Source organism: Tubulanus polymorphus, chromosome 4, assembly GCF_964204645.1.
Source record: "Tubulanus polymorphus chromosome 4, tnTubPoly1.2, whole genome shotgun sequence".
NCBI lineage: Eukaryota > Metazoa > Nemertea > Palaeonemertea > Tubulaniformes > Tubulanidae > Tubulanus > Tubulanus polymorphus.
Window position 1 is genome coordinate 4,632,238 of NC_134028.1, and position 255,157 is coordinate 4,887,394.

The window sequence follows — 255,157 nt, forward strand, 5'->3', positions numbered from 1 at the left end:
CACGACAACAACCAATTACTTTGTCGATCCTGTATTTCAGTTTACCAATTGCTGTCTCTAAATTGACTGTTTTTCATTTCGGTTAGGATCGCACCACAACTGTTTTATTTTAATTGTTTCTCTCTTAGTTTACTTGTCTTCATAATTGTTGGTTTATTCTTCATTACGAGTTTCCCTCGATAAAACTGAACATAATGCTCTATATTACGATGTACTGACCGGTCGGTTTTGGTCCGTGGCACGTGCGAATGTAAGTGTCGCTTTGGACATTGTTGTCCAAATCGGGCTGCACTGCGAATAGTGCGCACAGGCCTAACTTAGACGCGTAAAACGTGCACTTGAAATCTCGAGCGTCGTAACATTTCGCTTGGCACAATTCGCGAGAAATGTTTAAATCCGACGGATAACTTTCAATCGATCTGAATCCAGGTGGAGGTATGACGTCCTCAATTCCGTAGAACTTATCTGAAATTCATATTAGCTTTAACATCTTAATTCATATGTCTCCTTGACACAGCGGGAGGGATCTTTGTTGACCCGGATCCAATCTCAAAGTAATGTAAGCATAACCCTCGATTCAACTTAAGCGTTTTGTTGAAATTTATTCCAGAGACCTTCTATTGATTGAACTGGGATGGGCAACCCAATAGTTAACCCGATAGACGCCGTTTATAGTCAATATATCAACTAACTACTGATTTACTTTTGGTTCATCATTTCATTTGATTAAGAGCCCATTCTACTCGCTACTGTGAGTTGATGCGGTACTCACCGTCTCCCTCTCTGATGTAAATTGAAGTTACATTTTCGGTTGATGGAAACATGCTTGATGTGAAGCATAGAAACGAATGCGGCTGATAATAAGCAGCGAAACAATATTTTGTACTCTCCATACAATAAGCCAAACATTCTTCAGCCGTTTGGAATCCTCTCAGATAGGTGATAACTGAAGTCATAATTTTATTCGCTTTCTTCAGGAAACAACCAGTGTATTCATCCGCCATGTTTGCTGAAACAAAATCACCGAGTTTAGAATCAAGGAAATCGTTAGCACAGTCAGATCAGAAATCACCAACACCAGACCTAACACCCAACACAATCTCACAACAGCAGAACGACAAGCCATACTCACACTCGGAAGCAACAGGTATATCACCATCAAACCAGCCGACAAAGGACTGTCATCATGAATCGAAGCGATAGCATCGACGAAGCACACCGCCAACTTAACAGCACCGATTTCTACCAAAAGTTCAACGAAAACAGCACCGGCAAGTTCAAGAACTTAAAATTACCTCTACCCACCGGATTGAATCGTTATATTTTCGCTACAACCAGGATATTCCACCGCGCTCCCGCGGCTGATTAAGCCAAGGACAACGAAATACAAATACAAAATACAAATGGATATCAAATTGCTATACATACATTGCCATAGTTGTGCTTGTAGCGGTCGTTTCTTGTGGCAAACTCTTTTATAAAGAATCTTATCCTTAACGGGAGAAGTCAACTCCTCAAGCGGGAATCTATATATTTTGCAGTCGTTATTTCCATTGAATTCGTAACCGACGCATTCATGTTCACTGTATTTGGAACAGATCTTTTGGCAACCCTCCGAACTAGCGACTTGATTATCAACCTCTCCGGCTCCAGTGTAATCAGGCATTCCCTTATAATAACCTTAAGTTATCGAAAAGATGATGTATGAATAGAAATATTCTGTTAGGGAATATGTATTGCATTAGGGTCTTTATTGTAATCATTGTACTGTCTATTTTTATATTTTTTCATGTTCTTTTCTAGTGCAACCCCTTGATTGGTTTAGCGACACAGGTTATCAAAATCGACGCTGATACATAACTGTTAGATCAATTAATCATCATTACATGCACGATATTACTCAGTTTTAATATGAAGTAAAAACTATTTGTTCATGACCAATCAGAGACGAGCGCGCGGCCACTAAACAGATCGGATTTTTACGATCGAGGGCATTACTTACCATCTCCCAATTTCAAATGGAACTTGGATTTAGTCGCTGATTTTAGATGTACAAATCCACAAGTTGGTAAATTTCCATCAGTTCCATTAGTAAACTGTACCCCGATGCAGTAATGGGGAACTTCGAGGCAGCGGAACAAACATTGGTCAAGAGTTAGATTTCTCAGCGTGTATGATATTTCTTCCGTTTTCGCTATTTGGTATGGATTTTGTCTGAAGCACCCGTGAAAGTAATTATAAGGATGATCTAAAAATATGATATAGAATTTAAAGAATTTTACCATGAACATTTAACCATCGTTCGTTCATTTTTTGCATATAATTGGAATAATAATCATTAATACATACGTGGCTTTGGATTAACATAGCATCCGGCAATATTTACGCAATCTTCAACTTCAGTAGAATTACCCACACAGTCGGAACCGCCACCACTCTGAGGGGGGTTGTCACACTCTCTCGACCGCTCGCGTGTTCCTTGGCCGCATTTTTTAGAGCACTGTGACCATCCACCCCAAGAACTCCAGAAGCCGTCAACTTTAAGTTAAGCAATAAAATAAACAGTGGCGCTTTGATGAAATTTAAAATATATCAAGATCTTATTCAGTTCCTACGTTTGGTGTTAGAACATTTTGTATTTCAAGAAAATGAATTGGAATAACTATGATTGGAATGACGCTTGATCGAAATCCGTTATTTTTTCGAATTTTGCGAATAATAACCTAATTTCTATCTGAAATGCTTCTGATGTGTAATCTTTGTTTCAATACCTGGACAATCTTTCAGCGTACATTCGACTTTATCCGACGCAGATCCTTCACATTGTTTACCGCGATGACGCGGTGTCGGGTTGTTACATATTCGACTGCGAATCTGCGATCCCTTTCCGCAGCTTGCCGAACACGGAGTGTATTTCGCCCATTCGCCCCATCCTCCGTCAACTGATAAATAAGATAAATTTGTGAGAACTGCAGAAGTATTCTGTGCTTTCTGAGGCGGTGCGAGCACCTGGTTTTCATAGCATAGGAAAATGCCTGTATGTATGCTAGAATATATTTGTGGAAAAAGAAAATCAAGACTATATGGTTCACGCGAATATCAAACATTGGTAAAATCTAAACCTACCTGCACAGCCTAGAATCTCGGTACGTAGGCAGCCCAGGTTGTTACTTATTCCCAGCACATTCAGCCGTATATATTGTGCTTTTAACACCCGCGAGAAATATGACGTAACAAGTTTTGAATTTTCGCTGTTCCCAGGAAATATCTGCAAAGTGAACAAAAAAGCGCTTTTTTCAAGTCTCAAAAAGCGAGAATTCAATAGCTCTCAAATATAGATCTGAAAGTCAGGGCCCAGTTTCGGCGTCGAAATGGCTTAGATTTATGACCAGTCTAAAATCTAATTAGTTCTAAAACCAATCTGAGAACTATTGACTGTCAAGAAGCTGTGTTAAAAGTCTCAAGATCTAAGGTGACTTCTGCAGTTAAGTCCCAGCACATGTAGGTTGGCCTGGAGGTGATTTTCACAAAGTTAATAGTATTGCAGCCCTATCATTTTGTTTATGGTGGATTGAATTCGAGCAAGACCGCAACTCACATCATTACCGTCGGCGAGATAGACTTGATACCACGTGTCACGATCTTTACTGACAGTAATATTCAATTTCGTTACAAATTTGTAGCCGTTATCGGTATCAAAACCTTGAATCTGGAGACCTGTAAGGAATGAGGAATCATGACATTACACATGCACAGAACAGTAACAGGTACGTAACATGAAAAATTATTTTCGTCTTCCTCAGCAGCGCTTTCCAACATCTACTCCCTGGAAGTTATGCTTCCATAAAGTAGTCTTGTTATTTCATGAAGTCGAGCATCATATTCAAATAAAACTGTTTTAAGAATATTCATGCAATTTACCAGTTTAACCAATTTATGAATATAGCTATGCATGAATAAAAACAAAATTCTGCGATCACCTACCGAAAACCTTCTCCTCATTAGGAAACTGTATTTCTAGAAACGATGGAAGTTGATCAGAGTTTACGCACCAAGCACCCGCGTTATTTTCAAGTCTAGCCTTATGTGGCATCGAATTGGAATCATAGTTATCTGCAGTGATTAGGATATCTTCAATTCTACCATCTTCTACACCAAGAGGTCGAGAACATTCTAAAGTCAATGAATAAAGAGAGAACTGAAATAAATCACCTTTATCATAAAACGATATACGCTATAACATCGTTTTCAGTTTTCAGTGAGTAAGTTTCCAAAGAAATAGTTGAACTGATATTTCTCATCAGATATTTCCAATCATTTGTTGTATGGAATCGACCTGAAACGGCATTCTATAAAAAAAAAACTTAAAATGACGGGAAAATCAACTGTGACAATCGGGAGAAATTATGAATTAAGCTATATTCTTCCAAGACTATGTCAACGTGAAACATACATTTTCATATCGCAACTAGTCATATCAACACGTCATCTTTCGATTAATGGGCACAGATTATTGTTTTTGCTTGTGACAGCAAAACATCGAGAGGAACTTGGTCGATTTTTTTAGGTCATACCTGTGTTAGGAACTTTACAGACAAAATAAAGATCCGCAAAACACGATGTCGCTACGTAATCTTGTGTCAAATAAAATTTGACGCAGTAGTCATCAGATGGAGTCATAGTCAATTGTGTAGCTGGGTGACCGACTAAATCATACCACTTCCTAGCATCTCTGTCATATCGAAATCCTCCAACAAAGTTTTTACCTATCATACTGAAAATAATCAATGACAAAGCCTTTTCTATGATGTCTACACCAGATGTTGATTCTAAGAGTCTAATCCGCAGACGCTAAACGTGTATTACGTAATAGAGACAAAAATTCATCTGAATTCCGAGTAATCGCAAATTGATTGGATTGAAAACTACAAAAAAGCGTCCCCCGGGGACATAAGATTACTTGGACTTGTCGCATTTCACATTTGTATCCACTTATAATGACTTCAATCCTTGAGTTTAGAAAGATGAGAAGAAATAGAGAAATAAGGAAAAAGATATTTTTTTCACAAAATCCGATTTTTTGTCGTCCAGTAAAAGAAAAAACACGTGAAGATCTTAATAATTTAACTTACACCTTTTCTGTTAACATGATGTCAATCTCGTAGTTCGAATGGGGATAGAATATGTGCGAATACGTCGAATATTCTTGACATAACCTTTCAGCGTCCGGGAAATTATTTCTCGCTATGTGCTTTCCATAACACATTCCTTTTTGAGTTAACCAATATCTATCTACTCTGCTATATCCTCCGTGGGACGACAGAGCACTAGTATAAGCTGGGCATTCTGTGTTGAAGTAGTTAGAGATTTAAGATTAGTTTCCACTCGCTTGGTTTAAAGGTAAATATGTAACTAAGAACTTGCGTTCTCTGTTAAGGTGACAGACAACAAAAACTGCTAGTAAACTGCGACCAATATATAAAAAAGAGAATTTTCATTTCCACGGGATTACCCCTAAAAAAAACTCTAACTACCCAGGGATACACGGTGTTAGTGGGGTGATGCAGCTGCACCTGTAACGGTTGAGACAGCTGTAGATTATGCAGTTATAGCTGGCCGTGACGCAGCTGCACTGTAACAGACGTCATACGGCTGTAGCGGGTAATGCAGCTGCAGCGGGTGATAGAGCTGCAAAGAGGTGATGCACCTGTAACTGGTGATACTCACTGATTGGATCGACGCATGCGTAGACTACATGCGACTTTTCGTATTTGCAACGATGTTCGCTATAAACTTCAAAAGTTATTTTGCATTCATTTCTTGATTCACAAGTTTTTCTTGCTTTTTCCCACGTCTTGCTCGGAAATTTGTGGAACACTTCCGGCCAAGCCTATTGTAAAAAAATGAGACAAATGTGTATCGTAGTGAAATGTATTGTCTAGCGATAAACAACATATAGCTACCATTGCTTTCATATAACAATTATCAGGACTCGAGCTGGTCGGTTCGGCCAGCCACTGTATCATATCAATCTGTAAGTCATCCGGGCAGGAGAGGGTTAACTCGAAATTCGGTGAGGTCAACACTTCATACTTATCTGAAAGAATTGACAATTTGACAATTGAACCTATATTTCACTACCCGAGGCCACTTTCACACACATATTCCCTGGTTATAAATTCCATATCCCAATTTGGATCACGGTGCCCCAAATAACGGACCAAATTATTGCATGTCTATAAGATCTACGAAAACCAGAAGTTTAAGGATCATATCTATCTTTTTGACAATTCAAAATGAAGTTACACATTTATTGACAAGCTGTAATTTAACCGTTTCATTAGCGAATTAAAAAAAGATATCTTACGCGTTACCAAGCGATGAGAGATTCCAACAAAAACGTTTAATTCATGACAACAAACTTACCTAAACCTCTGACTGTGGATCAATTATTAGTAATATAATTATAAAACAATGCTCACAATTTAAACGTTTTTCACAAATGTATTTGTATTTCTCATCACAGCTAACACTTTTATCTTTACTTGTCAAGCATTTTCCCTCCGATTCAGCATGCTTGTTTAAAAAACGAAGGTGTATTCCATTATCTCTGACTAAAATACAAATAGAAATGAAAATGTTAAAATTGTGTTGAGAGAGGGGGTGGGAGTTTTTGTTTCTGTACGTACTGTATCTTCTATTATAATGAAGACCAAACCAATATTCATCACCAGAATTTAATTGAGATTTCATGAATTTTAATTCTGCCGCATTTTGTTCCGAAAACAACATTGCGCCGTTTCGCCAGCATTCTTTTCGGGCCACATACCAACTGGCTTGTGCCTCGGAGATCTTGTAGCAAATATCGTCACGATACTGCAGCCACCCATCGGGACATGCAGATACTAGATTTCCTGCGATAAAACCGAGAAGGGTAAATTAATTAGGAAGGGGGTCCTAATTGTTGAATCTTGTGTCCCTATGTTTTAGCAATTTAATTTTTTCTGTTTTCGTTATATCTCTGGAACCAATACACAGATCAAACCAGCGGATAATAACCTTTTCTTTGATATCGCTCGTTTGAATATCAACCGTAACGATGCGCGCTGGTGAGTATATAAACATTGATACTATACCGTACTCTGGATAATTCAACTTTAATAAGTCTCGTCTCATTCAATAGATCATAATTCTAACGGATTTTAAGTGACATTTTTAACTTTTCAGGACCAATAGACATCAGTCATGTAATTTTTATTGTTTATACAATTGTCAATTCAATTCATCTTTATCAGTTTCTGTTTCTATCTTCATCCATTCCAGGAGATATGCACAAAATAAGAAAGCGGGTGCCCAAAACATTGGGCCAGGGAACTGTAAAGGCTAGGCTAGGAATGCTTCATTCAAAATATACGAGGTTTAGATGCTACTGAGATGAGACGACGTGAACAACGTTTTGATATTAACAATCATATGATCTTGAATTCTCAGTTTTTTTCCAAATAAACAGTCATTGAATTTAAGCCAGCTCAGAAGAAACGAACCAGCTGGTTCGTTTGTAATAAACATCAAATCAATTCAAGATCAAGATCAAGATATACAATTCGATTGTTTGGGGCGGCTTGGGCCAGCTAGCACCACCGCATCCAGCAGAACAGCTGCAAAATTATTCACTGAGTTTCTTACCTGCAACTGGTTGTATGTAGATGGTTAGAAAAACAAGCAGAAACTTCAACCAATTTTCTACCGTCTCCATATTAATATCAATTTGTAGATGAATAATGAATGAGCTGCGAAAGTAAGTAAAATGTTCTAAACGTTTAACTTTAAATCAATCTTTTTGATATCGATTCATTTTCAATTTCTAGTTATAAAAATCTTAAGAAGATTTTTCGTAAAATCGTTCAAATAAATTCGAATAACTGTTGAGTGTTAATTGATATTAATATTTCTTGATATCTGATCCTTGTTTAACATGTCAGGCGAACTTTCACTTAAACATGGATAAGATAAATGTAATGATAGTGCTTACCAGCGTGCGTTCCGCGACCTGTAAAATCATTCGTAGAAATGACGTTGAATGCGCAAATCGTTCGCCAGATATTGAGATTGAAAATTGCTGATCGTGTAAAAATAAACTCCTGCACATCGATTCCTGCACAGATGTGTGTCAATTGGGCAGGTTTACTGTATTCTTTTTTTGTGAACCGCTGGTTCCACGTGTAAGTTGCAAGAGTTTTCCCAGGTTTGCTCGGTCGACTATCGAACCGGCGGGGCAATCTAGATAGGCCAATGAAAACTCCGGTTTGCTGATCTACCCCTTTTTGCGGGGATCGCGGTATGATGTTTGATCGGACAGTTTCAACTGATGTTAATGGGTGTTTCAAGTGTTAAACGATGCTTATTACTTCATGAAGTATGGTGATTTCATACAAGATGCTAAAGGTTTAACGCGCAGGCTTCGTAGAAAGACCAGTGCGTGTGGCCTTTCCATATTGATTTCCCTTTCCGATTTGGTTTCGTCCATTGAGAGACTGCCTTTCCCAGTAAGGGCATGAATATGACTTGTGCTCCATGGGCCTTCGTCGGTTATCTATGTTTCCTATGAGCTAGACCACAATGGTGACACCATGATGGTCAGAAATTGACCGATTGAGATATCCCCAGGTCTGAATGTTTGACTTCGAATATCGGAAATTTTTCAAGTCATGTTTGTTTCAAACTACCAAGGATTCATCATTGAAAATTCATAAACTGACCATCACTGGCCAGCACTGACCAATCCATACTTCGAATATGAGAAAGATATACCGCGTTATGGTGTGAAACTAGAAGGGATTCGCCATTGAAAATTCATAAATTGACCACTGACCACTACACTGACCAATTCAAACTTCTCGAATGTGAAAACGATATACCGGTGCTGCGTTGGGGGTGGAACTGGAAAATATTCGCAATTGAAAATTTACGAATTGGCCATCACTGACCAGACCTCTGACCATTTCGAACTTCTCGAATATCGCGGTCGAATTCGAAAGGGCTTATAATAGAATTGACATGATAGAATTATGTTACCCCTAAAAACGGTGTTTGAACCACGCCAAATCACCAAATCACCGAATTCGCCGATCAAGACATAATAATAGCATAATCATTCGTTTTAGAAGGGAAGTTTCTCCCGGCTGGACTTTAGATGTTTTTTGCACCGTCGCCTATGGCCACACAAATATTCGTACACAGATAATATTAGTCCTAACGGGAAACAGAATAACATAAAAACCGCGAACGATGAATTCGCCAGTGCTTTAGAACGCGCTGCGAGCGTGAACTTCTTATTAATAGCGGTGAAAATGTCCCGTCAGTAAATTCACTAATCGGTGTATCTAACTGAGAATTTCAAGTGAATTCGGTATTTCGGCAAAGTTCAAACACGCCGCAGCAGATTTCAGATATGTGCTCAGTGACTGAGTGCAATCAGATAACTGAACGATCGCTTTTGAATACTTCACCATCAGAACTAAACATACTGTACGAGTCGTGTCGGCCGCGCAGCTGTGCTGGGATCATTTTTTTCCAATTATCGACCGGCGCATGGGAGGGAGAACCAAGAGAGGGAGACGAGGGAGAGCCGGAGAGGGAGCAGAGGGACGTTGGAAGCAATTTTTCATTGCCGCGGCCAAATGCCGATTTTGGCCCAGGTTCTAAAAATTGCGCGGCGAATTTACTTAATTCAAGTTCTTCAAAAACGTGCCCGTGGTATTCAAAATTCGGTAAATAATGGCCCGCCGCGGCTCGCTGCAGTCGCTGCACTTCCAACGCCACTGGGGAGGAGAGGGAGAGGGAGGGAGAGGGAGAGCCAGGAGAGGAGAGCAGAGGAAGAGGGAGAGCCGGGAGACTCCAGAGGGAGAGGGATTCTGGACATACTCTGGCAAGGGAGTAGTAATAGTAAACCGGTGACTTATAGCGAATGACTTATGAACGAAAGACGATTGCCGGCTCAATACAGTACTAAATTGACTTGAATTGACAACAATTCTATACCGGTCGGCAAAGCTGTAATTAAGTGTCCATTTTAAGGAATACGTGCTAATTACTGTCTTTGATTTTTGAAGTGAACCACCTTATTTTTTACACGCACGAGTCTGCTCAGTGCCTACTGCTTCGTACTTGTGCATCAATTGGTCAAATAGACAGTTCCTTTCAAACTGTCTGTGACTGTGTGTGTCAGTGACAGTGTGTACAGAGGGTAGAGACTGTTTTATTAAAAGATGTTTGCAGATCTAAATAACATTTTAAAGTGGCAGCCACAGAATGGTGATGGATTCGGTGAGGAAATTCTAGTTAAAGACGCTGATAGCTGTTGTCTTGTGGCGCATTTTCTCGCGTATTTCCTTCGTGGTTCGACGCCGGAGTGTGACGTTTGTCTCGTTTCCACGGTGCAGTCATTCGCGCATTACAACAATGTAGTCGCTAAACTTGGGCTGAACCTAAAACAATCGCACGACGATGGGAAATTCATATTCATCAACGGTTTACGAGAGATTTCCGATCTGATAATTAAAAAATCGTGCATCGCGAACATCAAGGATTTTTACTTTTTTGTTAAATCGTCTGTTGCAAACGCATTTAAAGATGGCCGCCGCACCGTGCTCATTTTCGATGATTTGACTTCGCTGATCTCAATCGGATATTCAGATATCGATGTAATCAATTTGACTTCATACGTACGGTCATTAGTAACCATGGACGATCGATGGAACAGTATTATTTGGATGACGCAGTCGACTTCAGATTCCGAACGGAATCTCGATTCCGACTGGGATCGCCTACAAACATCTCTCTCCTACCGAGCGAACACAATTCTGGATGTCGAAAAGCTAAAAAGCGGTCGATGCAAAGAAGTTCATGGACTGGTAAGTGATCTGTTGATTCAGATTTATTTGAACTGACCTTGGACGTGATATTTATTCATTTTCTTCCATTTTTGTTTTCAGATTATGATAAAGACTGGACTATGCAGTACTACTGGAATAAAGTCCTCCAGTGAAAAATTCCATTTTCGAATCCAAGATAAAACTGTAAATTTCTTCCCTGTTGGTACGAGTTCGGCAGTTCTTTGATGAAATCAATTTATAAGTTACAAATAAAAATTACAAATTTCAATTTGTGAAAAAAAAATCTTTTATTTGTTTCCAGAAATTGACTGGATACTCCTAGAGAATAAATAATTAGTTTAAACCCATACAAAATTTAAAATATTTAAAGAAATTTTATTAATCAAAATTTAAAATCAAAAGACACATCATTTCAAACTCTCATGGCTCTTGTGAGAGTTCAAACAAATAAAGCGTTTTATTTGTTTATTTGTTGATAAAATCTAAATTTTCGTATGTGGGTTTTAATCTTGATTGTTTGAAGGAACATTAATACAGTGGTTGGTAATCGAAGTTTCAGCATTTCATTCTTGATAAAGAAATATCAATGAGCAAATCAAATCTTCCGTATACTGTCACCATCAACTTATTGATAATATTACAGTCAAAATCTTATTTTGAGATACCCATTTTCTGGCTCCAGAGGCACCTGCCAAGCAAGAGCAAAGTAAACATGGATCGCAATAAGCTATTAATTACATAATTTAAATTATCGCAAATCCTTCAATGTCATTGACATAGATCAATGAGTTTTCCTCGACGGCCACTCCATAATTCTTACGAAAGATTAAGAATAAAACAGCCAAATACGGCATCAGTTTTAAAAATGGAATCAATTAATTTGTCCCTGATTGCGCTCCATACAATTCAATAGCCAGCCAATCAGGAAGCGATAGATGAAAGGAGTTGACAGTTCTATGTGTTGTGCAGTCACGAGAGGTTCCGCTACTTACCAGGACAGCTCACACCAGTCATTTATAACCCTATTCCTAGAATCCTAATAAACGAACCGGCGAAGACTCTAGGACGGTGAATTAATAAAAGAATTATGTTTTTTGTCAATTTCTAAAATAAGACCACACCTTAGAGTTCATTTGAAAAATTCTAGTGAATGTATCTGACAGCTCTCTGTATTCAACAACGTTCATTAATTCAGCCAAATAGTTACAGCCAGTTATAATTTTATATTGTCGGGTAGTAGCAGTATTTCTAGCTGTACTGTTAAGGTATCCGGACCTCCAGTAGCATGTTCAATAAACCGTACAGTAAGCTGTAATCGTTTCTCGGGTTGGTAGACATTTTTGGCTTGTTTTAAAATGGATGCTGCTGGAGGTGTGGGTTCTGTGGAGGGTGGCGCGTTCGGTGCCGGTAAAGCCGGAGCTCCGTTTGATCCGATGGCTTTTATTCGGAAGCCTCAAGTGATATTAAGAATCGTTAGTTGGGTGAGTAAATTCCCTTTTCTCTCTCGCCACACTCACTTCGTCCATGATGAATTTATTGATTTTTTTGCACTGTCAGTGTCTGTGTATAACCATAAGTAGAATGTCGACGTTTAAAGTGTGTGAAGGAAGTGTATCTTAGATGAGAATGATATTACTGGCAGCCTTTTAATGAGGATATCAAGGGCAGGGCAAATTGTTAAATTGATTTAGGCCTATGCCTTGCAGTCAGCTTAAACCTGGTTCACCAGCGGCGTAGCTACCGGTGCGGTTGGTCCGACATGTGACGGACCAATAATTACCAAGGTGGTTCTTCTAATTTGTTCTAATTTGAACAAAGCAGATGCAAATTTGATAAATTTGCATTGAAAAATTTGGAGGGGGGTTAGGTTAGGATTCGATTTTTCTCGACGGGCACAGTCCCGTGAACTGCATCGGGGCCAGAAATTATTTTCGCATTGCCTGATCGCGGCATTTCATCATATATCGCATCTGGCAATCGAATGCGCGTGAGCAAGGTGAAGGTTGTTGTTTTCTAGGGATTCGAACCTAACTGATCTCACTTATGTATCTATGATTTGGATATTGTCGGAGCCATCCTTTTCATTGACTCCAGACATAAACAAACGATCGACCGCGCGTGGCAGCAGTCTAGTCTTATTTTGTCATTAGTCAATGCTGGAAAATGGGCCTCAGATGCCCAAAGAACCCCTTGAGATTTCAAAATGTTCTTGGGGGAGGACCTTCGGTGCTCGGGACTGCTGGCTATGCCATGTCAGACCAATAATTATTTGGTTGCTACTCCCCTGTTCACTGGTGCAGTATTATTGTAAGCTTGGTTTACTGGGACTGAATCAGTTCCAGCAGCAGCAACAGTTGACGAAGGTGGTGTTTTGTATTTCAGTTATTTGCAATCGTAGTATTCGGATGTATCCGAGCTGGTTGTTGGAGTGAAGCTATTTGTTTGTATAATGGCGATTCTGATGCGTGTAACTATGGAACCGGTATCGGAGTTATCGCGTTCCTCGCCTGTTTAGGGTTCCTCGTCGTCGACGGTTTATTCGATAATATCAGCAGCGTACAGCACAGGAAGTACGCAGTGATCGCAGATCTTGCATTCTCCGGTTAGTATCCAGACAATCTTACGGCCCAAATCTCTTGATAAGTGTAAACTATTGCCATGTCAAGACAGGTTAAGTGACAGTATTACGCTCTAGTCTGTCTTAGCAACAAGGGCAACCTCAATTGGAAGGCAGGGTCCCGACCCCCTAGACCACCCAAGATTACTAAAGTTTAAACTCCATAACAGTAAAGATAGGTTACTCAATTCACTCCCGCCCCCCGCATATATCTGACCGTGTGCTGTTTTTATTTAAGGTCTGTGGACATTCCTGTGGTTTGTTGGGTTCTGTTATTTAACAAACCGATGGTCAAATACTCTAGAAGCGATGGTATTAGCAACTAATAAGGGAAATAGCAATGCTCAAGCTGCAATTGCATTTTCCTTCTTTTCAATCGGAACATGGGTAAGTCGAATAACAGTTGCACTTAGTTGTGGAGCCTGGTCAGGCTGGCCACTGACCAGGAAACATTCAGAGGATCAGAAAAATCTAGAAAGAAAATCAGGGAATTTTACACAAAAAAAAACTGGAAAAATCAGACATTGTAATTAGTGCGTTATGAAAAGTGTGCAAGTTCGACCTAGACTTTATGTGTATTGATGGACAGGACTTGCCTTTTTCATATCTAGACTAAATTATAATAATGCTGGCTTGTTTTCACCAGGGAGGGGATCCTACTTCCCTGTTCACACTAATTATTCATGGTTGGTAACTAAAACCGTAAAGACTGGCTTTTCCGTGTTGCAAACGACTGTCATTTTACATGTTGTTCTGTCTGTTCAAAAACATTTGATATGAATGGGTGAAGGAGCAGTGAGCAGTGAGCAGTCACATGAAAGGCCAGATTAGATTTAGCCACACAGATTCTATATCATTTGCTTTCTCCTTGATGACCTACGTTGCCTGTTTCTGGGGGTAACAGGTAAAATTCCCCTCGGTTGGCGATGTATAATTTAGTGGCCTGGAACATTTATAATCTAGGTATGGAAAATGATATTGGCCAACCCGTGGGAACCCTGGTCCCTGTTAACGCTGTAGTTGCTGTATTTTGTGTGTATGTTGTATTTAAGGCTGGTTTGACGGTTCTGGCTGTGATGAGATATCGTCAAGGTTCAGCGGCCGCGTTCGCACCGAGCTTCGAATCGAATCAATCGCAGGCTCCGTATTCATCTTACCCCGGCGGTCCGGAGAACGTCGACCCGTACCAAGCACCTCCATTCACCGGCGATAAGGGGCCAGCACCGGAATACCAACCACCGACTTACTGAAACGATCAATAGTTAAATGAACTAGTCACAGTAGAGAGAAACTGTGTGACTGATTATTCTCATTGACTGCACTCGTGTTTGATACCCGAACAAACATCAGTTTTATTAAAGCTCAATTTTCAACGTGAGATTCAAACCATACCAAACACATAAACCCTCGTCAATTCTTAACTTAACAAACTAGTATCGAACAAATGATTATATGAATTAAGCCGATTTTTGAAACGTGTCAGTGGTGGACCCTGTAACTAGTAAAAAGGGATGTAACAAGGGCTTCCTTTGAGCAACTCAGAGTCAGTCGGTAATTACGAGTATTAAAAGCTTTGGCGGTTGAAATCGGTTGATGATTGATTCATATGAGATAGACATATGTCAATGAGATAGATGTATGTCAATGAGATGATCTATGTTTCATTATATCATTTGGCTTCATTGTTTTAAGAGAGAGAAGATCAATTCTCGTATCACTGTTTGTCTGGTATCATTTATTGACTGAGGGAAGAAAACAAACAAATTCAGTAAGACGAGCTGATTCTTAATCTGTGCTAGAAGCATGCGAGTCAGGATCTGGTTCCTCCTTCTTGGTTATAAGTTAAACATCACCAATGAACTAACTAACTATGAAGCAAAACCGCTTACAAAAACCCTGGAACCACATCCAGATTAAAGGCTAAATCAATATCTAAAACCAGCGTCATGAGATAACCGTGGTCTACTCTTCACTCAGTAATTGATATCAGTTGAACGTGATGAATATACCATGTGCAAGTTTTTGCAGTATTTAACACATTTAGAGCAGATTGTGACTATTATTGATAATTGATGTTAGGTTGAAAATAATTGGAAATAAACCGTAAATAGCTGGTTGTCAATAGGAATATAATATAAATATCGCAACAAATAATCGTTTGTTTTTCTGGTAAATATTAAAAGTTATATGTGTATATAGTAATTATATACAGGGATTTGTAATGCTGATTTTTGCCTTTTTCCAAAGAACATTTCCAGAAATTTTGCACATTTTGTTACACCCTTAATTTATAGCCTGCGCATTCTCCAATTGTGAGTTCATTTCGATTGAAATTTTTATCGTTGCAAATTTCTTTTCCCACATCTCGAGTTTTAGATTTAAGTTATTCAGGTTAACATTAGTCGCATGGGGCATTAGTAATGAATAATAGAGTTGATGACAAGTAGTGAACATCATTGTTACGTGCGTGTTGTATTGAAATGGTTTATTGTCAGTTTGAAAGTATTTATAATTAGAGAGGGGTAAAGTTGTACAGGTTGTATTGATGTCAGTCACTGAGCTACTGTTTTAAATAGTTTTAATGTTAAGGGATACCAGTCAACTAGTTAACTGTCTGCACCCTGAACCCCCTTATACAGAAACCGATCATCAAGAGTTCACCAGCAGGTCTCCTCTCTGCTCTCTCTCGAGAGAGAGAGATTTCCATACATTTATCACTATGCATTGAAAATCAGGTTGTCTAGTCTTCACCAATGGAAGCGTGATTGTTTGAAGGGGTGGGGCTTCAGTGAGGGGTTCAAGCAGCTGATTGTACTACACCCCCTTGAACAATCAGCTGCTTGTTTGAGGGGGTGCAGGGTTCAGCCAGCTGATTAATGCCTTCACTCATTTGATTGGAGCAAATGATGATTTTCACGCAATGAATTCCTTGTTGTCAATGCTCATCGCTCCAACATTTCACAGTAACTGTTGACAGTGTCCACTTGCCTGACCGACTACACACTATATACACTACTATATTGTCAAACATAGAATACGTATCTTCATTGGTAGAAACAAACGATATATTAAGGATTATGTATAAATGTGTAAAATATAATGTACATAGGTTAAAAACTACAAAAAAAGGTTAATAGACCGTAAAAAGAAGGGCCACCCGCATCAAAGAAAGACTAGAATTCTACCGTAGTTGAATTTCAGTGATTCTTTGTTTGTATATAGGGTATAACACTGGGCTCGAATAATTCATAAATATGGTATCTATTCATGTATGCATTCCAAACATGTAAAACAGTTGTTCATGTGTGTTACAATTATTATTGATATATATATAAAACTAGATCAGTAAATCATCATCAGTGTGTCATAATCATATTTTTAATATATGTATAAATCCACATCAAATAGAAGGCGCCATATCATCCCGCCCTTAGTCTGACAAAACCCTCTCTCTCTCTCTATCCCAGTCTCTCCCTCTATCTCACTTGCTTCGTTTGTATAAAATGATTCCACTCTGATATTTGTAACATCCAAGGCTTTATAAAAATTATGCTTTCATATAAGGACAAATTTTCTATTCACTCATAAAAAATGCTTCAATTTCATTGCAATTTGAAACTCAAAGAGGAAGAGTTATTCAACTGTCACATTGTAGAATGAACAGCTGTAAAAATGAACCTATATTAAAAGTGATTTGAACTGGGAGTTTCCCCTGGAGAAGCTACCAATAGCGGGTCATTCTGAAGAAGCTACCGATAGTGGTATATTCTTCTGAAGAAGCTACCAATGGCAGTACATTCTGAAGAAGCTACCGATAGTGGTATATTCTGAGGAAGAAGCTACCAATGGCAGTACACTCTGAAGAAGCTACTGATAGTGGTATATTCTTCTGAAGAAGCTACCAATGGCAGAACATTCTGAAGAAGCTACCGATAGTGGTATATTCTGAGGAAGAAGCTACCAATGGCAGTACATTCTGAAGAAGCTGTTGATAGCAGCACACTGAAGAAGCTACCAATAGCGGTATATTCTGAAGAAGTTGCTGATAGCAGTATATCCCGGAGACTGCTCGTTTGCAGTGGATGATGAGTGATGTATCAAGTATTTGTAAAAGTTGTTGTATGTATTGATAGGCCTAATTGAGGCAATAAAATATAAACAGTTGAGACGATGCAATAGACTTCATTATTCACTAACTCTCACCAGTAGCAGTCGGATATTCGGACTGAGGAACGTGGTTTGCTTGCACTGCAGTACACTGGAAACACCCCTTAACCCACAGTTGAGGCCTAGAGGCCAGTTCCTTAGTCATGCAGGGTTTGTGGCAAGTCTATTAATTGCTACTATTTGGAAAAACCTCGTTAAGGAGTACTTTATGCAAAAATGATATTAAGTGCTGAAAAGTGTCACTTGCCCAATGCGCTCATTTTTGCAAAAAAAAATAACCGTCGCCCTCTCCATAATAAAATTACAAATACCCGGATACAAATTCGCCTTTTTCAAAATAAATATGCCTATATCATGGAAAAATTTGGCAGTTGGGTAGTTTCGGTGCTATTTTAAAAGTCGGAGAATTTTAATCGGTAAATAGTTTGCCCACTACGGCTATTCAACGTGTCTGGCAAGCGAGTATTATGTTAGTTCGCATTTTTCCCGCTATCGTTATACATAGGGGCAGCACTAGACAATCGAGATCGCTAATTTAACTGTGGCGGGCTAATATTATAGCAATCGTCAATTCCGCTTTCATGAAATCATTCTCTCAATTGATTAAAACGTTGGGGCCATTTTCTAAATCGAATTGATTCTCAATATGATTTGAGATATATTTTGATTTTGGTTAAAAGATAAGAATTAAATCACAGAGGGTCATTGAAACTAGTCGTTACAATAGAGTGCAATTCACAACTGATTCCGCACTAAATGTGCTTACTTTTGCATAAACCTTAATTAATACTATGCTATGGCTTAGATTCAAGATCACCAAGTCCAATCATTAACGATCTCAGCCCACTTTAGGACACGTCATGGCTACAACCGGACAGGGGTATATTATATATTTAACTTCACTTGACCAACAATTTGGAGACTTTAGGATGTCGAGAGAAACCCCACAATAACGAAGCCAAGATTGAAAATCAGGCGTACTGATGATTCAGTATGCCTGATGATGGCCAACAGTTGTTAGCCGAAACGTCACTCCTCAAATATAATCATTCTGATCTAGAATTTTTCAATCTTGGCTTCGTTGGGATTTCTCTCATAATCATTACACACAGATATTGTGTATCTTCTCGTCTTAACTTTAGGATGTGACCTTCTAAATAAGAGACAATCCTGTTATGTATTCCAAGAAACCAGTTCTGATCACTAAGTAGAACAATCGAACGACGAACACAGCTTTCTAGGCAGCGAATTGACAAAATTTTATTACATCATTTTTTCGACGGATCACAGCAGATTCTCATTCATTGTGTGCATGAACTCGATTCAGGGTGATCACACAATCCGGGTGATCTGATCATTCATTTCATAGGATAAAATCTTTGTAACAACAATAACATCAGACAGGAGACTGGTTTCAAATTGCCTTCACAACAAAATAAACAATTGTTTGTACAGAATTTAGACTTTAGAACAGAAATGAACAATGGCAAAAAATACATCAGCATTTTAATAACTCTCCGGCCAGAGTAGTTACAGATGTCTTAGCTAGAAAAAATATCTTCTCGTCATTATCAAAGTTAAAAGATGATGTACGTCAATGCCCTGTTCTAAAAGAGCTCAGGTCTCAGCTGAAAGAAAAAAGTAAACGGCCCATTGGTGGGCCTCAGAAATTCACGTTTCACCCTCTATGAAAATATCACATACCGCACTCACAAAGTTTGATATAATTTGTGGACTATTAATATTATGTAGGTGGGTGGGTGGGTGGTTGTCGAGTTCACCTGTAGAGCACTGTCCGCGAGAACAAAGAAATCGTCGAAACCTAAAATAAATAATTTCAATCTCTCTCAAAATGATATATAGACTAATTATATAATCCTCGATTATATATATAAACAGAACTAAACTATAAGTGACCTGTCTAGACCACAGACTCCTTCCAAGACTACTGACTCCCCTCCTCAATCAACCATAAATCCGCTTAGACACACTCCCTCCTCGCTAAACTTTCTACACAAGTCTTTAGTATATTGTGCATGCCATTCTCATTTCAATATCTGCTACGTTGTAACCCAAAAATACATACAATACCACCATGCAGTCGAGACCCAGTAAGACTCGGATAAACCCAGCGAGACTCAAATGAGACTCGTTGATGCCCAGTGCTGCATCATTTTGCCTAACTGGGTCCCGATATTATACAGTCTTCACTTGGTTAATTGTATAAACAGTTTGACTCAGATTTTACTAATTACTTCCATCATTACATTATATACGAGTTACTCTTTTAAGTACAAAAATTGACTCAATCACTCAACGTTTAATATTTTATAGCATATAGAAAATTGATTTCGAAGATCAAAATTGTTTTCGTTTTTGAGAGAGATCAGCTCGTTGTGTATAGAGTGAGGCGTGGATTGAATTAACAGTTATATATCATAACCTGATTCAAGCTTTTATCATCAATATTTATATCCATTTATATATTTACAAGTGATGAATTTAATGATGGCCGAATGCGTACACTAAGAATTGTACACGACCATGGTATTTGATAAGCCTGTATTACTGGGCTCATTTTCATCACTAATTGGTTTGACAAATGAGTCGAACAATTGAAATTCGACCCTTCAAATTTCAAACATAACTTTTATCCGCACAAATATTCCCAAATTCAGCTTCTCATCTTACAATGTAGCACAACCCCAACACAAGATGAAATATGAATCAGTTCACATTAGTTCGTGATGACAAGCTCTGAAATACGGGCAGCAAATAATATCATTATGATTTATAATAATACAAATATAATAAAGTTATATATATATACAGACATTTGTTGTAATCATTTCAGTGAGCAGTTACAATTACCCAGAATTCATCACGATGAATTTACTAATTCGACGCATGCATTTTAAAGACTCCTTGATTCAGAGCCAGTTTACAAAAAAATTAAAACATAATAATCATCATTACACGACTGTTTTTGAAGAATAAACGCTTTTCTAAATTTTTCTGACGACTTACAGGTGCTGATCACCAAATATGGCCACTTCAATATCAACATCACATGAGGCTGGCTGGCGCCCTGTGATCAGATTGACTTTAAAAACAGTTTGAGCACCAAATTTTTCAGCAACAAAATAACATCATACATTCTATTAATCAAAAATATTCCAACTTTTGTTGCGCAATATTCTGACGTGTTTCGCGAGGCAATTGCTATTGTTTTTGAGGCACAGTTAGTACTTATTTTTCTACGCTCACAGGGGTCACACCCAAACAGGACAAGTGACCTCTTCCAAGTGAAGAATAGAGGTCTATTAACCCTGATTATAACTGGAATCAGTGTGTAGAAAATGACTAATTAAAATGAATTATTGCCACTGCAAAAATCAGTCGTAAATTCAAACATGATCAGCCGAATTTTTACTAATACTCTCTTGACATTTCAACATTCATGTATTTCATTATCAACTAGTGAAAATAAGAAAATCATATAACAATTTTTTTTTCATTTGTTTGACGACTGAATTGATAACAAAACAATATACGACATATTACCCCAAATACAGGTGATATCACTGAATACCTGAATCCAGTTATAAACAGTTGTATTTCATTCAGAATAATTACACAAAATATTTTCAATGCTCGAAAAAAAAAAACGTGAAGACGATAAAATAGAGTTTTCAATGAATTCGCAAAATATTCAATATTAAATTCAATGTTACACGTAATACCTATATCAGCGAAGCTTGTTTAAAACTGCGTTAAGTTTGATCCCTATTTGTGAAAAATTTCCACAGTCTTTATCCATTAGTAATAATAATAATAATAATAATAATAATAATAATAATTAATCGTGCAGAGAATAGAAATGACACTATCGCATTGGTATTATAGAATCTGACATTTCTTTCTGTTGGGTTTTTTCTGGGGTGGAACAAGAACCGCGCGAATAGCTTCGTCAAAAACCATTTTCAAGCCTTTCTGCGTCAGAGCTGAACATTCCAGATATTTTACCGCGTGAACTTCTTTAGCCATTGAAAGTCCTTGTGGATACGTGATTGGAGCGAGGCGCTTCTCTTTTAATTTATCATTTGTTTCCTTATCCTCACGTAAATCAAGTTTCGTACCAACTAAAATGATTGGTGTGTTCGGACAATGATGACTCACCTCCGGGAACCACTGGAAAAAAATTAAAATGGTTTCATGTTTGCTATATTGAAAGGGCGGTTTTTGAAAGTCTTATGACATATATAAAAGCACTGCCAATCATAGAATATATATATATAGAGGCGCTTAAGCGAGCCGTCGCTACTCACCTTTGCTCGAACATTCTCGAATGATGCTGGACTTATTAACGAAAAACAAATAAGGAAGACATCCTGAAATTGTGGAGAAAAAACTTTGCAGCTCAAAACAAAATCACCGTCTTATATACCGAATGTCCATATGCAGCAAGGTCAGTGAACACAAATTCATTTCATAAACCCAATATAAACCCAGATAAAACAATTTTTGTTCCAAAACTCTATATAAGAGAAGTACGTATTAATGATTTTTTTTAGTGGTTGAATTAGTAACCGTACTTTTTCCAGTAAACCATTAATAATAGCCAAGGTGATAATGAGTGTTTCATAACGAGGTGATCTGGCGTTCAGTCATTGCTTCCTAGAACCGACAATTTAAATCATCTGTTATGATTCATTAAAAAGTTTACTGAGTATAATACTGCCAGTATTTTTTAGTTTTAGTCTCAGGGTACTAGAAAGTAATTTCCTCGGGGTCTACTTACTGTTTGAGGGTAAGATAGGGGGCGCAGCCTGTCGTAATCTTCTTGTCCGGCCGTATCCCATAAACCTAAATTGATAGGTTTACCATCGACCATTACATTCGCAGAATAGTTGTCAAATCTGAAAAATATTCAAAATTGTAAAATCAAGCGATGTGACAATCTCAGATGATTTGAGAATGGTGGTTCTTTTTTTCGGATGACTTACACTGTAGGTATATATTCACCAGGGAATGCATTTGTCGTGTAACTGATTAATAAACACGTTTTACCAACAGCACTGAAAAATAATACATATAAAAAAGAAAATCTAAAATTTCTCCATTTACATTTATCGTAGGAGTTGTTCAGACCAGGACAGGCAGCCCTTCCACACTTTAACTATAGTTTGGGGTTTGAGTCACCTTCCCACCTGACCAGTGCTAGTCATGTAATTAGAAGGATATGGTTAGGTTAAGTTTGTAACCATTGGGGAAACCAAAACGCAGTCGTTTCCAGCCCTACGCTCAGGCTATATGTGGCGCTAGTGTGACTATCGGTGGTGTCAGCAGCCGTTAATACTAAAAAAAAACTTGATCAGGACTCGCTCCACCATATCTGCAATACTCCCACCGACCGCGCCTGTGTGATCGGAGTTAGGTTTCTACCAGTCGGTGAGACGCTTAGGAAAAAAATAACAAAAATGTCAGCCTGAAAGTGAAAATCATGGTAAAAACCCTGAAAAATTTAGGGCTTCTTCCGCCTTTTTGATAAATAAACAAGAGCAGGAAGTTTGTATCTATCTGTGAACAACACGTACCCATCTCCGACTACGACACACTTTATCGCCTGCATTGTATGAATTCGTGTTTGAAATTATAATCAGGTTGACATTCACCGTCTTACTCTAGACGACAACGACTCGCTCAGTTTATATACGGTTTGTGCCCCTACTATAAATAGAGGGTGTGATACAAGATGGCAGAAATACCCCCAGCGAAGATCTATTTATAGCTCAATTCAAACTTATTATTTATTACGCCGGCTTCGATAGTTGGTTTATGCGACTAACTCTTTGTCAACGAAAGTGATAACAGTGAAAATCATTCCTTTCTGTAAATAAAATCTATGGTGATTGTATGTAGTTGGTTTTCATTCGAAAGAAACGTTTTGGGTGCTTTCGGTATAACCGACGTGGCAGCTAATAGTTTTAACAATTAGATGTGTTAGTTTTCCAAAAAATGCAGAGGAGATCTAGACTTACTGTCTACTAGAAATACAATACAAAATACCAAAAAGGACCGACTAAAATGTTTTGAAAATAATGTTCTAACAATTCAACTGACCAACGTCGTGGCAGCTAGTATTTTTAACGCCGCCGCGCACCTGTCACGGCGCTGTAACCTCTTGTGACTAGCCTGCCACCTAACCCCTCGTTTATACACTACAAACAACTCGAGAAAGTATACAAATACAAATCAACTAAATTAAAGAAATAGCGATTTAAACGTAATTATCTGCTAGTGTTAGTATTTGATATTTTTTTTTAAAATGTTTTCGATGTTTTTGGTGTTGTCATGTTAATGGAGTGCATCCCAGATAATTCGGTTGAAATTTTTGATTAACTGTCAGTGTCAGTGTGTATTTTAATTTTCAATTCATAATACTTATTTCCTTCCTTTCTTCTTCTATAATGAACTCAAATCAATTTGATTTGAGTTCTATAATCTTGTCATTCTTGACTTTCAATTTTTCAAGTCCTTTATCCATTTCGTATCATGGACGAATATGGCAACGTGGAACATCGCTTATATTTACGTAACTTATTCTACCTATTTGGTTTTAATTTTTCAGATTGATTCAGAGAATACATGATGGCGACAGTTGATATCGCAGATAAACCGAAACATCGTAATTGGGCGGATTTTTGTGTAAAGCCAACCGAAGCCAAACCGAAACATACGCTGTTCGGTTCGAACTTGGAAATATTGAGTGACGCCGAGCAACAGAAATTACGAGAGATCGATCCAAACTCTTATCAGGAACAACCGAGACAATACAGGGTCCGCAACTTACCACCGGTTCTTCAAGCAAAAATACCAGGTACGATAGACAGGTTCCAGCAGACTAAGTTTAATTACAGTATCCTAGGTACCACCTACACAATTGTTTCACGTGTATGAAGATCTGTCACCCTAAACTGATTAATTTGTTGTTTATTTCAGATTCAAGTATCGTGAAGTTTAATAAAGAGCAAATTACGAAACAGAAAAGGGTTTTAAACGACATTGAAAATGATCTGCAATTCCTCGAGAAAAATACAAAATACAACCCGGGGCTGATACAGTCGAATGAGACCCCGGCCTCGTCATCAGGCGGGACAAAAAAACAACCGCAGTGGTTCACAGAGTCCGACATCAAACACACGCACGATATCAATATCCTCGGAGTGCGCCCTGGTGGACAGAAGAGTAACTACAACCGAGATAAATACGCAACGAAACCTCAAACGCATAAATACGCGTTGATAGGAGACGTGTTGAGACCCGGTAACGATTTCAACGAAAGAGAGAATTCTATTTTCAGCGACGAGAAAAATAACTTCGATTCGAATATGTATTCAACGTCTTATAAGAAACATTTCCCCGAGATCGAGACGAAAAATCCCGAAAAACCCACAGAGACTCGAGAATTCGCCATCGATCTACCGGCGAATATACAGCACACCTTCGGAACGACGGAATGCCAGCGGCTGTTGACCGATACGCAGTCCGTCGATCGATCCTTGAAATTAATAGAACAACAAGAGAGAATTCGACGTCGGGTGATCGCGAATCGGCTGCAACCGAAGTCAATTAAACCAGAAATTCATCCTCTGTATGAAGTGATGGGAAACGCTCTGAGGATGGATCATTTTACCGGTCACACGTTCGATAATAAACTGAGCTCAACGAAACGAGCTCATACTCAATCAGTATTCGACCGCAGAGTTCCACAAATAGATAATTATAGAATGAAACGAGATGAATTGAGTGAGTTTGAAACTGAAAAAAACCCTGAACTGATTTCCAAATATTTTGATTTGAAATTTGATCGTTAACCCGAATTCGAGCTCCCCTTAGTCTGTATGGATATTTCTGTGAATATTTTAGGTACCTGGGCTGAAAGTAATGTATTACGCGATCGCATGAAGAAAGCTTGGGATGAATACCTCACTGACACATTGAATGCAAAGAAAACCACTGAATAGAGACTGGTAATCCGACTGGTAATCATCATCTGTCGTTATAGATTATTATGTCTTGGTGTAGATAAGGTTTTATAAGGTTAGTTCTGATTCTGATAAAGATGGTTCAGATTCACTTCGGATGTAATCGAAATCGTTTTGTTTTAATGGTGAATTTGTGTTGGAAATTGTATTTAAACTACAAAATAATAGACAATAATCAAATAATGCCTTCAAATATATTTAATCAAAATTAGAATACAGGTTGTAAGTTTGACTCGGTACAGTGAAACTTGCTTGAATCGAACAGACCCGGGTCGTAAGGGGCAGTTCAGTTTCAAGAACGAGGGCAATTTTTCAACACAAAAAGGGGCACTTTCTAATTGAAAAAGGTCAGATCTTAAATATGAAGTACCCGGCTACCTGAATAAGATCATTTGAGAATGGATTACTAATCATTTTCAAAAAAAAGATTGTTTCCAAATTTTGAAAAATCTTGAGCCAAGTTTTTTTACACTGATACGAGTAAAATCCCACAATAAAAGAATTAGATGATAAAATGTTTATTAAAACATATAAGAAATATTTCGGGTGGTTACTACCACCCTTCTACAGTCTAAAATGAAGACTGAAGAAGGGTGGTAGTAACCACCCGAAATATTTCTTATATGTTTTAATAAACATTTTATCATCTAATTCTTTTATTGTGGGATTTTACTCGTATCGTTTTATCACGGATATTGTGATCTACCATTGATTCATTTTTTACACTGACTTTGAAGGGCACTTTGAAAATTTTAGGGGGTTCGTTCGCTACCTCCGAAGCCCCCTCGGCACGGGCCTGGTCGTATTGGGACGATCGTGAAGTTGAAGACTCCAAATGATATACTTTTCAAAATGAAATTGAATTGGGAAATACAAATACAGACTCAAAAGTAATCTGATGACGACTTGACCAAGTTTGACTATAACTGTTGAACCATGGATATTCAACTAAATATTGATAGGATCTAGTGTATTATTATCAGGCTCTGCTAACACTGTTTCACCTAGCTCAACATTATGTATATATTATAAAATTCATAATTTTCTACAAATTATAATTTTTACCTCTGAAATGTTTGTATTACATTTTGTATGTGTTTTTTTGTGATAAATCTCTCTGTGATAGAAATATATTCTTAAATCAAAAGAACAATTTTTTTATGATTTCTAATCTATCATATTAATTACACATTTTATTGTAAGAGAATTTTGTGATTTTTCTAAAATATTTTGCATACAATTAAAATTATTCTTATGCCTGTCTATAAATTCAGACTTCAATTATTTACTGTAGTTTTCCGGTTTCTTGTGTCTAAGTCTTTTTCAAGTTGCTATATACCGTTTATTCTCTTCAGTACATCGTCATAATTAATCATTGCAATTCATGAATAATGAAACAAATCTGAAATGTATTTGCTTTATTCATGAAAACATAGAACAAAAAAACAGAGTCACTTAAAATTGAAAATAGCATTAATTAACTAATTAATTTATTGATCAACTGAACAGATCTGAATAACCTTCCTAACCAAACCACCTTTGGTGTTTTGGACACATATGAGGGTATTCTGGGTGGAGGGATTCTGGGTGTGGGATTTTGGACGGAGGTATTATGGGCGTATCCCCACCGAAACTGTTATGTCGACGATTTATCCACGCTTAAGAAAATTCAATTTTGCCTGTGAATTCAGTCCTCAATACTATCATACTGTGATTTTCAGGTTTCACGAGGGTTTCTTGCGTCGTGTCAAATTGCTATACAGTGTATGTATAAAAAAAATAAAAAAAATATATACCATGTATTCTCTTCAGTACTTCTCCAACTCCTCATTTCAATTCATGATTAATGAAACAAATTTGAAATATGTTCTTTATTGATGTAAACATAAAACAAGATCGGACATTGAAAAACAGCAACTAATTCAGCTGAACTTAAAGTTCCTTTACAGAGCAGCGCGAATAGCTTCACTAAAGAATAGTCTATACGTTTTCTCCCTATTGTTTTGAAAAATTCGCCAGGCTTTATTTATTCGTGATGATATCATTCGTGCAGAGAATAGAAACGACACTAAAACGCGTCGACGGTATTATAGAATCTGACATGCCTTGCTGCGTTTGGCGCGATTTCTCTTAGGTGCAACCGCCGCACGAGCAGCTTCGTCAAAAACCATTTTCAAGCCTTCTTGCGTCAGAGCTGAGCATTCAAGATATTTTACCGCGTGAATTTCTTCGGCCATTTGGAGTCCTTGTTCATTTGATATCGGAGTCACGTGCTTCTCTTTTAATCTAGCAATTGTATCGCTATCATTGAGTAAATCAAGTTTCGTAGCGACTAAAATGATCGGTGTATTCGGACAATGTAGACTGATTTCAGGAACCCACTGAAAAACATAAATAATTCTGATGTTTGATTTTAAAACCGTTATCAACTTAAGGGACCAAAAAATTCCGTTTCCAGATCTTTCGTTGCCAATAGAAAACGAACTTCAATAACGTTGTAATGAATGGAAGTTTCCTAAGGGTTAATTTCACTACTCACTTTGGCTCTGACATTTTCGAATGATGCTGGACTTATCAATGAAAAACAAATAAGGAAGACATCCTGAAATTGTGGATAAGAAAGAAATCTTGAGCTCAAAACAAAAATTGTCTTAAACTAATACATGTACACAATTAGCCTGTAGTAGACTTGGCCAGTTCGTTCTCAAATATGACTAGATCACGGCAATCTTTTCCATCTCAAATCTCTTGAAAGGAACTGTAAATTCGCAGTGGGTTTTTTCAATTAAAACGCACGGTTACTCGGTCGTTTTCCACTGAAAGGTATCAGAGCTAAACTTACTGTTTGAGGGTAAGATAGGGGGCGCAGTCTGTCGTAATCTTCTTGTCCGGCCGTATCCCATAAACATAAATTGATAGGTTTACCATCGACCATTACATTCGCACAATAGTTGTCGAATCTGAAAAGTATTCAAAATTTCAAAATCAAGCGATGCGAAAATCTCAGATGATTTGAGAATGGTGGTTCTTTTTTTCGGATGACTTACACTGTAGGTATATATTCACCAGGGAATGCATTTGTCGTGTAACTGATTAATAAACACGTTTTACCAACAGCACTGAAAAAAGAATCAATTAATTTTAGAAAAATGGCACAGTGTAAAAAAAAATCGAAATTCTGGTGGCTATGAGAGCTCATATTTGAGTAATTGGTCTGTAGATAATATAATGCCACTGAGGTTATCCTCGGTCCATGGATAGATCCAGATGTTTCACCACCCCAGGGCGGATAGGTTTCTGAGTACTGCTGAACTTTCAAGGCTCTGAGATCAATTTTAAGCACATTTGGGGCATAAATTCTATCCTCCATTTACCCACAAACTATGGAAGGAAATATATATTCACAAAAGCATAGGAGTTAACTATAATTTTCGATTATTAGAATTGACCATTTTTGTTACTTCCAGAATATTTGCCAGGAATGAAACATTCATGTTAGTACAAGTCAAAATCACGAGCTCGAAAAATAGGGGCTCTTCAACAAACGTACAAGAGTACCACTCGATACTAGTGGTAGGCTGGATCTACCCCTGATCGCTTATTGATGAAGAAAGAATATAGGCCTAAATGATCTAATTGTTAGCTTTTGTATTTCAATCGAAGGAAATATTCTCTCGATTTTCATCTCGGCACTAGAGCAGAGATTCACTGGTTGGATGTGGCCTACACAGAAAATCTCAAGTGCTTTACCAACGAATTTAAGGTGCATCCAAATAAAATATTGTTGCACCATTGACATCTTCAAAACAACTCGATACCCTGTTGTAAACACAGCATAACGTTTATTATGACGTTTTAGCATAATGGTTTTTCAATTATTGGTGCGACATATAGAATACGTACCCGTCACCAACTACCACACATTTAACGTTCTGCATTGTGTATCAAAGCGATCGTTTTATAATGAACTCATTCTTCACTCAACTCCTTCCACCTTACTAATACTAGCCCAGTACATCGTACTTTCTAACTGTTGAATTATTTCACGCTCATGCGGGATTTCGCATGCGCGTGAAATAATTCAACAGTTCTAATTAATTGGACCGAAACTATTAAGCCAAACAGGATTAGGCCTATATCTCTGACACAGAACATACCTGTCTATTAGAACGATAACCACACTCAAACGTGGTGAACGGATAATAAGATAAAATCCCACTATTAACAGATTAAAAGAATTTAAAAACCAGAATTTATTTATTCAATCAAAGATATATAAAAGACACGACGTTTCGATCTCACCCTAGAGATCATCACCTGACGATGATCTCTAGGGTGAGATCGAAACGTCGTGTCTTTTATATATTTTTGATTGAATAAATAAATTCTGGTTTTCAAATTCTGTAAATAGTGGGATTTTATCTTAATACCTGTCTAAATTCGGCTCCAGCTAAATTATATTCGGGACCAAGTTCCATGTTGTCAGTTGAATTTGACTCAGAGTTTAATTAGTTAATTTCCGATTAGTGAAATCTCGAACTGGCTCCGGGACCGGTTGCATATTCACGGCTTAGACCGAAGACCGGTCGAAGACCAAATTAGTTCTGTGGCAAATCTAACAAATTAAGACCAGACTTAAGATCTAAGTCCACTTTTGGACTTGGCCATGACTGCGCAACCAGCCCCAGGGAGAATTCTTGTGTCGTCGCCTCTTTCAAACACGTGGTTGATCATTAATACTGGTTTTATTCATTCACTATCAATTGTGACTATTGTCCCTGTGTCTTCAAGTTGTTGAACAGCCGTCGTTTTTCTCTTCAGTATTTCCTCAATTCCTCAGGAATAATGAAAATGCAAAATAAACACAATTGATTCAGTTTTAAATTATTCTCTTCATTGATGAAAACATAACAAGAGTCGCTAAAATTAAACAAAATTAATTTCAATGGCTTTTACACAAATGAACCTAGATAATAAGTGACCTTCCCAATCAGACACCGCAATATTCATCAATTTACAATCGGTTCCCCGAAAGAACTGTCCAATATATTTACTTAACCAACACCCAGTGAGTTTAAATACATCTGTAGCTCATTTGCAGCAAGAAGCAATTTACATTTTTACGTTTTAGACACCTATTCATTCTTTATACCAGTACAAGTTATCAATCAACTGAACAGTAAAATATCTATAAAGGGTCATTCATCTTTTATGAAACATATCCCATAGCTAAAAAGCATTAAATTAACAACATGCTTTACATTTATGCCAAAAATAATTCACCAAAAACCATTTGTATATAAAACAGATTTACTGACTCACTCCCTTAACACATACAAAAGAGATTATAAAAAGCAAAGCTACAGATTACTGTTTTCCCAGGATAATTAGAGGCTTAAATCTAAACAGCTACAGTAGACTGCACCCTTGCTTGGCCTTCAGATCTAAAGGAGCCAATGTTAATTTTCTCTGAGGCAGAAAACGAATTGCGTTGGCAGTTGGGAGAATTAGATTAGATTAGAATTTTTAATGTTTTTGTAATGTGGAACGCAGGATTATCTAAGGGCAGGGCAATTGACTCAGCCTCTGGGTCATGCAACCATCCGCGGCAATCAAAGTCTGTGACCTGGGATGATCCAAGGCAATCAGCTCCGTAGCAAGCAGTTTGGGCCAAGCAATTATCCAAGGGAATCAGAGTCCGTTACCTGCGATAATCTGAGACAATCGTGCAGTTTACTATATACATCATATGAAATTCTCGGGTAATTTACTACAATCCTAACGCTGGAAATTGATTGTCATGCTCCGATTGATGAATCGATAAATCTTTCTCGAGTAGAATCTGTTGACACGTCGAGCAAACTTTGATATCTAAAGACGTCGGTTCTTTGCGTTGTGTTTCCATGTAAGCGACGAGTAAATCCTGCTGCTTGACGATATCCGGTAACAATACGAGTAACTCGGTAAAAACCACCGAGAATTCCTCGTTACCGACGAGTTCGCAACAACTCGTATAATATTCACTAGCGTCGATAACGTTCTGACGGAACTGACCGGAGAGAATTTTGAAACGGTCGAATTTCGCGGGGTCGTATCGTAAACACGTTTGAATATCGGCGATCAGCTGCTGGTTCCGATACGTGGAATTCTGCGGAGGAACGAACGACTGTTTCGCGCGAACCGCCGATGATTTCGCGAAACCGGGCGGCGCGGACTTCTTCTTCAAACCTGGAGGAGCTTTCACTATTTTCTGGACTAGGCCCGGCGGCGGCAGCGGCTTGATAGATGGCGTTGCAGTAGTGCCGTTTAATGCAGGGAATTCCGAGTCGTCGAATGAAGGAGCGACGACCTTCTTTTTCTTCGCTGATTTCTCGATCGTTTTATTTTCGGGGAACGGATCGAATTCAGTATTTCTCGGTAAATCAGGTTCAGCCGAGGAGATCTCTTTCCAGTTGTCTCCAGACGCGACTGGATTCGGAGCGAGAGTTCCGTTATTTTGAGACCCGTTCTCGGTAATTCCCTCCTCGATATTCACACTTTTGGAAGACTTTGTTTTCTTGTTTTTCTTCGCCTTCGTTTTCGCCTGATTTTCATTCTCTGAATTTCCGTTATACAATTTTTCGATATTCTGCGTTGATTTTTTAGACTTGGCGACGGATATTTCGCGATCACCCGACGACGGTTTAGGCGCCGACGACTGTTGTTCTCGAGAGTCGATATTTTGAGACGGCGTTTCAGCGGTTTTCTTCGATCTCGGAATCGGCCGATCGTTTTTAACCCAACCTGGTTTCGTCGCTGGTTTTAGGACCGGATTTCCGAGGCTCGGAAAATCATCCTCATTATCGACGGGCGTAGAGAAATTCTGATTTCGGGAAGCGGTATTATTTTCATTCGTATTCGATTTAGCACTTTTCTTAGGTTTAGTCCAACTCTGCGTGTCTGCTGTAACGGGGGGAGGAGGTGGTTCTCTACTGCGTCCTCCGAGAGAAGGAAAATCCTTCTCGCTCGTCATATTAATCTTTTTATTGCTAGTATAATTATTAGCGTTGTTTTTAGATGTTTGATCAGAACTTGGTAAACTATCATTCACAAATAAATTACTGAGAGCCGATAAACTCGGTTTACTCGGTTTCTTTTTCGGTTGATCCTCGGGTAACGTCCGATAAACCTTCTTGACCGGTGGCTGACGAAAGGCCTCCCCCGGTTTCTTACTATTATCGCTTTGTAACGCCGGATATTCTTCTGTCGCGCTCCATGGATTAAAACTCCAGACCATGTTACGATTCGCGGGCGGTTTACGCGAGGTTGTTGCCGGGTTACCCTCGGGAAGCTCAGGGAAATCCTCATGTCTCATCGAGGATGCCCCCGTAGACATTTTGTTTTCCATTTTAATCTTTGTCGCCATTGATGCGGTTTTATTATTACGGTCGGTTAATAGCGAACTCTTATTGGCCCCCGTCATCTCGGGGAAATCCTCGGTGCTTTTAGTATCGGGAGCTATCTCTTGCGGTACCGGTGGAACTTCTGCTCGTTTCTCCTCAACTCTCCTAGAATAATTGAGCAAATATTCATATCAAAATAATGACAGAGTAAAACAGCTAAAAATATCACTTCAGAATCTAAGACGTCTTGCGAGGAAGAGTCGATTAAAATTGTACCTATTTTTCCCTCGATCATAACGACTTTTATTACGTCCAGAATAACGACCATCATTCACTTCCTCGTAATCATCTCTAGATATTACACCTGAAACAATAAACATCTCTAGATATTACACCTGAAACAATAAACATCTCTAGATATTACACCTGAAACAATAAAAATCTATAGATATTACACCTGAAACAATAAACATCTCTAGATATTACACCTGAAACAATAAACATCTCTAGATATTACGCCTGAAACAATAATCATCTCTAGATATTACACCTGAAACAATAAACATCTATAGATGTTACGCCTGAATCAGCAAACATCTCTAGATATTACACCTGAAACAATAATCATCTCTAGATATTACCCTTGAAATAATAATCATCTCTAGATATTCCACCTGAAAAAATTTAAATATCTAGATATTTATACCTGAAACAATAAACATCACTAGATATCTCTGAAATTTCTGAGATTGTGGATACTCTACTGACCTCCTGCACCTCCTCCTCCTCTATATCTATGATCTCTACGGTTCGGTTGTCGCGAGTTATAATTAAACTCTAAGTCTAACGTGCGTTCTTGTCGAGCCTGAGAGCGTTTAGTAGCGTGGTGAGCGGCGCGATGAGCTTTTAGATCAATCTCTGTTTGAAATGCGTTGACGAACTGAACTCGACTGCAATCTCCTTCTTCACACAGAAAATGCTGATCACGGAAATGACTCTGTAGTAAATCATAATCGCTGTAACAAATAGAGAAAACCTCAACACAAGGGACGATTTAAATAGACCAGAATAAAACCTCAGTCCAGTTGTGACTCAAGTTCAAAAGTGGTCTTAAATCTTTAGTCTGGCTATAGATCTAAGATTTTTTTTTCCAGAAGGGTACTAGATATTTTAGTTTGGATACTTGAACTTGAAACTATTCCAACAAGATAAACGGAATTTCCCATTTCATGATTGAAAAATTTTTGTTGTAATAATTTCTTGTGTTGTCACAGTTATGATTTACCTGTAATACTGATTCGATCCGTCGTGATCACAGAAATGACAATAATAATGTTCTTTACGAAGATGACGCAATAATTCATCGTTATCTAAATATCGTTCATCGCAAAACTGACATATCGGGTGACCTTTATGAGATCGATCGTCAAGGTCACCAGTCCGTCTGTGGGTCGCTAGATTTTGACGCGTGTAACATTTACGCTCAGAGCTGAAAATCTGGAAAAAAAAACAAAGTGAAAATAATTTACTACGCTAAAACTGATGCTAAGTCGGAAGGGGATTATTGAGGATTGATTGTTTTACCTTCAAATGCTGAACACAAATATCACAGTAAAACAAAGTATGATCTTTCCTCATATGAGTTTTCAGATTCAAAAATGATTTTTCTGGTGCCGCATCTTTACACAACGAACATTTGTGTTCGAGTAAAATTTCAAACGCTTTTTCAATCTTCGCATCTTCGAAGTGAACTTTCAATTTCGGGTCAAAAATGTATCGTTTTGCTCGCACTTTCTCGAACAGTTTCATCTCACGTAAATACCAAACCTGCAATAACAAAAAACAGAAATAAAGTATCAAGACCAACAAAAAATCAATTGTCCATAGTCACGTGCAAGTTTTGTTTGTCAGTAACACGGCAGTTTAGACAGTGTATTTCCCCTATACAGCATTATAAAACCTAGTGTGCCTTAAGCCTAAGTGTGTAGTCAGTAACCTGTCTGTGGTTTAGTCTCACGATCGGATGTAAGCATAAGCCCATCCGATTATAAAAGCTTACCATCAATGATTAGGTAAGGATGATGGTTAGGTTAAGGACAAATAAGTGGAGGCCATAGAATGTAAATCATAGGTTAAGGGAACTAAGGTAGTACCTTGGATATTGGATGATCTAAGCTACAGTTCACCCCCAAACTTCAAATACGAGCCCCTGTGAACTATATATGACTATATACTTTCGTTTCGGAATGCTCTGTCTGCAGACTAGAGTAGTCACTCCAAAAAATTGTTTGACATCCAAAAACGAAAAACTTACTTCAGGTAAATCAGCCCGACAGATGGGACAATACATCTGATTACAGAGAGCTCTCATTCTCGTGGAACATTTCATACAAACTACATGATCGCACTGACCAACTGCGAATATCAAAATCGATTCCCGGCACACGGCACAAATATCTTCAGCGTTTTCACTAATTTTACGCGACATTCTCAACTGATTCGTTTTTCTGTTTATTACTAAATGATCGTGGATTTGTTCAACAACTAGATAAATAGTTGGAATCTGTTGTAAATGAAGAGTTACGCAAGTTGGGGCAACTTTCATGCAGCAAAACCGAAACCAGGAAGTGATAGAGAGGGTTACGTCCAGTTCAAAGTATTGAGAGAACGACAAAATCTGATCCTGTTCGAATCCCGATAAACGTAGGAAAAATAAGGACAATTAACTTTATTCATAGCGTTTTTTGCGGGATTCCAGCGACCCGATTGTCGTGTCCGGCCGGTGGGATGTGGTAGTGCCGATGTCATGCTAAAAGCAACAAACTGTTGACCATTAATAAAAACTGTTGGCTACTGAGCCTGTGAGAGAGAAGTAATCTTTTCGCGGTAGTGACCAGCTGGGATCGCGGCCGCGCGCGCGGCGCCCGGCCCCATTCGCACCGCGACGGGCTCGGGTGAAATGGCAGAAAAATATCGTTCATCGAAAAAATCCGATTGTTACAAAACCACCAAGACAGGTTACCCGATCGGAATATTAAAGCGGTTTCTGAGGGTAGGGAGATCGCCGCGGACGAGCGCGCACCAGATGTTCAACTCTCCGGCTCACTCGCTGAGCGGAACCTGCACTGAGACCTTATCTCTAGCCGGTACCAACCGACCCGACACGTGTAGAATGACGTGTACTCAATTAATCACCACCGTTTTCATTGAGTGCCAACCCAGGGAAGTGTCCCTGGCCAAACAAAGAATAGACTATTCAATCAATTACAAATTCCCCCAACCTGCTCTTTTCTTTCCGGGCATCTTTTTCCCGCGTGAGGCCTACTGATCGTAGACGTAGACTGACTCTAAAATGATTTACAGTCCAATAGCTGAAGCATGATCGCTGCATCGAGAGATTTGAAATACGATTTTCAATGATTTTATTTAATTACCGGTCGGCGAATCATTTTAATTGCGTATTTTAATGAGCTTGTAGATTTAATGTTTTCAATTAATTTCTTTCAACACTAAATTGTCTATATCGTTTTTGCCTCTGTTCTGGTTCTCGTTATCTTGGAATCTTCCATTGACGAAACAGTTTCGGATGAAAACAAAATATAAATTCTGAACGGAAATAATAATCTAGTGATGAACTTAAGTTAATTGCGGAAATGATCAGTGATTTACTGAAACAAATAGAATTCGAACCGCTAGGGGACCACTGCATGCACACGCTCCAAAACTATACCATTCCTGTGTCTGTCAGCCGTATAGGAGACGAAACAGAAATAAGGGACTCTGGGATTGCGCCCCAAAAAATTCATGTCGTTCTTGACGCTGGCATATAGACCTCTATTGTCCACAGAACCTGTGGGGCGCGGGTAGCGAAGATCTCTGTGGAGACAACCACTGCCAAGACTGGGCGGAAATTCAATTCAATTTAAAAATAAATTCCAATGAAGTAGAGAGAATCCCAGAAAAAAACAGTCCGAAAATGTAACTGAGGCTAAAGTAGTTTTAGTTTCAATTGAACGTTTCGACTACATCTTAATATAAGTCATCTGGTCAGGAATAATGAATTACAACAGAAGTTATGAGATATCAGAGAAAAAGAGACTTAATTCAAGTAATCAGAAATGATACAAACTAAGGGAAAATTTGAAAAAAAGATCGATTTGAAAAGAGATCGACTGAGGAAATTCAGTCTGTTATCTTGCGAGCGAATTTAGCAGACGCGTCAAATTCTGACCAATTAAACTACAACACGAAACAAAATGTCGGCTTTATAACGCGCATGCGTGCTATATGCCACGTAGAATCGAAACGAACTTCCTCTTTCTACTGAACTCTTGTTGAGGATAGCTGTAAGATGAAACTGGTTGCTGTTTTATTCGCTGTAGTTTTCCTGGTATCCAGCTCTTGGGCTGATAATGATGTACCCGCTGAAGAAGATGGTGTTCTCGTGCTGGGCAAGAAAACTTTCGACAAGGTTTTGGAAGAACATAAAATGATTCTCGTCGAATTTTGTAAGTGGTAAAATTTTCCAGTGTCTGTCAGACACGAAAGTGATTACTAACAGCTGGCTGTCCGAACTGCTGTCCATAAGTGTCAATGAGTGGCTTTAATGTGGCTAAAAGTTGAATATTATTTATATAAATATTGTTCGATATGCCGGTTGTTGTTAGCATTGTTTCCTGACAATAATACCGGGTATATTACCAATACGCTTGTTATGTAAGACAGCAATGCCCCCCAGACTAGCCCCACAACGTGTAGAATATCTTAAGTCCTCTGCCCATTTAGTGTCATATTTGACTTTTTTGTGACATTCAATTTCCCTTATTGTTAGAATTATTGTTTTCATTTTCATCGAAATGTCCAATGTTCTTCGTCTAGCTAAATATTATCCTTATTTATAGATGCTCCGTGGTGCGGTCACTGTAAAGCCTTAGCGCCTGAATACGCTAAAGCCGCTAAACAATTAGCCGAAGAAAACTCTGAAATCAAACTCGGTAAAGTTGACGCTACTATCGAAAGTGAACTGGCTGAGAAATTTGAAGTTCGAGGATATCCAACGATCAAATTCTTCCGTAACGGAAAACCTATGGAATACCAAGGTACGGTTAATTAACTAGGGTTACTTCATTCTGATACGTGGTTGAATCTGTTCAATATAAGAATATAATTGAATGTGTGATGAATTGCAGGTGGACGAGAAGCTAGTGATATCGTAGCCTGGTTGAAAAAGAAGACTGGACCTCCAGCCACTACTGTCATTACTGCTGATGAACTGAAGGCTCTCGAAGATAAAAATGAAGTTTTTGTTGTGGGTTATTTCAAGGTACGGTCGCTTTCGTGAATCCTGGAATTGAAAACTAGGGTCAAACTATCATTAAGTCGTCATCTGATTAGTCGATTACTTTTTGAATGTCAATTTTTATTTCCAATTCAATCCACTAATTTAAGTCGTTGGCATGATTGTCATGACGACTCAGGCAGCAAGTTTCACAGTGCCAGTTACAGTTAAAACTTTACTCTAAACTTACTGAACTGAATTTTGTAGGAAGATTCAGATGACAAGAAAGCATTCTTAGAAGCCGCTGCTGAGACTGATGATATCATATTTGCCATCACCGACAAACCAGAGGTCGCCAAAGAGGCAAAACTCGAGAAAGAAGGAATCGTCCTCCTGAAGAAATTCGACGAAAACCGAAACGACTATGACGGAAAATACGAGGCGAGCGAAATCAAGAAATTCGTGTCAGCAAATTCAATGCCCCTCGTCGTGAAATTCACTCAGGAATCGGCGAGCAAGATCTTCGGAGGTGACATCCAAAAACACATTATTCTGTTTGTCAGCGATAAAGATGAAAAGAAAGACGCAGCTCTCGATGCTTTCAAAGAATCCGCTAAAGATTACAGAGGAAAGGTAAGAAACTTGCTATGTGTGATACCTGCGATACTAGTATCGTTCTCCAGAGCTTAGGCGACGACTCATGTCATTTGGATATCCACCCCTGATGATCTCTCAATGCTAACAGTGATAGTTGCTTTATGATGTAATTAGTTAATGAGATAGGCTTAAATTGCACTAAAATCAGGCTATGATTTTGGGGGACACCCTGACCAGCTTAAATTAAACTATCACACCAACGAATGAATGCAGCCCCTTAAAAATCTCACCATATGGAACAGTGCTTAAACCACTGGAATTGTAAACAACCTCTGCCTCTGTTATGGGGCAATTTGGGGGATAAAAAAAATTTCATTGCGTTAAAGTTAAAATTCGGATATTTTTCGTGCGCGTTGTTGATTATTTCGTTGAATTCTTTTTGTAGGTTCTCCACATCCACATCAACTCAGATGATGAAGATAATCAGAGAATTATGGAATTCTTCGGATTGAAAGAAACTGAATTACCAGCCGTTCGTTTAATCCACCTCGGAGATGATATGACGAAATTCAAACCGGAAACCAATGAACTAGATGCCGCTTCCATCAAAAAGTTTGTCGGTGACGTTGAATCTGGCAAATTGAAGGTATTTATCGAATTGTGCAAACATCAAACTCTTAATTCCATTTTCTCATGAAATCTCTTTCAATCATTGAAATATCAATTAACAGACTCTGCTCCATAGGAAAGCAAGTAGTTTCGATTTGATTTGATATTTGAAATATTTATCATCCATTTGATTATTTCAGGCTCATCTGATGAGTGAAGATGTACCCGAAGACTGGGATAGCAAACCAGTGAAAGTTCTCGTCGGAAAGAACTTCCATGAAGTAGCAATGGACAAAGAAAAGGATGTCTTCGTTGAATTCTGTAAGCAATCATTCAATGTTTTTGTTTTCGAGTTCGCTGTTTTAAGATGGATAATTATGATGTTTGTTCCTGCATTTTCAGATGCTCCGTGGTGCGGACATTGTAAACAGTTGGCTCCAATCTGGGACCAACTCGCCGAAAAATACAGCGACCGCAAAGACTTGGTGATCGCGAAGATGGATTCGACAGCCAACGAACTCGAAGAAATTAAAGTTCAAAGTTTCCCGACTTTGAAATGGTTCCCGAAAGGTAGCGATAAAGTTGTCGATTACAACGGTGGCCGAACTTTGGACGATTTGGTGAAATTCGTTGAAAGTGGAGGCAAAGATGGCGCTGGAAAACCAGACGCAGAGGTATGTTGATATTCCTGTTGGTTTTACCTGGTGGCTCGGGGTGTTTGATCCAGGAGTCACTCTTCTCCACGTTCAGGCAGATTATCTGTGATCTAGATATATGATTAATCTCATATTCACTTGATGATTAAAACGAATTTCAAAACTGATCGATGTGATAAATATATATCTGAATAATGTAGTCTGATTAGCGGCTTTGGATGAATTAAACATGAGGATCTGGCAGTTTAACATGTGTGAGTGTAACACATGTGAATTATAATACCACTTGACAACGTGTTTGATGATGACGCGGTGACATACGATTCACTTTCTGACTTATCAGTTTATACAGAAGTAGTGCAAATACTTCTCCCTATCAATTGCAATACATGATGAGACAGGTGTATTATAAAATAGTGTGCTGTGTTTGCAGCTGGCACTCAGTGATGCATGATATCGTATTACAGTGGAACTTACCAGTATTACAGTCCACTAACCTTTGAAAGTGCTCTGATCTAACTCTCCTAGTCTGTATTGATATCTAATGAGATGTTTCTTAATTGTTTTTTGCAGAAAGATGAGGAGGAAGAAGAAGATAAAGATGATAAGAAGAAGGATGAGTTATAAACAAAATTACAACTAAAAAATAGATTTAAAAATAGAACGCATTTCATCAGATTTACTCAATCACACATTAAAGCACATTCCTCCCTCTTCTGTGAGACCTACCCCTACCCCTCCCCTCCCCGTGAATACTAAATTATAACATCGATGTTGTTTGTTTATTGTAAACAGTTGTTAAATTTCGCCGAGTCGAAGTTCACCCGTCAAGTGTTTGTCTTCCATTTATAGAATATGATTACAAACCGTACTCCCCTCCGTGAAATCTCCTCTGTGCTCTCTTTTTCGTTTTAAAGTTTGTGCGAAAATTCTGTGCTGCTTCTCACGATTAACAACTCACACTTACAGCAAAATTATCTGCGCTAAAAGAAATCATATTTATTTTTAGCTTCCAAAGTTTACGAATTTAAGTTATTCAAAATGTCGTGAAAAGTGTCGACCTGCTGAGAGTAGAAAAATCCAATCTATTTATTAAAAAGAATCGAATTCTTTGTTTTATAATTGATTGATTTATGTAGGGAGCAGAACGTGAACTACACCCCTGCCTGGTTAGTGTCAATCTTTGATTTCCGCATCATCTCACGCTTATATCTATCACATGTATGAATTATAGTTTTGTATTTTGTATATAATGCGCATCGGATGATGATTAGTTTTTACCAGTTTTTGGTAAACGAAGAGATCTTAGTTCCTAATTTCAAATACTCGTGGTCTCGTCGGACTAGAAAATCAGAACATTCACAGAGTATCCAGGGATTGTCTGATATTTCATCTACTCCGACGAGACTTCGATGTATTTCAAGTATATTTTGTTGTGTTAAGAATCGAATGGTAATTATTAAAATTTTTAGCGTACGAAAAGGTGAAATTTTGAACTGATATTTTGCAGTGGTGCTAGCGTTATATTTAAGCGAATGCGAGAGTTTGATGAAAAAATAACGAATTGAAACATTGCAACCAAATAAATCATCTTTAATGTATCCTCAATCCTTCTATAAACTGCGGGTATTTCTGAAAATCAGATAACCGACAGTTTGTAAACTTTCCTCTCATCCTAACCCTGGATGTGTGGGAAGTAATTATGATTAAAATTAAAAACTAAAAAAGAGTTCAGAGAAATGTTTTCCGTTTTTTCCCCATCTGTGGAAAAACCGTGAAATGAAGTCTTGAAGAGGTCCAAAATTATGTATCAATGTGAAAACTTGAAACAATTTCATAATAAAATCTGAGAAAAGACTCTTATTTATTTTTAAGGTAAATCTCATCTTGTGGTTATTTTTGGTTCTTCGCTTTTTGGTGTTAAGGAAGGTTTAAATTAGAACCAGTTTCTTTTATGATGTCGGACGGTCGCAATGGGCCACCTGAGCTTCTTATGCGGGATTCGAGCCTGTCGCCACTTGGCTTTTAGTTGTTTACCATCCTCCAGGAGATGATCAAGCCCTGGCAAGCGAGTATGACTGGCTGATACCATCGGGTTCGAGTCCTAAATTTTGGATTTTTCCTCACTGACGACGGCAAGGCATTAAAGATACCAATATGTGAGATCTCGAAATTATACCTTTTTGATGAAAGCAAAATGTCACCATTGAAGGCATTAATTTTACTAATTTATTTACTGACGCGACGCCATGACAATTATCAGTGGTCGACTTTTCATCGGATCTGGTCATCTCTCTGTGATAATCTCTTCTACAGAATGTTGCTCTCATAATGTTTTATAGGTATCATAACTGCATCAACAGTTATGATACCTGTTGACATTTATCCATTTTTTAATAATCACCGCCGCTAAAGAATTTAGGACGGGTCCATTATTCGCGCGGCGGCACATAGAAAATGATATCGAAATGTGAAGCGACAGACATTTAATTATATATGATATGTTAGATTCTTAGAAAATACACAGCTGCTGTGTGATGACAATTGAAAACTAAGACGACTAGAGTATGTGAAAATGACAAGCAATTTGTCATCATCAGTGGGACCACAGTCCTCGGTGAGATCCGGGCGGTTAGCTCATCCACCACGGTCGAAACAGATTTGCTTGAAATTAATTAAAACACGAATTATACACGTCTACACATGTAACACGTGGTCACATTTTAATGAGCTTCAACCATATGGAATGAATGAAACACGTAAAACGGGAAGCTATCTGTTGCAGCACCTGTGACTGGTTGATTCGCTCTCAGTGCAACACCTGGTTCATTCGCTTTGATAATGCCACGGAATATTCTAATCAATCGAGCGAGGACTGGCTTTGACAATTATACAGTAGACACGCATTCTCGAAACCGAGTCAGGCAATAAGTATGTAAATCTCCGGAGATAAATGAACGGCTAGGGCAGTTTATCTTATTTCTGATAAATCAAGGATTATGTACGTAAATCCGTGGCATATGCGATGGTTCGCATAAATGTGTTATGAAAAGCTGACGTTCGATTACATCATAAATTAATCGGAATAGGCATGGTTTCTCGCACTCAGCTCTCCGCCCGCCACTCGAATTTGAGGGGCACTATCTGCGTTACCGTCAGCTTCCACCGAATAAAATACCGGCGTAACCTTTCATTTGATATCCGTGGAAAGTCGCAGCGATACTTAACTCAAAAATTACACTCGGCCATGTTGTCAGACGATCTCAATGGGTTGACCAGTCTTAGGGGGATGATAGAGCCTGTGGTGTATGAATTCACGTTTTCACGACAGAATATTGTAGAAATTAGTCACAGTTTCACGCACGAAATCATTGAGAAAATCACATATCACGCTACGAAGATCCGCAACCGATCGGCCATCGAGTCGAATTGCGATTCACGAAAAATGGCACTCATCACGGATTCACGGAGTCGTAGTTTCTCAGCCGCAGTAGTTGCTGCGATCCTATCAGCTCTGTTCTAACCTATTCAGACTCTACGCTGGAGCCGTGGGACAGATCACGCACTCTGACCCGGCGGTCCTGTCCGAGGCGAGCAGATCTCCACGAATGTGTCTGCCCTCCCAAGAAGTAGGCCTCTTCCAGATATTGTCGCTTACGCGTTAACCCCATTACCCTAGATTCAAACCCGGGCCCAAACAGTTATAGTTTGTGGTCATTCGAAGACTGGCACTGTGGTGCCATGGGCGTATCAAGTTCAGTTCACGTATTTACCACCAACGTAACATTTAGGGGCAGCACTTTGACTTGGCATTGATCGAGTTTCTCATTGTAAGCTTAATAAATACATTTTCTGAAGTGGAATTCCATACGCCTATTCGACACAATTTTGATTAACGTATAATTCTATCAATGCTGGATTGCTTTTTCAAGAGGAATTTGCTTTTGTGACTTCTCGGTAACTGAGTGAGGATTGGACGTAGAGACCGGCAATCAGTCTACCCTGCTCTGCGGCGTTTCGTCGATGGATTCTGGATTTTGAAACTGCGGGGCGGCGCGGTATTTTCAAATGCCACTTCACATTTTTATACTGAAATAAACTCTGATAAGCTGCCAGTAGTAACTATGGCGAATCAACAGTTCGTTTCGCCTATTATGAAAATAGAGGATGTGGTCATAATGATCAATGATATGAACGCGGAAAATAAAATCATGAAGATCTCAAGCAGTGATATTACTCAACCAAAGGTTTGTTTACGTCTGCGGATCACTCTCATACCTACGTAACCTGGCTATATCAGTTTTTAAAAAGTAACGTTTGGTAAGTCAGATGAGTGACTATCCATCCAGATTGAGATTGTCCATTGATCTACCATTCCATCCATCTCCATGATCCACACACAGACTTCACTGAGAACCTAGTGCCAGTGGTATGTCGCTATCGCGCCGAGTACTGAGTCGAGTGAGTGGTTCAAGTGCCAACTGCTGAGCGCCGGTCGGCAATTTCGACGTTAAATAACGACTACGTGACTGGGTGGGTGGTTCACGTGAGCTCTTTAGTACACGCAGTATACGGAGTGCCACAAAACCGGTCACTCTTTCTCTCAGGACTGGGTGAAACACAGACATGCCAGCAGTTTGAAACATGTTAGTTAATAATAATAATAATATATAATAATAATTAGTGCTTATATAGCGCCTTTCCAAAGAATGCTCAAAGCGCTGTCACTCAATTATTACCCAGCTTCTGTTACCAATCCAATACATTCTTACTCTCCCTGGGGAGATGCAACACCGATACGCTGCAGAGCGATCAAGGCGTCGTCAGCCTGTAGCAATTGTGAATTAATGCCTTGCCTAAGGACACTACAGCACAGCCGATTGGGGGCGAGCACTCTACCACTAAGCCACACTGCTCCAGTTAATAATTACGCCTATTCTTTCAGGAAAACACTGTTCAACAAATTTATGGATTGATATGGGAAGAATTGGTAGGAATAAATGTTGATGATCTATCACAGGTAAAAGTTCCAGAGTCAGAGTGTTGATGGTAACAATCGGATGGGCTTTATACCTGAAAATATGCGATCATGAAACTAAATATGAAACTTATCATGAAACTACCCATAACCCTAGATGGTACCACCGTAACCTAGATTACAGTCACCACACAAAGTGCTCAAAAGTCAATGATATAATTGTCACTTGAAAATCCAATTAAGAAGAGAATGAATGATATGTGTTTGTAATGTTTGTTTTGATTTATTCGTTCAGCCGTCAATGCAGGCGATGTATCAAATAGAACATCCTGAAATTCATGAAGTTTCTTTAAAACTGAAACATTTGAGTCTTTGTTTGTAAGTAGATTTGTTTTTTCTACAACCTGACCGTAAACTTTAAATATATTCATGATTTATGACAAAAAAAATTATTGACTCTTGAGTTCTAATCTTTGATTATTTACAGGAGTGGAATATTTAGTGATATAGGTGTGGATGGATTCTCTGTAATGGATCTCATTAACCCAAGTAAGTTTCACTGCTATATACAGGCTCCTCAACTGTGGCACTGGGTTCAGTTACTGTGGAACTGGATCCTGCTGTGGAACCGGGTTCAGTTACTTTGGAACTGGGTTCAATAACTAGCTGTGGTAATGAGTTCAGTTACTGTGGAATTGGGTTCATTTACTGTGTAACTTGTGGTTTTTGTCTCTTTGTGCTTAATACTTCATTAAATATAATTTCAGAGCCGAAGAAAACTCTGCGTTTATTAAGCGCCCTCTTAAACTTTCATATCTTCACACAAGCAAGATTTACCTTAGTCGAAACGTTGCAAGAGGAAAGAGTAAGTTGTGAAGAACATGCTCTTCTTCAAATCGTGTCAAGTATTGAAATCTTTGAGAAAATAGATTCATGAATTTTCCTCATTCATTTCCAGAAACATATTCAAGAATCTGAGAAACATTTGATAAATGAAAATGAAGAACTGTCGCGTAGAATTAATACGATTAAATGTCGAAAACTTGAACATGAACCGGAATGTAAACAGGTAAAAAAAACTCACAACTGATCAATAAACATATTTCCTATATTCCAACGTTTCTTGTTTCCAGCAAGAAGTTTTTAAGGGACAACAACCCGTCATTTCTACATCCACCCTAAGAAAATCAGCCATTCCTGTTCAAATATCTGCTACCTGTTCATGAGTTCATGCCAATGTTTCGATAATTTTTTGAGGGAAGCAGATTACACCAAGAGACCAAAAGCTAAGCATTTGACATCCATTCACAATTTCCATCGAATAATAAATGCGGCCCCCTCCTAGATTCCAAGTGGAGAACACTGATTGTCCTTGCGTATCAATGAATCATTGATTGTTTTAGCTGGAACAAGAAGTCGCTGAACTCTCATCAAAAATAACCGAACAACAGAAATTAAACGCTGCTGCTGAACAAAAACTATATGAAAAAGATAAAGAAATCAGTTCTCATCTCGCGCAAGTGGTAAATATTTCATCATCCACAAACCCTCGACCGATCAAGAAGTCGATCAGGATCCAGTTCCAATGTTCTCGGTTAGAATTTGAGCCAGTTGTCTCAGATTATAGCATGTCCCCATATGGACTAATTATTCAAAATTTTACCATGCCTACGCCTACTCCGATTCATGTGATGACTGCCCTGAAGAAAATGTTTGGTTAAATCATGATCAAGCTTAACCATATCAAACCCTAACCCTCCAGCTAAGAAATGAACTGATTACTAATTTTACTGCAGTTTACAAAATGACCCAGCCGATTAGGAGAAACACGGTATCATTTCATCTTAGCCTTATTTTCGATGAGATTTTCTGTCCGTGTTTTTATTAGGATCACGCTTCGAATAGTTTGAAGCGTATTCGTGAGATGTGTGATAAACTATCGGGTATGATCGTAGCTTCACCGGATCGGGTTAAAACTGAGGAGGAGCACATGAAAAACCAACTGAAAGAAATGAAAGAACGAAGAACGGTGCTGATTGAACAGGTCGAACAGGCTGTTAGTACGACGAAGAATAAACAACAGTGGATCAGCGATTACGAACGTATTCTCGTGCTTTTAGAAAACCTGAAAGAACGTTATGAGGAAGAAAGGTTTGTACTGTATCTCCGTTTGAATATTCTCGAGGGCTTTGAATTTGAGATTTTGCATTTAATTAAATTATTTTCTTAAATTGTCCTCAAATTCTTAGAAGGACCCCGAATACGGAGTCAAGTTAGACATATATTTTCATGGTCCGAACAAAGGGTAAATCTCTAAGTGATGTAATCCGTGATTTCTAAAATCTTCTACGGCTGGATCCGGGCGGTTCCACACGTTATGAGTTTGTTAACTCTTGAGTTCAGTTACCCAGTTTTCATGTAGTCTAGTAGATTTATGACTTGACCTTGAGAATTTTTTTTCTTCAGAATCTACTGGACTAATAGTGGTTGTTGGTTTGTTATTACAGGTCAATTAAAGGTCAACTTGAAAGTTGCATCGATCAGAAAGAAATGTTGAAATACCAACACAGAAGCGGCATCGGAACAGAAAACCAACTGAAACAAACGCTGGACACGCTTAATGATAAAATTAATAAAATTCATCTTCAATATACGCGTAAAATCGAGAGTGCGCAAGAGAAGAAATCAAGTGTAATCAAGTAAGCAAAAAATACCGCTTTTCATTTCATTAACGCGGATTAAATGTAAATTGGGCTTTAACAAAATCTCTCTGCTATGTGAAAATTATTGTTATATTATTAGGAGTTTGGAAGAACTGCAGGATGAAAAAGATCAAGATTTGTTAGTGGTCAGTGAAACTAAAAAGAATATGATCAAACTACAAGATGAAATAGACAGCAAATTGGCCAGTTATCAACACGATATACAACTAATGCAATCAAAGTATGACGGTCTTTTAGCTCAGGTTTGTAAACATTGGACACATCTAAATATCATAACAGTTTCAGCAGCAGATATTGACGTCTAATTGTCCCCTTTTTATGCCAATATTAGTCGATTATGGTACATGTATTAAAATGGTTATTGTTTGTTTTCAGACTGACAATTATCATACTAAATTGGTGACAACGTGGAGAAAATGATCATCACTACGGACAAGTGTCTCGAACAACTGTAAATAATCTATGGATTATTCATTACAACGTTATCACGAACTATGAATTTCCTCCCGAAATTTAAAACGATATGAATAATTTCCGACTTGAGCCAACAAACTATTCGTTGTAAAGAGTGGGATCCTCACAGTTAGTGTTGAATTAAATTCAGTTAACTTTCAATGTTTCAACTCTTTAGTCAAATCTTCACTCAGAACTGTGGAGCTGGGTTCAGATTATCGAAGTTTGTTATAGCTTGGTTGCACTCGCTGACAGTCAGTAGGTTGTGAGCTGAAATAAAGCTATTAAAATAGTGTAATGCACACAGCCATTTATTTAATGGTTTATTATAATGTTTGTCTTGTGCATAGTAAATTTATTTTTATTATCTGTCAGATTGAATAATGTAATGTCTGGGGGTAGGGGGGGAAGATGCACAGCTGTGACTGCTATGATACAACGCACTGCCGATCAGTCACTTGTGGTGATTTCATCGTTTATTTACATACAACGCATGTTTAAATCAATTATATCTACAGTGAAATAAACTGTATTATCGTAATATGTGAAATTGAATTGTAGTTATTTTCTACTGACAGGTCGTGTGGTGACAGCAGCGGATTCAGGGTCACAAACAAAAGAGGGCATTTAGGACTGTTTTCTAAGCTTCGCCGGAAATTCAGGAATAACTCAGTTCATTCTCAACCATTCCCTGCCCCCAATACAGCGGAACCTCGTTACAACAAATTCGGCTACAACGATTCATCGGATATAACAAATAAAGAATTTCGTCCCAAGTAACCAAAATTCACTAATTTCAGACCGGATATAACGAACTATCGGTTATAGCGAACTGATTTTCTGGTCCCGTGAAGTTCGCTGTAACGAGGTTCCACTGTACTTGTGAGAGCTTCAGCTGGAAGCAAACTAGCCTGGATGATTGAGGATGCTGCAATCAAACTTGCTGAGGTCGTCTTTACTTGTCAGAGTGGCCACTTTTGAAATATTATAAGACATAGACAGAAACTGTAAGATATTATGCACATAACTATCTCAACAAATTTCCCTGACTGTTCCTTGATTTTGAGCTTTTTAACATAAGTCCCTGACTTCGCCCTGATTTCCAGTGGCCACTGAGCTTGTGGGTCTCCATGAATTTGTATTTCTAATTAAATTTTCTTAGTGTAAGTCATATAGATAAGTCATCACCATAAGGTCACCACAACGTCAAAGGTTCTACTGTAAATGGTTTTTCTCCAGAGGATTATTTCATTATGAACCAAAGGCTTCAATTAAGCCTTTTTCGTCAAACCTGACCCTGTGGATTACACGTATTCTACTGTGTAACGATTTATGAAAAATTCCCCACGGAAAATAGGATTTTCTCGACACAAAGGAAACCACTCGAATCAGTGCGATATCAATGAATACGATAATAATTTATTGTTTGTTTCATTATTGCTGATATGCTATAAATTTCATTATCATTAAATATAGATTGATGAATCGATGATATACACGTAGACTAACACTCCACAGAGTACACACTACAATAGACAAGTAGAATACAATAGCTCTTACCACTTACAAGCAGCTGGTTTCATGTTGTATAAACAGATGTCTTTAAATATCAGTCAATTAAATAACTGCCTACGTATCTTAAAAACATGCAGATCCATGTTTGGGTAGTTTGTTCAGCACATGCAATCAAAAAATTCATGCAGTAAAACTGGAAGCTTCAATTTAACCGAATAAACTTAAATTCAGATCCGAGAGTCTGTTCATGATCTTGCGCTTAACGCCTTCCGAAAGAGTTCCCAATTGTTTTTATCGTGGGGATAAATATGAAGTAATTTTTGAGTCGCTTTAAAAGCTTCATCGTTGCCTGTCTGAATCAGAGCTTCGGCTATGATTCTACTGGCATTATATCTATGATCTAGTTCATAAGCTTTATTAGCATAGGCTATAGCGCGTTCGGGGTCGCCCTCTGGGGGACAGTTTAACGTGTAATCGGCTAGAATTGACCATAATTCTGCGTTATTCGAGAACGATTGAGCCAATCTAGTCATCTCTTCAATCGCTTTAGATTTATCACCGGCGAGAGAATAAAATCTAGAAATCAGATGACATAGAACTGACTGCGTTCGTCGGCTGCTGCTGCTCGGACCGTCGAGGAATTTCTCTAATTCTTGCAAAACAGCCATCGCTAATGTTACATCAGATTGTAACAGAGCGAGGTAACATAGAGACTCCAGACCGAATACAGACGCGCTCTCCGACTGCGTGCTCCGAAATAGAGCCGTTTTAGCCGAATCCGGATCGCCGAGAATGAAAGATATTTTCCCTATAGCGGCGAATAAATGAGATTTATCGATATCTGTATTCGCGACTTCGACGGCATTCGTAAAACTGAGCAAACTTCGTTCATAATCACCGGCGTGATAACACGCTAGAGCATAGTAACAAATATCCCCTAATTCACTCAATGGTTCGATCAGTTCCCATTGAGAAATAGATTCAGAGATTTTCCCGAGTTTATACAGAACACGAGCGTAATTAGCACGAATTAAACTACAATCGCCGGTCGTCAACGCGACGTTCAAAACTTCAGAAGCGGATTTTAACAAATTCTGTCGTTCGAGCAGCAGACCGGCTAAATTCAAAGCTACGCGATCGTTTCTGATGCGGTCGTTGTATTTAACGAGGGCGTCGGACGCGACCGAAATCGCGTACATCTGATCGACGCAATATCGATAGAGATCCGACGGAAGTTTCACGACGCCCAACAACGCTTTACAAACCCAGTGACCGTAACCGATAAACCCTTCGATATGATTATCAAGAGCCGTCGTGTGACGAAACAAATCCATCGCGTCCTCGTGACTGACGCGCTCAGCTATAATCGACTGACCGATCCAACTATCGACGTAAGACGGTTCTAAAGATTGCGCTTTTTTGAACGCTCTGTGAGCCAGGTCGATATTATCGCGCTTCAAATACAGAGCGCCGAGATTCGTCCACGCTTCGACGTTGTTCTGTTCGAATTCGATCGATTTTATGAAACAATGTTGAGCTAATGATGGATTGTTAGACATGGTGATGACTCCTAGAGTCAGCCAATGTTTGTAGTTCGTACTACTCAAACAGACAGCTTTCTGTAAGGACTGCATCGCCTTGTTTGAGAGTTGTGAAGTTTGATCCCGGGGACTGGCGAGACTCTGATAGTGATAACTAACGCCGAGATCGTGCCACAGATTCGAACAATCGGGGAGTATTTTCAGAGCTTGACCGTAGCACCTTCCACCAACGACTAGCAGCTCGTATTTAGACACAGGCGAAACTTCACCGATTTCTGACGACTGTTTTAACAGTTTACGAGGAATTGCCATTTTACAAATCTCACTAGGAACAGGATTAATGATAGTACAGGCATCTCCGAGGCATTTCCATAAACTCGATAAATCTGGTCTCATACTAGCAGCCTGTACTAGAATACCGATAGCGCTCTGACAGTGGTCTACCGCGCGTCCGTGAAAGAACTGATTCAGTGACCGCCGCGCGATCTGTAAATGAGTTTCGGCGAGACCTTTTAGAGCGGGTATATAGTCGGGAGATTTCGACAGTAATGATTCATAATCGTTCTGAGCTTCCCGATAGACTCCTAACGATTCTTTGATGGAAGCGATTTTATAGAGGCTGTAAACGGAATCCGACTGTAGTTGATTGGCGCGTTGGAACGCTTTCATAGCCGCGTTATAACTACCTCGACTGACGTACACCTCGCCCAGACATTCCCAGACATGATAATCATCGGGATCACTGCGTAGCGCGCATTGAAGCGAAGCTAAAGCCGATGAGGGATCGTCGACTTGTAACTGGTGCAAACCTAACCGAAGCCACGCCCATTTAGCGCAACCAGCGCTCGCTTTAGAAGTAACACTTTCGAGAATATCAACAGTTTTATCTTCTTCTCCGAGTTCAATCAGAATATCGACTAACGCTTCCCCGACTCGGTCGCTAGTAGGTTTCAGGGCATACGATTTCAGGAAACATTTCTTAACTTTTTCCTTATTGTTTTCGAAATGGGCGTAAAATTCGCCTAGATAATAATAACTATCGCTATAGTTCGGATCTAACTTCACTGATTTAATTAGACTCGATAGAGCTTCGTTCTTATCGACTGAACCGCTCTTCGCGAGTTCTAAAAGAACCCTTCCCACCCAATAACTAAACACGCCATTACTAGGTTCGATAGACAGGGCTTCCCGGAAGCAGTTCAAAGCCTCGTCTAAATTCTGATTGTGAAAATGACAACAGCCATTCAGAGACAAACATAGAGCTTTACTCGTGGGATCGGCCACGTTTAGATCATTCATCCTAGCTATACACTGTTCTATATCACCTCGATAATACTGGCAAAAAGCTTTCAGAATTTCAACGTCTGCAATAGTTTCCGGTAAAGTTTCTAGAATGCGCACAGCGGCATCGATACTGTGAGATGTTCCGTCATCGAGCAGACCGCGAACTAGACACAAATTCAATTCGTTAACTACACGAGTTACGTCGCAACCTAAATGAACGCAATTCGACTTTTGAGCGAGTTTTAAACCGGATTTCACGGATTTATCGACCGCGTCGAAATCGTGCATCGCGCAATACGCTCGACTTTGAAACAATCGACTCAGTAAAACAAGCGATTTCTTTTCGACGACTCGATTCAACAGATCGATAGCCGCCGTGAAATTCCTCTTGAAATAATAATCGCAACCGCCGATTAAATCAACGGCGTAAGATTCAGGGTCGTTCGCTTTTAACTTTCCTAAAACGTCGATCAAATCGCCGCTCAGAGTGCACGCGTTTAAACATCGACTTAACATAATCAACGCTAATTTCTCTAAAGGATAAGATAGTTGAGGATAAATTAATATACATCGTTTACATTGTATTTCTATTTCTTCCGGTTGAAGATTCATTTTGATGATTAACCTAATGAATTTCACCCACATCTCTTGACCAGCTGCTTCCTCCGAACCCGGGCCCCCGTCCCCCGGGGACCCATCTGAATATAGAACTTCTTTATAAGCCTTGTACAATACGATTAAATCATTATTCGATAATTCACTACTGCGCGTTTCTAACAACCTGATTATATTATTCTGTATCTCGAATTTTTCTTCAGTTTCATCTGATGATAGAAGGAGTTGATAAACAGCGACAGCGCCATCTATAGATCCCTCCAATTCGTGCAGCATCGCCAGTTTTTTCGAAAATTCACGTTTTTTCTTCGAATCATTTTCGAATAATTTGGTAAGTTTTCCGTACGTCGTAACGAGGTCAGCATAATAGTCCGTTATATAGTGTTTCTCGTAGAACGCTGATAATCCTTGCCACGCGAGCGTTTGATCAGGGTTCGAGTCTGTAGCTCGTTTGTAAGCAGTCAGAGCTTGTTCTGGTTGTTCTAGTCCTTCAGCTGCCACGCCCACAAACACCAGAGCGTTGTAATTGTTCTTATCATCTTTCAATACAGTTTTACAATGTTTCAACGCTTCTTTGAAATTTTTCATCTTTATCGCTTCCCGCGCGTTTTTCAACAGTGACTTTATCTCCTTAGTTTCCATAGCGTAAGAGCAGCGATTATTTGCATCAACTTTTAAGTACGATTCTGGGTCTGAAACGAAACATGAGAGAGTAGAGAAACTCTGAAAACACTAAACAGCAGAAAGGCGCAGTGACTGCGAGATAAACCACACACAGCGCACATAGGCATAGCCAAGTTGGAGAACTTTGTCTGATGGTGGTAATATAGGCCTATTCAGTAATTGTTCATGAACTTATATTTAATCACTGAATATATTACCACCTTGCCTTTGAATTTCGCTGACATATAACTTTTTTTTCTCTCTTAAACAGCTACGTTAACGTCATGGTTTTTTGTATATCAATCATCATGGTTGTAATGGAATAATTCACGCGTTACGTGATAGAGTCAAGTTTAAGATTAGTAACGAAGGGAGGGAGGATAATGAAACACACCTGCTGTATGAGTTCACTGACTGTAGTACGATTAGGTTTTCACAATTGAACCAAATTCTCCTAAATCGAAAAACGCCGAAATTGAAATCGAAACTACAAGTGCATATAAGAGGCTGCCATTTTTAGGTCATGTGACCCACTTGAGCGTGGAATTGTAGACTGGTTACCGGTCAAAAAGTTATTGAATTGAATTGAATTGGTCTCTACTTCATTGGACAGGTAACCAGTCTAAGTAGATTTGGACTATCTACTAGGAAAAAATATTAGCTATTTATTCTCACCTAGGAATAAAATAGAGCACCGCCGTATTAATGTCATGTGACTGGACAAAATGGCGGACGAGAATATTTCTGTGGTTTTGCAAGAAAAAATGAAGTTAATTTTGGTATTTATTGACTTTCACTTTTATAACACACTCTACTGGATACACAGTAACCTCAATTACAATATTCAGCGTTTATGTTCTTATATTTCAGGAAGATAAACCAATCCCCAAACCTGGAAATGATGGTAAGTTGGTCTTGGTTGGGGCTTTGTATGCACCACAGTATGGGGACTTGGTGGTTGGGTCATTATCACGAAGAAACACGCCAAAATGAGATAGGGGAAGACAGCTAATTTTATTATCTTGTGTTATTGGTGATGTTCAACCGGAATTACTCTACTCGGCCATAAGCTCATTTCATGAGAATGACTTTATTTGGAAGTGGATATTTTGCCAATGCAGCAATTCGTAGAAACGCTATTTTGCCAATGGCTATATAGTCAGAATAAGATAAACTAATGAAAATAACAATGAAAGCATTTTTTCAGGGTTACAATAGGGTTCACCTTCCATTTTTTCTTCTGTAGTTTTCGGCTTTCAAAATAAAAATGTCAAGTGTGTTCACAGCTTCTCTTTAAAATTTATTGGTTATGAAATCTGATTCCAGAAGTGCAAATTGCGATGCATAGCGTTGGTATTTGTGGCTCAGATGTTCATTTCTGGAGAAAAGGCGCAATCGGTGAATTTGTAGTGAAATCACCGATGAAACTAGGTCACGAGTCAAGCGGCATCATCTCAGAAGTTGGGTCAAATGTGAAGCACTTGAAAATTGGTAAAATCTGAAATACTTCAATCTTAATAACATCTATATATATTTTAAGAAGTCTGATCAAAATTGAGTTGTAATTCAATTTCTGAAAACTTAAGGTTAGTGTTGAATCAAAATTCTGGAAGATGATGACTTTCTTAAGTATCTGCCTGTTACTAATACAATTTCCTTGGCTTTACGGTAATCCCTCTCGAATCCCACCTACCGGTACTCCTACTGATATTTATATAATAATACAATCTGTTTGTGTTTGAAGGTGATAGAGTCGCGATTGAACCACAAACTACATGCGGAAGTTGCCGTTTCTGTAAAGGTGGGAGGTATAATTTGTGCGCTGATGTCAAGTTTCATGCTACTCCTCCTTTTGATGGTACCTTAGCCCGTTATATTGTACATAATGCCGACTTATGTTTCAAGTGAGTCAATTACTTGTTTCCTCGAAAATACTGAAGTGTATGATCGCAAATTAGCCACTCTGTTTAGGCTACATCAAATGCTTATTGTTGATCATATCAGTACCTGGACCTTCATTCTGTATTACATGTAATAGATCTCTACATTTTAGAGTTTCACAAATATTTGATATTGATGAATGCGTATTATTTTAGGATTCCGGATAACATGAGTTTGGAAGAGGGAGCACTGTGTGAACCGTTATCAGTTGGAATTCATGCTTGTAGACGCGGTAATGTTTCATTGGGTCATAAAGTACTCATCACTGGAGCAGGTACCACCAATCTAAACATCATATTGAAACCACAGGGTTCTGAATATCTTATAAAGTTTTCATTTTGTAGGACCAATTGGTTTAGTATCCATGCTTTCGGCGAAAGCAATGGGAGCAAGTGAAATCTGTGTAACGGGTATTTAGATAATCTAATTCTCATTCAAATCCACGATATCTCTTCCCTTCTCTTGCCTCTGCACTTAAAAACTATGCACTGTTTCTAATTGAGATATCTCTGCTGAACGTTTGGAGTTCGCGAAGAAGATGGGAGCTGATCACACACTCCTCATCGATACTCAAGATGTAGATGTTCTTTCTGAGAAAGTTCAGACTGCTTTCGGTGTAAAAGCTGATGTGACCATTGAGTGCTCAGGAGCCCAGTCTAGTTTGGAACTTGCTATATATGTAAATTTGATTTCTATTTACAGATATCCCTGTAAAAGAAATATCGAATTTAAAGAGGTTTATTTTTGTTGCAGTCGACTGCTAATGGTGGTTGTATCATCCTTGTCGGTATGGGACCCGAAAAAGTAACAGTACCTCTACTTTATGCAGCCTGTCACGAGATTGATATCAGAGGAATTTTCCGTTACGCAAACACGTAAGTCACAACGACCATTGAAAATTGAAACTGTTTGAAGTTGCCTGCATTAAAGTATAGTCAACCCGCGATATACTGCACCCCAAACCCCCGCCTACCATCAGGTTTTCTCAATGTATATCTCAATACAAATACATAATAAAACACCCCTGATATACCACCATACTCTTTATACCGCCAAAATCGTTCTGCGACGATGTGGACGGTATGTCGGGGGCTGACTGTATTTTACAATTCATATCAGACATCTAATGTAGTTTTGTTTTTGTTTGTTTTTTTATAGATGGCCGACAGCTATCAGTATGATATCTTCAGGAGCTGTGAATGTTAAACCTCTAGTTACGCATCATTTCCCTATTGAAGATGCACTGAAGGCGTTTGAGACAGCTAGTACAGGAGCCGGGGGTGCTATTAAAGTTATTATTGATTGTTTTAAGAAGTAAAACATCAACTCCATATGTGCGCATATATTCCTAAACACTTATTCTTGAAAGAATTATATTATATTTTATCCTGTTTGAAACTACTGTCAACTCCGATATAATGTTAGTTATTGTTAACAATTATGTTAGTGATAAGGCTGAAAAAATTGATACCTTGGTTCCCATTTCTGCTGAGGTTAAAAGTTGACCTGGCCGGCCGCCTATATACCTAATACATTACTATTTTTAAAATCATGATCAGGCTAACCGTAATACACCCAGCTGCTATAGCAATGAACTGATTACAGATTCCATTGTAGTTTACAAGGGTGACCCGGTCGATTAGGTGAAACAAGGTATCATTTTTGTTTAGCCTATTTTTTTGTAAAATTAACTCGGGCCTAGACATATAACGGTGCTAATTTACATGAGTATATTTTCCGATATGAATGAAATATTTTTACTAATAAATGAATGGATAAATGCTATATATGTAATTGAGTCTTGTTTTATTTAATTCTTTAGTAAAACCGAAAAATCTGAATTTTTGGTTGGCCGCTGCTCCTTATCGTACTTTAGAGATCGCTACTTTAGGAACGGTCAGATTGTAACCTACTGTACCATGTGATTGATAAAAGATATTTCTTGTCAATACTAAAACAGAAGTTTTAACAACTTTGAATATACTTCCTCTTTATGTAGGTGATTCTACTTATCGATTAGTGACGGCGAAGTATTTTATGAGTCCACGATTATGACATTTTTCTAGGTCAATTTCCGGTGGTTACAGTATCACATCAGTAATTGATAAGTAAATAGTTCATGAGAAGACTATGGCAGTCAAGCTAGCTATCAAATCAACATATATAGCAGCGACAACTGGTTTTCTGCACAGCCTTGTTCGTAATCTCGATCTTGTCTGGATAAGCTGTGTTGACCACGATTGCGTGTATGCTGACGATGCCGCACCATGCTATGAAAATGAAGGGAATTTAGAATCCTGTTCAACGGTCAACACGGTTGTATAAAAGGAAAGTCTACAAACATTCGATTAGGCTTACTTGAAACCAAGGATGACATGAAGATTTGACACACTACAGTTGGGAGCCACTGAATGGATCCTGGTTACAGCGAACTTCCGGGACCGGAAAAACTGTCCGTTAGTTCGTTGTATCCAGTATGAAATAAAACAAGTTTTCTTGAATTGTTACATTCGATGAATCGTATCCGAGTTCGTAATAACGAGGTTACTCTGTATCCAAACGGGGGCAGTTATTTAGACACCATGAGACAATATATCAACCGAGATAGAGATTATTATGTTTATTTATCTTATTAATCATTTCATGAAAATATAAAAGAATGATTCTATTCAGAACGAAAAACATGGTTTATTGCGTTGAAAGGAATATGAGTACGAAGATAAATATTTTATTAAAGACATGCATAATATATACACACATATATAAATATATTTAGAGAAAAGGACAAAGGATTTTTCGTTTCTATTTAGAATCAGGAATTTTTCAATCAACTTTAACTAAAGTACTAAGTACAATATTCTGTTGACACTACTGGCTAATATATTGTTTGAGAGGAACCTTAGTGAATAATAATAATGAATGATAAAGGTGCATTCAATCGAATACTAGTGCTTTCAAAATAAATACCGAATTCAGGATTTATTTTCAGTTTCAGTTTCAGTTTAGTTTTTTGCTCAGGAAATAGTTACATTGCACAGTGCACAAACAGTAGATAATATACAATAAAGCACACTACGTTAATAATAATAATCGTTTAATGTGTAATGTGATTAAGCAAATGATGACCTTTTATCGCCAGATTAAGCGAGTTTTACTAGAAAAGATTGTCTTGACTAATGCTGATTAGGGGCCTACCATCGGGATGTCTCCAGAGGTGTCTAGGTATTAATTTGCTTCTCAAGCTTTGGAGAACACACTAAACACACTAAAAATTGTCTCCAGTCTGTCAGAATGTCTTCTAACATGGTTTCGCTCAATCTGGCGATATCTACCAATTTCAATGGGCGACTTACGGTTCGAGCATCTGAATCGAGAAATATACCCCTGCAGTAGATATTTTGTAGCAACCTTCGTTATTTATGGAGATATATGATATTATTTTTTAATAGGTAATTATTTCTATAGTATTAGTCGCTCCTTCACGTTTCTATGCAGTGAATGTTTACTGAATAGAAATGATTTGTATTTTTTTTCACAAGAATTTTAATCACCTGGATCGACGGGTGTCTATGTGTAATTGGGTTTTCCCGATACAAAATCAAATAAACAAGTTTTTTTACCAAGATATGGTGAAGCACTACGATTTTTCAAACTGTTATAAAATGAGGTTTAGTTCACAGTTTCATTTATTGTGGTCCTAGAAATGAATAAACCACAAATCTTGTTTATATTGTACATGCAAATACACCTTTTTTAGAAAATTCTCGACGACAGCAGCTGAAAATACCACCAACGATTACTGAAATTAAGATTAACGATCCAAGCGTAGCAAAAATAATGAGCGTTATTTTCTCTGCGTTCGGTTTTGGAGGCGGTTGTTTATAACCTTTCAGATCAAGTTGCCTCAAAATCACAATTACAGGATTGGAATGGTCGCCTTTATTTGACGCTGCATCGACTCCTCTGACGCTGAAGATATAACTGCTATTACTCTGCATGGTCTCGCAGTCGATTTTGACGATCATACTTTTTCCTGGTTCTGTTTCGCTGTTGATATTACCAGATAGGACGCGAGCCTCGGGAACAAGCGACGGATTATTGCTTCTTAATTTGTAATCTTCCATTGAATTGTAATAGAGTATCTCGTGTCTCGCTACTGAACAAAAAAAAAACGTATGTTCGTTCCTTTCTTTATGTTACGCAACATGATAAAGAAAAAACAGTGTATGTTCAGTGATTTCCAGTGGCCATCCTGACAACTAAAACGTTGCCAAAGTTTTGCGTGATCTGTTCTAAAATCGTATGTGATCTAATATGACTGCTTATGCGTGAAAGCGGTCTAAGGATAAACGTTTCAAGACAATAAGACTACATAGGCAACATACCGTTTCCTTGGTCTATATCATCTCCTGTGGAAGTGAACGAAAACGTGACGATCTTCTTTTGTACGTCAACACCTTCCAGGGCAAAATCTCTTACTTTTCCCGGTTCAATAAGATCATTTACATTTCTTTTGTAATTCTGAACAACGAATGCACCAACAGAGGCATATCTGTTGAAAACACCTGTTGGTTTTGTTGTCAGTACCGGAATTTCCCCTACAAAACAATATCAGGGTATGAATATAAACAACTTACTTCCATCGTTGACAGAATTCAAGAGTGGGCCTGATGATTCGTTGTGTAGAATTTAAAATCTAAATTGACCAACTTTGAGAAAAGCAGCTAACCGAGGTGACCGATTGACCTTACAACGAGGGAGACTTTTCTTTGGATTAAAAACGCTAATATTTGTTACCATTAGTGGCCGCTCCGCCAGCATTGCTTCGGTAAAAGATGCGAGTCCGTTTGTGGCCGTTTGCAAACAATGATATCCCGTATCGGCCATTACCATTAAAATTCTTCGCGACATACGTTCCAGTGTAAATACCATCATCTTTTTGAACGTCGTATCCTGATTTATAAGCACAGATTTATAAGCACATGAACAACCCCGCAATACTGATATTTCAAAGTTAATTCATCAGAGAGTTTCGCGATTTATCTATGATCCCAAAATCCCAAGAATGACATTCTTTCTGTTTCATTGTAAATGGGATTTAGATAAATCTCGAAGCCCGTGAGATAAAAAACTTTGAAATATCATCAAATTTTGGGATTGCTTATTCCATCACTGATAATACAGCTGTTTATCTGTCAAAGATATATAAAACTTCATCAACTCTTATTTGGTGGCGAACAATATTTGAAAAGTGGATCTTACCAGTTCCATCATCTCGTAATGAAATCGGATAGTCGGCTGCGTTAGGACGTGTAATAACAACTGAAACCTTCGCCCTTTTAATCGGAGTGTATCCTTGTTTAACGAAAGCGGTGATTTTTAGATGGCTTTTTCCTGAATAGTCCACTTGATAAGAATTGACTGAAGCTTCAGCAGTGATAGCTCCGACTGATTGATTCGATGCCGATGAGGAAATGCTGAGACTAACGCTTTCATTGCTTGTCGACATGATCGAATACTTCCACGTACCGATCTGTAACGAGGCCAAAATCGAGTCTAAATCCCACAATGAAAAACCGAAAAGTTGAAATATCGACAGGTTAAAATCTATTCATGATTTTTTGTTTTATTCTAAAAACAATTATCGAGGGATGATAAGTACATGACATTTCATATGAGATACAGAACGTTACACACTCAGTCCAGCCCTCATTTAAATTGTAATGCAAATTAACTATGCGTTCTTGAAGTAGAATACACAAAATAAAGATCGACTAACTCGAAATTTCACCAGAATAAGTAAACAAAAGCTATACACAGATATAGACCAGTGGAGAATTTCAACCTGAGAAGAAAAATCTACCACTGACCCCACCTCCCCATCCGCCTTACCCTCTCCTCTGTACATACCTGCGCTTGGCCTTTGATTTTCACGATAGTTTGTCCAAAATCTGGATCACGTTCAAATATCAAAATAGAAGAGTTTTCCGTATGTGAAAAATTTCGAGGATCTGTGAGGTTGACCGACGACAGTGGCAGTTTGTGAGAAATTATCAAAGTCGTACCTAAACCGATCGATCCATCGATGACAAATGTTTGTTGGTCGCTAGTTTGGATATCCACCTAGTAACAAATAAAACAACATATTACATTATTTATTGCGCGTATACGTAATAAACGTACATACATACATATGTATACAAACCGAGTTAGTTCCTCCGGTATCCTTTAAACACTGTGACAGGATATTTACTGGTTGTCCGGTTATAAAGTAACACGATCTCCCATTGTGTTCAGAAGCTAATTTTTCCAATTTAGCATCTGCATTAATTCCAATAGCGATCGCGTCAACTCTAAGGTGGCACGATTTCAAAATCTGTTTTGTTTTGTCAGTGTAGTTATTGAAATCTTTGCCATCAGTTATAACGACGAGTTTGCCTCCTCCATCGGCGCAGTGTCCAGAATCATTTATCACCTTTATATTGAACAGATACAAATCATTTTTACTGATTGAACTGTACAATATGGATCAATATAACCGTTTTAAAACTATACAAAATTTCTTGAGTGTTTACTGAAGAAGCGGATGTTTTCATCATAAACTATTGCAAATGATTATATTTACTGATATATCGATTTCATATACTGATATATCGATCGTGTATCGTCAACAGATATATAACTGATTTATATTGTATAGAAGGATTTACCTTGACAGCTCGTTCGATGCCCTTCTGGATATTTGTACCACCACCAGTCGTATCGGGCAAAGCTTTGATGAGTTTACTACGTTCGGTTTCGACCAGTGTCGGACCTATGTTTACCCGGGGTGAAGAATCAAACTGCACAATGGATATCATCGTTTCATTTTTTGCAAATTGAGAAATGTAGTTTTTCGCCGCCGTTCGGAGAAGAGACAATGGCTTCAGTTGAAAAGAAATCAATGATTGATGAATAGACTTAACATAATCTAGCTGGATAGAAAAAGTATGCGGCTTTTCGCCTACTTTTATGACGAGCTATTTACAGATCTAAAACTGAACCTTTGTAAATGGCTCATAGAATTTATTCTATTTTTCTTTCTTAATGGGGGTCTTTCTTCAGTGTAAACTTAAAAACGTCTAGAAATGATGTTGGGAAAGGGAGTAAGATAAGATCCACTTCAATTCAATTCAATTCAATTCATACTTTATTTATCCTTGTCGAAACATTACAACATCAGATATACAACAATAAAGTGAACACATTACAATTACAGTTACAAACAAGAGAGACAAGTTGAAAAAGAGAAGAAAGAGAGAAAAAAAAGAAAAAAAAACATATGCAGCAAAATTACGATTTACAAGTCGACTAACATACCTCACCACGCATGCTTCCAGATTTATCGAGAACCAGTACTGTATTCTTTATTCGAATTTCTTTGACGATGCGAAATGTTGGACGTGTATCAGTTGTGCTTCCCAACGTGTTGTCTCCTGAAAGACGAGATGTAATGCAACTGGGCATAAATACGTATACTATACCCTTCAAACATCAGCTGGATTTACAGACATGTTGTTGTGATCATTTTTATGACTCATACGTACATTTATCTGTCTATGGAAATTAATAACTCACCATTTTTGAAATCGTCGTGATCTTTCATCACTTCCCAAGCGCTCCTCAAATTACAAATACGATTCTGCTTATTCGAGGCTTCTTGGTTATGAGTTCCTTCATCACAAAATGCATCAACCTGACAAATATTTGTAAATCATTCGAACATTTTTTACATAGTTTCGATGATTGGAGCGAAAAAATATTTTAATCATCACATTGAAAGAATTCAATTCAGGTTTTCTAAACTCCAAAATCCATCGTCAGAATAAACAATTGTTTTTATTCAAAAATTGCCTTCTTTCAATCCCTTGGAGAACGGATGTTATTTTCAAGAAAAATTGGGCGCAAAAAGATAATCAAGATAAATATTCTTTCTTTCAGGTACGTATCTTAAAATGGAAGGGAACAGGAAAAATATGAATACGAACTCTATATCATTCAAATATTTTCAAAATCTGAGAAAATTGTGACGAATTCAATTCCAATGATACGGAAAACGAAGAAAACTTACTTTTTCCATATCACGAGATTGAATATTGAGACGGAAATATCGACAACAACAACTAAATCAATGCTTTTTGAAAAACTGTGATGAAAACACGACGCAGGATTGTTTACTTAATTTGATTGTTTTTCGCAGAGGGGGAAGATCCATACTCCAAGTTATTGGAAATATATATTTTTATTTTTCTATTTATTTTATTTATTATAGTGACATGTACATTATATATGAAAATAAACAGAATATAAAGGTTTGGTACCCAGCCCTAATTTAGACTTATAAGTCACTATATATCGCATGACATAATATTACGAATATACATATATCTGCACATGTATATACATATAAACATACATATATACATACATACACGTACACACACATATATAAAGATATTTCTACAAAAAATAAATGGTTAAAAAATTATTATATACTTGATTTCTACTATATATGTATGAACACTCACCCCGTCCAGATTCTGGCCGAACATTATTGAAGCACTTCCCGTCTCCTGTTTGTCATTCGCTTTGAACGTACATTTACCCGTAATGACATTACCATCCCATTCACAATCGCCTTTAATCTCACCGATGATATCATCCGAACACCTTTTTAAAATATGTTTCTATAAACTATGTGTGTTAGGTCTAGCCAAACTACAGACAAAAATAGCATTATGGTTTTTTTTCTATTTAAAATTACACTTCCTACATTCAACAAGCATCGTCGAACTATAGCCACAAGACCACACACCCTGACGTGATGAAAAGATGATTAACATATTAAAATCCACCATATACAAAGTTAAAAGATCAAAAACAAATTTATTCATCACATCATAACTGTGAGTCCTGTGTTTTAAAATCCACCATATGCAAAGTTAAAAGATTGAAAACAAATTTATTCATCACATCAAAACTGTGGAGTCCTGTGTCAATAGCTGAAACTATTTATTGGGTCAGCTCTACCCAGAACCCCGGAAATGTCCAACTTACTTAGTCGCGACTATTTTCTTCTCCTCTGAACTGATGTAAAACTGCTCTTCGTCGGAAGTTGGATACTCGTCGAATAAACCCCATCTGAGGTGACCCCATTCATGTACCAGTACCTTACCTGGAATAACAATAGAAATAAGTTCCAGTTAGAAAGAAATTTGAATCAATTCTCAGACAAAGAGTCTCAGAAAATTCATAAAAACGATAACAATATGAATATATCATCTCATTTTCTAATGAGTAAAAACAGTTTATTAATACCAGCGTTTCCGGGACCATATCACCTCATCAGATGAGTTGGTTTCCCCTCATCAGATGAAATACACGTGAATCCAATGAATAAAACTACATATTTTACAAGTGCTGAATTTGAATTGAAATCAAATCGTAAAGAATATATCGTTCAGTGAGTACCTGGCTCTCCGAGTGCAGCATTTCCGATAACGACATAATGGGGGGTTAGATGAATATATTCGCCAGGTTTACCACATCCACCGGCTTGAAGAGTGTAGGGGATTTTGCCGTGAAGTTTGTTTTCTTTGTCAATTTTAATGATGGCTTCATCCAATGTTGCTCCTTTATCGTTCGCCGAAGTGCTCGTCTTCCAGCTCGAAGGCACAACAATTGTTATATTGCGAAAGAAAGTTTGCCGTTTCGTTGCTGTGAATAATCTTGCAGATGCATCGGTCAAATATTCCTTTATGGCAATAAAATTCGCAAGGTGTAACATATTTACAATTTCTGGGGAAATCTAATTTCTGTTAGGGGGTGTAGTCAATCAAAAATGATTTAGTTCCGCAGATGCAAGTTCAATGAGGTCCTTTTTTTCAAAATACATTGGATGAATAAAAGTAGAATAGCCACACTCAAACGTAGTGAACAGATAATTAGATAAAACCCACTATGTACAAATCATAAGCGTTTTAAAAATCGAGAATTTATTTGATCAAACAAATAGAAGAACACGACGTTTCCATCTCCCCAGAGATCATCGTCACACCAAGCAGTGAATTATTGACGGATCCGCCGGTGGAAATTGAATGATTGAATAAATGAATTTAAAATCACCCTTTCCCTCTTTCCCTAGAAATGTCGCTGTTGTAGAAAATCGCTCAATTTATTTCTAAAAATGATCCAGAGTATATCTCAGTGAATCATATAAGAACAGTTGAAAATCTTTGTTCATATTACTACTTACTTGAAGACGTTTTAGTAATCTCGGGTGTTCTACAACATCGGGCCCTATACCGACAATGATTCCTTCATATCCACCGTTTACTAGTGTAACCGCGTCCTGCTTACTCGCAGTAACCCCAGTCACTAGTATCACAACTAATAGAACTAACTGTAACTTGGTCAACATCTTCAGTGCCAGCGATGATATGAAATTGTAAACACTTGGTTTCACTTTTATAAATCGTTGGCCTAATGTTTAATTGGTACGCGTCTGGTTTTATTTGACGAGCTGTTTATCAAAAACATTATATAATAAAAGAATACTACACAATCAGACCAGTCCTAAAAAAACATGAAAAAATCTAAATTCCTTATTTTCATTTTCTTGAATAGCCCTCTTCCTGGTCGAGGGTCGTAGATTATATAAGTGGGGTTTCATTTTCTGACAAACCACTGTGTACTGTATCTACAAAACATTTCTACGTATAAATCAAAAGAAATGACATCATTGTGCAAAATCAATCAAAAGGTATGCAAACGTTTGTTCCTGTTGGTCGAGGGGCGTAGAGTGGGCCATTTCTTCCTGGTCGAGTGTCGTAGATTATGTAAGTGGGGTTTTATTTTCTGACAAGCCACTGTGTGCTGTATCTTCAAAACATTTCAATATATCAAAAAAGGACATCATTGTGCAAAATTAATCAAAAGGTATAAAATGTTTGTTCACGATGTTTAATATATTCAAAATGAACGCATAAATGCCGGAAGTTTCCACCTCGTACAGTCGAACCACCTTGACCAATGACCCGAGGTGAGTCTCGAAGTCTGACTGGACAGACAGCTGTAGTGGTGTCAAGTCATGACATGGTCGTCTCTAAAGGCTGGCTTATGTCGACAAGCAACGCGACTCCTACCGACGCAACCGAGAGCAACTGCGATCGCAGCCCAGCTTATGTCGATTGCGCTCCGATTCGCAGGAACTGAGGCCGACAATCGGGATACGAGATCCTCCCAGTTTCTTCCCTGCTTATGTCGGTTACGATTACTGGCAACTGCAACGGCTCAGATGGTCACGTGATAAGCACTTGGGGAATAAATTTGAATTATTTTGAATTATTGGGAAATATATTTCTATTAGAAAAGCTTTTTCTTTAAGATCTTTATCTTTCTGATTCTGTTTTAAATACAATGAGCTAGTGACATCATAACGATGGCCGCTAGCGCTCACACCATGATTCTACCAATTTCGCTTCTAGATCTTCGGTCCAGTCCTCTGCCGTGCTGAAGGTTTGGTTGACGTTTCGAAATACTGGAATTTGAAAGTTTATGACTAATTACAAATGACGCTAACCAGCGGTCATAATTTTTTCTATGTATATTCGGTCTCTTATTGGCTGGAACCCTTGCGCTTAAAGCCTGGCGCACACGAGGCAATTTTCAGTCGCCGGTTGCTGCGACCGATTTTTGAGCAACCGTTGAGCAATCGATCGCTAGGTGTCGCCCGATGGAGAGGCGATTATCTTTCGCGCCAAACATTTTTATCATGTGACTTGTCAAAATGGCCACGCTACTAACCCGGGTGATGCCGTATTTGGAAGTATCACATGATAATTATTCGTTTAGTCATTGGCTAGGTTGATGAGGTGCTCGTTGCTTGGGGTCTCCAGCTACCGCACACGGGCAACTCCCGAGCGATCGGTGAGCAATTTCCTGGCGACAAGCAATTTTCCGTCGCCCAATATCAAACATGTTTGATATTGGGCGACACGGAGCAATTCCTTTCGACAACGAGCAATCGCTGTCGCCCCTTGCCGCAGACGAGCGATTTTTTCGTTCGACGCCGAGCAATTCGGGCGGTTACTCGAGAATTGCTCGAAATTGTCGCCCGTGTGCGCCAGGCTTCAGTTCTGTCGCGTCGCAGATGAGCTTATGTCGGTTGCGATCGAAAGCAACTGTCCGCCTACCGTATGCCGGAGTAGAACATGGGCAACTAGAGTCGGATACTGCTTCGCGACGAGTTTGTAGGCGTCGGGTTGCCGTCTCAAGCCGGCTTATGTCGAACCGATAGAGCAGCAACTGGCGGCCTCTAGTAGGCCGCTAGTTGCCGCTAATCGGCGATAAACCCAGTTGCATCGGTAGGCGTCGCGTTGCCTGTCGACAGGCTAGCTTATGTCGACAAGCAACACAACGCCTACCGACTCCTACCGACGCAACCGAGAGCAATGATCGCAGCCCAGCTTATGTCGATTGCGCTCCGATTCCCCGCAACTGAGGCCGACTAGCGGGATATACGAGATGCTCCCAGGTGCTCTCACTGCTTATGTCGGTTACGATTACTAGCAACTACACCGGCTCTCAGATGGTCACGTGACAAGCATTTTGAGAATAAATTTGAATTATTTTGAATTATTGGGAAATATATTTCTTTTACTAAAGCTATTTATTCAAGATCTTTATCTTTCTGATTCTGTTTTGAATACCAATGTGCTAGCGACATATAAAGATCGCCGCTCTCACCATAATTCTACCAATTCCGATTCTAGATCTTCGGTCCAGTCATCTGCCGTGCTGCTGAAGGTTTGGTTTACGTTTTGAACTACTTGAATTTGAAAGTTTATGACTAATTAATTACGAATGACGCTAACTAGCGGTCATAATTTGTAATATGTATATTCGGTCTCTAATTGGCTGGAACCCCTGCGCTCAGTTCCGCCGCAGATGAGCTTATATCGGTTGCAATTCTTTCCTTTCTAGATAAGACCCACAAGAAAGGAACAGTGCCACCGGTGTGAACCCGCTGCCCGACAGCATATCTTCTCGAAATGTTGCACCGGGAGGTGCTGCCCTCACTAGAGCCATTTTAGGGACGAGCTCAAAATTATATAGTCCTCGCTATTCTTCGTTTCACATTCCGGAGGACGTAAAATGAGCCATTCGTGTGGAAGACAATAACTTCTATTCTATCATATAAGAGTAAAATTAATGATATCGTCATATTTAGTGATATGCATAAATACGTGAATGAGTATCTATAATTCAGAGACGGTCCCCCATTGTGTTCGAGTTGACCTATATTTTCTGGGTCGCTTTCTACTACACTAATTGGATATTCTGATATTCCGCTTTTACGGTAAGAGTCTTTGATATTTTTGATGCGTCCTACGATGCTCTAGGTGTTGACAATTTCATTGGAGTTTTCAATGAATATTTCTATGTGGACATCGACGTAAAATAACCGCAGATATTTTAGTAGTTTTCTCACTCTAGCGCGTGTATAGTCTGGGTATTAACCGTCCAACATTAATTCATTAGAGAATAGAACTATACGCATACGGATAGCGAGGTCGAATATTTCAAATGCCCCTTGCGAGCTGTTCCCAGCTTGACTGATGAATTTTGCCAGTTTCCTAGCGCTGTTTAATTTTACGAGTGTTAGGCAAGTACTGGTACTGGTAGTGGTAGTAAGTAAAAAAGTAGCACTAATATAAGAGTAGGCCCTCGGAATCTGATCAGGCCTTGTAGTAAATAGGTTTTTGGCTTTATAAAATTGAATACCTGGCTATTGTCAACAGCAGGGAAACCTGGTGAAATCAGAGATCTAGAAAATCTTGAAGAAACCAGCGAAGTCGACGGATTTTGTAAAAAACCTGAAAAACTCACAGAATTATGATGGCTTTTTCTTAATCAATTTGTGTTAATGAGAGAAATCCCACAATAATATTATATATGTTTGCGCAACGTTTCGGCTAAATACTACTAGCCATCATCAGGCGTACTGATGATGGCTAATAGTCTTTAGCCGAAACATTGCGCAAATATATACTCTTCTACTCAAGTTTCTCGTTTTGGCTGAATTTATTGTGGGATTTCTCTCGTTATCATCATACACGGATATTGTGTATCTTCTCGTCTCATCAATTCGTGTTTTTTTTTTAAAGAATGAATTAATTATAACATTTAAACTAAGAAATTACTTTATTGATCTGCTGCAGATTCACTTGGGATAATTTTGTGGTAGGCCCTATTACATTAAAAAATAAAGGAAAACTCAGGTAATTTGTAAAGGGGGAAAGTAACCACTGTGTATAATGCCATCCTGTACGATGTCACAATGTCTGCGTCTAGCAAATTTCAGTTAGGCCTATAATTATATTATGTAATTTTTAATGAATGTCTACACATGATCGTTTTGAGGAAGCCTGTACGGACCCTGGTCCCGAGCGAGGTGACCTGGGAGGTCGCCAGTCTCACCCGCTAGTTTGTTTGTTGGCGCGTGTGCTCGGATATTTATAAACTTCAAGAGTTCAGTCTGTATCTATTTATAGTGATGGAAAAAATTTGGGGCGACGGATTTCGAGTGCATAGGGACGTATCGCGCTGTCTAGTCAGCCGCTGTCTGACACACTGACCCAGTCTCAATATTATTCTTGTCTCGGCGTATAGTAGTATAGCAGTTGTTTGCAAACATACCGCAAAATAAACCGCGTTAGTGAGCGTGATATTGACACCGCTTTACTCGTTAAAATTCGTTAGAATTAATGAAATATTGATTTCATTGAGATGTGACTGCTATAAATCTTTTTTGGTGATGGAAGTGTAAAACCGCAATCATTAAAACGTATCAGGCCTATATGGTTTACACTGTCTTATCTTCGCTTGTTAAGTCATCGAAGAGTAAATCATCACATTACTGAAGTCATCTCTATTTTCAAGTCCCAATTTGGGTTTTTCCAATTCATTTTACTAAGTGTAAGTCGTCATTTTATTTTAGAGACATCAAAATAGTAATTGTCCTAACTATGATTATATTACTATTATTTATGATTACAGCGACTCAAGTGTGTAACTGATTCTATTGTATTTATTTCAGATGTGACGCTGAATCCCGAGATATAAACACAATGAAGCTGATTCCGATGTTAAGTCGCTGAAAATTTTGGATGGATCCAAATGGTGGTCAAATTGCTGGACAGTGGCCACCTATGGTTACGCGGTCACCGGGATTTAATATCGCGCAATCAGCTGATATGAAGGATACTGGATTTATACCGAGTAGCCATCAGTTTAGTGACAGTCGTAACCCTGACCTTCATCAACACGTCAAGGTATCAATTCTGCATATTTCAGTTTTTTTGTCATTTCGCACCCAATCAGTTTACAACTACTGTTTGAAAGTTGTCTTCGATGAAGCATTCATGAAAGCCCCTGGGTTACCATAGCGATTGATAATGCATCTGCTCCTTGGAGAAGGATGAGGTGGGAGCCTGTACTGTAGTCGTTTGATTCGACATCACTAGAAAATCTATAACACTGATACCAGCAGCAGCAGCAGCAGCAGCAGCCTGCGTTTATGTAACTAAGCATTTTCAAGTTGTGCCCCTCGATTATCACTATCAGTTCCCCTCTGGCCTCACTATCAGTTTTTATGAAAATTTAGGCTGACATTTGTGTTCAACCCAGGTGACAGTTTTCAGCCTGGTTGAGAGTATTCAGCCTCATTGACTATGTTCAGCCCAGTTGACAGCGTTCAGCCCGGTTGACAGTGTTCAGCCCGGTTGACAGTGTTCAGCCTGGTTGACAGTGTTCAGCCCGGTTGATAGCGTTCAGCCCGGTTAACAGCGTTCAGCCCGGTTGATAGCGTTCAGCCCAGTTGACAGCGTTCAGCCCAGTTGACAGCGTTCAGCCCAGTTGACAGCGTTCAGCCCAGTTGACAGTGTTCAGCCCGGTTGACAGTGTTCAGCTCGGTTGACAGTGTTCAGCGTGTCATTGATTCTACAGCAGTGGCATTGGATGTGCAGCGACTGCAGCGGCGAAAGCAGCAGCAATGATTTACTGAATGACGTTTTTTTTTTTCTGTGAATACCACGTTTTTGGAGAAATTAAATCAATTCGCCGCGGCAATATTTAGAACCTGTCCTAAGTCGGCATTTGGCCGCAGCAATCAAAAGTTGCTCCCAATGCGCCTGTACAGTAGCTGTGATAACTTCGACCGGACCCTCGTTGTTAGACACTGCATTCATAGTTTACACCTCATTTTTACTCGTGGAACAAAAACCATAGTAAAGAAGAGAGAACAGAGAATAGTGGTCTTTATTGTGAATTCGGGTTCATAAGTTCAATGTAGGAACCATTTGAGGAGTTAGTTATATTAAGTTGAAATGATAAAAAGGATTATGTTGCATATAGTGTATTTGCTGGGTCTTCTCAGTTAGATAACATCATCTCTGCTCATAGGATAACATTGTTTTAGTGAGAATATTTTCTAGGGTTAGGTTAGGTGTTGTTATTAGGGGTAATTGAGGATCCTGATTAAATCAAAACTTTCCTAATACTTACACTATTGACATTGAATAGAAGTGTTTGTAAGTGATTGTTTTGTTGCATTGTTTGTGTCAGGTGTAAGGTGTTGGGTGTAATTAGTTTAATGTGTGGTAGTATGACTGGTTCCGGATGGACACCTAAACCTAGTCCTATACAGTTCATATTTCATAAAAATGATGAATAAAGATGATCACCGTTTATTATTTCTGCCTCGGTGGATTCAGGTCACGGCTCCCTATAATAAATCCGACTGGAAATTGACTGAGTCTCTTTGCTTTGTGATCGTTAGTGCCCGCTGTTTTGCTTTGTGATTAGGTCAAGATAGGCTATTGTCGCGAGTTGCGCTGACCCCGAGAAAATGTAGATAGAATTTTAAGAAGTGTATAATTATTTAATAGTGCACCGTGCAGTGTTGAGTGTTCACCTGTACTACTGTCTCTCCTGCTTCATGACTACTTTCGAAAAATGACTACTTGACGAACTGACTACTTTCGAAACGACTACTTGATGAAATGACTAATTGATGAAAGCTTCTGAAATTCACTAAAATCACTCATCTCTCAATGTAAGTAAAGGTGGATGTGCCGTGGTTGTAGGGAGATGTACGTATGATATTGCGCTGTGACTCTGTGAAGGCACCTGTACTGATACGGTGTGTTGTTGCATGTTAAAGATGAATCACTATCACAACGATGACAAAAGCTTCTCTGTAATGGATTTTGTCGTGTGTATGGATAAACGGCGCCTGGTTTAGGGTCTGGGCCGGACGAGGGAAAGTTATTTGAATTAATTTTAGAATCCGTCCTGATTATATGTTTTATGCACGCGTTGGATCTGTAGTGATATGCGCAGTGTGTTAAGAATCAATGAACTGCTCATTGATGGTATATAAACACGGGCTGACTGTGTACATGCATGCGTAGAGTATTGAATGAATAATCGGCTCCTCAGGTCTGATCAATAATACCGATGCTGCTGCTGCTGCTGCTACTGCTGTAGTCGTCCTCTCACTCTGCTGCTGTCAGCATCACTACTAACTGCAGTCCCTTGTGTTCTATCATCGAGGATATGTTTAAATTTACGCGGATTCGCGACGGTTCGGGAACGGGTTCGAAACGTCGTCCAATAGGATTGCGTTTAATCGTGGTTTAACGAATGATCCGGTGAGTGATTACTGAGCATGTGCGGTAACCGGCGTATCAGAGGCGCGCGTCGGATTCCAGTACCGCTCGCGCGTTGCTCACCGCTCGTCTCTACATCGCGTAGAGCGGTGTTTTTTGCGCGCCACGTCGCTGTACCGCGAGTTCATTCATGATAACTACGTTTCAGTAGAGTTTACTACGAGATTTTACTCATTTCTATTTTTGAACGCATTTCTAGTTTGCGTATTGATTATTTGATAGTTTCTAATGACGTCACTGATTGTCCGTCTGTAGATTTGTGACTTTCAACAAATTTATCAGGTTTTTTTTAAGGGTTTTATTCTTTACAAACTTCGATCCTTTGTCTGAACTGAATACAAAATTCAGTGTTCGGTTTCTTGAAGTTAATATTATCTTTATCTACTCAGAATTTCTTATTCCTATAATTTTGATGTATATTAGTCTTCGCTGATTGTTAAGTAGGCTGATTATTAAGTAGGCTATACGATGGAATTTCGGGGTCATTTCGTACGGGAGTCTGACTGTCATAAAAGAGTAGCACGTAAGCAGTGTGAAGCTGACTGGTGAGTAGTCACTGCTCAGTCAGTGCTACATGTTTTATGTCATGTAGGCCACTCACTCAATCTTATGAATAAAGGGTCGATCATGTAGTATAGCAATAGGTTGTCTCAGGGTCGCGTCGTGCAGGGCTGCGCTAGGTGAGCTTCATCGAAAGCATTTCGATTTCTTTTTCAAGCGCGGTTGAACTCGCTGTTTAAGTCGTCATAGTTGTGATATGATCATTCTATCGATGACTTATCCATATAATGACTTACAATTAGTAAATTGAATTCAAAATACAAATTGGTAACTACTATAAAATAGAGATGACTTCATTAGTAAAACGATTAAACACAACAAGTTTTATTGCATTTTTTGCCCTGTGATCACCAGTGGCCAGTTGCACAGTTGTGGCTTAAGTCCAAATGTGGTCTTAAATTTTAAGACTAGTCTTAAGTTGTTAGATTGGCTATAGAACTAAGTTGATCTTAGACTGGTCTTAAGTCCAAGCCGTGACTGTGCTTCTGGCCCCAGGCAGTCATCGTGTAGAAACTGTTTTTGTCGTATTGTAATCAATGGTTTTTGTATATTTTCAGATGCATGGAGTTTATCAGAACGGGGAAGAACTGAATCACTGGTCATCGTTTAACGGTTTAATCGGATTACAGAACTCTAATAACCCTCCCGATCCTCACTGGCAGACGCCCCTACCACCTCCTCAACCTTCGAATCAATGGACTCATCAAATACCGTTAAAACAACCTGCGATTGATTACACCGATTATCATCATCACAATGGTTTAAACTCTGGCTCGATGCTGTGGGATCGCCTGGCGACATCCGGGTCCGTTTTACCTTCGTTCTCTCAACAGTTTTCACCGAAGGATCGGTTTACAACGTCCGGGTCGACGTCCGGGGCGGGGCCCGTGGCGATGACGAACGATAATTCGAACGCAGCTGTCTCCGGATTACCTAGCTTCTCTTCCAGTTTCTCGATGACAAATCTGGACGATTTACAGAATTCGGACGTGACGTCAGGTTTTACTGGTCATACCAGCGTGTGGAATCAGTATCCTCCATCACAGCAGCAGCAGCAGCAGCAGCTTCCTACCTCTAATCATTCATCATTCGGTGCATTTACACCGGTTAATCTAGCCTCCACCGGGGGCAGCACGGGTACCATGCAGACAGATCATATACAGCAATATCCAATGTATCAACAACAAATGATGCGAGATCCTCATCATCCGTCGACTTCCTCACATCAGCAGCAGCAGCAGCCAGGGGGCGCTCCTAGGTTCGACCACAATATGGATACATCTCCGTATAATTTCACCAGTCATCTAACGGATATATCAGGTGGAAATAATAAACAGAAAACAGCACCTGCAGGTGTAGCAGCAGCAGCAGCAGCAGCTGCGAACAGTCGTATGATGGGCGCGAAGAAACCGAGACCGGACGATGAAGATTCTCCTAAACGCCGCATCGCGAAGAACAAATCGACGAATCCTGATGAATTAGCGAGAATTCAGGAGATCATCGACATGGTAGCGAAGGGCGGAGGTAAAATGCCAACGATCGATGGAGTCGGTCCGATCGGTCCGCTCGATTTACCGCCGGTCCGACCGCCGGTGAATGATCGGCAATCACCTCCGAAAAATAAAAGGCGCAAGAAAAAACAAACTATCGATAAGACGGACGGGTTTCAAAATGCCGGATTGATGTTCGCAGCTGGAGGAGCAGGACGAGCCGGAGGAGCTGGAGGTATGAGACACGACATGGGATATTCTAATAATTACAACACCATGAATCATCACATGCCACAACATCATCAACATTTACCACCAGCGGCAGGATTCACTCATCATCATCAGTACCCATCACCTGGAAACGGTTCTTATCATCATCAGCCTCCTTTACACAGTTCATTCTATCCTCCTCAACATTCGCAACATCCTCAACACCACCCGAACATGATGTCACCCCCGATCGGTCAACAACAACAACAACCGTTTCATGGCATAGTGCCAGCTGGTGGATATCATCAACAACTGCATCATCAACAACCGCAGCAACACAGCCCGTCGATAAATTCGAATCATTCGCCGTGGCAACCGCAGCTGAATCCATCGTTTCTTCCGACCGGAGAAAACCGCGATTTAGCGACGAACAACAATTCGTCGGTTTCGAAACCGCTGACGACGACGACGACGACTAGCGCAACCGGTTCTAACGATCAGGAACTTCAACAGATTCTAGACATGGTTCTACAGAAAACCAACGATAACGAGTTCGGAAATTCGCCGAGTCCGCTCGATCCGAATAACCGATCGAATCTGAACGATTTCTCATTGACGTCGTTCAGTAGTTCGAACGCAACGAGCTCCGCGCTGGACGACAATAAACTGAACGTCGTATTCAATAAACAATACGATAGTAATACAGCTGAACATAATCTACCGAACTCGGAACAGAGCGTAGCGAAACGATGCGCCGAGAATACCGATACCAAAAACAACGCAGCGACGCTGACTAATCAGATACCGTATCCTAAAACATCGAATACCGCGCCCGACGCTAAACCATCAGATAATGGTCACTCAGTGGGACACTCGTCTGGACACTCAGTGGGACAGTCGGCCGGTACTGGTTACCCGCTACGCGCTGATAGTAACTTTCAGTCGAATGCTTCACTGCCTACGTTTCACCAGAGTTTCAATACTGAGACTTCAGTCGCGCAACAATCTGAGAATAAACAAACTGTAGCTGATATTAGTAAACCTCCTATCGATAGTTTACTGCGAAACTCTCTTTTAATCAACGCTCATCAGAATAACGACAACAGTTTCAAAAATCACCAACAAAAAACCGATCAAAAAGATGTGAATTCGACGACTTCAGCAGCAGCAGCAGCTACTAGCACAGTTACTAGTACTGCAGTCGGTACAGCTGTGCATCAATCGGCTAATTCTGGAACTGATAATCATCATCATCATCAGAGTTTCATTCCATCATCATCCGTTTCATCATCTGTTTCATCATCCGTTGGATCTAGTGGTCTGAATGGTAATAAAGTTTCTGGTGTAATCCAGTGTCATCCGGAGAAAATGGATTGCTCGCCGGTACCACAATCTACAATTAACTTCTCCGGATACAACCAGAACCAGCCCGGTTCTTACCTGTCACAGAACCAGATACGGCCTGGTTCTTATCAGTTACAGAACCAGCCCAGTGCTAGCCAGCCACTGAACCTGCCCAGTGCTAGCCAGCCGCTGAACCTGCCCAGTGCTATTCAGCCACAGAATCAGCTCACTTCAAATCCGCCACAGAACCAGCCCAGTTCAGTAAATTGTCTACCTATTAAAACAGAACCACGAGATATGAATTTCGGTGTAAATTACGCGGCGAATTCGGCACCGATAAAAACTGAGGATCTTTCGCAACAAACAGCAGAAACTCAGCCTAACTTAGAGATGAGGGAACGCCTGAGGGAACGCCTGAAAAACAATGTGAAAATTGAGGCTCCAGGATGTACCTGTTTGGGACAAAACTGTAAGTATCAATTTTATATATACACATTTTAATACACGGTAAAACTAATGTAAAGTCGTCATTTGGTTAAGTCATCACATTACTGAAGTCATCTTTAATTATGAGTCCCAATTTGTATTTCCAATTCAAGTGTGTGTCATCATTGAAATAAGTCATCAACATGATGATCAGCGCAACTAGGATGACTTCAGCGGTATAGATATCCATATGACATAATGCTGAATATCATGAAATAGTAGAATAGCCCCGGTACACTCTGACGTGGAGAGTAGATTATAAGTTTAAAACCCACTTCTGATATAAAACGAGTTTAAAACCAAAATACATGAAAATTCGAACATCAAAGAGATCATCACCTCAAACCTGACGATGGTCTCTAGTGAGAGTTCGAAACTTTGTCTCTTTTGATTTTGATCATTAAGATTCGCTTTTAATCTTTGTTTAAAGTGGGTTTTAAACCTATTATCATGAAATATTTTATGCTCAAATCAATTTCGAATTTTCGTCTTATTTTGAATTACGCCATTTTGTTATCGGCAATAATGGTTGTTACGGATACGATAAATGATCGCGTTATGTCAAAACGCAATCGCTATCGTTTTATATGTAAAGGTGAAGGTCATACGCGTACGGTAGATATGTGGCGTTAATCATTGTAACGTTTCTAGGAACAGAGTTTAGAAAGAGCGCGCGGGCGATCACCTGACTCATTGTCTACTAGAGACTGATTGCTAGGAAACATTTCACTCACCGGGTTCGGGTCAATGTTATTGTTACATCTGGCAATGCTACTCTATTACGCGTACCACTTGTACGCCGTTATATCGCCGTTCTACTACGTTAACCCTTAACCCCTAGCACTATCCTAACCCATAGCGCTACATTGACCCCAATTGCCCGGCAAGCGAGAGATAAGTGGTTCGAGTCCCGGTCTCGGTGGTTGACAGATTTTCGCTCATCCGCTAGTACTTCACTAATTCTCTAATCACACACATGATTATGATTAGTTACGAGCTCTCCCGCTGCCCGTGCAACGGTGGGGTGTCTCTGCCTTAATTAGGTGTGTAATTAATGGTCAAGAGCCCCCAAACCTCTATCTGTGATCCTAACCCCTACCCTGAACCCTACAGCTACGCTACTCTGACCCCTCACTTTCCTTCAAAGATAAATTTCTTAGTTTGTGATAAGGAAAAAATTTGCTCTCTGCGTTTACGATTATCTTTGCTGAAATTCATTTCTGAATGATCTTGCGTCGATGCGAGCGAAAATACGAAATAAAAAGGAATTTATTTCAGAGAATATGCTCTAAGTTGTTCTCCGATTGTGTATTCTAAAATTGTTAATTGAGATCTTAGACGGAAGGAGCCGCATGCGGTGCATTGTTTCATTTGTATGGGTAAAACCATATTTCTAATCCACGCGTCGACCCCAGCCTTATAAATATGAATATTAAAAGTAAAATTAATCTCGATGCTCAGTTGATTAAAAACAGTTGAACAGTGTGATCGTGATTATTGTTATTTACTAAGCGTTTAATGTTTACACGTATCGATCGAGTTCAACTTGACGGACAAGTTCAAGGTAACGTTACACGCGTGTGTTTATAAACAGACTCCTTCGACGAGTAGAGACATCTATCGGCGTAATACGGAAGCTTCCATCAAAATAAACAATTGTGACCTTTGCTGCGGTGTGTGTGTGTGTGTGGGAGGGCGTCGGGTGTAAGGGGGCGGCTCTGTCTTGTTTGATAACTACGCGCTGTGCTCCTCATACATCTCGTTTACAACTACATTTATTCGTGATTCGCGTGTTTAATGGTTAAACCCATCGAGCGCACGCGGCAAAACGTTAGTTTCATCAATGCGGGAAACACGTTTTTCATGAAATGTTTCGAATGAGAGTTTCACTCGCAAGCGATGAATTGTTCAAAGCACACGACATAACAAAAACAGGCAGAAAACAGTGGAATTGCATTGCTACAAATAAATAAATTATTCACAGCAATTATGTGTCGTGTCATGTGATGTTGATCGGTTTTTCGACTGTGGATGTTTCGTAGAGGACCACGTATGAAACGTGAAACACGTCTTCTCCTTGTCGTGTGTGTTGGACTTCATATTTATTCACGTTTCAAGATACAAAACAAATCAATTTATTTATTGTTAGTCAATTCAACGCTTGAATGAGTGTATATGTCATTAGGTTTTTATCAAACGATGGAAATCAATAAGGAATCTTCGGTCGCTTTCCTAATTTCTGATATGTGGGGGACTAAGAATCAAGATGAAAGTTTATTGCAAATGAGCTACTAGTTAAATTTGATACGCACGCAATCTAGCGAATATGGTCTGACGTAAAGGATGTTTTAGATTAAAGTGAAAATCATTTTATTTACAGACGTACATAATGAGAAAGATGAAGGACCTTACTATACACACCTCGGTGCCGCTCGGGATATACCAACAATCCGTAAAATAATGGAAAACAGGTAAAAACAACTCTTCTCAACTGAGTCTGGTTGAGACCACACTGGGCTCAGACCATACCGGGCTCAGACTGAGTCTGGGTCAGACCACACTGGGGTCAGACTGAGTCTGGCTCAGACCACACCGGGTCAGACTGAGTCTGGCTCAGACCACACCCGGCACAGACGAGTCTGGCTCAGACCACACCAGGCGCAGACTGTGTCTGGCTCAGACCACACCGGGCGCAGACTGTGTCTGGCTCATCAAATATCTCTAAAATTAATGAATTTATCATTGAAATTACGTACATTTATAGGTTTCAAGAAGCGGGCAACGCTATCAGAATTGAAAAGGTGATATATACCGGAAAAGAAGGCAAGAGTACTCAGGGATGTCCTGTAGCTAAATGGGTATGTACAACAACTTATCAATATTCATCCAGTTCCTCAGATCAGTTAGGATTGACTTAGCTAAAATCTGTTCATTTTTTGATGGATTAACTTTTTAAGAGTCGAACTTGAACCATGCGGGAATTAAGATTTAACTTAAGATCATACGAAAATCACTAAACTGAATAATGTCTGATAAGTTTCCAACTAGTAGTTATTTAGAATAATAGCGTTAGCTCAAGGACACTTCTCAGACTTTTTCATTCTTATTGCTGGATATTCTATATAATGCTTACAACATGTTTCATCAATGGTTGTAATTGTAGATAATTCGTCGGTCCGGACCGGAGGAGAAAGTGCTGGTCGTCGTTCGTCATCGTTCCGGTCATTTCTGTGAGACGGCAGTAATAATCGTATCGATCGTTGCGTGGGAAGGAGTCCCCAGTCAACAAGCCGATGATTTATATTCATTTCTAACTCGTGTTTTACCTGTTTACGGTAATGAAACTGAGAGAAGATGCGGCGCTAATGAACAGTAAGTTTCTATCTATTATTTATAGGGATTTATACGATGAGTGCTCTTCTGAAAATAACCAATGAAAAACAAACAAGATGATTGAAATATTACTCAAAGAGATTTTACTCGAATTGAAAGCCCGGCTTAGATTGCGTGAAATTGCCTTGTAATTATTAAGTAACGATAGATGTAATTCTGACTACCACTTACTACACTTTAAAGTAATCACTTCTCTTTTAGATATAAAAGTATGCCTAAAATAAGATTCATTTTCAATTGAACAACTATTTTTGATGTCAAGTTATATCTCATTTATAGTGAAAACTACTGCCCAAAAGAAATGGTAGATAGTCAATTCTGTATATGAATATCTGTTGTTTATGTCGAAATAGGAAAACGTGCGCATGTCAAGGTTTTGAGGGAAGTACTTCCGGTGCTAGTTTCTCGTTCGGCTGTTCGTGGAGCATGTTTTTCAACGGGTGTAAATTCGCTAAGAGTAAACAAGCGAACAAATTCAAATTGAAAGACACGACTTTCGTAAGTATTCGTCAATTTCACATTTGAATGAATTCTAATGACTTCGATGCATGAAAATATTCTCAGGTTTCCGAATTTATTTCGCAGGAATTAGATGTCGAACACAAACTACAGGCTCTTGCCACTGATGTCGGGCCTTTATACAAGAAAATAGCTCCCGACGCTTATAATAATCAAGTATGTATAATTCTTTAACGGAGCCCCAGTTGAATGTAGAAGTTGTTTTCATGTATTTTCATCATTATTCATCTGTTATTTCAGGTATGTTTTGAAGGTCAGGCTGATGACTGTCGGCTGGGGTATAAACCGGGACGTCCATTTTCTGGAGTTACAGCGTGTATGGATTTCTGCGCTCATTCTCATCGCGATATTCATAATATGAACAATGGAAGCACAGTCGTAAGTTTTCCCCGTATAATATCGAAAGACACACATTCAACCAACTCAACCTAGTTCGACAGTTAACCTTTCACTCTTGAAACACATTGGATGATAAAACCCCTTAAAGATTTAAATTGTTTTTGGTTTCCATTTTCTCAGGGTTTCGATTAATGCCAAAAACTAATGTTTTTCACTTCAACTCTAGTTAAACTTAACAACAGCTGAGGAACTGAATGCCGTTAAGGCAAAAATTTGAGTTCAACTTTTTCATCAAATTGAAGCTCTATCTTGATACTATACTCGTTAAAAACTGATGGTCAATTCTGGAATTTTACTACTAGCTTCATCAAATTCCTTTAGTGTTATACATTAAGATGTAAACTGTATTGTGCGGTTGTGTATTGATACTAAATTGTTAACGGTGACTGATTTAGTGTTATTTATATTGTATTTTAGGTCGTTACGTTAACGAAACATCGTGGATTCGGTAAAGCAGAGGACGAACAACTACACGTCCTACCATTATATGTGTTAGACCCGACAGGTGAACACGGCAACCCGGACGGGGTCAATGAAAAAATCCGAAACGGCTCTCTCGAAGTGTTAAAATCCTACCGCACGGTGACGCGCGTCCGAGGAGTTCGAAAAACACCGAAAAAACGTAAAAACACGCAGAAAAAAGATAAAGAAAGTCCGGGATCCGCGAATAAGAAGAGTCCAGCGGCGGGGACTCCTTCGAAATGTGACGACGAATCGCGATCAGAAAACTGCGCGGCAAAACGTGATTTATTCCAAGAGAAAGGAGAACGTCCGACTGAATCTCAGTCGGATATCGACTGGTCAATGATGCAGTGGAAAGGAATGAATCAAATGACTCCGAATCCATTCGGTATGATGATGGGTGGATTAGCGCATTTTGCACCTGTACCGCAAGCCGCACCCGCGCAAAAACCGATACACCCGGCGTTCGGCGTGAACCACACGACTCGAATGATGAATCCGTTTTTCCCGATGGGTAATTTCACGTCTCCGTATCAAACCGGTTTTGATATTCTAAACTCGGCGCCTAAACCGACCGAGGGGCCTCCGAAGAAAAAACGCGGCCGAAAACCGAAAGATCCGAATGCGCCCCCGAAACCGAGATTAAAAACTCCTTTCTCCGCGACTCCAGCCGTGGCGGGTATGATGAATCACCGGTTCAATCATCCGCAGACTCAATTCCGTGGAGCGATGCCTCAAACACCTGACACCCCACTACAGCAGCATGGCGCGATCGTACCTCATACTCCGTATAATATAAACTCTAATCAGACACCGGTTATGAGCACTCCTAAAATACAGACAACTCCACCATCTAATAAACCGGAGCTACCGGAGGCAACTGCACTAACTGTCAGGGGTATGAATGATTCAAATGCACTGACTCTCAGAGGTATGAATGAGTCCGCTGCTGAACTGTGGAATTCAACGTCCAATAATCAAATATCGAAAAATAACGAAATTGCCGTTCATGGTTATGGTGGACAATTAACGAACGAAAATCGAATACAATCAAACATTCCTAACATTACCCCGCTCGGAGATAAACCACCGGTCCCTGGTGGTCTCGATTCTGGGAGTCTTCCAGGAGTCGTATTATCGCTACAAGATCAGCAGCAACAAGGAGCTGAAGTTGTCGCTAAATTAACAACGGATCAGTTTCCTATAGACTCCATGGATAAACCATCAAATGCAGCGGCATCTGAGTGTGCTGGTACGGATCCGAATGTAGCTGCTCGTGCTGATACAGATCCCAATGTAGCTGCTTGTGCTGGTACAGATCCCAATGTAGCTACTCGTGCTGATACAGATCCCAATGTAGCTGCTCGTGCTGGTACAGATCCCAATGTAGCTGCTGGTGCTGGTACAGATCCGTACAAATTTAATGTATCTCCTGAATTGAAGCCGAAGCGGAGAGGTCGTAAACCGCTCAGTGATTTCAGTCCGGCAGAAATAACAGCATTTAACGTCCGCCTGAGTAAAATATTTGACGAGGTTTGTGACGTAGATTATGTGCTTCCGTCCGTAGGTCCGAATCAGCGACCTTCACCGGGTCTTCAGCGACCTTCACCGGGTCCTCAACAACCTTCATCTAGTCATAATCATCAACACGCAGTATTCAACCAGCAACAGCTGAATTCATCAATGACGTCGTCTCAACAACAATACCACTACAACGAATCTATTCAACAGCTCAATTCACATCTGATTGCATCACAACCAGCAAGTCAGCAGCTACTGGCTAGTCAACAGCTACCAGCCAATTCAAATCAACTGCTGCAATCCAATTCTCTTCAGCCGTTACAATCCAATCAGCGGCTGATGATGGATGGTGCGTCGACGATCAGCTCAACTAGTGATACACAGCCTGTGATGTCCGTCGCTTATCAACCAGCTCTGGATGTTTCTGAAATGCCGCCTGCATTTACCCGTTGTCGTTCTACTACTGCACCTGATGCACCAGCTGCGTATCGACATTCATTCACACCACCACATACTGATACTAGTAATAAGACAACGGCAGCATTACACTGGCAGAGATTACAACCATCATCAGAGATATCGATGAGAGATCCGTCTACAGAGACACTGAGGAGAGATCCGTCTACTGAGATATTGATGAGAGATCCGTCTGCTGAGATATCGATGAGAGATCCGTCTGCCGAGATATCGATGAGAGATCCGTCTACAGAGACATTGAGGAGAGATCCGTCTGCTGAGATATCGATGAGAGATCCGTCTGCTGAGATATCGATGAGAGATCCGTCTACTGAGACATTGAGGAGAGATCCGTCTGCCGAGATATCGATGAGAGATCCTTCTACAGAGACATTGAAGAGAGATCCGTCTCCTGAGATATCGATGAGAGATCCGTCTGCCGAGATATCGATGAGAGATCCTTCTACAGAGACATTCAAGAGAGATCCGTCTGCTGAGATATCGAAGAGAGATTCGATTGTACAGATTAATGGGATAAGTTCACCTTTGCCTGGAAATACCCCTTACACTTTACCTACATCAGTAGAAACAAGTAAACCATTAACACCTACAAACTGGCAGCAGAATACTTCACCACAAATGTACAGCACATCTTCAGTAGGGATGAGTGTTACTGAATCGAAGGAGTCAAACACAAATACAAATGTGAATACTCAAAACAACTCATCATATCCTGCATATAGCAGTGAATATTCAATAAAACAACCTTCAAAAAGTCCCACTACTGACCAACCAAAAAGTGCTACAAACGAGACTGTTAGTTCTACCGAAGAAGCTGTGAGTTCTACAGACCAAGCTGTGGTTTCTACAGACCAGGCTTTGGGTGCTACAAACCAGGCTGCGGGTTCAACAGACCAGACTATGGGTTCTACAAACCAGGCTGTGGGTTCAACGGACGAGGCTGCGTGTTCTACAAATCAAGCTGCGGGTTCTACGAACCAGGCTATGGGTTCAAAAGACCAGGCTGTGGGTTCAACAGACCAGGCTGCGGGTTCTACAGACCGGGCTGCGGGTCCTACAAACCAGGCGGTGGGTTCTACAAACCAAGCTGTGGGTTCTTCAGACCAGGCTGCAAGTTCTACAAATCAAGCCGTGGGTTCTACAAACCAGGCTGTGGGTTCTACAGACCAGTCTGCTAGTTCAACAGTCCTTCCCATGACTTCGGTAAATGAGCCTGTGCCTACTACAGTCCGGCCAATGAGTTCTATAAGCCAGCCTGTTTCTTCCAACTCACCTACTGTTCTTCAATCGTCGATATTTTCTCCTATGAATATCAGTCGTTGCGAAACATCTTCATTAGAAACAATAAAGACAACGAAAGCGAACGATATTGACAATACTGGCAATAATAATAGCAATAAAAACGTCGTTGAACAACCTCGGGTGGCAGCGATTTCAACGATGTCCTCTATTCAACAGTTGGCTTATAATTATCCGAGATTAGATAATAATTCACCGTTACCTCGAGATATATCGAATATTGATCAGAGACCCTTCACTTCACCCGCGTTAGCGCCACCTGTGAAGAGTTGGAGTTCATCACCCGCTGTGCTGCCACCGTTCAATATGTTTAACAGACAACCTATGAGTGAACAGCCTCTCAGTTCATTCGAAGACTGTTTAAAATCTCTTCCGTCTGTTGAGAAATTTGTTGATTCAACTGTCGCAACGACAACGGCTGCTTCTATTCCATCTGCTCATTCACATCCTTGTGAATCGTCGTCTAAACTCAATCATCAACCGCCGCAAGAAGCGCACAAAAAACTACCGGGAATCTTCGCTATGAACCCGCTCACGAACTTTCAAGAGTTGTGCGCCGATTTCGTCAGTAAAAAACTTGAAGCCCACAACAAACCGGCAGAGAGTGCTGTTGGCAATTATGATCACGCGAATAAAACAAGCTGGTCTCAACCTCGTGGCGGGCTAGGTGCCCACAGCGGCATCACCGCTTCTCCTTTAGAAAATCTAATGAACTTCACGAATTCTTCTAATGACGGTGCTTTCGATTTGAGTAAATCGAGTCAAAATTTCCCTCATTCCGCGCCATCGGTGTCCGGTTTGTCGCCGCTGGATTTGACGAGTCAAAAACCCGTCCGTGCTAGTCAGGTTCAAGGCCAGATTGTGAACGAGCAGCAGAATAACGCTCTCAATCTCAGTAAAGCAATCACGCGATTCCCGCCGATGAAGAATGACACGGTTGTTTTAATGAATCCGTTCGATACCGATATGTTAAGTCCGCCGAATCGTTCATGTCCCCCGACGAGTCCTCGTTCGCAAACCAGTTTATACAACGCTAAACACCACGCGGCAGCGGTGGACAATACCGAGAAAATGGCATCTACACTCGCGAAAAACTGTAAAACAGAACCCAACCCCGCTTCAGGCGCGACTGTAAAAACTGAAGTATTCGATCCATACGCGTTCACCGAGACCGATTCTAAAATGAGATTCCCGTCGCAAATGGGGTTCCGAAATAATGTGAATGTGAAACCAGAATTCAACAGCGGGTCGATGTTTCATCAGCAGCAGCAGCAGCAGCAGCAGCAGAGGCAGCAAAACGTAATGTTCAACATGAATAAAGAGGCAGCAGCAATAAATCATATAAAACAAGAACAAAATAACCCGCCCCCACCGATAGTTCCGGAAGATCGAGAATATTATTCAGATAACGAGGACAGTTTCCGACGAGCTGATATAGGTGGCGTTGCGATTGCGTTGTCACACGGCGCCGTTTTATTCGAAGTCGCGAAACGCGAACTTCACGCGACCACTTCGATGAAAAAACCGAACCGTTATTTCCCGACGCGAATCAGTTTAGTTTTCTATCAACACAAAACGTTGAACGCTCCTCACCACGGTTACGCGCTGTGGCAGGAGAAAATGGAGAATAAACGTAAAGAGCAGGAAGCGGCTGCTCGGGCTGCAGAGCTCGCCGAACAGACGGAGTTAAAGGCAAAGATGCAACAGCAGATGAAAACGGACGAAGAAATGGCGGACGTTCAGCCGTTCGAACCGCCAGAATATAAATACCTGTGGGAGGCACCGGTAAACTACGGCACTGCACAAACTACCGAGAGCGTCATAACGCGCTGGAAAAAACCGAAATGTATAATGACCGGTCCGTACCAAATGTGGTTCTAAAACGAATCATATTTTCATATAATTCAATTTGCAATATCTGTGTGTAGAAGATAATTGACCTGTTATAATGTATACATAATTAATATTATTATTATTATTATTATTATTATTATTATAATGAGTTTATTATATACCGAGAATTTTAACTCGTTCCTTATTGGGAACTCTTAAGATGATATGTAAATAATGCACGAATTTTAAATGAGTTTTGACGTCGAGATACAATAACTATATAATAGTTTCATGAAACTATTTGATGAATACAATTCTGTAGATCTGAACTCTCTATCTATCTTACCCCTTCTCATTCCTCTCTCCTTTCTCTTCTTTCTTCTCTTGTATTTTTGTTGTGTATAAATCAGTTATACTAGTATTTTAGAAAATGTCCTCTTATTTGTGCTTGAAAATGGAATAGTTCTTTTTTTTATTATTCTTAGTCAGGACTGGCATTGACGATATCAATTGATAAATTATTATTTTTGCATGAATCACGTTGTTTTCATTCTGCAATTTGATGTGATTTTAATTTGTACATATCATTAATTATGTACAAGTCAGCGCAGTTTTTTTTACTTTCATACTTCAATATTTCAGGTTATTTGTTGACATACACTCTCCGCGCACAAGTCTATTATATTTTGTTCATTCATTCATTCGAGTTATTTGTCGCACAAATTACCCTCAATAATCTCTTTTTAATGTTCAAATCGATTTTAAAACTTTCTACCTTTTATATTTTTGTTTTAGTCTTAAAATCATGTTATGATCTTAAATTCAATTTTAATCACTGCAGATAACGAATGAATTTGAATGATGAAGTTGTGTGATTAATTTAAAGGACTAATCGAATATTTTTACGTTTATAAGGTGAATTCTATCTCAGAGATCTTTAATCCAGCTACAAAATAACAACATTTTATGAAAAGATCAGGGGATTTGTGAGTGTACATTATTCAGTCAATTACAGACTGACTAAAGGCAGCATAATACACCATCGTAATGCAAACCTATTCAATGTCTGTCTTTCAATCGTAGATTAAACCAACCATCCATAAAACAACTTGTAGTTCATAACATCAGGTACTGCATTATTTTATACACCGGTTTAATATTCACTGTTGATGCAGGTAAAAAAATCTTTTCATGACTTGCGAATATTTTATTTTTAATCGTAATATTTGTATGTGACATGTTTTTGTCACTTGTGTACGATAGATACAGTTGAATAATCGTAGTAAGCCACTATTTCGGAAGAATATTTTACGAATGACAATTTGGACAGAAGTGCATCCACGAAATATGGAAGCCATTAGTGCTTACTGGGGGTTTATTGGAATTGAATTGGTGCGACTGCGTTTGAATTTTAACGTTTTTCACTGTTGAAAAACGGCCGAATCAATTTTAACTAGTCAATAGTGATTAATTAGAAGACAACGTTTACTGATATTCTTACATCAATAAATTATTACATTACATATTATAATAATATAATAATATTTATATTTAATAATAATACTGTAATATCTACCTCATTTTATGATAAAGAAATCATGGACCAATCAACAACATCAGGGAATTGATCTCATGCATATTAATTAATTACATGTAAGTTTATGCGTGTGAATTGATTATTATTTCATGTTAGTATAACGTATATACTAAAGTATTGAGTAACAACCAACATGTGCAAGGTCTGATTTCATTTAGAAAATATAGAATATTTGAAATTTCAATTAACAGCTTTTCGAATCTTCATCTTTTAAATCTAGACAACAATATATAGACTATAAAAATTGATAAAGATTGTTAAACAGGACACAGGGCTTGCACTTCGATTGAATTGTTAAATGCAGGGTTCCATCCTATTTGTGTGCTGCCATGCAGCGATATCATCGCAATTACGAAACTTGGTTTAACTCTTTAAACATTTGTTTAAAAAACCATGATTTTAACAATTAAATTCTGTACAAATGATTATTTATCCTATTATTATAAGGTGTTTGGTTTATTATGTATCTTACATAAACCTTCAGTGCCTGTTTTAGTGATGAATCTTCAATTGTATTTGCCTTGTTCACCTTTCATGTTACTGAGCGATATTTATATAGTAGATTTATAAAGGTACAAAAGGCAAATGATAATTTGTAAATAAGATTGACGTGTACTTAATTTTTAAAGAAATCGAATGATTAAACAATTGTAAATAGAAAGGGAGACAATTATCAACAAAATCACTGCCAATTTTAATCTACTAAAGTCGTGGTCTTTGTTGTGAATTAATTAATGATAAATTAGCGCTTGCTTGTGTATCTATATTTGCAGACTTAAGTTATTTCTCTGAAAAAAAGGAAGAAGAAAGGTTTGGAGCTTCGTCTGAATTTTTCAATAGCGAGATATTCTTGTAAATCGTTGTCAGTCTCTGCCTTTGAATTGCAGGACTCAGTTTTAAGAAGTTTCATTCTCTGTCTGTTCCAAAATATGTAGAATTTCATAAATGTGTTTAGCTATGCAATGATAACTCCTAATAGCAAGTAGACTCATTATTAACATTGAGTAAAAGTTTGTGGCTTTCTTGGATTTGCTCTTCCAGCTCTGTGAACTGTTGGCCCCTATCAACAAGTAGCAATTAGATGTAATTATGATAAGAACTGAGGCAGCAGGTCAGCCCCTAACGCAGCCATCTTTCCAAACAAATGCATTGGCGACAGTTGATAATGAAACTATTATGAATTTTGTTAGATTTGTATTTCATAGATTAGGTTCATGTGTGTATACAGTATGTATATGTTGGTTACATGTTTTATGTGTGACTACTTCGTATTTTGAATAATGATAATAATTAACTAGTTTTGTAAACTAGGCCTAAATATGTATAGAACTTGCTTTTACAATGCAGTAAATAGTCATTGGAAATTTATTTGTACAAAAAACAAAAACAATTGTATTTAGATTGTGGCAGTAGGCCTTGTTGTTGTCCATTCTGGTAATGTGTAGCATCTATGTTTATTAAAATATTTATTTCACCAAAATACGATTTTCTGTTGATTTTTATTTGCACCAGATTCAGGAAAGTTGAGCTTGTCTACTGAGTGCTGTACTTTTTGGAGGAACTGTTGGTTGATGCCTTGATTTGTGCTTATTTTTCATTCAAAAATGCCAAAAACTGCTACTTTTTGAGTTATCTGGAAAATTTTTGTTGGCATTCATTTGTGACACTTATTGTTGAACAGAGCATAACGGAATAGTTCTATGCATTAACGATTAACATGTCACGCCTAAAGTAGTAAGCTTACATGAATAATGAAAAGTGAAATGTATTGGTCCCGTGAGATATGAGGCAAGTGCAAACTACTGCGTTGGTAGAATAATGATTTATATATAATGTCTGGAACAAAAATAGAGATTTCAATTTTCTTGACGCCCCTTTGTGGTACTGGTACTGTACTTAAAAATCATGATCAAGCTAGCCGGGTTCGAACCTCCCTTATCATCGGACTCCGCGTGATGTGAATGAGATGCATGCAGCAGTTGTTCGGAGTGAGAATTCGATTCAACATTGATTCGTTGTGCTATTTTCTGAATACTGGTACTTCAGCTGTCACTGGGTGAATCCGGGTGTAAAAAGGGTATGGAACTGAATAATGCTCCCATAATTAACAGAATTGAGTGAAGAAACATTCAAGAACTGAAGTGACAAAGCCGGCACAAACAAACAAGCGCATGACAAAACAGCACCACCGACCCGTGACGCACGGCATTCGTTCGATTCCATTTCTTCCATCCATGCATGATTCTATTCATTCACTTTTCATTCAATTATCATTGTGACCCTACGCATCAATCTCCGCTGACTTTCTTGTTCTAGAGTGGTGGACCAGGAGGGATGTCCATGAAGGCCTAGTTAGGCCTACCTAATCGTTGGTGGTAAGCTTTTATAATCGGATGGGCTTATACCAACGTTAGGGATGACAAGGACCAAAACACGGTTGAAAAAAGTAACACTTCAAAAATATACTTTCTATTCACTTCAGTCCACAATTAATGGCTTAATTCACAAACTAACACAGGTACCTTTCGAAATAATCCAATTTTATGTATGTTTCGAGTGATTAATCAACATTATTTTGAGAAATTAATTAATTTCTCCACAAATTTCGCCATTGGCCGCCATTTCTCTGTATTGCACATGTGGCATGATAAGACAAGGGGACCTACAAGGATTTATATAAAACTTCCAAGACGAAACGACAATTTTTATTTTTGATGGTTTTCCAACTTTTATTTCAAGTCTTCGTGTGTTCCATAATAAATAATGAAATAATAAGTTTCTGGTAAAAGAAAAATGTGAATAAGTGTTGATTTTTTAATTTTTTTAAATTTCGTCGTTTCGCTTTGTTAGTTTGTGCTGTTGTCCTGGCCTCAGTCCACAGGTGCCAGCACCTCCAGTAATTTTCAAAATGGCAGCTGTTGACTGGACGGAAATTTACTCTCACTTTACGGCCGATTTGCACATGGATTAAGATCGTCAGGTGAGGTGTTATAGGTATCAGACAAACTACGAATCTGTTGTGCGTCGATTACAACAAAAATGAGACAGATATCTTAAGAGACAATGAAATGCCAGGCAAATTACTCGTCAGTCAAATTGGCTGACGAAGATTTCATACAAAAATGACCTTCCCATTCCTGACTGTGGTTTGTGAAAATATCCGATCGTGAAACTAAACCACAGTCAGGTTACTGACTAATGAAGGCCTAGACACCTCTCCTAGAATTTTGAGGTTCAAATTTCTCAAATATTCCGGACTGTCAATATTTTGCGAAGAAATCGATCAAAATTATGATAAAAAAACTGAAAAAAATAACATAATTGTTGGGGCATTAGCTATTTTACCAATTCAAGAAGATCTGGAAAATCATTGTGTAGGCCATTGTGAACAACGCAATTGCAGCGAAGCTTGACTCCTTTACATAATTCACCAAAAATGAGAAGGCCTTAGTTTCATGAAACGATGAATATGATTTTGAATAATGTTCTGTAATGAACATTTTTTTGGTGAGAGATATTGGTGGTGCCCTGTCCCCACCTTCGTCTCAAACCCTCGTGAAGATTTTCCTCAAAATACATTAGCATACTACACTGCCACCCTGCCCCTTTTACATCTATATCATGGTGTTTTAACATTGTTTTGTGTTTAGGTAGAGAGAGGCAGAGGATCGGAAAGATGGCCGTAGCTAGTTTAAGAGATATGAGTTTTATTCACGGTGATGGAACCGATGATTTGACCGAGTTACTGCACAGAGGAGCCGTTACTGGCAGTAAACGATACGTTAAAAAGGCTTTGAACTCGGGTTAGAAAAATACTAAAACTTCATTCAAAATCTGACACGTATTTCATAATTTTATAATTCAATCATTTAAAGTTTTTAGTTTTTGGTTGAATTAATGCCAGTTTTTGTGTGTGAATTGAAGGTATATGTATTGATAACCCGAATGAAGATGGTCAAACTGCTTTATTCGGAGCTTGTTACGAAGGACATGAGATGATAGTTGAATATCTATTACAACATGGAGCTGATCCAAACAAGTAAAGTATCGAAATTCGTCTCATTAAAATCAAATCTAAGTTTACAGTTTACAGTTTATTTAATAAACTGAAGGTCTCCAATTTAGACAATATGAGTGAAAAATAGAACAATATACAAAATAACAAGAACATTATTTCACATGGATTGAGTGCTTCCCACCTGACCTGACTAAAACAAACTATTTTAAGGGCTCAACTCCTCCCAAAAATATCAAGATTTACCCTCAAAATCAGAATCATTTTTAGTTCATTTTCAATGATGCTAATATATCATACAACTCTTATTATTATTTGTTGTGAAAACTTCTACTATTAGAGGTATCAGGTAGACTGGTCTTAGGCTCCCTGGAATGTTAGGATTTGTCTGTATAAAATGGATCCTTTTTTCGTCTAAATGTAGAAATGATTAAAGCATCAAAATGAAAAATCTAGGCCTTTTTATCATATAGAGGTACAAGGCTGTGCGTGATATTTGTCTCTGCCTAATCCCTTATTTCTCATCCTCAATAAATCTAGTAAATGTTGAGATGTACATTTTTGTGGTTATTCCCTCCATATTTTAAGATCTCTTTATTTCACCAGACGTAGTTCCACTAACGCGACCCCGGTTCATGCCGCTTGTTATTCGGCTAATATACGTATAATGGAAAAGATCGTCGAGGCTGGTGGAGATCTTCGTTTGCACGATATCAATCAACGCTCTCCTAAAGACTGGGCTCTGATGCAGCCCGATTTAAAAAAACGACGCAAAATCCTCGAATTCATCGAGAAAATACGACTTTCAGCTTTAAACAGTTCGAATCGTAAGGATACAACGATGGAGAAATTGAATTCATCCACAACTAGGTCAGTTCAACGCTGCAGCCAGTAACATGGTTCTCCGATCCAGTTTGATTAGTTCATTTCAATGTTTTAACTCAAGACTCAATTTTCATTGAGAATCATGAAACCTGTAGAGAATCTGATGAGTTTGTGATTGAATTATTTTGATTTTCTATAATGATCGTTTCAGTCGGAATAAACTTACGGCGACTGCAAATTCAATAATCGATCTGTTTAAAAGTCTCAGCACTCACAGTAATGATAATAATCTCAATGTGCAGAACTCTGGATTCGGTCAGGTAAGAGTAGAGTCTGTCGAATTCATCAGCATCCAGTTTCATTAGCTCCCGCTGGGGAAATACTCTTGAGTCCTGTGTTTTAATGAGGTAGTCTCTCCTCCTGGGCTGACTAGATGATCAGGGAGGTAGTGTTTCCCTCCTGGCTAACCATTGATGAACAGGGAGGTAGTCTCTCCCTCCTCCTGGGCTGGCTAGATAATCAGAGAGGCTGGGCTATCGGTAGATGATAGGGCAGGTACTCTCTCCCTCCTCCTGGGCTGACTAGTTAGTTACCTAATTGTTGGTGGTAAGCTTTTCTTAATCGGATGGGCTTATACCAAAGTGGTTTGTGAATATATCCGATCGTGAAACTAAACCATAGACAGGTTACTGACTAGGGCTGACTTTATTGATGGTTATGTGATTATTATACGTAGGTCTATTACGATAAAGATACACATGGAACAATCGCTTCGATTCCATTGGTTGAAGAGCGTTTACTGAAACACAATAATAACTCGATTACGTTCAACAACGGCCCTTATATGGTCATGGAAAGGTATCGTATATAGAGTTAGAGACTATAGAGTTAAAACTGCGGACATTAACTAATTTAATTCTAAGAAAAGTCAAACCTGACTGAGATCTACAGAACTGGGTCCAGATCTTTCTTGTCTATTCAAATCACCCTATGACATCATCATCAATTATAAGTGACAATTATGCGTTGTTTTTTCAGTATGTTTTGGAATGAAACGAGTGTAACGGCTAAACGTCTACATCGTTCGCCGCCCTCTGGTGGTGTTATAGACCTACTCATACATGAGAATCGTAATATCGCTAAACTACGTCATCCGAACATCTTGTTACTGATGGGAATCTGTCAGACTGATAACCTGGAGAATCTGGTTTTATTGTATGAATCTGTAGCTCTAGGTTCACTTTATCATTACCTTCATGAACGGGTAAGCGATTCATTTACACATTTTGATCATTCCTTTCGTCTTTGGTTCTGCTTTTTAATGATTAGTTAATCTATAATTGATAATTATTGTTAAATCCTATTCTATATTATGTGCGTGGGTACAACTGTATGAGGGCCGTGTTCTTTTTAGTCCCTGTGTTTGATGATTGATCCGTTGATCCAGGTCTCAAATTCTCTATCACCATTTCTATTAATTCGTTGTCGTTGTTGTTCTTTAAGGTTATGGAAGGTGCGTACCGGTATGTGTCTTAATGGCCTCCTATTAGCACATTTGTATGCACCTAAATCTGATAGTAATATCTGAATGTGTTAGATGTTGTTTGTCTATGGTTTTATGATAGTTTGTATGAATGTTTAGTGTTAACCTGGTGTCAAATTAACAATGAAAAACAGGTAGTGACTGTGTAAGTTCATAAGGTAAATGGAAGCTTCATCATTTACCTGATGAAGCTTCATCAGGGGTAAATGATTAAGCCTTTTTGTTTAACGATTTTCCCATCTCAAGCACCAATAAACTTTACTCTGTTGAATCCATAGTTTGCAGTTAGGATTTGACTCTAAAATTACAACATTGGAAATGAACAAATTTCAACAATGTCGTCAAACTTGACTAATAACCGAAAAACTGTGCATCTTAATATTTGACTGTAATCAAGTTATATGTGTGTTTGTTTGTAGTTTGAGAGTATGAGTAAAGGAGATGTAAACAATGTTTCGCAGCAGATTGTCAGCGCCGTTATCTTCTTACAAGAACACAATATAACGCATTGTAATATAACATCACACGCCGTTCAGCTAGTATCGCCATTCATAGCTAAACTCAGTAACTTCGAATACGCTATTCAAAAGTATGTTTCATTTCAGTAATTCTCGATCGAGTTCCACAGTTCTGGGTTGATTTTGACAGCCGTCATCTCTGTTTGTATCCGGTGTATTTTCAGCGATTGTAAAATTCAATTCAGTGCAGCTGTTTATAATAAATACGCTAATGCAGTGTACAATTGGATGGCTCCCGAAGTGATGGATGGCGAACCACCGACGAACCTGTCTGATCTCTACAGTTTCTGTGTCGTTATGTGGGAGATGTTTCAAGGTAAAGCATTTTCACTCATTTCGATGAGTCTAGTCAACTGATCGACTCAAGTGAGTTTCACTGTATTTTATTTTTCCGTTCATTGACTCGGACCTTATTTTGCCGGTTCCATTTTGTCGGTATCGCACAAGGTTTACTGTAGTACTGGTATGATTAAAACAGGAACGAAATTGAGTTGGAAATGCTTAAGATTAGATTAAGTTCCCATTGTTTTTGCGAACTGCGGAATTCGTGGAGATGGAACCTCGATGAATGACGCCGGTGTGAATATATTGCAGGTGAAGTGCCGTGGAATGGAATGTCAGCTGAAGCCATACGTCACACTCTGTTAGACGATCGAGAGTGTTTATCAGTGTACGAGGATTCGATCCCGTTACCGTATTCTACAATGATCGAATGGGGTTTAAATATTCACCCGGATAGACGGAAGATATCGTTCGATCAACTTCAACAGATGCTGATCACTTGTCATAATCAGAAAGTACGTACGACATTCAAACTCAATCGGTGCTCGTTTGAACTCAGAGGTTATAAACACATGCTAGAAAAGATGGTTACTTCCATTAACCCTAAGACATCATCATTAAATTCATATTTTTGTCATTTTGATTTTTATACTCAGAAAATATTAAACATATGGTGATGTCAAATTGGATTTCATACCGTAGATCACTTGACGGAAACATAGGAAAAACAAATCGAGTCTCAGAAATAGAGACGCCTTCAGTATTGTGAAAACTTATCCAAATGTCAACTAAGCTTAAGCTGATTGTGCATGAAAAGAATTTCTGCAAAACATGGTTATTTCCATAAACTTCCTGAAGGCATCATCAAATTCTACCTACGCATTTTGATTTTTAAAAATGGTGATGTGATTGGGGGATCTCATGGAAGTAGACGTCTATCTCTAATGACGTGTGTATGGCTGTTTTAGGAAATTCAGAGACAAATTGATCGTGATTTGTGTAGAACGAGATCTGTTCACGAAACTGAGAGAAGAAACAAACAACACACAGTTAACAACACCGAACAACAGTTTGATTTCCCGATGACTAGTACGATGGAGAGACCTTCAGTCAGGAGACGGGGCATCCAACAAGACAGGTACGATCAACATTGATCGACTCCTCCGACGTTTAAACATGCGTCACTCACTGATTTAACATCCCTTTCAGGGATTCGCGAACTAATAATGAGGAAACTGAATTGAAAACTGTTTATAGTAAGGAGGAATTAAAAAAACCGAGGTAAACTGAAAAATGCATCGTTATAGTGTGTTCTACTGTAGATTTAGATGTGATATACAATTTACATGGGTCAGGACCCATTTACGCTGTTCAGGACCCTCTGCTCTGACCCTCTGCTCAGGATCCATTTTCATCTGTTCAGGATCCAGTTCCACAGTTCTGGACCCAGTCCCACTGTTCACCCTTGAGTCAAAAAGTGGAACTTGATTCTCAACTGTGTCCTCATTTGTAATAGTCTGGAATATTTCAGTCCAGCTCCGCGAATGAGTAAAATCAAAACTCCCGATAAATCAAGCAGTTATCAACCGTTAGAGAAAGGAAAATCACATCCAGTGAGTTTTATTTCAATGAGTTTTTAATTCATGCAATTAATTCTTTTTGGAATAACTCAAAGTGTTTTTGTATGTCTCTATAACCGAACAGGACTGCAAAATAAAGTTTAGCGAGTTTATGAATATTTTCAGTTTTTGAGACTCGATTCTGGTGGCGTGTCGTGTAACGTTCCGATGTCTGATACTGTTATCATCGATTCTCAAACTAACTACGATTTCATCTCGAACGAAGCGAAAAGAGATTTTCTAACGTCGCAAAGAAAAAGTATCTTGAAACATGAGAAGTACGTATGAACCTGCATTTCCGCAGTCGGAAAATTTAGTTGTTTAAGCCACTTTCCCTTTGTTAAAAATGCAAATAATTGTAAAAATGGACTGTTGAACTAGTACTCTAGTTAACGTACTTTAATTTACGTACTTTAGAGTCACAGCCTGTGATATTCAAAAAGATCTTATACTCATTTGAAATGAATGAGAGTTGATAAATTTTCTGCGATCTTTTGTAGGGAAGTTATAGAATGTGCAGGAGACTCATTCACGACACCAGTTAAACAGAAATATCGTATGGTTCCAAACGGACAGATATTTGAATCTCCTCAACTAATTGATGGACGTCTCCCTACGAGGTAAACACAGCTGCTACTGTATACAGTTCCACCACTTCGCTTTGACACTTTGATGATATTAATTAGTTTACTTCGAACGTTTACACTCGTTAGAGTCAAACGTTTGAGCTGATGCCAATACATTACATATGGCGAAACTCCGTAGAGACGATCGTTATCTCGAAGACATTGAAATATATATTTCACTTCAGTTATTGAATTGGAAATACAAATCGAAACTCGAAAAATATAAATAACTTCGGTGCATCTACAGCGCAGTGCGGTGTATAAATACGTGATGACTGCTAGCACTGCGGTGTAAGATGGCTGTACCTTTCAAATATTAGTAACAAACAATACATTGCACTTCAGTTTATCTCTGTTAATTTCAGGTATTGATTAGTCAACACTTGGAGGATTAACCCGAGTTTGACAATATACTTTCCTTCAAAAACAACACATATCCAATTATTTTTCTATGCGACTTTTTTTCAATACGATTAATGATGGAATTTGAATGTTGTTTGTAGCACTCAGAAACTGTTGTCGTATCCTAGCGAACCGGAATCACCGATACCTGACGGAGATCAGAATAATCTCAATACAAGTCGTAATTCTCGCTTGAGTACCGGGTCTGCGTGTAGGTCAGTTTCAACTCTCTCCACTAGGTGTCTCTATGTGTGTCTACTGGTACATGTGTTTTTGGTGTTTATTGTAGTCCTGGTAAAGTATTGATTAAACCCGCCAGTCATCAATTAACTCATGACCCAACAGTAGGAATCAACAACCCACCCACTACTAACCTACCGATGACTAATGACCTACAAGAACACATACAGTGTTACAGGTGGGTTAATATTGACAGCTAGCTGCAACTGAAGATCTTAGAGGAGTTTTAAAGAATATAAAAGAAATACTGAAATACATATGAATCTGAATTGTATATATCTGTATTTGTAGATCAGAGGCATTTATGCAAATCAAACCAACTGATAAAGTGTTGTCCGATGTAGCCATGCAGAATGGAGGTTGTTTTACGTATAACAGTCCGGCCTCCTCTCAGTGGTATGCTGGTAAAGGTAGCGTTCGTAATCTTATACAGAACTTCGACGTGAATTCTGAACATGAACTGGTAAGTTATAGCTATGTATCCTGTATTTCTGTTTCTATTGTTCATCAGGAATCAGTTCCGCAGTCTTAATTCGATCAAATTTTACTTATTGGTTAAAACGGATTTCAATTGTAGAGTAAATATTAACTGATTACTGTTTGACTGAACTGTTGAACTGAGTCCAGAACTGAGGAACTGGGTCCTGAACTGTGGAACTGGATCCTGAACTGTAGAACTGGAGCCTGAACTTTAGAACTGGATCCTGAACTGTAGAACTGGATCCTGAACTGTAGAACTGGTTTGATGAAGTTTGTTGAATTGTTTTTTTAGATCAATCCGAGACAGAAGCATGTTTTGTGTGGTGTAAATGCTCATAAGAATCTATTGCGTCAGAAGCAGGATGTTTCACCTGTAGGGGGCGTACCAGTTTTAAATGGTAGATACAAGGTAGCCATACTCGCTACATATTCAATGAATCGTAGTCTTTGCAATCTGGAATTCATAAATGATTTTCATTTTTAGCCCGTTGACGAGAAGAAAAAGATACGTCTTGGAACGAAAGCTCCAGTTTATAAGAAAGCTGGCTCTACAGCATTTGACAGGTAAATCCAGATTTTACAAGCCTGGTTTAAATAGCGAACTCCAGTGCCCAGTTCCACAGTTGTCAGTTAAGATTTGACTCAAGAGTTAACTCATTGAAAATGAACTGATTTTAACTCAAACTCACAACTGTGGAGTTAAAACATTTTTAATATGAACCAATTTAATTGCTGTTGAACTGAGACTAGATGTAAATGTTGTATGTAGGTTATACAAGGCACTGGCAACTCCCGCTAGTGTAGACTGTGACCCAACCAAAACACAACACGCGACAGACAACTGTGAGACAGTGGAGGCTGAGTGTCAGCAGATGCTGGAAGAGGAAGAGCTTCGAACAGAAAACGGTACAGCAAAACCCCCTTATTATAAAAAAAAGTCAATAACTACAGCATGCTGTCATTCCAGTGGTTGTATAGTAGGGTGTTGAACTCACTGACATCATCTTTCGCAGTAAAGACTTTGTTTGGCAGACTGTTCTAGGGGCTGACTACTCGTTGTGTAATTTATATTTTCATATGATTCTAGCTGAAACTCAAACATCTCTCGTGACTCCAGTTGAAACTCAAGAGTTTATTTATCCGGCTATGATTGAAACTCGATCTCTCGGTCGCGTAATGCGTCTGCCAAGCACCGGTACGTCTATTTATAAACCGGGTTGGCCAAAACCTGGAAAACTCGGGGAATCAGAAAATATTTGGAAAAAATCAGGGAAAACTGAGGGAATTTGACACATTTTACCAAAAAACTGGAAAACTCTGGGAATTCAGATAATGCTATTGAGCATGTGTTTCTTTATCAATACTGTACGCGATTCAATGAAAAATGAGTGAATTGTATGATTTTAAACCTAAAAACCTCTCTGATTCACACAGGGAATTTTGTGAATCACATCGAAAAATCAGGGAAAACTCAGGGATTTGTAAATGGGCGGAAAATGGCCACCGTGCAAACACTCCTCTTATATCTCAACACAGTTTAAAAATATGTCTGTTGTTTTTGGTTCGTGTTTGTTTTGCAGATTCGAATGAAACGACCGATGAATTGGATACATTCGAACACGAAGCCATTGAAAGAATGCGAGAGAATTTAATACGAGATGTTCTTGCAAAACAGACTATACATGCTGAACTGACAAGAAAAATCAGTGATACAAACTCACCGCCGTCAACAGGGTCTAGCAGTGGTTAGTCAAACTCCCCCTACTTCATCTCATCCTTTACCCCTCCCTACAGCTTCAGCTGTCAGCTTGTCATCCCCTCCCTCACCCTGGAGCCCTCTCTACAGCATCTAGCAGTGGTCAGTGAAACTCCCCTCTCAACGGCATCTAGCAGTGGTTAGTAACTCTCCCCTCAGCCTGCACCCTTCTCTACAGCGTCTAGCAGCAGTTAGTGAAACTCCCCTCCCGCACCCTTTACCCTTCTGCAGCTTTCAACCGCAGTCAATCAAACCCCCCTCTCCCTTACTCTGCAGAATTCGAGGGGTTCTAGGCTGTATATTGATTGTGGTTGTAATTGTTGTAGATACCGCTCAGTCTCAACGCAGTGTAACGTTCAGTGATCCGGTTATCGAGAATAAAACATCAATGAGTGATCAATGTGTGATCACTAATGTGTCTATAGAAGAGAACGATTTACAACCGGTGTCTTCTGCTTCCGATCAATCAACTCAATCCTCCTCCTCACAATCACAGGTATTTCTCAGAGTTCAGATTTATAGAAGTGTTGTACATGACATCATAGTTTGTTTGCCCATCAGTGATGAAGACTTGCCGTTCATAACAACGAGAGATGATCAGGGGATTTACAAACTTCAAGGGTCTGTCATGTAAATCACTTATTGTGTTTGACACATGGATGTAAGATATGTATAAATCCATCACTGACAAGTTGAAACAGCGTGAAATTAATCAAATTTTCTGTTTGTTTAATTCATAGTGCGTTTCATCGGGTTTTAGCAAAGTTTTACTCTTATTGAAGTCAGAATATAAGGTATACCGAACATCAGTAGTAAAATGAAGTTGTGATTTATTGTGTTTTGTAGCGAAAACCCGGGACTTCCAAATCTCTGGAAGACCTTGAAGAGTTTTATTTCGATGATGTCATCACGCCGAGTTTATACAATGAGAATCATATGAGACTTCAGGCTACGATGTCTTTAGACGCAGCGAACATTCCAACATCAGCAGCAGCAGCGGGATGTCGCAGTACTTCGCCTCATCCTGCTGAGGGCGATCACCTCACAACCGTTACTGCTGTGGATGCTGTACAGATGAGAACAGTATCAGAAACATTTCAATCATCGCATAATACTGAACATATAGAACAGATAGATCAGAGAGCGCATGAAGTCAATCAAGGGGGTAAGAGATATCAATCAATTGGGACACTTGATTCTGATTTTGGTCAGGCAATAGCACTCTGGTTGATTTTATTTTAAAATGGCTCTAAGGCTTGGTGTTTGAGTTTGAATTTGTAGCATTCTCGAGTTAAGAGGAGTTGACTGTACCCGGTATACACTGATAGCTCTATAAGGATCTTGGTAATGAGACTCATATTGATATCTATGTATATTTGAATAGATTATGAAGGCAACACAGAGGGTTGTGTGAATGAGAAATTTCTGTGTTCAACTCCGTACAACGATCACAATAAAAAGGTAAAACTGGCTGAATTACATTCTGGGAGACCAGTTGTCGCTCTCATACGTTAGTTAAAGTTAACACATGGATAACTGACAGTTGGGATTGAAACTGATGGTTAAAGTTAACCACTGAACTGGTTAAAGTTAACCTATGGATTGACTAGCATAGTAACAATTAAACCTGCATTGTTATCATGGCATTTATCCAAAGGTTAATTTTGGCCAACTTCTGTGTTACTGACCCCTGGTTGTTCTCAGAAGTTTTAAAGTAACTGGCTGTCTGTTATAGGTTGTGAAAGTGATTGCGGAACCGGGTTACTCGACTATAGTCGAAACTGAAACTACATTTGACGGAGAAACAACGGAACACCTGGTGACGGCGAGTAGAACTAATCTGGAGACGGGCGATGTGGATGAGATGATCCCTCAACGAGCCTCGTCTCAAACTATTGTCGCCGAGGTCCGAGTCGAACGTTAATTGCTGCATGATCTCTACTTCATTCTTAAATCATTTTAATATTTGATGGAATTAATTCATAGTTTGTTTTAAGGAAAAAGTTGTTTTCTATTGATATTTTTGTTACTGTTTATGCAATTGATGTTAGAATTCTGTGCAATAAAACTGCAGTTCATTGTTTGTTTTAAACAAGAATTCTCATTGTACTGTGTTTGTGTGTGTTTTGGGAACTTAATTTATTGAATGATGGTAGAAATCTCCCTTAAGCACAATTTGGACATACTCACTGACCCCCGTCTTTACTGGGCTGACTCACTGACCCCCAGTCTTTATACTGGGCTGACTGACCCTCTCGGCCTCAAGTCCCAAAGTCTATACTGGTGTCTGGAGCATGGACTGACTGACTCCCGGCCTGGTCTCTATACTTTAATCGAGGCCTGAAGCTTGGACTGACTGACCCCCGGTTCCTGTTTCTATACTGAATCGTGGTCTGTAGTTAAGACTAATTGTAAATCCATTTTGACGGGTGTTAATTGCAGCAGGAAGGAACGTAATTATCAGGAGCAGATGCAGGTGCGCGTTGCACCTGTGAGAGGAGATTCAGTTAACACTGATTGTCACCTAGAAATAGTGTTGAGCACCATCACGAGCAGCTGCATCGATTCAGCTGCAGTCCTGCGACAGGGCCGTACGGGGGTAGAAAAACCGAAAAATGGCAGGTCTGTTGGATGTGGCAATAATTAATTTCCTATTGATGTCAATTTTGACCTTAGCAAAATAACTTATTGTAGAATTTTCCATGAAATAAAGTTTTATATTTGATTTTACAAAAATATGGCAATGATATTAGCAAAAAGGTAACTTTTCCAAGATTTCTGGGGCTGCGACTCCCAGCCATGTACGCGGGAGGGGGTAACTATCTTTCATCCAGATTTCCATCTCCACATCGTCGCAGACACGAAAGAGTGATTACATAAACACGAGTTGACGGAAATTTGAAAAAAAATAGATCATGCAGATATATTTCAGTAAATCTCACAAAATAAAAACATCAGATACTAAAAAGAAATCATCTCTATCATTACTACGAAATGCACAACAACAAAAAACCTTTTTTCTCTTTTCTTCTCTTTGCTCGCGAAATAGTATAAAGCAGCGTCCAGCAGTATAATTACACTGTAGATAATCACACTACTCTTCAATTTTATATAACTAACAGCAGTATATGATATGATAGGAGATCATAAAACTTATACTCAATAACAACAACTTCAGTGCATTAAGATCATCTTTACAGAAACTAACAACATTACGAACAATTTATTTTGTTTCTGTTTTAAACATTGATTTCATAGACTGAATTTTACAAAGCCAAATCTACTGAGAAAGACACGTCCGAAGGCAATAGAAATCACTGCGGCGCGCCTCTTAAGTACAAGTAACTAACAAGGTTTTGACAGTGAGCGGTGATCTGACACTTCATTCGGGTGCATTCAAAACAATCTCGGATTCATTATAGAAAAGCTGAGTGAAATTTCAAAAACACTTTCCCAAACAACAGTTAAAGTTCCAATCTCTTTTTGAGTTTCGATATTGAATGTTACGATCTATTGGGAGGGAACACACTCTGGATCCAGTTTCACTGATATGTCGAGTTAGCTTGACTTGACTTCAATGCCATACCCTCAATACAATCAAACTCGCGTTGTGAGACTGGATTCACATTTATAGGTGACGAGTCACATACTATTACTAACAGCACGCGACAATCTTGGTTACACATGCACTCTATTCAAAACCATCACCAGTTTTAATTCATCAAATCAATCAATAATTCAACCCTTGTTATTTGAAAGCCGGGGTGTGAGAGTATTTGAGTTCTAGTAAAGATGACGGACAGCCTTGTATCTTGTTACCGTTACGCAAAACAAGATCTTCTTGTTGCAGTTGTTTCTTTATTCGATACCAAGTTGCGTCTAAAACCGGGCCGTCTCTGCTGTGGTCATACATGTCTTTGTCATATCTAAAGCTCATTTTCCTGAATGACAAAAACATGTTTCATCACATTAATACTTTTTGGAGCATTGTTTGATCTAATCGTGTTGAGTGACCAATAGAGTCGAATATCCACGATCGAAACTATGTCCGCCGTAACTGGTGTAACCGGGACCCTGTGCGTCCTACAACGATAGGAGTGCGAGCCCAGGCTTCAATGACAATAACTTTATTCCAAAAAGGCAAATCTCAAATCAAAAGGCATCATCCAGGAAAACTAGAACAAAAATATAACCCGACCCTAGCACGGAACACGTGAACCCGCAGCATAAGCAGCAAGTGCTTACCCCGCTAGACCAAGGTGAGTCCAATTGCGTATCAGTTCAGTGGTGACTAGTTAGGTTTGGTGACTGATGACCAGTCAGGTGTGGTAAACTGTCAATCAGTTTCTACTCACGAAGAAATACCCAAGATTCGGATTATCACTAATATCACTGGACTGATCATTGTAATTTGTGAGATATCAACAGTTAAATCCATCGTGCGCACTTATGACACTAGCCCAGTTGATAGTTAAGAGTTGACCCTTGATTATTTCTATTTGCTTGAAAATTGATTGTCAGTTGAAGGTGGAGATTTATTTGGAGAAACTGGCTGTCTTTATTAGTCATGCTTAAACAAAAACGAGAATGGTGCGTGAGTTTATAAAAAGCTGCAGAAAGTGTGTAGAAGAGCAGGCACAGATCTAACAGTAGAATTTATATGATCAGGAAATGTAATTTACAGGGGAATCATTATTGAGAGGTCTGTGTGATGATATACTGATGAAGCTGACCACCACTAACACGCGTAGTTTGATTCAATCTCTGAAGCAATTATTGCTTATCACGGATGATTTCTCCGGGGATTTTATTGGCGATAAATTGCGAAAATGTACATTGATATCATCTATTCAGCCCGACACCGCACTGAGACCCGGTCCATGTGTCGATCACGCTTTCCATCGACTTCTCGAGCTCGTGAGGAGTTCACTTTTACAAAACAAATTGATACGACTTGCGACAAATAAACTTTGGGTCTGCGTCCGATTGACAAAACAACTATTAACTATTAGACTTTGAAATGCTTGACTCGAGATGGCAAGTTGTCGTTTGGTTTCCAGGCAAGGAATTCATCTGGATGCAACATAGGGTACATTCTATCTACAGGTGTATTGTCAGTATTCCGATGGTGGATAGGTTTACAGTTGACGACGCCTAGCTTGCCGAGAGTGGACCGATACGACCTGTACGTATAAAAAATAAACAAAAGCAATGCAAGAGTTTAGAATAATTAATATAAGCAGTTTTAAACGTGCAATAAAAGCCACTTCAAGCATAAAACAAAATCAGTGCTCAGCAAAAAATGAAACGGTATTTTGAAATCGGACACTCTGCTTTTTGCACCAACGCAAATATCTTAAACGTTACAAAATGTGTACGTAAGATATATGAATAAAAGCTGGTTCCCCAGGCGCGAATTGAAAATAGAGACAGTTCCTTTATTTCGATGGATGAAAATAGGTTAAACCTGATCTTATTTCACAAACTGACTCGACGGCGGAACCGTTTCAGAATGTTCTCGCTGCCCGGTCCCTTCATGTCCCGTCCAAAGTCTTTCTAAGAACTATACATATAGCACATAATAATGTTCTTTTTCAGTTGTCAAAAACATTGAGTAACTAAGAATTGCATGCTACTAAATCAAGCACTTGTCAAAAGGACCACCATTACAGACTACCCAAAAGAAGCTGGGATTTTTGCCGCCGAAAGTTAGGATTTTGAATATCGGGTAAAATTGTAGGCATATCCCAGTGTAAGAACTCTAGTGGGTGTATGATGCTATAAACATCATCACGCTTTAATTTCAACAGATAATTCGGTGGTTTTCGTTTAACGGGAGAGCGCACTTCCCTGTGCGCGGCCGATGTCGTCTGTTGGTTGATCGCTGGTAAAAACAACCCGCGTCGCTTCGTCATCGCCGCAGATCTGCAAAATTCATAAAACTTATCGACACACGATTTTTTTTTTTCATTGCTTGTAGTCACACAATTCTTATCCTTATTGGATTTCCAAGCCAAGGGTGGTTTGAGGGTTACTTTGGGGCTGTAGAAACAGTTTTTAGAGCGGGATAATATTTTCCTTTGTTGCATCATCTTGATCAAAGCTCTGAGTCGAATTCGAAGTTCATTATCATGTATATTATAATACATGTATATATCAGTTTTTCATTTCCATTGCTTCGAAAAAAGAAAATTAATTCAGTCGCATTTATTTGTTTTTCGTTGATTTTATTTCAAAAGAAAACAAAACAAAAACCAAACAATGGTTAATATACGTATAGTTGTTCAAAAGCAGTCGAATGTATTTGTATTTCACGCTATCCTGTATATTTCAGGTTCCAAAAGCCATATTACTGTCATTTTTCTAAAGCTTATAATTCGTACTTCTGGTGTCATTTCATGATTGTCACGCTTTTACAGATGAAAATAACTTAAAGCAACTGTTATTTGTAAATTGTTATATCTATGGTAGCCTATTTTCGAATTTCTTCATGGACTTTTCGAAATAATTTTTCGGTCCTTAATGCGGGGTTTGCATCATGACTTGTACATGAAAGTCCCCATTTAATTTGCGTAGAATATCGAATTTGTCTTTTTGTAAATGTTGCCTGCGGTTATTACGGTTTTCGTCACACGTATAAGCCGTATTGTCTTTATTGTTATCGTACATAACTGTGTAAGCGGCGTCTACGTGAGGCATGCGCGAGTGGCGCCCTCTATAGCGGTTCCAGAACCCATCGTCATTCAGTCGGAATCGATCGAGCTTCAGCCTAAAACACAAGCAAATGACTCCTTTACTCGACTGAATAACACGGCGCGAACATTGTGATCCGAATTTATAACTCCAAATCTAGTATGGCTGCCAGGCAGCCATACGGTGCATGTCATAGTTTCAGATTACTTTCAAATGCCTAAGTTGAAATTTCAAAATGTGATTGAAAAAATGTGTCATGCTTTACAATCATCATGTGTGTTTTAATAAAGTTCTAACTTTTAAGATTTTAGGAATAGCAAATTTATAGAGGTGGTGGATATATATATCTCCACCACCTCTAAATGTGCTATTATTATTCACAACTATACGTATATTTAACCATATATATATATATATATATATATATATATATATATATATATATATATATATATATATATATATATATATATATATATATATATATATATATATATATATATATATATATATATATATATATATATATATATATATATATATATATATATATATATATATATATATATATATATATATATATATATATATATATATATATATATATATATATATATATATATATATATATATATATATATATATATATATATATATATATATATATATATATATATATATATATATATATATATATATATATATATATATATATATATATATATATATATGGTTGAATATACGTATAGTTGTGAATAATAATAGCAAATTTAGAGGTGGTGGATATATATATCTCCACCACCTCTAAATTTGCTATTATTATTCACAACTATACGTATATTCAACCATATATATATATATATATATATATATATATATATATATATATATATATATATATATATATATATATATATATATATATATATATATATATATATATATATATATATATATATATATATATATATATATATATATATATATATATATATATATATATATATATATATATATATATATATATATATATATATATATATATATATATATATATATATATATATATATATATATATATATATATATATATATATGCAGTGAAAGTGCGCGGGTTGTATATAGAAAGCATTTACAAAGCGGTGGAAAGTTATGAAGGAAAAATATGATATTTTAGAATTGGTGAACTATATATAAATGATAATTTGATAATTTCCTGACAAATATGGTGTCAGTAATTGGAGCTTTCGTGTTTATTATACGATCCCCACCTGTCAACTATTCGTGATGACAAGCACTGCTGTAGTTTTGTCTCCCGGGAAACATTGAATGGAAAAGCTGATCGGTGTGTACTACATTTTTAATCCTAGTCGGCGCCTCTTTGTTGGTGTTGTTATAACTATAACTATGATTCCGAAATCGAAAAAAAATATTTTTCAATTAGTAAATAAAGAAATGAGTATAACGCGTGGTCGTGTATTGGTGAGAACAGCAACTGTTAATTTGTAATGAGAAAAAAGTACAATTCGAACTGTTCATCATAAAATACGCATTTTCCCCGAAATATCATGATAATGGATTGTTGTTTGTAGCGACGACGAGTGCACCGGTCTCGTGGTCACATGTTTTTGTCGCATATACAGTGAGGACGCAACTTGTTATAAATATTGACCAGTTTACAGTTCCTCCAGATTATCGGTTCCTCGTATATTGATGAATGATCTAAACCCATAAATTTCGTAATTGATTTTACCCTTCAAAAATCATGTTTACGCCATGTCAGACTCCCAGTCGGGAATTAGGGTAAATCGGGATTGAGCGTTGATATTATTTTAATACTTTTCTCACGCACAGAGGTGCCCCGGCACGAAAAAGAACATTCTTGGAAGTGCTCGAACGCGGTACGATATTAAAAAGTAAAATAATCGCTCGGCATTGTCACCAAACAGCCGCATAGCGGTTGAAATATTACATTTAATACATTGTATTTCGTCGTTATTGATAATCATTATTACATTTATATACAATTCATTTACATTTTAGGATTTGCCAACCATTCAGCTTTCTTTATTGGTACGGCTCTTTCACTTCATACATCATTAATCTAATAAATATTTTTAATGTTGCGACCTCAGCGCACACGAGGTTAATATTACCTGTTATCAGGTTCTAACGACATGTTTCCGTCATTCATTTGTGTGCGATATTGTAATGAATTTCCGATTTTCTGAGCGTCTTCATTTGCCTAAATTGATGATAGCATAGTCGAGTAAGTTATTTGATTTTGTTACGGGATCCTTTTTCGGATCTTTCTTTTGGTCAACGCGTGTATAATTCAATTACTGAAAAGCTTTAAATAACACATAATTTGCAATTGATAAAAAATAATCGAAATCGAAAATGTATTACTTAAGATTGAAAATAAATTCTAATGGAACGCCTTGCAATCATTTTCATATGAACAAAATTTATAATATGTTGGAAAATTGACTTACAATTACGTATTGAATTGAATTAATTTTTTTAAATAGAACTAATTTAATTAATTAAAATATGATTATAATTATGATATTTACCATTGCTTGTCTTCTAAGCGCCTCCTGCTTTCTTTCGAGAACTCGTTGTTTTCGCAAAGCTTCCATGTGATATTGATAGGAAGTCATTTCGTACGGTTTTTCGATAATTCTATGTAGATTTGACAGTTCTGCAGTATCAACAGTACAGTACTGCGGTTTACTGAAGTTTCCAATGGCAACCCAAAAAAGCTGGCGCATGCGTAGCCTTGTAAGAACTTTAGCCTCGATTTCAGATTGGTGCAACTCACTGGCAACTGTTTGATTATGTGATACACTATTTACTCAATGATTAAATGAATATTTTTTACATGTTTACTTATATTTAACTCTTTGTTTTTAGTATTTTGAGGTTTTATTAATGGGAATTGAACGGTTTCTGGGATATCCTAAACCAGGGGAGCAGTTCTAGGGGCTATATAATTTGCGGGAATTTTAATTCTACTATATTTCATCACTCTACTCATACGAAGGTTATATTAAGCTAAGGGGGTCCAACTTGGATTTATCGAAAGAGTAAATTAATGAAATCAAGCTTCAATTTCTTAGCCTATTTAATTAGACGTAGTGTGTGGATTGATTGTACAGTGGGTTTATAAATACTGGCTGATCCCTAGTAAATACGGGGCTCACACGGCGAAACGGACGGGTAATAGAGAACGTCGCGAGAACGGATCTGATAGTGACCACTACCGCGCAGCATAGTGTGCATGTGCTGACAATTCCCTCCTCTCTAAACACGATCTAAACCCTGTTTTAACACCGATACGACGCGTCTGATGTATTAATATCGACGGCTCTATATTAATCAGTTGCTATCGAGGTAAGATTTCTATTAAATCGTCTCAAATTAGGTGAATTATCGTTGAATTTTGTCTCGTGTTGAGGCGAATTTCACTCAGCCGTTTTGCTTTTGGGGTATCCATCCATTACGTCGTAGTAAAAAAGAAAGGATAAACCAGGGTCTGTCGCCATTCAGATAGTTTTTTAATCAATTTTTGATTTAATTCATAGCGAGAAATATCTTTTGAACACTCGAATTTGTTCGGTTTTTGATTGCTAGTGGATATTTTATTTCGAGTCATGATGCATAATTACTCACTCACTCATTGTGAAATCGCTACTTTGCACTTCAATTGCTCATTATTGTCGGGGGAAGCCTATAGAAATGTGTATAGTTGGTTTTAATCTTGTGATACAAATATTCAAACATTTAACAAGTTTAATATCGATAGATTGTATTGGCCTTAGATAAGGTTTCACTTTAGTTGATGATGCATCATTTTTGTGAAACTTGGAAGTCTGCAGTTTCCCTCTTTTTCAATGTATTCCGTACATAATAGTGCTGGGTCAATCCAGTTTCACAAAAAGGTTTACCCGTAGAATAAAGTGATATCTATGAATTAATTCAATTTAGAAGTTGATCCTATTATATTTGTGAAAGTGATTTGATAGATTGTAGGCCTAGACGAAGTATGAATGTTTTATCTGATGCCTTACTCTCTCTTGTATTTCAGCTAATCACTGTAAAAATCAAGTCATGGTCATGGAAACGCCCACTCCACAATGTGTTGGTCGTGAATTTGTGAGGCAATATTATACAATGCTTCACGAGGCGCCGCAGTATCTTCATAGGTTAGTATATAACTCCAACAATCCCTCTCACTCAGTCCAACCATAGAACTATAAGCGAATGAGATCGTCGACAAAAATACAGCTACTGTCTGTCACACATGCTCTTCGTGCGACGTTTTGGTCCGTAATTTCGTTAATAATCGGTTGATCTGTAAATATTATGCATCAGTTTGTTCAGTAAGGAATTTGCATTCAGAAATAAATCATGAACTGGCAGAAATTTGTTTGTGTTTTCTTCTATCAGCGATAGTTTACCTAGCATACGCTCGCGTAATGCTGAAAAACGGCTTTTATGGCCCGTCACGTGGCGCCACCTACTGTATTTTGATATGCTAATGAGCAGGTGATGACGTCACTGTAACGTTTCCGAGCGTCCGCGGAGCGGATTTTTCAGCATTACGCGAGCGTGTATGCTGAGTAAACTATCGCTCATGAATGAAAACAAAAACAACTTAAGTGAAAATTTCTGAATGCAAATTCCTCACTGAACAAATTGATGCATAATAAAGGTAGATAAACCGATTATTGACGAAATTACGGACCAAAACGTCGCACGGAGAGTAGGTGTGACAGACAGTAGGTACTATTGGTAATCTTGTGTTTAGTGCCCTCATGGTTAGCAGTAATCAATGATTTTATCGACCGGTTGTCGGTCATTATTCATAATTAGCGGATTTGTTTAAGTTATAAAACTCAACCACATGTTTTAAGAAAAAACTATGCATAATGCTCGCCAAAAATGTATCTGGGAATCTGTTGTTGATCGACATCTATGTGGGTGCTAAACAACTTGAAGATCATAAAGGCAAATGTGTAGTGAGTCACTGTGACGTCACAGAGTTCGTCTTTCCATTTGGTCAACTCTCAACAAACCCACCATCCCCCCTGGTTAGATAGGATCGCAACTGCTATCGCTCATCCAAGCCATTACTTCACTGTAATTCATGTTCTTATGATTAATATTTGGTATTTGCAGGTTTTATAGTCAGAATTCCAGTTTTGTACACGGCGGTGTTGAGAAACCTGGTGAAGAACAGCCTCCTGTAATGGGACAATCGGTAAGTGTATGACTGATCATTACAATATTCTCAGTAGAATCATTACGTTGACTCCTTATTAAATACATCGTGTATCATTTTAATCTTGTGTTTCTAGGAAATACATAAGAAGGTGATGTCATTGAACTTCAGAGATTGTCACGCTAAGATCAGACAGGTTGATAGTCAGGCTACTGTTGGTAGTGCTGTGGTTATACAGGTAATAACATAGATCATTTATCTTTCAGTAGCTTTGTTTTAGAGAAAATTGGAGGGTATTGACTACTCACTGGAAAAGTCAGATAATTTGAATTTTTGGTGTCTTGTTCTCGCTGGTGACAAATGGCACGAGGAACCTCTTAATAAGAATCAGTCCCCACTGAGGATATCTAACGATTGTTAGCAGTGAATGCTTGGTCAAGGATCAGGAAAATAGATCTGGAAAATTTGGAATCCTTAATTCATTCTATGAAGACTCCGTACAGATCTGCTTTGCTTGTGTACCTGTCGTGATATATTGTTTATTGTTTCTACAGGTAACCGGTGAACTATCTAATAACGGTCAACCGATGAGACGCTTCATGCAAACGTTCGTTCTCGCTCCTCAATCGCCGAAGAAATATTACGTGCATAACGACATATTTCGATACCAGGACGAAGTTTTCTCCGATTCTGATGAAGAGAAAGATGAAGAGGAACTGATTGGTAAGATGACTATAGAACCCGCTTCTTAATATACGCGAGTCTCTGACCTGCCATTTTGGAAAATATCTGCCAGTTCCTTAAAATCTGAGGCAAGCATAGTCTAGCGTAGATGAGGGCCCTGGTTCCGTAGTCTAGTCCCTATCTGATCTAAAGAGTGGACTTTTGTTAGATGCGTTATACAACCAAGATGGTCTTAAGCCGGGCGTAGGTCGACCTTGCGACGCGATCGTTGCGTTGCGTCACAAGTGGGCGTAAGACGGTTGCGACGCGATTGTCAGCGACTAGTTGCTCCCAGTCGCAAGAGCGCGTTGATCGATAGCGACGGTTGCGTCGCGTCGCAGAAAGTAGAACATGTGCGACTGGCGTCGCTGGCAGTCGCAAGGTAGCGTAGGTCGGTGAGTCGTTGCGACGCGATCGTCACTGGCGGTCGCAGTGAATCGCGTCGCAGTGTCGCAAGGCCGACCTACGCCCGCCATTAGACTGTTCTTAGTGGAAGTCATGACTATGGACGGGTCTCTCAGTTGATAATACATGATACTCGGACTGCCTCGTAATTCACTTACACGATCTACTGTTTTGTTCATTCGCGACTTCATTGTGATGTGATTTTGATTTTACAGATTCTGAGACTGAGATTCTGGAAACGGCGTCGCAGCCCGACGAAGTGCAAGAAATGCCGATTTCTAGCTACGAACAGCAAGTGAATCCGCCGATCATGAGGTGTTTCAATCATTCAATTTCCACACTTTTATCATGTGATATTTCGATGATATCTAACCATTGATCGATTGTTTTGTAGCAATGGAACGTCTCATTTGATCGATGGTCCCGTTGACACGTCTCAGTCCGATATCGATCCCGAACCGATAACGATCTCAACCGCCGGCGCCCCCTGCGTGGAGGACGTCGTTCCGGTTGTTCCCGTAGAACCGGAGGTCGATGAAGAGCCTGAGGAGGAGAAACAACGAGAGGAGGAACCGCCGACTGTCATCATCGGTAAAGAGGAAGAACTAGAAACTGAACCGCTTTCTGAACAGGACATGCAAGGTTGGTCCTTAAGATTGTTTGTAGTAAGATGGAACAAATCTTATCCCCACTCAAATCAGGGAAATTTGTTGAGAAATTGCTAGATCATGCTTAAATTCGTACGGTTTCTGTCTATGTCTTACGTATTTGGCTGGTTAATTGTGGATTCTTAGCAGATCTTAAGTCGGTGAATAGTCAGCATAAAAGAAGTGACTTGTCCCTGACTATATCTTTAAAATTCTCCCTGAATTCCGCTCTGAATCTATTCGTTTATAATTTGTTCTGAATTGTTTTTACAGAGGCTCCGAAAACGTTCTCATGGGCAGCGATGGCGAGTAAGACACCATCGGCGGGAGGAAGCAGTGCTCCGATTACTGTACCTGCTGTGTCTAATAAACCGGTACCTGCAGCACCGAGTAAACCTGCTGCCGTAGCTGCATCTGAAGTGGTGAAAACGACGGAGGAGACGAATAATGCACCACAACCTCAAAGACCACCAAGGTTTGTAGATTACTGAAATCTTTATTAGTGCTGTTTCCATGGCTCGATTTTCGCGTGTTTCCTAGTATCTCGAGCAGACCTGATTGCATCTTCTATTTGAGTGCAGTTTCTAAAATCTTTGCTCTAAAATTCACATAGATGATAAAATGTTCTCTGAAAATTGGGATTATTTCTTGGGAAAATCAGGGAATTCTTAAGTTTTTTCGTAAAAAAATCAGGCAGAATTTGAGTGGCAATGGGAACCTCTTGATAAATGTAGCCCCCACCCCCACCCCTCCTTAATTAGGGATTCCCTGATCTGAAAGAACTATGTTTTAAGTGGGACTGAGTAAGAGACGTTTCAGGGGGGTAGTGCTGTGACTGCCTTACAGGGGAGTCCTGCAACTGTTCAGCTGATAATTATTTTGTATTTTGCTGTGTATTTCAGGTCAGCACGTGAGAGATCGGGAGCTATAAGAGAACGTGGTAGTCAGGGTGGTAGTGTTGGTAGAGGAGAATCTGGGGAGATTGATGAAAGTAGAAAACAGCGATGGCCCGATCATCATCAGTTGTTCGTCGGTAATTTACCGTTGGACACGACAGTAGAGGAACTACGAACTTATTTTGAAGGTAATTGTCGAGTTTGAAATCTTAATGGAACTAGGAATGTCGTGGTCCTGATGATAATTTAGTTCGAGTCTACCTGTATTTGTATTTCCTCAATCTGAATTGTCTCTTTAATGAGTCGTGTGTTTTGTATTTGATAGATTTTGGAAAGGTTGTCGATGTACGAATAAATACTAAAGGCACGGATAAAAAGGTAATTTCAGTTTCCTGATGCGACTAAACAATGAGCAGCATTTGTATGAGTTTTGAGTCACTGATTGCTTTCATTTATTTCAGCATTATGGTTTTATATCATTTGAACAAGCGAGACTCGTCAATGAAATACTTAAAAATAGAGTAAGTTTCAATTTAGATATCATTTTGTTTGATGGAGATGCGAATGTTTGTCACACTACTTTCTTAAGTGATGTCACGTCTTATAGTCATCAGATTTTACATATATAAACAATCGCGAAATGCATAGAATGTAGTAATGGATTGTCTTTTATCATTTCCACAAGAAATAGCATTTTGTACGTCACTGCGTTTCAGTGATTCTTAAACGCATTCTGTGGTCGGGGATATTTGTTAGTTTCGTTAGTCACCAATAATAAGAGATCTGTTTGTTTCGTTATTTGCAGAAAGATTTAAAGAAATTCCGTAAAGATTACCCTCGGTTAAACGTGGAAGAGAAGAAACCTCGCAGTGATCTCGGACGCCCGGGTAGCGGACTCAGGCCGAACATGCGCGGAGGTAGTATGGGATTAGGACGCGGTGGAGGTATGAGAGGAGGTATGCGTGGAGGTATGTCTATCGGAGGTAACCCTCGAGCGGATACTCGCGGAGGACGAGGCGGTCCCCCCGGTACGGGCGGTGGTTTTAACGGACCACCGAGGCGTTAACAGGAATATCAGTGCTCTCTCGGAGAATGTATGCAATTCAAGCCCGCGTCGGACCAGGAGATATCGGTTGACACTAAATCGAGGCTTCGCGCGTTGCTCGCTTTGTCGTAGAAATGACTTTAACTCTCAGGTGTATATGTGCGTGTTGGAGTGTGCTAGGTGTTACGACGACAGGGCTGCGACGTGTTGAGTCTGGATTAAACGTAACTCCGGGAATAAATACATCAGTAATTCATTTGTAGATAAATTCACCGCTGTTGAAACCGACGCCTATCTTTAAACCAGTTCTATATTTAAACTGTTTTAAACCATTCCTCTGTTCGTCTTTATACATAAATCATTCGTATGGTTGTATATATCACAATTTGCAGATTCCTGATTTTTGTAAAGGTTAAGTTCGAAGTTTTTCGGGGTCCCCTATGTAACATGTGAATTTGCTCATGGTTGTCACGCGAACGATATTGAATCCTTCAGAAATTTCGGAGAATAATAATTTGATTTGACGGTACGATTAGTTTCATCTCTGTTGATCAGTGGATGACGCAAGACCAAAACAAACATATATGAATTCTATGCAACATTTTGATTTGAAAATATTTTCATTTGTTTCGGGTTTTCTTTTTTTGTTCATCAGATTTTGAGATATCGTTATTATTCTCCGCGTGGCAATCGATCGATAATATCATTAATGATTTCATAGTTTTGTTCAGTTGTTTATGAGTTTGATCAGTTGTGCATAATAGTTCTATCAGATATTTGGGTCCTATTGCTCATGAGTTATTGTCAGCGAACCTGTGGATAGCCGACTGGAGACAATTTAAACTGTATTGTCACCGGTCTTATTTATACGATGGTGGAACTTAAACCTATCGAGCTATTAGTGAACCCTGCACTGGAGTTAATTGGGTTTGAATTATGGAATATAATCATGTATAAGAATAATGGCATTGGTTAAAATGTGCTACTTGATTGTAGTCGAATATTCAAGTAGACCCTCTTGAAAAAAGTAGTGTATAATAAGTGTTGAATCCGAGAGAGTACTAGATGTTGAGAGTGAAAGTGCCTGTCTGTGTCTTCATATCTAACCCGACATTTACCGGACGATGGTTGCTATGGATACTGCGACGAATCAACGTTCGTTGTCGTCGAGGAAAAGTTTTACGTGCGGGGAAAAATGTGGGGTTTTCATCGTTTTGTGTCGTTTTATTTTATGTAATTAGAAAAAAAAAAGTAAAAGTTGTTTTTAAGTTTAGTGGTAGTTTGTAGCAGTTTGTATGACATGTACTGTTTGTTTGTCGTATGACTCCTGAAACTCCTCCTGGGGGTCAGTCTCTGGGCTGTCACTCCTCCTGGGGTCAGTCTCTGAGCTGTCACTCCTCCAGTGGGTCAGTCTCTGAACTGAAACTTAACCGTTTATATCGGAAGTCTTGAGTGGTTGGAGCCAGCAGGCAGATCTGCTCCCGGTTTAGACTGACCCCGATACAACATGTGAGACGTTGTCTTCATGTGGCGTTTTTAGCTAAGAACTATTCACGATTATTAGTCATTAACAGATTATATCTCGAAAAAAAATCATTAGTATTATGAGTGTTGCTAGGTGACGTGAGAGCGTACATGAGGGGTATCAATGCACCCATCCTCCCGTCCGTCTATACGGCAGTGGCGGGTAATTTTTACTACTTTTGTAACCGGTTAGTTATATATATCGTATATAGGTGGCGTCTCGGTCATTTTCAGCAGAATTAATTCATTAATTTAAAGTGATTGTAAATATTTAAACGCTGTTCTCTCTGTTGGGGGTTCGCTGTTACACCTCACCGGTTGACCTCTCGCGTCATCTAGCCTTACGTGAAAATGGTAATAATAATAATAATAGTTTAAGAATAAAGAAAAGAGATATAGAGAAGAAGATATTATTTTTTATGCTTCAGTGGTTTGGCACACTGATATCAGTATCTCTCGATATCTATAGTGCCATTTGTACAGGACGTAACTTATGTGTGATATTTATATATATATATTTTGACTGCCTTATACATTTGAATGAGGGGTTTATCCGATACTGAAATATAATTGATGTAAAAATGATGATAATAGTAATAATGAAAATGATGTTAAATGAACAAGAAATTATTATTATTATTTAAGTTTAGACAATATGTGAACTTATGAAAACAACATTTCCTGTTTGCCAAAATACTTAAACTTTACCCGGCTTGTTTTCAATAGATTTCGATAGTTGACATCAAAATTAGTGATTAGTTTTACAGCTTCGCACTTTTCCTTCAAATGTGTCATATTCTACTGTAAAAAATTCTGTTTCGAATAAATAGACTCTGGATAAAGTTGTTGAATCCAAAAATGTTGAATCCAAATCATTGAATAAGATGGGAATTTCAGATCAGTTCCAAAGCTTCAACTTAGATTTCGTTGGATGAAATAAACAGCAAATTGTTCAATATTTTCAATTCAATGTTTGGTATTACAGTAATTGTTGTTCTGATTTGATTAAGTTAATGACCTTGTCCTGGGTTAAGTTAGTTGTTTCTGCAAACGGTTACGGTCTAAGGTCATTGCGATATTAATCATCAGTTCATGTGAAAAATTAGTATATTTTTTTTAAATAGTTTTTTTCTCCGCATACCAGACGGTCCTGGTGTGCGTAATAGTCTTGCATTTAAACTTAACTTAGTAATTTTAGCGAAGAAATCGGGCGTTGAAGTGAAAGAACCTCTGAATCGAAACCGGTTATACATCGCGTCTCTACCTTGCAGTGAATATTCGGGCAACACAGGGATAGGGAATTTAGATAGCTGTGATAGATTTCATAGCGGATCAAGTAATAATATGAAAAATACAATGTGCTAAGATTGTGGACTTTTTCTAACCTGTATAAAATGTAATAGTTGTAGCGCTGATGTATTTTGTAGCTCACTCTTAACGAGCTTAAATCCTGTTTTCGATTTTGTAATTTTTAATTTCATTTTATTTTTGGTTGATTTCTAAATCTATTTTATATGATTCTTGTTCCAGTTGATATATTGCGGACAGTCAATCTGTCAATTGAAAGAACCCGGAGATTCAGGGTTCCAGTGTTCTCCACTACAGGTTTTAGAGGGGCAGCAACTCCTTTCATTTTTACATCCACTCCTCTGAAAATCTGCCACCCCTTATGAAACATATCTTGCCCCATTCAGAGTGGATGTCAATATTCTATCAATGCTGAGATTGCTTCGAAATATATCGAGTTAATGGAAAAAATAGAAGATAACACCAACAACCAAATTATTGTATTTTTGGGGGATTGAAAGCCTTGCTACTAAAGCAGCCACGATGTCATACACCTAACAAAGAATGCAGCCCCTTAGAAATTCTAGTATATGGAGAACATTTGTGGTTCAATACCTAGGAATCAATCCTGAATATTCTTTCTCCTGTAAATAATTAAGAAATCAAAAATGCAGAATGCACTGCAATCTTGATGATTGACAGATTGAGCCGATCTGATTGAATTCACAGTTATCTATTTATCCCTCTCTTTCTCCTGTGTTGCCCTGTAATAATAATATTGTAGTCACTAATTCTTACTCTACCGCATGCTTTTTTAAATCAGGCAAAAATTGTTCGCTTTCTGAATTAGAGAAAAATCTGTTTATTCGCTCTCCGCATTATCATTATTGTACCTTACTTTTCTTGAAAAGAAAAAGAGCTGTTAGATTTTGTTATGAAACGTGCTGTGTATTTCATCATTGCCGATGCCTTTTCATTTTGTGCCTGTACTCTTCTCCCCCACTGCCGATTGTCGGCACCAAACAAACAAGATGGTTTTTAAAATCTCCCAGCAATTATTTGTAGTACAGGGATTGTAATTATGTCTGGCTACAGATGTTTTGACAAAGAAAAAAAATTCCTAGGAAATTTTCTCAAAAAATATTCGATTCTCTTTGCTTTTACTTTCTTGCCGTCTTTGAGAGGAGCGTTCTAAGACAGGTGTGTTGGTGTGCCGACGTTATGCATGGTTTGTTATTTGGAAAAAAACTCGTGAAGACCCTCATATGTGCTTACTTTTCACAGAAAGTGCTAAAACTGGTATTTTTAACTCATAATCTGAAAAAATATTTGTCACAGCAATCGTATTCGTGGATACTTAGTGTTGATCAAATGATCCGAATGAAATATCTGTATTCCTCACATCCCGCAGTAGAATTGCGAGGCTGTATTGGATCTCAACCGTTCAGTGCTGCCCCTATGAATAACGATAGCGGAATTTCTGTGAACTAAAATATTCGCACTTATTTACCGCCGAAATATGAAATTTCCTTGTTACGTACAATACAGACCTGTGACACCTTATCATAATATGCGGTGGAACCTCGTTACAACAAACTCGGATACAACGATTCATCGGATATAACAAATATATAATCTTTGTCCCAAGTGATAAAATTTAATTAATTTCATACTGGATATGACGGACACTCTATTTTCTGGTCCCGGAAGTTCGCTGTAACGAGTTTCCAAAGTATCAAATGATACTAGGAACCCGCCCTAAATTCGTAAATTGTGACTTGTAATAAGATACTTCCATATTTTTTTAGGTAACTGAGTTCTTTTTTTGCCAAAACTCACTTACTTATTAATTGGTTGTAGCATGAATTATTCATTCACATTATTGAATGATCATTCATCGAAATGAAAAACTTTCACTCTTTTCCGACAAATACGAACAGACAACCAGTCTATGCCTGATCCCTGGTGGATTTTCAATGAACTAATGGAGATAACCCCTTCTTGTGGAATTTTGATGAACTGAAGTGCAGACGCTTCATTCAAACCAACAACACACTATTTGTAATTCTCGATGGTCGCAGCTGCTCATTATACAAACAAAACTATTTTCGTCTATAACGTATGTCATTCATGCGTGCATTTTTATTGAAGCTTCTTTCACAGTTACAATGAGTACTAAGTCTGTTGACTCCAAACATTTTACTTTCTTGAATAAATGAATGACCCACGATTGAACTTAATCAATGTTAGCGGCAGAATGCTAGAAGATGACTGATTTAAGACCCTCTACAAGGGGAAGGATGCTCTGTAAATTGAATAAGCGTGTCACTCATTTCTAGTATTTACTCTAAAGCATACAAAAACGTTATACCACTGTGATTTATGTGATTATGAATGGATTCAAATATAATTCCGTGAATAAAGATTACGTAAGTTTACCTATGAGACAAGTAGTAATAAAGTTATGAATGTACTGATTTTATGGTAATTAGAATTTCATTTAACCCAATTAATGCCTTAATTAATCAACAAATAATAGTTTTAAAGATACATTCAAATCGTTAAGGAACAAGTATAAAGTTTATTTTGATGGTTCTTCGGGGGATGCCTCTTCGTCAGTTTCTCCTCGTGCCGCTGCTTCCTTGGCTAGTCTAGCTGCTTCCTTAGCCTGTCTCTCGCGCTGGAAATCTCCGCATACATTCTTCACTTGATCTGGAATTAGAGAAGGGAAAAACAATTTTAAATAGCACCGATGATACGCACAAAAATTGCAAATTGCAAAGTCTGAGTCGAACTTCATATAGCTCTACTGATGCACAGTGTATGAACAAAAAAACTAAAATTGAAAATCCTCTCATATTATTTACCTTTTTCAAGACCCATACATTCTCCCCATTCTGCTAGACTAATTCCTCCACCGCCTCCACAGTCCTTCAGGAAGTCTGTTATACAATGTTCAATTACCATCATAGGCACAGTTATCGCTTCCAATTCTTCTCCATTTATTTCACTGTGTTCAATTATTAGAAAAAGATGCATCATCATGGGGGGCTCTAGCAGGGGATGGGAGTGCGAACGGCCCGCCAACTTTTTTTTAGAAAAGTTCTTTTGCTAGGCTGTTTTGAATATTTCGAATTTACCCATCTTCGTCGACATCTAAATCACAGAATTTCCACAATGTTGGATTAATCCACGGAGTATCACTGCCTATTGCACCTCTAGCTAACGCGAATCCTGCTTGTCCCAATGTGCCTCTTCCAGCCTGAAAACAATGTGGACGCCAAAATATTCTCATTCTCGCTCAAATAGGAAACTATCGGGTGAATATGAATTCAACACGTACCAAATCAAACATAGTAACAGTCATCCATCGTCTTATCCTTAATGGAAATTCGTCCTTCTCATCTTGTGTGCACTCAGCGATATCTGTCAACAAAATCACAGCAAATAGTTTTTGAGAATCCACAGAACATGAATGTGTTCATTGGAAAAGATATGGGTCTTCGAATCATAGATATATTTTGCAGGATCAAAGGATGCTTGACCATGAACAGGGCACCTTCGAGCCGGATGCGAAAAGACCACCTCATGTAACAGTTTGTCCACTGGCATAAACTGCCTTTCTACATTTTGAACCTTACGAATGAGATGTTTAGAACGAAGGGTGGATCAAGGGTCTGATCCATGGAGGGGTGCAATAGGGCAAGTCATGTATATAATGAAAAGAAAGCTCGTCGCAAAACATTAACCAATTTTCGAAAATACTGAGGACAAGCACATTTTTAGGAATACGTAGGTTAATTTTTTTCATTTTCCGTCAAATTTCAGGGCAACTTGACATTTCTAGGGGGTGGGGCACCCCCTGTGTTCTCCCCTTGGAACCGCCCCTGTTTCCGATATGCGACGTACATTGACAAGCTCCGTAATGTTTCAATCTGGCTGAACCTTTTCCATTGCAGCCGGGCTCCTTGTTTTTACACATACAATTCTGTCGTTCCATCTCGCACAAACTCGCAACCGTTTCGTTTCGATTATTGCAGACCTAAGTAAACCATGTAGAAAAACACTTTTAACATCAGTTCTATTTTCTACGAAGTTGAAAAGGAGAAGACGTCTCTAAACAGTTCTCTTACTCGCATCCGTTGGTTGTATGCCGGTGGGCAGCTCGTTTGGCAAATACATTTAGCGGTGTAATCCTCTTGCGTTTCGCATTCCATACCTTTCGGACATTCTTTGGTCAAACAAGGGTCTTAACGATAAAGACAACACGAGAAAAGATAATTCAGGGAAATGCACAAAATCTAGCGATGTAAACTAAAACGTCGGTTGGAAAATTACTTCTAAGCACATGTATACAAGAAAGATTCTGTTTCTATACTGATATAGGTCCCCCTTCATATTTTACATTTATTTTCAAAAATAACTCATGCGATTATAAGTACGATGACGTCATCACGTCTGCGCGTAATGTATGACCTTGACCTTACCGACTGGTTCCTCGGGACGTTTATAGTCGTACTCTTCTTCTTCCCCGTTCTCAGAACCGGCATCAGGTCCATCCTTTTAAACAATAATCAACAACATCATATATGCACGTCAAGTATTTTTATACATAAATATCATGTTTGTTTAAAAATCATTTATTGTGTCTTACTAAATCTCCTACGTCTGGTTGTGGTGACGTCTGAAATTCGAGTAATATTCATAGTTTATTACAAAGAAACCCGAAACGATATGCATATGCGGGCACTAATATAAACATATGGAATTAAACAGTTTCATGTTATTTTTTTCTATCATGAAATATTCCATGAAAAATTCTCATTATTTCACTTTTAACACAATCACTGAAAAATCGGTAATTTTGAATCGAAGATTAGTTCATTTACATACGTATGTTAAAACGTCTGCAGAACACGTGAAACTACTCATTTTATCTTGATGTCTGTTTGGCCTTACCTGAGAGCGAACGTACGTTAAAAGTATACTGCATAGGAGCAATGCCAGACTCCAAGATAAAACCTTCATCCTGAAACTAAAAAAGTTACGCATCTCGCTACAGTGCACCTCCACTACCGATTATCGCGACGGGTACATATCTTAACTCCAAGGCGTGGCCAGACATTTTATCTTTAGCATACAAATACATACTAAGTACATTTCAGGGTCAAATAGGATCGATAAGTCATTGCGAGCGGTCTGATACGCAAAACTTTTTGGTGGCCCGAAGTAAGTTGAGGCCAAAAAGAAAATGATCCCTTGAAAATTACGTTTAGCAATTCTAAATATCTGTCTGCCGTAACATATTTTTCTTAAGCGTGTCGAGCCATCAGGTATGATACACGTTTAGCTACTGAATGATGTTTATTTTGGCTACAGTCTCTGCAGTCGAGTACAAAAAAGCTGAAGTCATCGTTTCTAAAATAACTCCCGCTCATCAGTACATACACGCAAAACGTGTAAGCCTATGTGTAATATACAAGAAGCTGTTTTTGCAGTTTTTTTTTAATGAGAAACGATAAGTTTTTCTACATGAGGGATATTACATCCATTTTCACCAGATTAAGAGAAAAAAAACCAGTAAATTCAGCATATATTTGAGATTTTAAGATGATACAGAATTTTCGGCGAAAACCGTTGATCACATCTACGAAAATCTCAAAATGAAAGATGAATTTTGAAAGATGAATTTTGTGGTTTTTTTAACAGTATTTCCGAAAAAGATATACATTTTTTGATAAACTTTATGGTTTTAGCATCGAGTTATGAAAGTTATTTAGCATTCAAAAGAATCTTTTACATATATGATCAATTCTATATTCGATGTACGTGCGCTCACCGCACAAGAAAGCATTCTTTAATTAACTAGGGTTAAATTCCTACCTTTTCTGATCTTTCTTTTCAATTCTCGTTATATCGACTAATTCTTATCGAATCCGTGCCTCAAAATCCACACCTAGGAGTTCTTTTTTATAAGGGAGAGTTGAAAGAAAGCTCTCCCAATGTCTGCAGTGGTATCTTGATGCGGAGAGAAGTGCCTTGAAGAATAAATCGACGCGGTACGTGGTTATTTTTCTTGCCTCGCTAAAGACGGGATACCAGCTCCAGGTAAATAAAAACTGTATGATCCAGACTATACACATCACGATTTACAAGGCTAAACAAAATGGATTTATTGTTTCTCTGTTTTTCTAATCGACCGAGGTTGAAGGGGCTGGGCGAAGAGAAACGCCTACTGAGCTTAGGTAATAGCGGCAATTCAGCACTAATTTTCTGTAAATTTGTCGACTTTAAGATTCATTGATATATGGATGAGAGGGTGTGGTACTTACACCAGCGTTCATTATTATATTTCATTTTTAGGCGCACTAGTCCGATCGGCAGCTTGCGTAGGGGAGGGGTCCCGGGGGCCTTAAAAATGTGGGAAAACTAAATTCCAAAACAAAATTATCATGCAATTAAGTTATATTAGCAAAAAGTAGGGCACCCGGCCCGTGGAATCCACACTTATTATAAGTAAATTATTCATCACACCCGCAGTAATTACACTAGTTCCGAGAAATACCACTAGGATACCGTACGAGAATGCTACTAAAATAAACCCCGGCAAGCGAGTATCAACTCCCACGATACAGCTTTGGCGGCATTTCTCCGAACCAATGAAATCAATACAAGCTCCGATAACTAAAAAAACGGCATATGGCATATTTATTCGATTCTTACAATTAATATTAATTTCATGGCATTATCAATTGAATCAATCTGTACTTATACCAAAAGAATAGACTCAAATAATACAACGCTTAAAACAGAGAACAATTATTAACAATTTCGTGTGGTATGTATCCAGCCCTCGTGGCGCAACGGATAGCGCGCTGGACTTCTAATCCAGAGGTTCTGGGTTCGAATCCCAGCGAGGGTGAAAATTTTTCCCTCGTGAGCCGTCGACGCCACCAAAGACAGCAAACTTATTAACGTACTTTATCAGGCACCAATGAAATTCCTGTTATTTTGCGTAATTCCTCTGTTATTTCGTGCGTGTATACGTCAAACTATCAAAAGCACAAGGGGTCATTCATTTATTACGTACGCATTGGGGAGGGGAGGTCAGTGCAATTGCGTACTTTAAAGCATATTAAAAAGTGGCTGATTTTGAGTACGGGGTTGAAAAATTCAAATTGTATGCGTACGTAATAAATGAATGATCCCCTAACACATAATGTCAAACAATCAAAGCCAAAGAGATATTATATTGTAAACCATGAAAGGTATTTTTTTTTCCTCATTTCTGTACAAGACAAAGAAATCGATATAGATTTAGTTTTTATATCCTCTGCTGGCACGTCGACCACGAGCGCGTTCGAATTTACGTCCCTTACTTCGAACGAGAGGTTTCGAGTGACTATGAGGAACACCAGGAGCTCGGCCGAAATGTTTGTACGCCTCACGAGCTTTCCTCGGTCCTGCAAAAATAATCAAATCAAATATTAATCTATGTTCAATCGAAATCCAAAAACTGAAAAGAATTTACCAAGAGAGTTAGGATCAATTTAGTCTCACAATTGGAACCTTGAAAACAGGGCTTATTTGGACAATAAATTCAATGGGCGAATTACTGGGTAATGCAGTAGACTGATCACAATTCAAACCCTGAAACCTAGTAGCTGAATTGGTTAGCTTCGTTTTACTCAAAATTTGCGTTGAAACAATTTTTGACCCTAGTTCTCAACGTTACACCATCTGACTAGAGTAACCTCTACAACTGTACATTCCAACATTCAGCAGATATCACTCTACGGTCAAAAGATCTGACTTGAGAGCAGAGTCTATTGCATCTTCTCACTCAGATATCTTTCTCAAATATAAAGACCAGACTTCAGAGGTGTCAACCGTATCATCCAACTCTGATATCACTCTCAAGTCAAAAGATCAGACTTGAGCAGAGTTTACTGTATCATCCTACTCGGATATCACTCTCAAGTCAAAAGATCTGACTTGAGAAGAGTTTAGTGTACCATCCAACTCGGATATCATCCTCAAGTCATAAGATCTGAATTGAAAGCAGAGTATATTGCATCCTTCAACTGATTCAGATATATCTCTCAAATCTTAAGCTCAGACTTGACTCAGATAACACTCTCAAGTCAAAAGATCTGATTTGTCAATTTACTGTACCATCCAACTCACATTAATCTCAAATTCAAAGAGAGACTTGAGCGGAGTCTACTGTACCATCCAACTCGAGATATATCACTCAAATTCGAAGACCAGACTTGAGCAGAGTCTACAGATATATCACTCTCAAGTCATAAGATCTGAGTTGAGAGCAGAATTGCATCTTCCAACTGACTCGGATATATCTATCAAATCTAAAGATCAGACTTGAGAGGTGTCTTTGTGTATTGTCCAACTCAGATATCACTCTCAAGTCAAAAGATCTGATTTGTCAATTTACTGTACCATCCAACCATCAAAGATCAGACTTGAGTAGAGTCAGAATCATCTAACTCAGATATCATTCAACTTGAGCGGAGCCTTATTTTTCATCCAACTCAGATATTACTCTTAAATGAAAAGATTTAACTTGATCGGAGCCTACAATAGAACTTAATCATTTTGACATAAAATAGAAAGAATTTTTTGTGAGTTTTATACCTTGCATGAGGACAGTATTCTTTCCCTTCGGAGAACGAAGCGCTAACTGATCGAATGTGATAATTTCACCGCCGTTTTCTAGAATTCGAGCACGAGCTCCTTCAGTTATACGCAGAGCGCAAACCTGAAAAATATAGAAACAATTATCAATAACAGAATGACTGACTCGCTGTAGCTATCATTCATAGAACCCTGCCCGCTCCGCCATCTATGAATAAAGAAGTGAACTAACCTTCAGTTTTGGAACTTTCATCAGTCTGACATCATCAGTTACAGTTCCGACGATGACTGCTATTTTATCAGCACGTCCGGGTTTCTTCATCATTCGAACCTAGCAATTAAAACATAATCATTCATTCACTGCTGATCAGGAGCAACACGACAGACCACTATTGACCCCCCTTTCTCCCTATACGGGTCCTCCTTATTACCGAGATGACGTAAAATATGACTCCAGCAGGTATTTATTACTGATATAATATGATTTCAAGTGTTAAAATCGATAAGGAATAAATAAATATGTTATATTTCATGTCATCTCAGTTGATCTTGGCAATAAGGAGGACTGCCCTATACATCTCTCGTATCCTTAAACACTCCGTAAAATTGCACTAATGTGAAGCTCATTGGAAATGTGATTTGAAGGGACAAGAGATAATGTTGATTAGTAATGAATACTTACAAGACGAGCTATTGAAAGCGGTGGTCGATTGTTCTTGCTCATAAACAGTCGTTTCAGGATGATCTTATTGAACTTGGCGTTCGTTCGTCGAGCCAAGAATCTATACAGCTGAAAACATAAACCAAACTCAGTAAATCTATAACGTTAGAAAAAGCCACAATGAATAATGTTTGAAATATCGCCTTGTATCTCAACGGCAGCGCTTACCTTGACAAGCAGTAATAGATAAACATCCTTGCTTCGGGGTTCTTTTCGGACGACCTTACGGTCTTTATTGTGACGGATGTCGACACCCTAAAATAAGCACACATTTACGATGATATATATTAAACGGTTTTTGAGATTCTATTGATAGAGGAATGAACGGATGAAAGAAGATTTGATTAAAATGTTTATTTTATTACACACCATTCTGATTCCGGGTTCGAGAGAGGAAGTAGAAGAGAACTATGGGTAATTCGGTGTGGCTATGTGACTGTTGATGGCGCCACAGTCGTGAATCTGATATCTCATCTCGTTAGTCGATTGTCTAATATCTTGCAATAGTTCACAAGCTCGGTTATAGGTGGCAGTACGATCGAACGCGGAAATGTAATCGATGACATGTGCATGTGCGGGTAAAACATGCGTTTTTCACTTCACAGAATTCGACGAATATCCGCTATAAAGTATGAATGATACGTAACAACAACCACAAAGACTGATGGAACCAGTCTGAGTGAACCATAGAATCATGTATCAAATATTGTGCTGGTCTATTCTTCTGATTTGGGTGAACAGACTCGATGGAAAGGATGAAAAAAGTTTCAGAAGTTTTGATTCTCCATCATCATCATCAGCTGCAGCGCTGACAGATTTTTACAACGACGAATCTCTATCTTATAGTGAGTTGGTTCATCTGCATCACTTTCCACCAGTCATTTTGTTATCTGATATATCCTTTTTAGACTAATTAATTCAAAATTAATGTGAGCCTACTACCATTATTGTTAATCATCAATTTTCTAATGAACTACTAACTGTTCTTTATTTATTTTAGATGAAGAGAAGAGTTACTCATTGATATTAAATAATTCCGGTCCGGCAGTTCTGGACTCGACAGTCACATTCTCTGCGCATCTTATCGGAAAACATGCACCTGTTAAACCAGGTGAACTCGAATACCGATGGTGGGATGATATTGATCTTTTGCCAAGATATACATTTGGTGATTTAACCGGGACGTATAAAAGAGTTTATGAGTCGGTTAGTACGAAAAGTGGCAATTATTCGATGCAAGTGAAAGTATTCAAAAAGAATCAGATTTTATCGAAAGCGCTGGCGGAGGGCAAGATGTATTTCATTCTTACAGGTAGCTATTACATTATTATAAAAAACCCACAATATTGAAGATTATTAAAGAAAATGAGTTTAACTGATTTTTCCTACTCATCTTCATAGATTTGTTTGAATGAAAAATAGATGTTTTTCTAATAGATATCTGAAGATAGTCAGTATAAAGGATTTTCATTGCTTAATTTCAATAATGTGGGTCTTTCGTACGACTCGATCTTCATGCTCTTTGTGATTGAAATTACACTCCGATTGCCTGAAAATCATTCTTCCCAAAATTCTTCCCAAAACATCAGGGGCCGGTTGCTCAAAAGTTGGTTAGAGTTAACCAGTGGATAGTTGATATGGTGACAATTGAAATTTCATTGTTACTATGGTATTTAACAACTTGTTATCATTAACCAACCTTTGAGCAACTGGCCCCAGTATGACAAATTAGGTCTTTCGCCTACACGAGACTGTGACGAGTCTATGTGATTTCAATGATGAAATCTTTATAATCTTTACCATTGACATTATTTGTGGATTATTTAATTTCATGATAGATAAGCTGAATGTGGGAATAAAGGTTACTCAGAGAACATCTACTTTACAACCAAAAGTCGATACAGTTTCAACAGCATCACCATTCACACTGACGGCTATCATCCGAGATGATATCAGTTCACCTAAACTAACGTATCAATGGAATCTAAATGGATCGACTCCAAAAAATACAACGTCACAAAACAATCAGATCATCTTACATTTAAAAACGGTTGGAGTTTATAATATTGAGTTATACGTTAATGCAACATTCGAGGAACTTCCAGGATTTCCCATCACTAAATTTGGATATCTAAAACAAGTCTTATATGCCAAAGGTAAAATATATGATATTTCATATTACTCTATGTTATGTTTGACAGCTTATTCACCAGAAACCATCATTGATTATTCCCATTTTAGATCCAATTAGTAACGTAGAATTTCCTGAAAAGTCACTTTATAAAGTTGGAAATGTTTTCAAGACGAATGTGACATGTAGTTGCAGGTAAGTCAATGACCGTCCAGTAATATGACTATTTCATATTAGCGGTCAAACACAGTAATAAGGGATTTACATGATGGAACCTTTTAAGTTTGTAAACTTAACAGAATCTAATTTCTGTCGATCAGCCATCTGAATCTAATCATCTTCCCCTTATCCTTAGTCACATATTAGTCTATATAACACTAATTATTTGTATTTATTTATGTCTATTGAACTGTTTAACAACCTTATAACAATTGAACTATAATCAGCAGGTAAAGATATCGAATTAGGCGATGTTGATAATACACTGTGTTTATATAGTGACAGATTGTATATACATGTGAAACTAATTGAACGAATTGGAAATAAGTTGTATCCATCACCGTCCGAATCCAGTCATAATCCATAACCTCATAATTCAATCACTCACGCACATACATTCTGTCTTTACTGTAGTAATCTGAGAAATTTTGTTTGTTTTCAGTCCACCATCGTCATTATGTTGGAATTTCCGTAAGAAAGGAACTCAAAGACGTAGACCAATGATGTGTTTTTACTTGGATAAAAATTGTAATTTTCCGATTGAACAGCAGTTTAATGAGAGCGGCATTTACTTTCTACATGGTATTCTATTCAATGATATCAGTATTCGATATTTGGCTGCTTCTTTCCAAGTTTACGATCCAAAAGGTAAAATGAATGAAATGTTTCTAAAACTAAAAGGATTTGTATATTTACCAGAATACATTTGATTTAAAGCCCTAGAATTATGTAACTGTTTTTGCAGGTAATTGTAATGTCCCTCAATATATTTGTAGAGGAATTAGACGCAGCTCCGATAGTAATCCCGATTGTATTCGGTGGTCTCGGAATCGTAGCCATCATCATCGCGATCGTTTACCATTTTCGAGTGAACAGACGTCCCGACATCGAAGTCGCCAACTTCGGTTTCCATGGTCACCGCGTTCGAGAACCGAGGTGGTACGTTAAACTGAGTAGAAACGCGACGAGATTTCTATCGAAAAGTTTCCATCGGAGGAATAACGCCAACGTACAAGAGTGGCAGGACACTTCGAGCCAATACGGCTCCACAAAAACATGATTCACTATCGATGAATAGAATTCCATTATATATATTATTGTGACCATGCAAACTATACGCAACTTTCACAGTAGTTTTAGTTACTGGTATGTGATATATTTGATATACTGCTGTGCTCATCATACCGGTAATTACTATAAAGTAAGTAAATTGATACCTTGTTTCTCCTACAGCGTCAACTTTTAAGCTCAGCAGAAAGGAGAAACGAGGTATCATTTTTTTTCGGCCTAAGATGTTTCTTATTCACTAGCGGCTGTAAATATTTCACCAGAGTTCAGAAGAGTCGGAATAAAAATTCACCAAGTAAGGCAATGTATTCATAACTATTCCTCTCAAATTGAACTTGCGAGATTAAGGTTCCACAGGTAATATGTGATAAACGGTTTGTAATATTCGGACAATTTTGTCTTTAATGATTTCTATCAAGCTTGTTATTTGTATCTCAAATTAATATTTAGATTGTTAAAGTTATTTTTTAAATCAATGCATGATTATATATTATTAAATGTACATGAATACGGAATCAACTTCAATTGTTTGTTATTTGTGCTATTTTCATATCAAATCAAGATGCCAAATAAAATGCATTATCAATGCTCAAGATTTTTCTCGTGCTTAATTCGTTGACATCCACTTTTAACATGTTGAGAAACTTGCAGGTTCAGGCCAGTCCTGGATACAGATGGTAATTCTGAGTGAACCACCAGGGGGTGTTGTGTCTAAATATATCTGATGATGCCAAGGTCCTCGGTGGACCACCAGACATAAGGTTCTAGGTAAACGGCTATGATGCTCTCGACGTACAATAAATCCTCATGCGGTGAATAAAAATAAAGGACGAACAAATGAATTTAAATCTTTACACTCAATTTATTTTAAACATATTACATATGTACAGAGAATAGTAGCTAAGGATCCCTGAAGTGATATTTAACCGGTAGTCGTTTGAGCAAGCATTAATAATAATAATAATGATAATCATAATCCTCATTCATTAGAAATAAAATCTAATACATTTCATTCATAATTTACAGTAAAATCAATAACAATTGCAACATATATTTCATATTAACAGTATGTGTAGCCAGTTACACAAAATTATGATTAGTCAGTCGTGATGACCTCATTTCTCATGATTCAATGTTTAATTCCTGATTAACTTCATGAAACTGTACTATATACATGTACACCGAAAACAGGAATAATACTAATGTAGTTTTTTTTTCTGAAATCGTTCAAAGTTCAAATATTTTGCAAGTACATTTAGATCAAAGCAAGCATAATATCAGTTGGGGATGGTAGGTAGTTGTCTCATAGCCTCCAGCAGGGATGACAGGTACAGGTAGTTGTCTTATAGCCCACAGGTGTTTGTCGTCAGTCAGCGTATACTTAATGCACATCTATGATTCTTCTAATATCATCGTTTCCATTCAGAAGTTGAATAAACGGATATGAAACCATCGGTACTACCAGCAGCTAGTTTCACCTATTGATACAAAATACATCGATATATTAGAAATTCTTTCATACTCTCAAATGCTCATAATTACTACTGCCAGTCAAAACCTACTCGATATGGATGGAATGCCATGCAGCTGATTGGACCAATTCGTTGACCCATAAATCCATCGTGATACTTAATCGTACTCAAAGTATCACCGGATTGGTTAAACACAGTAATCAGTTGATTCAAATATCCACTGAAAAATAACAACGATCAACGCACATGAAAATATCAGTCATCATCACATCATCTTTTAGTCATCATCACATCCGAGATGTGTAATCACTTACCAGGATAATACATCAGCAAACTGATGAATCTCTAAAGCTGTAAGACCCTGACTAGTAGAAATCGTTTTCACTGATTCAGCAAAACGTGGATCCCAAAATCGAACATCACCACCAACACTAAAATATCAAATAACATAAACTACCGTGTAATACTGTATTCCAATTGATTGACACTTCACCTGTCCAGACCTAGTTACCTAAATATATCCCTGTCATACCCCAAAACCCAGTTAACCTAGCACTTAAATGTATATCACACCTTTTTATTATCACCAATCATGATTTTGGACATCTATATTATTATCCCATCTTCCCATTTTTTTTTGTTCCTCTGAAGATGAGGTTTAGAATTAATCTCGAAACTGTTAGAAAATAAACATTTTCTACAGATCTACTGTGGGTTTTTATTTGTTTACTAGAATTATATCAGTTCACCACAGTTATTTCCCATATTGGTAAACACAGGAGTATCAAATAAAATGACTACTAACACCGAACTATGTATATAACACATGCACACACGTACCTGGCACTAATAATTTTTCCTACGGAGCTCTTTTGTAAATGCACTTTAACGACCCAGCCGCTGTGTTCTCTTAATGTCATTACGCGACATTCAGCTGATGAGAGACGTCTATCGTACAATCTGACGGATCCATCTCCGCAGCCAGCAATCATCAGAGACTGACCGAATGAATCACAAGTTAAACTAGTAACACAACTATCAGCACCGGTAGGAATATCCTAAATATTAGAAACAATTCAATACATTAGTCACCGAATCTACAGTTCATGAACTCGAATCTGGGTAGGAGGTTCTTCTTTCTGGCTTCTCTGACTTTGAGGGGAGCCTGCTAATAATGCCCAGTGGCGCTCAGTACTCAGTAGGTTGAGGGGAACCTGCTAAATATGCCCTGAATGGCGCCTAGTGTGTTGAGATCCATATTAATATGAGCATTTATTTCATATAAAGATTCCTCGTTCACTTTGTGAATTCTCACCTGAACTTTCAACTCTTTCTGTACGTCCCATACACGTATGTGACGTACGTCGCCGGAAGCGAGCAGAATTCCACTTTGTTGTTCCCAATTCAAAACTAAACCGGAACCACGATTTGAAGGTAGCATATCCGACAACGCCTGCCAAGCGGTGACCAGTTTCTGACCCGATCCAAACATTGAACAATAATCTCTCCATATTCTAACACTGCCATCATCTGAAATAATACAACTTCAACCGTACCATCTTCCAGATCATTCAACCATGGTTGAATTTTTTTCAGGAACATTTCATTGAAATACAAATGAAAACGTTCAAATAATATCAGTAATCAATGGTAAGACCGTCAGTAACATCTTTCATATTTCTGTACGCATCATATCAGCATTTGTCTGGATAAAAAGTAACAAAATACTGATATTCAGGAAAAGTTGGCAACTCTGTTCAACTGTCACTTATTTCTTTATTTGGATGCAGAGGTTTTGTCATTTTGTTCATTACGAAGGAACTCTTAAGACACTTACCAGACCCGACCAGTAGAAGACTCTTATCATGAGCGTTAATGAAGTCCATAGCGGTTATACGACTATTCTTCGGATTATGGTTGACTAGATAATCTACTCTGGTTCCTTGTTCCCATTCCCACATACTACAATCAACACACAGTCAATCATTGAAAGTTGATATCAGTGATAAAAGTGGTTTAAATATGTCTCAGTGTCCTTACAGATCAGGGAATCCAAAATTCCCTGATATTTTACATCCTCTTTCCCTAATCCTTAACCAAAAATTCTGTGATTAGATTATAAAATATCCTCAGCAATAGATCTGTTTCAGATCAAGAGGTTCCTTGATCACCAACAAGTACCACAAGACAACAAAAATACAAATTCCCCGATTCGTAAGGAACCTGTTGTCTGATGGTATGAAATAAATACCTGACTCCCTCTTTATCAGCGACTGCCATGTACGTCTCATACGGGTGAAATTTAATCACAGTTGGAGTGAACTGGTTCCGATTAATAAATATCTGATCGTCCAAACGATTAAATCCTGCAGCCATAATTTAAATGCAACAGTTTTATTTTTGATAGTATGCTCTGCTTAAATTTGTTTCGTTCGTTAAGTATTTTTACGCTGTATATCATCCCTAGTTTGTATCATATCTGATTTCCTAAATCATTTCTTTATTCTGGATTGTATATAGAGCTCATAATTTTGTCATTAAAAGAGATTTCCTGAAGATGATTATTAGGATAAAGTCGAAACTATGAATAAACTACTAACTGCTCAATTAAACATTTTGGACTCTAATTTTCTTGAGGTGTTCTTATATGATTGACGGATTCAAAGTGTCTCATGAGTGGTTAACAGTTTTAAATGATATGAAACTCGGAAGAAGCACTCACCTGCTCTACGCTGCTCACTTTTCGCGGCAGAGCGAACCTTCGCGTTGCGTTCGTAACGCCACGATTTATTATGATGCGTTCTTGATTCTGTGTCCTGATTATCGGGTAAACGCATCACTGATTCCGAGAAATGTTTACAGCACCACGGGAAGAATTCCGTTGACACAGTTACTTGATGTTTCGTTTGGTTCATGTGTAAATCTTCATCTTTTTCATCAATCTGTAAATAACAGCTTTGCATCAATAATTTGTTTAGTTTGTAACTAGTTTTATGCTGTATATCACAGAAGATTGCAGAAGATTAGATGAAACATAAGTTTTAGCTCAAGGAAACATTTCAAACTCCATTCATTCTCGGTGTGAGATTTTATATCATCTTTTTACAACTCGCATTCGGAGTGTTTCCTCAATGGTAAGCTGTTACTGATAAATTGAGGAATACTCGCGCTCACCATGCTTGGACCTTTATCGAATATCTTCCTCGATCGTGAGAACTGAGCTGAGTAAGGTGTATGCGATAGGTTTGCTGCAGCTGCCACCGGTCCTTTCAAACCTTTCCTCACATCTTCCATTCCGACTTGCATCGAGCCTCGTCTCATATCCAGATATAACGGCCTCGACAGATCACGTGACCCCCGTCTCTCATAATTGAAATTCAATTTGTTATACGCCCTTTCAGTCTCCAACGGAAAACCATTTCCTTTCGGTGGTGTATCTCTGAAAATATCAATAAACAAATGTTCGTTCAAGATTTCTATTGGTACCCATTTGTAGTATCAGAAGATTCATGCTTACCCTATTTGCATTGTAACTGGTTTATTTGATGGACTAGATGGAGCGGATAATGATGCCATCTCCTGACTCGACTGTAGCTGCATAGCTTTACTAGGTTTTGAAGTAGTTGCCTGTAGCAGCAAGAAACAGTTTTGAACAATTAAATCAGATGAAACCGAGAGCATTTTCTCAAAAGAGCAAAATCATGATCAGTTACTGCGTTCTTATGATTTATTACCAGAGCGCAAATATCAAACAGTGAATCAGAAGGATCAGCTATAAGGTAACTCATAGTGGAAATGATAGCAGAACCGGAACTAAGAGATATCTTGACTGCAGATGTGATTTAACTGGCTTCTCTAATGACGTTAATAAAAATCATAATTTACCTTTAGTTTTATAGTATTCACCAGTGATTTCGCCATTTCATGAACTCTAGGATGAGGGTCGTTAGTTAACTGTAGTAAATGTTTCCACACTGAAGTGTAAATATTACTATAACTCGCTCCTAACATTGAACTGATTGATGAGGCAGACGCGACCCGTTTGATCGCGAGAACCGGTAGATTTTCAGCGCTTCCCGACGAACTGTCGAAACTTCCACTTCCGCTGAGGTTCGATAGAGGATTCATACCAGTACCTTACAGAAAGAGACAGAGATAGATTATGATAGACTATACCAGGAAAGATGGATCGACCAGAAAAGATGGATCGACCAGAAAAGATGGATCGACCAGAATAGATGGATCTGTATTTTGTCTTGGAGCTAGTCAAATGTGGTCTGATATCAATATGGGCTGTATATCAGAGGTTGACTGTACAATAGTGATATCTTATCAATGGCTGAATGAACTTATAATTAATCTAAGCCATTTTTCTTGATTAATGATTACAATACCAGTAAATCTTTTGCCAAATCATTAAGAAAGATTTTATCAACTTACTTGGACTCGCAGTCAACATGCCTTTAAGACTGGATCTTGATGAACTCTTTTTTATACCCGGTACATTCAGAGTCGACCCGATACCAACTAGGTTTTCTGTAACATGCAGACAAGCGACATGCGGACATATTATTCAATAAGATCAGTAAATGCATTTAGTTTAGTTTTTCATGGTGACTAAGCAAAGTTTTCTGGAATTTCTATTATTGATGATCGATCTTATCGATGAAACATATTGCAGCAAGCATTTTGAGATTTTTGGAGGTTTGATTTGAAAACTGATGGCAAAAGCATAAACAAACATGAAGCCAATCACGGAACAAGAGCGAACAAAATAAATCAAGATTGCTTTTACAAACCTGGCGTTTGACTTGGATAATTCAGTATACGCATTTCCAATAATTCTAGCAAGCAAATTATCAATAGGTATAGAATATAATAGTATAGAGCAAATAATCATAATCATGTGATCAATCCCCAAAAACCTATGTAACAAACCAGTAAAAACCACTCACACTAACACCAGCACTGTTTCAATTACCGTTCTATCAGCATATGACTAGAACATTACTGAATTTTAACTGGGTTCAAAAAGTCAGATATCAATTTCAAAGAGTGTCTCAGCTGTACGGTATTTGAAGTAGTCTATAATATGTATATCATGTTTGTGTTGTGATGACTTTCATGTGAATGTGCAAGGTTACACAGTTAATACCAGAGACAGAGTAAAAGGGTAAATTCAAACATCAAACCAATCAATAAATTAGATTCAAATTCAATATACCGGGTAGAGTATCATATAAAATATCACACTAAGAAATAAAATAGAGTCCGAGATGTTTCTTTGAGCTAGTAGTTTATTCAATGTTTCAACTTTATCCTAATAGTCATCTTAGTGTGGCATTTTATATCATAGTTACAACATGGACTCAATTCATCAATTGTTAAACTGCCCAGAGAGACTCCCTCTTACTCTACCTTTTAACCCATCTATTTATGAGAACTCAAATCAAATTCAGATTTCAAATCTCATTCTAGCCCACAGCTGTATTCAAAGTTTGATTGACTGAATATTGTAATTTGTAAACAGCGTGGCGGGGAGCTTTTGTATTGAAATTAAAACAGTTAGAATACGGTGTAGACTGCAAACCTGTTGAAGCGTTAGATACGACATTCCACCCACCGGGGGCTACAGCTGCTACGACCGGGTTATTCTGATTCTGACGTTCCTCTTCGAGCAGTTGATACGCAACGGCGGTGAATGAATTCTCAAACTGCATCACGAGTCCAGCCAGTGCAACGACCAATTCCTGAAAATCACAGAAACATTCATAACAAAACCTGACCTGATCTGCTAAGAATTCAATGAATTATCACGGTCAAATATGTAAGACTTAAACAGACACTGTTGGATTTTTTGCACAATCTGGCCATCTCAGCAAATTTCCCTAACTTTTAGCATTTTCATAAAATTCCCGGACTATTCTCTGACTTCTATAAAGAAAAGAAAATTCCTCGACTTTTCCATGATGATAATCATCGGGAATTTTACCTGACGAACGAACGGACTTCCATCACTGACGATGCTTAATAGCGTCATACCAACGCCGTGATCGATAGTATTAGCGTGATCGGTGCGCTCCTGACCGCTGTTATTCACAAAACTACCAAGCGCGTGTACTCCTGCAGCTCGCACCTAACGATACAATATATATATATATATACATGTACTTTATTATTCATATGGTCATTCCTAATTATCAACATCAATCATTTTCTATCATTGAAACTGTAAGTATCTCTGTTTATTATTATTTAATATTATATATATCATATCATCTTCAACTTTTTCACCATCATCATCAATTTTCAATCTATTCTATCTTTGGGGACAATGAACCTCCACTCGAGTACAGCCCTGAGGCTTGCCTATTGCCCTTTTTCAGGCCTATATAAACAACTATACATATTTATGTTAAACATGTTATACAATTTTGTTAAAAAGGAGATAAAGAAAAATCGTAATACAATATATACAATATTCAGAAACTGATTTGTTGACGGCAAAGTGAGTGTTTAAACTGTGAATACCTCGGGTTCTGGATCTTTCAGTAGTTCATAGATTTTCTCTTGAGCGCTATTGCGAACACCGGTCCATCGCGCTGCGTCAAAGTTTGTCCAGATCTGTAAGATAAACATCAACACATTTACAACTCGTGGAGAAATCAAGGGTTAAGAAAATCAACCCAGGTTATGTTCATACTTTTAGGAAATCTTATTTCCACAGTCTTTCTAGATATTTAGTTTTACCCTAATAATATTGGAGTCTTTTACCTTAGTATTTTAGGTATCTTATTATGCATAATGTCTTTATTGTGATTATTGTAAAGCGCAGCAATCACCATTACTTATTAATTACTATCATCAAAATTGAATCGTACCTTGGCTAAACACAGAGTCAGCCACTGGCGTAGTAGAGCTTGAGAATCAGAGAAATGTTCTAAACAAATAGCTATCAGACTGCCTTGTAAAGCTGCCTCCTGCCCGGTCGGGTAATCATTAACAATGATTGCGAGTACAAACGCTGCCATAGTTCTGTGTTCAGACTGAAATTAGATAAATGGTACGATCGTGTAACTTTATGCGATTTGAAGACAAAATCTTGATCTATTTGAACTCTTCTTACCGGCATATATGGATCTGCTAAAACTTGTAAGAAATATTTGTGTCCGTTGTCTTTGACGAGATCTGCCTGACATGACTACAACGAAATAAAAAGTTCAGTCAGTTATTCAAATTGTCTCTCAACAAAAATCAGCAAAACTACATTCGAAATGATCAGTGCTAACTTACGGTGTCAACTGCTAATATTTTCGCCCATATAAACACGAGTAAAGGTCGTAATTCTCGTGCAGAACTTTGTAACAATTTCAACACATACGGGAAGATACCGACTGACAAAGCCTGGAAAATTGAAAAACAGTTACATACATTTGCAATGCCTTATAGCACACAAAATAATATCAGGATTTAGGATAACGGTTCAGCATAAAATTACTGCGAAATGACTTGATCTCATTAGTACTAACCAGACTGACAGCCCAAGGTCCGAGATCCAGAAAACGACCGAGCAATTCTAACGCGCGTAAACGATGAACCTGACTCAGTAATACCTTTAACGAAATAAAATAACTAACTAGACTTAGGAAACCAAAGATCAGGAGCTGAAATACATCCATCATCCAGCAGGCAATATTGCTGTATGAATTTGATTTTTTGCACTAATTCTACCTGAAGCACGATAGGTAATTGTTCCGGTGGACTGCGAGCTTCTGAACCGTAAGATAGCCAAACCTGGAAAGCCGTTAATTGTTCAGCGAAGAACGGACTGTGACGGAACGTAGCGCCTTCATCGAGTATAGCAGGAAGTTGTGACAAACACAGATCTAATGTTAAATCCCATGCTTGCCTAGAAAGAGAAAATTAGAAATGAAAATATTCTCATCCGTATCATTGAAAAGCACAGGGTTCTTACAGATCAGGGAATCCAAAATTCAGTAATATTTTCCTGACCCTTGACCAAAATTACTTTGATTAAATCATAAAATATCCTCGATGGGACTGTTTCTTCTAAACGCTTCAATTTGCCACTCATCACCAGCAAAATTCCTTGATTTTAAAGAAAGGTCAGAAGTCCCTGATTTTTCCTGATCTGTAAGGACCCTGAAAGCGTCTTATTGGCGTCACTTACCAAATAGAATGCTGATAAGTCGGTGGTAATTTCGGATTTGAAACCGGCGTACAGTTATATGAACGCATGATCCGTTCAGCAAGAAGGAAATTACGAAATAAACTCGCGACGAGTAAATCCTGACGGAACAATTTTTGAAACAAGTCTGAAATGATGAATGAAATGAATATCAATCGATAATAATCACAGATCTATCACACCCTGGACTGGGTGTGAAACGAACAGATCATTTGACATTTCACCTCAATTCAGGTGAAAGTTAATATCATTCTGTTTTCATTTTCAGAACTCATAGAATAGAATTGATTCAAAATGTTACTTCTCTCTAATTGTGAGTCTTTTCTTTCAAATGAATCAAAGATAGTCAATTATCAATTGAAACCAATATATTCAGTTATTTACCTCGAGGTAGAGTATTCCATGCTATCGTATCAGTGATAGCTGTAAATATCCAATTCAATTCTCCTAACATAGTACGTCTATCATTCAACTGTCCAGGTATCCTTCAAATACAACATATTTTTCATTTTTACCGACTAAGATCATCACATTATAGCAATTTCAGAGACTGCGATTATGGAGAAATTCACTTACTTTTCTATCAGCTCTAACGAGATTCCGGGAACCAATTTCTTAGTGTTTTGTAAAACATACCTAGATTATAATGAGAAATCCAGGTAAAACTTCAATTTTGACAAAATTTAAAATAATTAGTTTTTAATTGTTTCTATGCTGTATATTATCACTTATTCTGAATTAATCTCTTTGTTCTGTATTGTGTATATGTATCGCATAATTCTGTCATAACATCAATATTCCTGATAATGACTATTAAGACAAGTTGAAACATTAAATCATTAACTTGAACTCATAGAAGCAAATCTGCCTCTCAGCGTGAGATTTTACTTTTCCCTAAGATTATTTCGACAAATTTTTCTGACCAAAGACTCACCAACGAAGAGCTATTTTAATCGGTGTAGTCAAACATGAAGTGAATAAATCTGCCGGTAATTCAGGATTCATCGGTAATAATTCATTAGGACTACACGCTGCTAGCTGTATACAGTTCTTCACCGATACTGGTTGCGTTGTTTGACCATTTGTTCGATTGTTCATCATAGCCAACTACAAAATATAATACTGGCATATTCTTACACAAATTCATTCATTTCAATTACAGTACAGGGTGTCGCCCTTTTCTTCACAAAATTTTCATTGATTAACAAATGTTTGGTCAGTAGCACTATCCATATTCCCAGAATTTTCCATTTCAAGATTTTTCTGACTCCCTGAGTTTTCCGTTTTCAGGTTTTTCAAGAAGTTGATTTTCTTAACTGACCTCTATTTCTTGTTCTCGTTGGAGTTGAAATTGTTTGAATGATTCTATAATAACTCCAGCATTGGAGCAGTCGTAAACGTAAATAGACGGACACAACATCCACGTCTGTAGATCATACACCGACAGCGGTATATACTGTGTATACGTCTACAAAATAGACAATACATGCCATAATAAATCGCAGGTAATTTTTATCCTGATATCATGATTATGTGGAAATTCACTGTATACCTTATTGAATACCCAAATTTCACCATTCATTGTTGGTTTTGGAACACCGTGTCCATTATAATGGAATAGAACTCTTTCTTCCTGTAAAAACCAAACCCATAGGATTTGTATATTTCATCAATCAGCTAGGACGGCATTGGAGCCAGGGCTTGGATTGGGCTCGAGATACTTATTTCAAATACCTTTGCATTTCTGCGTAACGACGTACAGAGTTTTTTCACCTCTTCGACAGTCGGGTCGAGACTCTGTTTATATCGAGCTCGTGGCTGCCATCTTTCATATTGTTTTTGTAAATTTGCGCCGATCGCTTCTAATGATTTCTGAGGACTCATCGACAGTGGGTCTAAAACATATACAAATACATATGTAGGCCTACAGTCTGTGAGACTTCAGACTCATTCAGTGTTCTTACATATTGGGAAATCCAGAAATTCCCTGATATTTCCTTGAAATTCCCAGAATAAACTAGTATTCTCTTGATTATCATACGATATCCTCAGTAGAGTGCGGGCTGTTTGTTTTCAAGAGTTTCCTTGTGCCACTCTTCACTCATCACTTATTCCTGATATTCCCCGCGGGAAAAACCAAATCCGAAATTCTTTGATATGTAAAAACCTTAAGGATTAGTCACCTCTTACCTATCCAACATTCCATACGAGCACATGGAGAGGTTTTAACCACATCTGGAGGATCAACTCCAACGTTTAAACATAAAACTAGCGCCACGCTTACCGTCTTCATCTACAATACAACAAAACCATTTCAATCATGCAATTTCAATTGCGCAGTTTTGTACAGTAATATTTCAAACCTAGGTGGATTAGAGCAGAAGGGTCAATCATTCCGAATCTGAGTAAGTCAGGGCCGGGTTTCAATAAATAACTCGGAACTTACCCGATCTTTCATACGCCACGAATGCGTCAATGTTTTTATACCCTCAATTTTTTCTAAATGACGTTTCGAGGTGAACGCGTTAAATAACTTCCAATCGGATTCGGGAGAATCGTTATCTTCAATGACCGAATCGGGATGCTGTTCAACGGCGGACATAGATCGAGGAGATGAGGAAGCAGCGATTTCTCTTGTTTCAATAGATTCAGTCGCCTCCTCAGCGACATAATGAGAATCAACAGCATTCATTATGACTACAGATCAGTGAGTTCTAATTGGGAGACGACACAATATGTCATGACATAAAACAGCAGGCGAATAAAACAATTTTTTATGATTGGGATTCGCAATTCCAGTTTAGAAGTGGCGTGAAGAGATCGCCATGTTTTACTATGTCGCAACGATTCGTGAAGATATCAACTCGTTTGTTGCGGCTGTAATCGAAGATTTTGAAAGGTATATGTTAAAAATTCCTCTCCTGCTTAATTCATTTCGTTTTATTTCTCATTTCACTAGACAACGAAACCTATGGAAAGCCTATGGAAAATACATATTTCTTCTATCACATAATTTTATGTGACAGGTTTGAAAGCGCGCCTAGCGGCGGTTCCAAGAATCATCCTAAACATATACACTTGCATACATGTACATGTACAAAAATGTCCACTGGAATCACATTCAATCAGAAAAGATTTCAGACCAAGCCTCCAGATAAAGGAAGCTTTCCGTTAGATCATGATGGTAATGTATGATTCACAATTGATTTCATAATTTGATATCTACTGATAACTTTTTTTCTAAATCTGACTGAAAATATTATTTCACACGTTCTAGTTCAGGGGGATCTCATTTCAGATTCATCTTTTTTCATTTATGGATAGAGTCAGGGTTTATTCGCATGGCCACAGTCCGGTTACTGGAAATGCTATCCTAATCTGCGACCTACATTTGGATAAGGGTCGAAGAGAAACACTTCGATTTATCATTATTTTCATTTCAGGTGAATGCAAACTGTTTATGATGAAATATATGAGATGTTTACGTGAGAATGAAATGCAAAATTCAAGTTGTCGCGAACAATCGAAAGACTATTTACAATGTAGAATGGACCGGTAAGTGTCTGTCCTTCTTCAATTCATATCCAAGCTGTTGCAGCTTTTGTTTGATATGTTATTTCGTGATTTCAGTAATCTGATGAAAAAAGAAGATTTCAGTAAATTAGGATTTACTCCAGAGGAAGATCTGAAGAAATCCTGACCGAAGTAATTAATGGTTATTTTTCAATTTATGAAAGTGTTTGTATATGTTTGTATTATAGATATGTTAAATGTAAAATAAACAGAGTTTTCATTAAATTAAAGTCTGTAAATTAGTTACATGTGTTTTGACTATCATGAGAGCGAAGGGTTCTCTTGCTCATATCATTCAGCATGGCTCTGTAGGAGGCAGGAGAACGAGGGGCCACCCATGCTGAATACGGCTGGATGAAATTAAGGAGTGCACCGGAATAAGCCTTGGCCCATTACTCTGGCTAGCACAGCGTTCTGAGTCGAGGAAAGCTGTGTGGAGAACTGTGTTGCCTCAATGGCCACCCGGCCGAGCTAAGATGCATGATGATGATGTCTGTCTCAAGTGGTTGCATAGAAATGACAATTCTCATGGTACTTTTTATTTAAGATATAATCCTCGCTCTCAGTAAGGCAGGTTTTGATTGGTCTCTACTGGTTCCGTAATCCTCTCCTGTAGTATTTATTTTGATCAGAATACACCCATTGTAGCATATAACCTGTAAACCTGATAGAAGCAGCCAATAGAGTAGGAATCCCCATTCCTAAACCTCACTACAGTACATTCATTCCATCATCAGAGAAATCCAAAATATCACAACAATTTTTATAATTTAAATTCGCACTGATATTTTAATTAATTAATTTGATACATGTTAAAAAGTTTGATCACCATCTGAAATGAGCGTAAGCCCGATTAGCTTCACATTGTCTGTGTAAATCTTGCTTTTTCCTGACGCTTCGACCCTGAAAAACATTCACAATTAAATACATTACAAAAACATCCACTGCATGAAAATAGTCAAACACTGGTCATTTCGTACCTCATTTTTGGCAGCCTCTAAAAGTTCCCAGGCCAGCTTATCGTGGAATCTGGTATTTCTATCCTTATCTTTACTCGATTCAATAATCCAGTTTATCGATTTAAAAGTTTGGAGCTTTTGCGGACAGGCGACTGGAACCTGAATCATAGGAAAATAAATCAATGAGATACTGGTGGCACATACCAGAGGGCGCAATGCACTGCGTAATACATATTTTTCAATTCACACTCTAATTCAAATATCGTGCGTATTTCTATTACTGACTTTTCCAATTTTCCAGTGCATAGAATAGATTTCACTGAACGTTGCTTTACTAATGAGAAAAGGTGATCAAAATTTAATTGAAAAGTAGAAGTTTTCGAAGCGTAGAACCACTAGTGACACCTGGTGGGGTGGTGTTTTACCTCGTATACGACTCCACCTTTCATTACTTTCATCAGTCTTAAAGCAGGTCGACAATTCTCCACCGCCTCATAAAGTATTTTTACAGGATTCAGTTCTATCTGTTCCCTTTCTTCATCCGTCGTACATTTGTGATATTTTTCTATTTGTATCCTTTTTATATTTTCGAAAGCCTGAAGAAAATTATGGATGCTGATATTAGTGTATGGTCTGATTCAGGTTTCAATCATTTGCCTGTACCCACCCTGCTCAGATATTTGGTCAAGTCTGGATGATCTGATTGAAAGTGCAAGGTGTGGGGGATACAGACAGCAGATTTCTAGCACTGAATTCTCATAACTTGCGTGAATACCTTAGACATTAAACTTCGAGCCAGTAATTTTCTTCCCTTTCTCATCACAATATTAGTGAATTTTCTTAAAACAGAATAGAACAAACATTTATGGAACAGTAGAACATTTTACATGATCTTAATAAACGGAAGGTGTATTTACTTAACAAGAAGATCATCGTAAAATCCTGTGTGTTCATCTATTTTAGCTGCTTCGATTGGGCTGAAATTCCTGATGTCATCTTCAGGAGGAAGTTGTTCGAGGTCTATTTTACTGACGGTTGGAGGTTGATATTTAGGGCTGTATATTCGCCAGCGAACCTGCTCATAACTAAACAATAAAACATCAATATTAATCAATCACTGCCCAGCATGCCGTGTTGTGATGTTATACTTTGTTCACTGACACTGTAAACGATGTATGGGTCCGTATAAAGGTAAAGCAGTCAACAAGAAAAGTCTTAGTTGTTATACCTTGGCTTTACTGTTGATCTCTCATTTTGTAGAATTCCGCAACTATAAATAACTGGAGTAATCTGTTTTATGTAAGCATATCTCGTCAGTCTTCTTAAAGAAAACGCCATATTTCAGCCTGGTTGCCGATAATGCCGTGGTCAGGTCACTGGTTGGTGTGGTTGGTGGGGCGGATGACGTTCCACTTCACACGCCGATTTCACTATTGTTTGCAGGTTTCAAGTGATGCTTTTTCTTGCAAAAGTAAATATGAACATCAGAGATTCACTGACCAGTCTTAGAAAACGGAATCCAACTATTTTTTATGCTTTAAATAGGGGAAAGACGAAAAAATCGGCAGAAAAAAAGAATTACGGGCAACGACCTTGAAATAAAGAGTCGAAAGCAAAAATTAATTATTTACCGAAATTAGCGGACTGTAAACCGGACAAATTATGGCTCTAACAACGACGGCGCGTTCTTAGTAACGGGTCTCAATAATCGTGGTTTCGAAATGGGTAAATTAGTAAATGGCTAGAAACAATTATTTTTACATACATATTCAAATATTACTAATAGTTATAGTTAGATTTACAAGTAGGGAGTCACTTCGAACTCCGACTGGACGTCGTGTTTCGCTTTCATCCTCAGCGCCGGCCGGACTGTGCACCGGCCCTTCAAAGTTGAACGGTCAGATTCACTGATAGCACTAAGGCTTTCTTATCAGAACCATTGATAAGAATAAAAAATGATCCATCATAAAGAGAAAACTATAAAACAAAAGACAGGACTACCTATTGTCCTTAATCATCCATCCAAAAATGTCATTATTTTATTGCTAAAGTGAATTAAAGATTCTGTAATAATGAGTCATTTGAACGGTCCATTTGGTGGCTTAGTCCAATATAGTCAGTAACCTGTCTGTGGTTTAGTTTCACGATCGGATATTTTCACAAACCACATAATATAAGCCCATCCGATTATAAAAAGCTTACCACCAACGATTAGGTAACTAACTAAGTCCAATGGTAAGGACATGTCCCCCACATGTCTGATTCTTCCCCTAAGGTTTGTCCTCCAACCTTTGATGATCACAATTCACACAAATTAATTACTGATTAATTAATGTTCTTATAGGTAAAACAAAAAATGCTGCAACAAAAACCGAGAAAGGTATGATTCACAAGATTGTCCTCTAATTAAACACTGACCGGTATTTTGTATCTAACGATTTTTTATTTAAACAGAAGTGGTTCGGTACCAGAATCTGGATAGGAAATTAATGTTTCATGTGAGAGGTGTAGTTCCTTTGGTAAGGCAAAAAAATATACAATTCAGACAAATCTTAAGAGTAGAAATTGATGAAATATATATAATTGGAATTAGTTAATGATCTATCTTGTATGTAGGCTATGAGCTGTTCACATGGGGATTGGATATCTTTCTTGAACTCCTCAATTTTTTTCTTTTGTTTAAAGAGTGCTGTTTCCAGTTTTGCTTCATCGTATGAATCGACATCAATAGAAGAAATACATTTTCCAGCTGAGAGTCATATAACTGATGCTGTTATTGAAATTCTATCACAACAAAAGGTATTCTTCTGAATTCTAATCTTAAGGTGTCTTTACTTGCGCAATTGTTTTGGTAATCCATCGCGCAATCTGCAGGAGTTTAAGGTTATGCTATGTTTTTATATTAGGAAGTCTTTTTTTCTCATGAATTTGTAGTTGGATTGGAGTGAATTAAGATACGTGAATCTTGGAGGATGTTTAAGTCTGACTGAATATGGAATAAATTGCCTGTGTGATATTCTCTGCCAATCCAATCAGCTAGAAACGGTATGTACAACTTAACTCCATAAGCAAACTAATTAAAAGCAAGTAAGTTAACAATATGTTAGATTAGCTAGTATGCTTAAGGAGTTAAGTTGATAATGATGTGATGATTATTTCTTTAAAAAGTTCCCTTTACATTAAAACAATCTCAAAGATCTTTAAAACATTTAAGTTACTGAATAAGTTCAAGTTAGATCAGGAGCTGTACGGATTGTATGATTATTATTTGATCTGATCTGATCATCTGATTAATTTTCACTTTATTTCAGGTTGATTTGAAACATTTCCAACGCATCAGTGATAAAACACTGATTAAAATAGCAGCCAGTGTCACTAGTGATTATATCAATGTATTGATAGATGGTACAGATATAACTCATATTCCTCCAGATATCAATAGATATAATCTGTTAAATCTACAATTCAATCATTGCCCGATATTGTCGCCTTCTGATGGTAAGTTTTTCAGTAAAAGATTTTAACCAGCTAATCAGAAAATATTGGTAAATGGTAAATTTATGTTTTTTAATATTTTAGGTGAATTGGAATTGTTCCATGTTCCGTATAGTCATGTGATTATTTGCCCATCAGATGAACTGGAATACAGTGTTACTGATTACCTGACTACTGGCGAATTAAATACAATCCAAGATGTCGGCTACGCTCGAGATTTCATCATTAGCGAACAACACCTGACACTAACAGAACTTAAACTTCATCATGTAAGAATCACTTACGTATAAATGAACTAGATGAAAATCAACTTTATACAAATTAAAAGGATTATAAATGAAATTGATTCATTAAGAATTACAATCAAAGATTAAATGACACGTTTCAGACTCAGTTTCGGAACGTACTTTTATTTCAATTCTTCATGAATTGAAATTTTGTTTTTAAATCTTTCAAATTTATATATGCCGGTTGATTATCTATTCTCCATGTCTGAGTGTACGGGAGCTATAGAAACTGACGTTTTGATGCAGTTTAGATGTTTATAATCGTTTCAGCCTTGGTTTGAATATCTGTCTCCCAGACGACCTTCTCAAGTTATTATTCCATTCGATTCATCGTTAAAGGAAAGTGAAATAAATGAACACATTCAAAAAGTCGTCCATCACTTCATTACTAAAGTAAGTTCTGTAGAGGAGCCGTGTGAACTTGATGTCAAATCAGTAAATTTTAAGACTATGCACTAGTAGGGAAAGCTGGTATTTCTAATGAAATCAGGTTAACTAATAACGTACTATGCTAGCTATCTTCTCATTAACTGAAAAAATTCTGTACATATTGCAAAATGTTTTATGTCTAAACATTTTTGAATGTGTTAAATGAACATGTTTGTAATTACAGGGTCCAGTTCTATCGGATGTTCAGTTGATGTATGGAGTTAAAGTGTTTGAACTAAGGAACTGCAGTGTGGTTGATGATTTAATCAAGTAAAACATACATTCTCATTCTTTCAACCTAATTCATTGTAAGTATAAGTAATCTGTGATTTTTTTTAATCGAAGGTTTGAAGATGATGGTGAAATTGTGATCGATTATGAATTGGATTTAGAGAATAAGAATCGTAAATGGCATGTGAAATTAGAAAGTTGTGATAGAGAAGAAACTGCTGCAAAATTCTATTTGTATGTGATGAAAAATGGAAAACCTGACAAGTGAGTCACAGTGTTCCCTTTCAGTTTTTCACATGTTAAATTTCACTCATTGCTGTCTCATTGCGATTCTATTATTGATCCTAGTTCAAAAAGTAGTTCTTGTTTTTATCTGTGAAATTCGCTCAAAATTTCAGGATCTCTGGAATGTCTCTGGATATGAGAACTAGCGATGAAATCATATTCAGTTTTGATGAAGAATCCGATGAAGCCATTTTAACAGTTGTAAACAGAGGAAAAATCTACACGGTAAAAACCACCAGAACCTGATGATGATAGATGTTTGTTTACGCTTAAAGCCCAGCAAAAAATGTTCCACTATAGGGATAGTGAGGTCATGATGTGACACGCAGTATCTTCATATAAAACCAGAGTGACAAATAAGACCAAACGTCTTCAATTTGTATTTGTTAGGGTGGTAGATTGAACCTTCTATCCAAAAAAATATGTTCTCTATTCACTATAGAGAGGTTTTCATTACAGGGAGGTACTGTACTGATGTATGTACAGTATTTCAGATAGGAAAATTTTTGGATTGAGTGAATGTTGTTTACTGAACGAGTTTTACTGTGTGTATACATTATTTCAGGAATCTATTAAAGATGCTGATGATGAAAAGATTTATCCAGGTTTGTCTGTGAAACGAGCTTGTACTCTTAGAGCCATGACCCTGTCACCCATTGTACAAAAACCAGTAAGTTCAATTCCGAGTATTCTAATTGATTATTCGATTTCATCTTGATTTTACAAGAAACTTAAATCTCTCTCCCTCCGTCTGTTTTAGGCTGAGAATGAATCGTTGTGGTCCGGATATAAATTCATGTTAGTTCCGGTGATAACGAATGGAGACAATTCTAAAACAAAAATGTCACATCACAGCAACATAGACTGGGAACCTTACATTGATCAACTTACAAAATATATTGATCTACAAAAAAGGTGATAGTTTACATGTGAATGAGGGGATGGGGTTTAGAGGAGGTGGTGTTTGAAATTGTCGTGAATTAACTGTGATTCATTGATTTGTAGTGAAATGAGTAATGATCGATTAAACCAGATTCAACTCAGTGAAGCTCTTAAACAGAGAAGTAACATCATTCACTTCGAACGAGACTTGAATTCATTCTTCTCGCAAGAACTTGATTTTAAAACCGGTGTCGTAAGTTATTAACTTCTCAAATAGACCGAATATCAGTAATCTTTTATGATTTGGAGGAAAAAAAGGGTGATCTGGCTCTGTTTTCAGGGTCGAGATGAAATTCTGCAGAAACTCGCGAGCAATGCGCGTTTAGATCAGAAAACAACACCTTACAAACATCAAGTCAGTTCTGATACTTACACAGCTCTTACACAAATGATCAACGGAATGAATCAGAGGTCATCATGGTTAACAAAACTAGATGAATTCACAGAGAATCCGACCAGTGAATTCGCTGCTAATAAAATCAATCATCCTCACAAGTGGAAGTTGGTTGAGTTGTTACAAGAATGGGTAAGCAGTGTCTAACAATCAACGTTGAATTGACTCAACCTGGCTTTAACTCTTGTATCTCTCTCTCTCTCTGTATTTCTAGGGACTGTGTTTATTGCTGCCGTATAAAGGTCTCACTCTAATTATCACTGATCCGAAGAAGTTTTACTCTACGCTGAACAGTCTCAGTATCCTCGACGAAATCCCTCACGCCGATATCAGTTGTTTACCTGATAATGTGAAGGGAATCACAAACAGTAGAATGTTTCAACTGCTTGTGGATATCGGCTCGTCCAAACTCACTCAGGTAATGACAATTCATTGATGACAATTCATTAAAAGAGCGAAACATGAATGCTTAATGTTATTCGCTGAATCAGTTAATCTGAGGCTGTTTTTTCTATAACCAATACTATCAGACCACTAGAACTGTGGAACTGGGTCCAACTTAAATGATAAAACCTTAGATTAGATGTAGTCTTAAAAAGCAACAACTTGTGGAATGTTATCTAAATTTCATGATGTAAGATGCGTATTGGTCCAATTAGAAATCATCTCAGTATTTGTATGTTACATACAGGAATTACTTGTATTTTCATTGCTTTCTCTGATGTTGTAGGCTGTTGCTGACACTCTATCCTATATAGGACCACTAATGGCTTTACCTTGTCTCTGTACATCTGAAGATGATGTTAAATACATCTGGACAACTGTAAAACATATCACTGAACCTGTTGTATCCATTGTATGTTTCATCAATTATTTCAACGTAAAAATCTTCTTAAATTAACTTGAAAATGAAGAAAATTGTGTTGTTTTACAGGAAAAATATCGAAATGTGGATAAAAGTGAGAATATTTCCACTAAGTCTTCAACATACTCGCTGTATGGATCAATTCCACTTACTTTCATGACTTCTTTGACGACACTGGTCTCGAATTTCTTCCAATTCACTGTTGTATGGAATAGTGGATATGTTATTCATATAGGAGCAATGGAAGTGTTCGTTATTCAAAATGGTGAGATTTCTTTTTTCTCTTAGGAATATCAACATGTGTCCATGTTGGGCCTGGTTTCATAGACTGAGTAGAAAGTTACCTCTATGTATAAATCATTAACCTATGGGCTCTGAAACAATATATATGATGGATCTATGAATTCAAGTGGCAATATTGAGGCTATGCTGTGTATAAGATGCAGTAAATTTTGTGAATTTCAGATGGAGAAATCTCTATTCAAGTTTCAACTGCTGATCTCAGTGCGAATATTGATGATGAAAATATGAAGATGAAAGAAATGAAATTGATTGAAAGACAGTTAAACAGTTTACTGTTTATAAATATTGAATTAGTCGAGTTCGTACTTCTAAAAGCTGGAATATTCTTCAAAGCCACGAAATTCCTCGGCAATGACAAAGTTTGTGAGTTCGATTTATTTGTTTTTCCCCATAAAATTATTACATAACTGCTTATTTAGGAAATATCATGAGATGAAAATATTTCAGCTATTTTGCACAATCGAACAGAGTATTTTCCATCGTCCATTTTAGACTATCCCAGTATTTGTAGTAAACACCAGTGGAAGCGCCCGGCTGTGAGTGGTAGTGATAATCTGCCGCATATATCCGTATGTACGTTATGTCAGAATTGTACCTATAGAGGGCGTGACTGTCCACAAAATGGAATCCCGTGTGATGTATACAGACAGTGTATGTGTAATACTGAGGTTTCGTTCGGTTGCTGGGATTGTGGAATTTGTCAACGTTGTGCTGAAAAACTATGGGTAAATATACGATTTACAAAAATATGAGGCTTTCATTTAATTGTTCACATTTTAATGGAGGTCTATGCGGTATTTATGCAATTTGTTATACATGTAAAAATTTGTTGGTCATGAAAGTATCATAGAAATAGGCGCAGTGGCTGATGAGTGGTTTAGGCCATCAGTTTCTTGCCAATCCCGCATTCATTGGGTCCAGTTATGGTGGTGGTAGGGTTTCTTGGTTGAAGGTTCTTCTCTGGCCTGGTGATTTGAGTGGAAACCTGAGTGGTGCTCAGCTGGTCAATGTATTGATTTGTGTTACTTTTTATTTAACAGGAAATTCACACATATTTAAACCCATCTCTCGGTGAGTCATCGTTTCCAGCTTTAGGAGCAGACGTATTGGACATCGTTCTCATTCCGGTCCCGATTTCACCTCTTAATAATGAATTCGCGATCAATTTATACGGCGAAAGTGCTCCTCAAGTCGGCCTAAACAAGTGAGTTTTATTTAGCTGTTTCATCTGAATGATTTAGAATCTATCTAAAACTGAATAAATGTGTATGTACCGTTGTTATAGAATTTGATGAAGAGAGATGAAATATTTGGTAACTACAATGTTTATTGTGAATTGGTGAATGTGAGCAATTCAAGTTTATGTTTAATTTAGATGTTTATAGATCCTGTTGATTATTAGGTGTTCATTGCTTTTGTATGCTTCTTACATCCCTGCGGAGCTGCCAACTGTTCCCGATTTTCAGTATTTGTTACTATTTTGTAATGAGAAAAACTGATTTGATTTCATTCATGCATACAGAAATATGAAGGATGTTACTGAGGGTCTTACTGTTGACTACTGATTAATTGAACAATTAATTTTTCTTCCATATTTCAATGAATCGTTCCTTGAAAAAATTCAACTTTTGTTACTGATAGCACTTTTTAGAGGTTGGCAGCCCTGTCCCTGGCAGTTTAAACATTTCTGTATTGTCACTGTATCTTAAGTTTCGTGATTATCGATTCCCTTTTCTGTTCTCTCGCTTTCTATGTAAGATAAAACCCTGAATTTTATGCCTGTTTCTTCTTCAATTAAACCAAAACTTAATTCCCTAGTTTCAATGGCGCTATGGAACTCTTTCCTGTAGAATGGTCTGGCATCGGAGCTAGACTTGATCTCAAATTCTTCTGGCCTCAGGTATTTTTACATACGTAAACTAATATCTTCATCTGTACATTCGAATTTCAACCTATATCTTAAAGGAAATTTACTTTTTTTACGCGTAAAAAGGAGAATGTAAAACCTAACCGACAGATAAATTCTGCTCAACCAGATCTTTATCAAACAAGTATCAAGCGTCGAGTTCACTTGTGTCAAGCGTTAGGAATAGCGGCGTAAGTGACAGCTTCATTTAGAATTGAAAAAGCTGGTTTAGATCTGTGTTTGTTTTTCTAACTGTGTATTTTCTAATTGTATATGAATAGGTATACTCCGTTGAGCTCTCGTCCGATGGTCGGTCTTATCGCAGCGAAATGTCCATTTACTCCCGAACATAACTCATTCAAAATCAGTAAGAATCATCATCTTTATATGAATCAAAATGAAATATGAAACTGTCATTGAATGTAAGATGATAAATGAATGGTTATAGAATAGAAAACCCACAATCATTAGAAGAATGTCAAAATCTGGTTCTTACGCTTCTTCCCTTCTTCACAGTTTATTCAAATGTTCAATTATAAAATTTCCAAATCTTCTAAAATGAAGATTGCTATCAGTCAACAACAATCTCATTGATTAACGAATGTTTCTTGTAATTGATCTCAGATTTTTACTTGCTTTAATGGTATGATATCTACCTGATTTCAGGGATTTTAAGTCGCGGTTCTAAAGGTACGATGTCTATCGGATTTGTCCCAAAAGATTACGCCGATGATAATCAAGTTGGATGGAGATCGTTCTCAGTTGGTTACCACGGTGATGACGGAGGGTACGTTTATCTATATTGTTGTCGCATGACTGGCTCATTACGTTGTAGGTAGGGTAACAACTGATGTATTTATATTTTTAGCGTGTATCTCTCATCTGGTTGGGCTAAACGAACAATGGAAGAATGGCACATCGGTGACGTTATTGAATGTGGAATTGATTTTAACCATGATGCAACAAAAAGCATTTACTTCTCATACAATGATAAGGTAAGGTTGAATTCACTTGGTCAGTGGTTCTTCTCTGTCCTTCCCTGTACCTAAAAACCTGAACATTTCACGGTTAACCTCCCTAAAAGCAAATGCTTCTAAAACCCTAAGTGAGATACATACCTACTGATACTCAGCAAAGAAGACTTTGCTGAGTAAAAGAAGACTTCCCAAAGAAGACTATGGACAAAGTGTTTCATCAATGGTTACCTGCTGGTACTGTTAGAATGTATATTCTCTGATGTATATTATAGAAAACTTACGTTCTGACGGGAGTTGATCGATTACCTAAGGATTTATATCCCGCAATCGGATTTCATTCGAGTCGGGAATCAGTGGAACTTTTAACTCCTGCGACCTGGCGACCACATGACATTGCGCAACCTGTAAGTTTCACGATAACCATTACTGTACTGTTTATAGATATTTAGGTTAAAGATGTTTTATGTTTGACTATTTCAGGATCCAACAACTTTTGTTGACCACAATACTCGAATTATTGATGATAATCTAATGATCTGGTAAGATATATGTATACATGTACACTGGTTGTAGAGAGTATTTGATTATTTGCTCATTGAAGTCATTTACATTTTTCAGTCCTAACTATGAGCTTTATTTCGACCCTCGTTATGACACCATTGAAGATTCAAACTCTGGATTTGGTGTGATTTTCTTGAAGAATGTGTCTGAGAAAGATTTGGAGATAGCAGTAAGAGATTAGACAAGTCTCTCGAAAATTGATATTCAATTCTGTTTGACTAGTTTTCAAATTTATCATCATCACTTGAATTGATAATTGCAGATAACTGATGTAAGTGGTAACTCAGAAATAGAATTCAAATTCGACAGCCCAATAACAGTAAAAGCTGCAAGTCACAAAGTCATTCATGTTGGAATTCAGTTTGAAAACTCATCTGGTGAGTCATACAGTTTATAAAAGGTTTTGATACCATGAACTTTTTCAAGGGTCGAATATGGTTCTAACTTACCTCAATTTGTGTTTGATTTGTTAGAAGCAAAATCTCTGATGAAAGAAGCGTTGCTGAAATTACAGTGGAGAGAGAATGAAGAATCAGAATTTACAGCAGACAATAAGCACACGTAAGTCACACGAGCCAGTTACACAGTTAATAAACAAACCGGCCTCAAATGAAGAAATCTAATGTTTGTATTTCTAACAGTTTCAAGATTTATCTGATATACAGTAAACATCATTACTGTTTTGCTGTTTCTCTGAAGATGAGATTTAGATAAATCTTGAAACCATTATAAAATACATCTAATAAACTTTAGATATCATCGATTGTGGGATTGTCGTGTATTATCTTCTACATGAGTTAATCTGTCAGTTACACTGAATGTGAATGATTATTGTTTACAGATTTAGATGTAACTGGAGTGGTATCGAGGTTAAATCACTGATAGAACGTTGGGCGCATGGATCGAAATATAAAGAGGTTGGTGCTCCTGTTTGGATCGGTAACATTTTACTGAAAATGTTCAAATACACAATTCATTGACATCCTTCATTCCAAATATAGGATTCAGTTATTGCCGAGTTGAGAATGAACAATGAAGTGATCAGTCATTTCTTCGTCCGGGATCATTCACCGCTTTATCTATATGTGGATAGAAGAAGGTGTAAAGATGAAGAAGGGGCGTTCATTCATGCTCCAAAAGTTCCGGTCAGTATAACAACGTGTGTTATGCAAGCTATAGGTAAACAGCAAACTCAAAGAGTAGTTTACTGTTCACCGTGTATGAGGAGACTATTGAAATACATTTTGTAGTTGTATGCATGTATTGATGTTTAAAGATTTCATTTCTGCAATAGTAAATAGATGTGTATCTCTTTTTCATGCAGAAAGTTGAGTTTCCATTTGAGATTGAGAAAGGAATGTATGTAGCATATTTGAAAGATGACCAACCAGTCGTGTCGTAAGTTTTTTTTTTTCAAATTCATTTCCGCCAGGAGAAAATATTATGATAATGTTGTCATTACTTTCGACATACCGCTTTATCACTGTACATGTTCAAGAGGCGTAGTAGAGGAGCTGTTCTAACCTGGTATCGAACTTATCTTGGATGTCAAATGTGTAAAATCATCATTTGAAGATCTTTCTCTCATTATGGACCAAAACTTTTGAATGCCATCATTCATCACATCATTAAAATGGAAAACAGTGATCCTTTTAATAGGCAATCTGATCTATTTATACAGGGTATAAAGAGACATAGTGCAGTGAACGCGAAGTGGAATGGCACTATATAAAACCTATTATTATCATTAATATTTATTATAACCTTAACCTTTTTATTGCCTATTTCTCTGTAGACATCCAGATTTCTCAATGATAAATCTAATGATGCTGAAAGATGACGTGTCTGAAGACGGTGAAATGAATCTTATGCCTGTTAGTGTAACTGAGAAATCAATAACAATTCAAACTGCAGTTCGTCAGACTGAACGAATGTATTGTGTGGCAGTTACTGAAAACTTGATCAAGTCTTTTAAACATGGAATCGATATTCTCTTCAAAATGGCTCCACCGACATTATTTTCACAGGTAGAGCTTTTTCAAAACTTCTCAAGTAATATCTACTGGTATGTCATTATTATACTCGAGATGTTTAAATTTTCAGACTCAGTTGCATCCGACCGCTGCTTGGCGTGGTATCTACAGGAAGGGACATTCTTGTAGTAAAGCACCATGGCTTGTTACGAGTAAGCATCGGTTTTATGTAACAATATCTACATGTACTGGTAGTACAATTCTACACTTGTATATTGTCATCATCCAATCTATAGTTATCAGGGCTCTTCGTCCACTCTGTACATAGTAACAGTTTTCAGGCTCTGGACGAGCGAGTCTTTCATATTCATCATAATATTTTGTAAAAGAAATCATACGTAATTAGGCTACTTCTGCCTCAGCTATCCGTCAAAATCTTAAAGATTTTCATGACACAATAACAGGTAAAGATTTTTCATAAAAATGTTCTCATTCTACCTTATTTTTAGCATCTGAAGCTAACAATGTGAAGGTTACAGTTGATTATCTACTGCAGACGGTTCTCCGTGATTCTATTAGTTACAGCGTTGTTGCGTTTCTTCCTGCGGAATTGAATCAAGAGAAACTGCTGTATCCGAGTTTACTGGATTTCACGGATATAAATCGACTAGCTGGGTATCCATTGTGTTTTTGCAGAATTGTCAATAGAACTCCTGTCATGGCAAGCACTGGTAGGTAGACACTACAGCTTCAAATCCAGGACACAGTTCTACAGGAATGAGATCAGATTCTAGGGTTAAGAAACCTGATTTCAACTCTTTAATGAGAACTGAGTCCAGCTTTAAAACAAAACTCCCAAAAATCTTAGTCAATTGCGTCATAAATTTCATCGTAATTTATTTCAGAAAATGTAAATTTAGGAATCGATCGATTCATCCCTCATTTCATCGATCATTCAGGGATTAAACCTGTTCTTCCTGCAACGGAAAATATCAACTTGATTTTCCGTAGTATCGAATCATACTGGGCCTATTCTGTTATATCTAAAGAGAAGGTTTGTATCAGAGTTTTACTATCAGTATTTCATGCACTTTACGTCTATGATATAATGAAACCTCCTTTTACTTCAGTTGAAACTTGCTTCGTATGACCGTATGCTGCAAGGTGAACCTATGAAAGTAAATCAGGTTAGTTCATTGTTAGTTTATTGGAATACTTTAAGATTTTTCAAACAAAATGTAGTTTTTCTCAGTTCTGAGTTTTAAAGTTTTACTAATTTCAACTCGGGATCTAGTTCCAAAGTGATGAGTCGGAATTGATTCATTTTCAATGAGTTTCAATTCTTTACTCGGACCTAGTTCTGGAGTCAGTCAGTCCGTCACTCAGATCTCTGGAACTGGATGCAATAGTTCTTATGTTACTTTTCTAAATGTAATCAGTTTCATCATGTGTATCATTTCAAAGCATCTATTTCTCCTCTGTTCAGGTTGAATCTGGTCTGAAGAAAATCTTGACGATATTTGCGTCGATTACGCACGCGTTGTGTGGGCAGTATAAATCTATTCACGATATACCGGAGGGAGACATGTACGAGAAGATATGTGCGAATGATGTCGATACCTATATACCAGAAATATCAGTAGGAATAGAAGGATTTCGTCGTGATCAACTCGTTCACAACGGAATCGAAAGTTTGTGTTCTGCTCACTACTTCGCGACGCCGAATTCACTGACGACCGCCCCGAAGGATGACTCGGTTCAAATGAATCCACAGATTCTTTCTCCATATGAATCGTACGTCCATATGTTACACTGGGATCTCACAGGAACTACAGTTTATCCTAATGACATGTTCTATAGGATGCCAAATTTACAGGTAAAATATCAGCTCACAAAATACAGGATCCAGTTCCACAGTTTTAGAAGCGACTAAAGAGCGGAAAATGAAATGATTACAACACGTATTATATTCCATTTCTACTCTTTAACTCGCGACTATTGAACTGGATCCAGGGGTCAGAGATACATCTAATGAAATCTCCTTCAAAAGTCAACTAGTGTGTATTAGGTAAAATCAGCCATATTTTCTTTATTGCAGGTTCTTCACCTTGAAAACGCATGTGATATTCATGAAAATCCAATTCCGGATATTCTTAGTTGTAAAAAGTTGAATCATATCTCGATAACAAACTCAAATCTAGCGGAGATTCCGAACAGTTGGGCGAATTTTCAACTGAAATCAATGAATATAACGAGCAGTAGAATCAGCGAGATTCCAACATTTATGGCAAACCTAAACGCTTTAGAAGCATTGACTTTAGAATACAATCAAATCTACAAATTAGCCGATAATTTAGATCGGTTAGTTCATCTGAAGAATCTCACAATCACAGGTATAAAAACATCTACAGAAATGAATAAAAATTCAGCAAAGATTCATTGATTTAGTTAAGTGATTGATTTTGTTGTATTTTAGGTGTTTTGCCTGATTCATCGTTTTGGTGCAGTGATATTTTACGTAGAGACTGGTATAAAATGCATGGTAATAATCTCGACAAATTGCTCGGCGTTCAGGTATGAGTGTCTTAACTGCATTAAATTCCCACCTCCATCTTGCAGAGCTGCCAACTGTTCCTGTTCTTCAGTATTAGTTACTATTATTGTATTGCTACTATGTACTAGAAATACTGATGAGATACGTTTGATGCATGAAGAAATGTGTTAAGATGTTAGTGAAGGTCTTATTGTTGATTACTGATTAATTTGAACATTTTCTTTCATATTTCAATCGAATGTTACTGAAAAAAATTTGTTACTGATTTTTCAAAGGTTGGCGGCTGTGCTTGTAGTTAGTCGTATGAAATTATCATTATGTTGATGATCTATATTTCAGAAATTGAATGAATTGTTTGATAAATGCGACTTGGACAATAATAATATTCTAGATCCAACAGAAATTCCAGCGTTCACCGCTGAATTATTCTACGCTGTGTATAGATTTGGTCTTGAATGGTCTGAGAATGGTATGTATGTAGATGAATTATCTTGAATATTTCTTGTTCTAATGCCGTTGATGTAACTTTTAAATGGTTACTTTGAAATTTTGATTCTGTGTAGGACCTCAAGCTGCTTTAGGAGGATTCCCGGTGGAAGTGTGTTCTATATCGTCACTAGTTCATCTCAGTTTAAAGAATCATGCGTTTCGTCATGTTCATGCTAGTATCGCATATCTAAAGAATCTACGAACTCTGATTCTCGATGAGAATCCTCTACTTGAAACGTTACCAGCTTCGATGGCTGATATGAAGAAACTTGTCGGTAAGTTCTCAGGGAAACCTCATAAAACTCTGACAGGAAATTTTCAAGGATATCTCAGTTTCGATGCACAGTAGAACTTGCTTACCTCAATTATTTCAGCCAGAATTCTGCTCGCCTCAGAAAAAACTTTTGATACTGCTGTAAGAGGTTTTCACTGAAGCCCAAGGCACACGATGCAGGGGATGCAGGAAAACTGCGTCATGTGTGTTGGGCTCATCAGTTAGTTCAGACAAGTGTCCAAACCCTTAGATTCTGAGGTATACAAGTTTATTTTTGATCGTAGGATAGGGATTGACACTGTTGTTTATTTGATTGGTAGATTCTGATTTCTTTTGATTTGGTGTCCCTTACAAACCTACCATACCTGCCGGGAGCAAAACAGGGGGGTTTCCTGTATTTGTAAGGCTTGTCTTGATAATTTGAATCAAAGATTTTGTATATTCAAGGAATGAACATCGAATCTTAACTAATAGAAAAAATTTCTAAAATTTCAGATATATCTGTGCGTGGTTGTTCATCGTTGAAAACGCCTCCCTTGGAGATATGTCGGAGAGGAAGAGATCCAATAATCGCCTATTTGAAATATCTGAGTGCGAGTTATTCCGAGTGTCATCGTACAAAACTCATGTTGGTCGGACTCGGTGGTGCTGGAAAAACAAGGTACGTAGGCTGTTACCTGTTAATTGACTCATTTATAGGTATCAGAAATTACAGTCAGAAATAGAAGTTTGTTTTACTATTCTATATATTTGAAAAATGTAAAGACAGGCAGTACTGTAGGTTAACAGCTTTTGTAAGCTTTTGCTGCTAGAGCAAAATAGCTTCATCATGAGTAAAGTTAATCAACCAGTATTTATAGAATGTCCAATTAGACTCACTCTTCCCATGAATAACTCATTTCTAATAAAATCAGTTAACAGTTAAACCTGTTTTCATGTTAAATAGTATACTCATGGACCGTTCTAATCTTATTGTTTTAACGTGGCAAAATCTCTAAATATTGTCACGATTTATCTTTTGGAAAATAGTTTACTTCGTGCATTGACGAGTAAAACAGGAAAAACCAAACAAATAGAAGGTGAAGAAATAACGAATGGAATTGATATAGGAACATGGAACGTTAGTTCAACTGATCAGTCGCATACTGTTTACTTCAGTACGTGGGATTTTGCTGGACAAACTGTTTATTACAATACTCATCAGGTTAGAATCAAACCCATCGATCTTCATTCTTGGACTAAACTATGAAAACATAAATCAATTCATTCTTCGCTCTTTTCAGTTTTTCCTCTCTTCAAGAGCTGTATATTTGCTTTTATGGACGACTCGTCTCGGCTGGGAACACGCAGGGTTAGATTTCTGGCTTAGTTCAATCTCGTGTCACGCTCCGAAGGCACCGATATTCATCATTGGAACTCACGCTGATCTGGTCAGTGATCTTAGAATTACTGAGTTCTGACTTTAAAAAGCTGGACCTGGATCCACTGTTGTTCGGTTAAAACTTGGAAATGACCTAATTTATTGATTCTTGAGTCAAACTCCACAACTGTGGAGCTGGACTGAACCTGTATACGAATAACATAAGTGAAATGTTTTATAGGTTCACAAGAAGGAAATTCCTGAACAAGCCCTGAAGGAAAGATACCCTCAGATAGCAGGCTTCCATTTTACTAGTGCTATTTTAGGACAGGTAAACTGTTGTTTGATATAGTTCTATGAATCTACATTGCTCAGTTTTAGTTAAGATCGGTTATGATTTATAGGGTATCAGTGATCTGAAGGAAGCAATCGTTCTTGAGGCATCTAAACAATCGTATATGGGTGAACGCATACCGGAAATGTGGCTTTCATTTGAGAGTAAAATCATAAAGTGAGTAACAGAATTTAGAAAGAGAACGATGTCATTTTTATCATCAACACGTTTATATTCAGTTGTTTTATTCCACAGAAAAAGAGATGAGACATCGGTAATGGCGTGGGAGGATGTTGAAGAAATGGCTTTAGAGACTGGAATTTATGAGGAAAAAGATGTGAGTATTTTCATATGGCTCTGTAGTTTTTCCCTGTGAGCTTACATCTTTGAAAATAAGCATCATCCATTCGCACCAGTATGTTGCAGGTGCAGTTTTGAACATGTAAATTGTAGTTTAAAATGCCAGGATCTAGTTCTGTAGCTGTAAGTCTAGTTTAACTGAAGAATTAGAATTAGTTAATTTCCAATATTTTGAACCTAGACTCAAATCTTAATGGAGGACTTAGGAACTGGGTCCTGAGATATCGATTGTATTCTATTCTGTTTGAAAAGGAATCTCTATTGTAGATTCGTCAAGCCGTGATGTTTCTACATGAATTAGGAACAGTTCAATATTTCAACAGTGAATTTCTACGTGATCGAGTAGTAGTGAATCCACAGTGGATCGTCGATGTCATGTCTTCTGTTGTTTCGGTGAAAGAATCCGCGATCGTGGTAAAATATGAAACGATTGTCTCTAATCAATCGAGGCTCAGCTGAAGATAATGTTTAGAGATCGAATTGTCTGTCAAAGTCACAATCAACAGCCATTTGACAAACGATATGATGCATTTCAACTATACATGTGACGTCCATGAGACCGTGGTTTTTATATACCAGGGTGGCCACTCACTTGGAAATCAGGGAATAGTCAGGAATTCTCTTCTCTTTTAAGATATCAGGGAATAGTCTGGGAATTTGGTTTAAAAAAAGAAGCTAAAAATCAGGAAAAAGTTGGGAAATTTTTTTAATTCAGGGAAAGAGCAAGTCAAATCAAAGTGGTCACAAATAGAGGAACTAATGATTGCTTACTCCATTGTATTTAGGATGGAATATTTAATCACAGCGATATGTCGATTGTTTGGGATAAAGAACCTCCTGAACTTTATAACTGGTTGATACGATTAACTGAAAAGTTTGATTTGACTTTCCCGATGCCAAACGAATACGCGAATATGGTACCGTGTTTGTTACCAACTCATAAACCAGAACTTATCGAGGTAATTATAACTTCATGGAAAAAACTTAAAAGTCATGCTTTAGAATTCTGAAAGCCTGTGAATCTTAATGTTTTGAATTCATTTTATTTATAAATAGCGTGAGTGGCCGGTGATAAGTGAAGGATCTGATGTCAGGGAAACTAAAATGGTTTATGAGTTTCAGTATTTGCCGGCAGGATTATTCAATAGAGCTCAGGTTTGTGGTTTACACACTCATACACATACGGATTCTGGTAGTGAGGTTTATGACTCTATTTTACGATATAAAATCTCAAACTTTCTTCAGGTCAGATTGTTTGAGTTCTCTGATAGCCGAGGAATCTGGAAACAAGGTTCTTTGTTGAAGAAAAATGACCACATCGCTCTTGTGCAGCAAATAAAGTCAGTACCCGCTTTACCGACAGTAGGTTGAGTTCAACTCATTAGATTCTAAAACACTCCTTGTTATTATTTACAGCGATAAAACTCTAGTGATTCGAGTTCAAGGTTTACGACCACAGAATATTCTGTTCTTGATCCATGAAATCATTGAGAATCTCGTGCTTGAATCTTTTAATGGAGTGAAATATGATTTATTTCTACCGTGTCCGGATTGTATCGATAAAAATGCAAGTACAATTCAATACATCTCGATACAATATCTCAATACGATATCTCGAGCCGTGTGTAAGATTTTCATGCGATGTTCAACTTAATCCTAATAGTCATCTCCAGGAAAACTTAAGTTACAACAACATTAAGATATACAATCCAGAACAAAGAGACTTATTGAGTAATAAGATGTGACTTGTAAGTTATTCGTTGGCTTCATCACAGACAGAGTGTTTCATTAAAGGTTTTCATCATTATTTGTAAATAGGGTACGAAAGATCCTGCATTATTGGAACAAAGGCTGATCAAGAAAGCGCTCAAGATGAACGCACCATTTCTTCAGTGCCGCAAATATTTCCATGTTATTTCCATGTCCGAATTACAAGGTAAGAAACCACCGATCCTAGATTCACAGTTCTAAGTTTCTTACCGACATCTTGATTATTATCAATGATTTTGTCACCGCAGCAGGTTATACCATTTACTAGTTTGTTCTAATTACTTGAGCATAATATGGATGTAAATTGACTCATTAGAACTGTCATATTTGTAGCTGTATTTCCACCTGATAGTTCACAAGAATTTGACATTCAATTTGGGAAACTTGTACAGAATCTACAGGATTTAAGGAATGAACTTTCAGCAGACGTGTTTATCTTATCGTGTAATACGTGTGGTAAAGATGATCCATCAGTCGTTTCGGCGGAACAGGTGAAAAACGATCTGGAGAAAGATGGTTACAAAGTGTAAGTGGACTCTATAGATAAATAAAGAATGTATCTCATGAATGATTGAGTTTACTGCAGACTTAACTGTAAAATCAAACAGTTTCCGGCTATGTCTATTGGATTCAAAATGTTCAAAATTCAATTTTCAGCTTGATGTCTGGTGAAATGAATGTGCAAGATATTGCATTATCTATCAAAGATTCGAAGGTAAAAGTCATCGTGATTCCTTGAATTTTCTCTAATTTTGACTTGTTTTACTATTATACGCTTTTTCGTGTTCAGGTTGTCGTTATTTTTGCGTCTAAAGAATTCAATGAGAATGAACAATGTTGTCAGTTTGTATCGTACACTAGAGATATGCTTCGTAAGCCGTCTGTGTTGTGTCTTCATGGTAACGATTCATCGTGGTTGAAAGGAGGGGACAGTGGAGCTCTGAGTATGATGATCGGTCCTGATGAGGTTTATGTAAATTTCATACAAGCCGAACAATACAATGCTAAACTCGTGGAATTGAAGAAACAAATAGATTTACGAATTTCACAATCAAAGTCTCAGGTACAGTTAACAAAGACTTGTTAGTATCTATATTCAATGACTTTTGAATTTGGTGACTTCAAAATTTACTTTCAAGAAGTGAAATTCTGAAAAATGAATAGAGAATTCAACAAATGTAATAATGAAAGTATTGAGCAAGTCTCTTGATGCTTTTGGAAGAAGCTTGGTATGTTAATGAGTGACAATCTGTATGTATCCCCAATTTAACAAAGTTCTTGTATTTTAGGAAGCAATAACTCCACAAGTTTTCCTTAGTTATTGCTGGACAAATTCAAAGATGGCCGTCGAAGCTCACGGTTTACATAAGAATGAACTGGCATTAGGTTGGGGTGACCCTCGTGCTTTAAAACAATATCTTGAGGAAAATGGAATTTCCTGTTGGTTGGATATTGAACAAAACATGGTAAGTGATTCTAGAATTCAATGAAGACTTGTTCATGATTTAGTTTAGTACCGGTATCTAGTTCTGTTGTTCTAGGGGTAACCGGTAAGATCATTCAAACTGTTGTAAGAGTAACCTGTAAGATTAGTTGGTATTTAGATTGTTCTAGGGGTATCCTATAAGATTTTCTAGTATTCACACTGTTCTTGGGGTAACCTGTATGTAAGATTGTCTTGTATTCTAACTAGTCAGCTTTTTCATTTCTGTTGTAGTTTTCACTAAAATTCTGGTTATGATAGTTTGTAAAATCTTCTTGTAGACTCGGCTGTTTGAAGATCTTTGTGAAGGAATTAAGAAGACTGATATTATAGTCGCTTGTGTATCTGATGAGGTACATATTGTATTGCTATTTATTATTGTTAGTCACTGACCTGTGCAGTTTATGAAAACCTAATTCAAATGATTATATTTTCAGTACGCTGAATCTGATAACTGTATGATGGAACTGAGGTTCGCGATCGGTACGTTGAAAAAACCGGCGGTATTCATCGTCGTTGGGACAGGAGATGATTGGGAGTGGACAGAGATCGGAATATTGAAAGATCGTCTGCGAAGTCCGAAAGTCGATTTTCGAGAAGAAAGTAATCACTCGTACGAGAAACTGATGAAGCACGTTCAACTTCAGTTAAAAGCAGCGAAAGAAAATCGGCACCAGACAAAAAAACCATCTGCAGCAACTCAGAAAAAAATACCAAAGAAAGAAGAGAAGAAAATTGCGTTTAAGGTTAGAAATTGAGGCATTCTCTATCAACTAATGTGACCTATAGATATCATAAACATGTCCGTCTGTTTTGTAGGAAGATTATGAACTTTTACAACGGAAATTTCAACGCCAAATCGCGATATTCGCACAGACTATGAATATCGTGTATCCACGATTAATCATTGTTGATTTTCTTGAAGAGTCTGAACTGAAGCAGCAGGGTAAATACTGGTTCTTATCACTTTTTCACTTCAGCGTATGAAATGTACTTGGAATTTATGAGTTTGTATTTTCACAGAATCGAAAAGAGATGAAGAGTTGAATGAAGCTGAAGCGGCTCGAAAAGCGGAACAAATCCGTCTGGAACAAGAGGAACAACAGTTGGCGCAACAACAAGAGATGAGCGACCTGATAAACCGTGAAGAAATCACTTTACAAAGACAAAGTGAACTCATTGATGATGAGAGAGAGGTATCTAGAAAATACTCATGACTCTACAGTCAGTGTTTTAATCTTATTCAGAAATATTTACAGTCCATGATCCAGTTCCAGGCTTCTCGGTTGAATTTGACTCTAGATAATTACAATGTATTCTTTTCAAATATTTAAAATGATTTTTGCATTTTAGGAAGAAGATGAATGGAAAAGTAGTAAATTTTGTTTTCGTATTTTGTGCGAGAATGAACAAGGCTGGCATTGCCACGGTAAACCGCTTCCGTACTTAGTATCGCAAGAACGACGCATCTTATTCCTCACCCTCGTCGCTCCTTATTTATATCGGATTTACAACTTACTGAAAAACAGCGGAATTCAACTTCACTGTTTAGGAGACTCGGTGAAGGCTCAGAAATTCCTTGAGTTCATCAAAGAGGTCAGTACACTGTAGTTTGATAACTCGGTATATTTGAAAATTCCAAAAATACATAAACATAATTTCATAATATATATGTTTTGTTGTAATTTCAGCACGCGAGTGGTGAATTCCAAGCTGCATACCGTCACTGTAGAGATGCTGTTCATAATTATGATCCTGGACGACAATTGGGCTCTTTACAAAGGTACTGGTGGGGACCAGGCTACATCGATTTGAATATGTCAGATATTTTTGATGAATCATGGGTTGGCTCGTCTTCACCCGTCAAGGGATTCGAACTCACTAACTAAACCTGTTCCCCGAACGCTGTTGGAAGCAAGTTCGGGACCGATTCCGGGCCCCTTGCAAGCGAGGATAAGATTGGCTGGTATACCAAATAAAATGAGATGTTATTATTTTTCAGGTGTTATTTGCCGAGTGGTAAAATTAACTGGCTGTGTGAAACCGATCATCAGAAACTGAGAGTTTGTATCCTCTCGTCAGACGACCCGGGTTCAGTCAACGCGTCTAATATCGTCAACGATAGCGATATTCGATTGCGTGTTGCTCTGACTGATGACCCGGACAGGATGGCTACAGTCGCTAGGAGATACCAATCGATTATTAAAGGAAATCTACTGAAGAAACCACCGCCTGTACCAACTATTGAGAGAGTAGTGTCTGATACTAAACGTCCTGTACTCACTAAACGTTCATCTTCATGTAAGTTTGAAATCTATTTATTTGCAGAAATAATGATGCGATCAGCATGTAATGATTGATTCTAGTCTCTGTTATCCTTCTGTAAGGCTAAAGAAATGATAACTTGTTTCTCCTAATCGGCCGAATCATTTCGTAAACTGCAATTAAATTTGTAATCAGTTCATTTCTATAGATGCTGAGTCAGGGTCAGCTTGATCATGATTTAAAAAAGAGTAATGTACTGAGTACATAGGCGCCCGGCAGGGTCAACTTATTTAACGCAGCTGAAATGAGAAGCAAGGCATCAATTCTTTTAGCCTAACTTCTATTTTGATTCTGATTTTGTACTTGTTCATTCTTCTGGCAGTGTTAGTAAGACCGATTGCTCCTGCAAAATTAGGTGATGAATTTGAACCCGAAGAGGACAGTGTTAAGGAGGAACAGGAGCAGCAGGAGCCAATCAGACGGGCGAGTGAAACAAGTCGACGGGTTAAAGCTAAAAGGCGTATGAAAGCAGCGGGGAATGCGGCGCTGGCAGCAGCCAGATACGAGCATCAACAATCTGACGAAACTTCGAATAAAACTGAGAGTAGCAGTAAAGTGTGTAATATCTCATAGTAACAGTAAACCCTCGGTTTTCCACCGAATTTCTTGGTTACAAACTAAGTTCATTCTCAATTGAAATGATGATCGATCCTGATGAAGCTTATGAGAATTTCATAAGTGTAGTTATATATATCAGTGGCAGATGATTAAGAGTTGGCCGAGAACTATCAATATCTCAGACTCACTTAGTTTTCCGATATAGAAATCAAGACACGCTTCTCTTACTAATCTTCTACTAATTATAGTAAAGTTGTATCAGCTCTGTGGAGGCCAGGTCCAATACAATTAAGATTTGACAATCAAACGCTAACTGAGGGTTAGATTTGACCCTACAACTGCGGAACTGTGGCCAGGTTTAATGATAAAACTTATCCATGATTTGATTGTAAAGGCACTATAGAATTTTGAGGGTTATTTGTGTTTAGTCATGTGTATCCTTTATCATTATAGTCATAATCCGTCCAGTTTTCTAAATTCATGAGTTATTTTCGATGTGATATCATTGTGGTTATGTATATTTTTCGAGATGTTTTTTTTATACACTCTAACTTTAATTGAATTTTTGCCAAAATGTGATCTTCTTTTGCACCTAATCTGACATTATATTCGACTGAATTTATAACACTATAGTTAGTAAGTCATAATTGCAGAGATTTTGTCATATTTGATTATGATAGACAAACTGTGACATCTGCATTATCATTTTTGATAGAATTTACTTGTACACTTTATTTACACTTGTTATGTAGCTATATTCAATGAAGATATTTTACATCTCGATCGGAAATTACCTTTGTTTGTGGTATCTATTGGTTTTACGTTGTAAAGCAAAGCGATTATTGTTATAATTATCATTATTATTATATAACATGTTAATGAATATGAATGTAATGCATCGTAAATTAACGTAACTTATCACAAATAAAAATTCTATATTTGACGTGGCATCTGCGTTTACGTGCTTTATCTTACTACTGCAAGCCTACATCCTGAGTGAAATGGAGTGTTCTAAACGCATGAGTCTACAAAAACAAGAGATGTTAAAAGAACCAAATATAATAACCCGAAACAGAATTACAACTAAACACATATTAATTCCATAAACATATATACCTTTTATTTTCAATCTTGAATATCATTTGAAGTAAATATCGTTGTATAAAGAATGTGTGCGGTAATATTATCACGAGTGTAATATCATCTCATTGTTTAAAATGGTCCCTTTTAGTAGTAATACATGTATAAACATTTCAATTTATAGCTTAGCTGATTTAATATGAATCTACACATATGTCTTACCAGTAGACATTAATCATTAGAAATATGGATGGAAGAATGGATCAAAGTATCCATAGCTTACTGCATGGATGTAAGATTTAATACTAGTCTTAGTTCCGCTGATGTGAATTCAGATTTGACTTGGTTCTAACTGAAACTCGCATTGAAAATCATAACTGTGGAACTGGATCGGCACTAGTCGTTCTTAAATATCATTATATCATATCAAATTATGAGAACAGGTCTCTAATAAACGTAATGTCGATAATCAGAATACATTTAACACTTTCGCTGCAAATTAAGAGGAGTGAATTCATTTACACATATGAAACACTCCCTGTTTATCACATTCTCACAGTAACTGTCAATGGAAGGAAGCACCATTAGATATTTCAATCACAGAGAAATGTACTTTTTGACAAGCTCCAGTTGTTTCATACAAAATCTATTTATTCAAACATCGAGTTCTCTTGGATCCGGCTCTTTTAAACAATACAGCGATAACAACCATGGTAACGCTCTCTCAAAACAATCGGCCGAAATCTGAACTGAACTGAACCAAAAACTCTGTTTAAATCAACTGTAAATAGTTTGAATTGTCAATCAGCTATTCTCCGACGCAATTGGGGGCATCAAATTCACTCAAACACACATACAAAATTTGGGGATTGTATTCATATTTGAGCTTCGTTCATCCAGCAGTATAGCCGCCCTCGAGCCGTAACGGTGGTACTCCAGATCCACCAGTTTCTCTAGGGTATCGTTAACTGGGTTCACATTAAACCTCACCCAGTAGGAAATAGCAGTTCATGAATATAAAGCACCACAGGAAAATACCGTATTCAATAAAAACCTTTTCAATGATTCGAAACCTTCATGTATCAAAATAATACAAATAGATCGTGGTAAACTATATAACATACTGTATAATTTATATATAACAAATAGAAATGATGAAACTCTGATGATTAATAATAAACACTTTAAAATTCTCTCTCTCTCTTAAATTGCAGGTGGGAAACGTTTGCAAATATATAGATTTTATCAAAATTACACTTACAATATTTACTTTTACAACATGGATCAAAAGATTGAGCTAAAACATTTTGTTAGTGGGAACCAGTTATTCTCTTGATTAACAGTCAATACAGGATTCACAGAAATAAGGCGGAGGCAAAAGTATGCACTTTTAAGCCCAGTTTGATAAGTGGTGAGAGTAGCAGATATAAGCACTTTTTAGCACTTTCGTAAGGCAAATGTGATACCTTTTCTCATCATTTAAGACCAGGGCCCTCATTCTAATCCATAAATCATCGAAAGATAATTTGGAATGCCTACCGGTAAATTCAAAAGTAAGTACTGTTAGGAATTTGTGTGAAAAGTAAGGACTTTTTAAAGGCCTAACTAAAAATAAGTACACACTTTTAAGCACTTCGGAGATTCACTATGAACTCGGATATTGAACATCTACATAAAACAAAGAATGACAATTTCAATCAATTCTTCATGTGACGACAGACAATGAGCTACTTGGTTATTCCAAATTGATGCAAAAAATAATATTTTCAATAACAAAGTATAAGTTGAGCTCAAATTGGTACAGTAGACTGCGCTTGCCACAGAGCCGAATGCCTCAGACTATCAAAAGCCCTGTTTGCCCTACTGGATGGATGTGTAAAGTTTTCCTACTCCAAGTCATACGATGAGGACCCATCATCGCTCCGCTTGCCCCGCAATTTGAATACCTCAAGAGATTGTCAATTGGTCCTACGAGATCCAAGGCAAGCAGTCTTCTGAGTAGAGAACATAATTCATAGTGTGAATTTCAATTATTTTCGTTGTGACCAGAAATGAAATGATTTGATAAATAAATAGAAGTACTGGTCCATAATCAGTAACGTTCATGACGAAAATAACAAATGTGTTACAAGATGTTTACATGATCCACATCCACAATCTCTGTAGAAATTTCCTAATAATTCATACAATTATACAGATATTTGTTTCTGTCTGTTTGATAATAATATCTCTACCCAGTAATGATTGGGTATAAAATCTCAGCCAGAATTTCCACGAGACAAAAACCTGAATTTCCAGTTCATAAAATGACACCAGCGACAATGACATACCGGTATGCAGTATTTTCAAGAGGTGTCCTAGAGACACGAGGTCTTTATATCTTACTATTGACGATCATTTTATTTTCAGCATATTAAGGGCTGAATTACCACGTTTTCGAACCATAAAGTGGGACACTGAAATTATTGAAAAATATAAACAAATATTACAAGTTCAAACCCACTAAATAGAATTCATGAATGATTTAGCTTAGCAATAGGTTATATCAAGTGCATGGGGTTCATGCTTTATTACATCATTCCAGAATTTGAGGAATATTCAACAAGTAAATGGCTAAGAATCGGCAGTGCAGGCAAACTCTAAAAGTATGAAGCCTAGTACGGTCATTGGAGGGGATTAGAGCTAAAATACTTACAGCTACTATCCTGGGGTGAAACTAGTGTATCAATAACAGAATTCAGCACCTCGATCCATTTTAATTGTTCCTCTTTTGTTTCAGCACTCAATATGAAATCACGGTCGGGAACGGTCAGCGTGAACCCGTAACCGACCTGCGACCTGTTGGATGGAACTTTTTCACCCACCGAATAACCCTGTTCTCTATAACCAATAAACACTTCACCTTTTGCAAATGCAGCCTGCAAAAGTAATAAGTATTTCAATAGAGTAAAACATCCGTTTAAACGAACACCTCTCTACAGTGAACAACTCTCCGTAATGAACCCCAAAATTTTCTATTTCAGGAGCTCTATACAAGGAGGCATGAAACAAAAGTTCATAGCTCTCCATAGTGAACACTTTTGCCCAGAACTAAAGATGTTCAGCGTAGAAATGTCGATTTCAATCAATCTGACAGTATTTTCCGTCAGTATTTAACGATTACTTACTAATGGTTCATCAAAATACATCAGTTTTCTCTTATCTAACGTAAACCAACGTTTTTTGAAAGCGTGATTTTTCTGCGGACCAGTTTTAGACAACCATCCTTCCATTAAGAAATCGGAATTCAAACTCGCAACGAGCTGAAATAAATTTAATCATTCGACCATCAAATACTTTCAACATCTACATCAGACTGGCTTCATCGTTTTAATCAACAAGGGTTAAACTTACATCAGCATCATCCCTGGAAGGGAAGGCCACCCTCAAACGATTCAACTTAGCGCAACGAATAGAAGTGTACCAATCTACGATTTCCTGAAATAAATAATTTATGATAATCTTAATTGCACTTTCTCTAAATAATCGAACACAAATAATGAGATAAATCAATTGAAAATTTACCTGTGCAATTTCTGAGAATACATATAAACACCTAGTGGATCCGTCTTTATCATATGTAATTTGTAAACCATTAGCGTGATTTATTTTCTCCGGAGCGAATGTAGCATTCACTGTATCAAGATTGATCACCGCTTTCGGATCCTTCTTCTACAACACACAAATTAATAATCATAGTGTTTAAAACTCTGCTTTTTAAGGCGTTTTTTTTGGCAAATTCAAAGGTGAGATTTGAGGTTTAAGTTTCTCGAAGATCAGGGAATCCAAAAGTCCTTCATTTTCCTTAACCCTTGACCAAAAATTCCCTTGACTAGTATTATCCTCGGGGTTGTTTCTTTTCAAGAGATTCCCCTTGTGAAGCTCGTCACCAGCAAGAAAATTCTAATTCCCTGACTTTTCGAGATAACAAGTGAGAAAACCCTAATTTTCCCTGAAGGAGTAATTTTTGAACTTACATCTGTATAATACTTGAGAGTATTTTCAGCTTCACTCAACACAAATCTTCGTGGTAAAAACTTTCCGTCGTCGCGGCCCTTTTTATAGAGAATTCCGTCCCTGGTTCCAGTCAGGTATGTCTGTTTCTCCACATCTATAAATTCTTTCCTTACATATTTCGCCATAATCCACTGCTCCCTGATAACCCTAGTTACAAATAGAAATACACCTTAAATGCAAATGAATCTTCTATAAATCTAATAATCTACTTGTTTTCTATCTAATCAATGAAACGAAATTTTAACAAAATAGCTTCTATAGAAATCCTGTCACCTCAACCGCTACTGGTCGCCGAATGAACAGAATGCCTTAATTAGGATACAGTTTAACACGTTCACTGCCAGCTATGAATATATTCACACTTCCAGTTCTGTCACCAGTGCTTGCTACGAATATATTCACACTTCCAGTTCTGTCGAGGGCTTCATTCGATGAACTTTACTACAGATTAAGTGTGAAGTCCATTTCAAGTGACCCGCGGTGAAAAAAAAAACAATAATAGTTTCAAACTCGAACTTACTGAACATCAGATGGAAGAGGTCTTCGATAACAAGCAGGTGCTTCAGCTACGTATAATTCATTAGATCTCAAGTTCCCCATGTCCTTCATAGCCTGAAAATTCATTCTCCTTTCAATCAGAACCAAATAATTTCTATTTCAATTACAGTCAATTCTACCCTGCTTGCCAGTGCATACCTCAACCTGTCCATCGTCCCACTTATCTAATGTTATAGACCTCACTTTACTAATGTGCGTTCCGAGACTGCGGTGAATGCCGGCACATTCTTGACATATGAATACACCAAGGTTGTACGATGCCCAGTCCGGATCTGTGGAAGAGTAAGACAGAAACTAGAATTTGGTTCATTGTATCTGACCCATAGTAAGTTACTTAAATCATTGGTGGTAAGCTTTTTAAGAACGATGAGGCTCCAGTTACGGAGTCTGTAATCGGAGTGCGATAGCTCCGGTTAGCGCATACACAATACAGTAGAAATTGACTAAAATGCTATATTTCATGTCATCTCGGTAATTAGGAGGACCCATATTGGGATTCGAAACCAAATGAAAAAATAGTAGAGTGCTTTACCCACTGAGCCACAGTGGAAGCTTGGTGATTTAATCTATATATAGCCTCACCTCACTCTAACCCTATTCCTTCACGCATGCGTGTATGTGGATATACCTAGTGCAGATTCCCCGTACCGGAGCCAGTTTGTTTTAAGAATAGAATCAGATGGGCCAACCCAAGGCAAAGCTGACCAAGACAGCAGTCGTGGTTGGTCGTCAAAACATCCAAACATGAAACACTTAACCGACTGACTATACAATCTCAGACTTTATCAGTCATTTTTTGACAAACCAAACGCCAATGTTACTACTATACTGGCAAGCAGTCAGGAACACTTTCCAAAAACGGCTTATTCTGCCAATTTCGGCGTTTTCCGCCAATAACGGCGGAATCAGCCATTTATGGATTACTCAATTTTAAACTGATTCTGCCAATTTAGCCGAAATCGGCGTTTTCTGCCATTTTTGGCTTGTTCTTAAAAAACGCCATTTCCACCGTTTTCAGCTGTTACAGTTTTTAAAACTACATCGCCAGAAACGGCGTTTTAGCTTAGATAGTTTTACAGGTGCTATTTATAGTGCTTAGTTCGATGGGAGTCCCTATTATGACATCATCGCTTTTCTGCTGGCATACATTTGTATATTTGCGCCGAAAAATTAATCTCATTGATCCATTCCAGGCTTCAAGAAAGAATTAAATATAAATGTACGGGTTTCCGATGGCAAATGTATTTGAATTCTGTTCTTTCTTTATACCTGTATTCTATGTAATAAATATATACATACATTTATCCCAAATTGTTTCGAAAATGTTTGTTGTATTTTGAAATGAATCTAGATACAGCTGTATTGATTTTGAGTGTTGTAACGTCATCGGCCACCAATTCATTCAATCACTACCCATCACAAGTCCAATTAGCTGGGAGGCATAGAAGATGTTAATTACCTTCAATTAACCAACATCATATGCAGTCCAATATATCCCTCAACCATTCTATGCTTTATTAGGCAAGATAAGACCATGGGCAAAACTTAAAACTAGATTTTTGATACACTAGTTTATACATCCATGATTGATTTGTCTTATGAGAATAATTATAATAATAATTTTATTTTTATTTTTAACATATAATATTTACACATCCGTGCACCTCAGCAAATTAATTATTTTATTCCGAAAAAAAGTACCCTGTAGACACTAGGGAAAACGTCTAAGCGGGTGGGGGAATCCTCATATATAACAAGTGGACTGCCAATAATGGCTTAATAGTTTATGATTATAAAACTAGCTACGCCAAAAACGGCGGAATACGCCAGAAATGGCGAATGTGTACCCATGGCAACATTTAATTGAAAACTTTATAATAGTTTTTAAAACTAGTTCCCAAATTTATTTTTAACAAAAATCATGATTAATAAACTTGTTTCATGCTGTAGTAGTTTTGAGAGTTTTCCCGGGGTTTTTGGGCTGCATATGACGTAATCATTTAGAAAAACGTGAATTTGACCACTTTACCTAGCTCAAAAATTTCCATCCTAGCGTCATATGAAAGCTTATCGTCTGCTCGAGATTATGACGTAATCGGCAACATGCGCTAATTTGACCGGATCGGCAACATGCGCTAATTTGACCGGAAGTGCGCAAAAAACTTTAAAGCAAAACTCGAAACTTAGTGAGCTGAAACTGGCTGATTAAGCCATAAACGACTGTAAAAGTTTCAAAACTGAGTGATCCATAAACGGCTGATTCTGCCGTTATTGGCGGAAAACGCCGAAATTGGCAGAATAAGCCGTTTTTGGAAAGTGTTCCTGACTGGCAAGTCAATGATCGATGATGTTGAACTTGAATAAATTCTTTTTTGAATTAGAGTTTGTTGGTTGGCTTTTTTATCTCAATTCCACCCACACAGAATAAACTCATCGATAAAACTACACCTCAAATAAAACAGAATAATAGGATTTATTTACTACCTGGTGCCCCACAATCGACACACTCGTTATTGCCCGGTAACTGCAGTAAATCCTTCAACACCAACAAATTCGGATTCGTCGCCATTTTCAAGACTTCCGGGTTGGTTGGCTCGACCTCTAAATTCAATTAAATTCAGTTTAGTGTACGGAACATTCATTTTTGATTTTCCGGTCAACAGATTGTTTATTAGTATAATATAAACATTGGTTTTACTATTTACCAGCTATAAATACTGTAATCCAATTATAATCTGCATCATTAAACGGGAATAAAGTTTTTGATTTTTATCCTTCCTAATCTGGCAAGTGAGGGTTCAATTCAATTCAATTTAATAGTGAAGTGACCCATGCATAGGCGGCTCTAATATTTCGACCTACGCGAAGTGAGCATGTTATTCCAGCCTCGTATTCAGATATAGTGTGTACACACTGAACAGCTGCATGTAGATACTGGTTGATGTGAAATGTATAACTCGGCATGACGGAGCGATGATGTATATATAGTACAGCATCAGATACTGCATGGCTAATCCGTCCCAGAATATTTCTAAATATGATGAAGTAAAAATCCGCAAACCTATTCTATCTAATGAAAATATTAGCCTAATACCCTACTATCAGATCTCAAGGAAAATTTGGCAGTGTATTTCCAGTGGACTGAAACATAAGTCTTCGAATAAATTGGTCAATCAATGCAAATAACCATAGAATAGCGATATACGATAGATGGACATTTCCAATAATACTGAATATTTTGGAATTAGGCCATTGAAAAATGATTTCGACTTATTCCAAAATTGAGTATTTTGATAAGGCAACTCTTTCTAAGAGGCTATTCTTTTAAGTTCAGCCTACATTGTTAAGCATGGCCAGCGTGATGTTTTAGGCGAGAGGGGTTATTTTCAACAAAATTGGGACCTTAGCAAATATGCTATGGATCTTGAATTATCTGCCATTTTCATGTTCAAGTTCAAATTTATTTCACAGAAAGCATGACAGGCTATGTACACAGGTAAAGAGAAAACAAACAATAAAATTTACAATTTTTTAAACAAAGCACAATTATAAAAAGAGAGAGAGAACAGTAGCTTTCAGTGTGGGCCAAGCAAAGCCTTTAGGCTGCTGTCGCAAGCACCCAGGGGAAGAAAACGAAAGGGAAATGAAATGAAGAAACAAAGGGGAAGGAAATGAGAGTTGATGATTTTTGATAATTTCAGGAGAGTTTATATGAGTAAGCTAGAGGGTTCAGGAGAATGAGCAATTATAACAATTAGGGTTATTACAGCGATGGATATCATTGTAGGCGGAGGTGAGATATGGTCTGAGTTTACGTTTCAAGACTTCCGGGTTGGTTGGCTCGACCTCTAGATTCAATCAAATTCAGTTTAGTACGGAACATTCTTTTTTGAGTTTCCGGTCAACAGATTGTTTATTAGTATGATATAAACATTGGTTTTACTATTTCCCAGCTATAAATACTGTAATCCAGTTATAATCTGCATCATTAAACGGGAATAAAGTTAGAGGAGAGACGGGAGAAAATTTTGATTTTTGGAGAAGGGTCATTCTTAAGAATCCGCAGACCTGCCCTGAGAGGCCACAAGGCTTCTCAGGGCAGGAACCTGCCCTGAGAGGCCATTGGCGCAATTAAGCAGTATAAATGGAAAACTCGGCTATAATTCTGATGAAACGGCGAACTATCTCGCCGATGTTTGACATGCACATTGTCGAGTCATGAAATTAAATGGATTAAAATGAAATAAATTAAACGTATTGATATATCGACACTTAACAAATAAAACGAAAGTAATATTTCAATTAAAATTCATTCATAATAAGAAATGTATTTTTAAAAAGTTAATTAGTTAACCGACGACGAAAAGTTATGGTGATTATATAGATTTCAAAGCATTAATTTAATTATTCAAATATCCTATAGGCCTACAGAAACAATTTGTGTCGTCCACTGATATTAGTGCGTTTCAATATGCTGTATATTCTAATTCAACAGTGAATTTTTCGGGAGTTTCTACTGCTTTTGCAGAAACTCTATTGTAATTCTGCTGATCATATTTTTCTTCTCCGGGGTAAGGGTTGGTTGATCATATGTCATATTATTTTTCGTTAGGTTAATTACCTGAGCGCAGGCCAACTTTAATCAGTTTGATACTTTATCTAATGACAATGGCATAATTATAGTTGCCACATGCAATAAGGCATACGCAATTGAATCTAATCTGATCAGCCCTGCGGGTGCAATTATATACGTAGTCTACCGTCGTCAACCTGCCCTGAGAGGCCAGTTTAACTGCTGCAGTTTGAGTTCTGCAGATCACCTGCCCTGAGAGGCCAGTTCAACTGCTGCTGTTTGAGTTCTGATATCACCTACCCTGAGAGGCCACTTTCATTTTGCAGATATCAACCTGCCCTGAGAGGCCACTTTCATTCTGCACAAAATCAACCTGCCCTGAGAGGCCAGTCTAACTGCTGATGTTTGAGTTCTGATATCACCTGCCCTGAGAGGCCAGTTTCATTCTGCAGATATCACCTGCCCTGAGAGGCCAGTTCAACTGCTGCAGTTTGACTTCCGATATCAACCTGCCCTGAGAGGCCAGTTTCATTCTGCAGATATAACCTGCCCTGAGAGGCCAATTCAACTGCTGCAGTTTGACTTCTGATATCAACCTGCCCTGAGAGGCCAGTTCAACTGCTGCTGTTTGAGTTCTGATAACACCTGCCCTGAGAGGCCACTTTCATTTTGCAGATATCAACCTGCCCTGAGGCCTGTTCAACTGCTGCAGTTTGACTTCCGATATCAACCTGCCCTGAGAGGCCAGTTTCATTCTGCAGATATCACCTGCCCTGAGAGGCCAGTTTAACTGCTGCAGTTTGAGTTCTGCAGATCACCTGCCCTGAGAGGCCACTTTCATTTTGCAGGTATCAACCTGCCCTGAGAGGCCACTTTCATTCTGCAGAAATCAACCTGCCCTGAGAGGCCAGTTTAACTGCTGCTGTTTGAGTTCTGAAATCACCTGCCCTGAAGCGCCAGTTTCATTCTGCAGGTATCACCTGCCCTGAGAGGCCAGTTTAACTGCTGCAGTTTGAGTTCTGCAGATCACCTGCCCTGAGAGGCCAGTTCAACTGCTGCAGTTTGACTTCCGATATCAACCTGCCCTGAGAGGCCAGTTTCATTCTGCATAAATCAACCTGCCCCGAGAGCTGCTCCAGTTTGACTTCCAATATCAACCTGCCCTGAGAGGCCAGTTTCGTTTCGATAATACAGATTTTTCCTACATTTGACAATCAATCTAGGCTAGACCTCACGCATGTTACCAAAATGAGTTTAGAAAATGTGTCGTATGTTTTATATTGACGTAATGAGCAATTGCGGCATGCTCTCCTCATCTCTTCGTCACCACCCATTAATGTGTGAGCAAGCCGATAGCCAGTTTAATTACGATGCGATAAGGACTTTGTTATTTAACACAAGTGCATTCATATTTATTGATGCAAACAATGTATAGAAATACGTATGCAAATGTAACACAAGAAAGTGAAGTGCAAAGAAATTAGAAGAAACATATAGCACGTTAATCGTAAATTATAGATTACAAATAAAAACAGCGCCGCTTGGAATCATATAATTCAATTTTTACAAAAAACTTGTATCATCGTTATCATTAATTACCTAACATAGCAGCAAAATTCTATTCCTGAGAATAATTGTGATTTTTCTTCTTCATTAAGTTATAGATGAAATTTTTTATGATGTTTTGATAAGAAATGTTCCCACAAGGAAAGTTTTTTTTCATTTCTTTATTTCTATGAAAAATATTAGTATTTTTTAATTTGTTTCTGAAAAATATCAATTCTAATTCTATTTTCTTATATATTTCAACAAAAATTCATATTTTGATTTTAGGTAACTTTTGTTTCCCTATCGTATTGACTTTTTAACTGTTTTAGCTTAATATGATTAAAAGCATTTGTATTTCTCAATTTATTTCTATAGAATACAGCGTAGTCTTCTATTGTATGATCGAAAACTTTAGTTTGAATCTGAATATCCCGATCACCTTGCCACCATTTCAGCTCACACTATTGAATGGGTTTTCATTTTCTATTGATTCAATCGACTGGCCTCTCAGGGCAGGTTCCTGCCCTGAGAAGCCATGTGGCCTCTCAGGGCAGGTTCTGGAAAATCTGCAGAATGACTCATATGGATTTTTGTCCTTCCTACTCTGGCCAGTGAGGGTTCAATTCAATTCAATTTAATAGTGAAGTGACTCATACCGCATATAGGCGGCTCTGATTAATTAAGGGATTATTTCATATTTCGAAGTAATTAGTCGATTGATAAACGCCTGTGATGGATGACAACGATGTTGAAGGTGTGTAGAATATATTTCAAGTGAACTTTTGATCTGTTTGCTGTTTCTGAGTCGAGAGAGGAGTGATGATGGAAGGAACCGCGACCCATCCATCCATCCTCCCATTTCCAAATCCAATTTCCATTCAGCATCATATCATTGTCATCACTATTTCAGTACTGTAATTTGTTTCATAATTAAAGAGACAATGAAATTCATTGTCTCTCCTTTCATTCAGCTTCCATACGACCACAGATATTATTCTCAGTTAAATGATATGATTACTATTATTCAATTATTATCAATTGAATTTTCCATGCACACTCATTTTCTTTCTCTTCTAACACAGACGCACACGCTCCAAGAAATACTCGCGAATGGGAGTGTGCTGGAGTATTTATGTGCTGGAGTATTTATATGGGAGTGTGCTGGAGTATTTTCCTCATTCTCAATTGTTGTTATAAATTCCAGACGTGCCGAAGGTTCCGACCTCAGAACTTGCCGCTTCAAAGATTTCTGACGGCAATTCTGAGAAGTCTAAAACTGAGGAGACTAACGCTGCTGATGATGTAGACGCCAAGAAAACATCAACAGTCCTGCCGCCGAGTTCAACCACCAGACCAGGTGGAGATGCTCCTGATACAAACCTGTTAAGGTAGGCCCACTTACAAAATTACTGCATTTTAGACTAAACTCAATGGTTTTGTATTTGAAGGTTTTTGTTGCTGGATTGTCATCAGATAGAATTTTAAGCTTGTTAATTATCTCGATCGCAATAATAGTGTTTCATTAGTTATCATACGATTTTATGTTTCTCATAGTTCTCATTTTGAGTTCGAATCCAAATTACAAATTGTGTTCCAATAAATGGATTTTAGAATACCTGAATTTCCTAGTAGGCCTAAGATAGGCCTATTTCAACAATCTTTGAACAATCATGATGTAGGAATTTCCAAGTTTATCTAAGAATTTTTCAAGCCTCTCATGGCGTGCCGATGTCGAATATTGACTAAGTGTATGATTGGAACGAAAAGAGGACTCATTTCTGTATAAAATCAAAACTGATTTTTAAACAATCTGGGACTTGAATCAGGGGCTAGATTGATGTCAAAATTCTTAAAAATGTACATAGAAATGCAGGAAAATTATGTGTCAAAATACTTCAATTCCTTTCTAGCTATAAGCTATATACCTATAATAAAGGTATGTTTGTGGGACTCCAGAATCCTCATATTTTGTTACATTAAATGTGAAAAAAAATCAGATTATTGAAGATGAGTGATCAGATTGAACCCTGGGTAATATATTAATCTACAGTCAATTGAAAAAGATGACATTAGGAGAACGGAAGAATAAAGACGAGAATTGTAAACCGGACGAACCATCGAAACGCGATTGTTACAATTTCACGTACCCGAGGCGAGGCTTGGCCATTATTATAAATCAAAAAGATTTCGAAGAGAAGTTTGAGTTAGGCGTCAGAACGGGGACGGACGTCGACGCCGATAAACTCGTTAAACGATTCATCGATCTCGAATTCGAGGTCGACAAATACGATAACTTAACAAAGTCGCAAATTTTACACGTAATGAAACGCGGTAAGCAACGTCTTCTAGTAACGCAATATATCGAACAGACGGGCGCGTATCCTCCCTCAGACCTGCTGCATGTTTCATATATTATAGCCAGTTAAGATTTTGATCAGGCACCGGCGGCACTCACTAGGTGGCGTAACAATCTTGGTCATTCGTAGTGAAAATCGGGACTGGATTTCAGTAACCACTAGCGAAACCTGGTGGATCCTCACGCAATACTCGCTCGCCACAGTAGCGGCGCGGTGTTGGTTCCTCATACAATCAACTAGGACCGGACTGTGGCAGAGTCTTGTGGCTGGCAGGGTTTGAGGGAGGATGTCGGTCTGTAAGCCTGCATTAGAGATTCTAGGCTTTAATTCCGCTTCACACATATTGAAGATAGATATTTGCCTATTTTACAAACTCCTCTTGAAAAACATACACATCAAATTAACCAGTAGTGAATAGTTGAAAGCGATGTCTATCTTCAGTTTAGCTTTATACTTTTAAACGTAAACACTTTGTCGTGTGTGTGATCAATATTTTAACCTTATCAATTATTATCATATATGCAAATTATTAACGCTCTGCAGATCCAGGGGGCGCTATCTAGTTAGGCTAAATACGCTCTATTGAGAGGTGATTTCACAAGCCGCCTCGTCTTGGGAAGTGAAATGTTTGAATTCTAACACAGCCTATATGTTCTATACATTCAAACCTGAGAGGGCACTAGTTGATTAACAGTAATGATTTTAGTAATAGTATCTAAATTTATATAGCGCCTAGTTTCACTAAAACATTATTCAGCATCGCGCTATGGAGAAAGCTTTGTGGAAATTTTGTAAAAAGTTATGTCTGGAGCTGGATTTTTAGAGGCATAAATATCCTGTCTGCTCATGCCCCGGACAACAAGTCCTCTTCTGTTATGTTGATAATCACTTCCCTGTTGTAGACGCGAGCTTCCTCCTACAAATCCTTCATCATCAGCGCAGACCTCTGAACACTGCTACAATATGAATCATAAACACCGAGGCCTCGCTATAATAATATCAAATCGGGTATTTCATCCGGCGACGAGCATGACTGAACGTACCGGCACTGAGGTTGATATGGGTACGTTGTGTCGACAGTTCCGTGTTTTAGGCTTCGACGTAAAAGTCTATCAGAATATTTCGTCGAAGGAAATGGAATTTTCAATGCGTTCAGGCAAGTATCGGATGAATTTTATTTTGATTTTTTTTTTTGGCTGTCATTTAGTTTGTAATAATTCTAGAAATTAGTTTTCTATTCATTCGGTTTCGAGCATGACTGCGTTCTAAGAATTCATATCTAACTTCTGAGAATGTCTGATACTGATTGAAGGAATTGTTTAATTCATTTTTGGCACCTCTGGATCTGCAATGCATGTTCTGTACAATTAAGCGCTTGCCCCATTTGGATCAGCTGCATGGATTAGATATTATGAACTACATTCTAAATGTCCAATAAAATGCATCTGTGCCTACAATATCAGCGTCTAGTTGACAAATGAATTAGAATCTATTTTATTGGACTGATCCTGATCGGGCCTTGGCTTCATATGTTTTAATCACTAACAATCACTAACTCTTTTCATATTTGATTTATTAATATCATTTCTCAAAAGAGTTGATGCACCATAATCGTTTCTTTATTCATATCTTTTATTTAATTAATAAACAGAGCTTAATATCATACACATTTAATGCTTCGTGTTTCTTCAATTATCAGTTATTTTTCAAACAAGCTTTTTAATGGTCTATTGTAAATGATTTTAAATACTGAAATTGTGAAGGTAGGGTCCACTGTACTGAAAAGAAAGTAAATGCGTTATTGTGTTTTAGAATAAATAGATTATAAGACATTTTTTTTTGAAGCTAGAAAGATGAATTGTGTTCTTTGATTTCCAGCTGCCAAAGATGAAATACATAATAAATCGGATGCATTCGCATGTGCAATATTGAGTCACGGTGAAGAGGGGAAAGTTTATGGAACTGATGGAACTATAGAAATTGATAAATTAGTTGCACCGTTCAAGGGTGATGTGTGTAAAGCTTTAGCCGGGAAACCGAAACTATTCTTTATTCAGGTAAAATTACCGGTATATGCGTATTGTATACTCTTTCCCTTCTGTTAATACCTTACTCAATTAAGCCTACATATAAATAATACAATTGCAATATTGTTATATAAGATTTTCATTGATTTATTACCAAACTGTATTAGTGAATAAGTGCTGAATTGTTAGCAAAGCTGCCCTTGGTACTTTCATCATATTGTATAATATGTTAAAGCAAAAACGTTTGTTTCCTATAAATATTAACTGCTGTATTTAACAGTAAACTTTATACTGTAATACTGTTCACGAATCTAATACTTATGGTGTTGCTGTGTTTCAATGAATGGGCATCCAGCAGTATCCAATGATCCTTTGACCACTATGAAACTATGTAATCAATCTTCTGATTTGCAGGCTTGTCGGGGTCAACAGTTAGATCACGGTACAGAAGTCACTGATGCAGGGGAAGATGATGTCGATGCTCATGTGTTGTCCAGAATTCCAGCTGAAGCTGATTTCCTGATGGCCTACTCAGTTGTTCCAGGTTAGCACCGGGGACTGTAGGGTTTTAGGGTTTTCTCAACCGTGTATTTAGCCGCAGACTTTCTCCCACCTCGAGTGAAGTCCTTCCCATTCTCTAGTGTAATTTTCTGCATTTTGAAAAAATGTTGTCGTCATTTCTTTCCTCAGGTTACTTTTCATGGAGGAATTCAGTACGAGGCTCGTGGTTTATACAAGCCCTGTGCGCTGTTTTAGAGGAATACGGTAGTTCGTTAGACCTTCTAAAAATCATGACGCGAGTCAACCGTAAAGTCGCGTATGAATTCGAATCGAATGCTGCCCGGGAATTCATGAATCGTAAAAAACAAATCCCGAGTATTGTCTCCATGTTAACAAAGGATTTGTACTTTACACCAAAATCTTAAGAAAAGGATTTGTTCTAAATAGAAAAATTTAATTCATGAAAAGACTTTGTTCCATAGCAGAAAATGAACCTTATTTAATACTCAAGATTTTTAAATACCAATTAAACACATGATTCCTTTAGATGAATAACCAAATTACTGCATGTTTATCATTTGTGTTTCATTGCACTGAATAATAGGAAGGTTGTATACATAGATACTTAACCCTTAATTTGCCAGGATTTTTCAATCTTTCTGATTCTATCGTCACCTTCTATATTGGTGATAAAATAGTACCGGTATACTTTCGGAAGGGAATCGAATGTTATGGATTTATGATCTTCTATATTTTCCCCAGTATTTTAGGGAGTGGCAAGTAAAGGGTTAACTGGGTGATAATACGATGTGCCATTGTTTCAGTATTTTGAATTTCATGCATATCGGTGTCATAGATACCAAGACATGTCTATTATAAACCAAATGAACTGTATAGAATTGAATACTAATCTATGCATGAAATACCATAATCAAATCTGCTGTGATGATAAAGAGTGATCAGTTCTTAATCGAATAGGAATTCGTAATACATGTACACTCGGTGCTTAATAACAGAGTGAAACAGAATTTATCTCAATCATACTGTTAGTACTGTTAGGTGTGCCAAATATTGGTATGGATCAAATAGAGAACATTTGTACCGATCAAGGATTTTACTTATGGCATGTGAGGATCAGCAAGTTTCGCCTGTAGTTACTCAGTCTTGCACGTTCAATTTCAACTTCTAAATTCCGATCAAAATTGAATTTTCTCTTAAAATAAATCATTTATTTATGAAAACTACCAATCACTGAGTAGTTGATTGGTGATGAACTATGTTTGGACTACTTGTAAGGCTGAATGTTCTTCATGTCCAAGTGGCAGGGTAGCTGATGTTGCAGCTCCCAATATGGATAATGATAATGATAATGGATGATTCCTAATGATGTGAATTTGTGTGTAGGGCCTATATGTCAATACAGTCAAACTCTTGATTATCTGCCACATTGTCTTGTTGATAATCGAGGATGGAGGATCACTGAACTGAAATTCAATTGAGACAATGAACTGAATGTTTGCAATCAGGGATTCTCAGAATTTGGGTGGAAAACCGAGGAGGGTTAGTGGATAATCAAGGGTTGACTATATAAATGTATCAGGTAGTTATTGTTACTAAAATTGCATAGTAAAATGTTGTGTGTTTAGAAACTGCTTGAATTGAGAAATGACTTCCAATTCATTTGTGGTGAGGAGATCAGGCGTAAAATTGTAATTGTGATGAGGAATGTGCTTTATGTGTTGTATCAAAAATACATATGTATTTTTGGTTGCATGTTATTGTCTAATGTAAGAACACAATGATGTAACTACAGACCTACAGTGACTTCTTAAATTACTACTTAATCGGTTGAAATTACTGTTCAAACTGATTGTAAGGAATTATAACTTGTGTTCGTTGTAATGTGTAACGGTGAATAATATTTTATTTAAATGAATAAAAATTAATCAATTGAAATATTTGTTTGTTTTTTGAAAATCTTTTGGATTCATCTAGACAGTACATGTATGTTTAAATGCAGGATGAAGAAATGAGGATTAAAACTCATAAGGTGCAGGTTAAAATTCTGCATACATACTCTCTGAATGGTATCCAATTTGAGGATTTCTTTCTATGAAGCAGTTTGCCACTCTGACGTCACTGATGTTGTTGGAACCCCTCCCCTCTAGAGGAACAATATGTTTGTAGTAAACTGTCAGTATATGTATACCTGTATATGTTTTGTAGCGCTTCTGAACTTCATCGATATAGAAGGAAAATAGACACTGAGCTGCCAATGAGAGGAGTGAAAGAATTCTTGCCTGATCATTCGTGGTTGCAAAATAAACGTTTGGATAAAATAAATGAGACAAGACTTTCACTGCTGAAAGAAGAAAGAGTGGAAAGCAGGTAAATTCCGTGAACAACAATGAATCTGGGCAGTATTAAACTATGTATATTGCTCACCTGCACATCTCATCATTATTTCAGCCGTAATTTGGTGCGAGGAATTTGGATCCCTTCGAAGGATGTTGTTCGTCTTATACATGGAAAGGTAAAAGTACCTTCAAATCACGACTGTTTATGATATCGTAGAATGGGTGTATAATGATTTGTCCTATTTTGAGCAGGGAAATTTCTGGCGTTATGTTGGATATTCAGAGCATGGCGTAGACTATCTGTGCCCAGAGGAAGCTTTGTTTATGGTTGATTTGGTACGTTAAAAAATCATTGCTCTTTCAAGTGATTATTGTATTAGAAACTGATTGCCTTCATCTCAATCATCAGGGAATGTTGGAAATAGAATATGAAGGACTTCCAATGAGTTTACAAACTGCTTACACATGTCTGCTGCAGAATGTATCTTTAGCTGAATATCAAGTTTACGCTCACTTGTCCAGACTTGGATTCATAGTCATTCCTCATAGAAATCAGAAAAAGTATGTTGAAAGGAAATCGCAATGATTCAGATCATATTGGCCATTAAGATGTCAGACTTATTCATGGTTTACTTTCACTTATATCTTTTAGACTTGAAATAACTGAGTATGAGGAGAAAATAAATTTGGATCAGATTCTACAGCAAAAACATAAGAAGCCTTCAAAAAGAAAGAGATCCCGTTCACTGAATTCGGTTACTGATAATGAAGATACTCAGAAATCGAAGAAATTATCCGAAGAAAGAATTCCTACTGATTCCACTGAGACAGCAGTTCAAATAGAAAACGAATCTTTGGAATGTGAAATCAAAACCGAACCCATACTGCGTGATACCTGTGATATTGTGTCTGTACATGCGGCAGCGCAATTATCTAAAGAATGGGCGAATCGTCTTCCACATTCTAATTGGAACAATATCGAAATTCCTAATATACTAGATTATGAAGGAGATACCATACATCCTGAAATAGTTAAGGAAATATCTCATGATTCGTCCAGTTTTCCCTATTCTCGAGATTGGCTTCCAGCGGATACTTGCGGTTTCTCGTTTCCCCGAAAAATCCTAACATCATCACGAAACTGGACTGAATATAAACAGGAGTTGGTGATGAAAAGTGAAAATGATGCAGAATTGACTGAGAGCCCGGTTGGTATCCTTTGGGATGGAGATGTAACACCTCTTTTGAAACCATGGGAGGCAACATCAACCGGTAAAAATTCCTGATTCACAAAACACCCTGCATCTGTGAATTGAAATTGATAATAGATTTTCTATTTCAGCTGCTGTTCTTGAAAAGTTACAAGTTGTTAAGCGTGCTGAGGATATTCCAACATCAACTAGTGACAGGTCAGTGTTTGAATGGTTTTTGTATTGATCAGTGGAAAAGGTACACTGTGGGACTGTGCCTGAAATGGCCATACTCGGTATCACATATACTCCAGTTTTTATCTCCTTTTCAGTGTCAAGTTTTCATATGATGTTTATCCTGCAGATGAAAAGGGAAACTTTCGTAAAAGTGAACCAGGATTGCCACATTATAGAATTATTGTTCATCTGTAAGTCTCAAAACTGTTATGTACACCAATGCTTTTCTAATCGATGTTTTTATTGTTCAATTTGATTCAAAATTTCTTACATATTTTCAGAAGTGCCAATGATCCACCGAATTTATCAGTGTTGAACTGTTGCCTAAAAGACAAGGTTGATAGTATTAAACTGGTTTGGGCTGTCGTTGATTATGGAAACATCTCGTTTTACTCATATTCTGAATTTTGTCTTCCTATTGATATAATAAAATGATTTTCGATAAGATATTCTATTTGCTCATCTTATCTTTGTATTCGGTATCTAGGCCACAGAATCAGCATCAATAATAGGCTGGGATCAAACTTGGGACACTAATTACACACCCAACTTGGGCCTGGGGCCCCTGTTCTTTTATTTGGCACCAAGACCGCTCGAACAAAGGTAATCAGACCGGATTCGACCCATGACACCTTCGTTGTCCTCTAATTGCATCCGATTGTTTTGGGAAGCCAGCATCAGTTGGATGGGTTCGAACCTGGGACCTCCGCTATCCAATATATTTAATATTCAGCCTCAGGACCACTCGGTATCAGTAATAATAATCTCTAAAAGACTCATTTATTATGATTGATATAATTGTTTATTATAAAATCGTATAATATAAATTAACTTAATGGTACAATAAAGAATTTTATTGAATTTGTTGATAATTTCTTTAGAACCCTAGGTGGCAGCACAGTACGGTTACCTAGCGGGAATTCTGTGAACTAATGCAATACTGCGGTCTTTCGCTCATTGTCATTCTTTAATGTTTTGTCCTGTAAATTTAATAAATTAGGATAAGACATGCAATAAATTATTGTCTTATCCTATATATAAATGTTATATATGGCGCAATAAATTTAAGTTCAAGTTCAAGTTCAGGGTAGTTTAGATTTTACATCATTCTTCTCTCTAACTATATCCCTTTATATTTTTCATGGTGAAAAAATGTAATTAATTTCATTATTGACTGGAATTTAAGGTCAATCGACAGTGAACGAGCCTACAGTATTAGATTAGTTCTCAGAAATCCCGCTAGGTGACCGTATGGTGCTGCCACCAAATTCTCCGGCTACATCAACAAATATTTATTTTTCTCGTTAGATAATTTTTGTGTTGAAAGATTTAAAAAAAATAAACATATCGCATCGTAAATTTGTCCTTGAAGAAGTCAATTGTCACTGGTTCAGCTTAAAATCCACATTCAACTCCTCGAATATCAAATGGGTTCAAACCTGGGCTTTGGCCTTGGGCATCCTCGCTGAGACCACCAGAAAACAAACTAAATCATTTTCATTCATAAATATTTGTTTATTTCTCAATGCATTAAAATTCACTTTTTTGCAACAATGTACATAATTCATTAAACATCTACAGATGTTAGTGGCTATATTTCATGTAACGAACTCAATTCAAACGCAACACGAACATTTGTTTTCATTATGAGACAAAAAACAAATAAGACACTATTTTCGATTTATAGGAATACGATAAGCGAGTCGCCTTAATCATAAATACTTTCGCACACATGTTAGAACAGGTATAATTTATCAACAAGCAAAAATCCCTTTCAATGAAGCAGACTTTTTTAAAATAACTGTCAGTACCGGTAGAACAAAAATCACTTCTAACCAAGGCTGTTCTATTCAGCCAGCTGATGACATCCAGTGACTCGTGGATTTGTTAAAAAAGAAAACAATTTGCGATACAATATAGACATCATAGATATCTGAATAATTAGCGAATATTCTAAATTCACAGAATGTATAACAACTTTATTGAGAACTTGTCTCAACTAATGACTCGCACTATATGGTACTGGTACCTTGGTACTACTGGTATCAGGTCCACTCTCAGCAGGTACCTCATCTCTCAATAGATTCGTGATTTCAAGAGATTTTTTACAATAGAGGAAGCACATAGTACAGGAAACTCTGTTCGGTCTGTTGTGCATAGACCAAAGAAAAACTCGGCAAAAACTATTATTACAAGACCAGAAACATTTAAACAAACCACATACCAATAATTCATTCTTCACCAAACACTTATTTTAGAATCCTTGAAAGTAAAACTCAATCGCTGTCCGGATTTCTACATCGTGATCGAGTTACAGCTACCATAGGTGGCGCTTCTATACAGCAGAACAGAACCATCCATACTTAGAGAAATAATGAAATATAGAGGGCTCTTTCTATCACAATTATATACGTACATAAATATATCCTATGAACGCGTAGTGTTTGTATATCAGTTCACACACGCACATGACACACAGCGCCCCCTAGCTCAGTAAATTACGTATTTCTTTATGAATGTGGCAAAGATATTCGACATAGGAAGCAGTTCCGCTCGCTCCTCGGTCCTCAACGAGGAAATGTTGAAACCACGGCTCCAGTTTATCCCTCTGTCGTATTACCGTCAACTGAAATAAACAGAACTCGATGTCAAGTTAAATGAACCATTTTTGAAATCAGAGAACTCATGAAGAGTTAGATAAATCGAACTTATGAAGAAGAGCTCATAAAAGAACTCATTTTCTCATGAAGAGTTAACACTTGAGGGAACTCATGAAGAGTTAACACTCAAGAACTCATGAAGATTTATAGAAAACAAACTCATGAAGAACTCGGTGAACTGCTAGAGTAGTATTTAGAGAACTCATGTGGTGTATAACTGAAGAGAACTCACCTTCATGCATCTATTCCTCTCTGTACGAATTCTATTTACAATTTGTCGTATTTTCTGTGATAACGGAGAATCAAGCTCCAACAATATACTCTACAAAATATAACAGTGTAACGACGTCAATAAACGACTAGTTTTTCAAATCCAGGACTCGACGATTCTATACGCACCTTATCTATATCGATCTGTGCCAGTGACTGGACACCGAAAACATCGTGAACCCAATCAGGACTGATATTGTGTCCGATCCATAGAAACATTGATATACCATTCTCTGTGAAAATATTACGGTACATAGAAACATTTGTATTCTAAAATACCATCAAATATCTATAAATTCTCGATCAGATTTCAATTTGTACCTAATAGATATGCACCGTCTTCTTGGAGACGTTCAACAGAACAGCGCACGGCAACAGGCATTTCATTTGTATTCATATCCAATGAATGCTACAAAATAACCAGAACATTACATTAAACTGAGTCCGACTTCAGGCTCTGTTGGCTGCTCATTCTTGCCATTGACAATAGGAGACACTTACCAACGGAATGAGACGAGGATAGAAGAAAACAGCTGAAGCACTGACGTCCATTGAGTTCACTAAGTGCATTAAATAACTACGATCATCTGTAGAAATATCAGCAGCTGAAATGGATTAAAAACACTATCAGAATCATTCCAGCAATCGCTATATGAGTGATAACAGTGCTCGATGGGTCGTATCGATAGGATTGATTCAGACATTTGACAGGTAAAAATTGCGAGTTCTCAAGGAATTAAATATACGGTACAATTACTGGAATAGTCCAATTATTTGCACATCCAACTTCAAACAATATTCTTTCTCAGAATGTATGCCACTGAACCAGTAATTGACTAGTGTAGTGAGTAGAAATGAGCGGACAGCTACTTTTCAAGCTTTCATAGATATAACATGCTCATATTCTACTGCTCTCTCACTACAGGAGATTTTGTGTAATCTGTGCTCTGTTAAATACATTTTATGCTTATGAATTGTAGCACGCGTATGAAGCAGTGCCGGTACATCGCTATCAGCAGAGGGTAATAAGAGATTGATTGAAAATGCAACATTATAACATATTTCTAAATCTATACTGCAGCAGCCTGAGGTAGACCCTTAATCCTAGGAGGGAGGTAGGTCCCTTCTCATTCTGATCCAAGAATTAGGAAAGGAGGTTTCATTTCATATATCAACATCAAATGATTTAATGACTCAAAACATTTAAATTTTTGATTCCATTAAATAATCACCAATTTTTCATTTAATCAAAAGATAAAGACTTCAAAGAACCTTTGACTGCACAAAAACCCGATTTCCTTCACCAAAGAAAAAAGTCTGAAGCACAACATGCCTCGTTTCTCATTCCCTTTGAACATGACACATCAAATGAGTTTTAAACAAACCACCAGAAAAATGCATGAGATTCAGTACAAAAAATACAGAGCAATAATCAATTTCAATGATAACGCAGACACAGCTCATGCTAAATGCTATAAATAAACTGAGATCAGCTTAGAATTATTGAAACTATTTCAGATACTACAGGGGGCGCAGTAGAGACATATCATTCATAGCTACCTTCAGGTTTCAACGGAGTAAATGTCTGCACAATATTGTCTGAAAGCAAGTTCACAAACAACTGGTGTCATTCAAAATATGACACTCGCAAAAAGATCGATCAGGTTTTTCGTAATCTAGTAACCGAATTCTTTTCATGCTTCCAAACAACCGAATTTGGAATGAATGAATTCAGAAAATGCATATTTAGAAATCAGTGCAGCGTAGTAAGAAAATCTGCATCGTTATTCATGCAAGCTATCAGAGTTAGTTGAAACGACAAATACTTACTGCCCTGCAAACCATCGCTTTTGATAATACAGTTCGTATATAGTGGTAAGAGTTTCATACATTCAGGTAGAATGAGCTGACCGGCAGACGACGGACTCGCGCAGTTCTTACGATAACAACCGAGTATCTGAGCGCATTCATTCATTATGTGTTCGCGTATTGCTTTAGGAGGCTGATTCAGAACATTTCGAATTGCTGTCAAATGGATAACATCAATAAGTAAATATGAAAATTGACAATTCCCCAATGGCATACAGCTGGGAGGGGTTGATCAAATATCATATATATTCTTCAAGATCGAACCCAACCCTCACTGGATACCATAATAAGAAACAACGAAACTATTTGAAGTGACACTTGCCTTGTTTAGCCATATAGTTTACAACAGCATCAAGTTCCACATTTCTAAATACATCAGCCATCATCGTACAGCAGTTCAGAGCAAGATTGTGAATACGTAATCTTCGCTGACCGGATATACTCGTAAACAACACCGCCACCTATTGACGAATTCAACAATTATATTCACTGTATCTATCATAGCCATATAAAGACATACAAGGATGACTGACCTGTATAAAAGCACCATCTGATTCATTAAGCTTGTCATCGTGTTTGATTTCAATAGTGACAGCTTTATCACAGTCAACTGACGCTAGTTCTACATCAGTTGTATTCGACATGTAAAAACTACCCATGAAATCGGTCGGTCGGATTCCTAGAAAAAGATGAATACAGCAATTAACAGGCTACTGTGGCAAGTGAGGATACAGCAAGATATCCTAATATACACAGTCGTACTAGGTTAAGTCGTCAACATTCATCCCTATTTTTGAGTTCCAATTTGTATTTCTAATTCAATTTACAAAGTGTAAGTCATCACTTGGATAAGTTGTTAAAATATTGATTGTCCCAACTATGATGACTTAAGTGAGTTTTACTGCATGATCAATCGATGCTAGAATCAGATCAAATTCTAAGTTATTGTTCCTAATGAACAATGATGAATTAAGCAAGATTTACGAGATGGTTTGTTATACACTTTATCGATATCTTCCTGGGGCCAGTTACGCAGTCCTTAGATTTATGACCGGTCTAAAAGCAACTTAGTTCTATAGCCAATCTAACAACTACTAATCTTGGACTTAAGTCACAATTGTACAACCGGGCCCCCTACAAAGCACCGAAAAGATCTATTCTACTGAATAATTATTTTTTACCTGTACTAGTGCGAACTCTCATAATAGCATCAAATGCAATCGGTCTCATCACATTATGTCTTAAATCCGACAGGAATCGTTCACCGTCGATATCCGCCTGGAAGTACGTATATTTATACACCTGTCCGCCGGTTAATTTACACAGCTCCGACACGGTAGCGACATCTATATACGCATTCGGAAACAAGAACAGATCGACCGAACAGCCGGCGGTTACGCAATCCTGTCCGAGTTTAGAGTAGAAATTGCTGCTCGGTGATAGAATAGTCTGAAATAAATCAATATAAAATTATCAGCAACACGACAGAAACATAGACTCAAAGACCACAACCGGGAGTTTGATCATCAGGAAACAGATCCATAGTTCTCCCGTTATTAATTGACTTGAGAGTTAAAGCATTGGAATGAATTTTCCTTTACTCTGTAGCATCAAACTAAACCTACTATCGTGGAACTTGGTCCAGAACTGTGGAAATGAGTCCTGATACAAGAATCTAGACTAATCTTTTTTTCTCGTTTTGAATCATCAGTAAACAACAACAAATACTTTCTACCTGATATAGATGAGTGACCCCGGCGAGAGGTGCTACCATTTAACAGTTTATATTTACCGGGTGAGATACATGCAATTTAGCATCTATTCAAATACATTGATTTATTCTAGTCTTCTATTTCAGGACATGCTGTTACACATAAATGAGGGAACACCACAATTAAGGGGAGGGGAAGCTACATGTAAGGAAACCCTGCACCAACATCGATTCCTCAATTCTAATTTCTGATTGCTAAATTTTAAAGAATAAATTTTTCTTTCGGGAGGCTACAAAAATAGAATTGAATGATTGCCGTTGACCCCGGGCATGCAGTTATATATACCCCCACTATAGAGGCCACGCCTTCAGAGCCAGCGTGACCTAGTTTACTGACAATTCCCTCAGTGGCAGGTGACAACATAGGCTGAAAAAATATCCATCAGAAAACCTAGTGTAATAATAATAGAAAACAAAGTGGCGACGAAATAAACAAAATCAACACAAAACTTCTGCAGACGTAAAATCAAAATAATTTTTACACACAATGAAATCATAACATGCCACAAAAACAAGGAATAACGCACACAATTCACAAATAAAACTGTATCAATTTCTACCTTTTCTTTGTCGCTTCCGAGTAATTTTCGATCGTCACGATTTTTCAGTTTTCCGGGAGCTTCCGCGATCGGTAAAGAAGTGTGGAAGATATAGAGTTTGCCGGTACAATCCGCTGATTTCAGCGCATCGAGACCAGCCTGTACTACCGGACCAAGTATCGTCTCGGTCTCACGAGACTCCTGGAACAAATACGGAATCTGCTCCAATAAACTGAAAAATAATAATATAACATCACTGATCAATCAATCAAATTTAAAATCAATCATAGAAGGGTTTAGTGGAAGAGCAAACAATTGATGGCAGAATAATCAAAGGTCCCACCCAATTCAACAGTTCTTTAACGTGAACCACAGTTAAATCAATTTATTTCCAATGTTTTAATTAACCTGGGAATGGGAGTCGAATATTGATGAAGAACTGTTGGAACAAGGTTTCAATAATTTTCGCGTAAAACGGATTTTTTAAATTCACTAATTACCTGTCAATAACTAACTCTGATTCGGATAATTTCACCAGAAATCCATCGACTAAAGGAACGAACATATCCTGTACGTCGGATACAACTAACATCTGAGGTTGAGCCAAACATCCTTTTACATTATAGAAATGAATCACGTTGCTATACGTAGCGAATCCAACACGAATCTCTGATTCCTCCATTCCAGCTTCCCTACAATACACAATATATACATTCATCAAATAATCTTCAATCAAAACATATAGGATTAGATAATCATCCACCCCTGATGAAGATTCAATAATAGTTCCTTATGTATAGAATGTACTAAAATTATCTACGTTATCAATCAATCTAAATAAATTGTTTCTTTCTGCCGAATATTTAACATAGTTACAGAGAAAATGAATACTGTATTATTTGTTTGCCAAATAGTTGATATTTTGAGGAGGAATAAGACTCTTAAGTAGAAACTAATTCCAAATCATGAAGGCAGCTAGATATTAGCCTGATTTCTAACAGGTATAGGTTGAGAACTTACTTGGGCAGGTTGACGAGAATGTCATTTTTTAAACGTTGACACATGAGATGAACGAGACCACATTTCACAGCATGATACGACACATCAATCATGAAGATAAACGCCGGCGGTTTCGGGAATTGATTATTCTGTAATAAAACAAGCGCTCATTCAGTTCTTGAATCCTTAACTCTGATATTTCCCTGACCCTTTACCAAAAATTCCTGGATTAAACAACAAGATAGGAGGGGTTTCTTATCAAGAGGTTCCATGTGCCACTCATCACCAGCAAGAACAAGAAGTACCAAAAATTCAAATCCTGACCTAATCCTGACCCACGACCAAAATTCCCTCACCAAATTTTAAGATATTCTCAGTGGAGGCTGTTTCTTATTAAGAGGATCCTTGTGCCACTTGTCACCAGCACGAACAACAAGACACCAAAAATTTAAATTCACTGACTTCTCAAGAAGAGTCAGAATTCTCTGATCTCTAGGAACCCGGGAGACTGTTAAGATTAGAATAGTGACTTTTAGTGACTACCTACCCTGCAATATTCTTTAGTGGCGACAAATTCATAAGATCCCAAACACAGCTCCGGTCTATCATATTTATCTACGCGGCAACCGGTGTGATCTAAATGAGCGAAGTATTCCGATGGCACTGAAAATAACCGTAAACATCAATCATTGATTCATTATGTGCAAGATATTTAAAATAGCTCATAAGATTTTTGATAGTGGGATTTTATTCAATTTCATTTTAAATATAACAGAGAAAAGAATTTTACCTTCACTCGAACAAAGACAGAAACAACATTGAAATCTTCGTCCCCCGTCGATGAACTGCATTTGCGGATTCATGTAAGCTTTACACCTATTACACCTCACCGGACCGAGCTGTCCCAAATCCACCAGGGGTAGAGGGTTCTATAAACACACGATTTTCACATTCAAATCATCACTCTTCACAATTTAGAGCAGAAAAAAATGATAGCGATACACACCTCTTTTTCGCTGAGTCGAGCAAATGGATTTATAGTCAGTGATATCGGTATATGACACTGTTTTATGATATCCTGAGTGCACGGTATATTATACATTGTGGAGCGGATAAACTTCGGGTTGGCATTTCCTGAAATACATTGTTATATTACGATATTACTCACTTGAGTCTGATGAACAATCAAAAGTTCATTTATCAGTTTCAAGATTTGGATAATTCTTATCATCCCGTAGACACATTTAAGCCGAGAACTCGCAGAATAATTAAATTTCAATATCACAAGTTGTTGGATTGCTCTTTTTACGTTGAGAATACATCATTATCCGCCAATAAACCGAGTCCTCGGGGTCCAGTTTTGCGGAACAAACTTTGAACTACCAGCACTAGACTCCTCAAGTAGATCGCAATAATTACCTTGATCTTCAGTATAGAACTCAGTAGTGACTAGAGGAGGAACCAATCCTCTTGAACCAGTTTGAAATAATCCTGAACGATTTCGTTTATCGTCTTCTATTACTTGAATCTTTCAAAACGAATTAAACACAGTTCAGTTAAACACTTCTTTATATCAGTTTTAAGTCACCATCGATGACAGCAGTTTAATTACTCACCGGACTAGGCATTTGATCGGGATCAAGTCTACGTGGTTGAGATGGAGCTGCTAGAGGCCTCTGAGCTTGAGGATAAGATGGATGAGCTCCAAACTGACCAGGAGCCGAGTGAACTGGACTACCAGACATACTACCTGGCCCACCAGCAAAACCAGATTGAGGAGGCATTCCTGGTTGCGGTGGACCCATTCCCATACCAGGCTGTGGCGGCATTCCTTGCTGTGGAGGCATTCCTGGTTGAGGTGGCATTCCCGGCTGTGGAGGCATACCAGGTTGAGGTGGCATTCCCCGCTGCGGAGGCATTCCTGGTTGAGGTGGCATTCCCGGCTGTGGAGGCATACCAGGTTGTGGTGGCATACCATGCTGTTGTGGGGGCATACCAGGTTGTGAAGGCATTGCCATTGGTGGTGTTGGTCTAAGTCCCATGTGTGATGGTGGTCCAGCCCCGGATGAAGGAGGGAATCCACTTGGTCCACTAGGTGGCCCTGGTGGTCCAGATCCATACATTGATGTTGGTGGACCAGTTGGTGGCATCGCTTGAGAAGGGTTTCCTTGTGGTGGACCTCTGAAAGGTGCACCTTGCTGGCCATGCATTGAATTTGGAGGACCCTGCATTGAATTTGGGGGTCCATGAACTGAAGTTGGAGGACCCTGCATTGAATTTGGGGGTCCATGAATTGAAGTTGGAGGTCCATGAATTGAAGTTGGAGGACCCTGCATTGAATTTGGCGGTCCATGAATTGAAGTTGGAGGTCCATGAATTGAAGTTGGAGGACCCTGCATTGAATTTGGCGGTCCATGCATTGAAGTTGGAGGACCCTGCATTGAATTTGGCGGTCCATGCATTGAAGTTGGAGGTCCATGAATTGAAGTTGGAGGACCCTGCATTGAATTTGGCGGTCGGTACATTGGTTGCCCTGGAGTTGGACCCTGTCCTTGCATGGGAGGCCCTGGAGGTGGACCCTGTCCTTGCATAGGAGGCCCAGGGGGTCTTTGGAATCCAGGTCCAGAATTAGGAGCATTCATAGGAGGAAATCCTGGCCTTGAAAGAGGTGCAGACATTGGAGGTAAATTCGGCCTCTGTGGTGGTGCACCCTGTAAATAAACGTTAATTACTTGATACTGCCAGAAATTGGACAAATCAAATTTCATTTACTTCTATGAATAACTCACCATAGGAGGTCTCGGAGCTCCTCCATCCAGATTGAGAGAACCCATTTGATTGGTTAACTGATTTGATGCAGGTGGCCGCATGCCTGGAGGTCCAGGCGGAGGTCCTCTTGTCGGCGAAGGGCCACCCATCATTGTATTTGGCGGTGCCCCAAATGGAGCCTGTTGTCTGAATTGATCTCCTTGTGGTCCTGGAAATGACCCGTTTTGCATGTTCGGCGGCGGGGGTCTGAATTGTTGAGGTGGCATTCCGGGTTTAAATCCTGGACCTAAACAAATCATCAATTAAAATTCACATCAATCAAGATCCACAAGAAGTTTCAATGGCTATCACCATTCTTAATTCACTTACCTTGCATATGCGGTGGCTGTTGTCCAGGACCGTTAAACGTATTAGGTCCGCCAGGGGGACGTTGACCCATCATCGGGCCCGGTCCCCCGTGACCAGGATTCATATATGGATTCATCAAAGTCTAATGAACTGAAATGAGATTTTAAGTCAAATTCATTTTCAAACGATTTAAAATTGAAAAACAAAGGAACGACTACTTCGCCCGCAGCAGGTATTGCAAGGACAATGCAAAAGTTAACTAAGAAAACAAACGAAACAAAAGAAGAAGCTGTCATTTCTAAACATAACATAGGCATAAAACAAATATTGATTGTTGAATGATCCTGATTGCAAAACCAGGAAGTGAAAATACCGGCGGGTAGCAGTTTTTAGGCTTCAGGCGTCGATTTCAAGGCGTTTAACAAATTCACGTTCACTTATTTTAAATTCTCTGAATTAACGAGTTAACCATCGAATATAGAATGCGTTATTTACCTTTAAAATCCTCTAAATCTCTCCAAATATTCGAATATTTCTTGATTTTTTGCCACGTCCGATTTGACAAGTGTCGAGTTGACGCATGCGCAGCACGTGCCACGTCGACAGGGCGCGGTGTATTGTGGGTAAAATACAATATGGCCGCGCCCATGGACCGGAAGTGTCGGTGACTGTGGAATTCCCGGAATCTGTCATATGAGGTTTTCGACACTTCTGGCGTCGCAAGCAACCCAATATCATACAATGCTAATCAAATATAGTAGGCAGCTGAACTGATGAATACTGTTACTGCGATCAATTAAGAAAATACATACTTAAAAGACCAACAATAAAATTGATAAATTATAAACCTATGTTGTTCGAGTGGCGTAACCGTAAAGTGTAGAAAAATTATTTTTATAAAGACGCCTAGTGCGCACTATTTCGTGCTCAAGTTTGTGTATTAGTTATGATGGTCTGAGCTGGCACATATCAGGTGTGTGGGACCTTTACTTTCAGATGTCATAATTCTGCAGAGTGATAACTATAGCTGTTATGTTTTTTGACGTGTCAAAATGATGTAAACAAAACTGGGAAAACAGCAGATTGCGGGTGCTGTGGCGGCCCGGTGACGGTGTATCCGGTAATAACCCCATGTAACTGATTGATAACGCACAATATGAGCAGTTTATATTACAGCAGGGTGAGATCTGTTGATCTGGAATGTTATTCAGCACTCGTCGCTGTAAGAAGAGAATGTATGCTGCAGGAATTGCTGTGTTAACGATCTGTCTTTTACTGACGTTTCGTAATTTTGTCGCCGAGAATCTGAAAAGCGATGATCACGACAGGAACCTAGCGTTCGGAGCCGGTTCGATTAGAACTGAGCAACTCGTGGCGAACGTCGCTAATTTAACGAACATGTCAGTCCGCTCTGATATCCCTATAATAGTGTGGTGGACTCCGCGTTTGTATCTACGCCCGGATTTAGATCTGACGGAATGTAAGAACGGACACGCGTGTTATCTATCGGCTAATCGTAAACACATGTCGAATCCGATGACTAGAGGGTTAATATTTTACGGTACAGATATCGAGCCCGGCGACCTGCCCTCCCCACGGGTACCTCATCGCGAGTGGGCTCTATTCCACGAGGAATCTCCGATGAATATCCAACTCCTTCAACACTGTCGATTCTTCCGACTGTTCAACCATACGGCGACTTTCAAACGCGAATCGGACTTTCCTCTGACGACTCAGAGTATAATCAACCTAGCGTACCTCGTCGAGCGTAAACCGGTTTCAATCGCGGAGAAAAACTCGTACCGTAAACGTGGTTACGCTCCTGTGTTATACGTTCAGTCTCATTGTAATGTCGCGTCCTATCGGGATATTTACGTGAAGGAATTGATGAAACATTTAGAGGTTGATTCTTACGGAAGTTGTCTGAATAATAAACAGTTTGAATCGACGGATTTAGATGACGCGGTCGAGAGTATGAACGCTCCGAAGTTTCTAGATCTGATCTCGAGGTATAAATTCCACCTGGCTTTCGAGAATGCTCTCTGCGACGATTACATGACCGAGAAACTGTTCCGAGTGATTCACGTCGGGTCGGTCCCGGTTTACCGCGGCTCCCCGCGTGCCCCGGACTGGATGCCCGATAATAAAACTATAATCATGGTCGATAATTTTACGACTCCTTTAGAATTAGCGAATTATATCAAATATTTAGACGCAAACGATGACGAATACGAATCTTATCTGAATTATCGTAAACCGAAAGGAATCACGAATCAATTTCTTCGCCAACAGATTCACGACCGCGAATGGGGTTGTAATGATTTATACATGCCGAATTTCATCGAAGCGTTCGAGTGTCACGTGTGCGAGAAAATATCGGAGCGTTACAAACACGAAACGGCGCGTCGATCGGATCCGAGTCTCGAACCGTTGCCTCCGAAGATCGCTCACGTTGATCAGATGAGGTGCCCTGTTCCTCATAAACCATTCGGGATTCTAGATGACAATAAAAACAATGACAGGTAAAGAGAAGAGCAGGGTTTGAGGGGAAAGAGGATGGTTAGAATAGAGATATTGGGGGGTTACAGTTAATTAACAAAATTTAGTGTACAATGAAACTGGTTTTGATGATTTACTTAAGAATTCAAAATACAAATTGGGATTAGAATTACGGGTATGTGAAGAGGTGACGAAGTCCTACAATAGAATTTCAATCGGATAAATTTTATTGGAATGAAACCGCAATGTAGTTGGTAGTTGGTAGTTGACTAACAGCCATCAGGTGGAATGACCAGTAACAAAGCATATAAACTCACAGAACGATTAGTTTATGTGTCTGAACAGAAGATATAAACAGAACTAGTAATAAAAACAAAGTATATCTGTAGGGTCAACGTCGCTTCAGTACTGTGATGACTTATCCAGGTAATAAGCGAGTTTGGACTGACATGTATAGTTTAGGGACTTTGAATCTTGAAAGTAGGAATTCTAAGATCGTAATCACGTATCTTGTTATTTAGCCATTGACATCTTTTGTATATTTCAGGAACGAAATAGATTGGAAGGAAGATTTCTGGTCCGGAATGGACCGAGCTAAAGCTGTTGATCGTATGTTAAAAGATGGCGTATCAGGTAGTGATACATTCATGAAATATTGGGACGACGTCGTACGAGAAATAAACCGAGATTGACAACATTTTAATTGATAGATGAAAATATTATATTTTGATATTATTTATTATAATGAATGATAGGATGAATGTTTGTTGGTTGTACCACCGCATTGAAGTACAGTAGACTCTACTCAAGTCGGACCTTTTAGGACCGCCAACAGACTGATGGTTTATCGAAGTTAATGTTATCCATTCCATTTTAACCCTTTCAGTGCTGACTTATTAATACCCTAAAGTGCTGGAGATAATTTGAAAAATTCTTTAAAATTCCACGCTAGTGTGTTGAATAACGGGAATACCACCATAGTGCGTCTATACCTGGCGCGGTATATCGTTATTCACTAATATTTTACTATGTTTGACAGGTGCTGCCATCTTTCAAGAGAGATAATTAGTAATTACTAATTAAATCAATACACCGCAGTGCAGTGTACTAGCAAAATCCATCACCGATTCGTACACCGCACTGCGGTGTAGACGCACTGAAAGGGTTAACAGTCACAAAACTATTTCAACCAACACCCGAGTTATCTTCTGAAATCATCAGATTAGACTTGAGTGCAGTCTGCTGTATGTTTTATTCAAATCTTTAGGGGGGAGACATTTTTATCTCTGATGTACAATCCATTATTTTCCTAGATCTGTAAAGTTGATGTGTTAAGGTATATTTATTTATTTATCTCAGGCGTTTATAAATAGTGAACTGATTTGTTTTTAGTAAATATTGCTCCTTCCTAAGATCTACCCATCGTTTCAGTTGAAAAGCAATCAATTGTAAACATTAAATCAAAGTGAGAAATGAGATTAAAGTTAAAAGTGAATATGAGCTCGTTCTATCCTGGGGTTGTTTTGATTGATCTACGTATGAAATGTTAACTGAAACAGGTTCAAGTCTGCAATTCTCAATCTATGATATTGTGATGATATAGTCATTTGATACTTAAGTCTTTAAATGCCATGGTTTCAGTCAGTATTATACATATATAAAGATAATAAAGACTATTAACTGTTGATAAAAATTAGTATTTGATTGAATCAAAGGCTTTTGTTTTTACGCCTCTTTCTGGTTTGGTGTTTTGGCGCTTATACAAGGAATCCTTATCCATCGTCCCGATCGAAATGAAAAATGCGATAATTGCGACTTTATCTCCATCGCTTGCAATGACGCGTCTTTGACTGCAGTATATGGTACTAGTCTCCGCACTGACCACATAAACTTCCAAACTATGCCAGTCACTATCGTTCAATGTGATCTACTGGTTAACTAATAAGGCGACACTTTTGATCCATATTTGTTTTTATGGAAAGATTTTATTCATTTTTATTGAAAGACTTTTTAATTTTTTTTATATAAAGGAACTTCTTCGAGAGAACTCCGTGATAACATCTTCGAAACATTCATCTACGTAATATGTACATGATTCAGAATGGATTTCTAAAGTATTTTTCGGAGTTTTCGTCGGAAAACACGAGAATTTTCTATCGTTTTTCTGTATGATCGTGTAAGTGAAAGTGTCGTCGGTCGTTTCCTTCGAAAAATTAATAGACATCATCGTTGTTAGAAACGGGGAAGAGTTTCACATGTCGATGTCGGAAACAAACACTTCTTATCGATTCCACGTAAAAACTCATGCATGCTTTATTAGTACACCATCAACTCGAGTTGACAATTTAGCAAACAACACAAGTTGCAGAGAATAAAAATGGCACACACACACAACATCGACTGTTTCGTAGGGGACGCGCGCAAACTACTTAAGTTTCGCCATCAGGATTCCTTTAATTCCCAAACCATCACAATCAGCTCATCAGTTATTTCGCTGTGCGCATCAATCGAACTGGTTTTTGCCGTTAAAATAATTACGCGAGCGACAAGATTCCGTTATCAATTAGACAAATGGGAATTCAAAAGCGTACTACAACCGCGCGGAAAACTGGTGGCTTGTGGTGTTATCACGTATGCCGGTTTATACTTTTTAACTCGCGCTATTCTGCGCTGGGAGATAATTTTGTGTAAATTTATTTCTAGATAACGTAGCAGTTTGCGTATAATTTCCCTAAACGCGAAATATTGTGTATTCCGTGTATGTTCATATACTCGACGCAATACTTGATTTCCAGACTATTTGTAATTTGTTACTCAATTTAAAAAACAACTGTATTTCGCGTGCTAATTGAAATTACACAGCGTGTCTCAGTGGGAAGAGAATGTCACTAGGATGGGTCGACTATAAATAACAGTATTTTCCTCGGGGCTCCGCGCATTTCTGGAAACTACAGCTAGCTCGTCGTCTTAACGCCGATGAACATAAAGGAAAAACAACAATTTTGTAAAAATAGACCGATTTTTATTTCAACAGGAATCGTCGCACAAAATAATTATCCTTCATTAAGATCTGGTAGTTTTTATATAGTATTTACAATCTATGTATACAGTCGCTGATAGGAATAAACGGCTAGACATGTACGTCTCTCGAAAGTTCAAACATCCTTCATTAGTTTTAAAAGATATTCTAATAAAATCACGGATTTTAACGAAAACACAACAGTGAAGATTCAATGGGATTTTGAGGTGCAGGTTGCCGTGACCGGATGAACGGTAGCTTGGCAATCATTTCCTCGCCGCAGTCCGTATACTGCAATGATAGTAAACTGAGTTCTGTATATGGTAAAGTGTTACAGCTGGGAATTATGAATTGAATTCATTCGATATTCAATTTCATCTTCAGCTCAAGTGAACTAATGGAATGCAATGAATCTTTCTCAGTAGCAGGAAGGAAATACCGAATCAACTTTCTACAATTTCCACTCATAAAAGTCAGACATGAGAAACTGTTTTACACTTGACCTTTGTAAACCGGTGCGATCACTCTTATTTGCGCAATGCCAATCCCCCGGATGTCTCGGCAGAAATCTAATGAGGAATTGGTCAAGTTTTATCGCTAGACGAGCCACGTAAAGCTTCGTTCATAATCCATGACCAGCAATAACTGTCAAATCATGAAGGCTTATTGCAGCCCTGCTGTAGACGTTACTGGCCGTGGTTTCAGCAAGGTTCCAATAATAGACGGAGTTTAGTTATCATCAACGAATAGGAAAACAATAATCGTCTGTCAAATTTGCTCGGCTTAACCTCAAACTGTAGAATTGGTTGTTGGAATGCTGTATGTTTTCCGTCAATACTATATACATCTTTTCAATCACTTCAAATGTTGAGATGTCAGTTGTATTTTCAACTCGTTCGGACAAAGTATTTATTATGAATACTAACATTGTTAAAAACACTCATATCATAATCAACGTCGCTTTAAAAAGCTTTTTCTGTACAAGTTTATTTTCATTTTGAGAACACCCCCTTCCCTTGTCCTGATATCAATCGAGCGATAGAAAATCAAGATCAATTCTGTACATATAAATTAATTCTTATTTACAAAATTGGCGACACCTTTTATCTTAAAAGTGAAACATTTAGATGAAATTTACATATATATATTTATGATGTTGAGATGGACTATCATTATACGCAGCAATAGGAAAGTTCCTAAACGTTCATGTATAAGACCTCGTTATATTTCAAATTGCTATCGACAGCAAGCATTGAAATCGAATAAACTGAATTTTCCCAATCAGATCTCTCCCCCGGTTTTAAATCGTGTTAATATCGATTCGAATTCATGAAATTTCCAGCGCGTTTCTGGTTCGCCGAGCGTCACAAATATCCGTATTTAATACGTAATGACACCCACGAAATGACTGCAATTCACCAACCGAGAAGGAGAAGAAGAAGGATGACGCGACATGTATATTTTGATTTCTAGATTTCCGACGACCTACCACGGCTTACACAACACACGCCAGTTTTAATATTGAGTTATGCATCGTGTAAACGAGATCGCAAAACTGCGCCACAATTCGTCTGAGATTTTATTCACGAATACTGGCGCAGACGATTTTCAAAACAAATCTAATAATCTCCGCAGTTATAAACTCGATAAAAAGATGTTTCGATTCTCAGTGCGATAAAGCGAACGAAGGTACGCGTAGATTTCTGTTAACAGCAGTTACAGTTTATCCCCTGAAATATTTGAGGGTTTTACTCGGGACATATAAAAAACGTCTTCAATATACCCAATACCCTGACAAGATACCCTTTCCAGAAAAAAATGCTACGTAGCTCTATAAAATCCCTCCGTGATATCAGCGATTACTTATTCTCTTTCAAATATATGATATTTGAATCTATGGTTTTAGCCATGCTTTTCGGCAAAGTAAATTTCGATTCACCGCAAGCAAACAGTTTTTCAAACACATTCCTTATTAACTGGTAAAAATCATTTTTGAGCTACAGGAGTCAGAAATTTCGAACTAAAACTAACCTAATTTCAAGTTACATTATTCATGATAATGAATGTACACAAAAAAGCCTAAAACCTATTTCATGGCTAAAAGAATTTGAAATGAAAATAAAATTAAGAATCTCTTAAAAACAGCGCAGTCCAGCATCTTAAAAACTAAAAGCAACCATAATTATTTAGAAAGCTACAACTTGGGTGATTTTGGAGTGCTTTTTTGAAGGCTTTTATGTACATTAATTTCGTCTTTGAACGCTAGAACACCTAAATGTTCGTGCGACGCTTCGTTCAATGCTTTTGATCGAATACACGATTTGTATTGTTCGGAAGATAGATTCGGATCGCACACTTTCTCATGCCACATGTGAAATACTCCCGGATCCGTGGCGCGTACTACCATGTAATTATTCTTCACGTATTTACGATACAGCAAAACATCCTCGATTCCCCAACCAGTGATTTTCTCTTCGAATCCGCCGACTTTGAGGAAATCGGAGCGATACTGACAAGTCATTCCGTAACCGAAATCTCTCCAGAATCCGGTCGTTTTAGATATCACTAATTGCTTTTCTGGAGAAGGTATGACTAGTTCTTGTAACGAATAGACAACTTTCGGATTGTATAAACTAAACACAATCGGGTAATAAACTTTAGTTTCGCGTTCAGCATTCAGACGACATCTCTCGAGAAAATCGGTCGTGAATATGATGTCAACATCGCAAAGAAATATCAGCACGTCATCTCCTTGAGTCCACGCCTGAGCGCCGGCCTGTAGACCGCGACCGCGAGAGAACGTCTCGTTTAGAGTTAATAACGTAATGCGCTCAAATTGATATTTGTCTCGGACCGATTTGATCAAGTTTAACACTTTATCGTGGCTGTCGTCCAGGAAATAGACGACAGTCAAATGTACGCGTTTATCGACTTTGACGCAAATTCGCACGAAATACTCCATAAACTGCTGGAATGTGGCAAATCTTCCCGATAAAGGAAGTATTATATTAATCAACTCTTTCTCTGTATTAACGACAACATTCTTGACCATTTGTATCGGCGCGAATGGCCTCGTGAACACGACCTTCCTGTAAGCCGTCGAAGTCGGATTATCAACATCGCGGAAATAGAAGTAATAATGAGTTCCCATCGATGGCTCCGTTCGATAGATTCCCTCCACGAAATTATCAGCGCTGTATCTTCTATCTTTCGGTCGGTTTTCGTTGAGAATCTGCAACGCTTGAAGCAACACTTCGTTCAGGTCTTTTTTACGGTAGCCGATCGGGCGTTCGACGACGCGTTTTCCCAAACCGGGATGAGACAGGTAGATACGATTTAGAGTAAATCGATCGAATGGAATGATGTCGTATTCGGTTTTTAACGGGACTCCGTGCAGAATTTCTGAATCGGTGATCTTTTGAGATATGAATTTCAGAACTGTGTTTCCGACATTATTGCCCGCGTTGTTGTCTGATTTATCGTTCTCGTCACCGGTCTCATCGTCTGCGTTTTTAACGGCGCGAGATATTTTTCCGATGTGTCCAAATTTCAGTCCTTTTTCGAGATTTTCGATTTGTGTTTTCAGTTTCGCGATTTCTGTACGATGCGACTGGTCCTGAACGGCCAACAAGCGTAGATAATGTTCCTTCATCGGATGCCCGGGGACGCTTCCGCCATTTTGATCGGTAGTTCGCTCGACCTCGTGGGCGCATCTTGAGATAAACAGTAGTGAAACTCCGAACACGCAGAGCAGTAGGAAAATAACACGTGGTATAGCTTTCATCATGTTCGGAAAACCTTTAATCATTCTGAAAATACAGATTACAGAAACAATAAGAATTTTACAGTTGAAAGTTGCCTTGAAAATTAGTATATTTTCGTTAATTTTGACTTAATTCGTGATTTTGGAATTGGGTGTATTGTACGTGTACATCTCATATGAAATATAATCGTGCATGAAAGAATTCTAAATCTGTGAGTTGATCATGAAAAAAAACTGCTCTTACAATCAGAAATATCAAAATATTTCCACTAGGATAATTGATATTGAACACGATTAGTCGATTGTATGAAGTAATATTGCTCTGCAAAAGAAAATTGAGTTGAAATGAAATGAAAATAAGCGCGGAGAATAGAGGAGAAATTTGTACCGTATGGTATAAGTGTATGTATATAGCGTGATAAAGGGTCGCAATGAACAGTATTTTGTGAGAAAATAAACAGATGGTTCATTTCTGATTAAAACACTCTGTAAGCAGACGATTTACTGATAAGAACAACATGTAAAATGCACAACCGGCAATTGAACGCTGTAAATCCCTTATTAGGAAACATCGTCGCAGTGACGCAGAGGTCACGACTCGAGTGCAAAATATAGGCTTAGACCTCGAGATTCAAGGTTTAACTCTGCCCCTGCACTACTCGCCCTTAAACCTCGAGATCTAAGGTTTAACTCTGCCCCTGCACTATACCCCTTAAGCCTCGAGATCTAAGGTTTAACTCTGCTCCTGCACTACCCTTAAACCTCGAGATCCAAGGTTTAACTCTGCCCCTGCACTACTCGCCCTTAAACCTCGAGATCTAAGGTTTAACTCTGCCCCTGCACTACCCCTTGAACATCGGGATCTAAGGTTTAACTCTGCTCCTGCACTACCCTTAAACATCGGGATCCAAGGTTTTAAGTCTGCCCCTGCGCTATACCATTCAGTGAGTGATATCATACTGAAGTCTGATAAATTTCATTATTATGAAATTCATCAATTGATGCAAATTTATATTCGTCATGATGAATTGAGCCATTATATTAGTGAACTCCAGTAAAACTCTCGACAATACGATGTTAATTTGTTCCTCTGGTTACAATTAAACGAACTCATCAATATAAGTGCCAATATAACGAACTGAGAATCCGTAGGGACCAGGAGCGCATCGTTCGTTAATAGTTGCATGCACCGCAGTCCATCCATTTTGATCAGAAAATTCAAAGCTCGGAGTTTGAAACCATTTAACAGCTATTCATTTGTACCACGAGGGAATCGCTTTTCATGATTGCAGCAACAGCATAACAATTTAATACTGATCCGTGACGTCGATCCAGGGCTATAGTGGTACAACTTGATGCGCCGTGAAATGTTCCGCCCGATCGAATGGTGGCTTATCATCACATCATGACAACCAGCAATTTGGTACGGAAACTGATGTGTGTATATTTATAGTTGGCCTGTATATGCTGTTGGGGATGAATGTGAGATTGGGGAATTTCAATGAAATCCTTCATGAGATCAGATATAGTTTCAGATCACTGCACAAACTGACAAACTCATTTTGATCTGATAATCTATTTCTAACTCTGAACTGTTGCACACACTCAGAGGGCTGCAGAGGTTGTCACGGTTCGACACTTTCCGTCTCGAGATCTGGACCCAGTTCGACGGTTTTGAGATAACATTTGGGTTAAGATCCTGAAAATGAACCGATTTTAACTTAACCGAGTTGAACAACTGGCGACCACTGATAGCTAAACTGGACGTCTATACCCATTAAAGCAATGTTATGTTGACAAACATGACTGATGCTTGATTCAGCGAGAGAATACCCATTGCTATGGGAAATTCTTTTGGCACGTATCATGTTGGCAGTAAAAATTCGGAGATAGAAATAATTGGAATATGAAAATGATGAGTATTTTTAATAGAACTTACATAACGGAGGCTAATGAAATATGAATAATCTACACGTACTCCGAGTGAGATGATGGGTTCATTAGTACTGAAAATTGTGGAACAGACGACAGCAGCTGTGATTGTGTAACATACCGGGAATAAACCGCAACTCACAGACAAATTACACCGGCACAAAAATCTTAACTTGCCGCAGACAAAATTCTACATTCCTACAGGTTATGAATATGCGTCATAGCTTATTATATATTTTTTCCCATCATTTGAATTCGATTCAACACAATTTTCAATATGTTTCATTCCTTTTCTGTATTTAATGAAATGCTCGAATGATAAAGAAATTCATATGTTTCCCTGTTCCCTTCCACTTTACATTACAATGCCTATAATGGCATGATGTGCCATCGAAAATCTGTCTGTCGAATTCTCGTGCGTACAACATTTTTAAAATGGTCTGTCTAAAGGAAGAGTCTGTGGATTGACCAGAAAAATCTTTGTACAGATTTTCCTGCCTCAGTGTTGTTTAAACGACTGCGATGTCGCACACAATTTAAGGTGCTTTCCCTGCATATAGCTGAATGATCTAAAACCTTTTTCTAAGCGCTTTTTGCTAAAACGTTACTGAAAGAGAACATCACGGAACAAGACTAGAGACACAAAGTGGACTCCCATCATAAACGTCATGTTATGAAAAACATTCTTATTGACAACTAACATTCGGTTGGACTTTCTCCAAGACTACGGATGAAAGGAGATGACTGATGTAGATTCTTTTCAGAAAGAGAGAAACGAGGAATCTAAAGAAGTCGAGCTCTAATTTGTTGTATTTTGGAATCTTGAGCTGAAAAGATGTAAAACGTAATTCTGATTTAAAAGCGCGCGATCGGGACCCAAAATAGAAACAATAAATAGAAACGGAAATTTGGACACTTTAGATAAGCATAAAACATGAACTATCGACCTTTCAGTTGAGCGCGTTTGTACCGGAAGGATATTTAGACAATACCAACAAGCGACCATAAAAATGTATCACATGAAATCAAGAAACACCTGAAAATGATGAAATTCAGCATAACACTTCGAAAAACAATTCACAAATCATAACCACAGGGGACATTTTAAGATGTATCTGTTATTTGTATGGAGAATAATGTAAAACCATGGAAATAATTGGTCAACAGTTACAGACTCTACTTTGCAGTATTATGATGACAATACGAGCTGTAATAGAGAGATCTTCTGAGATGTAACCACAGGTGACAAAAACCAGTTTCAATCATAATTTCTCCCTGAAACCACTTTTCGCTATTTTCCGATGAATACGCGCCGTGATTACGTGTAAGATTCCAGCCGGGTTTGCCGTGTTTCCCAAACGAATTGAATTACCGTTGATTACGAATGATTACATACGATCTGGAGTTAGTTATCACGCACACACCCAGTCACATCATCAGATCGTGTCTGCCGATTACAAACAACTGTTGCCGTCAACGATAACGACAAGGAATCCATAGATGAGAAACGAACTATATTTGCAAGGGAAGCATTATGAATATACAGTGCGATGATTAAGGCAAAATTACTGATACCTTATAACTGTTGTACAGGTAGAATCCAACAGTACCCTGGATATGATTAAACATAACCCCCACAAACATCATCTATACATCATCTATACATGACACCGACCGATAAAACAGAATAATACCTCTACAGCTGTTTGCCCCCAATCTGTTACGGGTTATAGATTTTAAATATGAAATTTATTAGCGCTGTCTGATGATGTAATCGCAGTTATTTCAAAGTTAATGAATTTATCCACAGTTTATTCTTCTAACGACGTTTCGATGTTTTAACTGAACCTGATCGTCATAGAAACGAAAAAACACCGAGATGCAAGAAAAATAAATTCATCATAGCGCTGTTTGAAACAGTTTGAAACTATGACGCTTGTTGGGGGTTAAGGGAGTTATGTCCAGACTCAAATAGAAATATTTGCTTCTCCCGATTTAGAATATTCTGGTTATGGTCTCCAATTATTTCTTTTGAAGATTTCTTCTAGCACGCCAACGATAAAAAATAATCCTAATAGGAACTCACCAAGAAACCTGGAGTTCTGGTTCCAGTTTCGAGAAAAAAAAGCTAAGATTATATCTTTGGTTTAATTACTATTAATCACTTCATGTTTTCAGGGGAAAACAATTCAATCTCAACCATATCAAGCTAAAACTTTTTCATGAATCTGGACGCTGGTGGCCTGGATATAGTATAATAGGCGACGAACAATAGAGAAAATATAAAATAACGGTGGTACCTGTATGTGTGAACGTACATATAAAACGAGTTGTGATTAGAATATATTCACAATATATAGCTATAAATCCGAGCTGGATGAAAAGTTATATACGCACTGATAAATCTAGCTAATCCATGTATCCGGTCACAAAGAGCTGGCAGCAAGCGACTATTATACGTAGTAAATTCTACCGAAGTAAATGGCCAACGCGGCATATAATTGAACAGCACAGGGCGCAGGGTAAGAGAACGGGTCCAATCAGCCGCGTCTTACAGCGATTGACGTGAACTAATTTACCAGAATAGAGGAAGCCACAGCTTTGCTGCAATTAATCGAATTATAATTGTCGCGAATCAGTGTGGTTGATCATATGATCATCAGCTTCCGGGATAGAATCAGTAAAAATCATATCTGATTAATATATATATATATATTATTTGAGTGACTGCGATTGTGCGCCGCGAGAGAATTAAAAACTGTTATCAAATTCAGTGAATGGTTAAATCAATGATTTTCATTCACTTCAAATCGGAAAACAAATTTACTGAAATTCAATCTTTCGAATTGATTCGATTTACATTAAGCCCGCTAACCAAAAATGACGTGATCTAAGCCTTTAACCGTCACCAAACGCATACATTCACCACACGCAGCCTGCAGGCTAGATCAATTTGACTTGAATAGTATTTCAAGAATGCAATTGAGAAATGACTGCTGCGAACTAAGATTCTGATCTTTCAGTGAGATTAAGGCGTTTACTGTGATTCAAAATTCAAACAGATTTACAGGACTTTTTCGGAAGCTCGAAATGTCCAAGGATATTCTTGCTTCACCATGTTTATGTTGGTGATCACGAACAAGTAAAAAGCTGTTCCCGGGAGCCTATGCCCTAAAAAGAACGTGCGATTTGATAAATCTAGGTCCCGAATCCCATAATACAGCAATCGATGACCGGCATAAAAACCTGCATCGTCTGGTGAATTATAGTATATTTCCAGCGGGTTAATGATAGAACATTAAACGATTTGCGGAAGGTTGTAAATCTTTAGAAATATGGCACAAATTTGATTGCTACTTACTATGTCATCACATCATTTATCAGCGAGTGAGTGTCACACCGAATCGAACGTGTATAATTTATAAATAGCGGATAAACCAAGTGAAAGGCCGTTCATAATACGAGCTCCAACCGTCATCCGTCTCTGTTAGTAATGAATCCATACGACATCAAAAATTTGCACAGCAAACAAATCCGTTCTACCTTGGTTTTGTTTACCTTGGATTTATAGACTCACTGCGTATAGATAACTAGGGTATAGCCTTCTTATTCAACCGTTTTAGACATACAGTGTAGATATAAGAGTCATTTTCATTCAAATCCTATTCATCTCGCAGGGTTTGATAATTTCATTGCTTTACCTCGATCCTTCACTTAGTCAGGCATTCGCGATCAATTTGCGATTAAAACTGTTGAGAGTAGAACATTTTCATTATTAAATCGGCAGTTTTAGTAATGACCTCCCGATGCTAGATTGAAAAAAGAAAAATCAAAACACAAACTCTGAGTGAGTTTGAATAAAGCTGATTCTATTCCAACATGTATTATAAGTTTTAACCTTCAAACCTTGATAAACATAGAACTTTAATAGAAATACTGCTTCCCAATCTTCCTCCCAAGCTCTAAAAGTTGAAACAACAATTTTCTTTCAAGCTAGCTGCGAGTAGAATATTTTTAGAAGCAGTTTCATCGACGTTATGGGAAACCATCAATTTCCCTGATCCATTGTCAACTCAACACTCTAATGGCATATTTTGATTTATAAAGCCATTAGAAGGTGTGGTGCTTCCTAGGTGATCCTTAAAATTAAACCATACGTCACACAATGATAATGGATACGAAAATAACTTATCCGATTAAACCTCTCAACTTGACGGTGAAACAAAACTAAACATCTTTAGTCTATAGTCGGCTTAGGTTTAATTCGGAGCCGCTTCATAAGCCTCTACTTCCACAATGTCTTATGAAATGCCTTAGCAAACCTCTGACAAAGTATTTTCCTTCAAGTTTTCAAAGAAGTACAGCGTGTTCTGAGTTTGTATGACCATTGAAAGGATTTGATATACATCTGAATGAACTGGCTTCGGGAGGAATGTTGTAAAAAAAAATATTCCTATACATTTCATCCGACTATTAGCACATTTCAATCGGGGTAAAAGAACGGAAACACCACAGCAGTGCTATTTCCAATTATTTCGCGAATAAAATGCTGTCTGCATCTGTTGTTCAACATGATAGAAAATACCTATTGTATTCATTAACTTAGTCTAATCTAACGTTTTTTTGTTACAAGCATTGGGTACTCGGTGCCGGTGCGGCTGCTGCTTGTGTTGCTGAAAATACTTTCGGCGAAGGACATTCCAAAGACGATTTCCATTACATATTTATAACTACAAATGAACAAAAGAGCCGTTCATCAAAAAATTAATAAAACGTGATCTTGACAGAAAACACCTGCCAAATTCGCCTACACCAAACTCATCTAACGTTAGACGAAATGTTGTTTATGTAATTCGTTTATCAATGCGTCATCATTCTCGATATGGCGAATTTTGTAATTCAATCGTCAGTTGAATAGATTTGATTTGCGCCGTAGTGATTGATAATTAATCGTGTTTCGGGTATATTTACGATTAATTTGACTCTATTCACTGCGCAGAATCGATCTTCAATGAGTCGACATAGAAACCGGAAGTGAACCAATCAAACCAGCTGCCGACCGTAACCAAGACAATACTGTCGGTGTATTCTTTACTAAATTGCCGGGATTATGGCGCGATATACCCGCGATATAGCGACGGAAATTGCTCATTTCGCTTATTATCAGCGTTGATTGATGTGAATATTACATGTTCGGGGAAAATCACGGAGACATTTTGTTCCAGACGCCGTAGTGATGAGACAGACAGACGAGAGATATCATGACAACCGTGCAGTTGATCCTCCGAGAAATCGGTGGCGATTTGCGTGTGGTTGCTGTTCGATAGATGACAATCGAATATTCGTCATAATACCATACAATTACTGCAGCAGCTACACCCCCCCCCCGTGCCGTTTGCGATTCCACGCAAAAGTTGTCGCCGACGAAATCAAGGACACGCGAAGGATGAATTGTTTATGATGGTCACATCATTTGACTTCTTCACCGACGAGATGTTCTGGCAAACCCCAAACTCATGTCTCCTAGATATCCAGGGTAGGCCAGTGTAGCCACTTGCCTTTAGTCTTTTTTTTAACTGGCAAAGAATATAACGGGACATGTTTCCTATCCATGTTCTTGGGAAGAAATATAAGAATATAATTTACAACTTATACAAGAATCTATTTTCATGTCTACCATGTCAGGCCAGTCATCTCAACGGAATTTTCGGCTCTTTTTAGCGGAAAAAAACTCAGTCATTTCTTTGTCGAGCAGCCACTCTTGACTGAAGAGACATATGAAATTACTTTAATGTAAATGGTCTTCAAGTGTTGTAGATAGAAAGGGGAGATCATAGATTACGTTACACAGAGATGAGCTTCAAAGAAATCTCTGAATTGATTGTGGGTTGTAACAAGTTGGAGACGCCAGTTACAATAACAATCGATTCAGTTATTATCGATATTTCGAAATTACAATATCAGGTATCGGCTTTCATCAGAAGAATGCTGAGCATTCCGTTACCACTAATAGTCGACATCTGAAAGACGCAACAACGGTCTGATCACGTGGTCGCCCGCCGACCGAAAAATCCATTAAACTTCGAAAGATTATCCGTCAAAAAACTGATAACGTATTTATGAGATTTTGCATCCCTGGAGGAATTTTTCATCGAACAATGTACGCCTACTTCAAGAAGCCTGATCGACGGTTAGGCACAAATATTCAAAATGGCTTTTGAACGGTTTAATATCTTGTCGCTGACTATTAAATGAAATTCCGTAGCTCAGTGTTTTTTTTTTATCTTAAAATAGGGATTGTCCCTGTTGTTTATTTGGTTTGTAAATTTCGTTAGATTTTTTGATTGAGTGTCCCTTACAGACCCACCACACCTGCCGGGAGCGAAACAGGGGGTTTGAGCGTTATCATCGCTGAACCGAACGAGATATGAAATGCCACCTGACCAACGAGACCTCAGACAGCAGTCGGGTGAAGTCGGACGCTGCACTAGCTAAGATAACAAATCACAATAGAAACCCACTGCTCTCAACATCCGCTCCTATCAATAAAGAGTCTCTACAGTTCCGTTTTACCAGTAATGAACGAGATATTTTACGAGCTGACATTGCCAGCTCGGAACACCGTCGCCGACAGTGCCGGTATGCCTGGTGTTTGTCTGATAAAGCGTACAGGTCGCCTGCCGATACACTTCACGCCATCGGTTCCCGCCTATCAATTCCGACGGCGCGACATGCCTCTTAGATAGCCCCCTCGATTAATCAAAATATCGCTGATATAGTTGAATTTCTTATGGAGATTAACCAGAATCATCAGATTTGATAAATACCGAGGTTTAGCCAATCAATATACACCCCCGCTTGAGTGCAAGTATTAACAGTTTTATCAATCATTTTATTCCGCTCACGAAAAGCTTCCTTTATTTTCTGATCATTTTTCCACATCAACAACAATTGAGATGTCACAAACCAACCACAACCAAGGACAGTCCCGATGGGTGTCGTCGTCGTCGTCTCACAGCTGATAAGAGCAGACATGATAAGCATGTAATGTCCAGTATAGGCTACTTTAACTTACCCTTCTCTGCGGTAAGGCATCGATGTTGATTTCTTTCCCGTTATTGTTGTGGTAGGCATGGTATCTACCTGTCATTCTCGAAGCGATCTGAAATGAAAAATTGGATCAAATAGCGCCAGACAATAATTATATTGTATATATATCTAGATGTTAGCGCTCTGAAATCTAGAACCAACTTACTTTTTTATTTGTCACTTCTAATAATAAAAATCAGCACCTATTAATGCCAAACGGTGTTTAGAAAAATGCTATCTATGTTTACATAGAAATCATTCGAAATATTTGATTTTTTCTCTGTAATACATGAAATAGTTGTTAACATTGCGGGGGCAATATGAAAAGAATTATCTCAACGTGTGGACAGATATGCATGAATTATAAACGCATTGGAGTTATGTTTCATTTTAGTGCCGTAATTTGATAACTGCATTTTTTAAAGCCACTTTATCGAATCTACAACATCATTTATTGAGTTTATATCCTTGATATACATAGTTAGTTCGGAATAAACATGTTGTATGTAGATATATTTGTGTATACAGCAAGACGGGTTGAGGCTGATCTCACTGGGGGGATACAATTGAATCATTTATCATCGTTGCGATTTACAAAGTTCTTCCCGAGTGGAATTTTATTTCTTGTCGATAATGTTATTACTAAACAAGCAACACAAACTCGTGTTCATAACACCCAGAGGTATGATTGACACGAGGGCTACATTCCCGACTCGTACCGCCGGAAATATGCCTCGTAACGATTCGTTTGTTTTATGTGCACGACGTTACGACTGTCTCCGAGGAGGCCACGACACAGGAAATTATTTAGCCTCGACCGGCGTTTAATGGATGGAAAACCGGCGGCCGTTACCCGCGGTCAGGAGCAAAAAATTCCTCGGCATTACACACGACTGGACACTGGGGATAGTTTGCGTGAAGCATTCGTAGACGGACGGATTTAGAAAGATAGCATAAATCAACAGCAAAGAAATTATACATAAATTCCAGCACAGAGAACTAATGCTATAAACGGAGCTCTTATGGCGTGGTCAATACGCTATAAAGATCAAGAGAAGCATCAAAGTACGATGGACAAATCTGTAAATGCGGCCCGGGTTGTATCTTGAATGTAATCGGGTGGTGCGGCATTCGCGGCATTAAAATGACATGGAGGTTTATACTTGCTCCATAAAAGCTCGCGATCCTGCAGCTTATTACAAGTAATCAGTGGTCCTAAATCCAGCACCCCATGCCATCAATAGACATTGGTGATGTCCAAAATGTGGTTCTGTAATTTCGTATGTAGAACCCAATAATAGATTAGTCTGATGGAAAGTATAAACTTTCGCTTAGATATTTAGTATTTATTGGGTGTATATCCATTTCAGTTCGACTCGATAGTTTTAGCGCGGATAATGTATCCCGCTATCCACAATCGATGTCATATCCTTCGATTCCCCACTGTCGCAGCAGCGGCAGCGGCAGCGGTAGCGCCAGCATCAGCACCGCTAGCACCAGCACCAGCACCATCAGTAGCAGCAGCAGCAGCACCTGCAGAGAACAGTTACATCCCTTGACGTGTATTAATAGTTGATATAGTCATTTTAAAGCGCATTAGTTTCACACGTTTTCGGAGCTGCTGTGATTGATTGAACTACTGTGTGATAAACGTTCCAACCTTTCGACGACTTTTATGAAACTGTTTTCCAAGATGGATGGTCTTTGCACAACGTCTTTGTAAGTGATATATCAGGTTTTTCAAGATAAATCCCATTTTTCATCAATCGATGTTGCGAACACACGTCTGTTTTTGACGTGGTTTATCGTGCGATGGTCGTATGAGGCTTCATGAACGGTTTGATATCTTTCAGCATATTGTCTGGCCGGGATAAATGCATCCTTTGACAAGATACTAGAAATCAAGAATCAGTCAAAAGTTCAAAATGATGGCTTTACGTGAATTCGTATTCTTGCAAACTCGTAAGATGTAGTCTTTTTGATCTTAGGGGTTGACTTTCTTATTCTCTATTGCTAACGGTGTGGAGAGCTTGATTTTGAAATCGGAAATAGCCGGATGATCGGTCGAATTCATAGAATATTTTTGCGTTAAGTCGCGAAGTAGATAATTTCGGTACCAGTTCGTGTAAACAATGTTCCAACCAGTTTTATCACCAGCGGCAAGCGACTGATTGGGAGAATCAATAGAATCTTAACCTGACTGCACCCATTCTGTAAACCTTTCAAGGTGAAGAAAGTTCCATGGTTAAATAATATATATTTTTGCAACGTTTCGGCTAAATACGATCAGCCATCATCAGGCGTACCTTTTTGAAAATGCTAATTTCATTCTGTGTGTAGTGTGGAATTTACTTTCACATATTTCCACTTACAACTACAGTCACGACGCTCACAACATTAACAGTGGTATGAAACAGAACCAATCGAAATAATCCACGATTAACGCAATCTGTACGACCCCTCAGGATCAGTTATAAAGCGCATTCATTCAATCTCAATCCTCCCTCGAGCTGACTTGTCACAAATTACCAATAGTAAGGTATTTATGGTATCAACATAATTCACGCATTTGTTGAAAGTACGCGCGAGTTTTTGGTAAGATGGGCGTTGCTCGGCCCAAATAACAGAAAGCTTCTTTGTTTTGGCGCTTGTTAGAAAATTTGCCAATTTCAATTTATATCTACACATAACGACTGTATTTCAGTTAACACGTAGCTCGATTTTTTAATAGAAGGCTATTATTTTTCATCGACGCGCGCACGATGTGAACTTTGGTGGGTGTTGTTTTTTTTCGCAACGTTTTTCACGCGGAGACATCAATTTTACCGGTGAAAGCTCGCAGTGTTCCCCAGATATATGGCTTCATGTAATCAACGCAACAAAATGCGATCAATTTACAGTTAATGAAACGAAAGCGTGAAAGGTGTGGCTAGTCATCTGATAGGTGCTGTTTTCTGTTAATCAGTTTCATCAAGCTTATATGATTTCTGTACGTATCAAATGCCTGTTTCATTCCTTTCTACGTATCACCTTAAAAGGTACGGGTCGAACTTCACAACGCCAGTAGCAGATGACACGCATATAATGCCACGCAGGAATTTTGGAAAAAAAAATCAAACAGCATCAAAGGTATTCGTCATACAGCCAGATATCTGTTGCACCTGGAAGAGAGAAATGTCAATCGACATGGGACGAGCAAAGAATACTTACAGAAAAAAAAACGAAAAAAAAGATTTTCTTTAAAATAGAAAACAACATGAAAGGCATTATTCCAGTGCCTGTTTGGAAGAGTCATGTGATTGAAGGCAGACAATCATCAACTGACTGAACTTCAGACTTAAAATCAGACTTCAAACTTGGGGGTTTCAGGCCCCGCTTCAAACAGTCCAGTACTGAGGCGAAAATGGCCTGTGAATATATAAACAATGAGTAACGGTGAATAAGCGTAAAGACCTCCATTCTCACATTACAATCCACTGGTGCATTCTACCATCTCAGAACAGGTAATAAGTATGGCAAAGGTATAACATATGTACGAGACCGAAAATAGCTGTGTAGAGACTGTGATAGAATCATTGTATATAATTGACCGTTATACCTGATAATGATGTCACTAATGAGACCCCATCAGTTCGTAATGGATCAAACTGTTACTATTTTTAGACACGGATTCAAGCTCAGGTTCGTGTCATCTCATTCGCAATAAGAAAGATCAGAGATTGCGGAGAATGCTTCGCAGTTTTACCGACCAGTTCAGAGGCAGATCTAGGAAGTTTGGAAGGCCGGGGTCAAGAAGAAAAAGGCATCTTTCAGATAACGCAGCCAAGTCAACGGTCTCAATTGGGGTCCCGCGTGGTTCCGCTCTAGGTTTTAGATATTTCTGAAGAAATACATCCGAAAAGTTGCAACTTCCGAGAGGAAGAGTGTCAAATTTACTGGTTTTAACGATCTGTGTCTTGACGAAAAGGGCCACCTCGATGGGAAAGCAGGGTCCGAACCCCCGAGACCACCCCGCTAAATCCGCCCTGTGAGTTGAACAGAGTTGTGAACTGCATTTTACTTGGACCTCGTTCCGCATTTATATGTTCAATCTGGTAGCAATCACTTGTTATATTTACCACGTCTTGAACCAATGATTCCTGAAATCATAAATTCCATGGGGTGAGGCTAGTGCATATACAGTCCAGATTTAACGGTCTACTAGAAATTCATTGCTAATGACAACCGTTTTCAAATGGTGTTTCCCCCAATAAAAAACAAATCTATTCAATAATCTGAAGTGTTATTCAACAAACTCTGAATATTAAACATGAGTCGTTTTCTTTGAAATAAGAAATGTTTATATAGATTCACATTTTGTATCTGAGTTATACCGTTGGTGAAATGAGAAAAAAACTTGCTTCGGCGAGATGGATGTTTTTCAGAAAAATCACGGACGTATAACTCACACGTCCAAAAACTTAACGAAAACAGCCTTCGGCATTTACAGACTTCAAAAGACTGGTGCAATTTAACAGAATAAGCAACTGCCAAATATAGATGATATTATAGAGTCTAGTTGAAGAGTACTGAGCTCAAGTTGAAGGTCAACGTATTGGTAATGAACAAATTCTGGTATCGAATTATGTGATGACCGATACCTGTGGAATTGGATACAGTAGAACTTGATATATGGTTTAATTAGTGCTAAACATGGCGTTTTAAAAATAGCATTCTACACGAGAGCGAGCACACAAACTGCAAATAGACTGAAATGATAATGTAATTTGCTTACGTTACTCGCTAAACTTTGTTGTTTATTCATTCAAACAAAAGAAACGAAACCGCGCAACGTCTTGTGAATTTAAATGAGTTATCTCTCGTTTTAACGTTTGAAGAGCTAATGCCACGTTCTGAATGTACCGCGGCAAACAAGGCGTTCTCCGAGTAACCGTTAACACATTAATCTGGGAATCGTAATAGTTTTGACAATCGAAATCCATATGTAGAATTAAACGCAGTGTGTATAACCGAGCTAACGAAATTTCAAATCGGTTTAAGAGATTATCAAATAATCTTGCCTTCCAGTTGATATAGAAGCGTAGAAATTTGTGACCGGATATTGTGGACCAGTATCAAGCCTAAAACCATCGAGAGTTTTAAGATATTTAGTCCAGTCCACATTTCATAGCGCTGCCCGGGTAGGAGAGTCCAAAATCAAATTCATACGTTATGAGGAGTTTGCGATGATGTCACGAGGCCACCGGCTATGGCAATAACGAAGATTATAAAGCCACGTGTTGTGGACGAGGTATCGCTGGAATTTCGTTAATCAGTTTGCCTCCTACGTGACCAATATGATTCTCTAACCGCCTCGGGTTATGGAAGTGTAATAACGCAATATGTTGACTAATTTTGCGGAAAATGCTGTCACCGCATTTTAGCGGTTTCCCTCACGACACTCATTGCCTGTGGACACGTTAGAGATAAGTGTATCTTCCATTTCTGGCGTTGATTCAGATACATATAAGAGATAGAAGCCAACGCGCACCTTCATATCTGCGCGCTATCCCTTCAAGGCAGCACTTTAGAAGCCGCATAGATTCGTGATTCACGTATAAGGACAACAAACAAACTCTTGCCTTTACATTAGCAGCAAAAACAACCATGACATCGACGTCTTGACGTCTTGCTTTGAGCAATTTCCAGATGGCCTTTTTGTAATCTTGCACTAATTGCTTCGTTTTATAGCGGTTGAAAGCACCGTTACAGAATCTCGGTCTTCGCCTTCAGATTTTTATTTTACGTGAAAATTAAACTTTTGACCGTTCGATTTTCTGAATGTTCCGGCGCTGGGAGTTGGAGAGCGTGTTTGCAGACGGTAGTTTGTGGTGTCTTCGGACAGTGTTGATCGTTCTACGTGGCACGACACCCTATGATGGACCGGTTGTCAAAGGTTTTATAACGGCCAGAATTGGTCGATTTTGTCGATTCTAAGCCGGTGGGCGCGCGTTTATTGTACGACAAAGGGACTTGGCTTGTTGGGTCAGATCGGTGTCATATTAGCGCACATAGTGTTTGCAAAACCGGGAAAAGGAACGACATTAACCGTTTGCGGGTGACCACGGATACACCGGCGCGTAACCTGGTTCTAAAGTCTTACTTCCAAACTTCAACTCTCATGGATACGCTGCAATATCTGACTGAAATTTCTTCCAAATAGTATACATATATAATATTTGTCAAGAGATTCTTTGTTGCGAAGCAATCAATAGTATAGGCCGTTTGTTTACTTAGAAGTATAATCATAAACAAAAGATGAAGAAATCGAATTCTGAACTGTGGAAATCAATGTATCATCTATTCATCCTTGCATTTCGAAAGTGTTTATATTTGTTAGTCTATATTTACCTACAACGTACCTTATTTGACCTGTTTTTATCAAACACACTCACTTCAAAAATACAAATTACCAAAAACATCCAACAGTTCATTGGGATTTGTAATCAATACCGCAAGGCAATGCTGGCGAAATGCAAATGAAAAATTTACGTACGATGTATTCATGTTTTTCAAAGTTTATCCTCAACGGGTTTCGACTCCACGAAAAAAGTGATCACAATTTGACATTTAGTTTTTCACAAAACCGGGAACCAGTGAAAGAAGAATAACAATATTTCAATGGCCATTTCATTTTCTATCAGTTGTTCTGCACATGTTGTGCAATTACAATCTCGATTCCCTGGAGACGAAAGAAAAGCCGGTGTATATTGAACGAAGCATTTTTCCTACGATAACGACGTTTCCCCTTACTGAAATTAATACGATCTGGGAATTGACGAATCCCCGAGAATCTTAGATTTAATTACGAAACGGCCTAGTTATATTTTATCCGTTGGTTAGAGTTAATTGGACTATATAAGCCGCTTATGTTCGATGTCGTAGCCGCATTTCTGCTTTTGGAAATTCGTGATGTACCCGCAATACTAAACTGTAACTGCGGATTTAATTTCTTGAATAAGAAATGTTTTCCCTTCAGTACAACCATCACGCTCTCTGGTTATATTAGTAAATATGTAAGATTTGTAGGGAGAATGTCGCTGCAATGAAGCAAAGCATTAGCGCTAAGATAACAGACATCTTAATTAGATGTCTTGTACGTCGGATGTTCTTGAAACTGAAATGGAAAAAAATGGCGACACGATGAATTTGACATGTAGGAAATCCTTTCAACGATCTGACAGGGCGTCGCGACGCTGTGTGTCGCTGAGATTAATGACTTCATTCTTCGAGGCAAAATCAGTTGTCTTTTCTCTCCACGAAACAAGGCTGCCATTCGTCAATAAATACTAATTATTTACCTTGCGATACAAATGGATTGTGGATAGTTTCCTGTTTACTGGTAACGGTTTGATAATGATAGCCATTACTCATCATTTACACACACGAGTCGAGGGCTGTTGCATCTCATCAGTAAAATACTGAGCAAAATGCGCTCTTTGTTCATGGCGACGAAAAGAGAAAAAAACTATGCCATTCGGCAGAATTCATCGGTAACTGCAGCTTGTCAACCTGTTCACTTTTAGTCACCGCAAGCAATTCATTGCAAATAGTGCGTGAAAGCCGCTTGGAAACGTGCTGAATTGAATCGTTTTCTCCGAGGTGTTGAAAAAAGCCAAATCTTGCTTTAAGCAGCATCGGCAAAAAAAATGATATGAACATGAATGTAACTAGTGGAGCGCGAGAACGGAAATGCCTGGCCGCTTTAAGCAACTGGCAGGAAGTGTTCAGAAATAGTGACCATGGTTACACGAAGCCGCAAAGGATGTTATTTCACAAAGATATTCCGAATAAATACAAAAGAACAGCTCAAGCTGGTCCTAATAGTGCTAATCAATTGGAAAATGACATGTATGGTTAATATGGCAGAAAAACAAGCAATATTCAGTTAATTGATGGAGCAAATTAATGTATATATCGACACGAAGCACGTTCTGCATACGATGTACCTTATCTGAATAGGAGGTACACGTAAGCCTAGCTACTTCCAGAGTGGGTTCGATTCTCCAAAGCCTAAAACTACAAGTCCATCTTAAAGTCCCATAGGTACCAATCTACGATCGATGTTAAGAAAGATCATAGATTCAGGGGGTTTTTTTTAGCTTCCGCGAGGTTGTAAATAAGATCTGAGCCTATGAGTCATTTCCTTTTTTCCTGATAATGTTCAGAAGTTCTATAAAGATGGTACTTTAGCTAATAAAGAACATAGAAACTGCTTGTGAACAAGCCGCATATGTAAAACCGTAATAAAATAACGTTATGGTATCGGATGTAACTGCTGATTGTGATATAAAGTGTGTGATGTAATCATGATGTGAGATGGAAGCATAAATTTTCAGCCTGAGAAATGAATAGACCACACGACACCGCGCGTTACCGCCATCATAGACTGTTACACAGACTACATTATGAAGACATCGCCAGTCCCCTACGGACGTTCAGTCTCGATATAATGATCGGTGCTTTTTCTGCTTGGACAGGCTGACCAAATTAACTGTCTAATGATAGATTCCAGTGGAGATTGAATCGAAGCTGAATTGACTAATACTCCGTCTCAGTGGTCGCCTCTCTCTCTCTTTCGGCTAAACTAACCGCATCTGATTCTGACTGTGAAAACAAGTTACAGAAATGAACATCGAATCATATAGTACTGCTGATAACACTGAAAATCAGAGATATAAAGTGATTAGTGTTAGGTAATAGACACCTAATACGCTAGTATCATTCTGAACTATAGCAATCATATACTTTATTACAGACCTTTTTTCCTAGAGATGGCGTCCAGAAGTTTCAGATATCGACAAAATATTATTGGTAAATTCTAAATCTGATATTCAAAATGACAAAGTTCTCGTTTTTCTCATTCAGTTATTTTCAGGTGCTTCTTTCCTATAGTTGATCATATTTTGTCCGGAAAGATTTGGTGTATGGCGGAGTTTTGCTGTATCATCCAACTCAGCATCACCTTCAAGTCTAAAGATCCGACTTGAGAGTGGAGTTTACTGCACCATCAAACTCAGATATCACTCTCAAGTAAGCTATGACGAACATGTAGAGTTCTATTAGGGCTAAAAGCAGTCTAGGTACCCGGCATCAAGGGTAAACTGTCCGCGCTATTTTCCTTCGTAACATTTTCGAGTGTCTCCATCAGACGTTCCTTTAATACATATAAGGGAATATTCTACGTTACGGAAAATCTTTTATCGACCACTTCAATATAATTGACTGACTTCTATAGCTCTCCAATAATGTACGTATAAACCTCGTATAATGTTATACGTTCTACTTCATACTAAATGTCTGTAGAAAACAGCTCATTAGATGACACTTGATCTGCAGTCTGAGCAAGAATTGGTCTCTAGCCATTACAGCAGCTGTCTTGAATACTTTCCGCTAATACACTATACACAACACGCAATGATCTTTCAGGGGAATGAAATCCACTCGAAACACGGGTTCCTTGTGTCTGTATAGGTAAAGTCACGGATGACAAACAGGTTAATGCCATTTAGCAGCAGGTTGTGTACTCATTAAAATCTACATCCTCATCTTCACGTCTTTACTACACGAGAACTTCGCGTGCATTCGTTAACTCTTCAAGTTCATCATTATATCCTCTATCTATAGATCCTGTATACCGAACGTGGCTTTTATTTAGCATCATTTTCTTCAACAGGTTTGCGAATGATCGGGAATGTTTCCTATATAAGATATCGGGGCCGGTTCTATATGCGTTCCCTTAGCGCGAGGAATATGCGGATGGGTTGGTATTGATTTGGTTTGGACTGAACTAGGGTCTGGGTAGGATCGAAAGGTTTTGAAAATCTGATGCATTGATATGGGCGCTGAGCTATTCCCGTTGAAATTACGAATGTTTAAATGAATGAAAAAAATATTAAAGGATGTAAGTGTAATACATTTCAATATGATGATATTTTAGGATTACGGGCAAGCGCTACGGGGTTGCGGGACATAATAAAAAGCTTAATGCTATGATTCTGTGTCGTTATCAATGGCATCAGTGAAAAAAAAGCACAACAGCGAAATTTTATCAGTAATTAGTGATGTCTATATTTAGAGTCCCTAAGGTTTGACTCAAGCTTCATCTCTTAAAACTCAACCTCGCTATTTCTACGTAGATAATTTGTTCTGACCTTGATGGTGGTACACAGTTTTCATGAATAAAAGATTCATTCTTTCCCTCAAATACACGACGCCGAAAACACAGATAAGGCACCGTTATAAGTTATCCCCGTCCTGTATAAAGCTGGCCATATATATACATATATATATATATATATATATATATCACCTGCTCACATGCCGTTAGGATTATGATAAACACTTAACGATCATATGAAAACCTAAAGCAGCTGATAAGAGAGCAATATATGGAAGTCATTACGGATTTGTTTTCCGTATATAGCGAATGAATTGTATGATATTTTGGGGAATATTTTCGTGTAATGAGGCTGGCAGGTGATCATTCGTATATCAAATTGGAAATGTAATGACTAGAAAAAAAGATGATATCCCATTCCCAAATTATCAATCAAATAACGAACTCAGAGTAGCACCAAATTAACATAATTCTGTTGTGATGGTAAATGTGTTGAAATGGAAAAGGTGTTTCCCAGCTGATGGTAGAGTTCGATACATCTAGCGCAATGATGAAGTATACAAATTATTTTGTGGCATATTCTGGGGTTGATAAATACGTGATTAAATCTAGTTGTACAATATCAATAGATTCATTGCAAACTTTCATTCTTTGTGGAACCTGAAGTTTCGAAACATTGTTTTTCACGCCGTAAAAACCGATTCAATAATATGTACTATGTGCGTTATTTAAGGGGATCGTTTAAGTCGATGTGCACTACGTCATCAATATTGGCGTTTCAAATAAACAATAACAACTGATCATTATGTAAGTAGATATATTTCATTTTTTTCTTATGTGGCATTCACCGTATTGAATAGAGTAAAACGTCGTGTGAATATAGAATACGTGTATATCTGCATTTATGATTACTTATCACATTTCAGTTAGTAATTGAATCGCTGATTCCGGAGACCTCTTATTTATAGATATCCATTCACTAATGCAGGACCTCCTCCTCTGATCAGCAGCGTGTCTGGTCGATCTGACATGTCGCATTGATATCTCTATCTCATCGACTGTAAACAAGACTGTTGCTGATTGGAATGAATTTTTGATATTGACACGAATCGCGAAGAGCGTGCGTCCGACTCAAAATGCGCAATTAAGACGGATAACTTGCCCGATTGAAACACGAGAAATTATTCAATTAGTGAAACCCACAATCGACGTACATATATATATATATATATATATCTGCTCTCTTGATTAATGTCGATCCCGCTCTGGCCAAGTAGATAATTAATAGCATTGATCCTTGACAGTCGGTGTCGATGAGCTTAAAGCGTTCGATACGAATTCGAAAATGTTTTTCCGATAGAGAAAAAATTGGATAAATTCGCTACCAATCAGAACCGGTCGAGGTGAAGGCCACCTCGGTTTATAGTGTGAACTAAATACCCCACCCCTGGGATAATACGACCTTCAAACCATCCACGCTTTTTATAAGTGCAGTCTTTATGTAAATATGAACTTTTGTGACATGAAGCCGTTTTGTCTTCATATCATAACTTAACGTTTCCTAAGGAGTTGAGGTGTTTTATTACATCGAAGCCGATGCAAATGAGTCATGTAGGGGTCACATTAATTATTGTAGAGACTCTGTTGGTTAGGAGCAACAGGTCTGAGAGGAGACACTTCTAGTAGCAACATGTCTTCATCTGACAGGCGGAACCAATACTCCACATTTATTTATGACAGTTGATATACTTGTGTTGGACATGATATTATTTTGTGAGATGTAAAGATGGGAAGGAAGCCAATGTCTAGAGTTCCCAAATGAGCAATGCTATTTTAGAACACTCGATACAAGACAACTTTAAAAACATGTAGAATCATATGAATCTTTATGAATCTTTTATTTTGACTCTGAATGTATTTGCCAAATTATTCGAAAGCAAATCGACTAGACCAAAAAATTCCTTTCACAAATTACTCTTGTTGGTATTATATATCACATTTAAACTGTAGATCAGAGGGGCCATTTCATAGATAACTAAAATCTTCATTTCCATTAGTATTGCGAGCTATATCATGAATAATGACACTGCGAAATGGGCCCTCGCTAGTGACAGTATCTGCTCTGACCTCCTCGGGCTGGCTTTAGTCTCTTAATGTGAATATATATCATTGCATTGAAACTGTCTCAAGACTTTGTCTCTTAATTCAATTTAATCATCTCCACAATCTAATCATCCGGATTTATTGGAACATCATTTTCTCTTTAAGTCGGAAAGCTATTACTGTGAAAGCCCCCTCGAACTTCCACATGGATATGTCCTGCTCAACGATGCCTGTCACATCGGAGTAACATTAAATTTCAATAGTGAACGAAACATCTCATTAACTAATGCGAGGGATATCCACGCATACGGTGAAGTCTTGACATTCTCATCCCATCTTCAGCCTGCGCGACTTTTTAAGTAATTGTGCCCTGTGTGACGGCCGAACTCCAATCCATTAGCTTGTCGCGCGCGCGTACACACACCTATATGCTACGTACCTATTCCAATCCGTGCGGATACGGGCAATGAACCACGTAGAGAATTTTTTGTTCGAAATAAAACGTGTTCATCCGAACGTGATAATCGAGCAGCGAAGCTGACAAAAATTCATCATCATTTCATGCATTAGTTTCGACGCTCCACGATATAATATACTGCTCATAAACATACCCTCTAGTCCCGTGTAGGTCTTAAAAAGGGAGTGTCTCCTAGTTTGTATCTAGTATCACCGAAATTACAGAGGTATTGTTTGACAACCTGGGTGTCAGGCGGTGCATGTATTTTATAAAAGTTGCCAGGAGCTTCCATTCTAACACAATATCCCGAAGGTTTTAGTGATATTTACCAATTCCTGATATTAGCTTAGAATACATATTCGATAAAAAGTTGATGAAACTAGAAATAACGTTTGCTACTCAGAAATTGGAAAAAAATAATGATAATATCAAAGTTAACTCGATAAAAGATACATCAATTCTATCTGATAATGCAGCTATCAATCCATAGCATGAATTTATCATCAATGTCTGCAAGGGGTTGTTCCTGCTTGCAGAGTGGCACAGCTTTCGGACAAATCCAACTCGTTTGAATTTTGACATGTTTCTCAATTACTACTACTGCAACATCATGACAGATCATGACATTGTAAGATATGATGCAACGGTTCTGAAAAACCTTCTTGAACAAATACTTCATCTCAGTTGATCTTGAAAATATCACACTTTCAACGCAAACTCATGATATAATTTCTATCCGTTCTATCATATAAACTCACACGGTGTTAGCGCTGAAGATCTTTGCATAGTTCAATTCTAATCTAGAATTCATGATGCTCGCTTGTGCTTGTTCAGCAAAATTTGCAATACCCTTGAGAGGGAAAGTCGCGCATCATCTTTTTTTTCGGCTGAAATAACGAAGTAATTTATGATAGTGCGGAGTCGAGGGGGATTGCGTATAAGCCAAAACTGTAAGACTTATATCACCCCAATTACTATGGAAATGAAGAAGGGAATTAGACCCGAGCCAGCTATTGACTATATGTCAATATATGATCATTGATAAATTTTTGCTCGCTGACAATGATTATCATTAGATACGGCAGATATCAGAAAACTCTATTAACACAGCTTTCAATATCGACGAAAATCGACATCCTTTTTTATGCTGTTTTCTATGTGGCCACGACGTAAAACTGTTTGATCAGTTGCAGCGTATTCAGAGCTTGAAGACCGAGATCTTAGTTTATTTTCAATGACTTCAACTGTAAAATCCTAGCCTTACGACTATAAGAAGGGATGCAGAATTGCTTGGACTCCTTTCGTATGCCATGCATAACGAAAGAACTGCGTCGACGATATACGAGTTTCCCATATTAATTACGACATTCCAGGCACCGTCATTTTTAACTTTTGATTCGTTTCATATTCGTCATAACTCAATATATTGCTTTTACTTTCATCAACTTAGATATGAATGTTTATCGTTGGAGAGGGTGAGACATGGGAATTTCATCGACAACTTCCACATCTTTGTAAATTACATATCTAATGCGTCATCTTCTACCGCAAAACAGAATTTGTTTCATTGTAATTAATCGAAAAATCCATAATGAAATATTTGTCAAGTATAACAAGACGGGCTGAACATCTTGAAGAGGCAATTCGAATAAAGTCTGATAAACATATTGATGTTCTTTGGAGTCGGCATCAACAAGCGAAGCCAAACACCGCAAACCGAGACGACACAAGAAGCGACACACCGGCCCACTGGCTATTGGCTACTTATCATCGACGGTGAAGACAAAACACAGGAGATAGATTTATCTGAGAACATCCCAGCTGTTCGCTGCAAGGAACCGTCTTCTCCGACATCGGCAAAACATCCTTATCTATCGTCTGTTTGTCCATTGAAATATGATCAAAGACAGTGGAGACTATATATGAATTGATATGACATTATCTTCAGTCGCAGACGAGGCAAGCTAGTTTTTTTTTCCCCGACAGTGGATTAACCTAAAAAGTTACAGAATTGCCAGCAGTCACAAATACGTTAACGACTGGCGCTGGAAATTATGCGACTTTATCTGTTAATTGTGAAGATTAGTAGCAGCTCGAAGGCGCTGCGCAATCGCGCATTCGTTTTAGAAGTGAGATGCCGGAAATGGGAGAAAATTTATCGGTGAACTATCAACTTGAATCGCTGAAGTCGTCGTTGTCATCGCGAAGGTGTGCTAAGTATCAAATACGGCAGTTAAATCTAATTTGTATAAAACAGAGCAGAATTATCGTGTAGTAATACAGCTACAGAGGAAGGCACACCTTTTAGAATATGGTTTTACTGAAGGATGGGCCGGTGTGATGGTTACACAACCGAGCAGCTGTGACTGACGAAGTTTGAAAGTTTGTGCTGTATTCGATCTGTGGTCAGTACTATGGCTACTGTGTCCAGTCAAGCTTGAAGTTTATACCGGCAATACAATGAACCATACTATTATATCAAAGATGATAAATGCTGTTTCCAAAAGCTGGAAAGGGCTTTGTATACGAAGGAATAGCACACGGGCCAAATATTGACCAGAAGGTGTTCGAACAACTTGAACATGCCCGCTTGCTTCGTAAAAAAACTATCCATCACGTTGATTTTAGCTCATTGTATCAGATGTGTACATGTACAGGTCTAGCGTTAACCCGCCAGCAGCAGCTCACAGAATACCCAATCGACCAGAAACCATTATTTCTCGAAAATGATTGATTGCTACCGATTTAAATCGTATCAGTTTCATCACAAAAATCGATCTAGAATATTCTTCATATTTTTATCCTTCGGTCGATGAGGAATTACGTTTAAGTATATGTATATGTAATTCAATGACCGCGACTGCTTACCTTGAAACAGCCACAAAATAGGTTTCTTAGTGTATGCTTCTTATTCATCCTATCAACAAGAACTATAACTTCCCCACAAAACCCACACAGCTGATAAAAATCTCAGATATCGGGGAGAGGTAGTGGAGAGAGGTTGTCATAGTTTGTGGTGGACGACAAGCCAACGGCGATTGTGGAGCAAAAACTACAAGTTGTAACAAACTTCAGCAGCAATTCGGAAACAAACTGTCATCCGAAGTATCTTATCGGAGTATTGATTACGCAAAGATAGAGAGTATTTGATGAGAAGTATGTCGCCTCTCAGCGGCGGAATTCAGTAAATTATCACTTCCGAGTCACGTCCATCCACTTCAGGTAAGTATCAGTACGGAACGACGGGCTACTAGCTCTACACTCGTCCTTGCCCTCGTGTAGGTCTTTCTGAGAGTGGATCTTAACAGTTACGTTTCAGGTAACAAGATCAGTTGGTAGAATGTGTCTTCTCCTTTGACACGGAATGGATAAGCACTCATCAGTCGGAAATCTGATTAGGAACGGCCACAGTCTCTGAGCTGGGCGACTAATGGATGGAGTAACTTGATATCGATGTCTTTCATATAGTATATGAAGAGGGCGTCTCTTCAGATAAAGTACAAACTACTTTAAAACAATGACCGGAGACTCGTGAACTCGGTACATAACCCCAAATAAACGGCATAGAGCACCAAGTGTCTGTAACTTTTTGTATAAAGAGTGGTCTCCAAAACTTTTCTCAAGATCAACCGTATTGAAAGATCAACCGTGCCATGTTTAACCACGAAAACATATTCTAATTAAATTTCATCCCGTATCTATTCATCACGCGGCCACAAGTAAGACTTTATAATCTTCGAATCAATCTTTTCCTTATTTTAGAAATTTAATGTGACTCTAGCCTTATATAACAACTGCTTGACATTTAAAGCAATCTTGACTGCTCTTCTTAAATATTGATCGTAAACGACAGAAGAAAATACTCGTTCCCTCTTGAAAAAAACAACATTTCATCGTAGGGATTCTTACGACAACAATTAAGTGTGATGGCGGCGACCAGTCAGTCGGTGAAGCATACACAATTGGAAATGTCGTTTTGCATACACACTTCACTGAAGCATCGCTTGGCATTAACAAATTCATGCGTTTGACAGCTACATGAAAAAGGATAGTTCGATCTCGAGTGTCTACGGCGTAACTACCAACAAAATCAAGTCACGCGCTAAACGAGAAAACGCGAGATTGACCTTAATACTATGGCTCGTTTTTTCTCAACTACCGGAAGTGATGGTGCGTAATTCAAATATAACCTATGAAATAGCCTCGGTGTCATCTTGCATCGGTCAATATGGAATGTTGATTACTTCAAACGACCAATCGGACCGGAATGTTTATGGTTTATTTGCATAATTCTTCAGACAGCCGTGTATGGCCGCGGAGAGTCGCTGAAGCGTTCACGCCAACAATTATTGTAATCAGTAATGATTCTCGATCGGTTAGCTCGCCATTAAACCGGAAATACTTCCCAGCGTCTGGCACTTCCGGCTTTACGGGTATTTCACCACTCTAATATTATTTCACAATATACCGTACCGAATTTCTATGCATGGTTTACTTATGATCTTAGAAAGTAAAAATTCAAGCCCCATGTATTGCGACTGTTTTGGGTATTGCGAATAGAAAAATTATTTTCATTTTTGTTATTTACAAAAACCTGAAAAACTGTTTTGCTGCGAAGTTTCCTTTGTTTCATTGAAGTGTTTTGATTTTCGAGAAGACTGATGATTTCCAGGTATATACTCAGACTACGTAATTATAGGTTTTGAGGTGGTAATTATGATTGGGAAATAAACATGAAAGAACCCGAATGTACAATTCATAGATGGAAAACCTACTCATAAGATGGGAAGAGAGTGAAATATATATTAGCCGAACTATATATATAATAAATATATGCTAAATTATGATTAAACTGTATATCTTATGTCAGCGATCCAGCAATCACAGAGTCGATGGACAAAATACAACGAACATGACCGACCGAGATCCACAGTTGTGAGTTATGCTTTTACTCCAGAGTTAACTCATTGAAAATGAACTGATTTTAACTCAGAGTTAACTGTAACTCACAACTGGATGCAGTAGATAAAAATTCCGTAAAAATGAAAATACATCATAGGCTTCAGTCGTGCTCCAGATAAACCCTAAGGCGATCATCATTTGTAGCCTACGCGGCCTTGCTCCCGATGAACCGTAAAAGCCATCATCAATTGTAGGCCTTCAGCCGTGCTCCCGGTAAAGTCTAACGTAATTAGTGAATGCTGGGTCACAGTTTACGTGATGTCAGCACAGAAATAACAGCACAATTCGACAATCATTCACAGGAAATACAGCGACGAGTTGAATAACAAACACATCGCCGGACGTTCATAGATAGTCAGTCTAACTGCCGCTCTGTATAGTAGCTTCAACAACCAGACGATTATAGATTTCTTGCGCGAATAATTTGTTGAGTTGTCAGCAAAACGTTGGTCGAGTCATTACAATCACGCCGCAAGTCGTGGAGAACATTTGTCATTTGTCTCCTCCAAAAAAAACCCGTTACGAATATTGAATATCGTATACACTAAACAGCGGCTAAATTGGCGAGAATAAGTATTTCGACGACGGAGCTAAACGGCAAATTTTATAAATCGTTCTCCGATTTCTTTCTCATTACTGGATAGCTTATTGGAAGCAGGTTAGTTTATTATTCAGCTCATACTTCTTGAAATGAACTACTGTACGTCGTTACATAAGAGAGTCCCCATCTGTATCTGCCTTCACTTCCAGATTGAAAAAGATGTCTTTCCAAAAACACTTATGGGGATTATCTTTAACTTGTAGTTCCGATGTAAAAATATGCTAATAGACACAAATACAGAATCCTGTATGCTGGGTACAAAAAAAAACCTAATATTAAAGATAATTCAAGTATATAAAATCTATATTACTGTCATATTACGAAATTTATTCCATTACAAGAAGCTGTGGTGATTGTGATTTCTGACCTGATTCACAATCACCGTGCCCCACGTTTCCCTCTCACACAAACTAATGATATTTGAAATAGTCAATTTAATTAGCAATGATTGAGATTGTAAACCAATCACTAAACTCCACAATAACGGATACTCCCAGTCGTGCATGCGTGATTTAATTACTCTAACAATGCGGGCGTCGTTGAATCGGTTTCGCTCGGGTTACTGGGCTCGAATAATAGTAGAGGTGGCTTCCAGTAAACTGTTGCTAATTGATTCATGTAACGCGAAGGCAGGAAATCGCATGGATATAATGAACGGTTATTGTAACCGGCAGACAGCTTGGGGGAGTAGGAGAGAGAAGTTGTCACCAGATCGATATATCTGATCGAATATATCTAAAATTCTCACAACATCATCCTGCACTTCAAATACTCACAATCTGTAGTTCATCGTCCGAGCGGGTTAGGGCCTTTTATCCGAATCTAAACCAAAAACAAAAGATTTATTTATTTTTATTTTTCCCACCATCCTATAAAGTCGGGTTGAGTTGGAGCCTTCCATTCTCTATCCCGATTTTGCAGGATCATTGAACTCAGTATTTCACTAAACAAACTGCCAATATGTGCTTCAATAGTATGTTTTGGGTGTGTTGACTCTTCGCCTCTGAGTGTGTAGTGATAAAAATATTGAGGTGCACCACGCAAATGCCTAAGGTTTCTATTGGTTTTTGTGCAGAACGGCTAAGATAAACCAAACCCTATCTAATTCACCGGGTACACTTGAAATCGTATGGATTTCCGTGCTTCATGAAATAGATTTTTGCCAAAACGCAGAAATTCGTATTTCTCTATCACTTATTTCTTTTCCCCTGACAGCCATATTGGACATTTTTACTGAGTAGAATAAAATGACATATACAACACTAACCTCAGGCGATCAAATATTTGAATACATATGACGGCTAATTCTCTGAATATGGTGCGTATTGCAGTCAAAATGAAAAAAATTGTGTCTTCCTAGAATGCGAAAGCCAGCATTTGAATAATTAAAAAATCTAGATTTAACGCTGTGAATTTGCTAATCTGGTAATTATCTGCCTGGCGGCCTTATTGAAAAGGTAATATTCAAAATTTTACTCACAGATAATTAACTAAAAATTGATATTCACGTGTGATGATTTTATCGCGTTTCGGTGCGCTCTTCAAACGCCGCTTCGACTGAAGAAAATTAGTAAATTAATTGCATCATCCGCGGCAATATTAATCGTCGATAATCAAATCAGTTTTAATGCGTCGTTCTTAGGAGTTCTCATCGGTCGCCCGAGGGTCATTTCTTCATTTTGAAAATATCTCGCGATTCTTTAGACGTGATTGATAGAACACGAAGTCTTACCGTGTCACGTCGCCACCGTGTCGAGTTTTACCATAAACGGATGTGACAAGAATTCATATGAATTAAGAAAACAAGAATTCGCGTTGTCGGTTGTTGCGTCGCGGCGCTTGTGAAATAAATCAAAACTAATTGAAATTTCATACGCAACATCTTGGAATTTGTTGAACAATAAGCGCGATGTTACAAATTAGATTTAACCGAACATAACGACACGTGAAGCCGCCACAATAACAGACGGATTTATCTTGAGACATGTTCTAGCCACAAGTTCGACTCGGTAATATATAGACCGACCGTAGATGATAAGAAGTCAAGTGCCTAATCGCCCGGTACCCAATCTACAGTTCAGATCTAAAAATAAAAATTGTTTTGGAATCTTAAAAAGTGTATTAAACATCAGATTCAAATCTGGCGTGATTTTATTTTGCTTTTAACGTATTTTATGCTTTCTCTCCATATTTGTCGCCCATCGTAGAATCGTGTGAGCTTATTGATGCAGTAAACCTATATATGTATATACCGATCTCCCAGTGGAGGATTCTCAAACAAACTCGTTTGCCTCGTATCAATCTTTATCTGTGAAAGGCAGACCGGGAGACGGGTACATAGTGGACACCGGATTCAATCACTACTGACACTGTTCGTTAATCCACCATCTATTAGACTTAATCTACGAGACATCAACGACAAATTATTCTTATCGCAGCCCGACGGGAAACAAAATAACAATACATCCATCTAAAACACCTATACACGCATAGAATTCTTTATCAGTAACTAGTCTTATACAGGACTTGCTTTCTGAGCGTATTGACGTATATTACATTATGATATGATTCCTAAAAACGGTTATGTCCAAGCCAAAGTTTTTTTTATGACGTAATCTATTTTCTTTCCACATGAAACAAGAAAATAACCAAAACGTTTGCTTTTATATGAATCCGATCAAAAAAGATTGTTCCGACGATACTCGCAGGAACATTAAGAAATATCTCATGGATCCATCCTGTCTAATATTGATGAATGAGGGCCGTGTTTCTTTTTAGATCGCTGAACGAAGAATATTTACACGCACTGAGTCTGATAGTCGAATACTGAGTGAAATCGTTATAGAAATAAACGCATATCGTTTTTTTCAACAATATTACACGAAGAGAGGCCTCGTAAAGTGAATCGAAAAACACTGTTAGTCGAGCAACAAATGGGCCTAAGTGCGTCTCTTCATAAATAAAACGTTATACTAGTAAGTGCTCCTACTTGATACTAATTGACGCGGTGGAATCTCGTAACATTTTTTTCTTGACGTGAGAAAAATATGAACATTTAAAGAGATAGCTTTGAATTGATCTAATATTTTCAGACATTATTTGGATAATACATCCCTGCAGTTAAATTCAATTAGTTCAACTGAAATTATCTTATATCAAAGCATTCATGTTACTACTTTTTTTCAGTTTCTCTCAAAGTTGTAGTCAATCTAGATGCTTTACTTCGGGCGATTATTATTTGATCATAGAATTGGCAAACATATAACTTTTCGATTCTAAAATAAGGTTTTCAAAGTAAGCTTAGAATAAGAGCTTTCAAATATTCAACGTATCTTATTGATTTGTCGTATTTGTTTATAGATAACACTGTCCCCGCGGTTACATATAACCTGGATGTCTTCAGAATCAGACCCGCCGACCGGTCCCTCCAAAGTATTTTCATTACACTATCATATATTTCGTGAAAACTATTATCTAATTTCTACAAAAATAATATCTGCATTCTAGTACCTATATGCATATATCGATACCTATACCTACATGTTTTTAAACTGTTTATTTCAATTAGCAGAAAACATTACAAATTTGCATTCGATGGTTATGCAAATTACAGCAGTTTTGTAGCGTGCATATTTTTCAGTGGAGTGTGGCCCGTCGCCAATGGTGTCAGATCTTGACCGTCATGTCCTGCCCCTATGCCTATCAATAGCGGTGAAAATGTGAACTAACGCGACTGCGCAACGTTCCTACTGCGGCGCGCAAGTGATAAATTAGTTCACATATTCACCGTCAACGATATATATAGGGGCAGCACTTGAGGGTAAAGATTTTACAGATATAGATATTGACTATGGCATGCGAGTAATACCGATAATTCACCATTTTACCATTTAAACCATTTTACTTAAAGATACATAATTCAATAATTTATAAATACTAGAACCTTTTTAAAGATGACTCGGTTTATTTTTCTAATGAGTTTTAGGCAACGTTTAGCCTGGTTCGCTTCGCGTCAGCGAATGCATTCAACAGTCCCACAGACTGGCCTTCGTTTTTTTTTTATGTCAGCGACTCTCGACTATGGTAATTATTGAATGAATTGGATCTGCATAAACATGACGCAACACTTCAGTATCCCGAGCACAAACTGTCCTTTCATGATTTTCACTAATAGCTATGTAGCCTCAGAGCGTCTGATTGCTTCAAGCCATGTAAGACGTACACTTGAGTACAACTGACCGATTGATTTAGCCGAGAGAACCCTCTCTTTCCGACCATCTATCCATACTGATTCCACCACAGCAACAGTCGCCGCCGATATATCGAAAATATTCCCCTCGTCTAATAGTGTCAATACTTTAGTCTATGTATGTAGCCCCGTTACGAGCGGTCGTCAAAGCGGTCAAGGGACGAATCGTGTCCCATAAAGTATATATATACGTGTATTTACACATTGATGACGACTTGAATAATTCATACAAAATACATAGAATTGGCATCATCAACAGATTGCCAATACGTATGTGTTCAAATGCAACATCCAAAATGTTCGCAATACAATTTTTGGCATGCTGTTCTACTGTTACCATTCAACACTAGTGTAGGGTAAAACATCGGAAATGAATTAATTCTAAATACTTAGCGGCCAATATGACGCGTTCTGACGACCGTCCCCACGCGGCAAGTGTGATATAGGAAATCTCGACCGTAAAATACATTATCATTGCCAATCAAGTGATGGTCTCCAAAACGAAATTGCCTTTAAGCTTATCGTTGCGACAGAAGAGCGGAATATCCGCTGCGAGATGGGCAAATTGTTATGACATGCATTGAGCAGGCAGTAGTAGACTAGATGCCTGCGAGCGGTGTCTCAATACCCTCGATACACGGCACAATATAGTAGTAAAAAATCACAACCGTGGACGGGAATGAATACGAGAATAGCCAATCAACAGGATCAAATTTACCGGCGACCAGGGACCCGAAAAAAACGGTGCCGTGCGGTCTCATGTGAACGCACTGTCTGATCCGACAAAAATTATCACATAACTTTTCTCTATTAGCGAAATAGGTCCACTAGAATAATTTACGGGGCACCGGAACCAGTTATCGTGAATTTAATGAAATTTCCAAAATTCTGATTAGAATTTTTGGTTAATCGATTCTACGTTCCTAAGTTCTATATACAATCTACGATTCAGACATCCGCCCAAACTCATCTTGAAATACACAACCTGCTAAATCACAACAAAGATATAATTGTTTATACATATATATCTAGTCAATAAGCCAGTGTATTTCATTTTAAAGATCAGTCGTTTTGAATTTTCCAGAACTTTACTGTTTTCAAATGATTAAGTGAATGTCTACTTGAAATGAATTCAAAACAAGCGATGATATTCATAGTTCTGACGTTGAATTCATATTTCCCGCAGTTGCTTTGTTCAGCATGTATGTTGATTAAATCTGTTTTGTTCGGATGATCGGGCCGGGAGGTTTTTGTTGGTTAGCATTATTTTCTAAGAAAACGTTAACCAAGCCACGTTCTGTAAAACATAGTTCTAGACGCGATGGAAGTGGCCGCATTTCATACAAGCAGGAAAATATTCCTGTGTCCCACAAGAATTTAGAAACAATTATTGTTTACACACTGACTAACGTCGGCGGATCGCCAGCGTTACTGCCACCGTTAAGACTAGACTATAAATATAGAAAAGGAGAGTACTTGATTCTTTCTATTTCCATTCCAAAAAGGGTTGAACGACTGAATAAAAAAGACTTTTTCAATTTATCGGTGAGGTTTAATCCCCTGAAGGCTACACAAATGCAGAGGAAGTTCCGGACGATTACAAAAATATCATATTCCAAACTCGTAGATACAAAACGAGTATTTAATCATTTATAGAGTTTAAGCTGCATCGTTTTGGTGAAAACCTTCATCTTCTTAGAGAAAATATCAAATCAGTTTGATATATCATATATCAAATCAGAATAAGAGAAATACAGATCGAGGTCGGTGATAAAAGTATCAGTTTACAGATGGTTATCCATGCGTTTCGTAATATGTTTTTCATCACGGTTATGAATTATCCACTACACTAATTACACCAATATGAAATAGAATATTTCACCACTTCATCAAAAATTAAGAATAAAATAAAAACCCAGCTACTTATTCTCGCAGATTGCGGGCCAAATAACAACTGTGAATCATAGAAATATATATTTTTAATACCACGGCTTCAGTAAGAGAATGATTATGCCAATATTCGGACAAAAGATCAGTTCGCAGTTCCTCATAACTATTTTCTAAATGATCCAATTATAGCAATTAATCGAACATTGACTGTATCAATCAGACTCTGTACTCTACTGACACTATAACAGACACCAGATACTGACTGAGAGATCGCGAGGCCGAGCTGTTTTATGCACAGTTATGATTTACGAATTGCCTGCGTTAAAACCATAAAGCTATGAACATCTATCGCAACATGTTGTGCCTCAAAAATGATTATTCGAATTCACGCACACCGCACGCGATGCAACTCTTCGACTGAATTTATGATCCCAACTATAATGAGCAGATGGTATGCGTGGGAAATTCTGAAAAAAATCGAAATACATCGGAGGCATTTCCTTCTCCTTTACCGAGCAAAATATATTCTCAGAGTAGATTTGCACTGATAAATGTGACATTATACGTATAAAATCCCGAAATGAATAAATACCAAATACACACTCCCGGCAAACTCGTTCTTTTTATATTCTACAAGCAAATAAGTGTTTTATTGATTCTGTGATAAAAGTTTGGAGTAAAACACATATCCTGTCATATTTTGATAAAAACCTGATCAACCGTGCTCTATTACTCACCGAAACATACATGCGATGTTTTTCAAGTTGGGTTTTTGAGTAGCATATGCCTGTCGGAAAAGAACACTTTATACGTTTTGTGCCGGTCTACGCCTAAAAACAGGAAATTGCAAATGAAATACAATCTTTGCCTCGTCGGTCGTCAATAAAAGGTTGTTTTTGAATAAAGACATGCACGTAGAACCGTGTGCGCCACATATATCTTTGCTGTCAAATGACATCGATTTATTTAAGTGGAATATCTGTTTTGAATAGTTCAGAGCGGAGAGAGAAAGATGCGGGAGATGAGGGCTCAGAGACAGTTTCATCACAAATACACGGCGAACATAGATATAAAAACAAATAGCCGCGCTGACTGAGATTAAGTGGAGTGTCAAAGCTTACTCCAGTTAGTCAGATGGTGCCCTTTGATAAATCTATTCTGTAGGCCTGTTGCCAATATAATTGTAGGCTGTCTATTTGGGCGTATTTAGGGCACAGCGCCAAAGGTATATAAATAACACGTTTTCTATCCAATAATTATTGATTTGATATTAAATGATTTCCAGCTCTTTCATTATGAGAAATAAATTCTAAACCGAGTCAGACGCAGTGGAATTGGATATAATTACTATACAAGTGAGCTCGAGGGATGTTACTGACAACATTAGAAAAGATGAACGTCACACTCACAGTGACGTCTGGTCGTATACGTATGATAGACAGCCGTCATTCTGTTTTAAGTCATTCACGTTTCTCGTCATCAGTTTGGGCGTTAACGCGTTAATGCATTGTTAAAACAGTTGATTACTATCTCTTGAAATAAATAATGATGCTGATTTTTAACGCTGACTGAGTCATATACTAAATTAATGCTTTTAGTTTTTTAGTTGGGCAAATGATAATTCGACCAAAAAGTATGATTCAATAAGGATTCAATCAGATTCCCATACCCAAGAACCCATCATGAACCCATGGCTCAGTTGCACAGTCGTGACTTAGGACTGGTCTTGTTGTTAGATTTGCTATTGAATTAATTTGATCTTCAACTGGTTTAAATCTAAGCCATGACTGTGAAACTGGTGCCAAGATTCAAGACTGTCATAAAACATTCCAAATGCCGGTGCACTATCACTCGGAACTCCTCTGCCGCTCTAACTCTTTTGTATATTTATTTTATTATTGTGACATGTAGTTATAAGTCTTCTTTACCAACACATAATATATACATTTCAACACTACCCAGCCCTCAACGGGCTTATAAGTCACCATTAATTAGATTTATTTATAAATATATTCAAGTGGCACTGAAAGTACATGAACTCCTTTTACTCCAACATTGTTCAATAAAGGTTGCTAGAGTTATTTGATAGTTAGCCATTAATATTTGAAACTGTTGTTGTTTTGTTAGTTCTTGGAAGTCATGCACCTCCTGTGACATGTCTATAAAAAGTTTATACCGTTCTTGTTCGTATTTCTTACATGACATAATAAAGTGAAATTCATCTTCAACGCATGCTTCAGGTCTACAAAAGTTACATACGCGTTCCTCAACCCTTTTACCCCTAAACCGAACAATTCTATTTCCAAACCCAGGACACCACACCTTAGCTGTGCTAATAAGCTTCTCTTCTTTCTTGACATAAAATTCATAATATAACTTTCAGCCCCGAAAGTATTCTTAAATGTAATATACGTGCGTAATTTTGGTTTATTATTAACTTCAGAAATCCACTGCTCACTAATTGATAATTTTGTACACCTTTGTGCGTACTTCATATCAACTCGTTGTAAATTATCTATAAAATTAGTATTTAAACCGAGGCTTCGACATAAGTTACCAAAATCTCGGAACCAACCAATATTCAAATCACGTAATTGGAGAAATATACGTTTAGTGAGTCTATCATCCGCCATAGCGATAAGTCTATTCCAAAGACGGAAAATTTCAAAATAACGCTTATACTTAGCTGGATAGCATCCAAAGTCATGCATTGCCGCAATGGGGGTTAATGACCCCACACCGAGAAAAAATCTAATGGCTCTAGTTTGCACCCTTTCTATCAGTTTATTATTCTTAAAACCCCACACACCGGCTCCGTAACTAAGTAGGGTCCACAAATGATTCATATAGTTTAGTGAACGTTTTATATCATTTATATTGTATCTTTTATCAGATCGGAGAATCCGTTTGCCTCCAATCGTACTCTTTTATTGGTCACGTGACTTTTTGGAGTCTCCGAATCCTCCTTTCTGTCGAGGTAGTGTGATTCGGATTTTGTGTGGAGCCAACCGGAGTACGACCTATGGGCGTACTCTTTTATGACCTCAGAAGTCTCCGTCCGAAATCTCGTTTGGGTACACCTCTCGCTCGGCACCTATCGGGAATCTCTCAGCAGCTGTGTCATCTGAAGACCGACCGACACGTGCACTTATCAACCCAGTTCAATCTCAGGTTAAACATTTCTGATTATTGATGAACGTACAGACCATATTGTTCAATTGAACGTCTGAGAATTGATTAAGGCGTCTTCGTAAATGTGTGTCTTAGGTGTTGAAACAGGAATTTAGTGGCTGTAAGAATCAATGTTCACTCCAATAATCCTCGGTAATGGAATGCGTGCGCGATGTCTCAGACATCCTAGTTACACATTACCGGCTTCAGTCGAGCGTTTCAGAATTATCTTCAAAATCTATTGAAATCTCGTGAATTCGTTCGCGCTGCGAGATCATCGGCTAAAATCTATATTTCTCAACTTTCAACCACGTCTTCGAGTTCATTAGCGTAATTCGAGCCGAGGGTATGCCGTGGAGTCAACGAGGCTCATGGACCGCGTGCCCCCAACCCGGGTCGAATCTCGGGGAAATGAAGTTGATATCGATACGACAAAGTAAACACAAATAGACTCATTTGGTTTTGAGCTTCCACCCAAAGCAAATTTTACTGATCAGATGACAAAAATGTGGCTTGTCGCAATGTTTACGGTGCAATCCAGCTGTATACAATTGTCTATGGAATTGTATAGAGTTGCAATTGCCGGTTTAGTGGACATGGTGTTTATTGGAAACAGTCGAGGCCAAACACGGCTTCATTTTTTCGATAAATATCGAAGATGTCACTCTCGTACTGACGAATGATGAAAACCATAGAAATTATAGATTTTCGCAAAATGTTATATTCACACACATATATGAACCAACAGTATCATCTATCTGAATTCACAGATAATATATGAAAATTCGACGATTGTTCTATCGATTCTCTCTGGAATTTTCTTTAATGCCATATTAACGCAATTTTCAGATGTCAAGATTTCTTCAACGTCGCAATTTGGGATTTAAACGGTCGAACGCATTTCACATGGAATAATAGATATTAGATAATCCTACTACCAATGCTCTAGGGTTTTAGCATTTGTCAGCATTAGATTTTTCCTTTGTGAATTGAAACGGGGATATCCAACCACAGTTATCCGTGACGTTCTTCTTAAAGCAGCTTGGTTATCATTATTTGTGAAACAGGACTCGCCGCCGATATGGCGTGCGGTATTAAATGCATCGTCTGCCATGATTTTACCTTTAAGGAGATTATGTTATCACTTTACATTTCGTTCGCAACGCATTACATTTACGCAACAATTCTCATCTTTCATCAGAAAGATAAAAATACATTTCTATGAATTGAAATTAGAAAAAAAAGTTAAAGAAATACATTAAATTCAAAAGAATGCTCAATCGCTAACGAATGTTGCAAAGGCTGATATTGATATGAATGAGACAGTTTTGATGGCTTACGCGAAGAAAGAAAAGACAACACGACAAGATGACTCACCAGATTTTTACAATTCACACATCTTCCAATAAATGGCATCGCATGTCAATGCTGTCTTATATCCGAATGAATGTTGAGGTTGGCCCGGCGAGACCTGCAAACAAATACCCTGTTGTTACGATTACTGTAGATGTATTTTTGTTGTGTGATTTCTAGTGGATACACAAGTTACACTCGGTGGCGGCGGCGCTCAGCGGCATCAGCTCGAATGTAACGACGACACGATGTCTCTGATAAACTGTGCGGCGTGTGGCTGTGTTTATATCACGGCTGTGTTTCGTATTGATCCCGCGCGCGCGGCAACGCAAAATCTGCGCTTAAAGACACACGACGAACAAAATACGAAATCATCGACTCCTCTCTGACCGCCTGTTCAATCTTTATCGGCTTAAAAGACAAATGAAAATTCTAATTGGTAATTGGAGTGGAAATAGTAAAAGAAAAAGATGAAATTGTAAAACTAGATCGCGTGAACTCCTCGCCGTATCGTACGAAGTATTCTTAAAGTAACGCTTTATTTTCGGTGCAGTACAAGGTAATCATGTTGCCAAACATTCATGGCCTTTATGTAACATAGATAGATAATACAAATATATTTATAAACGTATTAGTTTCGGACAACTTTTCTCTTTATAGATAATTGAAGCTGACAGGAAACAGACCTAGGCTTTTAATTGTAAAAGATAAATGAATTAGAGCTAACGTGTTTTGGGATTGACGGAAGGTAAACCGACAATCCTCGAATATTCTCCAGGGGTTCAGCATGTATACATTCATCATTACGAGACCATTTGGGAGCAATATTGTATTTTACAGTATGAATACTACCGTACATATTGCAGCAGAGGGAACAGTGTTCAATTCATCATCGAAGAAAAACTTTCTGATCATCTCGATTTCACGGTCACATAAAATATCATTTCCTCACGAAAGCATTAGCTTTATTCAATATACAGATAGCAGATAGCAGATAGACCGAGACAAAACGGAAAAATTATATCAAAGCCCCTCAGTCTACGTAAGTTCGATGAAGAAGCATTGAAGATCCTGTATGGAAGACAAGAACAAATTAATCAGGTCGTAAGAGTTCCTAGAAGTATCAGTTCTCAGAAAAATCATGACCTTATTACATATATTTTTGAGAAAGATTATTATCACAAACTCGTAGAAAAAATAGGGACAAAATTCAAATAAAACGAATGATCTTTTGACTATTTCTTAAAAATCACTTCTTTGTATCTATTCTTTATTAACTGATTCCCTAAAACATTTGTTTGCATTTTCTGTGGACCAAGTTCTAAATGGTTATCGGTGGTTAAAGATTATACAATCGGGTAAGGATATTTGAAATGAGAACTAATTTCAACGATGGGGGTAAAACCGATGACCATAGAACTGGGTTCCGGAATCGAAGTTGAGGTCAGGCCTTGTTGCGGTGGAAAGACAGCAACAGTATCTGAATAAGAGAACCTGGTCTGGCATTGCAAAGATAAGTTACACCGAATTATGACGCGATTCCGGATTTGAAATCTTACGTTCTTCACCGCTGACGATCCGGCGTATAATACTGAGCCGCAGCTCTCTGGGTATAAACATCAGTACACGGTAATCAATTCATTCAACGGGTCATCCATCAAAATCATGACTGACACAGTGAAATCTGCGTCATTTAATCGAACGAGTAGATCATCGCTTTCATCGTCATTATCATTATCAGTTTCATCATCATCAGCATTAGAGTTACGGCCGAATGCGATATTTCGATTTTGAAATCGCGCACGACGGTTAGGAGGAGACAGACAGTGAGTTTACAGAGATACGAGGAAGGTTTACTCAGATATTTCGAAGCGAACGAGCAATATGCAAATTAGGTGTCGTAGATCGATCAATCAAATGCGTTGATTTATGGCACGTGGTAGTTTACGGAAAATTGTTGGTGATTTACGAGATTTTCTTTCTTTGAATGAAAAGACGTCAGGTAAAAATCATACGTGTCGTATGTGAAGAACCGAAGCCGATTTTAAAATGAAAAATTCATTTATACCAGGATTTTTTCATCAATTCAAAAGATTTAGGCTCTTAGCCCGCGATCCTTGTCTGATGTTTCAAGCATGTAAAATTGGAAGGCAAACCCTAGCTGATGACCAGAAATCGTTGGCAATGTAATAGGCCAATGAAGGGTTTGCAGCCAGAGTTTGTGTTGGCGTGAGCTTCAGCGGGCGGCAATCAAACCCAGGCAAGCGAGGATGTTAGATACCGGCTCCATGCAGATCAAAAAGTAAGACCTATTAGGTCAATTCATCTGACATTACATATTTGATGCTTGTACCAAAATGAATTAAAGTAACGAATCTAATGCATCTTCGGAGGGTAGAACGAAAAACGAATATTTTCGTCGATGAGAAAATTTCATTAGACCAAGACGAGTGACTTGTGACACGATATTTTTTAAATTAGATCTATCCGCACTTCGCGTTGAAGATATCGAAAAGGCAAAAGTCCACTTTTCGTGATTAGATCAAGCGTTCGTTGTCGTTCATTCGTTTGTGTCTTCAGGGGGGATGGGGGAATGGCAAAAAGACGTGAGCCGTAAAGAAATTTTTGAAATAGAACATTATCTCCCATTATCGATCAGGCGCAGAAGCCAGAAACATCAATAGCAGTCACAAGTGATCACCATACATCTATTTTGCTTACTTACCGTAAAATTGAATCTGCAACGAGCGCCGTCCATTTGTGTATGCATCTCTCCATACTATTAGCACACAGTCGACCAGAGCAGCTCTTGGATGGACCATCTCTCCTCTTACCGTACCCGTAATTGCTGAAGACAATCACGTCTTCGTGTATACATCATTATTACACTGAGTAGTGAGGTCTCGATGGTTTGGTCGATGTTACTAACTACAAAAATTGTGCAAATCTTTCCGTACAGTAACATCTTTGATAAAGGCGCCATGATAATAGTGGTTATGTCTCAGTGGAAGAGAATCGAGTTTTTGATAAAGAAAACATAGCCTCAGTTAGAAAAAACAAGAAGAAGATGAAGCTGAATTTCAAATAATGATGATATGTATGAATAATGACAATATTCAACAATAATTGCAATAGATTATTTTTTTCGAAAACGTGGTTTACATGTTTCAAAACTGAAGCGATAGCCCGGAAAGCCTAGAATGGATACATGTACGTACATATCGTGTTTAAAGATACAATGCGATGACCAGGGGGCCGTGTCGCAGCAGTTTCATCCGTCACAGCATCACACAGATGAAACCTATCGTTTTGCGCGAAATGAGCCCAGAAATTTCGATGAAATTGAAATTAATTGCAGAACAAATTCGTCTGCAAATATATGCAAGGATGATTGAGATATGGCTGCAGCAAACTGTCGTGTCCATGTCAAACTCCAGAATCATCTCCATCATCAAATACCTTCGGAAATATAGATCCTACACGTAAAGCTGATGATGATGTAAAATCAAAACAAAGAGACAATATTTACAAACCAATTCATTAGATTTCACGTAAACCGTTTGTTTGAACAATCATTCGACGTGTATTTGCATTCCACGCGGCTCTTACTTTAAGGGCGCTTAAAATCCATTAGCGACAATTTCACAATCTAGTTCCACAGGAAACGGTTCGAATATTCCTAATCAATACCTTTTTTTATTCATCGATAAAAATGCATCATCGACTTTCATCCGAGAGTTGAATAATCACCCACCCGCGAGTAGCATTAAATTCAGGGTTCAATAAGTGTTACATTACAGAATATTGTAAAATATGGAATATTAAGTTTAGGTTCGATCAATTTGATCCATTAGAATCGTATCACTTTATGTTTATTATCGGTTCAACACGGTTCAATTCAATTTGATATCAATAAATAGCTATTGAGCAAAAGTACCAAATGCTGAATGAATAAGTTAAGTAATATGATGAATGAGGATCAATATATTAGCCTGGAGTAAATGATCATAATAATGTACTTGAATTATTTTCAGGTTTATGTAAACACGATGCAGAATCACGTATATGTGTTGTGTCATAAACAAATGTACTCTTTTGGTGTGATAAACTAATATCATTGATCATGACAATTTGGTGATCATAATCAGTTTAACGGAGACTCTCTCAACGTTATAGAATAACTTTGAAGACGACACCAAATTCAAAAGTTGTGTTATACTATTCTGAACTTGTTTAACGCATTGCCGTGGAACTGCTTCTAGGGCCTCATCTCCGGTTCCCTGATCATATTTTGTGGAGGAAGAATTGTTGCAATCTGAGAACCTAACAAAAAACTGGTATAATACAAAAACACGTCGTCACAAACTGAGATCTAATCTCTTTATATCAGCTGTAATTATGTCATTGATTCGGCTCCAGGTACTTCAAAGGGATATCAATTAGCCGCCCAGTTATTAATATATGAGACAAAACTCAGATCAGCAGGATATTGGGTAACACCTTAATCACTCGTATTACTACTTTCCACAAGTTATTTGTTGATGAGGACAAAACCCGCGGCGGCACGATTTTCCATGAGGATAACATTCGAAAAATACCACTGAAAGCAACCTAATACTTCTGGCAAGAATGTTTTTCAAACAGAAAACAGAAAATCAATTTTTAAGGCAATGCATCTTTTTTATTCATGAGTTATTTTATGAAGACCTGCGGCTAGTTTTATAGACCTGATGTCATTTCGATTATCGGTCGATTATGTTAACCCCTTAAGGTTTTCTGGCGTGTATTTCGGAGCTTTGAGTGAAAATTCAGAGGACAAAAACCCAGAAAACATTTATTCTAGAACTTTGATTCGATGATCATAGAACTGGTAGGATGGATATTTTTACTTGAATTCGAAATTAAGCAGATTTAAAACAGTACCCGATCAAACAAAAGATCTATAAGAACCATAAACACCTC

The 255,157-nt window shown here is 38.0% G+C and overlaps 27 protein-coding genes and 1 non-coding gene across 37 annotated transcripts; 15 read left to right on the top strand and 13 right to left on the bottom strand.

Moving 5' to 3' along the window:
• The first annotated feature begins 9,853 nt into the window (after window positions 1-9,853).
• On the top strand, window positions 9,854-11,136 carry LOC141904051 (elongator complex protein 6-like). The gene is made up of 2 exons (XM_074792501.1): window positions 9,854-10,913; window positions 10,995-11,136. The coding sequence occupies exons 1-2, from the start codon at window positions 10,269-10,271 to the stop codon at window positions 11,118-11,120; spliced, it is 771 nt and encodes a 256-aa protein (XP_074648602.1). The 5' UTR covers window positions 9,854-10,268; the 3' UTR covers window positions 11,121-11,136.
• Window positions 11,137-12,205: 1,069 nt separating this feature from the next.
• LOC141903599 (synaptogyrin-3-like) lies at window positions 12,206-17,679 on the top strand. The gene is made up of 4 exons (XM_074791787.1): window positions 12,206-12,376; window positions 13,278-13,497; window positions 13,751-13,899; window positions 14,565-17,679. The coding sequence occupies exons 1-4, from the start codon at window positions 12,251-12,253 to the stop codon at window positions 14,760-14,762; spliced, it is 693 nt and encodes a 230-aa protein (XP_074647888.1). The 5' UTR covers window positions 12,206-12,250; the 3' UTR covers window positions 14,763-17,679.
• Window positions 17,680-18,921: 1,242 nt separating this feature from the next.
• LOC141904718 (ras-related C3 botulinum toxin substrate 1) lies at window positions 18,922-23,443 on the bottom strand. The gene is made up of 5 exons (XM_074793359.1): window positions 23,277-23,443; window positions 22,686-22,757; window positions 22,481-22,598; window positions 22,008-22,070; window positions 18,922-21,870 (listed from the first exon to the last, which is right to left on the bottom strand). The coding sequence occupies exons 1-5, from the start codon at window positions 23,309-23,311 to the stop codon at window positions 21,580-21,582; spliced, it is 579 nt and encodes a 192-aa protein (XP_074649460.1). The 5' UTR covers window positions 23,312-23,443; the 3' UTR covers window positions 18,922-21,579.
• A 443-nt stretch (window positions 23,444-23,886) lies between these two features.
• LOC141903848 (uncharacterized) lies at window positions 23,887-26,872 on the top strand. Of its 2 annotated transcripts, XR_012619099.1 has the most exons (5): window positions 23,887-23,965; window positions 24,311-24,559; window positions 24,682-25,488; window positions 25,609-25,782; window positions 26,484-26,872. XR_012619099.1 is itself a non-coding variant. In XM_074792188.1 (4 exons), exons 2-4 carry the CDS (start codon window positions 24,328-24,330, stop codon window positions 25,704-25,706), a joined length of 1,137 nt encoding a protein of 378 aa, XP_074648289.1. In that variant the 5' UTR covers window positions 23,887-23,965; window positions 24,311-24,327; the 3' UTR covers window positions 25,707-26,231. The 2 variants fall into 2 exon arrangements, 1 of the variants encoding a protein (XP_074648289.1); XM_074792188.1 differs by lacking the exon at window positions 26,484-26,872 and having other exon boundaries at window positions 25,609-26,231.
• A 942-nt stretch (window positions 26,873-27,814) lies between these two features.
• On the bottom strand, window positions 27,815-29,665 carry LOC141903417 (ras-related C3 botulinum toxin substrate 1-like). The gene is made up of 4 exons (XM_074791530.1): window positions 29,631-29,665; window positions 28,775-28,846; window positions 28,570-28,687; window positions 27,815-28,108 (listed from the first exon to the last, which is right to left on the bottom strand). Exons 1-4 carry the CDS (start codon window positions 29,663-29,665, stop codon window positions 27,815-27,817), a joined length of 519 nt encoding a protein of 172 aa, XP_074647631.1.
• LOC141904772 (E3 ubiquitin-protein ligase ZNF598-like) lies at window positions 28,778-35,721 on the bottom strand. The gene is made up of 7 exons (XM_074793422.1): window positions 35,424-35,721; window positions 34,694-34,936; window positions 34,395-34,606; window positions 33,878-34,125; window positions 33,386-33,473; window positions 30,158-33,274; window positions 28,778-28,846 (listed from the first exon to the last, which is right to left on the bottom strand). The coding sequence occupies exons 1-6, from the start codon at window positions 35,712-35,714 to the stop codon at window positions 31,498-31,500; spliced, it is 2,859 nt and encodes a 952-aa protein (XP_074649523.1). The 5' UTR covers window positions 35,715-35,721; the 3' UTR covers window positions 28,778-28,846; window positions 30,158-31,497.
• A 1,691-nt stretch (window positions 35,722-37,412) lies between these two features.
• On the top strand, window positions 37,413-42,129 carry LOC141904011 (protein disulfide-isomerase 2-like). The gene is made up of 8 exons (XM_074792450.1): window positions 37,413-37,617; window positions 38,011-38,208; window positions 38,299-38,432; window positions 38,655-39,020; window positions 39,430-39,630; window positions 39,794-39,914; window positions 39,996-40,267; window positions 40,823-42,129. Exons 1-8 carry the CDS (start codon window positions 37,461-37,463, stop codon window positions 40,874-40,876), a joined length of 1,503 nt encoding a protein of 500 aa, XP_074648551.1. The 5' UTR covers window positions 37,413-37,460; the 3' UTR covers window positions 40,877-42,129.
• A 2,237-nt stretch (window positions 42,130-44,366) lies between these two features.
• On the top strand, window positions 44,367-48,914 carry LOC141904189 (kinetochore protein Nuf2-like). Its single transcript, XM_074792741.1, has 11 exons — window positions 44,367-44,496; window positions 45,195-45,269; window positions 45,523-45,605; window positions 45,715-45,776; window positions 45,995-46,092; window positions 46,186-46,296; window positions 46,631-46,750; window positions 47,116-47,378; window positions 47,735-47,926; window positions 48,030-48,192; window positions 48,326-48,914. Exons 1-11 carry the CDS (start codon window positions 44,374-44,376, stop codon window positions 48,368-48,370), a joined length of 1,335 nt encoding a protein of 444 aa, XP_074648842.1. The 5' UTR covers window positions 44,367-44,373; the 3' UTR covers window positions 48,371-48,914.
• A 923-nt stretch (window positions 48,915-49,837) lies between these two features.
• LOC141904164 (tetratricopeptide repeat protein 37-like) lies at window positions 49,838-54,538 on the bottom strand. The gene is made up of 2 exons (XM_074792699.1): window positions 54,416-54,538; window positions 49,838-54,050 (listed from the first exon to the last, which is right to left on the bottom strand). The coding sequence occupies exon 2, from the start codon at window positions 53,998-54,000 to the stop codon at window positions 50,164-50,166; it is 3,837 nt and encodes a 1,278-aa protein (XP_074648800.1). The 5' UTR covers window positions 54,001-54,050; window positions 54,416-54,538; the 3' UTR covers window positions 49,838-50,163.
• A 130-nt stretch (window positions 54,539-54,668) lies between these two features.
• LOC141903232 (sorbitol dehydrogenase-like) lies at window positions 54,669-57,749 on the top strand. The gene is made up of 9 exons (XM_074791313.1): window positions 54,669-54,800; window positions 54,892-54,925; window positions 55,348-55,512; window positions 55,766-55,925; window positions 56,118-56,236; window positions 56,307-56,372; window positions 56,466-56,641; window positions 56,716-56,837; window positions 57,121-57,749. The coding sequence occupies exons 1-9, from the start codon at window positions 54,747-54,749 to the stop codon at window positions 57,278-57,280; spliced, it is 1,056 nt and encodes a 351-aa protein (XP_074647414.1). The 5' UTR covers window positions 54,669-54,746; the 3' UTR covers window positions 57,281-57,749.
• Window positions 57,750-58,537: 788 nt separating this feature from the next.
• On the bottom strand, window positions 58,538-66,470 carry LOC141903941 (calcium-activated chloride channel regulator 3A-1-like). The gene is made up of 13 exons (XM_074792345.1): window positions 66,257-66,470; window positions 65,473-65,755; window positions 65,059-65,176; window positions 64,530-64,671; window positions 63,580-63,697; window positions 63,322-63,437; window positions 62,673-62,885; window positions 62,168-62,437; window positions 61,873-62,085; window positions 61,225-61,495; window positions 60,760-60,915; window positions 60,348-60,560; window positions 58,538-60,118 (listed from the first exon to the last, which is right to left on the bottom strand). The coding sequence occupies exons 1-13, from the start codon at window positions 66,419-66,421 to the stop codon at window positions 59,688-59,690; spliced, it is 2,709 nt and encodes a 902-aa protein (XP_074648446.1). The 5' UTR covers window positions 66,422-66,470; the 3' UTR covers window positions 58,538-59,687.
• Window positions 66,471-77,487: 11,017 nt separating this feature from the next.
• Window positions 77,488-87,813, top strand: LOC141903420 (uncharacterized). The gene is made up of 8 exons (XM_074791535.1): window positions 77,488-77,807; window positions 80,205-80,295; window positions 80,589-80,682; window positions 80,988-81,196; window positions 81,571-81,715; window positions 81,803-81,892; window positions 81,977-82,114; window positions 82,553-87,813. Exons 1-8 carry the CDS (start codon window positions 77,636-77,638, stop codon window positions 87,773-87,775), a joined length of 6,162 nt encoding a protein of 2,053 aa, XP_074647636.1. The 5' UTR covers window positions 77,488-77,635; the 3' UTR covers window positions 87,776-87,813.
• A 5,139-nt stretch (window positions 87,814-92,952) lies between these two features.
• Window positions 92,953-103,621, top strand: LOC141903421 (uncharacterized). Its single transcript, XM_074791536.1, has 26 exons — window positions 92,953-93,127; window positions 93,249-93,363; window positions 93,946-94,209; window positions 94,376-94,484; window positions 94,901-95,022; window positions 95,203-95,428; window positions 96,127-96,296; window positions 96,390-96,541; window positions 96,820-97,022; window positions 97,476-97,645; window positions 97,717-97,788; window positions 98,039-98,120; window positions 98,253-98,404; window positions 98,627-98,746; window positions 99,256-99,369; window positions 99,444-99,572; window positions 99,686-99,857; window positions 100,167-100,283; window positions 100,359-100,438; window positions 100,644-100,780; window positions 100,962-101,069; window positions 101,455-101,619; window positions 101,957-102,126; window positions 102,477-102,795; window positions 103,015-103,091; window positions 103,366-103,621. The coding sequence occupies exons 1-26, from the start codon at window positions 93,001-93,003 to the stop codon at window positions 103,552-103,554; spliced, it is 3,861 nt and encodes a 1,286-aa protein (XP_074647637.1). The 5' UTR covers window positions 92,953-93,000; the 3' UTR covers window positions 103,555-103,621.
• A 930-nt stretch (window positions 103,622-104,551) lies between these two features.
• Window positions 104,552-111,048, bottom strand: LOC141903963 (uncharacterized). Of its 3 annotated transcripts, none has more exons than XM_074792380.1 (3): window positions 110,900-111,048; window positions 110,480-110,568; window positions 104,552-105,571 (listed from the first exon to the last, which is right to left on the bottom strand). In XM_074792380.1, the coding sequence occupies exons 1-3, from the start codon at window positions 110,984-110,986 to the stop codon at window positions 105,379-105,381; spliced, it is 369 nt and encodes a 122-aa protein (XP_074648481.1). In that variant the 5' UTR covers window positions 110,987-111,048; the 3' UTR covers window positions 104,552-105,378. The 3 variants fall into 3 exon arrangements, with proteins under 3 accessions (XP_074648481.1, XP_074648482.1, XP_074648480.1); XM_074792381.1 differs by having other exon boundaries at window positions 105,430-106,813; XM_074792379.1 differs by lacking the exon at window positions 104,552-105,571 and adding an exon at window positions 107,918-108,399.
• A 533-nt stretch (window positions 111,049-111,581) lies between these two features.
• Window positions 111,582-121,205, top strand: LOC141903073 (ras GTPase-activating protein-binding protein 2-like). The gene is made up of 12 exons (XM_074790960.1): window positions 111,582-111,719; window positions 112,414-112,531; window positions 113,508-113,589; window positions 113,687-113,788; window positions 114,105-114,273; window positions 114,894-114,993; window positions 115,073-115,320; window positions 115,599-115,800; window positions 116,228-116,409; window positions 116,547-116,599; window positions 116,683-116,742; window positions 117,027-121,205. The coding sequence occupies exons 2-12, from the start codon at window positions 112,437-112,439 to the stop codon at window positions 117,285-117,287; spliced, it is 1,554 nt and encodes a 517-aa protein (XP_074647061.1). The 5' UTR covers window positions 111,582-111,719; window positions 112,414-112,436; the 3' UTR covers window positions 117,288-121,205.
• A 977-nt stretch (window positions 121,206-122,182) lies between these two features.
• LOC141903565 (SPARC-like) lies at window positions 122,183-126,121 on the bottom strand. The gene is made up of 10 exons (XM_074791738.1): window positions 125,961-126,121; window positions 125,037-125,112; window positions 124,732-124,761; window positions 124,565-124,637; window positions 124,211-124,326; window positions 123,987-124,119; window positions 123,421-123,503; window positions 123,218-123,339; window positions 122,945-123,087; window positions 122,183-122,789 (listed from the first exon to the last, which is right to left on the bottom strand). The coding sequence occupies exons 2-10, from the start codon at window positions 125,103-125,105 to the stop codon at window positions 122,659-122,661; spliced, it is 900 nt and encodes a 299-aa protein (XP_074647839.1). The 5' UTR covers window positions 125,106-125,112; window positions 125,961-126,121; the 3' UTR covers window positions 122,183-122,658.
• Window positions 126,122-126,926: 805 nt separating this feature from the next.
• Trnar-ucu (transfer RNA arginine (anticodon UCU)) lies at window positions 126,927-126,999 on the top strand. Its single transcript has one exon. It is a non-coding gene; the product is annotated as a tRNA-Arg (tRNA).
• A 325-nt stretch (window positions 127,000-127,324) lies between these two features.
• On the bottom strand, window positions 127,325-129,896 carry LOC141903300 (large ribosomal subunit protein eL18-like). Its single transcript, XM_074791400.1, has 6 exons — window positions 129,823-129,896; window positions 129,622-129,708; window positions 129,415-129,522; window positions 128,965-129,063; window positions 128,733-128,856; window positions 127,325-127,540 (listed from the first exon to the last, which is right to left on the bottom strand). Exons 1-6 carry the CDS (start codon window positions 129,823-129,825, stop codon window positions 127,395-127,397), a joined length of 567 nt encoding a protein of 188 aa, XP_074647501.1. The 5' UTR covers window positions 129,826-129,896; the 3' UTR covers window positions 127,325-127,394.
• Window positions 129,897-130,031: 135 nt separating this feature from the next.
• On the top strand, window positions 130,032-133,427 carry LOC141903921 (uncharacterized). The gene is made up of 6 exons (XM_074792304.1): window positions 130,032-130,298; window positions 130,454-130,765; window positions 131,292-131,609; window positions 131,695-131,779; window positions 132,246-132,451; window positions 132,580-133,427. Exons 1-6 carry the CDS (start codon window positions 130,148-130,150, stop codon window positions 132,861-132,863), a joined length of 1,356 nt encoding a protein of 451 aa, XP_074648405.1. The 5' UTR covers window positions 130,032-130,147; the 3' UTR covers window positions 132,864-133,427.
• A 346-nt stretch (window positions 133,428-133,773) lies between these two features.
• On the bottom strand, window positions 133,774-145,372 carry LOC141903709 (regulatory-associated protein of mTOR-like). 2 transcript variants are annotated; one of them, XM_074791951.1, is made up of 30 exons: window positions 144,999-145,372; window positions 144,743-144,845; window positions 144,287-144,447; window positions 144,105-144,185; window positions 143,874-144,020; window positions 143,487-143,659; window positions 143,129-143,188; window positions 142,937-143,037; window positions 142,535-142,679; window positions 142,075-142,252; window positions 141,873-141,956; window positions 141,637-141,747; window positions 141,470-141,544; window positions 141,225-141,389; window positions 140,875-140,967; window positions 140,336-140,479; window positions 139,934-140,093; window positions 139,143-139,187; window positions 138,784-138,879; window positions 138,229-138,479; window positions 137,861-137,970; window positions 137,518-137,782; window positions 137,066-137,285; window positions 136,595-136,709; window positions 136,181-136,305; window positions 135,659-135,873; window positions 135,184-135,401; window positions 134,658-134,774; window positions 134,434-134,563; window positions 133,774-134,349 (listed from the first exon to the last, which is right to left on the bottom strand). In XM_074791951.1, the coding sequence occupies exons 1-30, from the start codon at window positions 145,242-145,244 to the stop codon at window positions 134,281-134,283; spliced, it is 4,203 nt and encodes a 1,400-aa protein (XP_074648052.1). In that variant the 5' UTR covers window positions 145,245-145,372; the 3' UTR covers window positions 133,774-134,280. The 2 variants fall into 2 exon arrangements, with proteins under 2 accessions (XP_074648052.1, XP_074648053.1); XM_074791952.1 differs by lacking the exon at window positions 139,143-139,187.
• A 219-nt stretch (window positions 145,373-145,591) lies between these two features.
• LOC141904236 (cytochrome c oxidase assembly protein COX19-like) lies at window positions 145,592-146,332 on the top strand. Its single transcript, XM_074792800.1, has 3 exons — window positions 145,592-145,736; window positions 145,996-146,107; window positions 146,183-146,332. Exons 1-3 carry the CDS (start codon window positions 145,655-145,657, stop codon window positions 146,250-146,252), a joined length of 264 nt encoding a protein of 87 aa, XP_074648901.1. The 5' UTR covers window positions 145,592-145,654; the 3' UTR covers window positions 146,253-146,332.
• Window positions 146,333-146,900: 568 nt separating this feature from the next.
• On the bottom strand, window positions 146,901-148,672 carry LOC141904055 (small ribosomal subunit protein uS7m-like). Its single transcript, XM_074792504.1, has 6 exons — window positions 148,313-148,672; window positions 148,002-148,169; window positions 147,860-147,923; window positions 147,510-147,680; window positions 147,106-147,243; window positions 146,901-147,028 (listed from the first exon to the last, which is right to left on the bottom strand). The coding sequence occupies exons 1-6, from the start codon at window positions 148,420-148,422 to the stop codon at window positions 146,951-146,953; spliced, it is 729 nt and encodes a 242-aa protein (XP_074648605.1). The 5' UTR covers window positions 148,423-148,672; the 3' UTR covers window positions 146,901-146,950.
• A 57-nt stretch (window positions 148,673-148,729) lies between these two features.
• LOC141903425 (uncharacterized) lies at window positions 148,730-172,021 on the top strand. Its single transcript, XM_074791540.1, has 68 exons — window positions 148,730-148,809; window positions 149,429-149,464; window positions 149,539-149,603; window positions 149,770-149,883; window positions 150,019-150,129; window positions 150,396-150,582; window positions 150,664-150,848; window positions 151,137-151,259; window positions 151,480-151,565; window positions 151,641-151,790; window positions 151,925-152,036; window positions 152,377-152,481; window positions 152,572-152,726; window positions 152,817-152,946; window positions 153,034-153,279; window positions 153,362-153,565; window positions 153,878-154,003; window positions 154,082-154,277; window positions 154,478-154,678; window positions 154,808-155,040; window positions 155,356-155,519; window positions 156,134-156,215; window positions 156,309-156,412; window positions 156,503-156,588; window positions 156,888-157,008; window positions 157,090-157,216; window positions 157,471-157,602; window positions 157,679-157,737; window positions 157,817-157,928; window positions 158,022-158,136; window positions 158,233-158,320; window positions 158,601-158,676; window positions 158,761-158,904; window positions 159,084-159,157; window positions 159,555-159,786; window positions 159,863-159,944; window positions 160,242-160,463; window positions 160,638-160,786; window positions 160,863-160,919; window positions 161,219-161,608; window positions 161,831-162,125; window positions 162,209-162,306; window positions 162,626-162,755; window positions 162,850-163,050; window positions 163,545-163,710; window positions 164,079-164,253; window positions 164,333-164,479; window positions 164,651-164,740; window positions 164,814-164,920; window positions 164,999-165,080; window positions 165,371-165,517; window positions 165,889-166,062; window positions 166,166-166,258; window positions 166,349-166,443; window positions 166,520-166,670; window positions 166,922-167,039; window positions 167,207-167,399; window positions 167,531-167,588; window positions 167,664-167,936; window positions 168,163-168,339; window positions 168,638-168,709; window positions 168,794-169,102; window positions 169,176-169,302; window positions 169,380-169,552; window positions 169,710-169,952; window positions 170,048-170,139; window positions 170,359-170,657; window positions 171,004-172,021. The coding sequence occupies exons 1-68, from the start codon at window positions 148,806-148,808 to the stop codon at window positions 171,252-171,254; spliced, it is 9,921 nt and encodes a 3,306-aa protein (XP_074647641.1). The 5' UTR covers window positions 148,730-148,805; the 3' UTR covers window positions 171,255-172,021.
• A 333-nt stretch (window positions 172,022-172,354) lies between these two features.
• On the bottom strand, window positions 172,355-180,789 carry LOC141903720 (arf-GAP with dual PH domain-containing protein 1-like). 3 transcript variants are annotated; one of them, XM_074791972.1, is made up of 10 exons: window positions 180,749-180,789; window positions 179,418-179,534; window positions 177,072-177,205; window positions 176,896-176,987; window positions 176,336-176,522; window positions 175,884-176,030; window positions 175,713-175,796; window positions 175,487-175,621; window positions 175,015-175,237; window positions 172,355-174,775 (listed from the first exon to the last, which is right to left on the bottom strand). In XM_074791972.1, exons 2-10 carry the CDS (start codon window positions 179,500-179,502, stop codon window positions 174,714-174,716), a joined length of 1,149 nt encoding a protein of 382 aa, XP_074648073.1. In that variant the 5' UTR covers window positions 179,503-179,534; window positions 180,749-180,789; the 3' UTR covers window positions 172,355-174,713. The 3 variants fall into 3 exon arrangements, with proteins under 3 accessions (XP_074648073.1, XP_074648072.1, XP_074648074.1); XM_074791971.1 differs by having other exon boundaries at window positions 179,639-180,787; XM_074791973.1 differs by having other exon boundaries at window positions 180,701-180,762.
• Window positions 180,790-183,693: 2,904 nt separating this feature from the next.
• LOC141903427 (tRNA-splicing endonuclease subunit Sen54-like) lies at window positions 183,694-192,158 on the top strand. The gene is made up of 10 exons (XM_074791541.1): window positions 183,694-183,808; window positions 184,259-184,442; window positions 190,166-190,327; window positions 190,409-190,472; window positions 190,549-190,632; window positions 190,706-190,857; window positions 190,949-191,568; window positions 191,639-191,705; window positions 191,819-191,914; window positions 192,005-192,158. Exons 1-10 carry the CDS (start codon window positions 183,787-183,789, stop codon window positions 192,156-192,158), a joined length of 1,605 nt encoding a protein of 534 aa, XP_074647642.1. The 5' UTR covers window positions 183,694-183,786.
• A 1,059-nt stretch (window positions 192,159-193,217) lies between these two features.
• LOC141903193 (protein transport protein Sec24C-like) lies at window positions 193,218-203,534 on the bottom strand. Of its 2 annotated transcripts, XM_074791236.1 has the most exons (21): window positions 203,444-203,534; window positions 202,970-203,098; window positions 202,621-202,886; window positions 201,448-202,542; window positions 201,251-201,359; window positions 200,838-200,965; window positions 200,622-200,760; window positions 200,379-200,494; window positions 199,853-199,980; window positions 199,333-199,524; window positions 198,854-199,064; window positions 197,704-197,971; window positions 197,056-197,201; window positions 196,845-196,983; window positions 196,484-196,678; window positions 196,214-196,252; window positions 195,155-195,258; window positions 194,975-195,062; window positions 194,783-194,886; window positions 194,616-194,705; window positions 193,218-194,349 (listed from the first exon to the last, which is right to left on the bottom strand). In XM_074791236.1, the coding sequence occupies exons 2-21, from the start codon at window positions 203,082-203,084 to the stop codon at window positions 194,209-194,211; spliced, it is 3,813 nt and encodes a 1,270-aa protein (XP_074647337.1). In that variant the 5' UTR covers window positions 203,085-203,098; window positions 203,444-203,534; the 3' UTR covers window positions 193,218-194,208. The 2 variants fall into 2 exon arrangements, with proteins under 2 accessions (XP_074647337.1, XP_074647338.1); XM_074791237.1 differs by lacking the exon at window positions 196,214-196,252.
• A 436-nt stretch (window positions 203,535-203,970) lies between these two features.
• On the top strand, window positions 203,971-207,104 carry LOC141903528 (GDP-fucose protein O-fucosyltransferase 4-like). Its single transcript, XM_074791658.1, has 2 exons — window positions 203,971-205,470; window positions 205,995-207,104. The coding sequence occupies exons 1-2, from the start codon at window positions 204,149-204,151 to the stop codon at window positions 206,137-206,139; spliced, it is 1,467 nt and encodes a 488-aa protein (XP_074647759.1). The 5' UTR covers window positions 203,971-204,148; the 3' UTR covers window positions 206,140-207,104.
• A 1,363-nt stretch (window positions 207,105-208,467) lies between these two features.
• On the bottom strand, window positions 208,468-221,274 carry LOC141903604 (chondroitin sulfate N-acetylgalactosaminyltransferase 2-like). 3 transcript variants are annotated; one of them, XM_074791795.1, is made up of 2 exons: window positions 221,237-221,274; window positions 208,468-212,275 (listed from the first exon to the last, which is right to left on the bottom strand). In XM_074791795.1, the coding sequence occupies exons 1-2, from the start codon at window positions 221,254-221,256 to the stop codon at window positions 210,661-210,663; spliced, it is 1,635 nt and encodes a 544-aa protein (XP_074647896.1). In that variant the 5' UTR covers window positions 221,257-221,274; the 3' UTR covers window positions 208,468-210,660. The 3 variants fall into 3 exon arrangements, with proteins under 3 accessions (XP_074647896.1, XP_074647898.1, XP_074647897.1); XM_074791797.1 differs by lacking the exon at window positions 221,237-221,274 and adding an exon at window positions 217,523-217,582; XM_074791796.1 differs by lacking the exon at window positions 221,237-221,274 and adding an exon at window positions 216,559-216,706.
• Between the last annotated feature and the right edge of the window lie 33,883 nt (window positions 221,275-255,157).

Excerpts from the sequence above, each read along its gene's own strand:
- LOC141904718 (XM_074793359.1), bottom strand. The coding sequence starts at position 23,311 with ATGCAGGCGATAAAGTGTGTCGTAGTCGGAGATGG. Across the intron at positions 22,071-22,480 it reads CCCTATCTTACCCTCAAACA|GATGTCTTCCTTATTTGTTT; the intron begins GTAAGTAGACCC and ends CCACAATTTCAG. Across the intron at positions 21,871-22,007 it reads TCGAGAATGTTCGAGCAAAG|TGGTTCCCGGAGGTGAGTCA; the intron begins GTGAGTAGCGAC and ends ATTTTTTTCCAG.
- LOC141903599 (XM_074791787.1), top strand. The coding sequence starts at position 12,251 with ATGGATGCTGCTGGAGGTGTGGGTTCTGTGGAGGGTGGCGCGTTCGGT. Across the intron at positions 13,498-13,750 it reads CGCAGATCTTGCATTCTCCG|GTCTGTGGACATTCCTGTGG; the intron begins GTTAGTATCCAG and ends TTTTTATTTAAG. Across the intron at positions 13,900-14,564 it reads TCTTTTCAATCGGAACATGG|GCTGGTTTGACGGTTCTGGC; the intron begins GTAAGTCGAATA and ends GTTGTATTTAAG.
- LOC141903232 (XM_074791313.1), top strand. The coding sequence starts at position 54,747 with ATGGCGGACGAGAATATTTCTGTGGTTTTGCAAGAAAAAATGAAGTTA. Across the intron at positions 55,926-56,117 it reads AATGCCGACTTATGTTTCAA|GATTCCGGATAACATGAGTT; the intron begins GTGAGTCAATTA and ends GTATTATTTTAG. Across the intron at positions 56,838-57,120 it reads ATTTTCCGTTACGCAAACAC|ATGGCCGACAGCTATCAGTA; the intron begins GTAAGTCACAAC and ends GTTTTTTTATAG.
- LOC141903848 (XM_074792188.1), top strand. The coding sequence starts at position 24,328 with ATGATGGCGACAGTTGATATCGCAGATAAACCGAAACATCGTAATTGG. Across the intron at positions 24,560-24,681 it reads TCTTCAAGCAAAAATACCAG|ATTCAAGTATCGTGAAGTTT; the intron begins GTACGATAGACA and ends TGTTTATTTCAG. Across the intron at positions 25,489-25,608 it reads AATGAAACGAGATGAATTGA|GTACCTGGGCTGAAAGTAAT; the intron begins GTGAGTTTGAAA and ends TGAATATTTTAG.
- LOC141904772 (XM_074793422.1), bottom strand. The coding sequence starts at position 35,714 with ATGAAAGTTGCCCCAACTTGCGTAACTCTTCATTTACAACAGATTCCA. Across the intron at positions 34,937-35,423 it reads GTCGGGCTGATTTACCTGAA|GTTTGGTATTTACGTGAGAT; the intron begins GTAAGTTTTTCG and ends TTGTTATTGCAG. Across the intron at positions 34,607-34,693 it reads TTTGTGTTCAGCATTTGAAG|ATTTTCAGCTCTGAGCGTAA; the intron begins GTAAAACAATCA and ends TTTTTTTTCCAG.
- LOC141903921 (XM_074792304.1), top strand. The coding sequence starts at position 130,148 with ATGTATCAAATATTGTGCTGGTCTATTCTTCTGATTTGGGTGAACAGA. Across the intron at positions 130,766-131,291 it reads GATGTATTTCATTCTTACAG|ATAAGCTGAATGTGGGAATA; the intron begins GTAGCTATTACA and ends ATTTCATGATAG. Across the intron at positions 132,452-132,579 it reads CCAAGTTTACGATCCAAAAG|AGGAATTAGACGCAGCTCCG; the intron begins GTAAAATGAATG and ends ATATATTTGTAG.
- LOC141904011 (XM_074792450.1), top strand. The coding sequence starts at position 37,461 with ATGAAACTGGTTGCTGTTTTATTCGCTGTAGTTTTCCTGGTATCCAGC. Across the intron at positions 38,433-38,654 it reads TTGTTGTGGGTTATTTCAAG|GAAGATTCAGATGACAAGAA; the intron begins GTACGGTCGCTT and ends TGAATTTTGTAG. Across the intron at positions 39,631-39,793 it reads TTGAATCTGGCAAATTGAAG|GCTCATCTGATGAGTGAAGA; the intron begins GTATTTATCGAA and ends TGATTATTTCAG.
- LOC141903709 (XM_074791951.1), bottom strand. The coding sequence starts at position 145,244 with ATGAATGCTGTTGATTCTCATTATGTCGCTGAGGAGGCGACTGAATCT. Across the intron at positions 136,710-137,065 it reads AAGTGAGCAGCGTAGAGCAG|GATTTAATCGTTTGGACGAT; the intron begins GTGAGTGCTTCT and ends TTATGGCTGCAG. Across the intron at positions 135,402-135,658 it reads AGAAAGAGTTGAAAGTTCAG|GATATTCCTACCGGTGCTGA; the intron begins GTGAGAATTCAC and ends TCTAATATTTAG.
- LOC141904055 (XM_074792504.1), bottom strand. The coding sequence starts at position 148,422 with ATGGCGTTTTCTTTAAGAAGACTGACGAGATATGCTTACATAAAACAG. Across the intron at positions 148,170-148,312 it reads AGATCAACAGTAAAGCCAAG|TTATGAGCAGGTTCGCTGGC; the intron begins GTATAACAACTA and ends TTTATTGTTTAG. Across the intron at positions 147,681-147,859 it reads CTCGAAGTTTAATGTCTAAG|GCTTTCGAAAATATAAAAAG; the intron begins GTATTCACGCAA and ends AATTTTCTTCAG.
- LOC141903300 (XM_074791400.1), bottom strand. Across the intron at positions 128,857-128,964 it reads TGAAAGTTCCAAAACTGAAG|GTTTGCGCTCTGCGTATAAC; the intron begins GTTAGTTCACTT and ends TATATTTTTCAG. Across the intron at positions 127,541-128,732 it reads GAATACTGTCCTCATGCAAG|GACCGAGGAAAGCTCGTGAG; the intron begins GTATAAAACTCA and ends TTATTTTTGCAG.
- LOC141903417 (XM_074791530.1), bottom strand. The coding sequence starts at position 29,665 with ATGCAGAACGTTAAATGTGTGGTAGTTGGTGACGG. Across the intron at positions 28,847-29,630 it reads TGTGTGGTAGTTGGTGACGG|TGCTGTTGGTAAAACGTGTT; the intron begins GTACGTATTCTA and ends TTCTTTTTTCAG. Across the intron at positions 28,109-28,569 it reads CCCTATCTTACCCTCAAACA|TGGGTTCCTGAAATCAGTCT; the intron begins GTAAGTTTAGCT and ends TATGTTTTTCAG.
- LOC141903073 (XM_074790960.1), top strand. The coding sequence starts at position 112,437 with ATGGTCATGGAAACGCCCACTCCACAATGTGTTGGTCGTGAATTTGTG. Across the intron at positions 113,789-114,104 it reads GTAGTGCTGTGGTTATACAG|GTAACCGGTGAACTATCTAA; the intron begins GTAATAACATAG and ends TTGTTTCTACAG. Across the intron at positions 115,801-116,227 it reads CAACCTCAAAGACCACCAAG|GTCAGCACGTGAGAGATCGG; the intron begins GTTTGTAGATTA and ends TGTGTATTTCAG.
- LOC141904236 (XM_074792800.1), top strand. The coding sequence starts at position 145,655 with ATGTCCACTGGAATCACATTCAATCAGAAAAGATTTCAGACCAAGCCT. Across the intron at positions 145,737-145,995 it reads CTTTCCGTTAGATCATGATG|GTGAATGCAAACTGTTTATG; the intron begins GTAATGTATGAT and ends TTTTCATTTCAG. Across the intron at positions 146,108-146,182 it reads TTACAATGTAGAATGGACCG|TAATCTGATGAAAAAAGAAG; the intron begins GTAAGTGTCTGT and ends TCGTGATTTCAG.
- LOC141904164 (XM_074792699.1), bottom strand. The coding sequence starts at position 54,000 with ATGGAAACTAAGGAGATAAAGTCACTGTTGAAAAACGCGCGGGAAGCG.
- LOC141903427 (XM_074791541.1), top strand. The coding sequence starts at position 183,787 with ATGGATGACAACGATGTTGAAG. Across the intron at positions 183,809-184,258 it reads GGATGACAACGATGTTGAAG|ACGTGCCGAAGGTTCCGACC; the intron begins GTGTGTAGAATA and ends TATAAATTCCAG. Across the intron at positions 190,473-190,548 it reads TTCGTCTTATACATGGAAAG|GGAAATTTCTGGCGTTATGT; the intron begins GTAAAAGTACCT and ends TATTTTGAGCAG.
- LOC141903421 (XM_074791536.1), top strand. The coding sequence starts at position 93,001 with ATGGCCGTAGCTAGTTTAAGAGATATGAGTTTTATTCACGGTGATGGA. Across the intron at positions 94,210-94,375 it reads TTGAATTCATCCACAACTAG|TCGGAATAAACTTACGGCGA; the intron begins GTCAGTTCAACG and ends TGATCGTTTCAG. Across the intron at positions 98,121-98,252 it reads AGAAAGGAAAATCACATCCA|TTTTTGAGACTCGATTCTGG; the intron begins GTGAGTTTTATT and ends GAATATTTTCAG.
- LOC141903528 (XM_074791658.1), top strand. The coding sequence starts at position 204,149 with ATGTTATTCAGCACTCGTCGCTGTAAGAAGAGAATGTATGCTGCAGGA. Across the intron at positions 205,471-205,994 it reads GACAATAAAAACAATGACAG|GAACGAAATAGATTGGAAGG; the intron begins GTAAAGAGAAGA and ends TGTATATTTCAG.
- LOC141903425 (XM_074791540.1), top strand. Across the intron at positions 162,307-162,625 it reads ACAAATTGCTCGGCGTTCAG|AAATTGAATGAATTGTTTGA; the intron begins GTATGAGTGTCT and ends TCTATATTTCAG. Across the intron at positions 168,710-168,793 it reads TCGCTTGTGTATCTGATGAG|TACGCTGAATCTGATAACTG; the intron begins GTACATATTGTA and ends TTATATTTTCAG.
- LOC141904189 (XM_074792741.1), top strand. The coding sequence starts at position 44,374 with ATGGCGAATCAACAGTTCGTTTCGCCTATTATGAAAATAGAGGATGTG. Across the intron at positions 44,497-45,194 it reads GTGATATTACTCAACCAAAG|GAAAACACTGTTCAACAAAT; the intron begins GTTTGTTTACGT and ends CTATTCTTTCAG. Across the intron at positions 48,193-48,325 it reads ATGACGGTCTTTTAGCTCAG|ACTGACAATTATCATACTAA; the intron begins GTTTGTAAACAT and ends GTTTGTTTTCAG.
- LOC141903604 (XM_074791795.1), bottom strand. The coding sequence starts at position 221,256 with ATGCCTTACCGCAGAGAAGG. Across the intron at positions 212,276-221,236 it reads ATGCCTTACCGCAGAGAAGG|AATGATTAAAGGTTTTCCGA; the intron begins GTAAGTTAAAGT and ends CTGTATTTTCAG.
- LOC141903193 (XM_074791236.1), bottom strand. The coding sequence starts at position 203,084 with ATGAATCCATATATGAATCCTGGTCACGGGGGACCGGGCCCGATGATG. Across the intron at positions 197,202-197,703 it reads GAGAGTTCGCACTAGTACAG|GAATCCGACCGACCGATTTC; the intron begins GTAAAAAATAAT and ends ATCTTTTTCTAG. Across the intron at positions 195,259-196,213 it reads TACTCCGTTGAAACCTGAAG|CTGCTGATATTTCTACAGAT; the intron begins GTAGCTATGAAT and ends AATCCATTTCAG.
- LOC141904051 (XM_074792501.1), top strand. The coding sequence starts at position 10,269 with ATGTTTGCAGATCTAAATAACATTTTAAAGTGGCAGCCACAGAATGGT. Across the intron at positions 10,914-10,994 it reads GCAAAGAAGTTCATGGACTG|ATTATGATAAAGACTGGACT; the intron begins GTAAGTGATCTG and ends TTTTGTTTTCAG.
- LOC141903941 (XM_074792345.1), bottom strand. The coding sequence starts at position 66,421 with ATGTTGACCAAGTTACAGTTAGTTCTATTAGTTGTGATACTAGTGACT. Across the intron at positions 64,672-65,058 it reads AAGAAAATAGTCGCGACTAA|GTGTTCGGATGATATCATCG; the intron begins GTAAGTTGGACA and ends TATTTTAAAAAG. Across the intron at positions 60,916-61,224 it reads ATTACGAGATGATGGAACTG|GATACGACGTTCAAAAAGAT; the intron begins GTAAGATCCACT and ends CTTATAAATCAG.
- LOC141903420 (XM_074791535.1), top strand. The coding sequence starts at position 77,636 with ATGAATTTCGGTGTAAATTACGCGGCGAATTCGGCACCGATAAAAACT. Across the intron at positions 80,683-80,987 it reads GATGTCCTGTAGCTAAATGG|ATAATTCGTCGGTCCGGACC; the intron begins GTATGTACAACA and ends TTGTAATTGTAG. Across the intron at positions 81,716-81,802 it reads AATTGAAAGACACGACTTTC|GAATTAGATGTCGAACACAA; the intron begins GTAAGTATTCGT and ends TTTATTTCGCAG.
- LOC141903565 (XM_074791738.1), bottom strand. The coding sequence starts at position 125,105 with ATGAAGGTTTTATCTTGGAGTCTGGCATTGCTCCTATGCAGTATACTT. Across the intron at positions 124,327-124,564 it reads ACGTCCCGAGGAACCAGTCG|ACCCTTGTTTGACCAAAGAA; the intron begins GTAAGGTCAAGG and ends TTTATCGTTAAG. Across the intron at positions 123,340-123,420 it reads CTGTTACTATGTTTGATTTG|GCTGGAAGAGGCACATTGGG; the intron begins GTACGTGTTGAA and ends CATTGTTTTCAG.
- LOC141903720 (XM_074791972.1), bottom strand. The coding sequence starts at position 179,502 with ATGGCGACGAATCCGAATTTGTTGGTGTTGAAGGATTTACTGCAGTTA. Across the intron at positions 177,206-179,417 it reads TGTCGATTGTGGGGCACCAG|ATCCGGACTGGGCATCGTAC; the intron begins GTAGTAAATAAA and ends ACTCTTCCACAG. Across the intron at positions 176,031-176,335 it reads CTCTCAAGTATTATACAGAT|AAGAAGGATCCGAAAGCGGT; the intron begins GTAAGTTCAAAA and ends TGTGTGTTGTAG.
- LOC141903963 (XM_074792379.1), bottom strand. The coding sequence starts at position 110,986 with ATGACTTCCTATCAATATCACATGGAAGCTTTGCGAAAACAACGAGTT. Across the intron at positions 110,569-110,899 it reads CGCTTAGAAGACAAGCAATG|GCAAATGAAGACGCTCAGAA; the intron begins GTAAATATCATA and ends TCATCAATTTAG. Across the intron at positions 108,400-110,479 it reads TCGTTAGAACCTGATAACAG|GCTGAAGCTCGATCGATTCC; the intron begins GTAATATTAACC and ends CTTGTGTTTTAG.